We start from the raw sequence: 288,358 nt of genomic DNA, 5'->3' as shown, positions 1-288,358 counted from the left end.
TCTCCTTCCAGAAGCTGGTAGTAGAACCTTCAGAGACTGATTCTCATAATTAGTTTAGATAGTCATTGATAAAATATGTACTGCAGATGACTAACATCAAGAAGAACAGAAGTAGGAAGTAGGAAGCAGCTTTACTTCCTTGGCAACACATATCAATGACTAGAAAAATACTCCATCATGTTATCTCATTTTATGAGGCCACAAATCTCAGTAAACACAGTGACATTTGAGTGATACCTTTGATCTCTAAGCGTCTTGGCACACAGGGATGTCTTCTTTTCCCCAGAGATGAAGATTTTGCATCATTTGCCTTTGCACAGAACAAGATGAAGTGACTTTCCACACTGTAGCGTGGAGATATTTGTCATCTAATTTTTACCTCTTCAGGGACACATCCACTTTAATAGGAAAAATATGCAATCTGAAATATGTGGGAACTATAATGAGTACAGCAGTAGAAGTTCTTTGCCAATCACAGCTCTTATCTTGGAGAAAAAGGATGACTGAATAGGACTCTGAAGGACAATGCATGGTTTAAGCGAAGATGTTTATTAACCCTTTATAAAGTCTCTCTTAAAGAATCCTTCATAGTATTTTTACTCCAACATTAATCACATTAAACCAGTTTTTCCTTAATAATGCTCACCTGTAAAAGCACACAAAAATTTGGTCTAATGGTGAGTATCTGTTGTTCTGTTCTTCTGAATTTGAACCTAGAACTTGGAGTACACACCAAGCCTTTATACACTTATGTGAAAATCACAGAATATTCTTACAACTTTTAGAATTCTGAATATTTTGTTAATACCACCTTCTCGTATTTTAGACATCTAGGTCACATTTTTTATTATTAATCTAAACTGGATCTAGGTTATTTTCTTCACATTTCATATTCTTGAATACCTTGGTTTAGCTGAGACTTATAACCTAACAAGTAGATGGATTACAAGGTTGTTAGAGGGAATCCCTGTGGATTTGACTGATCTCAAAAAAACTGCTGTGTTCAGTTGTGTGTTTTTAGAGCATTTCATCTTAAAACATCCCTTTTTAAGAACTTCAGTTTCTTCCCTTCCTCAGTAACTGCATACAAGATAAAGATGTTCATCCCACAAAATGTGAGCCACGCCCTGAGGCTGGCTCCTGGTCAGTGAAGCTGTCAAAGTGATGTTGAAGCTGACGCTATGCTGGCCGAAAGAAGCAGCCTTCACCATGCTACAGAGGTCAGTTTGCACTTCCCATGATTTAAATAAGTGCTGATTTTCTCAACATTCACCACTGAAAACTGAGACAATGAAGTAATTTCCACAATAGACTCGATGCTTATGAAGTATGAAAATTTTCCTAAGGAGTCTAATGACTTAGAAAGACCCTCTTCCTAGAATGAATGTAGCACCACACCAGCCAATTCCCATGCTGAGATCAAAATCAGGGCCAATATTAATGTGCTAAGCATGCTATTAAAGCTATTTTAGGAAGAAATACTGTGCATGCAGCAGTTAGTTGTACCTTGGTAGCCTTTTGCTTGTTTGCTTATTTTTAGTGGTTTGGGGGAGGGGAGTTGGGGATTTGAAGTTTTTTAGTAGTAGAAACTATCACACATTTATTCTTTTTGTCAAGATTCTTTTTTTTTTTTTTTTTTTAATTTGTTTTAAAGAAGACAAGCTAATAAAAACATAGTTTTGGCTTCAATATGAAGTCATTCTGCTCTTTTCTGGGTCAAAAATATCTGTCTGATGTCTTTAGAATATGAGTGTCCAGAGATGCACGGCACTACATGATGGTTTAAATATTTGACCTCAAGTTCATAATAGATTTTCCAAACACATTTTAAATTCTCTTCATAAAGAAATCCCAAGATTAAATAATGCAATAATGTTTTGCTAAGATAGAGAAGAGAAATTACATGTCACATTACTGGTAGAACTTGAACTCCCTGAGGTTGTACAAATTTCTCTGAAATATGGTGTAGCAAAATTCACAAGGACATGTCACTTTATCAATACTTATTTAAAATTATTTGCCCAACACAACTATGCCCTTGATACCTATGAATAATGAGAATATTCCTAACCCACAACAATAAAATCTTTGTCTAATAATGTATAATGAACTGTCATCAGGTTGTTAACATTATAAAGCCATTATGTGAAGTGCAAAGTTAAAGACACAAAGGTGATAGCAAAAAACATCCAATGGCATTTTTTGGGACCAGAATCCAGGGAAATAGAACTTCAAAAAGACTAGTATATCATTAATCTTTCTGGGAGACATCTGCCAGCTTCAGCAAAACCCAGGATTTGCAAATCTCAGAGAAGTCTTATGAAGAGCTTCAATTCACTTATGAGGAGATAAATATATCCTCATAAACGTGCACGTCCTGGCAAAGCCACATCCATCTGCCCTTCCCAGCTCCCTGTCCACCTAGCTGCCATATGCTCTATCCTTTTTCCTATTTCCAGACTAGTTTCCTTGCTAGATTACTCTCTACAGGTTTTGTTTCCATTGTCATCTAGCCCCTTTCCTTTCATTTTTCCATGCATCTCTTTCGCTTTCCCTGAATTCTTTCTTATTTTTCCATTTGAATTTCATTGCTCAAGACTCAGAGAAACTGTCTTCTGAGGTTCTTCTTGGGACTTCCTGGATCTCAGCCCTCTTCTTCAAACTGTTCTTTTCAATTTCTGTTCTGTCCTTTCTCTTTGCTTTTCTCCCCTCTTTTCTCTGTCATCCTCTGACCTTGGTTATCTTCACATACCTCCTGATGGGAACGAGCTTTGCTACATTACCATTTTGTGTGTTGTACAGGAGACACATTTAACTCCTTGCAGTAAGGGTTAGAGAGAGGAAATATTTCTGCCTCACAAAGGCTGTTTCTCAAGGTTTTCCTGCAGATCTGGACTCTTTTGAGAGGACCACTGGCTCGTAAGAACAGTAGCAGAGGATCTGGTCAGCTTGATGGACAGACATACAAATTCCAGTACCACCTCAGGTGAAAGACTGCGAATAATTCATTCATAAATTCCCTTTTTTGTATACCTGTCTCAGTTCAGTTGAGCAGCCAGCATCTTTATCAGGAAGTAATACCAAAGTGCCATGGAAAGAAGGTGGTTCTCACTCTTACGTTCCTCCTTTCCCTTTTCCTGGTGGAGTGACTTGCCAGATTGGTGGGAAACCCCATGCACACAGTTACTTACCCTTTCCCTCTCTGAACAAGTCTAAGATTTCATAATCTCACTCTTTGAGATAACTCTGTCCTTCCACTCAGCAAGACTGATCCCAATTATTCACTGCTGGATTGCCAGTACCAGGAAAAAGGTATAAATTAAACTACAGGACTGTTATATATGTTCCCCACCAAAAGTAAGAAATTTTAAACAGCCTCAACAGTCTCTTTGTGGAGGTGGAGGTTGTCAGTAATTTCAAAATGACATCTGGTATAGATGTAGAGAGACTATAAAAATGCAAACAGAAGAAAAATAGTATTTTATCTAGACAGATGTTACAATGACTATGAATTATTAGATTACTCTTGGGGAGTGTTTTTGGTATGCAATAAAATTTTCACTGTGAGTCTGGCTCTACCCACTCAGCTGTAAATTGTCACAGAGAAGTACCTTGTTTGATTTCTATGAAAAGAGAACTTTTAAAGATGTCCATCACAGACAATTGCCCCTTGTAGGAGGCCACAAATTTCTTCAAACTTGTTTTCTTGTAAACTCTGTTGTCTCCTCTTATTTAATCAAGATTAGTCTATTCTATTAGGAGAACTTCCAGGCTATAATGTGCTTTTCCACGACATAGCCATGAAGGGGAGTAGCCCTTCCATGGAGGCCTCGTGAGAAGCAGTTGGTATCAATCATTGCTTTTGAGAACCAGATCTTTCCCCTAAGGAGACCTTCCAGTTAAAATCTATTACACAAACATCTGCTTATATATAGAAATATTTTTAAAGAGTATTTGCACTTAAAGCAGCAAGTGTTCCCTTCGGCAGTTTTCCTCCTCTTAGCTAAATAAAATCCCAATCACTCCAGATTATAGAATAAAACTCTGATGGTTTTACAAAATTGCCATTGTTCATATTCACTATCATGGAAGATGATAATTCCTGCAGAAAACAATTTTTAATCATCTATAAATTTTCACCCGTTATTATACTCCTTACAGTGTTAACAGGCTTTAGGAAATATTTGTGCTTTCACTCTAGGCAAATAGTAATTAAAAAACTCTATCCATTTCATGCTTTTATTCTCCTAACTTACATGGAATAGAATAAAAAACTATTAGCAACAGGGTTTTAGAAACAATTTATAGAATTCAACTGAAAATTCAAACCCAGCAAGAGGTGTCTATGGGTAATGAAATATTTAAAAAAATGTAATTCCATACTCTGCAGGAATATGTCTGTTTCAGCTTCAGGTTCTTGTTGAAGCCATTTACATCTCACTCTTCACCCAAAAGATGTGTGCACTGGATAGTTTTCTGTTCTATTTTCAGTCACTGACTTTCCCTTGCAGCAAAACGTTGCTGAAACACTGTCCCTGTCACGAATTGCACAGCATCAAACCAAATGATTTAGGAGTATCCAACAGTGATCTGGTCCTTCTAACTTGTCAATCAAATATGCAGGCTGTGACAAAAATCAGACATCTCTTGGAAACTGGAAACACACCTGGAGACACTCAGCCTTATTTAATTACTTTGCATAACCACTGATGCACCTAAAAAAATTGTAAGGAAAGTAGAAAGACTCTTTCCTGGCAGCCTATAAATTTATCTGAAGTCCTTCTACATGACTTCTGCTGGTCTCTGCTTCAGGGAAACCTCACAGAACTGGGGCTCCTCATTCCAGCTTCAGGCTGGGAATTTTAGCATTGGTACCCCTTTACAAAGCAAACCCATTGTTTGTTCTCTTCTTCAGTCAGGAAATCCATGTGCTGATTTGCTCTTACATATCTAGAAAATTCTTTTTCTTCTTCATCCTATTTTCAGAAAGAGCAAGCAAAACAGTAAAACTAATCCTTCACCTTTGCATTGTTTTTCAGCCCTTTACCTGTCCTCCATGTGATTTCTTGCCAGTATAGTGGCAATATAGCATATGGCTTAAGCCAGACTCAACTGATTTTTGAAGACTTTCTTTCTCTTCATGAGAGAAATTTAGCCTTTGTTAACCATAACTCAAGCCTTATTATTATGTGGTAATGTTTGCTCAGTGTCCTCTAACAGCTACCAGCAGTAATAACACATATCCTTGGGGGAATCATGATGCCTTGCTACTAAGGAAAATGCCATTTTTCCAAAATACTCTTGTTTACAAGGTAATTTCCCATCAGCATGTTATTTATATCATTGCAAAAGACCAAGGAAGGCTCAAAATCCACCAGCTCCCCTTTCATTCATGACTCCAAAAATTAAAAGAAAAACAAAAGAAAATCCACATGGAAAGCAATGTCTTTAAAAGGCCACTCTGGAGCAATTATACTTTAACCTAGAAAATAAGTTCTGAAGCAGCACCCAGTAAGGGAAAAGCATGATGGGCTTCCCCACTTCCTGACAAGTGTGGCTCCCTGATAAGCCTGATGGAATTTTTACAGAGCCAGGGAATATGACTTGGTCCTCTCCTCACAGCCAGCTCTTCATTAAGCATAGAAATCTCTTTGTCCTAATGCAAACTTTTTTGTGTGGATATATTCATATATCCACATATATGCTTCATATATTCAAAATACCTGTGTCGAAACCTTCCATCTCTATATCTTCAGGAGAGTTTATTTTCTAGAGTTGCTTCAGTGGCAGAAGGTACTTTGTCTAAAAGAAGTTAGAATTTCGTAAGCAAATTTGATTTTCTACTTGCAAATAAATGTGGAATTAACACCTCTGCACTTGATGTCCAGTAGGAAATCGTGAAGAACCCATTAGAAAAATGGGTTTCTCATACACGATCCTAATGACCATTCACATTTTTCATGGGATTTTTATCTCACTTACACAGCTCATTTCACAAAACACTTAGTGATACCTTGCCACACTGCTGAGGCAAACAGTTGCAATTGGTACTAAAATTATAGTGTATAATTTACAGTGGGAAAGGAGAACAGATACTAAAGCTGTTGTACAGTCTCTGAAGACAAAACTATGGCTTATTTCTAGTATTCTGAGTAGCTGAATAGTAGTAGTATCAATATAATCACAGTCTTGCTTAAACCCCAAAACTAAGTGGATTTTTCCTTGGCACTTCCCAGCTCATGGGCTCAGTAATATGTAGAAATGTGCAAGAAACAGGGCTCAATCCAATTTCCAAAATCCAACCAGCATGTTGTAGAGATATAAAAACATACAAATAATTTGCAGCGCTGCAGAATCAAGTTGACTTTAAGCCAGGTCGACTAAGGCTGGGCCAGAAAAAATATTTAGGTTCTTAATTCTTTTAAGTTGTAGACTTTAACTTTTGTACCCTAAACTTACATGATTATCATGAGTCTTATGGTAGTGCATTCTTTAAAGATCCAATATATCTAAAATTCTCAAATTTTATTTCAGAGAAATAGAAATTCTGGTGCTTATATAAATATCATAATGGCTTAAGAAAAGAGCCTTTTAAGAAAAACTATCCCTTTTTTTTTTTTTTTTAGTCTTATGATTTGGAAGGTGACAAGTCAGAGTCATGATTTCTGAAGAACAGAAACTCATCCATTGCAATCTGTTGTAAGCAAGACCATTAAAACTTTCAGATAGGTAAAGAGTTCCTACAGTACCTGGAATCTAGAATTCCAAATCTAATAACAGTAATTCCACATTTCTTTTGTCTCTTTTAAAAAAGCAGAAACACTCCAACCTCCTAGCATTGGCTTACGCAGTGATTTAAGCTTTCTGAGGAATAACTAGATCAGGAAAAGACAGAGTTGCAAGGACACATTGAGCCAAACACTACCCAGAAGGCAGGCTCCTCTTGAAGGTAAGTACCAGAAGGTTTCTTGACACCTTCTGTGGGCACACACACACATGCTGCTGATAATATCTCTGTAAACCTGTCATCAGATCTTGCACTTTCTGCTCCAAGATCTTGCCTTAGGTTTATATGTGTTCAGAAGGCTGCCACCACCTCCTCTAGTCCTTCCCACTGCTTGGGCCAGAATCTCTCCCCCTGAGGGATCATCCTGTACTTGCTTCTTCCCCACACCAAGGAACATCACACCTGCCCTCTTCTGTTCTCTGGACCTTTTCTGTGTTAGTTCACTTTACACATTCTCCTTTTTAGCAGCACACCCACAGCAGCCTTCCACTTACTGCTTTTTTTCCCATTGCTGAGCCTCTTCCCTTCAGCCTATCTTCTTAAAGCTTTAAACACTTTCTCCCCAAAAAATTTACTAGGACATGTATCTGTTTTGGGGCATATAAGCCTGATTTCAACTTAAAATAACTGTAGTATCACTAGCACTCTACTTGCAGCAATATAGAGTACTCCACATAGGATAATTACCTATTAACTAACTTTCCAGGCGTCTGATTATCCTGTGCAACGTTCCACGTGGCCATGCCACAACATGTGGCATCTCACTGTAACACAACTGGAGCCAGCTCACTGTAAACAATGCTACCAAATCCACATGGGCTGTGGTAAGTAAAGGTGGCAGAGCAGTAACCACAGTGCAGGCAGACCTTCAGGACCAGGATTTAATTATAACTTCACTGTCCAGTAATCAGATAATTGTAAAACACTGCAGTCATCACATCCTACATTGGCTCTCATGGCTAATGAGCCAAGGGGTGCATCTGAGGTCAGCCTGCAAGTGTGAGCCAAACCCAGCCATTGCTCAATCCTTCCCATATGGGAGCCAAAAACTGGAGTCTTTCACCAGTGGAAATTGCAGACACACTTTTACTTTCTGCATATTCCTCCTCTCTCCACACATTACTCCAGACAGCACTGCATGGATCCTGAAGTGACTCTCCTATTTTTAACAGTGTGAGGCACTTGGCTGGGAATTCTCCACGTTCTAATATGTGTTTGATCAAAAATTTAACTACCTCCTATAGTTTAATTGTAAAATGAATACTTCCTGCTCCCACAAATGATATTTCCATGGAAACTGCTCAGTACTGTTGCTACGAAATGAAGGTGGTTTACTAATGGGTCTTTTTAATTTTTTTCTGAATTTAAAGAGAATATAGCTCTGAGCCTTGAGGCTTCAGTATTTCTTTTTCAGAAAAACACATTTTGAGAATAAGCTACACAAATCAATCCATAGTACTACAGTTTAGTAGCCTAAATTCTTGGCTCCATTGAGATTAGTTTGAGAAGAGGTAGTTGAGGTGGAATTATATTTTCTTTTTCAAATAGTTCATACACACTGATAAAAGATATCGATTATAGGATATTAGTGATTTCAGAAGATGATTGCAGGTTTTGCTGATTGGGACCATTTTGACTACAGCTGGAGACTCCTGAAAACCAAGTACTTTATTTCAATATCATTAATACAATCCTAATTGTAGGAAAAAACTACTCTGGACCCACCTCAGAGGCACTATCAGCATGAGGGAAGCATCCAAGATAGCATCCTAGCCTTCTGATTCAGATAGTGAACAACTGGTGTGCTTGACACTGCCAGGAACTGGTGGAAATTAGGTAGCAGATAGTCCCCATTTCAGCTTTCCCTGAGGCAAGAGATATGGCATTTGGTCTCCAATTAGGAAAATTCCAAAGCAAAGGCTCTCTGTTCTATCTGGTAACAAGGAAAGAATTATTGTGGTATTGCTCAAGGTAGTTCAGAGCAAAGAAGCCTGACATGTCTCTTCTCTCCACTGACTTCTATTGTATAAAGGAGACTTTATTAATCACCTGTAAAGACCCCTCTGTCAGATTCACACAAGGTGATTGCAGCTGTGGGTACTGCTGCCCACCTGAAGGCTGCCTGCAGTAGCAGGTGACAGGTTATGCATATGCTTATCCTTAAACTAGTCTAAGGTTTTATTCTTCAACTAAAGACATGATTTCTAAAATGAAGACCATGAAAGGACAGAAGTTGTACAATGCCCATGATAGTCAGTAGGTCCTGGATCATGAGCAAAGAAAACTATGTGTAAAACCAGTCTTGTTGATATAATTTCATGTCCAAAGGAGAGACACCAAGGCCTCACCCAGGAGTTAAACAAGGATTTAAACCAGAACTATATCCATGTCACTGAATGCAGACATGACAAGTTTACTTACTTTTCTCTTACTGAATGCAAAACAGTCTCCCACTTCCTTTGCATTTTTGCTGCTAATTAGCAAGCTTAGAGAAGAGAGACCATATTCAAAGGAGTCAAAAGTGGGCAACTTTCTGATGATATAAAAAGATGCCATGGCAGTTGTTAAAGAAATCCCAACACAACTCAGCTAATTATATCTAGAGGTCTCAATTTGTTACTTTTGATCTAGGATTATATAGCTTGTTTTCCTCTTGTTAATTGACTAGTTCCGAATTTTCTGAACATTATATCATCTTTGATGTTCCTGCCTTTGTTCCCTTTCATCTATTGGCAGAACTCCATTTAACAATACTAGCAATAGTTGATGACATCTGAAGTCCCAATATTTGTGAGTGACTGCCAAAGTCTTCTTTTGACGCTGGCTGTCAGTCACAGCAGCTTCTGCTGAAAGATAAGGCTTCCTCAGCTGGTCTTTATGTATTTCAGAAAATGCTGGGGATAAGATATGTTATGTTTTCTTGATCCTGATACCTGAATTGCACCAGGTAGCAAATGGTTCACAGTGAAAAACAACCCATAGTGTGCTGTTAGGATGAGTCTAAGGTTGTTAATACAGTGATCAGTACAATTTACTGGTGTCACCCAAATTGGATGACATGGAAAGAGCACCTTTAGATGCCCTTGTTCTTATCTTCCAGTATGCTATTATCAGGTTTTCCAGGGCCTTCCCTCTTAGTTTCTCTCCTGCATGATGACACTAGTATTTTCCATGCAACCCAGTTTTGGGTTAATTTGTATTCAAAGAATCTTGAGGGTTATTGCACCTGTATAGTTTGCTGCATATGAGAAAGTGTTGCTTGACTATTGGCAGTGTCAAAAAGTATTGCAAAACTTCAGGCAGGAGTTCTTTTTACTTTCTTGCAATGATGTCATTTTATGGGATAGTTATTTCAGCTTACCCTGCTGATCTAGAAATGAGGAGAGTTAGCAGCACTTTGCCAACATCCCAGACTTTATTAATACACTTGCTAGATGAGGAGTTCAAATAGCTTTCCTTTGTGCTCTGACTTTTACAGCTTTCATGCCCGAAGAAAAACCCACACCTGTCTGAAAAAGCTATTTCTGTAACACTGTTCAACCCATGTGGAAGGATTTATAGCCCAGCAAGGACAGAATTAAAGCTGGCCTTCCCTGCTGCTCAGACATTCACTTCTACTGCAATAAAGCTCTACTCCTCCTGCCACACAATCCCTCCCCTGGCAGGATGTAAAGACAGAACTTGTTTTCACCATCACTAGGTATTGCCAGTCACTTGCTAAATTAAAAATTGTCAGACAGTAAGTATGTCCTACATGCACTCCCTTTGCATTGTCCATTCCCATGCTTCTCCCTCCATGGTGGCAGTGAAGAAAGGATTAAATACTCCAGTCGGTCGGGTGCTGAAAATGAACCTTTTTCTCCACCAGATGTGGTTTGATTGGCCACCTGCTAGCTATGGCACCAAAGGGGTTCCTTTCTGTGACCACTCATTACAAGACAAAAACTGAGTCCACTACTACCACTGCATAGAAAATAATATTCAGAGACAGGTACAGGGATTTGATGGATGTCCTGTTAATTTAGGACCTCCAATTATTCCAGGAGTCTTTTAGGGAATCAGCCTGCAAGGCCTGTGCTTTTATATGTTGCTTCTGTTATCTAAATGTAAAATGTTATAACTTAGAGACTGACTAAAAGCCATTTCATAATGAACAAAGGAAAGGAAGGTCTGTAATTCTATTTTAGCTAATCTAGACAACAAAACTCAATTAATTCTTAATTTCAGAAGTTTTGTATACTATCATTGACCAATACACCTCAGCTTGGTTCTTTTCAGCCTTGAAGGACAGTAAAAGCTGCCCTCCTCACACTCCCTGCACAGATTCCACTACAGACTGCAAATATAATACTAATTTGAGCAGTTATTGCTCTCAGAGCACAGTAGAGCCTGGATGCTCTGGCTCATTACATAGGTTTTGGTGGCAATCTGTCTCTAAGACTGTGGCAATGCCAAAGAGTTAATATGGCACATGGGGTCCTTGTGAGAAACCAGGAAACAAAGGGACAACTCCACTTGAGCCAGCAGGAGCAGCTCCAGTGCTATTTCTTTAAGACCAGGACAAAAACAAACAAACAAATCAAAACCAAACCAAACCAAACCAAACAAGCTTTCAAAATCTCTGACTCTGTTAATCCTTATTACTTCTGATGAATGACTGTTTTGTTTCTTGCCCTTCCCTTTAGTAATTATCCTGTTACTTGTCTTGTTCTTTTCAACTTAACATCCTTATCTTCTCTGTATTGGACTTGGATAAGGCATTAGCCAGATGTCATCCAAACCTGAAGATAAAAATATATTTAGGGATTACCAAGTGTGTCTTAAATTTTGTTTAGTTAGGAATTTCCTTCTTCTTTTAACACTCTAATCATAATTAGCAATTCCATAAACACTGTTTACAGCCTCTGACTTCTCAAAAGAAGGCAAGATTAACAACAAGGTCTATAATACATGCACAAATGTAGTTCTCACATGTAGAACAGAAGCTGAAAATGAGGATAGAGTCACTGCACACACACACAGCATCATGGCTTTGGAATCCATTAGGAGGAGTGCTTTTGGCAGCAGCAATTGCTATCAGCTGTCTTACCCCTAAGTATTTTGTGATATACAAACCATGTTTTTCTCTTAAAATTGCACCATGAATCTTCTTTAAAAAGCCAATCATCGATGACATGTCAGTGAGATCTTTTTTACTTAAAGCCTAGCTATGAGTAATTTTACAGCAGATAAATAAATTGTCTAATGTATGGATGATGTGAATCAGCTCTGCTGGCAAGTACTTCCTTCTGAAGACTGAGTCAATTTACAGCTTTGAAAAGAGCAACTGATAATGACCAGTGTGTATAAAGTTTTTCTTATATTTTATTGATCAGCATGTCTAAATACTGATTTCCCACTATATCCCAGTTTCAATGACTAATAGCTTGAGAGTGTTTAAGTATTAAACATAGCTGGAAGATTTGTTTTCTACAAGCAGGGGAATCCCATTGTTTTAGCCCTTGCATGATTATTGTACTATGAATAATTGAAGAAGCTGAATTGCAAGGTTAAGGCTCCAAGTCTCACACGGATCTGAGAAGAGCTGGCTAAAAATTAATGGGAAAAAACCCCAAACACCCAAAGTTTGACTGTTTGTTTCATTAACATTCAAAAATTGATATTGTTCTCATAACCAAATTACAGTGTATAATAAACAAATTATGAAAGCTTATCTGCAGATGCCCCATATACTGATGCCTTCAAGGTTTCCAATAGTCTGTTTAGTTTTCTTGGCACAGAACCTAGGAACAAAAATGGTTCTGAACATGAAGGGCAGAGGCATGGGCATGGGTGGATTGCTAAAGCAAGGTTTCGTAAGGACACCCAAAGCACTGCAGAGAAAATCAGCTCTTCTAACACAAACACTGAAATCAACTTGGTTAGAGACTTCCAAACATTTCCTGATTAATTTGTAGCTGTTGACTGCATGCTTGAGTGTGTTTTCCCCAGTCTCAAATACAGGCCTGTGCTCAAAGTGTTCCACTGTAAACAAGGGTGTGTTTACAATACCTTTTAAGAAACGGGTCCCATGTTTATCTGAGGATAAACATGTTTATCTGAAGAAACTTGCTTTTTCTTCGAGGAAATGTCTTACTACAAAATACAAAAAATGCAAAAATACAAAATACAAAAATGCAAAGGTAAGATGCCATCTCTGTTGCATCATGTGTAGATGTTAAAAAGAGGAGACCACTGGTGCTTTGAACTTGGCAGTTGTTTGTTTCCAACACTAAAGTGGCAGAAAGTTCTCTCCTTCTTACACCAGAGACCAAGGCGTTTCAAACTTTGAATCAGTGCTAAGAAAGCAAACACTTTGTTTAACCAGCATGAGGCAAAGCAGACCAGGCTTAACTTCACTATAAACAGATTTAATTCACTCGAATTGTGTTTCCTTTCTTCCAGCCAAGCTTCATTACTCACTAGAACAAGAAAACATCATTGGCATACAAGCAATTTCTTTAAAGTAGAGACACATTAAAAACCTATTAAAGAAACCTAACATTCACAGGTACTCATCTCCTTTAGAGACAAAGAGTCAAGTATTTAAAATATCTTGTTTGCCCTCTTGGTGCTGAATTTTAATAGCAAGATGAACTCTGAACTACAAAGTACCATATGCACCAAAACAGGTTCCAGGTATAAGGCACCACAGCCATCACTCGAAAATTTTGAGCATTAGTTCAGAGCTCAAAAGATAGATAAATCACCTTCCTGGAAGAAACCATGGGGGCTCAGATTGAATGAATAGGTGTGCTTTTTACTTTTTAATTTGTTTGGTTTTGTCTTTTTGTGCATAAATTAAGTGTCCACATAAATAACAGCTGCCATTGTCACTTAACGCTAGGTCTTAAACTCTCAACTTGCTTTTGATTTGAGGATAAGGTTCTCCTAATCCTCTGAAGAGTGTTGAGACCAAAGATTCATCCACAAAAATTAAATTATGTTGTTCTGGTCATTTACAAAACAATTTTGCTTCTTTCTACCAACATAAAATTCTATGCAAAAATGCAAAGACTCTTCCCATGATGTTTTCCATGTTGGAAAATTCTTGTAGTAGTTACAGTAGGATATGGAGATTTCAAATTAATACAACTCTTGCTAAAATTCAGCAAACTATTCAAAAAACTCAGAGGAATTAGAATAGTCTATGACACACAAGCTTCATGGAAAATTTAAACAAGCAAATAACTAAATAACTTTTTTAGATTTTAAACTAAAGAAACAAAGAATAATGCTTTTGTAGAAGACTCTTTCTGTCCATGGAGGTTTTAAAAGCAGCACCTTGATTGCTGACGACTAAACCAGATTGTCCTTTCTGGTTTTGTGGAATAATCAGAAACAATACAGTGAGAAATTAATAAAATCTCAAATGGAATCATTCATCCACCACTTCTGCCTTAGTGGGCCAGTACGTGCACTCATTTTTCTTTTCCATTTTGGAACAAGGCTTGCAGCTTTGCACAATGAACCTTTATCTTATGGAACATCCCTGTACTGCCTGGCTTTTCCACTCCCACAGAATCACAAGGTGGGTGAGGTTGGAAGGGACCACAGGGGGTCATCTGGCCCAACCTCACTGCTCAAGCAGGATCATCCCAGAGCACGTGGCACAGGATTGCATCCAGACTGTTCTTGAGTATCTCTAGTGAGGGAGACTCCACAGCCTCTCTGGACAATCTGTTCTAGTACTTGGTCACCCACACAGTAAAGAAGTTCTTCCTCATGTTCAGGTGGAATTTCCTATACATCAGTGTCTGCCCATTGCCTCTTGTCCTATTGCTTGGCACCATCCCCATCCTATTGGCACCCTCTTAAGAAACTTATAGACATTGATGAGGTCCCCTCTTAGTTGTCTCTTCTTGAGGCTGAGCAGGCCCAGCTCCCTCAGTACTTCCTCATAAGAGAGATGCTCCAGCTGGACCTGCCCCAGGAGCTCCATGTCTCCCTTGTACTGAGGAGCCCCCAACTGGACACAGCCCTCCACATGGGCCTCACCAGGGCTGAGTTTCCTGAATTTGATTGCCCCTATACATTTGGGGGTGAAGGGAAGCAGATGGGCTGCATGTACAGAGCACTCTGTACTAATCTGGGCAAGACCCCAGACTACTTCAGAGCCTGAAGATACAGCATCAGAGTAACAACCCCAGGCCATGAGAGCATTACTGAATGTGAGTCTATCAATTTCAGTTAATATACTGGACCCATACAAATAATCTTCTGTGAGAAATAGCAAGTAATTCAGGCAGGGAACAGTTCTGTTTGAATAACAACTGTGTTCTTTTCATCTTAATCTCTGAAAAAAATGATGAAGTAGGCCCTGCAGGCAAACCATGGATGATAGGATGCCATTAAGCTAATTCTTTGCATTAATGTTTAAAAAGCCAATGAATCTGTTGTTTTGTTTAGCTGTATGAACTGTTTTGCACATGACAGCTGCTGGATAGTGAGATTAATTGATAGATTGTTACGTATCCTCACAGTTTCAAACTATTAACCTTCAGTAGCGTTTTACAGTTAATCTCATCTGAAAAGGAATATTGCAATAAAAATTCTGAGGATTTTTTTTCTGTCTTCCTTAGCATCATTTACCAGACAATGAATTAGAAAATAACTATGTTTAAAAGAAATTTTACTGGAGTTACAAACATTTTTTCATTTAATTTCTTCATATGGTTATAAATGACCAAGTCCTGGCTGGCTTAATTTTTATTGAGAGAGATATTTTAGGAAATACAGCAACTGTAAAACATAGACTAAGCATCCACATATACTGCCTAAATAATGGCATACCCTGCTATTTTTTTCCATATGTTGGTCCCCAGCATGAGAATATAGTAAGGTCATGGAGAGCCCCACACAGAAACAGCCACAGAAATGCAGCTTCTTTTGCTTTGTGGATCACCACAGTGTCACAAACAGCACAGGAGTAACCCAAGTAGTGTCCCCACCTATTACAGGAAGAGGGAAGACCAAAGAAAGTTTACCACTTTGTGGTCTTGCTGGGTTCCTCTTGTCCATCATTTTTACCCAAATATGTGTGATGGAAAGGAAAGCCCTCAGGAACACTAGCTTGGTGCATTTTTCATTTGTTTTGATACAAGGATTGAGATATTTTAATATTTCTAGTGACAATTTTCAGGTGAGTTCTGCTACGGAGTCTTAAGAGTCTATAAAAATACCCTGGGTGTGCTTGCTGTAGGTCTTGGGTGTTCCCCATCAGAGAGCCAGGAGACCAAGTGCTGCTAGAAACAGGAACAAATCCCATCAGATTCCCCAGCACTGTGCTGTGGGAGCCTCCCCTGTTAAATTCTACTGCCAGCTGAGGTTTTCTTCTGTGTCTTCTTTCCATGCCCTGCTGTGGATTCACCTTCTTATCAGGCCATGTAAAATTACCCTTGCCAGGAAAAGTCTTGATTCCTTCCTTTCTGTCTGCTATGATCATAACTATACACATCATATGTAATGTGATTTGTACAGGAGAGCTGAAAAACGTTCTTTTGAAGAGCTTGAGGCAGATAGTCTGCTCAGAGCTTGCTCCTGGTTTAATTTCTCAAAGTTAAAAAGTGCTGTTCCTTACTATAATGAGACAGAAATTTTACTTATATAGGAAAAAGGATTCTCCAACACAGCCTGCCTTCCTTTTATAGCTTCCTTCTAGCTGTGCATGGGATTCATCACAACCCCTCCTTTTTTCCCATGTGTTCCCTTCAAGCATAGTCTCTTCCTTCAGTCAGGTATTACTTTTCTGTATGTGATTGCTTCCTCTGAACTACACAAAACTCAAATATTTTTAGTCACCTCAGGCCTTATATTGTCTTTCTCAAGCCAGTGGAATTACAGGCTCTAAAAACATGACAAATATATTCTCCTTTGGATGTTATGAAATGACAGCACATAATTTCTAAATGGGTGACTCTGTGTGACTCCTACAATAAATGTAGTGGAGTTTTGGGTTTTGTTTCTTTTTTGTTTGTTTTTTTTTGTAGAAAATACAGAACGTGCTTGACATTTAATGCCTTGGAAGGGCAGCACATAGCTATCAAATATCAGCTGGTACAGATCCAGTTGTGGCTTCCTTACTATTCAAGACTGTGCCCTTTTTTCCCTGGAAGCTGTTTCCAACTGAAAATGCATTGTGCAGAACAAATAATAGTTCGGGCAAACATTTTTACTGCCTGATAACCTTCTCTAGCACCCTTCAAGAGCAAAAAGAGGAAAATCTTCATAAAACTTGGATGTAAGTTATGTGACAAGCATTGAGGAGAGGACATAAAGAGGTGATTTAGCTACAGCCTCTTCTCCCTTGGAATTGTCAGCCCTTGATAAAGAGACACAAGTACTATCTCCAAGCTGCAGAGCAAGAGAAGATAAAGTATGTTGTTCACAATCTCGTAAATCAGTGATGAAAACATAAAAAGACCCTCGGTCTTTTAGGAATGCTTTCCTTGAGAAAGAGCCAGAGGATTGAATGCTGTTGCCGCTAGGGGCTCTCCTGTGATTGCCTCCATACCTTAGAACTACATCCTTATCTTCTGCTTACACTTCAGTGTTTTCTGCAAGTTTATTTTATTTAAAAATATTTTCTATTTTTCAGTGCTTTACAGATGGATGGAAGGGATCTTCAGTGTCTGCCCTTCTTTACCTGTGAATGCAATGGCAAATTTCTTGCATATGGACCCCGGGACAGTTTTGAAAAGCAGAAAATATTTTAATCTCTTTATTAGGAGCTGTATTTTCTTTGACCTAATAGCAAAGAGCAAAATCAATCTCTGAGCTGATTGTGATACAGATTCAGCTCCCACACTGTATCCGAACTGGCTTAGAACCTAATTTATAAAAAGCTGATGACACTTCCACCCGAAGCCTGAATACCCCATGTGTTAAAAGTCCCACTACATAATGCAAGAGAAATGTTTATAGTGTCAGCACAATCCTGAGAACTCTCTTAAAGATTTAAGAGTTTGTCTCTGCAGGAGCTGAGGCAGCACAAAAGTTACTGACCAAGAAATGACATCAGAATGCACTTAAAAGAAAAAGGAGTGATTGGTCTGCAGTCCCATTTTTACTGAATTGAGAAAGCTGATGGCACCTTTAACTGCTATAGTATGAATAATGTAAATACAGTAGAGAAATATATTTGACTGCTTTAGTGAGATCCAGAGATAATTCCTGGACCTCCTTTTTCACGTGGCCAGTTATCAATTCAAAGTTGCCATAACACTTTACTTTTTTGATGGAGTTCTTTTAATTTGTCTGGATAAGTTGACACAGCAGGATGTATTAAACTCAAGGATCTGGTAATTGGGCACAACTTCCCTTTTGTAATCTCTTGGGCGGTGTGGTTTGTGCCCAGCCAGAATAGAGAGGAGGTAGCTGTCTGCTCATACATGCTTGGGTACTTCCATCTGCCACTTAGAATCTCTGGAACAGTTCAGTTTTCACAGCACCATCTGCACTGAAACATTTCTAGGAATGGATGACATTTTGGGACTACTTGGCATCCCTTTGCCCTCCCCTGTTCAAAAAGCAAATGCTATTTTAGGAGGAGAAGCACAGTTAATGAAGGCTTTTCCACCCTCCTACGCAAAAAACATCTCTCTTCATGCTTTTGAGCTGTAAATAAGTTAAATTGAGTGCTCCTGAGCACTGGTCAACTACATGGCTTGAACTCCTAGAACAGAAGCTTTCAGAGACCATGACAGCTATTTCAGTCTTCCTGGAATGCAAAGGGCTGCTTGAATGCAGGAGATAAGAAGGTCAGATGCAGAGGTTTCTATCCTGCAGTTTTTATAGAAGTAATCTGTAAAATGCATCCTAAGGACATTGTTATCAGCAGTACATCAGTACTTCTCTTTCTTTACGGCCATAAAAGCATCCCCAGAAGGTGTATGGCATCCTGAGAAACCTCTTTTTCACAGTTACCACAGAGACAGAAGCAACCTGGAGAAGTAAAATGGGACTTGGGCCAATATGTCCCCATGCCCCTCCTAAGCTGGGCACTGTCACAGAACTGGTGGGGAGCTCTTTGCCCTGGATGGATCCATTGTGGTGGTTTCCTAACCTAGTCTGAGATGCTGCTGATCACAGACTGACCAGAATAACACATGAAATTTTGTTCCTTCTATTTGGCCAGGTGGTTAATTATATGCACTTTTGGTGTACCTGTTTATGTGGCATTTTTTAAATGTAAAATACCTATGTAGAAGCTTTTCATATCAAGGTGTGCTCTTGGTTAATAAACAATTTGAAACTGTGTAAAGAGAAACAAAAACAAAAGTCTTTCTGCATGACTGTGGATGGTTATGCCTTTAAATTGTACTTCAAATCAGGAAAACACATGCTGAAGAAGTATATGTTAATTATAGATGAAATCTGCACACCTTGGCTTAATCAGCATCTCTTGCATTTCCTTGATAGATATCATAGTGTTGACACTTCTATCTGCATAATGTACAAAGGAGAATGTGAAATATTCCAACACATGGAAACTAATAAGATTTCTAGATGGGAGTATGAAGTCTGTTGAACAGCCTGTTAATGTATTTGGATTTATTTCAGAGATACTCATTATCACTGGGAAGACAATGCTAAACTACATTTTAACTGATTTTTATTTTCCAAGCAGTAAAATATTATGAAAAGATAATAAAATGCCATCATTTAGACTAACGCTTCAGATAAGTCCCACAAAGGCTATGAGCATTTATAAAACATTTTGCTTTGGCAAGGTATTAATTTTAAGTTAAATTAATTTACTGGAGTGCCTGAAAGACAGATAAATGAGGCAATCAGGAGGAGATCCAAGATGAACAATTTCTCAGCACATGAAGAGTCTACAAATCACAACTGCTAAGGTACAGGTTTTGATGAAGTGCAAGATGGGAAGGAATCCACCACAAGGAACACCTGTGAAGCACACTCTTAAAGGACTGGAGGAGATGAATGGCAGGTTTTTTCCTATCTTCTCTTCCATTCTTTTACTATATTCCCTTCTGCCACAGAGTCACACTTCAGCAGTAAGAAAAGGTACTAACACATTAATTTGCCAAGCACCTGCACCCAGGTTTATGGTTTGAACTTATTTTTTACTTTCTGGTCTCCTTCTATCATTCTAAATACTTGATTTATGATTTTGTATCTGCATAGCATATCTACTGTTTTCTTCTGTAGGTCTCTAACACACACCAGTCTAAAAAAGACTTGACATAAGTATAACTGAAAGTGAACAAGGAGCTACTGTGTCTTAGAGAATTTCTGCATTTGATCTGAAACTAAACCAATAGTATAACATGTGGACTTGGGTTGTTTCTGACAGGAAAGAGGAAAAACTGCTGTCAAGGGCACAAGAAAACTTCTTCAAGCTTCAGAAGAGACTGAAATCTACCCTAAGCAGTACTAGAACATATTACTAAATGCAGGATTGACTCTGATTGCATATCCCTTCTTAAAGGTGTTTCAGAATATCAGCTTCAAAACTTAGAAATCCATTTTATCTCTTCTTCACAGAAGTGGAAGAAACCCCCAAACATTTTCTTACAGTGTCCAAGGAATTATTATGACCACTATTCAAACAAGGTAGTTGCTTTTGCTTTATCAGTCTGAAATCAGGGAATATACTTACATTGTCTTAGTATGTTGTTGATTTCTGTAATGACCAAACCACCCAGGTTTTGCAACATCTTTCTGAAAACTCTGCCTTTTGAAGACAACTTGTTTAAGAACTTCATTTCTCTTCTAGGAGCATAATCCCGCACTAGCTTTTATATTAACTTCAAGAGAGTCTATTCAAAATGTTGAACCTGAGAGGACATAAATCTAATTTTATGTTTTCAAAATTTGTTGTGACTTTCCTAACAGGCAACAAAAGCAATCGAGGGCAGGTTTCTTAACAAACTTTGGAATTAAAGGCTACAGCTGACTTGAGAGCTGCAGGAAATATAATACAGCAGGACACAAGTGTTGCCAGATTTACTACTTTATTTATGTATTTGAAGTTAGAAGAAACAATTATGTGGGCAGTTATCTTCATTCAGTGCTGACAAACAGGGAGAAAATGCCTGAGGATCCTCAAGGCAGAATGTTTTACTTTGGATGAAACACTTTGTGAGCAGCAGCACTCAATGCCAGGGCAGGGAATCCTGGTGGGTGAGGATTTGAGGGGGTGGCACTCCTGCAGGGGTGTGGGACAGGAGAGCAGAAGCCATGGAGTGCTGCAGAGGGAGGAAGCCCTTCAGCAGCCTGAGGAGCTGCCACCCTGAAGGAGCAGGAGCGAGCACATTAAGGGATCACAAAGACAACGCTGAATTGTCACCACTTTTGTGCATGCTACTGCAAAAGGGCAGGCCACTTAACACAGTTAATATTAGCAGGTGGCACAAAGCAGGGCAGAACAGTTAAAGGGCACGGCAGAGAATGGATAATTTGACTCTATTAAAGTCAGTGGGGCATGCTCAAATGTACCCTAAAGCCAAAGAAATCTCTGAAACATTATCCTTGAGAAGTCACAGAGAGCTGGTGAAAGGCATGCACTGTGCTTTCCTTAGCACAGAAAGAGCCCAAGGAATCATATATCAGCTTACTTCACATCCTGGAAGATGCCAGAGCAAATGTTAAATGATCAATTTGTAAGTACATCAAGGGTAGCAAGGTGGTTAGTAGACATGGCAGTTCTCGGGTATCTCAAAATTGCTTAAAAAGGGTATAGAGGTTAATTATTCTCCAAGGTTGTAAAGAGTGAAACAAAGAATAATTGGTTTGTTTCACAGGAGGGAAAGGTTAGAGGCTAGACTGGAGTTTAAAGCAACTTCCTACTTAATCACAAGGACAGCAAAGTTCTACAAGAGTGCCTACAAAGGTTATGAAAATTAAGCTGGAGGTTTTCTACAACATGCCAGGTAAATATTTGCTAAACAACACTTCAATCATCCATAAAATTTTATTAGAATACTGATCAGTTAAACTAAATAAATAAGGGGTGGATACAGTTCCCCTTTATAATCCTTGTAAAAATAGAGAAAAACTTTTCAATGGGACCAAAGTGTAATCTGACTCAAAAATAAGACAATGAGAATCACTTATTTGTAGCACTGATATTCAAAAGCTTGATGAGTTATCTTTAAAAATTCAGGACTGGTCACAAGACAAAGAACAATAGATATTTTCTTCTAGTATTGAGAACAACTTAAATTAAAAATGTTGTTGAAATTTACTTCTCTTTGTTGGGTTTTAAAACATCCTATTTTATTTTACATTAAGGAATTTTGTGTGGTTTACAGCAGCAAGAATACATGTAACAAACTAACAGGAATTTATTAACCATGCAACTCAAGTCTTAGGCTCCTAATGAGTTACTTTTGCTTTACTGAAAGACAAGAAATAATGCAAAAACTTTTAATTAGGCCTCCTCTTCCATGCCTTCCTGGACTGCCCTTTGTCACTTTGAGCAGACCTACATAAGAGCACGTAGCTTAACACCAACTTATTCCTAAAACAAGCAACTACTTTTTAAAAACAATTACACCCATCTATAAACCCAGAATAGCTGTAAATCATGCCAGAATGCATTGTGATGGTATACAACAGCATGGCTGGAAAAAGACTCTGATCCATGATTCTGACAGAGACTGGGTAAGTTTTGGATGTCTCCTCACACCTTGGCAGGCTTTGTTTCATATCTCACACATGACAGGAGAATGCTGTCATCACAGTGCTGCCACAGTTATATTACTACATGCAAGACATTACTCCACATATATGTCTTTTCTCCATTCAGTAAAGGGACAAAGCTTAAAAAATCTAAAGCAATTCAACCTTTTCCTTATTTCTCTTACACCAATTTTAATTATTTCACAGTAATATGTGATCATGATGGCTTTTCCCCCTTCTTTTTTCTATTTAAATTGTGAAGACTTGAGTTTCAGTCTTTCAACACCCAAACCCAGATTTACAAAACAACCTCAGTCTCTCACTCTACTGACCTTGTTTTGTGTCTACACCTACACATGAAATTTTTTTCATCTAAATCAAGATTCTCCTAAACGTCACTTGTCTAAGCCCTTATCTAGGCATGCATCCTTATCTTAAATACAAATTATGAAGACTCTGACTTTATAAATAACTGATGTAACAAAATATTTTGGTTCATTACCATCCTCTGCACTGCATGCACAACATCTAGTGTTTTGCAGGACTATGACCCAACGAGTAACACAAATGATAAAATTTGTGTCTGCAATTAACTGTCACCACCAAAAAAACCCCAAGCATGTGTTAAAAACATCAAAAGTAGATGGGTAGGAACATTTTGAAAGAATAAAGCTCATTTCTGCTTATATTTATAAAGTGTACCCTGTCAGAACCCATGGGACTTATCAGATGTAAAACAGTTTTAGTCTTAAATCAACTTTTACTCTGGAGAACTTGAACTCTCAAGCAGGTTCCAATGTAAAATCCATCTCACAGTGTGTGTTAGGTTCACGAAAGCACAGTAAATACAATTCTTTATACACCTAAAATCCAGAATTCATGCAGTGCTTTTTAGACAGCTTGATTATTGCTTGCTGAGTTGCTCCTGGGAAAACGGTAGTCTGAAAAATAAACTTAACTGTTCACACCAGAACAGGAATGGTCATGGACTGCATTATTTTCCCTTTTAATTTCAACAGACTATGTGTTGTTTTAAACCTTGCATTGTAGGAGAGATTATTTTCATACTACATGTGGGTGAATTAATGGACTGTTCTCTTACAGTTATGTAACATGGGAGAAGATTAATTAAGACCTTTTTTTTTGAACCAGAGCAGTACTTCAGAAATAATAACACTGTATTAATTCTGTGAGTACAGTTAAATTCTACGATCATCTTTCTAATTTCAGACATTAGGTTGTCCCTTCAGACAAGGAATAAAGACAAGGTGTCTTGGTTGCTTGTTCTCCACTCAACTTGCTCTTCACTCTCTGCCTCCGGGTCCTCTTTCTAATGGTATTATCTTCATCAGTTCTTCACCAAATTAACTAGAAAGACTGTTTGACTTCAGCAAAGAAAGTGATCAAAACAGGTGCTTTTACCTCATAGCTAAAAATCAGTATTTTTAGCTGTTCTAACCATTTTGGAAAGTAGGGCTCCTACAGCAAACTACTGGTACCTGAGAAGTGTAATGCAGAGTGAGGGGAAGAGGCTGTGTGCTGCTGAGCTGTTATTTAATTCACCAGCTTTCATAACACCGCAGTGCCATAGCAGGACCGCTGAACTAATCAATTACTGCTTGCAAGTGTCTCACAGGAACAGCTGCACAAATAGATTGAACACTGCAGAGATCACAGGTGCTGGGGTTTTAAGTCAATCAACTGTGCAAGCACAAATATTTGAGGCCAGCGTCTCACATAACACCCTCTCAGACAGCATGGAAACAGGCTTACCACAGTCACTTTAGACATTTCTTACACTGACAACCTACACTTTCCAAAAGTCTTATCTGCAGAGCCAAAGTGTAATGCTAACAAATCTCTCTAAAAAATCAATTTAAGTTAGATCTCAATACTGGAAGATTTGTGTAGAAGAGCACCAACTAAAAGAACAGGAAGCAACCTCTTATTGAATACCTGCTCCTTGCTCTCTATTTTTTTAATCATGACAACACCCTGTATAAGGACTGTATTTCTGTAATGAAACTGTAAAAAACCAACATGGCTGGTAAGTAGACTATAACACTAGATTCTGCTATGTGACACAGAAGTGCAAGCAGCCTCCTTTACATTTATATTCAGTGAACATCTCATGTTAAATGATGAAACTAATTAAGAAATTATCACTCCTTTTTACTCTTAAGTGGAAAAGCAGAAAACCCCCAGCTGTCAGAAGAAGGAAGAGCTGCAAAGTCTTCATAAGCTGTTTGCTCCTCAAATCCTCAGTTAAGAGGAAGAAGTCAGCCTGGGTCTCAAACCCTGCTATTTTATGCTATAATCCACAAAAGAAGTTGTCTTCTTTTGCAATGAAAAGCAGCACAATGGAATGTATAAAACAAGACAGAATAACATTTGAACAAGCCAGTGCTAATCATGACAAGACACATCAATACTTGCAAAGCCATTGGTACCCACTGAGCATCATAACATCATCCCATACCACAGAGAAGAGGGGAAATTTCTCTGCAAGAAAAGAAGAGCAAATGCCAGCATGTTTACCTGACTTCACTGCCGACATATAGAGAGGGTGAAGGAACACAGACTAAGCCCTAAGCAACTCACTCTAAAATCTAGTGAAATTGCTGGCTTTTTCCCCTGTGCTTACAGAAGCAGGCAGTGAAATCTTGAGAGTCAATGCTTCTGAACACACCGCAATGTGCTCACTGTGAACTCAACAAGTAAATTGAGTACTGCTAATGTTTTGGAATTCGAGGAACCCTTCACAAAGACCTGAACTACATTTACTCATAATTTACAACAGTTAAGATATGCAGGATGTATCATACCATTTCACAAAACTGCCAGTAGCTGGGACTAATCTGGAGCCAGGTTTTGACACTGCTGAAGTCCGAGACTGCAATCCTGTTCCCTTCAGTATAGGCTTCTTTTTATCTGGCTGTACACAACAGGAGGCTGCTAGGAAAGCCTCACCATGTCCTGAGAAGAGGAAACTAAACTGGTATCGTTCATGGTTCTGCTTAAAGGCCAGAGTGCAACTAACCACTCCAGAGGCATGACAGGTATCTGAGGAAAATGGGCTGCAAGCCAGTCACCAGTGTTTCTCTGACTGAATCTGAGTCCACATGAGACTGGGCTTAGGTTTAGGTTTCTTATGACTAATTAGCTAATAGATACCATAAACGAAGGCAGCAGCACAAAGGTTGTAAAAGACAAGCCCTAAAAGTGTTGCACTGACAGAAAAGACAGAGTTTCTGGAAGAAAGCCAAATATTGTGTCCTCATGCAGTTTCTTTTCATTAAACCTTTTGTAATTTGTCAGCATCACAATCCTGAATTTAAACTTCATTTTTATTAGGAATAAGAATGACTTGTTCACCAGTGTTTGTTGATTGTTAGAGGGGAAAACAAGACAATTATGTTGTCTTTGTCCTGAGGCTGCACTCAAGTGTTCAGCAGCTGTCTCCCCCTCCTCCCTGTTTTTCTGCTGAATTGGAGCAAGTGCATCAGCAGCTACACTGCAAGACAGATACATGTGGAAAAAAAAGGATTCCTTGAGCATATTATATTTTTTTATTACTCCATCTCTTGCCAGCACAAGGTAGGCTCTATGACTGGACTGGAAAGCCTAACAGGGGACAGGAACAGAGTGGCAACTGCTTAACCCACATCTCAGTAAAAGTTATTTGTAATACTGACATGAATCACCAAAAGGCAATGAGGTAGAGACTGAGCTAGATTAAGTAAGTGGAATGACATTATTGGAGGCAGCTTTAGCTGGTCCATCTAAGAGCACTTAGCTCATCACATATAACCCAGAGCAACCTGCAGGCTGCCCTAGATTTAATTGTCAATATGCTCAGATACCTTTTTAAATACCCATGAAATAGAGCTCAATGAAGCTCTTTTTTCCAAAGTTCCCCACCAACTCCCACCTCAAAGCAGAGGAGACGGGTGTTGGAGAAAGGGTTCTTCATGTCTTACAGGAATCATTCTTGGGAAAAAATGCTTAGGATAGGACAATAAAACCAAATCTCCTGACATTTTGCAAGTTTCCTGCAAGAACAAAATTGCCAAACCACATGAGAGGATCAAGACTTACATGCTTTCAGGAAGACTGAAGTAAAACCACAGTAAATGCTTCTCTGACAGTAAATTGTTGAAAATATTGAGTCATCATACCGGATGAGGAGCTGTACTTTTCCTTTAGTGCTGCTTGAGTCCACATGCTCACTGGATTGCTGTGGCAGGTCCATTTGTACAGCAGAATGAAAAACCATCCAGTATCTGCAGGATTAGAAGTAACAAGATTAAAAGGGAGGACTTGCTATGTACCTAAAAGCAAAGAGCTCTAGTTAATATGGGAGGTGAGGTTTGACCAGTTTCTCTGTGACCTGCATGTACAGTTAGGGATTTTAAGGAACTAGAAAAACCCCATCTTAAATCCGAAAATATCTAGATGAGGACTTTTTCTTAATGATATTCAGTAAAATCTGAATTTCTCTTCTTTGCTATAATCAGTGAAAGATTATACCAGATGAGTCAGTATATCCTCCTGCTCAAATTTATAATCACCCATCAGCTGAGATATGGTAGCTCTCCAAACATTAGTGTCACTTAACCTCAGACAGTAATACCTGAGCTAATCATGTAGATGCTGTTTAGTCTCAGTGCATCAGGACTCACACACAGTTTTGAACAGCTATTCCAGGATAAGACCAAGAGCACTCCAGATGCACCTGTGTCTTTCCAGTGACTTCAGTATGAACTTAGACAAGCAGCTCAGACATAGACCTCTCTGACAGAGAGATCTAAATTTAGAGCAGTGAAACCCTCCCAGTGTGCACTCCTAACCCATGTCACACTGGGAGTAATTTGATGTAATGGAAGAGAGTTAAATAACATTTTTTGGTATTTTACGTGTCAAACACGTGAATGAGCAATTGCCAAAGCTCAGCTGACACACGTTGATTATTTTACTTGCTGAGTTGTGGTAACTTCACTGTGAGAGTGAGCTGTTAATCGTACAGTATCCTCCAGTCCCTTGGTTACACAGGAGCCCTGAGGGAGACAAAACCCTTTGGAGCTTGGGTTTGGGTTTTGTGGGTTTTTTTTGCATCCTGACATTGTCAAAGATTTGGCAGGAGGAAATATGGTACACTGGTCATAAAATAACCAACATTTCACAGCATCATATTAGCTCTTCTTTTTCATTCCCCCAAACACATCTGAGCAGCTCTAGCTATCCAAAGTCTCAGCACTTCTTAATTTCTCTCTTATGGGTGTGTGGGGAATCAAGATCCGGTAGCAGACTGATGTTGATTATGGCTGAGCAGATGAGGTTTGGATTCCCAGCCAAGAGCAAGGTGTCATATGTCCTGTCTGTTTTCATCTCTCTGTGGATTTTTCATATGGCATTTTGCAGCTGTCTCTTTGTATCAGCTTTTAAAGTACTCTGTTATTCGTATTGCACCCTTGTATGTACTGTTGTCAAAGTATTTTCTTGATATCAGTTTGTTCTGAGATACACAATGAAAATGGTATCCTGGGATTCTAACAGCTGGACTTACTCAGTGTTGTCTGCAACCATGCTTCAGGGCTCACTAGAAAATGTTGAACTTAAGAATAAAACTCCTATGCAAAAATTATGCACTTCCCAGTCTTAAAATCCATTCCAAAATAATTTCATTGTTTTTTCTTATGAATCCTCAGTTCTCCTTTCAACTATTTTTTACTCTTCTGTACTGATCTTTCTATTTGATTAAATCCAAAACCTATGTAACCAAGCAGATAAGGCGGTAGTGTCTGCATGCATAGACACATATATGTGTACATACATCCATCGTTCCTCTATGTACCCAAAGTGATACTTAATATGTCCTCAAATGAAAGCACATAAATGGCCAGTTTGGGTCTGAACACCAGTTGTTAGAGATGAACAAGAGTACTGAAAGCATTGTCTTTATTAGCTTTTGATGGACCAGATCTCCAGATGGCAAAGACTGAAGCAAGCCTGGTATAAAGTGATAAAATTGCTATTCTGTCATAGGAGCTATGTGAGTTTACATCTGAAGTCTCCATAACACTTTTTCCATCAGTATCTGAAGAGCTTTCAAGGGTTATCCATGCTGAGAGAGAGAGAGGGTCATAACTTCCCAGGAGTTATAAACCCAAAGTGGGCTTGCTCATTCAAGATTCACAGCAAGGCACTATTCCTAGAAACACTTAACCTTTCTGGAGCTTACCTGCTCGCAGGATTTGCATGGAGATAATGTGTTCACAGGCTGGTTAAATGGGCAGAGCCCTGCTGAGATCCCTGGAGCTGTGTCCCCAGTGTGGGTCTGGAATCACTGCTGCAGGACTACTGGTGCCTGTATAAAGGCACCCTAACTAGCTGCCAGGAAATCTTTACACTGAGCAAAGCCCAGAATATGAGGTCTTTGCAGGAGCTCACTTTACCCAGGCAGTGTGGTAGGAAGAGCCTAGGACATTCTCACTGAGGAGGAAGGCACATCCCAGATATTAATGTGGGCTGAGTAATGAGCCAACACACCTCAGCTGTGGCACTGTGCTCTTTAGCAGTCTCAAGGAGGGCTGCTATTCCCTACCACTGCAAGTGCACCAAGCAGGGATGTGAGGGAGGCCATGAGCCATTCCTCCTCAGTAAATCTACCCAAGAGAGGAACAAAGTGTGTTGGGCATCTTCAGAAAAGCCTGCTTCACATGGCAAGGGAAAAAAATCCCTCTCCATTTGTCGTAGTCAGCAGCTGTCTAAAGAGCCGCAGGGTAAATTTCCCAGAGTAGCCATTATGCAAAGTGCTCACTTCTGAGCATCAGAGGAAAAGTTCAGCAACTTTCATCCAAAAATCTGCTTCCCTAGGGCACATCCCACCTCTTCTGACACGCAAGCAAAATGGGTTTCTTTTACCAGCTCTCTGTGCAGGTTCATCACTTTTTGCAGCTCTGCTGTCCTCCCACCACCCCTCATGCTAACTCCTGGGGAAAGCAATCTGTCAGAGTAAAAGCACAAAAGGGATGTGGCAAAGCCACAATTTCCCAGGTTCATGAACCTAGTCTTCTGCTGCAGGACATATAAAAAGGAACAAAGTAATAAAACTGCCAGATCTTTAGGTACTGTAAATGAACAAGCATATGGATGTATTTACTTTGTCATTTTCACAGAGGTGCCACTAGATGAATCTTGATTCAGATTGAAGTAGAAAATTTTAAGGACTGAAACTCCAAGAACAAATAAACCCGATCATTTTGAGATATCAGATCCCAACTTAACTAGTTTCTCTCAGAGCACATTTCTTTTGTAACATCCTGGCACTGAAACATTAAAAGAAATGTATTTTAAAGGGACTCAAGAGCTGTACTAGACCACCCTTCTCTTGCTGAAATAGCTGGAAATAAACTCTCAAATGTCAGGTGTCAGAAAAAGCGTAGTTAACAGGGCAAAAGACATAACTCGTTTTGAAAATGCTGCTGCTGAATTCAAAAATCCTCTGACCTGTGCTCAGAACTGCGTGTGATGCTTCAGCTTAATACTGAGAGCTCCAATACAACAGGTAGTGTTAGGAAAAATAGGAAGTTTTGAAGCTGCTCCTCCAGGGGCTTCACGGAAATCAGCTTTTTTGTCCTGTACTTAGCTGTCAGGTCCAATTACAATGGACCAATTTCAGTACTAATGGTACTCCTACTCCATGAATCTTGGTTAAGAAGTCAGTGACCTGCAATTTGGGACTATCAGGAACTGCACATAAATTTTATTTTAGAAAACTATTTTAAAGTATTGTAATAATGTAAAAATTTTTTGTAGTCATGCATTACATGATTTGAAGCAGTGGGCAGATAATGATTCCTGAATTATAGTCTTAGCACTTCAGCTTTCCAGAAGGTGGATGGTTAAGTATTTTAGTGTTATAGCTGAATAATACCAGGTAGGGCTTATATATCTATTTGAGTGACAAGCAAAGATATCAAGGCATATAGATACGTGTTTAACACCTTAATAGGTTGAGTACTGCTACTCACTTTTTGATGCTCTTGGTCTACACATGAGCAGTGCTGTGGTGAGCCCTTCTTTTTCTCAGCCTTGGTGCAGTTGCAGCAGAGATGTGGCAAAAAAAGGTGCATTTGAGTGTGATTAAAATCATCGAAACTGGTGATATTTGGTGGAAACTGGGAGATCTTTGCAAGTATACTGGAAGCATTTAAATTGAAATATTAGGTAAATACTCACTGAGAACAAAACATAGCAATCAGCATAGATATTTCCAGCTTAATAGTTTCTAAGAGGCGATCTTGTGCAATAAAATTGCTTTCTAGATTGAAAACCCACTACCTGTATGCCGGAGCCAAAAAAGAGCATCTGAGGGCAAGGACCTCATTATTGAGGTCCTGAGACAAGAGAAATCAATAAGCAGTGCTATTATATTAAAAATAAGGTAATTCAATATCCAGAAAAAAATTACAAGGAATGAATATGCTACTTGCAGAAAAGGTAATAAATAAAATCATGATAAATAAAGCAACTTAACAGCCATGTCTCTTGAACAATCAACATGGAGAATACCCCATATTTGGAGGTAGCAAATAAAGGCAGTAGTAAATGTAGCTGGGGAAAACTTTTTTGAAATGACAAATAGTTTTAACACCAGAGAGCCATGCTAAAGCCATTTGAGACTTTCAAGTCTTATGTTAAGACAGATTGCTTTTAAAAAACTCCAGTAGTTTTACTGCATTTTCAGCCTAGTAAAAGGCTTATGTAAATTTCCAGTCAGTTCCTGTAATTTATAAAACACTCCACAATAACACAGTGTTTCTATCCAGACCATGCTGCAACTGTGGAAAAGCAATTCTTTGTGCACGTTTTCTGTTTGATAGCATTTGTAGAGCCATAGGATCATTCAGGTTAGAAAAGATATTTGACTTCATCAAGTCCAAGAGTTAACCCAGCACTGCCAAGCCCACCACTAAACCATGTCCCTAAGAGCCACATTTGCGTGGCTTTTAAATACCCCCATGATGGTGACCCCCCCCATCTTCCTGAGCAGCCTATTCCTGTGCTTGACTAACCCTTTCAGTGTCAAAATGTTCCTAATACCCAATCTAAACCTTCCCTGAAGCAACTTGACCTATTGCTTGTTACCTGGGGGAAGAGACCGACCACGACCTGGCTACAGCCTCCTTTCAGGCAGCTGTAGAGAGCAATGAGGTCTCCCTGAGCCTCTTTTTCTCCAGGTTAAACACCCCCAGCTCCCTCAGCTGCTCCTCATCAGACCTGTGCTCCAGCCCCTTCCCCTTCTCTGGACACACTCCAGCACCTCAGTGCCTCTTTTGCAGTGAGAGGCCCAAAACTGTACACAATACCCGGATTTGAGGTGTGGCCTCACCAGCACCCAGTACAGAGGGACAATCACTTCCCTAGTCCTGCTGGACAAGCTTCTAAAAAACTGTCATGTATTTAAAAACATTATTTTTGCATAGTTTTCTCATGTACAATAATTCTCCTCTTCAGCAGCTTTGCAGGAGTTATGCCGGTAAAGCTGTGAATATACATTTCTACAACATGAAAATTTACCATCTATTGACTGACCTCTAGTGGAAATAAGGCAAATTTTGAAATAATTCTTCAATTGTCATTGGATAGTATGATGATTATGGGATTTTGGGGTGCTAAAAGTTTATTTTATTTGCATTGTATGTTTGGCTGCATAAAATACAAAACAAATCTGGACACATCTGACTTTTCCTCTCAGTATATACCCAAATACATTATTAGAATGGCAGGCTGAAGGCTGCTGCACATTCAGAAACCAGGTCTGTAGTCTTATTTAAACTAGGTAATTCTACAATGGCAACGTATAAAATACACCAACAACACAGACCCTGGAAAATAATGTTCTGTGACAGGGTACAGACCCTACTACTTTCTCTGTGTTGATCAAAACCACTTGATCATTACAAACAACTACAAATTCTCACAACAACCTCATACATTTTCATGTTTATGCATCAGTTTTTTCCATCCACAGATGCCACCTGGCTCCATTTCAATTCCATTCTTGGACAGATGTTGGTTTCTCGCAAAATCAGTATTGAGGCATCACCCAACTGCAGTATTATGTGTTTTCTTCACTTTTATTTTCTTCCCCAAATTCACCTCTCCTGTAAGAATTCCTGGTTGGAATTTAAAGAAATAAGGGGTGAATGTATACATGCACAGGAGACACCAATTTCATTCCTCTATTTGTAGGACCTGGAAGTATTTGAAAACTTGATCAATAGAGAGAATGCTGAGCGTATTTTGTCGTCACTTATTCATCATGCCTGTGTTTGTTTGCCTGTTTACTAATGAAATTCCCTTTCCTCTCCCCTGGCTCTGTTGAATTCCAGATACATCTTTGCAATTAAGCCTTTGGTTCTCTAGCATATGGTTGTTGATGCTTTTGAATGAGGAGAACACAGTAGCATCTGGAGGGCTCTGATTAAAAAATATATTAAATATAAAGTAAGCCAAAACTCAGTCTTGTAAAGATGCCTCTTTCAATCAAAAATTTCTGTTAGAGAAAATATTAATGTGTTATGTGTAAGGCAGCAGCACCTGAAAATTTTGGGCTTGCTATCTGTTCAGCTCATCCAGACTTGTTCCATTATTTGCCATTTTTTGAAGCTTGGGGAAGCAGCCTTGCATTGCTGTGTGATGGGATTAGAGGAAATGTGAGCAGTCTGTGTACTGGAAACATCTTGGAATAACAGGACAAGTAAGCATTTGACTTAAAAATAAGGAGATATTTTGGCTTCATACACAGATTCCTCCAGTATCATTACCCAACACCCTAAAATACATAACAGCTTTCAGTTCAGCTGTATTTCTTGCTCTGGGCTTACTTTTCTGGGGAGTACTCTGGACTATTCCCTATCCTGACACTCTCCATGCACCCCTCAAACATCCTTCATCCTAAACTGAGCAAGTGTCTGTTCACCACCTATGGCTTTTGCTTACTGGGGAGGCCTTCTCTGATTCCCATTAATCCACGGCAGCCTCACCATCCTGACATCATAACTTGCAATCCCACTTCTGTCCCCCAGCTCCCACTAATACATTTACACAGTTAAACATTTCCTTGCTTAATGCAAAAGCAATAAGAAACTCACCATGGGAAGGAACACTGAACAAAAATACTGACTGATTTTATTGCTTTAGAAATACATTAATGAAGGGTAGAAAGCAAAGATAGCTTCTATATTGAAGCTGGATGAGATACACTATCTATTACATAGTCTACTTCACATATTTCTTTCCACTCTTTTTGATTATATTTATTTTATAAGTGGAGTCTACAAATTTGTTTTGGTCGATATGTGATAACATAAGGAGAATAAACTGGCTTTGTTTTGTTGAGTTTATTAAAGAGATTTTATACCATTCCTGGAGCTATGATCACATTTCTGATAATTTCTTCATCTTTTTTAACATTGGCTACTCTTCCCATTAGCATTAGGATGAAATTGTAAAAACCAGAACCCCATTTTCAGTAAAGGGTTTAATAATTCAGAGAGAGGAGGGAAAGTACTGCTTTAATCCTGAATGGAGGACTGTTTATACAGTGCAATTTCACACCAATTGTTATTCACAAAATATATAAAGACTATAATAATGAATATTCACCTAATTACCTTTTTAGTTCTGATTCAGAACTTTCCCAAAATTAGACTTGCCACAGGATTTTATCTCAACTTCTTTGGCCTTTTTTCCCTGTACTCATGATAGTTTTTCCATTCTCTGTATCATAAGAGGTTAGATTTCAAGCCACTCCTGCTGACTTAAGCGAGATATTCTCAGAGTTTTCCACTGGGTCATTAGCATCCTAATCTGGGTTTGCTCAAGATTTAAAAGTACATTTTTATTCTCCTTCACTCCTGGATAACAATTTTTACACTTTCATGGTACTGTTGAAAAACATATGGACATTTTTGTTTCACTTCAATGTTTGGGATTGAATGTGGAAATGAGAAGATGGAGCCTGGTGCATGCTCCAGGTGGCTGTGCTGGTGTCTGGACTGGGTGTAACGAATCCATCATATGGATAGTCTGTCCTGTATGATCCCAGTTTCCTGCAAATTGACATATAACAAAAGGAAAAGGAAAAAAAGGAGGAGAGAAGGGAAGGGAAGGGAAGGGAAGGGAAGGGAAGGGAAGGGAAGGGAAGGGAAGGGAAGGGAAGGGAAGGGAAGGGAAGGGAAGGGAAGGGAAGGGAAGGGAAGGGAAGGGAAGGGAAGGGAAGGGAAGGGAAGGGAAGGGAAGGGAAGGGAAGGGAAGGGAAGGGAAGGGAAGGGAAGGGAAGGGAAGGGAAGGGAAGGGAAGGGAAGGGAAGGGAAGGGAAGGGAAGGGAAGGGAAGGGAAGGGAAGGTTTTGTGGCTTCACTGCCACAACAAAAAAAAAAAAAAAAGAAAAGAAGAAAAGAAAAAAGAAAATAAAATCCAAAAATTCTTCCACTGAAATGAGTAGTACTGCTTTTAATGAAACAGGAGATTTGTGAGATTTTAGTTTTCCGCCAAAGCCTTTTCATGCACACATATTTTTTTAATTCCTAATCTGAGCTTTATATAGACTGTTTAATCATGCTTGATAGAAAACCTGGTCTCCAATCCTATTTGGCTGAAAACCCAAATCATTACTTGCTGCAAGATTAGCTCCCTAGAGACCATCCTTTCTTATGCTTATATATCAGTCTTGAAAGCTGTTCAACTGATTGTAGGCAATTTTAAGCTTGAGATTAACTACATTTAAAAAAAAATGAAAGTGTGTCATGGTCTTTTTAGAACCATTCAGGTTTGGAAAGGTGAACTCTGTTTTTTTCTACAGACAGAAAGTATTAGACTGTTCTGAGGCTTAATACAAAGAAGGTTTGGGGAGACAAAAATAGGGATTTTTTCTTTTAACCTTTCAAATGTGGTTTACAAAATGTCTTTGATAAATAAACATCTACCTCAGGAATGTTTTAAATGGTCATATCACAAATGCAGTGTGTTGTTTCATTTGTTTACTCTGCATTTGCTATTTGCATTTGTAACCATTAGATGGAAATTAAAGCAGGGAGAGCACCAGGCAAGTTTCCGATCTAACAGTAAATCTAAATTCCATGAAAACGAGAATTTACAAACTTAGAAAACAGTAAAAGGGGTGCCTCCCATCCTTTCCCATTAAAATATGCACACTTTGCACATGATTAAATTATAGACCTCATTGTCTCAGAATTTCTAAGTAAGTTCAAAAAGAATTGAACATTAAACTGATAAGAAAAATATCAAGGGTTATAATGATAAAATGACATTATAAATTATATTAAATATCATGTATATTTCATATAGTATGAAAGGAATAATAAATGATAATGAGGGACTAAATAGAGGCTGTCTGGTATGATGGGGTCCATTACAACCATAAGGATTGCTGGGTAGATTGCCCTTCTTCAGTTTTCTGCTGTGTTTTTTTCACATTCCTCACATGCTCAAAGCTAGCTCTGATGAGAAGTGAGATGTTAAACCAGACAAATTCCTGGCTGGAGCCAGTCTGGCCATTCCTCTTATAGGCTTCTCCCTGCAAACCTACATGCTGTCTCCAACAGCTCAACCATTTTATCACCCAAGTGGGAGACATTTCATTACCTTAGGTGTTCTCAGGGGACAGGAAGGCAAAAGAAGACAGAAAGAGGGTCCCATACAGCCTCTTGGATGGGATATAGCCCTGTTCAACCAAGCCAGCTGTTAAAATTGTGTTTACCTCCTGGACTGCTCATTGCACAGCTTCTTTTGAACACCACCCACTTTCTCATGCTCCTGTCCTCTCTGTGCAGTATCATCACCACTCAGTCTCTGCTTGGTAGGTAGTGCCTTATCTTCCATCTCATCTCATCCACAAGCTCATGAGGAATGTGGGAGCTACCAGTGTGTCCCAGACAGGCTGGCTAGAACATTTCTGCTGGTCACCATCTGCTGAGATGGGTCATATTAAAGGTCCATTACAACTCTGGATTTACAGTCACATGCATAAAAATTACACTGATTTTTTTTTAGCAGCCCTTTGAATAGAGGACGATTCAAGTCCTTTTTTTAAAAAAAACCTCTTTTTCTAAAGGTGCTTAAAAGATTCTGAGCAGAAGTATGACAGAATTAAAGCATATATATATATATATATATATATGTATATATAAATCTCGTTGGATTTTACCTTTTATAGAGAGTATTTTTGTCCTTTATGGCAAAAGAGAAATTTTTGGCATCTGGTTCTTCCCATGTCACATGTATATGTCTGGAATTGTTTCACTGTACATGAGAGGCTCATTACATTTCAAGGGCTGTGATTATACTTTGTGTCTATCACAGGCTGAGCTACACAGGAGTGCAATGGATTCAGACAGTCTCTTCCTTAAGAAGAATCAGGCACTCCCAGAGCGGAAAACATTGTCACCTAGCTCCTGCTCACTTTGTTCATCCTCTGCATGTGTCCCAGCTATTGATAGCAAGGTCTAGAAAAGAAAAGGAAGAAGAGAATTGACTTTCTTTTCTCTCAGAGGGCAACACAAAGCTGCTGCGTGATCTATCTCAGATCTCAGGAAACACACCAAGAGGACAACAATTAGCAAAGTAACTGTGTAGCTAAAGAGCAGCTCAAAACTGATTCATCATCACCACAAGGTCTGAATATCTCCAAATCCATCTTGAGTAAATTCCAGGCTTCTTTTTAGCACGTGACAATTAAAATCTATATTTTCAAACAGAAGAGATTTTCACCTTCTGTTAAAAGCAAGTAGTGAAAAACACGGACCAGCTGAAAAACACTTTGTTTGATTCAAAGTGTTACCCTGTGTTACATGCCAGGAGTTTTAACAAAAGCAGTGTTAATTCCTGAGTAAGGCCAGAAAAAAATGGACATAGTCCATTTGAATTAAATCTATTTATATTAGCCTATCACAGGAAGGGAAATTCTGATACTAATCTATAAACTCCCACAAATCTGCTTTTACATTAAGTATGATTAATTCAGTTATCTCTTCTTTAATAATTCATCCAACTACACTGATCAACTTCATATTAATAGAAAAGGTAATTAGGATTTTTTTAATCAAGAAAAAGGTCATCTAGACTAAAAGCATAATTATGTTTACTAAGAAACTCTTTTGTTCGACAAAATATTTGGCTGGTTCAATCAAAATTCAAATTACACCCCTATGGAGAAATAGAAGACAGTACTTTGGAGCTAAATGTTCCACGATTGTACAGACAATTTATTTTGGAAGATCTCACTCTCAAAGTTCAGTCTCATGCACCATGGATTACTTTGCTGTGTATTTTTCACAATGGCATCTTAAGTCTGTGAGCAAATCTTCCCAAAGATTCGGCACTTGGCTTGCTGGATGCATGGTCCTCATATTTTTCCTGCACCCACTATATATGCCTATATATCCTATACCTACCAAATACTAATTCTCTAGGAATTTCTCCCTCTGGTCATGGCCACAGCACAAAAATACAGTATAAATGTTTAAATATTAGCAACCTCCTCACCCAGAAGCTGCCAGGTGCTTTCCTGCAAGGGGGTGAAGGTGGTGTGTACCACTCACATTTCTTGGTGGTGCTGGAACACTGCCTTACAATGGAACCTCACCTCTCTACTTGTGTTATTCACTGTATGAGGCCTTGATTTTGTCTTCCAGTTGGTGTTTAATGTGCCCAGTGTAGGCAGGCAGTGGCCTTGACAGCAGCTCAATCCTGTGTGTGTCACAGCACACGTCGTTTCTTGTCATGCAGCTTCCTGTACGTCAGACAATCACAGCAGCAGCACCTGGGTTTTACTTGAATTTCTGCAGCTATCTCAAGGCCTCTCCTGCAGAAATCAGTTCCACATGATTAATTTCAACATAGTTGTCCTTTTTTTTTCTGCTCACTTCTTACCAAAATAAATAAAGAGATCAGGGAAAAAATACATGTTTCCATGAAAGTTAGATATCCTTCTTCATTTTCTCTCCAAGCCTTTCAGGCTTTCAAATGCTTAAGATGTGAGGTTATACGTGAGAGCAGAGCAAGGTCTTTCTGGATTCTGGGCTTTTTAATTTTAAAACTGAACTTTGGCATCTTAGAGCAGTATATAAATTTTTTCACAATCTATATGGATAGTTCAAATGAGAGAGAACATATTAGAAAGACAACTTGCCTGCCACGTTTACAATAATAATTAGGCTAACTGCTGAGCTAAGAATCAAAGAGTAAAATTTCATTCCTCAAGCCCCATGTTCCTCTTCCTGTGGCACTTGAAGAGCAAAACTCTGGAGAGAAAGGGAAAGGAAAGGATTTGCTTCTGGGCATCCACAGGCTGAGAAGCCAGAGCAGCACAGCTTCCAGCTTGATCTTAAACCCTGCTGGGAACTACGAAATTCTTACTGCTCTGACTCCTCTGTGAAGCCAGATCTGATGGGAATTCTCAAAGCACATCTGCCAGGTTGGGCCCAGCAAGGAAGAGGAGAAGAGTAGTCTGTTTTTATAGGCTGGCTTCACTGCCAACTTCTACATCTGCTTGCCTCTCCATTTCTGTCCCTTCATCCTTGCCATCTCCTTTTTCTCCCTCCTGATTTATCACTTCAAACATCAGCCCCAGCATGCCTTCACTGAGCCACACCTGTAACTGCTTTACTGCATTTATTAGTCTCTTTGGAAACAGTTCAAATTCAACAGATTATTTAAATATGCCTTCTGACAGAGCATGATCTTGGGCACGATTAAAAAGTGAGAAAATTTTCCTTCAGTAGGAACCTGTCTCCCTGTAACCACTCCAGCACCTGTTTAGGTCGTTTGTTAAGCGTTCATTGGAAAAGGAACTGAACTCCAGTCCTTCCCTCCACAGGCCTCCAGTTACCAATCTGTAATCACTCCTCCTAAGCTACCAGGAAGCCAGTCCATGCAACAGGAACCATGTAAGCGGAGCTTATCTAGCATCATCTCAAAAACACAAGCAACATAGTAGTTATTTCAGTCTAGGCTGGGGATATGAATCTACTCAGGCAGAGTTGGGAACTCCCAATTCCAGTTGGCAAGTCAGTAGTGACCAATTTCTGTACTATGCAGTTGGGCAACACTTTACAATTAATTCAGCCTCCCTTGAATTACATTATGACTCTTTGAAATCAATAAATCTGAGACAGAGTCAGACAGAGATGCTGTTTTACACAAAGACATCTTCATCTGTGTAAGGACTCTAGATGGTATAGGAACACTGGCTTTTTGTTCATGTTCTTGGGGCCATCTATTTTCACTGATCACTGACCAAATGTCACCATGATCAGGAAAAAACTACCAGCAGTATTCACACCTAAAACATCAGTGTGGAAGACAACATCCCTGACACGAGGTGAGACTCAACACTTATGGCCATTGAAACCAATGTCTGGATGTCAGCTGACACACTGGATGGTGGGAGAGGACATGTGGGCTAAGCCCAGTACAGTCTGCAAATAGTTATGTGTACCTAGGGAATGAAAATGCAGCCTATACTTAGATGTTCTTGTAAAATATATCTAAAAGACTTTACAATTTGATGGTGTATAACATTCACTTTGGCAGCTTAGCAAAACTGTTGGGTATTTAGGGATGAGGACAGATCTCTGCAGTCAATACAGAATGCATTATCCTACCACACACCATTTTCTCCCTCTGGTTTGCTGCTCTTTTCTTAGAGCAAAATATCCATCTTTATCTTAGCTATGATTTATAGACCTGTAAGGAGCAGGAACTGACCTCTTCTATAAATATCCTATTACTGATAATTCTGGATTTAGTTTTAAGATTTGCTTCCCTGGAAGATATGGCTCAGTTCAGTTGAAAAAAGTGGAAAATTGAAAATCAGTCCTAGATAAGGACTGAGTTGTAGGAAATACAGACTGAAAATAAACCTGGAAATGACACTGGCAAATGAAACACATTTGCCAGGTCTCCTCACTGAAATATCCCCTTTGTTAAGGATTAATTATGACAAATTTGTGTTTGCTGAAGCTCTCCTTTGCAACATAAATCCAGGAAGGACAACTTGGTCAGACACAGCAATTTGTAGTACATTCAATTCTGGAATATTTTCTATATTCTGAATTTACTTTATTCTGACATATGTAAATCTTGGCTCATGTACATGCACAAATAGAGCATTCTTCATTTGATTTACATGATAAACAGGTGATTCCTTATGTTAAGCAGTAGTGGTTTGGGGGTTTATTTTGCCTTTTTTTTGCCTTTTTTGGCCTTTTTTAAAGAAACATACTCTACTTTTAAGTCTTTACACAACAAAAAGGGGATTTTTGAGAAATTTTTCTTGGGGATTACAGGGATCTAAGAGTATTTCTCTCTGTTCTGGAAAGAAGAGCTACACTTATCAGTCCTTCTTCCTTCTGCGGTTGGACGTAGGATAAAGTAATACTTACTCAGCCTTTTGGGCACAACTTCTTATCCCTTATTCCTGATGCTTTACATCACCACACCTTCTGTAATGCTGCTCCATCTCACTGGCCCAAGAGAGGATTAAGCAGACTCCACTAGGGATGAGAAGCAAAAGGAAGAAATCTGTCCCAGATGATGTTAATGGCAAAATTCCTGCTGTCTTCCAGAGAGAGCCAAGATCTCACTGGCATTATTTTGCCAAGCTCCCCTGAGTTGTCCAGTGGAATTCATCTGTTTTGAGTTGGTCTAAACCAATACACAGGCTGGTCTAAACTCTCACAGTACTGAGGAAAACAGAGAGCTGCCACCTCAAGGCATAACATTTGACCATAAATCAGGCCCCCAACTTTCCTCTGATTTCTGCAAATTTAATTCAGATATAAAAACACAACTGTGCTGCTTGATCTCAAATATTAATTGTGCTGGGAAGCCCAGAAATATTGGCCTGCTCTGAATGTGAGCTGATTGAGCTAACATTGCGTTTTACCACCTAGAAAAGCAGGACTCAAAAGAAAAACACATTGGCAATTCAAAGCAAACATTTAAAAAATGCACCAGGATTTTCAGCAAGACAGATTAATAATTCTTTTTCCACCATGAGAGGTTAGTAATTAGTAGAACTTTTAAGTTAAGCAAAGATTTTTAAAAATGGACACTTCTCCCATTCTGTTTAGAGTCTGGTAACAGGCAAAGTGCCATTATACCTCTGAGTTGTGAACCCATATAAGATTGTTAGCATGAAACAGCCTTTGTCTACCTTTGAAAAAACTGCAGGTGATACTGTGGTCTTTCCTTATTTCAAGTCACAGGAAATTCAGGGTTATTTTTTATTTTGACACAGTTACCTAACATGTGCCACCAGTTATCTCAGGAACCCCATACTGATGGCAGAAACAGGTCAGATTATCTGTTGGCAGTAATGTTCATTGAGTTCTATCTCACTATAATCCAGGCTTTCAACAGTTTTGATTTGTGCATATCTGATTGTTTTATGTAACACTTGGCAAACCTAATTTAAAACCACAGACTTCTTGTAAAAGTAAAGCCAATATTGTTCAGATGTCACTGAGTAACCAGATGACCAAGTCTTGTATTTAATACTGTATTCTGAGACCTGAAAGGATGGTACTGTAAAAATCAGACAAAAAATATCTGTAATTTCATTTGCATTAAAAATGAAAAGACTGATGTGGCAATGCTGCCACCCTTTCTCATAGTAGTTGCATCTATAAATTGTATTTGTGTTTTCTTCTATGTGGCTCCCTGGATAAACCACACCACAGATTCTTGCTTATGCTGTTTAAACATTGGTTTTACTCTTGCAGATGCACTTAAGTCTTTGTAACTTCTGGACCAACTAAATGCTTGGAGATAGTAATGCCCACCTTCACCTCTCAGTCTCATCCTAGTTTGGGCAAAACCATTTGGGTAACCCTCCTTTAACACATCCATGATGGAAAAAGAAAAATAAAGAAGAGATCTTTCCAGTAATGCAAGTTCAGAGGGTAAAAAACTACCACAACTTCCTAAATCAAAGTTGTTTGCAGTGTTGCATTGCCTGTGCACTCTGGAGCATCCCAAGCTTCAGAATGGATGCAGGTCAGGCATCTCAAGGGCAGCCAAAGGGCCACTGCCTGGGCAGGTAGAAATCAAGGCCAGATTTTCATTCCAACTTCCTTTAGCAGGCTTTTGGTCACTCAGATTACTTTTTTTTCTAATTTTTTGCTACAAATTTTATATTACTTATGTGTAAGTGTACATTCTATATTTTTATGTTAATGGTGAAATAGATACAGAAAATACTAACATTTCATTCATGTCACTTTTCTGAGGACAAAGGTAGATACTCTACAATCTTAAAACAACTGTTTATGTAGATTATAATCTAGCTGTCCTTTTTCCCTTCAAATTTTTCAAAGATGTAACCTGTTGAAAACAATTTTCCACTGCTAGACTGTTCTGAATTAAAGTTCCCTCCAAGATTTAACAACTTATTTTCATATTGCTTTCACACTTTGATTCATTAAAATACAAATTCAGCCCTCAAAATAGAAACTTGAGCTTTCCAAAGAAAATGCATGAAGAGCCTTAAATTATGAATATAAAAAACTTATTTATAGTGCCACTAGTGTGATTCATTTTCTGTTCCCAAATGCTTTCTTTAATCCAGAACTTCTGAGTTGAGAAAGTTCTGTTAGGATGAAACAAAAATCTCTCCAGAACTGTGTATTCCATGATTAAAACTATGAAACATCATATTTATGGAGATCACAGGTCAAAATACACACCTTTGTATTCAGTGTGACTGCTTCAGTATTTATATGAAAATGGGAACCAGTAAAGGATATGGCCCATTCCTGTGATGTGACCTGCTGGGAGCTTTCAGACCACACCTGGGCAGTGCATGATGACCATGTCAGTGCCTCAGGCTCACTCACAGCATCCTGAGAGGGTTCCTGCACACTGCTTAAGGTGCACGGACAATCCTCCTCCCCACAGCACAGCTGCAAACTGCTCACTCAACGGAGAACAAGTCGTGGTCTGCTTCAGGCAAAGTCTAAGGCTTGTGTCCTTGCCCTTGTTTACTCTCCTAATAACACCAAAAGTAATAATAAAACACCATGTATCCCAACATTCCAAACCCATGAAGTCATCAGTTATGAAGAGTGAAATCTCTTTTTTTTTAAATAAAGGTATTTCTTTTACTTTGTTTCAGCCAGCCTTGCAGAACCCAGCATAAAAAGAAAACAGAGTGCAGTTATTCTCTGAGGACCCAGTTACATGCAAATAAATTCCCTTTGTGTTTGTGTGTGTGTGTGTTTACAAACACTGAGAGCCAGCTTTTCAGTAAGAATTTCCAGTTCTGTCTGTTGTAAATTAAAAGATGAAAAAACCTTCCAGCCATATTTTATAATCTGTATTACTAATATCAATAATAAATAGTTAAGAACAAGCTCAACTAACTGAATCTATGTCAACATGAAACTCAGTTTTACAATTCAGAGAAAAAGAAAAAAAACAGGCTGCTGCCATAATAAATTCTTCTTATAACCCCTACTATCTTCCTGTGGATCCATAACATTTTCCTACACATACTTTACTGCAGTAGCTAGTAGTCCATTTTACCATGCAAATCTTGACTTACAGCAGGCATTAAGGCTTCTTTCCAGGGAGTTGATGCATTGTTTCCTTCCAGGGCCAGTACTGCCTCAGAGCTGTTGCTAAATTGTCCTCTGGAGATGCTGCTTCGTGCTCTGAGCTGAACCACAGATCCTCGAGTGCTGCTATTACCAAATCTGAAACAAGAATTCTGTGGGAGACAGAGAAAGGTATCATGTGTTGGCAAAGAGCTTTTGGCAGACAGGTTTTGAGCCCAACCTCACAAATGACAACCAGTATGGTGCACCTCACAGTCACAAAGCACAAACCATGGAGCAGTTTCCTAAAGCACTACTGGTGCTGGAGGTAGCAGCTCCCAGAAAATGCCCGGAAGGGGCATTGTGGTGTGAGATGGGCACTACCACACCACTTTTGTTCTTGCCCATTCACCACAGGGTAGGGAGGGAGGGAGCTCAGTGAGTTCAATGGAAGGTTGAAGGCAACTCTCTTAGGCTGACATGATGATTAATGCCTGTGCTGGCCACAGTAGATTCACACTTAATTTACACCTGTGTAAATAACTGGAGACACAGCCCGAAGGATCTGGTCCTACTGGAGCGTAACTTTGGCAGGTTTGTACTGATGTCAGTGGGAGCATGCAGCAGTCAGGCCCTGCCTGTTTTAATAAGAGAGTCTCTAAGCCCCTGGAAAGTTTGCTTTAAACAAGAAACCAAAAAGGCAGCCTGTCTATCATTTATTGACACTGTGAGATTCTCTTAGCCACCCACACAGAGGCTAAAGCTATATTTCAGCTTGGAGAGAGAGAGAGAAAATTATGTGCTTTTCCAAAATCCTTGCCTTTTTACTCATCATGCTATAAATAGATAATCTACAGGAGTCTTTTGTAATCTCACTTTGTTTTTAAAACAAATCTAAGGACCCAAACCTCAAGAGCACGTGTCATGATTTACACACCCTCCAAGGTATCGGATAACCCGCAGTTCAGACCCCTCTCCTTGGTCTCTCTGGGCTGTATGAGCTGAGCTCTCAGCCCTGCCCCATTCTCCTGGCTGAATTCACACCTATCATCCACCTTCAGCCTCTCACCACCAGCAATGGCAAAACAACTGGAAAACTTTGTGCCTCTGACTCAAATATTCACCTCTGTGTTTTTCCTTGGAGCCGTGGCACCACTTTTGTGCTGCTTCTGCCTTGGCCCTCGTCTGTCAGATCAATGCATTCATTAAGGAAAGCTTCACTGCCCAGATGATGAACAGACATCATAAAATTGTTATATTTGACAATTCTTATTAGAGGTTTCATATGGTGGCTACATTTCTGCCACAAAAAAAAGACTCAGAAGACTTTTCCTGATGTACAACCTTTCCAACAAGAGGAGGAATGTAATTAAAGTCTATTTTCTAGAAGTCTCTGCTTTGTTCAAGGACGAATCCAGACCTCATTCCTCACATTCCCTTAGTTTTATGGTAATTGTGAATAAAGTGAAGTGAGCTGCAAATATCTTTACAATTGTTTTATATTACTTGGATAGATAATTATCTGGTTGTGCCAACAAATGCATACTTAGCCTTCAACCAGTGAAAGAAATTATATGCATTTCTAGACATAATTGTGTGCAGATGAAAGAGCAAGACTAAATTCTGAGAGTCAAACTGAGATCCCTTTCAAAAATCAAGAACTTAACTCTTCTCACACCTCAAAATTAAGATTAAATCTTAAGAGAAAAAGCTTTATATTTTCATTTTCAGTGTGATTCAAGAAAATTTTGAGGCTGAGAATTCTGCAGTTAGTGGGGAGGGAAAATTTTCCCCTTTCTAGTGAACACCACTCAGGACTGTAGCTTAGCCCCTTGGAAACACCATCATTTGCCCTTGGCACAGTACAAAGAATATTGCTCTTCTCCACAAGAACGGGTGGGATAGTTTCTATCTCCCAGTAATCATTGTGGTATGTAAGAATGAGAATTCAGCACACAGTTAAATCCAAGTATTCTCATCTTAGTTTTCTGTACTTTCCAATACTCATCTCTCAGGAATTCAGGGGAGGGTGAAAGAGGTAAAAATCCACAGTCTCTGATGCACGAAATGCCATCATATAGTAGAAGTATTTCCCCAGGTGCTCCTAGTTTACAGATTAGGGAATATCCCATATGGACATCACAGTGGCCCTGCAACAGGACAGTTCTCAGTGCTGTTCATCACTGACACAGGCTGTCACTGAATTGTATCTCCCTGCTTTACCTGTGAAAAACTGCTACTCCAAGTATAAGGGACTTAGAACTGCAGTTCTGTCACTAAAAATTATGTGACCCAGATGTTTTTATTGATGCCATGAAGATTTTTGCCTTTTCTTTTATACCCCTGTTATACCTTTTTACAGCTTCTGTATTCCTAGTGCTTTTTGCCTACATTCTTGGACTTGTTTGTCAAGCTAAGAGACTCAACATTTTAGAAGCTTTGTAGCTAAGGATCAATGTGCCCCAGACCCCAAGGTCCTCTCCAGAACACATTCTGTAAACCAAGATCGAACCATCCAGGGGAAGGGTCCTTGGGGAGGGGGGCTCACTTGAGCCTCTCCCTGGGGAATCTTTGATAGATATGCTAATTAGTAACACCTATAATGTTATACCCAATGTTGGGGGACACAGAGAGATAGACTTGGCAGGGTGCATCTCGATGCATGTGACCTGGACGTGTGCACCTAAGGATCCTTAAAATAAACACCAAGGTAAAATCCCCTTCTAACCATGTTTGACTCTTGATTTTAAGACCAGGAAAAGGCATCACTATCATTGCAGCAAAATGCACTAAATGTCTTGAAATGTCAGTGGGCAAGGGTACACACTCATTTTTCTGTTTGAGTAACAATCATCATATCCACATGCTCACCTATGGTATTAATAATCAATAAAAGGTATCTTTTAGGGAGTTCCTTACAAAATTTTTTTCATATCTTATTTCTAAAGAGAGAGAAAATCATCTCCTGCACTGTCATGACACATCCTTGTTCTGGGAAGACACATAAGTGAACCTAGAGAAAATAAAACTTAAAATATTTTCAGTGACCAAATCACATCTTAGGTGAAAAATTCTTCTGTGTAGCTACATATGGATTTTTCCTCAAGTGGATATGATATTTCAATGTACTAGGTGCTATATGAATAGACAAATTCATATTAAAATCTTATTTCTTGACCTGTTGCCCAAAGAAAAAAGGTGTCATGCAAAACTTTCATTATACTCAAAATACAGTCTCCTAGGTGGAGACAAGGATGCAAAAAATTCCAGCCCATAGCTTGTTTATGACAGTCACTGAGCAGTGTTGGATAATGAATTATTCTGTGTGACTCAGCAGGGTGAGAAAAACCAGGGCTCACTGTGAGGCAGGGCTGCCAAATTATCTCCTCTCACCTGTCACAGTCACCACCTGGAGATGTGACATCCCCAAACTCATTTGCACACAATCCTCTCCCATGGCCCCTTCTAGCAGCCATGGAACACCTGTTTCCCTGCCACCTCGGGTGAAGTGGGGATTTTCTCTCATTTAGTCATTTCTTCTCCCCCAAGGCCAATGGTACACGTTTTGAAGAGAAGCATTCCTGCTAGATACAGGGAGGATTTATGACAAAAATTGGGCTGCTGTGCTCCCAAGTGGAAAAAACAACCCACCTAAGCTACAGAGCAGCAGAGACAGGTTCTAGGCAGTAGAAGAGAGATAAGATTTACATGTAGGAGCACCTTTTCCAGTTTATTAATGTCTTGCAGGATCTCTTCCCATCTTTAACATGGAAGTTATCATATATCTGTTGTTAATCTGAAAAATTACTTAACACATCATTTAAGACTATCTAATCCAACCTAACCGTTGTGGGGTGAGATTTTTTGCAGTGAACATCCAAAAAGCACGATCATTCAAACAGGAAGTTTCTTGCCCATCACTGTCTGCATTCAGTTTAAACAGGATGAGATTACAGAAAATCACCAGAGATTGCTCAGTGCAGACAGCTCTGCTTATTACCAAGAGTTTCATAGTGTGCTATGGCTGCAAGCTGGCACGTGTGTACATCCTTCACATTGCTCCAGTCACACCAGTGAATTTATGGCAAGGATGAATTTAGGCTGACATGTCTAACACAAGAGAAAGTCCAAAGCATTGGAAAAAATGAGGAATGTCCATTTTAGGGACAGTATTGTTTTACTTATTAAATTATCTCTGTTAAAGCAATATCAGTGACATAGTAAAAAGTTAGAGTTCAGGAGCCTTGCAAGATCTTCTAATTCCTAATCTTTGCCCTCAGCAACTGTGTATAATATATCAATTTTATCCCATGTGGGGAATCACTACCCTTTGACTCTTGAATTTGCAGAAGAGAATTTAAGAGCTGCAGTCTGTTTCCCACATGATAGAAGACTAAATATTTCCATTAAGATTGCCTAGTCTGAGTGATATTTTTTGTTACTGCATTGTAAAAATATTAAAATATTGGGAACTTTTAATGTTCCACAGTGCTGAAACCATTCCTTCTGGATTTACTGAGGCATCCCAGAACCTTTCATAGTCTTCCAGTCACACAACACAGAATAGCTGGTCTTCCTGTGCATATCTTAAAACATTATTCACAGCTGTGTTTGGACACACATTTTAAGACTGCTATAGACAGGGCTGGCTGTAGCTGCCTGTGGCTGCGATGTGGGTGGGAGACTGTGCAGAGACACTTAGCACAAGAGGAAATTCTCCCCCTTTTTTTTGTTCCACTGTTTTTCCCTAGATGTATATAGGATGCATGAAAGGTGCTGTAGTTAAAGCATCCTCAGTGCTCAAAATCCCAGCAGTACCAAGCATGTTCCCTCCTGACAGGCTCAGAAACACAGCCCCAGCTCCCATGCTCAGGCCGTATCGTGCAGCACAACCTGGAATAGCAGTTTACTTATCCCCATGTCCCTGGGCTTTGGGGCCCCAGAGATCCTCATAAATACTCAGGAAAAATAAAAATAACCAGAGTAACAAACTGGGAAAGGTCTAACAGTAAACTAGTTTACTACTAGACCTCTGTGTTGTTAATTTTTGAAGACTTCATGTGGTCAGTACCAAACCTTTGGAGGATGTTCTATACACCCTCTGGGAGACCCCTATGACAAAATCTGTGTAGCATGCTGTACTGCTTTAAAAAGCCATTAATTCATAGCCTAAGCTAGAATCAGCTTCAAGAGAACAATTTTGAGACATCAGTCATGGCACCTTATCAAGTCCTATCCAGTTCTACTGAGGTTCACACAATAGTGAATTTCCACAATGATTATTCAGCCTTTGTTCACACTGGCCATAGTTTCCTGATAGTTGTAACTTGGTTGCTGGAAGCAAACAGCTGCATTTTTTGGACACCTTTTACAAGCACACTAAAATCATCCTTCCTCAAGAGAGATCTTAGGCCATAGGTGCACACTTGATGGCTAAATGGGAAATTCCCTCTGTAACATCCAGAGATGTAACTATCTCACCACTTGTAACAGTGGTTGAAAAAACCCCAGCAAATTACATACCTGCAAAGAGCAGCTTTTTATCATATACACATTATTAGAAAACAAAATATGGAGGCTATTTGATGTAAGTTACAGCTGGCCAACCAGATGGATTTCTACCACATCAAATTTCTTGCCTGTTTTGCTTCCATGGAGGCAACTGGGAAAAAACATACTGAGGTCCTGGGAAATATCTCCAGACAGCTCTGCTTATACACTTCAACCTTGATCTACAGAGAAAAAGAGCACCTGAACATTAAAATGTTAACCAGACATTCACTGTTAGGACCTTTTCTCTACTTTTTTGTTAAATAGCTCTGGAAAATTCAAGCAAAGGCAGAGGAAGCAGCCCTTTCTCTCTCTTTCTGCCTGCCCAGCAGCAAGTCCTTGGGGCTCTGCACCAGAAAGATGTCCCCAGGTGCAGTGTGGGTGCTCCTGGATCCTCCTGAACCCCTCAGTCTCCCACAGCCTGTTTGCTCTCAAATACCTAGTGAAGTGATTCATATGAGGGGTAAACTTCCCTTCTCCATTAGGAAAAGCTGTGAGATGTAAAATGACCTGGAACTTGCATGACGAAACAAATCAATGGCTAATTGTGCTTGCACTGAAAAGGAAGCAATTAGTCAATTCCAGCATGCACATTTATTTACAGTAGTAGATTATGAAGGCAAAGCAATCTGTCAGGCTGTGCTTTCTGTCTGTTGGGATTTGCCTTCAGACTTACCTGTGTGTGTTTCAAAACGTTGCAGCTGCGATAATGAAAATAGCAAGTAAGCAACGAGAGAAAATGGAACATTCTTTATGAAGGAAGCACATGGATGAGGTTATAGTTTATCCAGCACCTGGCACGTGAGCCTTTTGTGCAAGAGTTCTTCCTCACACTTTCAGCCTCACTTCAACTCAGCACATGCTGAGCAGCAGGACCTGAGCCAAAGCAGAGTCTCGGCTCCCTGCAGAGACCCTGGGGTCCCCAGCTCCTCACCCACTGGGGTGCATGAGACAGCAGGAAGGGGTTTAAAGTCCAGGGCAGATGTGCTTTTCCACAGTAAGGTATAACTTTGTTGAGACAGTATTTGTTGGTTTTGCATAAATGCAGGCTGGTGACAACATTCCAATGAAATGACAGGTTATGAGATTCACATCATTTCTGTGAGTAACTTTTGGGAGTCACTGCTATCAAGTAAGCAGAAAGTATTCAGTCAGTGTGTGTCCAACTGACTTTCAATAGCTATTGAAAATTGTTTATCACCAGTAAGGTTATCTGTGAACTCCCTTCTGACAGAAGTAAACCATGCAGAGTTCAGACTTCCCAGAATTCAACCTCAGCACGGAAGCTCCTTGCCAAATCCACATCTGAGACCATGACAGATATCTGTCCCAAAGCATCCAGCTATGGCTGTGTGAAAATGCAAGATACAATACAATATGAAGGCATTTTTTGATTTAAAGCAAAAATGTGGGCTATGCACAATTCTAACAGCTCTTTACATTGATTTTATGCTCTTGTAACCTCTCTCTTTCAAAGGGTAAATGTCTTTAAAATACAAAACATGTACTTGTAAGAACAATGATTGTTAAAGGGTAGCATGACATTAAGCTAATCTTTCCTGTTTAATCAGCAGACAGAGCAAATGGGATATAACATGATGCTCCACATTCTCTGTGGCTTGAGCTCAGAGAAAAAGCTGATATGGAACATGTTGGTGAAGGGGAAAAAAGGGAAACAAGGCTTTCTATGCATAAAGCACAGCTCTGTTAGCAGGATGATTAAAGCCATTTACAGTAAAATAACATCCTCCCAGGTCCTCCCGACATCCTGAACTCATTCTGCTGTTTTGGGGTAATTGAATGGGTTTCAAATGTTGTAAAATATAAGCCTTTTTATGGAAAAATGTTCTGCTAATCAAGATGTCTTGGTTTATTTGGTACAAGATTTCATTTCTATTCTTTCTAACATCTGTAATATAAAAGAGTCATGAAAACATAACAAAAATCTCTGCAACTCCAACTTGCTACAGCTTAAACCAAAACATCAAAGAAGAGAAAATTCTATAAGAAACATGTAAAGATAGGGTGGCTGTCAGGGATGCAAGGAAAATGAGAGTTTTGTTTGAAATCTCATTTTAGGCAGTGGGAATATGCATCTGTGTGTGTGTGCACACATCTGGGGTCAGGTCTTCTAGGACAGGTTTGAGGAGTGAGCACGAATCTCCTGCAGCCCTGAAAAGAGTTCTGACATTTTAAAACAAAGTTTGGAAAAGAGGAGATAGCAGAGCTTCCAGCAGCACTGTTTTTAGATCTCTCCATTTATTTTGTTTTCCTTACAAGTCAGAGTTTCCAAGTAAAATTTTCTGGTGGCTATCCAGTCTCTCTCACCAATTTTCTTTTTTCAGGTTTTCCTTGTCCTTTGAGGCACCTAATTGTTGGCCAATGGCTATTGATTACAGTCTCATTTTGCCTATTCCATCACTCATCTCACTGTCCCAAACCTCTTTGCAGATGCAGTCTGTGGCTTCCTGTAGCTCAGCAAGGAGACGAGTCCTCCTCTCTGCAGCCCCTGCTCACCAGCTCTTCCTGCTGAGCTGTGCTCTCACACCTCATGACAGGGTCATGGCATCACCCTGGTTGTGTTTCAGAGTCACTTTCCCAGGCCACTGACTCCTGCTCAGGAGTTTTGGTCAGCAGTTCAGAATTACATCTTGAGGTGCTGCAACATCAGACCCATTTCAGTTCAGCCTGGGGCCATCAGTCCCTGCTCTGGTGGCACTGCAGCAGTGCCAGTCTCCAGCCCTACCTCTGGCCCTGTCTCAACCCTACACAACCCTACCCAACCATCAGCCCTACTGCCTCCAGGATGAACCCCTTGGATGTACCCCATAGCTGTGCCTCCTGCCCTGTCTCCTCTTGCTGCTGTCTGGGTTCCCTGTGGGGACATCAGATCCAGTTCATCCCCTCCCTCACAGTGTCAGGGGCTGCTGATGGACTCTGCTAGAGCAACACCACACTCTACCTGCAGTGACTGGACACTGTGGAACTGCAGTGCCTGGGTGAGGGTCACCCTTAGCCCCCAGCCCTGCAAGGCACCCTGGCAACACACAAGCTGTAAGGGGAAAAAAAGACCTGAGGGTGTCTTGGGATATAGAGATGCATCATGGAAATAGTTCACCAGTGGAGAAGATTGAAGAACTAGAATATATCTTTTGAAGCAGGCAAGACTTGATTAGCAGGGCTTACAGGCAGAAACTTTGCCAGAGGGATTGTAACAACCCAACACAGATGTACATATGTCTGTGTACAAGGAAGTGTGGATTTCTCTAAACCCAGTTAAGGGATCAATCTTTTCTCTGGTAATTACATAGCATTTTCTGCAACCCAGTAGCATGATATAACCTGCCAGGATTAAGTGGCAGCCACCTGCTCCCTAACCAAGCCTGGGTGTAGTCAGCCTCTAGGCAAAATTGAATTACTTTAATCACTAGGGCCCAATGAAACTCAAGCTCAGTGCCTGCAGCAAACTACACAGGACAGGAAGCTCAAACCAAATCACCTCATCAGATCTCTCTCCACACCCAGCCACTGATTGATAAGGGTAGCATCCCATCACAGACAGCTCAAGGAAGGTAGCTGCCCAAATGCCACTGGAAGCTTTGAGTCCAGTTACACTGGAAATTTTATGAGTGGACATGATAGCTCAAATATCCACGCTTCACCCTAGGGCTTAAAAAGCAGAATCTTTCACTGTAACCATTTCTCTCCAGACTGAGCAAATAACAGCTGCACTGTTGTAATTCCTGCCTCTTCAGAATGCTTCTAATCATTAAAATGACACAAGGGGAAAAATGGATGCAGAAGTAGCAAGAGACTAATCAAACAACATTTTTCACATTCTAAATCAGACATACTGATAGAAGATGTTCTACATGTAGTAAATTTGGATCACAGTCTCAGGTTTCTGATTTACATAGAATTTGGTTTAAAAGTAGATTCAGTCCATATTAATAATAATTGACATCAATCTTATAGGGGCTGCAGTGCCTTTTTTCTACCATTATAAAGGCAAATCCTGATTGCACATCAGAGCTGTTTGGAAAATATAGGCCAACCCTTTGCTGTTTTCTTTTGGTAATGTTGAAAATGCCATTTCTCATTAAAAAAATTGAGCCAAATTCTGCAAACTGCCAGTTTTGGTACATCTACTAGGCACTAACATGAGCATTAAATCCTTGCTTGCTATATTTGCAGGAAGTTACCAGCCAGATTTTCAAGGCTGAAGGCTTGGTATGGTTATCACTCTGCCTCCCTTGTTCTTATGTCTTTTCTTAAGTATTAGTTGCAGTTTGCATCAAAGACACACTATGGGGTTAGATGGACCTTGGCATGACACTACTCTAGGGTTTGAGTAATTGAGGGAAACCTGAAATGGATTCATTATTCATTCAAAAGCAGAGAGTTTTAAACATAATTTCTGTTCAAGTGGAAAGCTCACTTTTTCTTCCCTTGTCTTTCATTCAGAAGATTACTTACCTTGATACTTTCACTAGAACAAGTATTTTGAACATTCCAGCACTGATTCTTGTAAAACTTTGCCTGGAGACTACCAAACAACTTACTTTAGACTAAGTTCGACTATGTTTGTCAATATATTAAAAGCGGTAATCTTAATAGTCATAGATCTGAGATGGAATGAAATGGGCCAGAAAAGAACATCATAGAGGAGTTCAACAAATATTGTGCAAAAGAAAAAAAAAGGGAGTGGGGGGACTGAGCTACAGCACCGTATTGTGGTGTCAACAATCCTGATACTGGTAACAATTTCCCTGTATGTTCCACTGTGAGAGAAAATGTCATAGGCTGAACTAATTTACAAATAATTCCTGTTGATTTTGACAGACAGGTTTGTTAGACTCTTGGCAAAAGCAAGAATAATTTCAAGTAATATTTGTAGAAGTTCAAGTGATGCACAGTTTGCAGTTTCAGCAAGTACACACAAGTGTTATTTCACTGAGAGGGACTTCATGCTCAAGGAACAGTCGGAGAGATAGTGACATAGTGAGACAGATTGCAGAAATGCTGTCTGAATTTTCAATGCAACTTCACTATGGCTCATATGGATTATTTCCTCTTTGAAATCAAAATGCATTCAAAGCAAAGAGAGGCAGCCAAATTCAGGTAACACACAGTAGATCTGCACCAAGAGCATCAATAGATCCATGCCATTTATAAGTGACACAATTGACCCTGTCTTCTTTATACAAGAAGACTCTGTCAGTCAAAAAAACCCTATTTATATTTAAATGAATTACTTCTTCCTTTTCTATAATGTTTACAAGAGATGAGCAGTGATCAGAACACTTTCTGTCTGTGTGGGAACAGTGAAAACTCTCCACTGTTTTGTAGATGTGTAGACGTTCTGGTGACACCAAATGGTTAATGGAAAAGACATTATGTTACTCTGACCTTTTGTCAGACTGATTTGGAACATCTATAAGTCTTTTTATTTGATTAAAAAGTTACCTTCTTTTTTGCTTTTTCTCTTTTATCTGGTACATTGTGGTTCTGGAACAAGGAGCATAACAGCCTTTTATTTGTTCTATCACATATCTCAGCTCTCTGTTCTTGTATTACTTTAATTCACCCATCAGTACGAAATGTTTGATTAAAATAGACACAGGTGGGTGTGTGGCATAAATTGCACTTAAAACAGCAATCTGAAATGGGGTTAAGAAAAATTATGTCCTTATGATTAATTGCAGTACTTCTTTATTTGATGTGAGGTACATGCTAATGACTGCTTTTAACATATTCCTGTTGCTTCTTCTTTATTTATCTGTCCACAAAGGCATTTGATTAACTGCTGTGAGTGGGGTTTTAGATAAACATGCTTTACAAAACAGAGGAATAGGAATACAATAAATTTCCTAAAGTGGCAGACTCTGGCATTGTCAACCCAGAAAAAGCATGAAATTGAGTATATCAGCCTTTAATTGTTCTGCCCTTTCATTCAACTGATATTGGCACAGAAGCTCCACTCTGCAGACAGTGGGAGTTTAAATTATGGGAGGAGGGGGTTCAGTCCATACTGTACATGAAGATGTTCAGGCAAGCCATTAACAAGGTCTTCCAACACCTCTTTCCATCCCCTGACACTTTAAACTCTTCAGTCCTCTGACTGATTTGGTCACTCCCATCAATGCAAGGGCTGCCAAAACCTACCAGGAGTGTCTGTCACTGGAAGCAAAAAACACCTACCCTCCATTGTTCCCACATGCACAAAGAAGACAAAACATAATAAACACAATATATTTTGACCCTTAAGAATAACAAAAGCCATGTGAATCATATGTAGACAAATGAAGTTGACCCAAGTGGTTTATATGAGTAAAGCCTGTTTGAGCTCAGTTCAGTATCATATGGCTGTATTATAAAGTTTCTGTCATCATCTGCCCTTCTGAGCAACATCATCGTCTTTCAGAGACTCCTTTGTCCAGCATCTCCTGCTACACAGAAATCACACACTTCACAAATTGTCTTGTAAGCACCTCATGGAGACAAGTACAAGGACCTGAATCCACAATTTTACAATAAATGTAAGCGTTTGACCATAATCAAACATATCATGGTGTGTGTCTCCTCTTGTTCACTGACTGTTTACATTTTGATTCAGAAATATATTTACCACTCCTCAGTTTGCAAGAAAATTTCTTTAGTAGCAATTTTCCATTACAATCCTCAGCTCTTGTGATCTCCATGTTGCAGTCATTTGCTAAAATCTGCCCTTTGCCAGCATTTTAAGCCACATCCTTCTGTTCATTATTAAATCACTCTAAAAAATATTACCAGTGAAAATTAATCTTTAGGAAACAGGAGAAATAGCGGCAAGACTCCATATGTTATCAGTCTTAATTTTATTCGCTCCCAGTCTCATGATCCTCCTTCCATTTGTTCCAGTAGTTTACTTATCAGCTCCCCGAGAGCACCTCAGACAAGTCACTTCTTATCTCTTTACCACAAATGTGACATTACTTAAAATGCAGGTTGAACAATGATATCAGTCACTGTGTTTTCCTCTCCCTTTCTTTGGTGAAGCACAAGGCTAATGCAGCCCACTCTCTTGCAATTGATATTCACAGAAATAAACACTTAACAAATACAAGGTGTTTTCTGTGTTTTTAATGACCATAAGTATCTCTCAATAGATCACAATGAATTTGAAATCATTTGACTATGCAAGGTAAGTTAATTTAAATATTTGTTTAGTATGTTTCCTGGTGAAAACAGCGTTTTACCACGATGCTTGAGAGCAAAGGATGACAGGTGGCAGATGTCATCCTCTGCTGATGGCTGAGTAACCTCTTATCCTGTGGGATTATTGCCAGGGCTGCTGACAAAAGTCAATTTAGAAAGCACTCCCATGCTGAATATTTACCCCAGGATTCTAAATCAGAATACTTACTCCTGAAGATAACGCTTTGTGCTAAGATCAGACAAGATGAATTCAACTTGCAGGGTCAACTTTGTAGGGCATAATCAGCAAAGAACTACAGCACCATGACTTCAAGGACCAGATGGCAAACTAGAGAAAAATATGGAATACCAGGATTATTCAACATCAAAAATTATGCACAAGCATTTACATAATACATGTGTTTTGAAAAAACATTTATTCTACAGCTGGCAAGTAAAAAGAGAGGGTGGTTCAGTAAGAACAGTTGTGAATGAAGAGCAAGCTGAGCCAAAGCCATGCATCAGAGAAGACAAGAGAAAAGAGGAGGGTGTCCAAGAGAAGAGTAGATCAAGAAGCGCCAGTGTATGACGGCTGAGAGAAAAACTGGTGAGGAGCAGGAAGGAAGTTAGGAAAGCTTGGATCTTTGTGAAAGCAGGAGAAGTGAACAGGAAAGTACTGGTATGGTCAAGCTGCAGGATTGGAAATTGGTTTTACCAGCAGAACACAGTTAGACTCCAGTTATCAATGCAGTGCACCCAAAACAAACAGCATAGTGGGGGTGGTTTGTTGGTGGGTTACCCCTCTTCGCCCCATAAAATGTCTTTCAGAAAATTCACAATAATAAAAATTTAAACATCCTTCTCATCCTTTGCCAGCAGCTGTCCTTGCAAGTCTCGTGATTTATTGGCCAGCAAAATTAATTTCTATTTGCCACCAGTTCGATACTCACCTGCTTTATCTGCAGTTCCCTGGAAAATTTTATTTGCCCAGTCAAAGTACTTCAATGCTGAGAAGGCAAGTATAAACAGTTAATTCTTTAGAAATTGTATCTTTTCCACCTGTGACTTCACCAGTGTTTGCAGAGCACCTGCAGAAAAATAATTACATTCCTTCAGAGCTCCTGGTGAAACAAGTCCTGTGCCTCTGGGAGACAGGTCTTAGTTTAAGTGCTCTCCTGGAGCAAAGACTGGAAAACACGTGGAAATAAAGACTTAGTAATTCTGTTTGCACAAGAGCACATCACAGAGTTTACTGAGAACAGCAAATTTTATGTTGACACTTTGGATCCTTAGCTTCATGCATCAGGGACAGCACCTCCTCTCTCTGTGGGTGTAGCAATCAACCAGTAAGGTAGTTGCCATCCAAATGTAAGCACTAATGTAAGTAAATATTCCCTATTATTGAGAAGCCTGGAAAATACAGCCACAAAATAATAAAATGCAATTACTGGGAGAACAAGGGAGAAATTGCCTGCCTGCAATCACTTATATTCCACTTCAGAAATGCTCTAATTTTTATTCCGTTTTTGAATGCCACTTGAAAACAACAGTTTGTCAGCTCAGACAAAGGCTTCAGCATGCCCTGGTGGTCCTTGTCCAAGGCTGGTGACCCCAGGGGGGCTGGCTGCACCCTGTCCTTACAAAATACAGAGGCAAAAATACAGCTGAGCCCAATGGTGAAATATTACTTTTTCTTCTTTTACATCTTGAGTTCTTTTTTCTCAGAGTTTGAATTGAGACCCAGGGGAGCGAGTATTCTTGTTTGGACTTAGTTGTTTATTATATCTTGTCAGTAACACAGCTGCACAGAGTGTGCCTCTTTGTTGGAAGGGTGGAAAATGGCCACAAGTTTTACTTTTCCAAGCTTTTTAAAGTCTAAACTAACCAATAATGAGATATGTTTTTACTTACAACCCAATTACTAACTTTGCAAGTTCTGCAGTGTGGAACTTTCGACCCAATGACAGAACCTTCAGGTTTGTGAAGAAGGAGGAGAAGGAAGACACAAATCCACACCCAAAATCCTCCATATTGTAATCTATTATTACCTATATGTTCTAAACCTAATTGTCTACATTTCTACATATTTCACCCAGTGACATAACTTTTAATTACACAGCAACAACCTCAGTGTTATCACACAATTTAGGAAGCTTTTCCCAAGGTTTTGGATTGAATACAGTGTGTTTCTGAGGATCACTGCCTCTCAGCACTGAAAGGCTGAAACTCTCAGAATCCAGGGTGCCAACAGTGAAAATGAAGGCCAATGACAAACCTGGGGAGGATCTAAAATTTAGAACTCCGTGAACTGCATAAATTGGTCTAGGATCTCTTCCAGCTTTGAATGCAACTAGAAATTAGGATATAAAACACATGGGCTGTGTTTTCCAGCACATACCTGCGGGAGGCTGAGCGCAGCATTTGACCCTGGATTTAATATCTGAATGCCCTTTTTCACATTTCCCTGAGTGCCACCAGAGATTTGTGTTCCCTGTCAGTGCCATGCACCTCCTTACAGCACACACTGTTTCTGACAGCTTGGTTTACGATCTGGAATGATTTCATTCCCACTGTGGAAAGCAAGAGAAGGTCTTCCTCTGGCTCAGTGTGCCCTGTGTGCGTGTCTTTCAAACCATGATTAGCTGTTTCAGCTCTTATTGAGACACCTTCTGCCAAGTCTGCACTTTAGATAACCTTAGTTCATGCCACAAAATCTCTCCAGCCAAATGAATTCTGTATTTCAGTCTAACACTGAAGGTATATTATGTACGCTATTGAAAAAAAAATAATTAGGTCTGTTCTGTGAATTTATGGAATACTATATTTTGTTTTCTTTTAATAATAATGCTAATAATTGTTAAATACAACTTTAATGTAGAGTTTAATTTTAAATATTTCAAAGTATTACTTTTCACTCTAAGGGAGTTTAGAATGATGCAAATTGCTGGCAGTTTACTGATACAGTACAAGTAACTACCTAAGTTTGTTGTTTAAATGTAGTCACTAGGATTATAATTGGCCAGACTAAGCCCTAGCTACAATTCTCATGTGATCAAGTGAGGCATGCATGTCACTGCAGTTTAGTGAGCTGCCTACACTTAAACCTGATAGAAGCTTAAGTAGATTAGAAAGTTGGTCAGCCTGTGACATGTTCTCAAATGCCAAATCTCCGCAGGAGGAAGAGAACCCCTCAGATTTTAATAAATTATTTTTAAATTACTTGGGTAGTCAGTCCAAATCAAAGAAAGAATATGTCCTAACTAAGCAATCAAAAAAATGCTTTCAGATCTATCATCTGATAACTCGGATAAAATTACATCCTTATGTTTCTTTAGGATGGTTTAATGCCTTTAATCCTTGATTATATAACAGTGCTTTAATCTAAGATAAATTGCAAAAGAGCAACAAGGGCCTCAAGAGTTTTGATTTTCAGATTCAGTTCAGCCTAAAAGCACCTTATGCTCTTAGGATACCCCAGCAGAAAGCTTTAGATCCCAGAGGAAACCATGGTTGTTTTAGGATTGTTTCAGGTCCAGAAGAGACACTGGGTTTTAACCTTTATGCTCTGCACAGTTACAAAATTTAATCAGCCTTTAGTGTGCATGCATGAGTGCTGTAAGCACTTGAGCACAGTTTAATGTCTTTTTGTTCATCAGTGGGACAATTTTTAATTCTCTTCTGTGCTTGTGGTGTCTGCTGTCTCTTTCAAACAGAGTACTTCTACTCTATTTACACAGCCAAAGAAAGCAGCTTTTGTCAGTCAATTGTTATTTATCCATACTGCAAATACTAAATATCCCAGATGTGGTTACTCTAACTCCTACAGCTGATATAAATAATACTGAACAAATACTTAAAACCCCAAAATCCATACCTCTAGAGAAAGACAAAAATATAGCTGCAGAATATACTCAGTGCTTCTTTTGAAAAGTTAGTTAGATAAGGATAATTGCTGTCATGTTACAGATATAAAGACAATTATAAAAATAAGATATATTTTGTTTCCTGTATAATTGTTATGGCAGAGGGGAGCAATGACTTAGTCAAATTCACAGAAATAACAAAATTTGCTAAGGCTAGTGCTCTACCTAGCAATGAGGTTTAGGCTCAAGAAAATCAAAAGTTTAAAAGCCAAAGACCACAGGTACCTAGAAGACATGAGAAATGCAAGGTTTGGTTGGGGGCTGTCCCAGATTTGATGCACTTCCCTCAAACTGGGCCTGAAAGACAACCTCAGAAATAAAGAAAATGACTCCTTGCAATTCAGTTTGCCTCAGCTGAGAGTGAAGAAAGAATGACAAGAAACTGTCACACACAGCAGTGTTTTTTGTCATTGCTCCTATTCAGAATAAAGTGGGAGCCATCACACCACTGCTTTGTAATGAGACCTCCAATCAATCATTAGTATGATGACAAATGTAAGGCGCTATTCACCTGAGCTGAACGTAAATTAGAGACTGCACTATAATAAATCCTGGCTAAAATATTAAACTCAATGAAATTACATTCATTAATTCAAAAAATAAATTATCCCCTGACATGTGAAAAGCTCTATACTGTTATATGAGAGCAACTGAAGTCTTTGGGGATGTTTAATGGAGAACAATAGAATTTCTTCATGGAAAGAAGTGTGGAAAGTCTGCCAAATATTTTAGAGAACATTCTTTTCTTGATACGCTTAAAAATATGAATAAAAACTTTTCTATTCATAATTTACTGGAAGGTCTTAAATAAAAATAAATTTTGTGGAGTTCTATCTCCTCATAAAGAGGGGAGAGGCATTTATTGGAAAAGCATGTTGACTCCCAGGGGATATTAATTCTGTTCCCAGTAAAGACCACAACCCACTGGAGTGTATCTTTAGCATGGGCTCTTCTACAAAATCTCCTCCCATGTGAGGAGGGGGAAGGAGATTTCCTCCTGCTTCCTGTCAACTTTTGGCCTTGCAGCCACTCAAGAAACATCACACTAGATGTAAGCAATTTACCCTCTCCTTTACTTACTCTCCAGTTCCTCCCCTGCAGCCCCAGGATTTGTGTCAGCTGGGTGTGCCAGCAGATTATTTCAATAAACTTCTGGAGGCTACAGCCCTGCTTGCAGAAAAGCACCCACTTTCCAGCTGCTGAGGTTACTCATGGCAGGGTGTCCAGCTTTGATTTCCACTCCTGAAACTCATCTGTGTTTTCCATAAGAAGGCACAGACCCAGCATACATGGATGGGAATCCATGGTTTACTGCTCCTAAGAGAAAGCTGCTGGGCTGCTGAGTCAGGTTCAAACTTACTGTTACAGTCTTGAATTCTTCACCAGCCACTGCCATGCTTGAGAAGGAGACACAGAAGATGTGCCTTCCACCTACCTTACTCTGACCAGTAGGATTTTCTACAGTCTGAAGAAAAAAATGGAAAAAAATAGGTGTGTGGATTCATTCCAGCCTTGATGCCTGGTGTTGGAGAACACTGCCCACATGGCCATTACTTGCCAGACTTCTTTGGACTTGTTTTTCCTACTGACCTGAACATCTGAGCTGATTGCAGACAGCAAAGGGGAATTGTGGTAAATTACAAGAAAAAAGAAGAGCAGTGTGACCAGCTGATAAAAGTCAAAGGAGAGACAATAATGACAGTTGTCACTTGTAGAAGGCTCTTATGAAAAGACATGCAAGTGCTTTGTTCTCTGTAAAAACAAAAACTTGTCAGAGAGTAGCAAATTGAACATTAGGAAATAATTCTAGTAACACAGGTGGAGAAACACAGGCACAGGTTACCAAAATGGCATCTGCCCTGGAAGTATGGCTGAGCACAGAGCAGAAAAAGAGAGGGTGGCTGTAACAATCACATGCTTCCAATCTTGTTTTTTCATAAGAAGGTACAGTCAAGCAGCTGAATGTAACACATGTATTAAAAACATTGAAAGTTGAGGTCACTGCACCCAATTTGGCAGGTGTAAGTACTGCATGCCCAATATTTACTGCAGAGAGTGGAGCCTCTAAACAACATCACGCTGCCCCCTTAAAGCTGCACCACAAAACCTTCTCTTCCCTGTGATCCTGCACATCTCCAGAGCCCAGGAAGGTCTGCCTACCAACAGCACAGCTCCCAAGTGCCTCACCACAGCACTCTGTAGTAGACATCTCATGGAACAGATGATTTACCAGAAAGCCAGAGCCGTAGGTTTCTGTGGGTTTTCATTTCCTATTTCATAGTACTGCTAGTTATCCACGCTGGAATGCATGATGAATAGATCTATACAAGCCTAGTGGAAAAAACATACTGGGAATTATCCATTTTATATTTTTCAAAGGCTCCGAAAATTGGCCAAATCAAACCCAATTTCCACTGAAGCTCTCCAAAGTCCTTCCCAATGAAAGCTATAATCCTGTCCAAACGTCAGTTCTCAAATGAACTATTCAAATATTAATTTTCAAATGTTTTCATGAAGGGAAAAAATATTTTCTTTTTTTTATTTTTACATTTACAAACAGAACAGAGGCATCTCATCGACATTTATGAAACAACGAAAAAGGCCTGCCTTTCCCAAGCAACATTTTAGCCTCAGAAGAGAAAGATTCTGCCAGATTGAAAAGAGATAATTTTGATGGCTACCTCCATCATGCAGTCTCTGTTTTTGCAAGATCACTGCAGTAAGCTCATAATCAACAATATTAATATTGATTCCTTGCCAGAATGAGGACACACTGCCATATCATACCCTGACCAGGGCATGTCCCTGGGTGGGGAAGCAGCAGCACTGACATCCCACGTGCTCACCCCACACCTGCCCTCACACCTCCGCAGCTCAAAAGGTCTAACAACTTAAAGCAATAAACTGCCAAATCACATTGAAAATTTAGCATTAAATCATTCAGAAAAGAAAGAAAACCAGTAAGTACATCATGACTCATGCTCATTTATATGTTCGTTTTTGCAGACACCCAAAAGCCTACCAACAGTTTGCTGCTTATAGGAATATAATAAGCTATCATCAAAAGGTATGCTCAATCCAAAATATAAACAATATTTTTCACTGGTATGCTCACAAAGCAGCAAAATGGACTTTTCACTTCATCATTTCATTTAAAAAATTACAAGTATTTGGTATGTTTATGTTGACTTTGTTGCAGTGAGGTATGAGTGCTGTGTTATCCATTTTAACTAAGCCCAGTCTTTAGATCTAAAGAGAAAAAACAGCTGACTCAATCTTACTTAGTAAAACTTTATGACCATCTCAGAGTACATTTTCTTTAATATTCTGGTTCATCTCTAGCTTTCACCTGTTGTTTGAAGCATCTCATATCATTAGCCTGTGGGAGGAACAAGATTAACATCTGATATTCCGGGGGAGGAAAGGGAAAATGATGATAATTTTGTACCTTCTTTTAAAATGTCCTGTTATTATTTGCTATTTTTACAGGCTTCATTAGAACATACAGTGTTCTAAACTTCCAATCCAACTTGCCTGGTGGTTTAGTGTTTTATGCAGAAGAGCAAACCTAATAGAGGGAGAAAGACAGGTGTGGCAGCAGAGAACTTGGAGTCACCCCTTCCTTGGTGGCAAAACTCCCAACTGACCTGCTGCATGGTTGGGAGCAGCTGATTCTTTGGAATGCTGGTACCTCCAGGAGCCAAAGGCACACCACAACCCTGGCCTTGCCAGCCTTTTTCTCAGACTGGAATATCGTGGTCTAGAGGGTGAGTCTTCAGCCAGAGAAAGCAGTCTGGAGAAGATGAAAACACCATGCAAACAAGTATAGCCAATTCTAATCTCAACCCTTTCAGCCTTTCCTAATTTTTTTCACATTATGAGTAGACAATATATTAGTGGTCACACTCCATTGTTATCTTGTGACTGAGTTAGAAATGTCCCTGACCAAAGCCCTTGTGTCTGTATTTTACTTTGTTTCCATGCTGACATCACATTTCCAACTTTGCCAATCCTAAAAGCCAGGGAAAACTTACATTGTATCTCAACTGCAACTACAGTCAGGAAAGCCCAACACAGCCAGATATTTCATTATGGGATCATGGCCAATTCTTGAAATATATTTGTGTAGCTTGGGCTGGAAAGGATTGGAGCTGGCATCTGACACAGCTCACAGGAGATGCTCTCCAAACCTGCCACTGCACTGTCGTCTCAGTTGGTCCACTGTCTCCTAAAGAGCTGACAGCCTTGCTGGGGATGGAAGCAGCAGCTGCTGAAAGGCACCTTATAGAAAATAGATTTTATCTATTAATTGCTTCACTACTTGCAACAAAGGAAAGCAAAAGCTGGGAAATAAGGAAATAATGTCTGTACCTACCTAAACTTCCTAACAGGAGAAAGTGTCCCTTAAAGAAAGCACGTCCTCCTCAGATGCCTTAATACCATCCCCTGCCCTCATTCCACTCAGCAATCTGCCATCCTGGATATGAAATCCTTTAAGTGTGGACAGACAATTCTCCTCACCTGTGCCTCCCACATCCTGCAGCACATATTTCCAACATATTAGAAATACCTCTAGCCTAGGAATTGCTGAAATAACTAATGCTCAGTGCAGAATTTTAAAGTAGTCTGTAGTGTAAAACCACAGTTGATCTGCATTGCTCCTCTCCCAAAACCTCAGTAGATTCAGCTGTCATCCTGTTTCAAGGTATTGCTCTCCTCTATCATTTTCCCAGCAGACCAAACTCCAAGAGTTCACACTGGCCACAAAAAGCAGAGTTTTAGGACTGAATTACCATCTCATTCCTCTTTTGAATAAAAGGTCTCTGCTGTACTGAGGCTTCTGACAAAATTCAGTCCTGCATCAAGATTATTTTTGGCTGCCACAGAAAGCGCCTAAATAAATCCAGAATCAATTTTAATGCTAATGTATTTAAATTAATTGGATAGACATGCATATTAATTGTATCTTCATTTTTCTTTCAGATATTTTCGGGGAATGGTTAAAGCAGGAGGGAAAACATCTGCTCCAGGTGAATGACATACATAAAAGCCATCAACTGGAATATGGTACCAAGGGTGGATGAGCCACTAACATTTCTCTACAAATGGTGTCTTCAGCATCTCAATAGTCTGAGCCTAAAAATCATAAGAGAGCCTTTGTTTCTGAGCAGCAATGCTAATCAGGGCTAAATATATATAATTAGATATGGAAGATAGACTGAGCTAACAGAAAACCAAATGGATTAAAGATCTGAATTTCTAGTATTGTCCTTAAAAAAAACAAAGGCCAAGTTTAACTTCCAGCTCTGCTAGTGCACTTGTTTCAGTGGTATTACTCCAGATTTACATAGCAAAGACCTGAACCTCAGTACAGGCTGAGAATTGAATGATATCCCAGCAAAACGTGCATGTTGTATCTGTATCTTACTTTTATGAATCCTACTGTGGGGTGTTTTTCACCAGGTCTTGAATTATTACAGTCCTGTCAAAAACTTGATGTAAATTGTAAGATAACTAAATTCAGAGTCAATGAATATTTTTCAGAAGCATATATCACAGAAAGCAAAAGGAAGAAAGACAAGCATATTACTTAAAAAGCAGCTACTTTTGAAAACTATTCTAGTTACCCAGGATGACGAGATAGTTAAATGACTCATTAAATTAAAAAAGTTTTGTTGCCCACGTAAAGATTCATTCAACCTACTCTCAGGTGACATGTTCATCATCATGCTTAAAAAATTAAAGGATGCCCAGGCATCTCTTGCACATTTAAAGTCACATGATCCTTCCAAAGGGCTGCTTTATACTTTCAGTGCTTTTCTGGGAGTGAAATCTTGTTAAAAGGAGAGTGTGCACAGTAAACAGTTAAAGACTTATCAGCAAGCAAAGCACTTCTTTGGTTTTTCCATAAAGCTTTGCTGTCTATTCCAGATTTCACTGTTTCTATTAGGTCAGATCTAAAGGCCCATGATAGATAGAGGAATATATGTGGAGTTAATTACAGGCCCTGGAGAGCAGCCAAGAAGATACACTGCTATGAAACGTTTACTCACATTCCCTAGGTCATATGAACAATGCTAATGGGATTCCCAGTTTCAACACTGCATGGAAATGAAAGTGGGAAACCTCCCACAGGAATAGAAAAATGTAAGCTGAAAATGGAAATTCAGACAATAGGGAAGGCAGCTTTAGGACTTCTAATACAAGGAACTGTGCTGTGATGAAGTGAACACACAGGTTTTTTTTAATTATATTAAAAAGGCAGATTTTTAAGATCCTGCATGAGCGTTTTCAGCATTAAAATATAGGGACTAACATGCTGCCAGCAGGTGAGCCTTCCCTCTCCAGCTTCCAGGCTTTCAGAGGAATGCTTGTGCAGTAAATAGCAAACATCAGGAGGATTTGTTCTGATCTCCCTTTCTGACTCCCTTTGTGTTGATTTGATACTTAAAACCGAGCAGCCAAGACCCAGAAGGTCCTGCTTTGGTTTTCCTGGGAAGGAATCTACTTAGAGAAACCCCTCACTTCCATACAATCAAGCTCCAGAGAGCAGAGGTGCTCGGCTGCGCTTCCCAAAGCCTCCACCAGGACAGACTGACACGTGAGCGGACATGAGGAGGCACAGTTCTCCCAGCAGGGGGAGAGAAGATAAATTGTGTGATCTGGAGTGACCCTGTGCTCATTTGAGATGTTTCTGGGATGCAAACCAAAATGCAGTGAGCGGGACCAACCAGGGGATTTTTTTCAGGATTGTGCTCCTGACCCAAAGGGCGCAATTAATTCCTTATGTGTTAAGTTCCACAGGATTATGCGCTCCAGGAGTGCACACATTGTGCTAGTGGGCAGCAAGTCAACAGGATCAGATTAGAGCTATTCAAAAATAAATTTCCTCTCGGCATATGCTGCAGACATCAGACTCCCCAGCACTGTTTTGCCTTACAGATCTCCCTATGCAGAGCATTTTTTGTTAACATCAGCATTAGAAGAATAATTAGCTCATCCAAATCAATCTGAAAAGGAATCAAGTGAGACCTGAAAAGATGTATTCTACCTCGTGTTGTCTCTTTACAGGCACCTATTCATTCCTAATTCACCTACTTTTGACTGTTTTTCCATGTGCAACACCCCACCTACAAACAAGCCTCTCCCACAATAAACCTCCTTTGCAGCTGTCAATGTCGGCTGTTGTCACAGTGAGGCCCATGGTTGCTGTTAGAAGAGGTGGGTCTGTCTGTCTCTGTAGGTGTGCAAACTTCATCTCAGGAAATCCTTTCTAACACATGTCCTTATAAAGATGCTGTCAAAGGCATGGGTGTACTGCAGAATTCCCTACCAAGGCTCCTAAGGAAGAAATCACCTACCTACAGGTTCACACACCTTCTTATGCTCAGCGACTGCTTTGCCAAAAAACAATCAGCATATATCCAATACACACAACTCAAAGGCTTGTCAGCAGTCTGAAAACACGCAGGTTTATTGAGACAACCACAATCACATTCCTCACAGCAGCTAATAGAGAAATTGTATATAAAAAAGAGAAATCACATCCACAGCACCGACCAGTGTATGATTCCTTAATGCTTCATGGAGGTGTCGGAACAATGTTTAAGTGCCACAAAATACTAAGTTGCTATCAAAGCTCCCATTTGAAGAGTATGCTGGGATGCACAGCACCTAACTCAAGCAGACTCATGCTGAAGAACATTCTCTGATCCTCCAGAGAAAAAGGAGGTACCGTGAAGCAATGCACTACTCACACAGCAGGTAGAATATGCCTTCCTCTGCTCAGCAAAATCCTGATGCACAGGATCACAGTTTACACATTCCCTTTCCCAGGTGTTTTTGTTTTATCAGTGTTTTCCATGAAATTGTTATTTCTGCTCAAGGCACAATTGACTCTCTGCTCATTTTTGCTCCTGCTTTAGCTTCTACATGATAATTTAAAAAATAATAAAAATAAGGCAATCCTTCATTTTTTATCTCTTCTTGAAGTCCTATCAATAGCCTCTGGACACTGGTGTTTGTTGGTGTTTTCCTGAAGCCTCTTTAGGAATCAGCAGCTTTTGGAAAGATTCTCTCTTTCATCTCTTGGTTACATTTTCACTTGTCTTTTAAAATAAGTTTGGAGTCCTAGTAGCCATTATTGTGCAATCCAAGAGCATAATTTCATTTTGTGAGCCAGAAAAATTTAAAAAATAAGAAAAAGCCAAAATATTTAATATGCAAATAAATTCCTCTTACTGTATTTTAACTGGGGAAGGGAGGCAGGGAGAGAAGAGACTAATGTTTAAGCTGTGAATACTTGTGGCTGCCAACCCTTTCATCCATCCCACATGCCAGCACAGCCCCGTTACATTATTTGCAAACATCTGATGCAATGTGAGATCTGTACTTTATACATGCAAACCACAGAGCTCTCTCTAACTGCACATAACTCTGAAGGCACCCAGGTATCTTTTCAACAACCCCAAAAAACTGACTGGAGGTGTACAGAAGCCTCCTCCCTTTTCCAACACCGCAGACAGCAGAGCAACTGCATTTCTGCTCAACTGCTGCAGGAGTTCTGGATAAGCTGAATTCTCCTGCATGAAAATTAAGAGCAGCTGACAAGTGCCTCCTTAGGAAGTTCACAGCTCCATGCATCAAATATCAAAGTGGCATAAAAGCAAGGATGTGCTTTGGTTCAAATAACAAATGATGCACAGTCTCTTCACATGCATTAGAGAACAGTAACACCACTGCCTTCGGCAAAGCTGCTGCTGCTTTCATATATGAAAAATCTGAATCTGGCCTCTAATCTTGAAAGGTCTGCAGACTTCTTCTGTCATTCCTCCAGCAGTACTTTAAATCTGTCTTGCTGACATCCCATAGCCACAACGCACATCCATGCCATATCACGCTTTCCAATCAGACTTGTGCACACGTGGGAGGCAACTAAATCCCCAGTGCAGGCCTTCAGGAGAAATGCAGACTATTAAAAGCATTCCTTCCAATGTTAAGCAGGATTCTGCCAAAAAAACTTAAATATAGCTGGTCAGCAGCCTGTACATTGGTTTCTCTGCCTGCACCACGAATGTAACCAAGCTGGTAGCTGGTTAGAGGTACAGTCTGTGGATCTGGGATCATCTCTTGGTGCAAGACAAGCTCAGTCATATTTGCTGCCATCAACAGAGTATCCAAATGTGTCTGTGGCTCTAGGGAGGCATTGAGTGGGTGTGTACTATTCAGCTTCAGGAGCAAAAGAGAAGAAATTGTCTGGGGTTGTTTATCCTCTAATTTAAGGCCAGGGTTTTAAAGGTGAAGAAATGAAGAGCTGCCTCCCAGCACAACTTTGCAAACTGAGATGAGGTGAGCTTTTCTTCAAAGAGTTGGATGGTTTACTTTTCTACCCCTGGATACTGCCCTCTCCTTTTCCTGGCAATGCTGACGCAAAAATATCACTAAAACAACGCAAGGGCCAAACAATAATTAAAACTTTCCATCACATTGCACTGACATTATCAGGCCGTGGGTGGATTCACTGACACAGTAGTGGAAGTAAGAATTCAGCATTGGTTCCATTCTTTAGAGATGCAGTGCTGCTGGCACCCAGACAGAAACGCCTACAAGTCTTGAGAGAATATGATAGTTGACCTAAAATATTTGTATACACTAGGTTATTCAAACAGTTTTCAAAATATTTCTCAGAGTGAGCCTTATTTCAGTTTGATCTCTGGCTCCATGCTCAAGAAACATCTTGCACTTAATTGAGAATTTGCTGGGAATCTAGATTTTATCCCAGCACTGAATGCTTGGCCAAGGAGATCTAGGGTCTCTGCCAGCAGAAATATACACTGCAAGACAGGCTGCCTAGTGTGTTTTACCAGTGCCCCACCACATGTTGGACTGATTTGAAACCACCAACTGCAGTTGTATTCCCCTGCAAAAACCAGTTAAATGGGGCAGGTTTCACCATGAGCCACCTCAGAAGGATTTGAATTTACGTGGAAAATTTTGTCATGTAATCTTTATAGAGGGGGGGAAGCCATAGCTCCCAAAAAGACTAGAGAAAAACCCCCAGCCTGTACACAAGTGTGTCTGGACAGCCATTTGCTCTCATTCGGCTTTATCTTTCTTTGCACACATGCCTCCAGATAGAAACACAGAAGTCTTGATCTTTCTTATCCCTTAGAAAAGAAGAAATCTACAAAGTACGTCCCTTTTTGCCATGACAACAACCAAAGATGTGCTGTGGAACAAAAATGTAAGTTAATTATTTGTAAACATTTAAAGGGGAGAAAATAATAAAGGCATTCCAAAATATCAGAGCTGCCTTACGGCACAAAACAGGGGCTGGGCTAAAAGTCAGGGAAAAAGAAACCAATCCAGTAAAGTGACTGTCGGAAGAAAACTGTTAAATAAATGGCATGCCCAGACAGCCAAGGAAAATGGCACCAGTCACTTGGGGTGATAAGAATTGGTCTACACAGAGCACACAAAAAGGTATTTGGGGAGGAAGCCTTTAATGTTAGCGACAGAACCCAAATCACAAAGGTCGCAGACTAGCGTTAAAAAGTCAGCGTTCGCCTGCAAGAAACACAGACACATGCAGAGGCACACACACTTCCTAGGAAACACATCTGCTGCTTTGGCAAAGCCTGGCATTTAGAGGCACCTGAAGCCCAGTCTTCCCTCTCAAGCAAGTGCCCAAACCACGGAGCTGGGCAAAGTTCTCTCCCTTTTCACTTGACCTTCCTGCTATCCTGAACTCCTGCAGGAGGTGGAAGCCCTCCAGCTCCTCCAGCCGGGTTCTGCAGGTGCCCTGCAGCTCTCTCCTGGCAAACAGTGAATCCCCATGTGCACCCCCACATGCTGTCAGAGACTGAAATATTGTAATATATGACTTAAACATTTTCTTGTAGGACTTTTAAAAACTGTATTCCAAAAGCTGCAGAGAAGACTACCACACCCTGAATGGGGCCCTGAGGCCTGACACCGCTCGCTGATGAAGATAAAGTAACAACTCAGGGCTGGGGCCATTCACTGAGCATGGGCTTAACTCCTCCAAGGGGGAGACCGCAGCCCCAGGGCTATCAGCTGCCAGGCTCACACAGACCCTGCACCAAGGGCTGGAGGGAGGAGAGGCTTTGGGTATCTTGGAAAAGCCTCTGGTCAGAGGCGCAGTGACTGCCCATCCTCCACTGTGCAGAGGAGCCCAGCTGAGGGGTCCTCACTGGTGAGGGGGGAAGCTCATCCACAGCAGGAGGGGTGACATGGCCCATCACAGGGGCCCCCTCAAAGGGGTCCCCAGACCCTGCACCAGAGCCCCAGAGATGATGCAACAAACCCTCAGGGTTGCAAGGGACAGTGTCAAGCTGGCCCCTGCAAGGGAGACACGTGGGCATTCCCACCTGGCCCACAGTGTGTATTAATCCATGGGATCTGCACTCTTGGGCGTGTGGCAGTGTGGCATGGTGTGTGGCAGTGTGTGGCAGCGTGGCATGGTGTGTGGCAGTGTGTGGCAGCATGTAGCAGCGTGGCCACAGCGGCAACGGGGGACCCTCACCGCCAGCAGAGCAGATGGAAGGGAGCAAGGAGACATCGTTGGGACCCTCACATGGGTGATATTCTTCCACCTAACCCCTGTCACCTCTCCCTGTCCCCCCACGCCCCCCCCCCCCCCACTTCTTTTTAATTTCTTTCTTTCTTTTCTCTTTCCTTCTCTTTGCCTCTCTACTATTAAATAAAATACATCCATTTTTTGGCAACAATATTTAATCTTGTTGGTTTTAATCTCGTTTCTGGGAATATTTAGAACCTTCTAAGTTCTTTCTGGTTTATGCTCAGAGACTTGGCTTATTTTGCTTTTCTGAGTTTAAACTGGATTGTAACACATGCCAAGGAAGAAAGACAGCCTGGGGTCCCCAAGATACCAGGTAAAGATATCTAATACTTAAATTAGTTCAGAAAAACCAGTGCCTTTCTCCTCCTCTGCCAGCCTCATTTTCTAGGACAACAGAGAGTTCAGGTCAGCTTTCCCAGAAAATGCCTTCAGTTGCATCCCTGCTGGGATGTCCTCAGTCTCTGGCTCCCACAGGGACGGGTGCCTGCAGCAGCCTCAGACATGCTTTTAAGCTCTGCTGAGCACAAAAAATTTCCCCACATGCCTCAGCTTTACCAACAACTCTCTCTTCTCTGGTCAGCAGCAAAGGTGCTTAATTCTCATCATGCACCAGCTGCAGAGTCTCAGGTCCCCAGCTCTGTGGGTTGGAGGATGAATGAGGCTGTAGCAGGTGGATGAATGTAGCAGGTGAGCCTTTGACTGAATCCAGCCTTTACATTCACAGTCACATAGGAAGACTGGATTGTCAGACTTCAGTCCCCAGAGCAGGAATCCCAGGGCTGGGTTTGTGTCCTGAGCCCTTCAGAGGAAGGTCTCCCTTCCTCTGAAGCTGCCCAGAAATAGCACTGACATAAGATCAGTGGTTGACAGCCATTTTCCAAGTCATGTATTTTTCTTACCAACATTGGCAACCTGAGTTTTTCTAAGACTATCCATTTCTTCTGGATGAGGAAAAACCATCACATAAATACACATACATGTCCAAATTCATCCCATATACAAATATACATGTTCATCCAATATGCAGCTTGGATGAAGTGCAATGCAGCTCCAAGGTTTCCAGGTTATTGTTTACTGCTAGAAACTGGGTCCTAATGCTCCAGCCCTACATCCCTCAATTCCATTTCCTCCCCTAAGGATTCGCTCTGCAAACGTGCCTGCATCATTACCCAGCACCAGGACCTATCCTTCCCTTGGACCAAGAGCTGGCCCTATGCCCACTCAGGCAATATTTGATGCAGAAACCCACCCCTCTATAAAATCTGCACACACCCCATAAATTCAGTACATTAAAATAAATAAAAAAACCTTAGCAATGCAAACCCATGAAAATTATGAAGAGTGCAGCTTTCTCTCTCCTGGCCTCCATGATGCAAAATGTACCAAGAACAAATGGGGCAGAACAGCTGCACCTTTAGGAGGTGCTCCACAATCCCCACTCTAGTCTCTACTGACAAGGCCTTGAATTATGTACCTCCATACCACTTCCCCAGAGGGCACCACATTATTAACCCCACAAAACACCATATTGGTTTCTCAACAGCAAGTGCAATGACTGGCACTGTTAGAAAAGGTACGTGGATCTCATTTCCTCCCTGCCCTCTCACCCAGTGGACATTAGAGAGGCTCTGACAGCTTTACAATCTGTTAAAATCCCCTCGTTTCCCAACATGGGTGCCTATCCTGGCAACTTGCTGATGAATTTAATCTCTTTTTGTTGTTTCCATTGCTAAAATGTTTACCAAGCTTCAAAACTAAAGCAAACTAATTTAGGTTATAGCAGAGTGCCACCTAGTGCTAAGCAGGTTTGAGTTCAAAAGGCGTGCTCTTATCTCTAAGACAACATTGACTGGAAATTCATTCTTCAGTTGTACTGGCAGTGTAAGACACCCTCTCTTAGATTACAATGAATTAAAAAATTAGTCTGTGCTAATTATGTTCCTTGTAAAGCTGACAAGGCTCTGCCACTAGCGACACTCTGCAGTTCTAGACGAGTGCATTTTCCCAGCTACATGTGCTCTGGATTGATTTACTTTTTGTCCCACCTAGAGAAAATCTAAACCCCATGGCTTAAGTGAGGACATCACACATGCCAGGAACATCTTCTGTATTACAGATGAAAGGCATTTACTGACCCCAGTAAACATCAGCCAAAACATTTATATGTCCCACAATTCCCTGAAGAGATATGAGGTGAAAACTTTGCTTGTGGGCTCTGAAAATGGGCAAGGACATAAACAAAGATGAGGGACACAAAGGTTTCCACTCCCTAAATGCGTTTACTGGTGTTCCAAAGGGAGATATTAGGCTGGCAGAGTGCAGGAGCAGGAAGAAGTTCCCTGATAACTCCAGCAGAGATTAAGCATTTCCTACTGTTAAGCTAGAGAAAACATTTCCCTGGCTAGGATGATGTTCCCATGCTGAGACCAACAAAGGAAAAATTAAGTGTCCTTTTTTTTTTTTCCTAAACCTTCAACACACCCAACAACAGGTGTTTTGTAAAATGAGATTTCCCAGAAAATTATACCCAGAGTACAGAAACTTCACTCCCTTCTCTGGTGAGTGCTGCATGTGGTAATGAACAACCACCTCAGACAGATGGTTGGGGTGGAGCACAGATATTTCCAGGAAAACACAGTCTGAGGTAAAGTCTGTTTGCTGCTCAGTTCTGTCTTCCTCCTTGGGTGTGTTTGAGAAAAAGTTGAGATTAACTGACATTTATTACCAAAACCATGGCCTATATTTAGGCTAAAAGAAATGGGCAGAATGGAGCAAGAAATAATTCAATGAATTATTCTGAATTGCTATTCCAGCTCTTGTCTCATCCTGTTCAGTGCTTTCCAACTCCAGCAAAGTCACAAAATGCCACTGTCACTGTTGGCCTGGATAGCCTGTTTTAATTTATACTTATGGACTGTGGCATAAAAGTTATCAAATCCTTCTGTTTCACAGGACAAACAAGACTTCATGGCTGCATAGTAAACATTTCTAAATATGAAAAAACACACCCTTGCAGAACATGATTTGAGGAGTTGCTGCGTTTTTTTTTGTTAAAACCAGTTGATTTTGAGAGGGATGAAACACAGCAGTGTAGGCATTTGAACCCTTTGTCTGCTGTGCAACTGCTGTAGGAACAAACTGAACTACTTTCCTTGAGTGGCAACCAACAGCCACCTGCTCTCACCCAAAAGCCTCAAAAGATGTGAGAGGTGCCGCTGTGCTGAGATAGTGCCCATTTTTAAGCAGTGGAAGAACTTGGTGCAAGTCCAGCAGTGCTTTAGCAGGGTGTGGGGATGCCTTGAGGCCAGTGGCCTTGGGCAGACTTGCTCATAAGCATACTTTTGAAGTAGTGAGTTGGTCCCACTGCACACTTTTCCACCACACAAAGCTTGGGATAGGTGGCTCCAGCCAGCAAAATTTTTGTGCACTTGCACACTGTTCATACTGCACTCTGTGTGACAGAGCTCCTGCCCCATGGATGTAGGGTATGAAAGTGGCCTGTCTTTTAAGCCTTAAAAAGTCCCCTCACTCAAAACCTAAAACAATAATTAAGATGAAAAATGAACTGTGGCTGATTCTAATTATTAAAAAAAAAAAAAAAAAAAAGAAAAAGGCAAGGATGCACTTCTTCCACCTTTTCAGTATTACAACAGCATCCCCCAGAGAGCCTGTATGCTTCCCTAACCTCAGCAGCGCACCATCTCCAGCACACTGCAAGAAATGAAACCTCCACAGCTGGTTCATCTCTCTGGTCCTGCAAACCCTGCTTGAGGCAGAGAGAGGATTAACTCCATCCCGATTAGAGTAAAATGCAAAAAGCTCCATCTCCTCCTACAGGATGCCGAGAAGGAGGCAAAGTGAGGTGCTGCTGCTCCCACATCCCCATTTTACTGAGAAGGAGCCCACATAAGCCCAAGTGCAACAGGTGCCACCTGCTCTTTCACCATGTGAGATTCTGTCCCACATGCTGGTGTGCCATGGAGAAACATGTGCATCTTTGCAAGTACAAAACCTATTTTTACATGTTTTAAAACGTATGAAGTAACATTTACCTTTATATATATATATGTATCTGGCAAGGCAGTACACCTCAGTTTTACAGAGGTGAGATGCCCTCAGGCTACCCACAGGGAAACACACGTGGGTGAAGCCCTTTGGGGGAAGCTTCCCCATTGAGCTGGGAGCAGCACTGAGGTCTCCAGCCTCCATCCAAAGCGTCTCCCCCCAGCCACAGCGCTCCCCAGGGAGGCTCCTGAAGCTCTCTTTGCACAAGCTCAGCCACATTGAGCTGTGACTCCAGTTTAACACAAGCTCAGCTGCCTACCCAGGGCTCTGGTTTAAGAAACCACTCTCCATAGGGAAGCTTCTGTTCTAACCAAGGACCTTTAAAACCAATCCAGCAACCAACAAAGAGTCCCATATTACAAAACTGCACAGACAAAACAAAGGGACTGAGCCCAAACTCCCTGCCTGATACCCGCCGGTGGAATCCTCCTCCTCCTCGGGATACTGCATTTGAACTGCTCCGTGCGAAACGCAACGCTCAGCTGTAAAATATTTTCTTTTTGGCAGCTCGCAATCTTGTTCCAAAGGCACATGTGAAATACATTCCTGGGTAATCTTGGAGTGAAGTGGGCCAGATGGTAGCAGTCAGATGTGACCCAATTCTTCTTAAGCTCTCATATTTTCATAAATGTGTGCTTAAAGCCCTCGTGCTTCTCTCCCACAACATATATGTATTTCAGACCTTGTTTTGGGGCAGCTGCAGGCACATACAGAACTGTCACCTTCTGGCAGCCCGTGGGGTTGGGGTGAAGGAGCTGTGCACATCTGTAACGGAACAAACCATCCCCTTGCAGTTTTCATCCCATTTCCCATGGATCAAGAGGACATCAGGCAGCCTCCTGGTTTAAGGAGGGTGAGGGAGCAGAAATACTTTCTTCAGACTTTACTGAAAGGAAACAGATAAAAGAGGGATGGGAGTGGAAACTGGTTCCATTTGTTATATCAGCCGGAGGGGAGGGAATGGCTGTCAAAATGGCTGAGGGAATGGCTGTAGAGTCTTTTATCTTAAGGCTTAGGCTTGTTTTTCTCAGAAAGACTTTAAAATGCCTGATTTTTGTCCAATTAAACACGCATGCAGGCCCTCCCCTCCTTCCGGACGGTTTCCTTTTGGTTCTTATTTTATTTTCGCTTATCTAGCCCAGGCATCTGAGTCATATCCCTGGTGTCTAAATGTTTCAACATTGACTCCAGTGTGGCAGAGCTGAGGGTGAGTCCATGTGGCTCTCACTAAAACCCATCACTGCAGGAGGATCAGTACTGAGGGCAGGACAAGGAAAATCCCTGCCAGCCCAGATGGCAGCTGTCAGAGCAGGGCTAGGATGGTCCTGGCCCTGCTGTGTGCAGGACTCCTCAGCCACCTCACAGCAGTTTTAGGATGGCAGCTCTGATTTCACACGTCCATACAGACAGACCCCTCCATAAACCTTTTTTTCCATGAAACTACAGTTTTTCAGGGCTGCTCTCTCTGACAAGAACCTTATTAGTACTCAACCATTACAACCTCACATAATCATGGTCCCTACAGAAGAATAAACCACTTAATTCAGTAACAAGTCTGTCTTTCCCACCCAAGGAGAAGCAGAGTGAGAGTTGTCTGTTAAAATGGCTTTTCTGCCCATCAGAAGAGTTCAGCAAAGGAATTAATACAAGCCTCCCTCCAAGGGCTTTGACTAAAAATTTTATAGGTGCAGTATATTAAGAAGAAAACAAACTATGTTCAGCAGGTACCTACAGCCTGCCCTGGCAAGCAGGCCTGTGGAAGGTCTGTGTTTTTTTTGCATTTGATAGGAAATGGGATGTTGGCAACCAGAGCCCACACACACCCGCTCCTGTGCCCTGCAGCCTCTCTCCTGGGACACCCCTGCACAGCCAGCAGCACCAGCCTGGCTGAAGCTGGTGTAAACCATCACAACATGGACATGAGCACACCTCACTTAATTTAGAAGGCCTAGCCTTTCTCCTTCAGTGGAGAAGCTGAATGGAAGCAACTTGTTCCTTAGAAGCATATTGCATAAAGAAAATTCCAAACCAGCACAAACATTTGGCCCCATGCGGCGGATGGTCAGCCTGAGCAGCTGAATTTAACTTCCACAGCAGAGTTCAGCCTCCCTGGGGGTGACTGGGAGCAGCTGATCACTGTGGAAGGGCTCACACTGCACACACACAAGCCAGCTTTGGCAGTGAAGTACGACCTGAGGATCCCACACCTGCACCTCACCAGGGTAATGGTTTTTCATTGTCTGCAAGGAAGAGGCAACTGGAGTTGTTTAGCCTGGAGAAAAGAAAGCTCAGGGGGGACCTTACCACTCTCTACAACTGCCCAAAAGGAGGTTTTGTAGTGAGGTGGGGTTTGGACTCTTTTCCCAGGGAATAAGTGAAAGGACAAGAGGAGAAGGCCTTGAGTTGTGCCAGGGAAGCTTTAGATTGGATAGTAGGAAAAATTCCTTCACTGAAAGAACTGTCAGGGAAGTGGTGGAGTCACCATCCCTAGAAGTATTTAAAAGATGTATAGATGAGACACTCAAGGACATGGTTTAGTGGTGGACTTGCAGTGCTGGGTTAATGGTGGGACTCAATGGTCTTAGAGGTCTTCTCCAACATAAATAGTTCCATAGTTCTAGGATTTAATATGTTGCTGAAGGTATTTTTTGAGATTTCTCTTGCCCTTCGCAGTTTCTTGGCAAAGCTGGTTGCAATGCAGAGATTGGGCTGGAGAGAAGTGTTTGCTCACAAGCCAATGTGGCAACAGAACATGGTCAGTGCTAGCAGGATACCCATGGCATTCCTTCCCAGATAATGAGCAGCTGAAGCCCGAGAGACCAGCTACGTCGAAATACAACTTGCTAATTTAAAAATCCAACAACAACAACAAAAACCCCAAGCCACCACCATCACCACCATAAACAGCACTGCCAAAACCCCATCTCTAAATATTCTTGAGCGGCAAAATCCTATTTCCACACATTCACGGTTTAATCTGGTGAAAAAGAGAAAGAAACACCTTTTTGGCAACTGTCTGAAGTAGAGATCCTGATAACTGATACCATTCACCATGGGGTCAAAGTTTTAGTGGAGAGATTATAAAATCAATTTTTACCTGCAGCAGATTAAAATACCAGATGTTCTGCAAGTGAATGAGAAATAAAAAATATGAAAAATATATGCAGAACATGATATATATATTTTTTTGAAAATACTTCCCAAGTTAAAATGTAACTGCGCAGCACTGCTTAGTTTCAGTGTTAGTACAAGCCTACAGAGGCAACTTAGGTAATCAAAGCTGTAACAAAGGTACTGTAAATTAATCCAAGTATTTCACCAAGAATGGGGAAAATCTAGTTTAAAAAATTTCTGAAATGTGTTTGTAGATGTAGGGTTTCCAAAGCTATCCACTAGCTCTGACACGAGGAAGAAAACAGTCTTCCTGCATATCCTCCTGTTGTCAGAGGGTACAGGCACTTCCCAGGTCCATGTTGGGAGGTGTGAGCATCTTTCCACCCAGGCAGATTTTCACCTTCTGGTAAGACAGACAGCAACACAGCCAGTCATCAGCCCAGCTCCAATTTGTACCAAGCTGGTAGTCAGAGGTGAATTAGGGACACTATAACACAGCTGGAAAAACAGCAGTGGTCACTGCTACAGAATATCCAGGATCTCATAGGTGAAGGTAACCTGCACAGCCTGTACCACAGATGGGATGTTCAGGAGAGCACTGGATGAACTAGTCCAAAGGCTTGAATATGTGTTTCCTTTAAGGGCAATGGTCAAATTAACCATTATTAGTTTCTGTATGTTAAGGAAAGTGCTATTGCAGAGCCACAGAATACCTGAGGGAGGGAAGATATTTGAAACCTGCTCGAATAGAAAAGGAAAATAATGAAATCCAAGTCTCCCACAGGGTGCAAGGAAGGGCAAGGGTAGGATTTCTGAGGAGCAGAGGGCTTGTATCCACAGACTGACCCCATGAGCTCTTTTTTAATAGAATATATTCCTGGATGGATATGAGGAAAATCCTTTAGGAAAGTCTGCCCTGTAACAGGTTGTGACAAAACATTGCCCAACATTCTTCCTACTACCTGTTCACTACTAGAAAAGAAAAGACCCTTTTGAAAGGTCAGATTCTTGTAGTTTAGAGAATGAGAATCACAAACCCACCATCTAGCCTGCAATGCACTGTACTGGTGAGCACACTCCTTTGCCAAGAGAAGTAGGATAACCCATCCATGCAAACCCTCTTTTACAGCTTTCTCCCTCCTTTCAGTTTTCAAACTACTCAAGAATTTCAAACTACTCATTAATTTTATTTCCTAGAACATAATCACTCTTGAACCAACCCAACTGCCTATGCCAGTGTTTGCAAACCACTTGTCTGCTATCATTAATAAAATCCAGGGGTGCAAACCCCTCTTTTTCATTTCAGTCCTATGAGATCACATATTTCCTTCCTGTAATCAACCTTTCCACTTCAAATTTAAGTTTGTACCCAAGACTCTTTTTTAACGCTAGATTAGAATTTGCCTGGTGTGAAAATTCCATATTCATGATAAGAAAGGGAGGATCTTTTTCCAAATGAATGTCAACAAAAAGCTGCAAGTTCCCATGCAGCACTACAAGTTGGGGGCAAGAACTGTAATTATATTAATTTACATATGTGTATATATATATACATGGGCAGTGGTTGGTGCATGTGAACCAAAGAGATACAACAATCAACATTACTCAGCCAAACAAGTGCTAAAGCCAAATGAGTGTAATCATCACAGCTAAATACTTGCAGCAGAAACGGTGTGCCTGTACTGCACTGGGTTTTAGCTGGCACCACCATTTTGATGGGCTTTTTCTCACAACCATATCCAGTAACTGTGGAGCCTGACTCCTGCAATGTTTCATCCAACCATCACCTGTAGCTGGAGTGATCCTGGATCATAGGACAAAACAATGCTATGTTTTACTGCTGTTTAAATGGGGCTCTGCCCTGAAAACCACTCTGAACTGAAACTCCTTGAGAACTACCGGGAACAAACCTCATGAAGGGCCTTTGAAAATGTGAAGAAGCAAGGCAAAACAAACAAATCAGGATAAGGGTAACAAAAGGGTTGCATGCTGGGCTTGATCAAAACCTTGCTTACTCCTCTGCACACATGATACTCATTCCTTCTGTTCCACACACATTCCATTGAACGCACATTTCACAGCGACGCGGCACATCAGATGTGCAGCAAGACCACGTGCACAGAGCACAGCAGCCCCAGGCCAAGCTCTCTGCAAACACAGCTCCATGCAGATGCATCCAGCCTGAAACTCATAAGCCGATTCCCATGATTTCCAGCAAGACAAGTTTTCAATTCAGCAGAAAGCTGGACTGTCAGCTAAGCCATTTATGGCAGCTCTCCCCATCTGCAGCCCTTCCCCCCTGCACAAACCCTCTTTCTGCTCTTTGCTGCAGAGTTATGATCAGTTCCCACAGGGTGATTCTGGGGAGACAGTGCTTGCAGTGGGAGATATTATAATTGGCAATAATTCAGGACCTGAAAATGGGACACAGGCCATAGTTCCCCTTGGTCTTTTCTTACAGCACAGCTAAGCCAGAATTTCTATCACGCTATCTGTGACATTAAAATCTGTGACGTTGGTCAGGCTCCAAAGAGATGGGGGAGCTTAAGAATAAACTTTCCAGTCAAACCTGCGTCAGTCTTTGTGTCAATGTGTTCCTTCACACATTTCCAGTCAAACAGATTTAAATCCATGGAAGAATGAAAGAAAAAAGTAATATCAAAGCAGTAAATGAGAAGGCTGCATACCAAACCCTCTTCTTCCCTTTCTGAGAAATTGATGGATTGCAATAGCTTGTGTGCTGCTGCTAAACTGCAAATACTCCAGGAGAAAGTAATCCAAGGAAGTGAAACTGCTGCAGGAGCACCACTTAGATTGGCAGTGATGAGGTATCATTTGGCAAAGCTCACCAAAACACCGTGGCCTGGTCAGTGCTCCGTGGAGTGGCGGGTGGGAGAGTCTGCACAGCCACCTCCTGCCACTCCCAAAGGGGTACACACCAGCCTGTGGACACAGCCAGCCCATGGAGCCTCCAACTGCAGCATCAGCACAGAGAAACATCACCTGGACAGCTGGAACCTTGGTCAAAAGTTTCAGAGACATGAGTCCTAGGCAAGCTGAAGCTGTTCCCCTCTCTCCTGTTAGGGAGAACGAATCTCATATAATTGCTGGAAATAACCTGGAAGGTTGTCCTGTTCTTAAGAGAGAAAAAACATTCTGAAACATTATGTGTAATTGAATGAAAAATCTATCAAAGCAAGAGGTCTACTCAGGGAAAGATGTTTCAGAGGTACAACCCCAGGAAGGCCACTGAGAGAGCAATTTGGAAGATAATTATTGGAGCAGTTTGTGTGTTTTTGTCTTTTTCCCAAAAGAATTATTTAGTCTAATACAAAATACTCCAACATAAGCAGAACTTCTATGAACACCCCCACAAAACACAATGTAAGCAGATCCATATGGTCCTGGCAAAGGGAGGAATGGACATCTGTCCTGAAAAATCCCTCATAGGTATGCTTTTTTGAAAGTTTAAAATACTTCACATCTGTTTCCTTCCCAGCTGGCAGAAAACCCATGGAACTGCAGATCTCCTGATTTGTGAATCAATCTAAAAATGCATTACAGCTTTTGACATAAGAAACCCAGCTTTACATGCTCAATTGACATTTCATTTTCCCTTTGCCAGACTTGGGGCAAATGGGATCCTTTCAGGAGCCCTGTTTATACAACAGCCATTTCACATTAGACAGTCATGAAAATCTCTGTTTAGCATCAGCAATGGAGGACACCTGTGTCTGGACAAGATGTTGACTCTCCCTCTGCTCTCAGTTCTGTGTTGTCTGGTTCTTCAAGTAAAAATTCTAACCAACACAATGCTGGAAACAAGGTTTTTCACAGAAATTCTGCCCAGGGTAGAGTCTGTAGCATCACTAGGAAAGAGAATGCCCACCCATAGACGGGTGCTGCTCATCCCCACCTCTGGACCAGAGGAAACGTAGCACGAGCATCTTTGGCATAGTGGGCTACTCTGTGCACACGCTCCATAGCTCTGCTCCCTCTGCTTTTGCTGTCAGATGGAAAACTTTTTGCCTGCTTTGCTAAAGCTAAAAGCTTTGGCTATGATTTTGTTTGTTTGTGGGGTTTTTTGGCTTGTTTCCCTGAGCTATGAGGTGAGCCCCCAGGCCTCCCTGATGTAGCAACACCACCAGGTTTGTTCCAAGTTCCTTTTACTTAAGACATATATAGTTTTGTAAATTCCCAGTTCTATCATCAGTGTCCCCCCAACACCAGAGATACTCACTGAGAGAGTACGAAATGCCAGGGATTTTCATACTTACATCCTGGATAGCGTTTGGAGCTGTATCCATTGTTTGACGTACACAACTTAGGACTTTCCTCTTCCAGGATTTTCCTGTATGCAGCTATAGGTGCATAGGAGGGTGTGAGACTTAAAAAGGAAAAAATTATTGCCAGTGCAAGGACTGATCTCTGATAGAGCTGGGGGGAGGGAGAGGGAAAGGGGGACACACACACACACAGATGCTAAGTGTATTGACAAGAGTGCATTTAAAGGAAGCTGAGATAATTCTAAAGCATAATGAAAAGCAGATGTCACCTCTTCCTTGCAGCCTGGGAGGGCAGTGATGAGGGTGAGGAGCCTTGTGCTGTGTGAGAGAGGATTCAGAGCAAGGTGAACTGGCAACACAAGCAATGCACGACAGTAACACGGCACTGCTGAAACACCCGCAGAGGGGAACAGAGCAGATCAAGAGCTCTCTGGAGCACTTGTTTGGCTCACCAGACAAAAGCATGTTCCAGAAATAGTAAACAACTTAAAGGCACTTACCAAAAAATTAGGCTGGGACAAGGTAAGTGACTATGATTCAGGCAGCCTCCAAGAACTTAGAGGAAGCTGGTTTCTTTTACAAGGAACCAACAAGTGTGGTGGTTATCTGAGAGCAAAGATAATGTGACCCACACAGAGCTACACAACAGAAGCTGCTAACAAGGCATGGACCTTGCTGGCCCTGCCAGAGATCACTTGGTTGGTGAGAGCTGGGAAGTGTCCAGAGGTGCCCTTCTGAAAAGGATACTGGGCTGTAAAAATCACAAGGACATACATATCCCTTGGAGATGTAGACCATTTGTAGATTTTGGTTCCTTAGAAGAACTTTTTGGAAGAAAGCTGTTTTCTAAAGTCATTTGGTAAAACTAAAACCCAGCCAAAATCTCCATAAACTTGCTTCCTCAAAACCACCTTTTAACCATCCAGTACATCCAACAGAAATGAAAGCTTTTGTAGGCTTTAGCACACAGACAAAACCTAGTGAGGGAAATTTGGTATGTGTGGTGGGGAACCAGTGTAGGAAACAGCTCTGGTAAAACCAGTTCCACCAGTGCCCCTCCTCTCCCAATCCTCTTGCCTTACCATTCTGTTGGGAACACTTTTATTCCGTGCTCCTAAATGGTCTTAATTAACTGTGAAGTCATCCACACCTCTCTTTCAAACCACAGAAAAAGGCCTAGAGCAGCCATATCCATTTGATGCTTGCATACGTGTATGTGCACACAAAGCCACACCATGCACGCTAAAGACATTAAAATGTGTACGCTGGCTGGGGTTCTAAATGGTATAATCCTACTGTAAGCAGTTTTTCAGCCTCAGTTGATTAAAGTATTAGTACATAAAACATCTGTCAGAAATAAAGATTAGGCAATGGGCTCAGACTTGTTCAGGAGGAAAGCAAACATGCAGCACAAATATCACTCAAGGAAAATCCACCTCATGTAATATTAACCCTTCCACTGCCAAAAGCCCACATTTTATTGGCATGAGGCTGTGGAAATGAGAGTTTTTTGTTTGGTTGATTTGGCCAAGCCTAAATTTTACAAGGACATTCTACTTACTTCATCTTGATTCAATTGAAATACTGCACTGAACTGAAGGAAACATAAAGGGACATAACACATCTTATGTGGTGAAGCACAAAGCAGAAAATACAACATACTGTTCAGCATAGACTGTAATCAATATAGCAATCAAAATATAATTTTTGCCTCCCTCATTTTCATGGACAAAATCAGAATCTATGTTTTCTAGGGATGATTTAAAAAAGAAAGAGGCTAGAACTTGACACGCATCATACATAAAAACTAGTTCTTGTTATTTATAATGAGAATTCCAGCAAGATCAAATCTAAGAAACTCATTGTTCATCACTACCCATCCACATCCCCAGTCTGTTCCTCACCTATCCTGAAACTTCCATGGGGAAAAAACCCCATATGGATATGTGGTCATAGCCATAAAACCCAGTACCACGTGACATGATTCACCCCACAGGGACGCAGACTGCAAGACTCCATAAGCAGGGCACTCCACAACTTTCCAGTATTTGACTACTATACTATACAAACATTTTAACACAGACTTTGAATTAAAGTTTTCCATCATGTGAAATGGGATGTTGTTATAGTTTTATGCCTTCAGTGGTGCTTCCACCCTGAACTTCATCTCCACAGAACAAATACCATCGCTGCAGCTTCCTGAACCGACAGCTGCTGCTGCTCTCCCAGGTGACGAGAGTGAGCACTTGGAAGCCCTGTCCTGCCTGCATCACATGAGGACTCAAAGACCAGCTTACCTACTCTTCAGGAAGACTCCTGCCTTACTGAGAATTCCAGGAGAAGAGGGAGAAAAAGCATCGAGCTGGAGAGAAAGAGAGCAGAGCGTACAAAAGCACAGCACTGCACAGCTACAGGTGTGCTGAGAACAGCACAGCAAGACCTTAGGACAGCTGCTTGCTGCTCATGGTAGAACATTCTCCTGGCGTCAGCATTCTCCTGACAATTTGGTGGAAAACAAGAGCCAAGGCTTCCAGACAAACTCAGGGTAGCAAGGACGGTTTTTGTTTGCTTTTCCTTTAAGTGAGGATAAACAGGAGGTATTTGTCTATCTTGCAGGTTTCTTCCTTCTGTACCTCACCCCTCCCTTTTGTGAAGGAAAGAAACCAGATGCAAGAAATGCAAATGATGCAATGCTTTTGAAAAGACAGAATCTCTCACAAGGAATACATTCAGCATATTGTGACCTTCTGCGTCTGCAGCTCAACAGAGGCTATGAGGAACGGGGAAACATTGTGGCGTTTAATACATTATGGCCAAAATAAGCTTGTACTTCCCTCATGACTTCCAGAAGAAATCTTCTGGGCAGAACCCTGGAAGGCAGACTGCACTTTGCAGCAGGACAAAAACCTATTTGCAACATTCTGCCATCATCAATTAGCTACAGAAGGATAATGCCAGTAAGCTGTTCATTGAAAATGGAAAGGGGAAACGTCATAGAACTTTTGAGTCATAAACAACAGTAATATTCAGGTCTGCCAACACTGTTCATGATGCTGAGTTAACTTAATTTTAGACAGTCTGGGAGGTTATCAAAAAGCACAAATTGAGAAAGTTCTTTCAAAATCACAGACCCAGAGAGCAACTGTGATGACAGCATCCATTTTACGTGCAGAAGGAACCAGAACAGATATGGAGAAAGACACTGCAATATTTTATTTTGATTATTTTATTTTTTTTAATCTTCAAAGTTTTCTGCCTTGAGACAGGAATGCATGATAGATAGAAATGGCTCAAACATCTTCACATGAAACACTCTTAATCATAATTCATTCACAATTATTTTTCTAAAACATCTACAGTTACATAATCCCACCCATTTCCATCCATTATCACAGATTTAATTATTTGTTAAACAGTAGTTGCCAGCAATTGAAAGCTGTAAGGCTTTTTGCATATTAGTAGAGTCTTCTGAACTACACAAGAATATCACAACTCTAACTCTCACTTACATGGCAACCCCAGGTGACAGATGTTCCAAAGAGAAATGTGTCGCTTATGTGGAGTTCATAAAAATGACAGAGAGCTCTCTGTGCCTCGTTAGCTCTACTATCCTCTCTCCTTTACTAAAATTATTTTCTAAACCTACAGCATATTCCTCATTTTTGTAACCAAGAACTTTGATGAGCTGATGAACTTTATCTTCCACTGCTGCTATTTGGCAAATTTGCAAGTCAGGCATACTAGAGCTCTCCAGTAAAACTCTATGTACAGAGCACAGTTTAAACAGATGGGTTGCTTGGAATCCATATCTCCCTCCATCTGAAGGGAACTACTTTGAGGTTCTCTGGAACTGTTGTAAACAAGAGGATATTTTTTTTCTATATATATATGTGTGTGTATATATATATTTATATATTTTATATATAAATGTTCTAAATGTCCTTTGGGAGTCCATTTGTTTTTGTCTTTCCAAATGATGACTAAATACCTGATCTGTAGCATTTCTCCTGAGAAGATACTAGTAAGGGAATGACAGTTTTGATGCACTTTGGAATGGCACAATCACGTAAACGCTTGCACAATTAAGACTTATGAACTCATCCAAAGTTTCTAAACATGATATTCTAACTAAGAACTAAAATACCAGCACAATGCAGCAAGTTAAAAAAGAAAATTCTATGTAATCAAAATATAAACAAGTACATAGGAAATGGATATCTGCCAGTAAATCTATATCTTTTTTAAAGTAGGAAATGTATGCACTTAAGAAAAAAATGTAGCTATCTGACAAACTTCGTAAAAAAAGTACTTTCCAAATGCATAACAAATGCCAAGATATCCCGTAACTGGCCAGGTATAGCCACATGAGAGCTGCATGGCTTAGAGCAACCCGGGCAGGGGTGGGGTGGGGTGGAAATCAAATCACAAAAACAATAGATCAGCAAGTCTAGGGAAAACAAAAAAATCACATCATCATCATCATCTAAATTACTGTATGCTTATATCACAACTGCTAAAGGAGACGGGAAAAAACAGAAAGTAAAGACTGCAGTTTAATGATTCTTAAGAATTACTTCTAAAAATTCAGAAGAAAAAAATTATCAACCTACTAATTCTAAGCACCAATTTAATAATTTAAGTTAACTGTATTTATATTTTTCATACTAGGGATGGAGCAAGTTCTGCTTGAAGGCTTAAAGTTTAACTCTGGAGCCCATCTGACTTCTGTGTTCTTGTCATGCTTCTTCTGCTGTTCACATCAAAGTCACTGTACAGATTCTCTCAAGTTTCCAACTCTCTAGGTAAGCAATTCTTTAAAGAGACAATTATGTCCTATAGTTTAAGTCAACTTTCAGGTCATGAAAAGTGAAACACCGGTATTTGGTTAGTCTGCTACTAAAGAGTCTGTGAAAATGGAATAGCCGACACCATTCCTGGACAGGATTTGCCTCAGAACTAGCAGCACCCAGGGCAGACTAACTTTGAACACATCCAGACTCCACGAGGAATTAGTAGTGTTAGAAAATTGCATATGTGTTAGATCAAGAAGGCATCGCCATACATGTGGCATTGTTACATTATTTTTCCTCTATTTTTCTCAAGAAAAAACAAAGGAAAACAGCCCTACAAAGAGCTTTTTGGTTGGTTTTTTCATTCTGTTTGTCTTTGCACCTGGAAAAAGCAGCACAGTGCTTCCCAGCTGGAACAGCTCAGCGCTCCCCATCAGCTCAGTTCTTCTAGAAAGCACTTTCACATAGTTAAGGTGGTCTACTTCAGCTAATTCTCAGAGCTAACCTTTTTTCCAGTATGTATTTCATGCCACTTCCTGACAGCAATTTCAGAACTGAAATTGAAATGGATCTATGGTAATGTCCACTACTAACTGCGACCAGATCTTGCTACAGACCATCAAGCCAGGCCCTTGGGATGGTTCCACACATTTGAACTGAAGCTCAGACTAAAAATCTCACTGAAACTCAAAATCTGGAGTGGTCATGAATCTCAGCTACTCTTCCCTATTTGAACCCTCGCCCTTGTAATGAAAGCACGCACACCAAGGGAAAAGAACAACCGCCTGAGCTGGGAGCACTAAGACACCGGTGAGTTATCCTGCTGCTCTTCCGTGAGCGTGGACTCGCTGTGCTCCTCGCTCAGCTCGTTGGAGGGCTCCTCATAGCTTGGCTCAGCAGGATCCAGACTGCTCCCCTCGCTGTGCTCCTCGCTCTGCTCCTCGCTGTGCTCCACAGACTGCTCCAAGTTGCTTTCCAAGGAAGCCGGAGAGCTGCCAGTTACGCTTTCATTTTGGTTCATTTCGTTAAAAGGCTGTGGGAGGTGTGCAGGAGACTGCACAGCGTTCTCACTGGCAGGGATGGGCACTTTGGTGGCACCAATATCCAGGACAATGTCATTTGGTGGCAGAGTTACCTTCTCCACAAGTTTCCACTGAATTATACTCATGTCTTTCCCTCCAGTTGAAATCAAGTGACCGTCGCTATGAGTGAAGCTGACATTTGTCACATGACTACTGTGAGCACTGTATTTGTGACTCGGGGCCTATTGAAAACAAGCAGAAAGATAAATCACATGTTGACTAGAAGAGATCCATGATACAGAAATTTAAAACTACTAATACTATTGCTTAGCCCTTCAAGAGAGATCTTAGTTCACAAAAGAGTAAAGAATTATATTTATATTAGATTTTTCACCGCAATACTTCCCCTCCTCTTTGCAACTTGGAACAGATTTAGATCTTTATAGAAAAAGTAATGGACCTAACACTAAGGCCAGCAAACAAAGCATCAAGCCTCCTCTCCAGAATTTAAGGATAACTATTGACACTTCACTGTTAGGTATATTGTTTTATATTTATATTGTTTTACACTTTCTATTTTATATGTAAAATTAATGGGGGTTCTTGGATATAAAAGGAGTATTTGCCTGCCAGGTTCCAAAACAATTGTGCTGGAAGCAAGGAAAGCTTCAGGCAGTGTAAACAAGCACCTGGACTAGACTGATCTAGACTTACCTTTGGCTTGGAACAGGGATACTGAAAGAGATGGACCTTACAAAAATCATCAGCAACTGCTATCACTTTTCGGTTATGGGATCTGACAAGGGCATTTATGTCTGTCCCATCTGATCCTTCAGGCCAAACTCCTAGAAAAGAGTACAGCAGATATTCAGTAATGGTGGTTTTGGAAACAAATCAACAGGTAATTCATGAACAAAAATAAAACCTATAAAGCTGTGAGAAAAGGCAAGATGAACAAAAGGTAAGACAGAAATTCTGCTGGAAAATGGAATGTACATTGCATTAAATGTCATTAATATTTTGTTAGTCTAATGCTGCTTCCCCCCCCTTGTTCTCCCAAATCCTGAGTTTCAGCCAGGATAATATCTTGAGCTTAAGATATGTTTCCTCTTCAAAACCTCAGTCTTGTTTAAACTTTATCTTTAGATTAAGTTTGCTGCTTAAACTGGTAACTCTTAATACTGTCATTCATGCACAGACATTTTAAAAGCAGCAGTGATGCTGAAGCATGGGACAAACCCACGTACTGCACATTATGGTTCTACTGGTTTCTTCTCTGGTTTAATTCATTTCACTTCTTATATTTTAAATCTTAGTATTTGTGTAACCAAAGAAGACAACTGATTGATGATACTCTGCAAAGAAACCCAGCCCATGCAAGTTTCATAGATGTAAGTACTGTCAAGTGCTTAAGTACAATTCAGTCTGGTTTTAAATCAAAAGAATGACACAGATATGTCTAGACAAAAGAATAACAATGTTTCCTAGATGAAAAACACTGATCAAATTTGGTATAGGGGAGAGTCTTAACAAAATTTTTTTAATAAAACATAAAGACCTTAGAGATTCCCATAACAAAACAGACAATTCACATCTGGAAGGAAAGCTGAACAAAAGGTAAGCAAGGGATTTTAAGATATTAATTTATGCCAAAGGTACCATGTTTTTAAGCTCAGACTTGGGTTTCTGATTAGGTCTAGGAGTTAGGAGGAGTTTTCCCCTCTCATTTTTCACCCCCACCCTTAAAAACTGTGTATCCAATTGACCAAGAGGGATGTTGAGTATCAGATATGAAAATACCTTTTCCTCCCTTACAGCCACTGACTTCAGTAAAATAAAAACCATATGCTGTCTACTGTATTATACAGCACAAAAAGCCAACTCAGAATTGCCTTATCTTCTTGTTTTTAAGCAAAATGGCAAATAGCGTTTAACTTTAAAGCTGTTTTTTCCCATTCTTCAGTGGGTGGAGTAAGAACTTTATTTTCTCTGAAGAATAACAAAGGCAAAATTGTTGTTGTTAAACTTGTTACAATGCCAGTAAGCTACACTGTCAGTAATTTACTACATAAAGACTTGAAGTGCTAAGGAAAGTATTCAGAAACATTTTAGTGTTCTCACATCAATGAAATCAAAGTGAAAAAGATATACTATTTAAGAATTTTCAAGTAGTTCAACATGAATGAATTTTACCTTTCCTCATTCATTCTATATATGAAGTACTGTCATCATGTGGGAGTAATAAATGCCTGAAGTTTCAGGTACCACCTTTAGGCAGACTTTGACAAAGAACTATGCAATTTCCTCTTATTTTTAATTTCCTCTTCTTTTTAATTTAAGATTAAAAGGACTAATATTCAAGATTGAAGCTTTTATTAAGCATCTTTTATGTTCACAAAGTCCTTTAGCAACTCCAAAGGTAAGGCAACCTTTTGTCATGACAGCAGGATTTGCTTTCAATGCATCAGACAAACAAGAAAAAAATCCAAGACATTAATATGGCTGAGTCTTGAGTTCTTAATATAACTGCAAAAATTCTTAATAACTGTAAAAATAACAAAACCCCCCAAATAATAGGACTTTATCATAAGGCACGAAAGCAGCACTTCAATTTTAATAAATTCTGCTAGACAGCAGTAAGCCTCTCAAAAGAATCTGTTCAGACAAAACTGTGGGAAATGTGCAGCAAACCAGAGAGTGACTTCAAGTGTTTGGGGTGCAGAGTGCTGATACTGCTGAGCTGATAGTAATAGCAACTGCCAGAAGGAGGGATGCTATGCTCATCCAAACCCCACTCTTCCATCCTCTTCCTTCTGCTGACAACAGTGTGATGCCTGGTCCTATGGTAAGCTACCCACAGAGCTGAATTGTGGAACACATACCCCCCACCAAAGCCTAGATCCCACAAACTTAACCCTCTCTCCCTTCTCTCCTGAATATCAGTGAGCAGCCCCTGGCTTGCCTGGATCCCTGAGCCAGCTGACCCTTGGGTCAAAGCCAGACTAGCAAATACCTGAAAGGTTGGCTTAGCTGCACTGTCTGATTTAATGGGAAAATACTTCCTTTTGTCTGAGGCAAAACCAAAATTTTAAGATTCTGCAAAGGGTGTCAGACAAACAGACAGTATAAAATTAGGGCGTGATGAATCTTGGCTAGGAAGTTTAAATATATTCTGTTCTGCCCAGAATACCATCACACTATCAGCTTTATCTACTTCATTCCCAGGTCCTCTGGCACACCAAAGATTTTGAGACCAGTTGAGACTAATTAAAAACTTAATTCAGAGTGGTTAAAGTTTGTATTAATCCAAAAGAGAATGCAGACAGGATCAGGAGACTTATCCACTTTCTAAAAGCAAAATTAAAATGGGTTTTCAAAACAGTGGTTATGGGAGCTGTTCATGTTCAGCCTGGCCCCAGTCAGTAATAGCAGCTTCTATCTAACAGCTGTTAAAAAGACAAAGCCAGTGGTCTAGATGTGAAACCAAACTCTTTCTGCACTCCCACACCTCACCTTCTCATGTCAGGAGTAAAGAACACTTCTGGGAAAGCCCAGGGATTATGCTCTACCACCAAATGTAGTGGTAAAAGTTCAGCTGTAACAGAGTGCGCTACCTCCATGTTTCTGGTAGATTTAAGTACTCTGCAAAAGACTGTAAAATGTTTCAGCTCCAAGCCTGTTCCAGAAGGAATATGCAGTCCTTACAAAGTGTTTTCCTTGCCCCTGTAGAAGTACATCATATTAGCATCAGTTTTGCTTTTCACTTTCTGTGGCATCTCCTGAATCTTCTGATACTCCATTTTAAAAAAGGCTTTTGTGCTGCACTATTATTTCAGTCACAGTAGCAAAGCCAGTGAAGAAATGACTGCTGTGGTCCAATTCCTTGTTAGCCTAGGCTAACATGAACAGAGCATGAGGAGGATACACCCACCCACCTTCTACTTCACCCAGACACACTGAATAAAAACACCTACAAACACACAGTCTGGTTCACAGTTCTCAGGCTAATGGAAGCCAATATTTTCATCAAACTATCAATAAGCAACAGTACTCAGCTCCAGAAAGAGCATGCTCCTGTTTATTTCTGCTACCTACCAAGCTCCAAAGAACTCAGAAATATTTATGCAGTCTATCAACTAGTCAGCTTCCTTCTCTGACCACTTTATTTTTCCTACTCTGTCTCAGATCTTTGGTATCCAAAATGGAAATCATGCCTGGTTATTAAGCAACAAATGCCCTCCACCCAACCAATACGCCACACAAGTGTGCCAGTGTTAGCCCTCACACCAACTTCAATCCTTGCCCTTGAACATGCACGAGAGGGGTCAGAAGCTACAGAAAGGATTCACACTTCACTAATTTTCTTCCACCCTACATGTAAACTGGTATACAAAGTTGAACTCCTAGTAGCTGTGAAGAGAAGATTTGTAGACCCAATCCTCACCTCTAAAGGATTTGCTAATTCACTTTTGGTATTTCCATTGACATGAAGAACAGAGGCAGGTGCCTGATCTCAGTAGTGGAAGAGATGTTCAGCACCCTGATCACAAAACTTCACTGGGAGGCTGAACCTTACTTTTAAACCCCTCACAGAGGGGGTCCTCATTTATGGCCAACAGAGCTGCCTTCAGCAAAAGCAATTTGAACTGTTTTGCCACAGTCTAAAACAGTACTATTAAAACCAGATCTGTCAGCTTTGTAAATTGTGTTTGTACATTTTAAAAATAAACTACTAGGTAAAAGTCTGTTTAAAGCATTTTTACTCTTTAAAAACAGAGTATATTACTCACCTTTGACTACAGGTATCAAAGTGCTGTCATGATTTCAAGTTATGAACTATAACCTACACTCATACACTCTTGCTCCTGTCCAAAAACAAGGTAAGCAAAGGAGAATGCACACGTGCCATAAAAGCTTTTTGCTTCAGCGCCTCCAACACTGGTAGCCTAAAATGACTGTGGGAGAGTCAATCCCCAAACTTCAAGAACTAAACAGAAATCAATTGTACATTGTCTATAGAACACTTGGTGCACTTTATCACAGACAAATATTGTGGTCAGTCACTTTGGTCTGTGATCTCAGCACCATCCCTTAATAATCATTAACAGTGTACCTCTAACGACAAACTGAAGCAAACAAACACAACAGCATAGTTAGTAGCTTAAAAGTAAGTTAAACAGTGCTTACCAAACACCTGGAAGCCTAGCACACAAGTGTATGTTGTCCAATCTATATCCTTACAGTCAGAACGATTCCTGATTAGCTTACAGCCACTTGGAATGTCCCCTGTAAAAAAAAAGTGAATGATGAGTTATGCAATGCAAAATTTTATTTACATATGTGCTCTTTGAAGAGATGCTAATGGAGAAAATAAATGCATCTAAAATCCAACCTGGAATTACATTGTAGGAGTGAAGACAGACCAGCACTTTTATCAAACTCCAGATACTTGAAGCTTTACTTGGTTTTTATGAGTCATATTTACTTCTCATTTCCTTCTTTTGATAGCATAACCTCAAAAACACTTTTCCCTGCAATTTAAGTACTCTGCTACTAACTCTACAGAATGCTTTAATAGAGTCTTTAATATAATAATTTCTTCTTCCTACCAGCTCCACTGATGTGCTAAAATTCAATAAATCATTCAGGAAGCTGTGCTTTTAAAACAGTGAGTAACTACAGCCAGAGAAGCCTTAGACTGCTTTTCAACTTTTAACTAGAAAAGGAAGGGTTGTCTTGCAATACACCAAGCCAGTAATAATGGGTCACGGTTCTTTCCTTCCCTATACATAAAATTATAGGCACCAACACTTCCTTTTGATAGACTGCACTATCTAGGTTTGAAACCTAAGTAGGCAGAAAAACCATGTTAAGGTGACAGACATTTAAACTGCTGGCTATTCTTGCCTGTACAGGGAAAATACTACAATCCTCTTGGATCTAGTTAAAGCCATAGGAATACAAGAGTAAAAAAAAAAAAACCAATTTAAAAGCAGACTGACATGCACTACTCAGGTTGAACTTCTGGCATAACCACTATCTGTTATATTCATATTTTCACATATTAAAAAAAGACAAACACAAAAACATTATTACCACTAACTCATTAAACTCATTACTGCTTTTCTTAGTTTCCACCACCAGCAGCCAAGACAAAGTTTCAAACAAGAAACCCCAGAAGAGAACTGTGGCACAGGCCCACCGATTTTATTCCCCCAAAATAACTGGTATTGTTGACACTAATTAGACAACTGTATATATTATTTTCAATCTACAGAACTTTTGGCCAACATCAAGTCGTAGAGCCACTTGTTCTGTAAATTCTACGCTGTTAAACTGATTTATGACCTTGTAAAGAAGTAAGCTATATTTGGCATTGCCATTAGGTAATACACAGCTCTGAATAACATCAAGGTATCAGGTTACACAAGTTCAAATCAGTCCCTTTGTCAGTAAGCATTTTGTACAGTCCTGATCAAACCCACTTTTCTAAATACTCTGACAGCTAATACATATTTCTGTTTCCAGTGTACTTAATTTCATACTTACAGTATAGTATTTCATAGTCTCCTGAGTTTGACATTATATACTTGTTGTCCGGGGACCAGTCAAGGTGTGTAATATAGCTGGAATGTCCCTGAAGAAGAATGCAGTAACATCAGTGTGAAACACTTGATTTTAATTTAAAGTGAAGCAGAAGTTGCACCCACAGATGGGACAGCTAACAGCAAAAAAAATCACCTTCCCACCCACTCCAGGTCTGCTGCAATTCACTTGTGCTCCTTTAAAGGCTCCTTACTCACAGTGCCACACTGGCTAACAGCTAAACAAACGCAGGCTGGGCATCGTGCCTCTGCCACCCTCCCTTGTAAATCCCGGCCCTCCTGGACTCCAGAATGATTTACTCCTAGAAGGCATGATGCTAAACTACAGATGAACTCCAATTTATACTGGAATTAGGAACATAGACATTGCTGCTAATTGAGAAAAGCAAGTAACTTGCACAGGATCAGTTTTAGATCCTAACAAAATAGTGACAGATAGGACTTTTTTTTCTCTATCCATTTAAAACAACTTCCATTAAATGCACACTCAGGCAAATAACCCTTGCTCATCCTAAAACCTTAGGATACCTTGGTTAACAACCACCATGCAGAAGTACAAGATCAGGGACTGGTGTTACAAGAATACACTTCTAAGCTTGGTGAAAGTTTCTGCTGTGCTTTTTACACTGCACCATGTTAGCACCAGCTTTGAAAGGTGTCTGCCCTACAGGCACTGGATCATCTATATTAAGAATCAAAACCCTTTGGTCTAGTTGTTTAGTTATCACCATCAAGAGCACACTGAAGGTTAAACACCCCGCTTTGGTTTTGAGGAAGATGACAAATGCAGCTGGACAGAGTATTTTTTCTGTGCCCAAAAGTTTTTTGAAGGAAGTAAGAGTAATAATAATAGTAATAATCAAGCTACAAAAGGCTCCAGAGAAGCCACAAATTGATAAAAGGTAGGCATCATGTGTAGCAAATTAATAAAAGTAATGTCCATGTCACTCTTCCTCTTCCACCCTTCTGTTTCTTCTTCTTCTGCTCCTTTTCCCCTTGTAAGACCATCGTTTTCTCCCCTTCAGTCATTCTGCCAGGCAGCAAACTGCCACTTTCTGGACTGACAGATGTCAATCCATGGCCTTCCATCAGTGGGCATTATGAACAAGGTGTCCCTCAACCCCCACAGGGTCTCTTGGCCCAGCCTGCAGCAGCCACGCCAGGGCCATGAAGAAGCTCTGCCCTGGCTGCTGTGCCATCCACCATACCAACTTCTTCCTCAGAGAACTCTAAGAGATCCTGATTGCTTCCAGAATTACATGGAGAAATACACCCATGTCCCATCTCCCTGGTCCCAGATACTCTGTGAGAGACTGCAAAAACATTTAGGAGAAAAACTGGCCTTTATGATTTGTTTACTTATGAGGTAGCCTCAGCCTCAAGCAGAGGAATTGTGTATTGACATAACTGGTTTGCAGTCAAGGGTGAGACACGTGATACTGACATGCAAACCTGATATTAAAAAAAAGAAGTGCACAATTGGCTAGGATTTTCCTCTCCCCCCCTTATTTTCCAAGCCTTCCAATTTGCAATCGAACTCCAACATGGAAAAGAATTGGTCAGTCATTTACTAAATCCTGCCAGACATTTGGCAGCTGTTAAAATTCCTGGGGGCGGCAGTGGGGGGAAGGAACAAAGCAATTGCCCAGGGGGCTCCAGGCTGCAAAATCCCTTCAGTCAAGTGATCACCAAATGATGAACTGGAACACAACATTGTTATCATATTTTCAGTAGGAGGATCCTGTTTTCTATTAAAATCTTTCTTTGGCAGCTGCCCACCAATAAGGCAACATTTTACTCTCTCCTTTTCTGTACCTTTATATACAATGAATGCAATTATTCATATTATCACCAGCTAAGAAAACTATCTGACTAAATGGAAACTCTTTCCTCCATTGGTAGTGTTTATCTGTTTCAGACTTCAGTGCTGCAAAGTTCAAAATGCCTGCAGCCTCTAGAACAGGCACACTGATTATTTCAGGTTAAATCCAGTGTACCAAGTACTTCAGAGTGGCTGCCTGTGTGGCTTTCACCCCACAGCCCTCTGAGTAGATGCACAGCACTTACTCCTCTTTTGCTAAGATATCTCTGATGCAAGGCAAAAGGAGAGAGCACCAGCTACCGGGAACTGCTGACACGCTGCAAGTTCAGCCCCAGCCCATACCCTCACACTGCTGACTGCATAGCTGGAGCCCTCAAAAAACAGCTGCACTAGTCAAAATGGTTGTTTTGGCTCATCTGAAGTTCTGATCATAGCCAACACTATCCCTCACCTTGGAAGCAGGCCCACAGGTCACAGATTTGCCTCTCCAGCAGCAGCAGAATGCCTGGTTGTGACTGAGAGAGGATTTAAACCTAACAGTGGGCATACAGCCCTTATGCACCAGCTAATGCTGGTTCAGTAGATAAAATCCTTCTGAAAGAATTCAAATAATGTATTCAAGCTGGAAGAAACAACCAGAAGTTGACTACCAGGAGGACTGAGTCATACTATCTGGAGGTCACCCGTGAGGCTACTGAATGACAGAATGCCAGAAGGATGCAGTGCCAGGAGAGTGCTCCGGGTCCTGAGCATGCCTGGTTGTCTCCCTGCTTAGCATCAAGCTGGTATGGACCCGCCAGGATGCTGGCAGGGAGCACAGGGGAGGCGCAGGGCAAGCAAAATGGGATCACCAGCCTCGCAGTGAGCTCCAGGCAGCTCCACGTGGCTGCCTTCTGCACTGGCTGGGAGGGGCAGGGAGCTCAGCTCCGACACTAACCATGCTGCTGATTCTGTATTCTACTTGCAGTCACTCACACTGAAAGGAGAACGATAACAGAAATCTGCTCTGAAGCCTGGACACTTCTGCCTGGGTATAACAATGCTCAGTTCTCCCACACCAGTTTTTACAAACCCCTTTCCTGCCAAGGCAATGGGATAGAGGGACATACAGATGCTGGTTTAAATTGCAATATGCTCTCTCCACATGCATAATACATAGAAATAAATGATCTTATATGTCTTCAAAAAACTCACAGTGACCTTGAAATACATAGCAAGCTAAATATTATTATGTTAGGATTAGCTATCTCCAAGTGATTTTATATTCTGTGGTTAAAAAAATAAGTGATGAGGTGAAATGCTGTTCCGAGGTGCAGACATCCACTGCCATCCCCACCAGCCCTACTGGGGCCCAGGTCTGAGCTCCCTGTGGGCTCTGCCCTTTCCCCACTGCGTGAGCTCAGGCAGGGAAAGGGCAAACCCAGTGCTGCTGCCTGCCCTGGCAGCCTTATGCCCCCACAACAGCTGCACACAGGCTGCTCCGACCCCAGTGCTCTAGCAACGTGTGTCACACTTCAAAGGTGAACCTATTCTTACGATATAATTTGCAAATCCCATTAAGTTTCACTTTTTTGTTATGTAAATATTTCTACTAACCTAAAGAGATGGCTGAACTTAAGGCCAGAATGTTAGATAACTAAACACCTATGGAAAAAAAACAGTATGTCTTTTTAGCACTCAAACAACCTCCTCCAAGTGTAACAATAATAACAAACTCCATTACCTGTGCTACACTTAGATCTATTTACCCTGGGCCATATCCCTCAAGTTCAAATTTTGTAGTAAGAATTACAACTGGAAACAGTGTATATTTGCAGCCTCCAAGACTACACATTCTAATGCAATTACACCACCCTAATATTATGTTGGTTCAGAAAGTACCAATAGGAGGAGAATATCCCCAAACAAATGTAGTATTTTCCTTGAACAAGTTGCAGCATATAGGTACAAGGCATTTCTCCATCTTACTGCTAATTTCCCATTTCAGAGAAAAAAGGCAATAGTCTGATAAATTAGTCATATCTGATGCAAAAGCAATCACGGCACACTAAGAGCTGCAGCACCCATCAGAGACTGAAGTTTAAAATCAATCAAATGCTGAAAATACCCCTAGTAGGACATATAACCAAAAGGGAAAAACATCAATCTGGAGAGAGTTTTCACTGCTTAACATCTAAATGTATGTGTAGCATCAAAATGCATGCACACGAGGCAATGATCATGTAAATGATTATACATGCTCCAAAACTTACAGTGCATTTTCCATATCTGCTATACTTTCTTCCATTTTCTGTTACTACGTAGAGGTAAATAAAGTTGTCGTGGGATCCAACTGCAAGTAAGGTGCCATCTACAACACAGAATATTTGATATAAATAAATAGAATGTTTGCCTTGTGAAGTTTAATTGTTTCAGGTTTATTGCTAAGACAACAGTCTCAGTTAAACTACTCCTTATGAATTGTACTGAAGGATTCATAGCTGTTTACACTACATTGCTTTTCAGCTGTATCTGTTTACTTTGTGGGTATGTGTTTTGGACAAGTTCTTTCACTTCTGCTGTTTTTTAGAGTAAGTGTTCAGTGGACAGGATATAAACCCTCAGACTGCACCAGATTTCTGAAAGCTGTTGACAACAGGCAGACTTGAGTTTTATGTATCATAAAAATGCAGAAGAGTATTTACTCTATGGATAGCTTAACTTTGGAGGTGTGGACTGCATATAAATCAGCTCTAAATGTCTAAAGATGTGGAACATTCAAACATTATAAGCATTTTTCTATTCTACTTTGTCTCCTTTTAAAAAATGTATGTGGACAAGAGCTGCCATAAATTACAATCAAACACTTCTAGTGTCAATGAACATCAGTGATTTAAAATAAATTGCTGTGCTTGGCACATGTGGCAGCAGCAGAGGAACATTTTGCTCACTGATATGGCATGCGAGCCAAAAGCAAACAAGAAAAAGATTTACAAGGGTGTTCTTCCATCCTGTTTTAACAGAAAGGAGTCAGCCTCTGCTGATTTGTCATGTCACATCTAAAGAGGAGACTCAACAGTGGTTTGGACTCCATGTAATCCCAGAGCAAACACTTGACAAACAGCTCTGACTTTCAGACAGACACAAACTTAGTTTTATGGGTTTGCACTAATAAATTTGAAAATTAACTGAGAAGGATATTAAAGTTTCACTGAAATATTAAGCTTTTTACAGACCTTTCTGTTAACCTGTCAACCATTTAGTTGAGAACTTTTTCTTTGGGGGGAGCAAAGCTAACATTTATAATAACAGCAGAGTTTAACATGAAGAAAAGGCTGAGAAAGGTGATGGTGATGCTTGCAGTTACAAAATTCCAGGATTTAGCCCACACAAACAAATCTGCAAGCAAATCCTCAGTTACATATTAAGCATCTGAAATCATTTTTTCAAAGCTGTGCCTTTTCTAATGCCTGGTGACTAGTTTACCACCACTTAACAGAACATCCATCTGGTTTATCAGAATTACTCTGACTGTACAAGTCTGCCTACCTACTGAGTAGCGCATCACTGAAAGCTGTTCGTTGCCATCAGTGTGTATGGAAACCAGATCCCTCGTTTCTGCATCCAAAACAAACCACCTAGAGAGAGGAGAATTCCAGTAAGTACCACTTCCACTAAACAAAAAAAAACCAAAAACAAACAAAAGAGCCATAATCACTGCCTGCCTTCATCTTCTTATGGTAGACCCTCAAGGGCAGCAGAGAGAACATCTGTTTTTAATGGAACACTTTTCTGGTTCACAAAGCAATACAAGTTTCAGTAAACAATACATAAAAGATTGTAAATACCATTCAATTTTTATCCCTTCCCTGAACACTGTAATAATCACCAAAATGTCCACTGGATGATAAACATGCCACCAAACAAATAATATGACTGCATCTTATCATCGTTCAGCCTACAGCTGAATTTCATTCTACTTCTTCCCTATCTTGAAGTTTTGATATAAAAACTGATCTTTCAATTTTCATAAAGCAAAGTTAAAAAAAAAATAGAAGTAGCAGATGGAAGTGGAAAACATTTCCATACTCATTGTAAACACAAATTATATTCTAGTCTGGTATTTTTCTCTCAATCCTTTTCATTTATATGAATAATTTTATTAACGTAAGAAGGAATAACCAACCATTCACTAGAATTTGATGGTTCATAAACTAGCATTTTATTTTCTATTTCTTGCTTGGATGATTACTAAGGTAATTAATTGCATTTTTTATTATTTAACAATAACTTTTAACCTGCAGTTTATTACTTATGAGGCACACATGAAACACCCACAGATGCTTACAAAAACTTACTGGCACACAGACCAAAATGGACAGCAAGATGTGCGAGATCAACAGAACCTGAGCATTTTGCCATGGGTCTGATGCCCACCTAACTCCTGAATACAGTGAACATTAGCAACACAGAGACAATGACAATTTAATAAAAAGATGCATTCATACACGCAGATCACAAAACCAGGTGTCAATATGGCTGAATACATTGAAGCTGTACTCAGAATTTAATCTCTTTGCTCCAAACCTCTGGTCTCACAGCCATGTACATATGCCACAGGCAGGTTTCTATCCCTAATGGCAAATGGCAAGTTCACCCACTGTGGAAACGAGCAAGGGAATTCCTGTGTCTCATAGTGAACTCAGTGGAACATTGCTAAACCTAGGACCATTTATCCCATGACAAAGCTGTAAAATGAACTCCAGGAACAACATCACGCATTGCTTTCCATGGGTGGGGATGAGATTCCAGCTTGTGCTCTTCCAGTGTCCGACAGCTAGGCATCTGGAAAGCAGCCTGGTCCCAATGGCTTAAAACCAGCTTGTGGTTAGAGAACCACATGAAAGAAATCAAACAGAACAACCATAAAAACACCCCAACCCCACATGCCATGGACTGCTGAATAATCTGTGTGCAAGACAGACAGAACCAGTGGAAAGCAGGTAATCTGTAGCTCTATAGGCCTGGTTTACCTCCTTGTGGCTCTGGCTTACACTAACCTGGCCCTTCAGCCTTCAGTTTTCTTACCAATGTTAGCACTTCTGTTAGAATCTTGTTAGTCTTTTTTTCCACAGTGCCTTTGAATACTAATATGCTTAGTACTCTAGATAGTCTACATGATTAGACACAGAAAGGTCTACTTCCCTGCAAATAGTGCCACTGGAAGGATCTGAATACTGTCTTGAAAAAAATCTTTTTTAGCTTTCCATCTGTGCCTTTTCAGCAAGCAGCAGGATCCACAAAAATAATTAGTACTCCCAAACAACTGATGATCAGGTCCACAGTGGGTATTTAAAGAAGTGGTAACAAAACCTGCAGTAGACCCTTTGCAGACAGCCCAAAAGGGGAAATGATACTAAAACATTTATCATGGGAAGAGATATCTGAAAAACCCACCAAAAGCCTGATGCTTGGCTTGATAAAAGACACACTACTGTGAAGCAACAGACAAGAATGGGAAAAAAGGTAGAAAATTCAGTTTTCTTTTGATGTCACAATTTTAACCATCAAACCCAACTTTCTTAGTGCTCCATTCCTTGCCCCTGTCTCACTGACCTCTGCACAGAAAGCTGAGCAGCTCTAGAATGGTAACAGACACATGTAAGGTTTGGGTTTACTGAGTTCTAAATAGATCAGACTCATTTAATACTTGCTTTAAGATTTTTAGGCTATTAATAAAATTATTAAAAGATGTGGTATGGGTTTGAGGTTATTTTTTCCTATGTTAATTGATATATATCATGCAGCCCTCATTCCTTGGGAAATAACTCCCTTGGACCAGATTTTCTGGCACAGAAAGCACTGCATGATGCTGCTGGGTAGGCAGTAATTTTAAAACTGTTTTGTTTATCTTGACTCAACTCCATTTATTTCTCATCCACTTATAAACTTACTAAGGTCTCACTTCAATTCAGTTTCATTTGTATATCTCAAACCTATCATTGAATCATACAATTTCAGAACACACTAAAATAATAATGGTGAAAATATAACTGCTTAAAAACCCTTTTTACTGAGGGTAAAGAAAACCCAAAAAAAACCCAAGGCCATCATCATAAACTTCTTGAATACAGTATAAACTGGTTGCCTCAAGTAAATTAAAAATAAGAATTTAAACTGAATGTACCAAACTTAAAATATAACACTAAATGCTCCAGGAGAGGGAAAAAAAGTCAACCAAAAGCAACAGACTGAATGCTCTGGCCATGCAATGTGGCCTTGACTGTGCTTTAATGTAAGTTCAAAAATGTCTGAAAACTCTGAAGAAACATAGCCTGACCTTCTTTTCCCTGTTTCAAGTACTCTTAGGCCTGTATCTTCTACTCTGTTTAATGAAGATAGAAACACATGCTCAATTTAACGTTTATAATTGTAAAATGGAAAGGTTCAATGTGGTAATCAAATATACAAGAGCTGAGCAAGGTTTTTACTAGAAGGTAAACTTGGTTTTATAGCCTGATACTATACCTAATGAATTTAGTGCAGACTGTATCTTCGTCTTGGAGAAAAAAACTCCCTAAAAATATTTAGCATTTCTTTTTTCCAGGAAATTTTAAGAGTGTTGTGTATGCTCAGCAGTTTCTAAAAACCAAACTTCAAATGGTTTTTAGGCATGTGGTTAGGTATAAAAACCTTCTAGTTGGCAAATTAAACACACACAAAAATTTCCCATTTTCTTACATGCACATGATTTTATCATCAAGATGTCAATCATGAGGCATAACTGAAAAACAGAACAAAAATGCTAGTAGATTTAATATGGGTTCCTCTCACCTTTCTAATGCTATGAACATCCTGTTTTTTTCTTTTAATTGGTACATTGGTACTCCCTTCCTGGGAGATGATACCAAGCCAGAGTTTGACTATGAAATAAAATAACTTTTTTCCCCCACTGTAAGAAGCCCAAGTTAAAATTATTCAGTTTGTGCTTTGAGAGCTTGCAAAGGCACGATGACTTCAGGAAGAACAGGGACAGTTCAGTATCACTTCAGTGCAGCAATGTGCCATGCTGAACTCTGTCGTACACAAAAATGAAAATACCAGTCTGTTCACTTGCCTCTCCACCTCAGTTTAAAAGGTTGCAAGTGTGTTTGATCTGGGAAAGACAAGAACTGTACTGTACCTGTCTTACAAAGAAATGTAACATGCACATAACATTGAAATATAGGATACTTGGAAAAGACAACAAGGAGTTCTCATGGAAATCACTGCAAAAAAAATGGTTAAAAAAAAAAAAAAAAAATCAAGATCTGGGCTTTCATTTAAAGAGTTCTTAAAAAACCAAACCAGTTTAACAATAATCAAACAGTTCTTCTGTCTTCGTCTAACACATACAAGATGCTCTCCCCCTTCTGCCATGCTTTCTAGGTTCCACAACCTCAAGCAGAAAGAATAAAAAGCAAATGAATTCCGACTATAAGGTGCACTGTATTAAACTGTCTCCTATACACCTCCTGTCATCACAGCTCAGCTGGAAGCGGCTTACCTGCCCGAGTGCGTTCCTATGGCGACCACTGCTCCGCTGGGATGGAAATCTGCACAGTGCCCTGGTTCCTGAATGGAGAGGCACACACACATTATTCCCCCACTGAGGGCCAAACGCTCCTTACACCAAAGCTATCCTAAAGTCTGAGCTGAGCTGACACAGGAAAACCAATCACTTAGCAGCACGCTAATCCTCAGACAGCTCATCTCTCAGTGCATCAGTGACATGCACTGCAAGACCACCTTGTGAGTGAAAGGCCTAAATTTCTGTGTAAAAATAATTTTGTTTGGGTATTAGCAGAGAACTAGCCAAACTATGAAATGAATGACAGTAACAAAAAGACATCTAAAGCCAAATCTATGATACCCTCTTCAGATTGTTTGAATAACGGCGAAAAAAAAAATCTGTAATAAGAATAAAGGACTAAGATTTATTTGAGTTGGCTTGTCAAAATAACATCAAGCAATGGTAAACAGATTACATCTTACACAATGCCTGATGAGCCTTGTTAAGTTTATCAAAGCTTCCAGATAGCTGCTTTTAAAAGCATAACTATAGGATTTTTGTTTGCAATCAGGCAGGACAAGAGTGTTTCAGAAACTGAATGCTTTTTCCTACTTTCTAGCTTTATATTTAAATTAAAGGGTTGACATACATCTAGCAGCCTGGTCCATTCCAGTGTGTGGTCCACAGAGTTCCACATACAAACTTGCCTATCTTGGGCACATGTTAAGAATAAGTCTTTGAAAGGATGAGATGCCAGTCCCCAGAGTTCATCTGTATGTCCCTAGGAAGAAACCACATGTGATTTAACAATGAATAAAATGAAGAGTCTCAAAATAACACACCAGCAGAGAAAACCTTTACATTTTTGGGTTATAGTTTAAAAAAACAAGTTATGCTCACCTGTACCTCTACTACGAAACCATCGTTAAATGTTCCCCTCAAAACAAAGTTTCGCGAAGTACCCACTAAAAATTGATCAGCTTTTCCTTCTGCTACTGCTCTGATCGTTCCATACTGGTCAGGAACCTGGGAAAAGAAACATCTGTCAAACCACATCAGGCATCTTGATAGGTGCCTAATTTTGGCGGCCACAAAGAGTGCCCAGCAACAGCACCAGAACTGGCATTGTCCCAGCAAAAAGGAACAAGCCAATCATGTATAACATCAATCAGGGCATGACCTGAAACCTCCCTCATCTATTTGTTCAGTACAGGCATACAAGAAGATCTTATTCCAAGACAATCACAGTTATGTCATTTTAATAAACTCAGTAAAAAAAATTACGACTTATATTACAAAGCTTTTAAGTGTCAAATTCACTAAACAAATGCACTGCACAGCCTTACAACTCATCTTAAAAGGAAAGGAATAATACACAGTTACTATTTACTTTCCAAAACACACTTTGAAAAACAAGAAAAAACTTGTAGCACACAGTAAATGCTTCCTGATTTTCTTAATGTTTCCTGATTAGCCTGAAGTAAATGTTCATATGCCTTATGTCAGCAATGACTCTGAATTTTAATGACTTTGTTTATTGCAGGCTTGATTTCTAATACACTGCTTTATTTTACAGTGTGCAATTGTTTGTTTTCTAAATGATTTATCTGAAAAAATACACTAATATTAGCCACATAAAATAGAAAAATCAATCTCTCAGGGTTCTGGTAACATAAAAATTAGCTTTAACATAACATTATTAACAAAAGGGAAACAGACACTGATATGAACAGAGTGTGTTACTTAAGCCTAAGAATTGTATATGATAGTCAATGCTCACTTTCTCAGCCATGTTTTCTAAATGTCAGCATTGGATTCAAGTCAGTAACAAATTCTAGACTGAACTTATGTAAGTGTTAAGAAAAAAATGCTGCTATAAATGGGCAATAGGTAAGTGAAGTAAACCAGTGTTTAAAGAACTGTTTAAGGAGAACACATTATTTCAAGATAAGGGAAAAGAAAAAAGTTTTTTAGAATCCAAAATACACAACTTTTTCCAGTTCATCCCCACTGACCTAGCACTGACATATAGTCAAATCACAAAGAACAGACATACTCACTGAACAGACATACTCACTGAACACCTGGTTTAGGATAAATTTAAAAGAAGTTCCTCATCATAGCTTATTAACAATTAATTATTACAGAATTCCAATATGTATCCTACCACTTGTTTACCTTATGTCAAATATTCTACTAAAAGCCTCAAATGCTGGTGATATTGTCTTTCACCAGACATGTAAACTTAACAAAAACACAGGGGATATATCCTCAAACATCCCCTCAAACAGGACGAATTAAAAAAAAACCCAAAAAACAACTAAGGAAGGGTTTTGAAGAAAGAAAACCCTTAAAATTTCTGTTCAATTTAAACACAGGAGAACTGAAGCCTCATATAGGCTTATTTATAGGCTAAAATTTAAACACTTTTATAATAAAACATTGTGACCCACTTAAAAAACAGAAACCAGAAGGAATTCTTTCATCCTAACTACTAAGGGTGGGGAAGGCTCTGTCTTGCTAGCCAATACCTTGCTCAAGGCAATTTCCTTGTCACTCTTGCTTTCTTACCTCAATTTCCCTTTCAGGATTCAAATCATGATCCCACAGGATGATCTTTCGGTCTTTCCCACCTCCAGTTAGCAGCATTCCATTCCTCATTTGGCAGAGCGTGAACACACTGCCATCATGAGCTTTGATTTGTCTGCTTATCTGGTATACTCCTATATGCACAAACAGAAGATAAAAAAGAACACTGCTCATTTTTTCACCTAGGGTTTATGAGAAGCTTTGCCTTTAGGCAGAGGAACAAAATAAGTGTATAATAAATAATTACATTTGGGCTGTCAGGCTCTTATTATTGCAAACACAAGGTGGTAGTGTTTTCTTACAAGATAAAAAGATAAAACAAAGGGCCTGCCTGCTTTCTGAAGAAAAACCTTTTTGAGATTGATTGTCCCACAAAATGTGAAGGCAAAACCAACAATTGGGAAAATGCTTTCATTTCTCTACTTTCCAAAGGAACACAGTTTTTCCAGATGCAAGAGAAACTGTCTTTTAGAGTCAAAAATATTTAGCAAGTCATTATTAAAAAAGAAGCAATGCTACTTTATTAAAAGAAACTAAAAGACTTGTTGTCTGTAGTCTTTTGGGAATAAAAAGCCAATTATTTATAGCAAGGTTTCCAGAATGCATGAACCTAATATCTAATGCTGGATGTTGCCACACATAAAAATAGCACAACCAGCATTTGGCATCTATCAAGACAGCAGTCTACCCAAAGGAAAATACTTGGAAGAATGAAGGAGATGAAAAAATTAAACAACAAGAGTAGCAAAAGAAGCCTTTTGCATCCTAATCGGGTCTTCACACGAACTGCTGTTGGAAAGTAATTAAAAAAACCCCAAACAAAACAAGATTCTGGTGCTGCACATTTTCAAACAGCAATCGCAGAAAAAGCCTAAAACACCACCCAGCTAAATATGAGCTTAACTTTGCTGACTCTGCCTATGGCTAAAGTTGCTTCAAATCAGCGTGCTCTCACACTGTGAAAGAGATATGAGCTCAAACCCTGTGACCAATCTAATGTGACAAATCAACTAAAAACCCCACATTTAGTTAAGCCAACATAAATAAATGTTCTATTTGATAACACTTAGGATTATACTGGAAAAAGGTTATTTTTACACAAGAAATTAAAAAAATCAAACATCAGATAATTTGTTAAATTACTTTTCCATTGCAGTTAGCTTGAAAGATGAAAAAAAGATTTACCTACAAAATCAGACTTACTGTTAAAAATGTACTTTTTACATGAATGTTTTCCTGGCATACCAATTTAAACCAGAGCGTTTGAAATAGCTGCCAAGTAAAATGAATTATCATTGAATTTATGAGTTACCTTAGGGCTCAACTGTGCCAGGTCTGCATATGTTGGGTAACAAATAATTTTCCTTTCTTTTTTAAAAAAGCTTTGCTCTAAAGAGTTATTTTAATTTCAAATTTCAATTTTTTTTTTTTTAAAGTATATCAAGATTTGAGTGTCTGCTAAACCAGAAACTGCTATTCACGTCATTCAACTCATAAAACTAAGCACTGTAATTGTATTTCATATACAGGTCCTACTAATGTCAGCTCCACTACTTAATGGTATTCCTCTGAGACTAAGCATGGTGCAATGTAGGCCTTAAGAGGCAAAGGCAGCCTGCAGAATCCCCAGACTGACCCTACAGCCTTTTTCAAATCACCAGATTAAGGGAAAGCTGATTAACCACATTTTTTAAAAATGCAAAACATTTAGATAAAGTAGTTTTCATTTATTTCATGTACAGTCTCATTAATTATTAAGAAACTCCAGACTGCTCTTAAGTCAGCAAATTCATAGGACTTGCAGGACTTTAGTATCACCTGTTACTGATAGGAAGTGCATACTCTGAGTCAGACCTGTTTCTCTATTCCTTCCCTAACGCCATCCTTAATGTTTGTCTTCTACAGACTATGTAAAATCTGTCATTAACTCCAAACATATCCTACCTTTAGCTCCTTTTCCTGGAGTAGCTTCTACAGTAGTTTTGCCCCATATAAGTATTATCCCACCTGAGTCTCCAGTGAGCACATCACCATTTCCCAAGAAAGCCAAACACTGAACAAATTTGGGTTTCTCGTATTTCTGAAACAAAATAAGCAAGAGAAAGGAATAATTGCTTGTACTTGTTATGTAATTAGAACACTGCATCCACACTCTTACACCCTACATACACACAAGCAGAATTTAGCCCTTTCTTTTGTATGTTTACCTCTCTGATCACAGTACATGGTAGCAATGAAGCAAATGTATAGAAAATGTGATTTCCATTGATTTAAAACTGTCCTGGTATCAAGACATTATTACCCCAAATATCCCTTGCTTCCTTGATAATGAATTGCCGCTCCAGGTCCAGAAAAATATATGAGATTTGCCACACGTTATTATGGTATTTGCATCGGTGGGATGGAATTCTACAGCAAGAACAACTTCATTTGTAGTCTGAAATAATAACAGAAATAATATTTATTCAGAGAGGACATTAACTACTAGAAATACATGCAAACCCCCAAGTTTTAGAACAGAGATATGAGAAACTAGACAGATCATTGTATGCTTGGAAGTATTCCTAAGTGTTCTGTGCTAAGTCAGCTATCTGAATGACTGTACATATAATTTTACATATATATTGATTTTTCAAATTCGTAAGAGATCTTCATTAAACTTCAGTACACAAGTTAGGGTTTTACATTCCCTTTTAAATCACAAAAGCTTCTGCTCTCGAATAGCTAAGACTTCTGCCAAGGAAAATGAATAATGTATAAAAGACACTTTTTTGGACTGAAAACCCTGCTTAGTTTTTACAAAGACTGGTTTGCTATTCTGGATAACAAAGCTGTGACAGAGACAAGTAAGACAATGATAATATTGTAGGATTACATCCATCATTCTCTTTCTGAAATTCTATAAAAATTCCTTTGAGTTCTTTGTTTCCCTTTCCTCCTCACAAAGAGGAAAAAAAAAAGAGAAGCCTGCATAACTCAAAACTTTGAAACATAGGGTTCCACCTTTGTATTTTTACTGGCTGCATATACTGTTACTGAATTACCAACATCTTAAAGTATTCCATCCTTTACCAATAGATTTTACAAACATAACAAACTGACTGGCCATTTACTTAACTTCTAATGCATATTGAACCAAACTGTCCTTGAAGACAGATCTCCTGTAGGCAATGACTACAAAACAAGAAAGTAAATGCATTTATTTCTAGGGGATTTCAAAACAGGCTGCCCAGAGGGCTTGTGGAGTCTCCTTCTCTGGAGATACTGAAAACCTGCCTGGGCACAATCCTGTGCAACCTGTTCTAGGTGAACCTGCTTTGGCTCAGGGGTTGGATAGATGATCTCCACAAGTGCCTTCCAATCCCAGCCCTGTGATTTAAGCCCATGCTTTAAAGCACTATACAGAAGAGTGCTGTTAAATCCCATCTTTGGGAGAAACTTTTTCTACTTTACCACTTTTGGCTTACGTTAGGAAAAAATATTCTTAAGTTTCCTTTTTTTTTTTTTTTTTATGGCCATATTTATTGAATTGTGTTTCTCACACAGTTTTCACATGAGCAAATCTGCTATGTCAAAAAAAATTGTTTGGAACTTAAGGACTGAAAACATTAATGGAGTTCAGCTGAGAAAAGGCTTCTGTTTTGCACTCCAGCTCAAGGGATGCAACTCTGCTCACACCATCTTCCATGGAAGGTGCTTGATGTACTGTGAGACCAAGTCCCAGATGTGAGTAAGTACTGAAGGGCGAGCTGTCCCTGCCAAATAGTTTTTAGCCAATTCTGAAACACCAAGGAACTCCCCTGAGAGCAAAACCAGTCAAAACATAATGTCAGTGAAGGGGAAATACAAGGCATGTGCCAAATAGTTTCACATAAAATATCAAAAAGGAAATGAAAATACTGTCATAGAATTAAATTACAACTTATAGAATAAAGTTAGTATTGGTCAACATAACCTAAAGAAAACGGGTCAAACCAACCCGATTTTATCATCTGAAATGGCAAGTTTGAAATGATATAGACATATATATGCTTGTAGAGCATGTTTTATAAAAATATACAAATACTCAGGTCCACATGCATGTAATATTTGCTTGCTTGATATCAGATAACACGAAGGATTGGGTGTTCCCAGTGAAATCAGCTTTACATGAGCACTGAGTGCAACACCTCTGAACACATCTCATTGGTCTGAAATTAGGAAAGGTTCAAAAAGAAACAGAAAAGCAGACAAGACTGCAATTTACAAAAGTACATACTGATAATCAATAATCAGAATTTGATTCAGACAAATCTGAAATAAGGAATGTCTAAAAGTATTTTATTTCTTTCAACTCCTACTGACTGAATCATCAGTTTAGTTTCTTAATGTTTCCAGGATTTATTTTTTTAAAATAAAGAAAACATTAGACAATTGCTTTATTTGCATTGGATCTTACAGATGAGTAAAATGTCATTACAAATCCTTCAATATTCAAAACCCTTCTGGAAAAGAAGTGAAGAATACATTTCTGTGGAACCCTTAAACAAGCCAGCAGTATTACACAGTTGCAGTTTCCAAGCAAGATCAAAAGTGTGTCTCACAAACTTATATTTATCGGAATAAAAACCACTTGTGTTTCAGAATATTCATGTGCAAAAATTACCTTTATCTCTGCTATTTTTGATTTCCTCTGCCAATCCCACACAGTAAGCATATGCTCGTTAGAGTCATCAATTACACACAAATGAGTACCAGAATCCTAAAGGGAAAAGAAAAAAAAAAAAGTACTGACAAAGTACTATCATAACCATTTTAGAAACAGGGCAGGGCAGAGGTATTTAAAAAAAAAATCCCCAAAGGTACAAATATAAATTAACCAAGTCTTTTTAAAGTAATTACAACCTCAATATATATGGAATTTTCCTTTTTTTCTTTCTTAAAGACAGACATAGATTTTGTATAATCTCATAAAAAATGATCATACTTCAAATAACATTCTAGAAAAGCTTTAAAACTATCTTACCAAGTCTTTACTCTGGTATTGTTTGTTTTAATTGATGGGTTTTTTGTTTGTTGTTTGTTTTTAAGTGTTCAGTGGTTTGGTTTGGTTTTTTTTTTTGTGTTCTTGTTTGCAATTTCATGCTAGCAAGAAAAAGATTTCTTTTTCTATTCTATAAATATTTTGTTTTTCCTCAGGTCTCAGAGGACACACACACAGCTCCACTTGTGTTTTTTTCCTAAATGCCACCATCACATAGACACAACTACATTATCAAATTCTGTAAGCATGTCTGATTTTTTCCTTATGGATCATAAAGTACCAGCAGTATCATCATGCAGTTGGTAAAACTGCAGCAAAGGTAACACTTTCTGAATAAAACAATGCTTACAAAGCAGGCAGAGCAGCACCTACAGTATTAAATAACTGAAAGCACTTATTTTGAACAATTTTACAACAAAATGGTAAATATATGGCTACATGCAATTAAAGGAACAGAGAAAAAAATGTTAAAACAAAAACATTCCCAACAACACATATTTGCACAAACCAGTTGTCTCAAGGACATTTGTAGAACGATTTGGAGGAGCCTTTAATTATCTTAAAGTTGATTCTTGCACTTCATTCTCTAACAAATTATGAAAATAGAGCTGGCTAAAGTTATTATTCCCAAGCACTACTCTGAGCAGTAATATGCAAATATACATGTGAATTATTAGCTGGGAAGAAACCCTGAAGACAGCATCGGCAATACAGCAGCTCTTGTGGGGGTTAATAAATCCTGTGGTAAAAACACTGTTCTAGATACTGCACACAAACTGTTTCAGTCTAGTGAGCAATCATGTGAGACTGTATTAAGATATCAAATTCAGTTTCAGCTTCAAAACAGAACCAATAAAAACTAAAATCTAGTCCTCAAAAATTCCCTGGGTTTTTTGTTTGTGTTTTTAAAATGATGGAATGCATTCTTAAAAAGATCTGTACTCAAGTCTGTAAATTTCATTGGTTTGTCAGAGTGACAGAAATACCACTATTCCTTTCACATTATTTACTGAAACACAAAACGTACTATATCTAACATAGCAACATTTCAATGCTATGAAATTTCTTTCAATTGCTTGCTTTCTTTCAATGCTAAGTGAAACTGCAGCAAGACAGTGCAAGGAATTCTTTTCAGCAGGTCACCAGAGACATTGTTGAGTTTCCAATCTTGGAGATTCCCAGAAGCCAGCTGGACTACAGCCTGACCAGGCTCTGACAGAACCTGCTGTAAGCAGAACTGTGGATGAGGCACTCTCCAGACATCCCTTCCCACCTCAGCTGTCCTGTAAATCTCTTCCTCTATTAGCAAAATACTGCAGACATTGTTTTTCTGCGTTTTTTACTTTTACATGTATTAATTCTTCTTGACGGAATGCAAGAATCCAGCCTGGATTTTCAGGAGGTCTGATATGTCTCAGTCTTTTGGCAAAAATACAGTGGCAGCTTAAAGATTAAAAATGCCCATATTTTACCAAAAAAATCCCAATTCATTTCCAAATTTGGAATGAGAACTTTCCGAATGCCAAGTAGTGCATCTCCATCTGCTACCAATTTTTCTGATAAATTCTACAGGCCCAGTAACAACGACCTCTATTTTTTTTTTTTCTTTGTAAAAGTAGAGGCAAAAAGTGAGCAAGCTATTCCTCAGGAAAAAAATAGTACAAGATAATGTGAGGTTTGTTTGTTTTTTTTTTTTAATTTCCTGTTGGTGGATAAAAACCTACTCCAGCTGTGAAAGCAAAGTTAACCCTCCTATGAGAACTCACTGAAGTTTGTCTTCACAAACCTCACAAACAAATTTGTTTTTAACATCAAAATAAAAAGAACCAAGCTCCTCACAAACAAAACCAAACCACCAAACCCAGCATGGACTTCAATTTCTAGTTAAGGTTTTTCTTGCTTGCTATCTATTTACCATGCTAGTTTGTTACCGCAATTTTACATGTGCCATTTCCTGTTTTTCCAGCTCGTTTGCTGTCAGCCGCCTTTATAAAGTATACAGAAACTTTACCAACACACTTTTAATACCAAAAGAGATCCTCAGCTAGACAGCCACATGCAAAACCTCCAGGGATTTCCTTCCCATTTCCATAGGACTGGCCACGTTATTTGACACCCCAAGGCTCTGCGCCCATCTTACCGCTTTGGAAAAATCCAAGCAGCCCACTCCACGCTCAAAGGTGCCGAGGCCGATAACCTGCAGCGTCGCCAGGCTCACCGAGTCCCACACTCTAACATGGGGCTGCAGGGGCTGCGTGGAAAAGCAACGGGACAAACAGGTCACCAGCAGGGAAAGCACCGCGGGCCGGCGCCGCGCTTTGTTAAGCAGATGCTGCCTGAATCACAAACTGCAGAGCAAAATGCAGGATGACCTGTGCTGGTGATGCTGTGATGCTGCTGGGTACTGTCCTCAAAGTCAAAAGGGGAGAGTCAAGGCAATGCTGTTCCTTATGTCTGGGCTACCAACGCGGCAGCGGTGCCGTTGAGGCAGGAAAGTGGCATTTGGTAGTTGTGAAAATACTTTGACCAATCGAAGTAATTGACAAATGATGGAAGAGTCATCTTGCATTTCAGACCCCAGACTAGTGATATTATGCAACAACTGAAAATAATGATCAAACCTGGGCTCACTATATAAAAATTAGGGAAAAAAAAAAGAAACAAACCCTGGTGCACTGAGCCTCTTAACCATCACCAACCACTCAAAGAAAATGTCCACGGTTATATTTCATACAATTACTATCCCAAACTAGCTTAGAAACAATCACAAATAAAGTGGGAATTAACTTGGCTTAAGCACAGCATTCACCACTGAAAATATATTCACCATTGACAATAAATCTTTGCACTGGTGGAAAAACAAACCAACCAGCTCTAACAAGAGTCAGAAAATGCTCAGTAGAAATCACGTATACAAAACCCCCCACATAAATGTCTTACAAAATACAAAAAAATTAAGCTGAACATCTGAGAAAGAGTTATATTTAACATGTTTCTACACTTTATAGCATCTGTCTTTTTTTCCCCCCCTCTGTTTATAACTTCATGAAAATAATCCAATTTTTCAAGTCCTGACAGAATTATGCCAAGAGCCAGAGAGGAGCATTAAAACACACTTGCTCTCAAATGAGCAAGTTTATAGGAAAGCTTGGAACACCTTCCATGGATTCTCAAAATTGGTTTCCTCTTCCATGAAGCCTTAAGACTATACTGACCCACAGAACTGGGGATCTGCTCTCCCTTGGGAGAAGACATATTGAAAGTAATATGACAGAAATGACATAGCCTTATAAATCAATTACAAGCTTCATGTTTGCTTGCAGATAAAGGACTTTATGAGCTTCTGCTCTTTTTAATGTAGGGTTGAGTGTTTCATCGTTACTGTCTTTTGCTAGAGGTACAGGCTGTTACCTGAGAAATTCAAAATATCTCAGTAAATGCAGTGCATAATATAAACTGCAGACAGAAGGTGATGATTAAAAAACCCCAAACCACTTTTTCCTGATTTTCAAAACAAGATACTACTGCTCAACAGCTCTATTACTTACCCTTCCATCTTTATCCACTCCAGCTAACTGTCCTGTTGCAATTCTAATTTTGTCTGGATGAACTGCAAGACTAAGACAGACAGAAATATGACTTGCTTTTGCTGTCATAGGTCTTCAAAACTGAGAGGTGTTTTGTAAATTTTTTTATTTGTTTCTCAACAAAAGCCCATGAAGACACTTATGATCCTAAATCCCACTTCTAAGGAGACAGCTTGAATGTTTCTCATCAGGTATTTCATTCCACACTATATTGACTGTTTGCTGACACACAACCAAGAGTGCCAAAGAGCCACCTCCACATGTGCTCTGACACATCTTAAGGTTTGCACTACACTGGGAGTCCACTGTAACAAAATCTACATTGTCTCGTAATGAGCCTCCTACATATAGTTATGTGCCATATTTATGAACACTACAGTGTATTTTATGCCTAAACCTAGAGATGTCATGAACCTGGGGAAAAAAAGGCAGAAAAGTTGGGTGAGAGCTTCCCTGTGCACCCAGGAGTCAGGGATTACTGCCACTTGAAATGAGTTACTGATGTAATTGTACTAATGAAGTGTGGTGCACTACCAGTGGAAGTAAAAATCTGCCCTTGCTTATCACATTTTGCTTTGAAGCTGATGTGAAAAAACAGACTTCAGAGAATACACCCTCTCACAGACCTTGGGATTTTTTGATCTATATTCTTACTTACTTTCTCTGTGAAATTACAAAGGTGAAGAAAGCCATTGAAAGAATAAAGGGGGTCAGGGCAAACCTGAAGAGGTCATAATGACGGACACCAAAAAAATTTACAGCTCAGTTCAATTTTCTGAATGAAAGTGAAGAACACAAAACTGGCAGCATTCCTCCCACAGGAAGCAATTACACAGACAGGAGAAAAGAGCTTTAGATGACAAATTTTCTCCAGTCAGGTACAGCACAGTAGAGAGTTTATGATCATCATTATATTTTGTCCACTACTCTTCAGACTAACATAGCAGATTCTGTAATTACCTTTGCACCCACAATGACATTGACTTCAATTTTCCTCCTTCTCTAGGTTTTGGGTTTTTTTGCAGACATCTTTCTGACTTCCCTGACTCACTCTGTACGTGGACAGGGCATCTTTTAAAAAGTGAGAAAATGCTCAGTTTTCCAGTTTTCTAGTTCTCCTTTAAGATTGCATTTTTGCCATACTGCCTGTAAACAACTAAGTTAAGAGTAAGGCTAACAACAATTTTTTATTTCTGGGGTAACTATTTGGAATAATTTACGCAAAGAGCCTTTCTTCAACCTGCCATTCTTAGATTGTATACATATCCCCTTGCTTTACATTTAAACCAGACATCCTAAGCTAGCATGGACTGCACTAACACCATTTTTTTGTGCTGCGTTTACTACAGTGAAATCTACTGGGACTGATTAGACAGGAAATAACTACAACTATGATGACATTAATTAGTTTGTACATACAGTAGGAGAGGAAAAGAAATATTTCTGCATTATTACCCACACACTTACAAGGCAAATGTTGTATACTAACCATTTAACACAGTCTGTGTGACCCAAGTAGTGCCGCTGGGTTCGCTCCTCGTAGTTAAATAGTACCACCACTGAGGCTATGAAATACACTATTTCTCCGGTAGGAAGGAGGTAAACATTGGCTCGACAGTCTCTTCCACGATACCCATATCTATGGTGTTTTTTTTTTAGTCAAGGTTTTCATAATCACTGAATACCAGAAAAAAAACCAACCAGCTTTTTTTCCTTAAAGGATTCCCGGGGAGCTCTCATGTCAGCAAACGCTCTTTAACTTTTTGCCTCTGGAACTACAGCACAATTTCACTTGCACAGTTTAAAAAGAAAACAAAACAAACCCCATACAACTGGACTTTAGGAAACCAAATCCCTTAAAAAATGGTGATCACTGATGTTAAAAATAAGATGTGGTAGAAGTAAAGCAAATGCAGTATTGCAGTTTTGTAAAAATTTCCATGTGAAATTTCATTAGGTAACAGCAGGACTCGCTACTCTAATTTAACATTTTTTACAGCAACAAAGCTGTGTATCAGCAGACTGGGCAGCAGAGTATTGCTTTCATTTGGCCTTTTAAAACTATTCCTAATGCCCTACAGAAAGAGGCAAGCTTCTGCACAGCAGCTGCCAAGTTCAGGAAAGATTTCTTTAGACTGTTTTAAGAGTCTTTTTTAAACAAACCAAACTCAAAAGGAATTTACATGGTGAAAAATATTCTATCCAAATCTACCCAAAATACATAAAAGGCATGTTTTCTGTAGGAATATGCACAGCTCCTAATGACATTCAGAAGTTTTACACACTGCAAACGAGCCTTGGTTGGCACTGATCAAACGTTATTACAACTCATTATTTCTTTGGAACAGGTGCAGTTTTTTCTTCCTCTAGACTATGAATGTGGCTGCCTGCCTGTATGTCAGTTCCCTGGGTCACCAGGTACAATTAACATTGCAACTCGGACTTTAACATCTAACTCTGTAGCCCCAAAAATATTATTTTCCTGTTATGTCCTGCATTTCAGAGAGCTTTCCACTTCACTGCCAACTAATACACCTGCAACAGCAAGAAAAATATGGGAAATATATTAAGTAACTTTAGCTAAAGGATTCCAGGTTCAGGTCCTGGCTAATCAGGTAAATAAAAGGAAGTCAAAGGCCCACATGGAGAAAGCTGGATGGATGAAGATGGCCCTTTCTCATAAATGAAGGCAGGTGAAGTAGCTCAAGTTTGGGAGTATCTAAACTGGTATCTCCTAATGTGATAGCCTGACCTCCATTCTTCATGGGAAAGGGCTACCGTTCTATCAAAAAGAGCACCGCACCCCCAAAAATGCCCTTCTACACTAGCCTTCCTCTTTTGCAGTCCCACCAGACCACAGGGCTGCCATACCAGAGGAACACTTGTAAAATTAAACACAAGCTGTAATTAAACAATAGTTCAAAGAGGGACACTGCATTCAGTTGTCAATTACCCCTTTGGAGTGTGAAAAACAAAACAGATTTATATCTTGTTGTCTCCTGTTTAGTACAGAAGAACACAATGGCTCCCCTGAAGCAGAGATTATTCACTGGCTTGCTGAGCAAATGATATCGAGAGAAATGCTGATACAACACAATGCTGAGGGCAGGAAAAAAGGATGCCTCTCTTTCTCCTCCATTACTATTTACTTCCCCACTAGATTTTCTTCTTTCTTCATCTTTTAAACACTCATGGAACTAAAACCCCAGAATGGCCTTTTATAAAAAAAACCAAACAACAAACCAAACAACTGAACTTTCAAAAGCAATGGGCTACAATCCAATGAAAATATTTTTTCTATCCTGAAGCATTAAGAATGCTGTTTTAACTACCTTCTCAGAGGAGAGAGGCAGATTTCACTCATCTCCTGTATACAATAGGGAATGTATTGATAAGGATTTAGTAAGATTGACATCTTTGAACATTCATCCTAGAAAAGTATTAATGATTTAGACAAACATGTCTTTCCACAGCACAAGTCTTCCATGGTTAGCCAAGCTAGAGCTAAATACTTTGGCACCCACCACTGAGCTCTGACATTCATGAAGCTGCAAGAAAAAAAGGAAAAAAATTACATTTCCTCAATACCTTCTTTTCCTTTACCCCTCCTACAAAATAAAGTACCAAAGAATTGCTGCATTTTCTAGAAGCACATTTTTACAAACATGTAAAGGAACCACCTGTTTTGTGTGACAAATTTTTTTGCTTTCTTCTTTCTCTATCCCAGACTATCTTGAGTGGAAAAAAAGAGGGGCTGTTGCTCCACAGCAGTTCTTTCCTTCTCCACACACCCAGAACAAAGCAGCAGATATAATGCAATACAATTAATGCAATAAAATTAATGCAATAATTGACTGTGTCCCTACATAAAAAGGGGTGACACAACTTTGATGCTCGATTTCCACTGAATTTCAATGTTAATCTTTCACTGAAACAGATGATTAAATCAGGGAAATTGAGAGATAGTTGCCTTGATATTGTGATTATTTCTCACCAGTTGCAAGGACTGCATTGTCACAACACAGGATATGTTTAAAAACTTTAAGTTTTGGGGGTTTTTTGTTTGTTTGTTTGTTTGAACTGGCTGAAAATAGCTACTGCCCTCATGAAAAGTGATCCACCGTACACCAGAATTCAGCAGTATATTTACCACTGTCTTCAATTATTCTTAGAAGAGCACTATTGCTAAAAATAATCTCATAAAACAGAGTCTGAAATACCCTCCTGAAACTGAGCTACTATACACTGGGTGAAAGAATCTATAATCACTGTCAAAAGCTGCACTGACTGTGACCTCTGAAACTACTAAATAAGCCAATTTCGCTGTTAGTAGGAATGTCAGATATGCTTTAACCAGTTCTGAAGTGCAGTAGCAAAGATTGCACTACAAAGTAGGGATATTCAAACTAAATTATTTAATTTAGATGACATCACTCAGGAACCAGACACAGTCGAGAGCTCAGACATCCCCATGAGCTGCTTTATCTTGCCAAGCAGCTTAGGCATTTCTTCAAATGACAGTAATCTGCAAGGCAGACAAAAGCTAAGTTTCCTGAGTTGAATCTACAGTACAGGGTATCAGTAGTTGAATAAATCTACAGGAAACATCTAAAAAGGAGACACCCCCCCCCCCCCCCCAAACCAACCAACCAACCAACCAACCAACAAAAAAAACCCAGCCAAATAATCTGTCTGTTGTTTCCTTGAAATTGCTCATAGCTGATCACCATTTTCCAAAAGAGGAATAACAAAGAAAAACCCAATTATAAAAAATCATCCAGAAGGCAGAATTGAAATAAAAATAAAAACTATAAATGGAACTATTCAACACTCAGTTGAGCTTTCAGGTGCAAAACACTGACATTAGTAAAATATTCAGTGAATCATCACTGTCCCCATGCCCTTTTAATAAGGTGTACAGGGTTCAGTTTGTCATCATATTTGCAAGTTACAGATGTCTTGCAGATTTGTTCCCCTTGCTAAACTTAGGCATAAAGCAGAAGATCGCTGCTGCTGTATTTTCCAAACTGAAGAGGAATTTTGTTCAAATTCATAGAGACCAACATTTAGTCCTCATATATTTTACTGCCTTTTCCTCATTTTCTTCACCTTTGCACCCAAAAGATACCCTGTACTCTTAAATACACTGGTCTGATTTGGAATGACATTTCCTCAAACAGATTCCAAAACACATGAACAGTCCGTTTAAACTAGATGTATTTCGCTTTAATTAGACGTGAGCGGCCAACTGGTTTAACCTGAACTTAAGGTTCTTGGACATTAAATGTGTCCACACCAGGATTTGCACCTACTTAACTGAGGGTGTGATTCCACGATCAGTTTTCATCAGTCCAAACTGCTCACTGATGTTGGAAAAGCAGAGCTGATGTTCCTCCCGTATGTCAGTTCCAGCCCTTGCATGTTTGTGAGGCGAATCAAACTAATGTATCGGTCCTGCTTAAAAATTAACTTCACAAAAAACAATTACATTTCAGCCAGATCACTGACTGACCCAACTATACCACAGTCATGAGTGCCAGCATCAGCAACCAAGAGCTGTGATGGTTGGAAAACTGGGTACCACAGCTTTACAAAGCATGAGAAAGAGCTCTGTTTTCCCTCCAGTCAGACTATAATCCGAAACTTTCCTCCTGACATTGATAGTGTATCATCAACATTCCTAAAAAATCTTCCTGCTTTCAGCAACATCAGAGCATCAAACTTCAGATTATTACAACTCAAGTGCTGCCTAGACATGTTATTTTACTGAAGCACTAAGAAACTTACACAGTCACAGCTTACTGGAAAAATCTGCAGAGATGGGGGAGTGACAGGAAGACCCAAAAGTGTGCAAAAGCACATCTCTTAAAATGAACTTAACGTCTGATCTAGTAAACTTGTAGAACTGTCATCAGCCACCCACCTACTCAGTTCTTCAAATGATAAATTTAGAGCATTTAATACAAACTAGTTTCCAAAGAAATTAACTGCTTCACTTTGGAGCTGAAACACAGCAGCAGTGCCAAGGATGGCAATCCTCACTCCATAGGAAAGGACAACAAACTCAACATCTTCCATAGTTCTTAAGCCTCCTAAAGAAGGATCAGAGATGGAAAACTAGCAATGTTCCAGAAGCCAAGCCTACATTAATATAGTGGGAGGCAGAGGGGGACATTTGTGAAACTCTGTAACTCTCCAAAGACGTGTTCTTTCACACAAAATATAAATCAGTTGATAAATTAGAATTAGTGTCAACAGCAAAACAAAGAAAAAGTACAGTATTTCTGTATCTATGTAGTCTGCCATTTAAAGCTGTACTATTCAGGACTTACAAACCACGTCCATTGTTATACTAATTTGAACATTTTTCCTCACTGTTAATTTTTACCTCTTAACAGAGAAGAGACAAGACTGGATGCTAAAAGGGAAAAATGCAGGACAAGACAAAAAGGGAACAGCAAGCAGTTATTAAGGATACACCCACTCCAGTTTTAACTTTTCAGGAGGCAGCTCTGTCCTAATATCATCATAGTTTTCTACATCAGAAGGAATGAACATTGTGATTGGTCGGCCTCGCATGAACATCTTGATATATTCTCCCTCTGTTGAAACAAAAAGGCACATTAATCATGTGGCAAGTTTACACAAGAAATAAGAACAAAAGAAACCAGTAATAAGCAGAGAGATGCAAATCACACTGGTTGTATAACATTTATTTTTGAAATGTGAGCTTGGTAAAGGCCCAGAATTTATTTTTTTAAATGGAACATTAAACACACACAAAGTAAGCATTAGTTGAATTTGTGATAGAGCAGACTGAGCATGTAACATTTTAGACATGCAAGTTAAGTTATAAAGGCAAAATTCAAATTCAAATCTGAAATGGAATAAATAATTAGTCACAGAATTACACTATAAGGTATTTCAGGTTGAAAAAGACCTGAGGAGGTCTCTAAGTCCTACCTCTGCCTGGCCATGAAGCCAGACTAGGTTCCTCAGGCTTTTGCCTAATCCAGATTTGAAAAACTCCTAGGATGGAGATGGCACAGCCTCTCCCAGCACCTGACAGCACCTCAGGCACCTTGCTCCCTGCAGCCCCTCTGTCCCCAGACTGTATTCCTGCCAGGGACTCTTTCCCACAGGTGCAGGACTCGGTATCTGTCCCTGCTGAATTCTGTAAGGTTCCTGCAGGGCCATCGCTCCAGCACAGCCCCTGGGCCCCGGTCTGCTGCCACTGTGAACCCAAGAGCCTACTGTGCCACCCACCTCAGGTCATTGCTACAGATGCTGAGCAGGGCAAGGCCAGGCCAGAATCCTGCAGACCCCATGTGTCACCTACTGGCCACCAGGTACAGGATGACCCACCAACCACGACCCTCTGAGGCCAGCTATCCAACTGGTTCTTTCTCCCACCCAGCTGCCCACCTTCCCAAATCCTAACAGCTGAGCTAAGACACAAGGCCACTGCAGGAAAAAGTGTCAGGAGCTTTGCTGACCAATATAATCAAGGATTATATATCATCACAAACTAATACAGCAACCTGAGTTATGAAGCATTGTATCCTGAAGAATGGGAAGAAGCAACAGCTCATAATGACTCCAGCTAATATTGCCTATAGCTGTGACAAAACACATGTCTATCTCTCTCTGGGGTCATCTGAGCACTTCACATGCCTTTAGGAGTTCCTTTTCAAGCCAAGTGAGCTTACTGACCACCAGGGAAAATTACAGCTTCTTTTCAAAAAGCACTGATGACAAAGAGCCAAATATTTCACTAACTTTGCATCAATGAAGTAGTAACTTTTTATAGCTCTTCAACTTCTTCAACTATCCATTTTTAGTAGAAATATTAACCAAAGGAATATAATATTCTGCTGTGAATTTGGAACACTGACACTTTTTTATGAGTGGGGATTTGAAAATCATAGCAGACACAGAGAACTCAAGAGTTCAAACCAAAATTTAAATAGTTGAGTAGAACTGGAGTAGAATAGCTGTAAATTAGCAACAGAGTATTAAGAAATCTCTAACCACATTTGACACAACTAAGACCTAAAATTAAGTTTTCTAAACAATTACTTTTGTACTTCTTAAAAAAAAAAAAAAACATGAAACAGACTTCCCCATAATGCCCAAGGAATGCTTGGAAATATTTCCCCAATTAAGCATAAGATTAATACTCAGACTGCAATGATTGTGCAATCTAAGTCTGGCATTCCCTAAAACATCTGAAATTGAAATGATGAGAAACTCAGACTTATTTCCACAGAACCATAACTTAATAGTTCAAGTCAGACTTGGAGATCTAAAAAGGCAACAGAATCAGCTAATTTTGGTGACAGCAGAAACAATGTAGTCTCAAAAACAGTTTCTTCTGCTAACAGAAACATTTTTAGAAGACACAAAAAATGAGAAATAATCAAAGTTGTGAGCTAGACTACCCTTAAACTAGGATTTCTACCCTTCCCTGAATTTGAAATACCCCTACTGTACAGACCACAGAAACATATTCTGTCCAACTGCAGTCAGAGAATGAAAGAAGAAAAACTCGTAACTATTTTCATCCACTAAAGATATAAAGCAATTTTGTAGAACGTTTGGAAATTAATTCTTGACACTCAACCTAGGCAAGATAGAAAAAGAGCAAAAAACAGACCTACAGGAAAAATATGGTGAACATTCTAGATTATTTAAAGGAAGTATTTCTATCATAAAGGATTTTATAATTTCATTTATAGTGTTGTGTGAAAGTCTGTGGAATACCTCCTCAGGTCTAAAAACAGCACAAAGCACTAGCTTGGAATACAGCACTGATGATCCTAGCACACAGCAATTATTTGGACAGCATTGGCACATACTGTGGTCACCAAACCATATATTGTGTTCAGTAACTCCTACCTTAGAAAGATCTACCCATGAACCTGTGCATGATTTTAACAACACTGCATTGCTCAGACTTAACTAGAACAATGAAACTGTATACCTGAACAAAAGCTAGTTAGGAGTGTTCTTCTACATGTGTGACACCCACTGTGAAGATTTCCCAACACACATGGCTCAATTTGTCAAAAACTTCTGGTTTTCCTCTTAACACACTGTAGTTCTACAGGCTTAAGAGTTTTAAATATTTTTGTTTGTTTGATGAAGCAGACCATTATCAAATTTACCAAGTTCCCACACCTGAAAAAATATTATTAGTGTTTTGAAGTCAACCTTCTGAAAACAAAAATGCATTTTACTTGAATTTTGTGTCGCTTTTGATCCTGATAGAACATTTACCCTATGCTGGAGGCAACAGCTCAAATACAACTGAAAGCTACTGCAAAACAAACCCCACAGGTTCCAGAAATTATTCCTGAACAGGAATCATAATAATTGAACTAACACATATATAAAAGCTTTTCTTATTTAGCATGTTAATACAAGGAAAGTTGAGCCATATAAGTCTGGTATGAAAGGAACAAATATTGAAGAGATGAAAATCAGTTGTCTTGCTTGTTTCCAAGAACAAACAGGGGTCCTTTAAACAAGTACCCGGTGAGTCCCTCCACTTAGAACACTAGAAAACTTGTCCCAGATAAAATAAAAAAGAACAAAGAAAATCACTCCCTGGTAGCTAAATTAGACAAAATAGTTATTGTACCAAATGTGCACTGCTTAATTGAATTGCTAAGAAAAGCTAAAGATTGGAGCTGTCACTAGTTTGATGTGAATGTTTAGATAATTACTCTAAACTAGTACCATGTCTCATATATCCACCAATATTATTTTTTATAGCATGTATATTCAGAGATAAAATAACACTGGCCAAACCCAAGAGTAATGTATTAACAAGGACCTTTCTATTAAAATCTGGCACCCACAGTCTTATAAATTAATACCTGAGGGTATTTACAAAAGGCTGTTCATTGTTAAACCATAAATTCTTAATTTAACACTGAGCTTGACACTTCTGGTTCCACAAGATCAGTGCAAAATGACACCAAAAATCTAGGATCAAATTTCTCATTGTTGCTTAGAACAGTGGAGACAACCTGCAACTGAAGTTCTAATGGATGGAGGCAGTTGCACCTGCTGGACTCTGCAGATGAGAGAGATGAGGAGTCCAAGAGGAATTCAGTCAAGTCTCTGGCAGCAGAGACTCTCCTGGAGCTTAGGGAAAAGAGTATCTACAAGGCATTCAGATACAAATTAGCTCTCTGAAGTTTCCCATTGAAGAAAGAACATTTTTTTACCTTTATTGGCTAGATCAATTTACTCCAGATTACCTTTGAAGATACATATTTAAAACACTTGCTAGAAAGACACAGGCTAGGTAAAACTTGATTAAGCCTCTCCCTAAAGAAAAGGAAGGATTAGAAGAAAAGAAACAACCCACTGGAATAATTTTTTTTTTTTTGTCTAATACTGTAAATTTTCTTTTGTTAGAATAACGTGTAGAGCAGATATAATATTAATGTAAAAATCTTTTGAAATACTAGAGAGGATGACAGCATATCCACACTATTCTCAAATAGCAATTAATTGCCTGAGGCCAAATTCTTGTATTTGCAACTTAAGAAAATCAGTGATTTAACTCTTTCATACTTTACTTGCTCAACTGAATGATCAAGAGCATTAGACTATGTTCCTTTGCTGCAGCCTCAATATTTTCCAGTAGAAAGCAGCATGTCTAGACTTTTTTTCCCTTCTTTTGGGAGAAAAGAGCCTTGGTCATGTTATGACAGATATGTATATAAGGGATGACAAGAAGTCAAAAATTTTAAAGAGATTGGGTAAAAAATTCACCAAACCCCAACCAACAAAAAATCCTTGACAATTCTGGTATCTACCAGCCTGAAAACACTAGGTATGAAACTAAAAATTCTTTATTCTGTATAAAGAGATATTCAGACCCCACTATCCACTGTGCAGAAGCATCTGGGGAAAGTGGGGCTGTGGAATGTGTGTGGAAAGGGCCAGGTGGGCATACTGTGAAGAACCATTGGCACTTGCTAAGTTAATTAATCTGCAGCCACAGACATCCTATAAATCCTTTCAAATATGGATCAAACCAACCAAAAAGTACAGTTGAAGCTCTGCAGTAGCACACCCAGGTGCTATGGACTATCCATGCCACACAAAATATAACAGCTCAGGCCCCGAGCTGCTACAAAAAGAAGCATCAAGTGACTGCAGCGCCCTGGCTCCAGGGGCCAGCTCTTCACCAGGAACAGCTGTAGCTGCTTTTTGTGCAGCTTTGAGCTCAAATTCACAGCCCTTGCCAAACTCTGCTTGGCTCTACAATATTTCACCTCTGGAGCCTCAACAATCTCTTTACACAAGTGCCAGGGAACATGGGATCAGCACTCCCAATTTATGGTCCCAGGATTGGCTCAGGCATATTAGCCTCACATAGCAGCCCTCTGGGCGTGCTGGACCTAAGCAGACTCCATGCAGGTCTTGGCTCTCCATGGGTTCCCCAGAGGTTTGGGGAAATTATTAACTCGGCATCAAAGATGCAGAAACACTTAATTTGACTAAAATGTGGCCACAGTCAGCTGAAGTGACACAAAAACACTGCTCAGAAGGAGAGACACAAAGAGAGAAGGCAGGACATGGCGAGGGTGCATGTAAAGGTGGTCTTGAGCACTGTTCAGGCATGTGGCTTTGAAAATTAATCCAATGAGCTGGAGAAACTTCATGACTTGTCTCAGCTCAGCCTAGTCCAGCCTGACAGATACCCAACATGCTCCCCCAGCACCCTCTCTCTGCTCGCGTCAATGTTTTTTACTCCACAGGATGCTGCAGCATCCACTTTGGAGAGCAGAGCCTTGGCTGTCACTGGAGAGACACAAACACACTCTGCTGATGTGTTTCAGAATAGCATCCAAAAACCTCCTCCTACTACTAGTTGGAAACCTCTCAACTTCCAGGTGACAATAATCCAAGGCCAGGTTGTTTTCTTTCCGTGTGTGTGTGACAGCACAGCTGCTCTCTTCAGCACAGGTCTGCCCTCAGACAGAATCTGCTGTCAGAAAGTGCATTGGGTGAGCATGAAAATAGCAACCCTCCCAGCCTGCATATTCTGAAAACATAAAATCATCCGGCTATTTAACTCTCTTTTTGCATAATAAGGGTTTAGGCTGTTCCTACAGCACCACAAAACTTAGCTTTCATGATTATGGGTGCATGCAGTATTACAGAGGAGAACCTACCAGGGTTTTGATGCATTAACACTTTCCACAAGGCCTCTATCTCCACTAGAATTACTTCTGATACATCCTGGGACTGCTTTTATGTTTTCTCAATAAGTGAGTGGTTCAATCTTCCTACAATTAAGTTGCATGTTATAGCCCTTTTCCCTACCATTTAATTCTGGCAAGCACCTATTTATAGCTAGAACATTGCTAGCAACTCCTGTATGTGTGATCTCTCACTATGAATAATTTAATTACATTTTATACTACTCCAGCCTCAGGAACATCTCGGTCTCACTGTATTAAAATCTCAGCTTCCAACTCGACCAGTTTGGACTCCCAGCTTCGTGTCATCAGCGAAATTTCAGTGCTTCTACTTCCCTGTGTTCAGTTCATTAGTGTAAACACTAAGCCAAATAGGTCCCAGCAGACTGGAGGCAGATGTTAGGAACCAAAGTATTTACAGCATGTTCTTTGGAAGTTTACAGCCTGACAGAGAGGAAAGGAATAAATATGTTGGTGAAACAAGGTGCTGCTAGTGAGAGGGAGCTCCAGAAGCCTGGCTGACCTGCAAGGATACAAGTGCATCTTCTCTGACAGACACTGTAAGCCAGCATAGCTACCTTGCACACAAGGAACCTGTTGATAAGGCATGGCAGTCCAGGACTAAAACTGGGGCAAATAAAAACTTGTAGGCAAATAGTGGACTGGCTGAAAGTTTACTGCAAAGCCTCCTTGTACCAAGAGCAGATTCCCGTTAACATGAATCAGCTTTTAATCAGGCCTTATAAGAAAAGAAGAAGAAAGAAGGAGCAGCTCAGTAACATTTAAATTCAACTCCCAACAATTTCTATTAAATCACCTTTGGAAGAAACCTTAAAACCCAGCAATTCAGGGAAAGCAAGCTGGAAGGTAAGGCCAATGAAAAACCCTGCAGGTGATAACAGAGAGCAAAGATATTGCAATACAAACCATCTGAAAGGCTGAAATTCACGTTACCAAGACGCCAGCACAGAAAGACTCATGCAGTGGCACTTAAGCAATTTATTACTTTCTGTCAATCATATTTTTAGGGGAATATGAAAGGCTTGCAAAAGAAAATAATAAAAATAATGGGAAAGGAGGAGAAAAAAAGATCAAAGAAGTCTTTGTAGATTAACTCAGAAGTATCTGGAGCAAAAAGCAATTCAGAAGATATGAAAGCTGCTACCCAGATACTCCAGAAATTTGAAGACAGTGACACTACAAAACCAAAGTCTTCCTGTTTTCTAAAAAACATGCCACAAAAAGAAATCATCAAGTACTTTTGTAGAAGCACATGAAAAACCTTCACCCTCAATTAATGATTTCTTCAACAAAACTAGACAAAATATTAGAAGAATGTGTTTTTTATTACACTATTCCTCATTAGACAAGACACTTTGAGGTTGCCCTGCAAGTCTGTGCTGTAATTAACTGCTCTTCAGCTAACAAGTGTATACATAATGGGATGTCTAATGAGCATACAGTAGATTACACACACACATACATATATATATATATATATATACACACACACACACACACAAGTTAAGTTCTAAAGGAATTATTACAGTAATTTTGCAAATTATGACTATTTTGCATTAGGTCCCACCCCATCTAGTTTGAAAGATCAACATGTGCCAATGCACTAAAACCCCAGCTCAGCTCTATTTGTGTGTAGCAGCACCCTAAAGTGATTTACAAGCAAATGAAAAACCCCAAAAGACTCCAACTAGCTTGGCCAAGCAGAACAGTCTAGTAACATAGAATAAACTACCACATCCAGGGTACATTCATTAATCTGTCTTCACCTTCCAGTTGCTTGACCAGTGAAGTTACGCTTTTTAATACTACAAATAGCTTCTTTCCCACAAGCCTTCTGCTTTCAGGCCTGTGTCCAAGAACTCTGCAGGACCACTGACCTGAGGGACAAGAGCTTATAACCCTGTTTCTAATTCAAACCAGTGCTAACAGCACAGAGACAAATAACCAAATTCAGCCACCAAGCCCAGACCTGTACATTCTATATGTTACAGTGGAATTAAAACGTGGCTGCAGGTCTGCCATCTCTCAGCCCAAGCTATGATGTGCCAATGCCTGCTGAACCTGACAAACAGACGTGCATTGCTGTTATTGAGCCCTGGTGCAACACCAACTGAACAGTCAAGTACAACAGATGAGACAAGAGACTTGCCTTGATTTGGAATGATTTTACAGCTTTGCCTTGAAATTTCTTAACAGATCTTTGGTTAATAATTTGGATACTCTGATAAGTAAACTTTGCTTTTTCACCTATTAGGTGACATTAAGAATCTAGGTATTAACAACAGTTACCATTAGCACTGAAATAACTGAAGTTAAATATTGAACTCCAGCTTTTCATTAAAAAAAAAAAAAGAAGAAAACCAAGGACTCAAAAAGGAATACTGGACACAAAGAAGCTCAATAAGACTATCTAAATGCTTCCTGCTTAAATAATAAAATCCAGACTTCACCAAGAATCAATGACAAAAACTCCCAAATACACAATTTTGTTTTGTGACAGTACTGATGGTTTTTAATAATATGCACTGTGCCTGAACAAGAGCAAGAAGCCCAATAATGACAGACTGGGTCTCCATTTGTCCTCAGGTACATGAGCACCTTAAACAACCATCTGATACAAAATCTCTGTCTGATGAAAAAGTGATCTGAGGTAGCCACTGAATTCTGCACTCTCAGCAGACAGGACACATTGTCAGCAGGGTAAATTTTTTCCATTGTGTGCTCCATGGCTGTTCTGTCTGTGAAGCTAAAACTACAGTACAGTTAAACTAACAGAAGAAAAAGTACTGGAAACTAATAAAGCACAATTTAAAAAAACCCAAAAAATAAAACCCAAAAAACTTAGGAATGCAGTGAATGTTTTTCATTAATTCTTTCACATATGGTTTTTATTGCCACTCAAGAAGTTTAAGTGTCTCTTATTACTTTATAATAAGTGAACAAGTGATTCATATATGGAGCTGCTATCACTGAAAACTAAACTCAAACACAATCTCAGTGAAATAAATTACCTTTTATCTTAAAATAAGCCAGGTCTTTAACTTCTGGGTATAAAAATATGAATGCCTTATGATTAATATTTTAAAAATGTTTCTGCTGAAGTCAGAAGCAAGATGGCTTTTATAGGCAATTAGAAACACCTGCTGGTAAAGAATTTAAAAGAATAACTTTAGTTAGGGTCCTTTTAAGGCTGTAGTAAGCACCTGCTCATTTCACCCATAGCTTTATTGGATTTTCACAGAATTTTAGTACTGGATTTTATCGTAAAAGGGCTGGTGTGGTTTACAAGGACAAACAAACAAACTGACCCTATTACCTCTGCTTCAGCACATACCCAGAAGCATAAAGCTCAGGCCTAACTTAACGTGAAGTACAAGCAATTCAACCCGAGTGGGAGAGATAAAGGCACCGAGGGAACAAAACTGGGTACTGAGAAGGTATGAGATGAGCACTGCAACACCTGTGGCTTAGGCATGGACATAAACAGAAGAAAATCAAGTGGCTGCACACAAGGCAGCTGCAGGCTGCAGCTCCCCATGCTGCTGCTGCTCCTGGCAGAAGAGAATTGTCTGTGTCTTGCTGACATTTACATGCAACACTCTCAGGGGGGCTCCACACCAAACCAAAGCCAATTCTGACACCACAGCTAATGCCTTTCACTGCTGAAGCTCATCTAAGACCCTCACTTGCTCCTCAAGTCTTTAATAGCTAATGCCAACACCAACAGAAACCACAATGGATCTACACAGACTATCACAAGACAGATATTACTGCAGTAACTTCTGCTGCTAGAAAAATTAGATTCCAAGAACTACGCATGCAAAAATGTATTCATCTGTATTTTGTGGTACTATACTATACTAACATTTTCAAAGCTGTTTCTTTATTGGGTGAATCAAAAAATGGAAACAAAGTGATTCCAGGATGTTCAAAGCAACACAAAATTGTCATCTTCCATCCCATTATCCCATGCAAACACCTTCTGCTATGAAAGTCTGCAATTTCACAGTGATTCCAAACTTATTTTAAATGTGTATAAAGACACTGACGTATTTTTACCATAGATTTGCTTTGAAGCTTGACGCTTTGCACATCAGCAGTCTTCTCAAGAGCCTCCTTCACAGAATTCCTAGGTCTAGGAAGCACGTGGACACAATCCTTATGGGAGGTGAATGCTGGGGGCATACACAGTGTTTTACACACAGCTCAGTGAAATGAGCAGCTCAGGGGAGCTGCTGTAACTTAATTAACACCGTGCTAGAGACTGCTCACCCCTAGAGGCAAAGACTGACAAGCCACAAAGGAGTGTTAAAGCAGCTGTAACTTCCTGTGCCTTTTTGTTCCAGAACAGGAAAGTTCTGTACAAACACCATGAGCAAGGGCAACTCTTCATCCCAACCTGTCCAAGCCAACACTGTCCAAGTCCACAGGATTTACCTCAGAAACCTTATGCTGTCTGTGCAACTCTTCAGCTTCCTGACCAGCTGGGTCAAGGTGCCAACTGGAAATTGGTGTACTTATGTGGCAACCGTCAAGTACAAAACAGGCTAAAGTCGCCTGCCCTGACAGAGGAGTGACAAAGTATTGCTAAGCTTATACTGGAAAGGATGGGTGAACCTGCTCCAACAACAGTAACTTACACCTTTTTTTCTGTGGCAGTAAACACAACACAAAAACTACCACAGTCACACACATAGAGACACACAGACATACTCTAAAACCTGTCAAAAAATATATTCAATGGTCCACATTTAAAAAAAAAAATCTTTGAATTCTCTGACTGCAAATGCATCCATGTTAGAGGCAGTTTTGCAACTCCACGTGTTTAAAATGGAGCAAATGCATTTTCTATGACAAGACTTTCCCTCCACCTCCCATATATGTGGGGCCCTGCTATCTGCATCATGTTTCTCTTTCATTTCAGTTAGGCTCAGGACAGACTGTGGCATGACACACTTGGAAGGTGCCCATTCATCACATCCTCAGCATAATAACACAGTAGATAGCAGGGAACACATCGAGGCTACTGAAGTTCCAGTTCCCAGAATGAGAGAACTTCAGGATGGTCCATTTTTGGCAGACCATGCAGAGTTGCAGAAGCATGCTGTAAGGAAATAATTAGTACTGAAGGTATTTTAGCTATACACAACTTTGTTTTGTGAAAAGCTGTTTTTACTAGAAAAGGTATTTTTAACAGAACAGTTTTATTCAAAAACTTGCAAAGCTAAATTGCAGCTGGTCTGGCCACTACTGATTAGCTTTCCTTTTACAGTAACCACTGCTGCACACGGTGTACTGTTCCACAGCTGGTGTTAAGCACCGTGGCATAAAGAAACATTTCTTCTTTGTTCTTGATACTTATTCATTCTCTTTCACACATCTTGTCTCTGAAGACGCTCTTGGTAAGCATCAATTCAGAATATTTTTATACCTGTAATTTCTCTGTGAACTAGAAAAAGATAAAGCAATTGGATTCAAGTTGATTTTTGCTTTTATTCCAACTATTTGTACATGAACTTTCAAAAAAAATCTGAGGGCTTTTTTTTCTTGTTTTAAGGAACCAAAAGCAATCAAACTGTGAATAATGTAAACTTGCTGGCAGCACAGACTCTGAAGACGACAGATTTGTTAATTAGCAGAAAAAAAGCACGAGACAAAACCCCTGTACATAGATCTGTTGTGTACAGCATGCACTTGGGTTACATGCTTTAGTTTTGAAACTGCATGCTTCAGTACAGTTTGCAGGACATCAAAGCAGAGTAGCTTTGCAACAACAGAAGTGGACTTCTTTTGCTGTCACATCCCACCAGATCAGATAGATGGCTCCTTTTCCTTATGGAACAGGCCAGCAGCAGCAGGTAGCCACAGAACGCAAGATTCATTGGTGCAAAGACACAGACTTCAGAAGAGACTCATTTTTCATTTCAGGAGACTGTATTAAAACCTTCAGTCTCTGTTCTTGTCTAATCAGCATTTATATGTTGTAATATTGGCAAGACAGAAAGCTGAGATAAAACAAATCTTTTAGTTGGCAGTTCTTAATACTCTGATATCTTAGGCAACAATGCAAGACTTCCATTTGAACACATATTCCTCTCCAAGGAAATTATGTGTGCTTGTAATTTATTTTAACTATCCCCAAATAATCCCATATAGATTGCAATGTGCACATGCATATAAAGAGTTGAAATATTAAGAGAATATGCATTGATACTCTTTGATGGTGAAAAGCCAAATAAAAGATTCGTGAGAGTGCTAAATTAGAAGAAAGCAACCAAAGGGCATAGCTTAATTCTTACCTTGGCTGTTTTTTTCACGAGTTGACATTTTTGCTGGTTATGGGACAGAAATAAAATATCTTAAAACTATTTCTAAAGTCTCACTCACACCTGCTTGGATGAAGACTGGCACATAGGTCAAAACTTGAGATTTGTGTTTTCATAACCGCTCTCTATGCACATACATATTGAGAAAATAATTTTTAAAAAGGGGCTTGTAAATCAAATCCTCCCACCACCCACCTACTGAAAATTTCTGTTCTTACTAAAGATCCAATCTGATGAGGTATTTCTCCATAATTTCAAAGATTCATATATATGTCTGAAGTAACTTTTTGCCAAATGAATTCTTGGAGCTGATTAACGCCATTTTACCTCTAAACCCCTGTTTCATATGCCTATGTCCCAACATATTCATTTACAGGATTCAATCAAAAGCAAATATTTTCAACTTCATCCAGTATTTAAAAATAAATAGTTTTACTTACCTTGGCTGACAATGACATCTTTGTGCCTGGGGAAAAATTCAAAATATTATCATTAATAATATGCAAAATGCTTATCAAGGCAATACCATCTAGTTTTTACTCATTATTGCATTTGGCAATCTCATCAGATTCTGTGTACTGTATAACTGTAGTATAGGATGCTCAACAGCTAATCTTGACCATTGCAGTGCATTTTTACTCATTCTATGCAGTTCACTGTATCTTTCAAGTAACTTGAAGTCTTTGGCCCTATGGCAAGGGCTTCTAAGAATTACTCTGATAATTACAAAATACAAAAAGCTTTGAAAAATAAATTATGGAGGGCATGTTCCTTGTGCACGGAAAATTCCATTTTGAGAGTAAGAACTTGTAATAGCCAAATGTTTTACGCTGCCAAACATCCTCAGGCCTGCATGCAAAGCATTTAGCACCTGTCAAAATAAGCTGTCAGCATACAACAGCACAAATTTTTCTAGGAATTAACTCTATTGGACACATGGATTAAATGTAAGCAAGTTCCAGTTTCATTTAAACCAGATCCCTGCAGCATTACTGGATGTGCAACACAAAGTCTTCAACAGACTGTAGTTGAGACATCTCTTCTTACCAGAGCCAGAAATTAGTTACTCATAAAAAAACCTCAGTAATTTTTTTTTTTGGTGAAGAGGGAAGAAATACTAATTTCCAGCATCAGACCTACTTCTTAATGGAATAACACTCCTTGATAGGAGAATGTATTGCACAAAACACCCTCTTGAATTAATTTGAAATTCAGCAGAAAGATATGAGTGGCATCCAGTATTTTTAGCTGGATGGAGGTCAAATTTTTGTAACAGTGACAGAGGGTCAAGCATATGCATGAGGAAAGTCATCTCTGGCTGTTGGTGGAATCACCCTTTACCACACTGCCAAATGAAAAATGTAAAGTGGACTCCCAGTCTTGCCTGAAAACCACTGAATGATGGGCTGCCATGGGAACCCTCTTACTTCTTACTGCTTTATCAGACTGATTTACAGCTCGGTGCTGACTTGAAGACGAGCAGCGTAAACAAAGTTCATATCCTGAGCTGATAGTGCAAAGCGTTTGTAAAACATTTCTACCCTGGGGCCCACATTAGGGGCTGAATTCTATTCCCTTGCACAAGAATCCATAGCTTCAAGCAGATGAGGCCAATGTTTCTCAACTGGGAGCAATAAATGCAGTATAACAATATGCCTTTGCACAATACCAACCAGTTCTTATGGAAATGTGGCACGCAGGATGCAAGTAAGAAATGAGTATTAATGTGTGTCCTTGTATGCAAACAGCGCCTCTGCTACAAATCTGAGCACAAGACCAAGGTGCACAACGATAAAACACCCAGTCTTCAACCAGGTGATGGTCTACAATTCACGTTTGAAGCTCTGTTTCTGCCAAATATAGTTAAGATACAACAGCTTCAAGTTATGAACAACTTCCTCTAACAATAATTAAAACTAATCTTTTCTTGTCCACACTTTTGTTATATATCCAACTTTTTTCTGCATTAGAGACTGTAGAAGGGCAACATTTAAGGTCTCTCAGAAATCAGCATACTCATAGAAAAATGGAATAAAATACTGGTCTATTTTGACCATGTCTGAACAAATATATAAAATGTCAGTAAAAGTAAAACTTATTTTTTACTTTTAGCAAATTTGAAATACGTATCACACCACGAAAGGTACTTTTGCAGCATAGCAAAAACCCCAGCAAAAAAATCAAGGCAGAGGGTTTTGTCATTCCCAAATATTATCCCGCAGCACCCTGCTACAATCTATATTGCCAAAGGGCTTTTAAATGCCAACAGTGAAAACCAATTATAAAAGGAAAGGAAATACTTGCAAAATATGTAATGCATAGTTCCCTCACACAGAGCACTCCACTGCTCTGCAGAACTCTTCAGGCTAAGCACAAAGCTTTTAGTAAATGTGCCGATATCCACACCCAACATTAGTTTGGTTTTGTTCTTCCCATTCCTAGGGAAGAAGGAATGCACTTGCACCACTCTCGACTATGTATTTAACAGTCTTATATGCAATCGAGGGAGAGAACTACAGACATAATCATAAAAAGACTGGCAATTACTCTGAAAGGTCTGAAGTGCTTTGTTTGTCAGAATGGGAGGGGTTTTCAGGTAGTTCTGCCTTGGACCAGTTAAGGGCTATTTGAATGACAATTAACAAGCAGATCTAGGAATCTGCAGACAACACCAAGCTGGAAGAAGCTGCCAGCATAATGGGGGGATATTGGCAAATAGGAGAGGGGTCAGTCAAAAAATCAACACAACAATTTCAGCAAAATTTCAACCAAATCAGAAAGAGAAACGAAGTGTGTGAATGCAAAGCGGGAAGCCCAACTGGCAGAGAGTACTGAGGACAAGAGTGGGTCACAAGGGGGGTCAACAATGTGAGGTTACAACAAAAAGCAAACTCTTGCCCCTGTGCTGACAGGAGCAGGAGTAACTACCGAGCTGTTCACCCCCAAAGGCCTTCACTGGAGACCACAAACCAAGAAAACCTGCTGCTGAGGAAGGGGATGAGAGCAATGGTTGGCTACAACACACCACCTGCTGAAGGTGACACTGAAAAGAAGATCCCTACCTATTGTCTAGAATCTGCAATCAGGAACCTGCTAAACAGTTAAACTGAGAGACCTATCTGAAATCAAAGAAGTATATTCCTACTGTTACAGTCTACTTTGGCAACATACACTATGTGAAATCCAGAAACTGACTCCAAGGAAATACACTTGAATTTTCAAATCAGCTTTAATTAGGAAAAAAAAACAGTTGGAAGTTTGACATCACTGGCATTAAGCCATAAAATGTCATAATTCTGCTAATCCAATCAGGCAATATTAAAACATATTTGCACAAGAATTACTTTATAATAATCTTAAAATTCCATGGGCACCTGGAGCACCAAACTGCCAGGTTGTATAAGTACCCAAAATTTTGTAAAAACAAAGATGCAAAAGGTCCTAGCATATACACCAGTAAGATCACTAGAACTGTGTGATTTCATAATATTTTGACTCTAAAGTTCGCTTACTTTTATGTACCAAACCAATACATACTTGTCTGCATTCTTTGCCACCTTTGATATTAATTTAGATGTTGATGCTACTCTCATCAGCTTGTTACGACTGTCATCTGAACTCTCCCAAGCACTGTGAGGTTTTTCAACAGTCAAGGATTTCTTTATGCTAGAAGAAACAAAAAATATTTTACAATTACAAGATAATAACGTAACAATAACTGGAACTCTTATGCAACGGACAGATCAAGCAGCAGGAGACAAAAGCAGAGCTAGATCTTCCTTCAAACTGCAGCATGAAACAGGGAAAAAAGATTAGTCAAAAAGTTCTAACTGGATGAATGAAAACAATTGAGCAAGACAATTGCCACATGTTTTATCTATTCTTTTCAATTTCCAAATGCTATTACATAAAGACTTGAACAAAATAACTCTATATTTCATTATTACATCACTAACAAATTACAATAGTGGAAAAAATGAGGCTAAGTATATACGCCTTAAAGAATAAAATATATTTAAAAAATCAATTAAGTAGATAACAATGTAATTTTTTTCCCTGATTAACTGTTCACCAGCTTTAGCACATTGATTTCTGAGGCAGAACAGTTCTATCAGATTATGGTTTCATATGGAAGTTTTGCAGTTAGCACCTACTAAATCACATTAATGGCTTTAATCTTTTTGAAACAAATGTCTGCAAACCTCTTGCATGAGTAAGACAAGCGAGGTTTGCCCTGATACTACAGACAATTAAATCCATGAATGCTGATGTAATTTTTCAGCAATCTTATTGCAGCCAATTTACACTAACGGGAACTTGCAAATTTTGCAGTCACTAGTTCAATAATTTCACATACACCTTAATCATGGAATACATGTTCAAAAAGTCATCTAGCCCAAATTATCCTTCAACCAGCTGATTTAGAGTTTGCACATGTCCTGCTAATAGTATCACACTTCATCCTGTCAGAAATGCTTTTTGCAGGAGTTAAGTCCTGAAATGCAACCTTAAAAATGGCAAGCTCCTTCCACAGCACCTCAAGAGGCTCAAAGGTCCTGTGACAAACAAGTTAATCAAATCAAGTTAAACCCTTAGGAGACTAAAAAAGGCATTTTTTTTCCCCCACATTGCAAAAGATTAGTAAGCAAGACTTCAGACATCTTTACAGCGAGATACCAGGCAAGAGAACAACAGGCCGCAAGTTCAGACAACTTACAGGTTTGTGCAAGACATGGAGACAGAGCCTTTATGCAGTGTTATAACATGCACCAGTCAAGTGGAAGTTTAAATACTTATTAGAGCTGTGAATTCAAGCAATGCAAGACAACAATCTTGTGAACTACAGTTAATTTTGGAATAATAAATTTCATTTTCATTTTGTTTCAGTCGCTAAATGCCAGAGAGTAAAAAAAAATTTACACCTTCCAAAACAGTAAGGTGACAATAAATAATTAATTAAAAAAACCAAACCACCAACAACAAAAAACCCACAAAAAAAAAAAAAAAAAAAAACAAAACAACAAAAAAAAACCAAAAAGAAACCACGCCAAGTGATCTGCATAGTTTTGAAACTCAGACGATACCACCCAAATCTTAAAATCCATTTTCTTGACTTCAAAAAGCAATCTAGTATCTCTAAAATGTACCTTTTTTTTTTTCTGTGCCTAATTCCCACAAAAATGAGCAGGAATTTAAGAGGCAATCCTCAATAAACTTCTGCCTTTACTCAAGTCAAGCAGTTCTACAATCTGGGTGTAAAACCAGAACTTCACTCATGTAAAGAATCAAAGTGAGCCATCCTGCAACCTAGCAGGAATTTAAAAGGAAGGGCCATGAAATAAAAAAAAGCCAACAAAAACAAAACTGCAGTCACTTTATAGAATAATTTGAGAGCAAAAATTTCTGAACCAAGGGTTGCAATGATAAATACTAGTGTATTTAAAAAATACTGTTATGAGATGTAATAAATGGCCATGTGGAAAATACACTCCATAATTCATCTACACAAAATCTATGAAGTGTATTTGAGAAGGATCAAGTCAGAGTGATCATTTAATATTTTAGAACCATGGCTGAGTAGAGGTAATCTACTGTATTAGGATTTTAATCTGAGAACAAAAAACCTCTGTAATCTTAAAAATGTATTCAAAGAAAAACATGCATTTTTATGTATTTGTTCTGCTGCAATGCGAATTGAATGCATCTTCTCTAGCAGAAAAAGAATCAAACCTTAAGTTGATCATGAGATTAGAACTATTTCACATGACTTGTTGTCAAATATGAACTCAGTATCATTACAATCATTTTCTAGTTCTGTACTGTGGTACTGTGAAAACCTTTTAGCTGGAGCAGAACTCTTGCTTTCTGGAGTTTGCCTGTGTGTTTGGAGAGTCTGTGAGGAGGGCTGGGGAGAAGGTGATGCTTGAGTTTGTGCACTTTGATCATTAGAATGAGAGTCCTCTTTTTTTTCTTTTTGTCCTGGAGGTTTTTCCTTCTTTTTTTCTGTACCGCTGTAAAATAAAGTGTAACATAAGGAGGGAAAAAAGAGAACAAGCAAATCAATTAGCAAGGTGGGAGAAAATGTCCTCTGTGAAAAGATGGGAGAGGCATTTAACAATTTACTGTAAACAATCACCGAAAGAACACTTTGATTATTCACTCAGTCTCTTCACGTTAGCATTTTACTGAAATAAGGTTTATCCACTAGCTCCAACAATAAGAAACAGTGAGAGAGGCATGGAAGATCATTTGCATATTTTAGTTGTACTACATTTACTATGATTTTAAAATGAATACAACTTTGATTTGCGTGTGTCCTTCGTTCATGCTCCTACAGCATTCAAAGCTGACACAAATTGATGCTCCACAAGTCTGCAATCCCTCAGGAAAAAAACCATCCTCTGGTTGAGAGCTCACTGACCACCTTGTCACGCTGCCAGCCAAGGCTCAGTTCAAGTGAAAAGCAGGACTGTGACTTGTGCTGTCTCGCATTAGGGTAAGTCCACCATGAAACTGTATTTGTGGACATACCTGCTACTGTCTTTGAGCTGCCACCAAAACCCTGGAATGCTGGTGCTGGTCCCTGGACTCTCCCTGGCTGCACCAGAGTTCAAAGGAAATCCTCCCTGAGAACTCATGGCTATTTTGATCTGTAGTTGACTAATATCAGATTGTCTCACCACTTCTTTAATGCCTTCAGCCATGTCAGCTAAGAACACATCTTTATTTTCATAGTGCTGTATTTATGAGGTTAATATTTGAAATAGATTTAAATCCATGTCATCAGCAACCTTAAATCTATTAAGAACCAAACCAAAGGTTTGCTATGTAAACAGAAAGATTAATTAGAAGGCTCTTCTATGAAATTACATACTTTGTAATATATTGAATCACACAAACAATATCAGGACCCGAAACAGAAGAGTACTCTCAAGTGCATGGCCTGTTTCTTTTTTAAGGTAAAAAAACTAAATCTTCAAAGATAAGATTTCTCAGTGAAGAAATAAAGCAAGATACAAACATCAGCTAAAAATGTAATAGAAAGATATTTCTCTTAGGGTAAAAGTAACCTGCAAAGTAAAAAAGAAAGAGTATCTTTCTGAACATGAGAATCCAAATTTCTGTTCCCTCACAACAATTTCCCCCACCTCGAATCCTTGCATGACCTTAATTATTTGTATTTCCATTCACCTTTTCCCCAAACACGAAGCAAACAGTAAGGCAACATTCAAAATAAATAAAAATGGGCATCCAATTCTAACATATTATTAAAAACATCTTTTTGCATCTTTTGTTATTTCAGTTGAAGCATATCATCTACCGAGATTTACATGAGTTCAACTTTTCCAACTGCTTTCAGAGAAGAAAAGCATTGAAAAACAGGTCAAAACATGAATATGAAAACCAGACACATTTGTAAGGATCACTCAGGATTTCTACTGTGAAACATACTAACTAGTTTAAAATGTCAATATAATCCATCAGAGTGACATTTTCTTTTCAAAAAAATCAGATGAAAACAAAACAACGAGCTTTCACATTTCTTGAGGGCATATATGTGATCATAGAGAACAAAGCTTGGAGAACTGATTGGGGTTTTGATTAATAATTTATAGCCAAAAGTCCTTAATTAACTGGTAGCATGGAAATTTATTATTATTTTTTAATCAGAAGACTTAACTTGCATTGCTGGATGCAAAGCACACTACATTTTTTGCAGTCTGTTGCAAGAAATGCGGTATAGTGAAATAAATTGTTGGAATCTCTTTTCACTGAAGAAAACAGAAGTCCTCTCTATCCCTACTACGACAGGTACACTCACCACTTTTTGTAATGTCCTATTTACAATGACACATCAGCAATTCTGCAATTCACCTCTGCGCTCTCCCAGCAGGCTCAGGTGAATGCCACCTGCTGAGAGCAGTCTTACATTTCTTTATACAGTCTCATATTTCCTGTGTTCCTACCCAAACTCATTTAGCTCATCTCATCTGTCTCCTAGAAACCACAGTTTCAGTGTGGGAATCTTTTCACTGAGTTTGTCACTGTGGATTATCCATTTCACTTCTTTGCCATTAGGTTCACTCCTGTTTTGCTGGGCCATGAGAATCTCTGGACCACTCTGGTTTCACTCTGGGTTGTAGCATGAGATATACCTTGGATTCTAACAAAGTGCTTTTATCTACCACCACGTTGCAAGTAGGCTTTTTTTTTTTGCCATTTCAATTTGGTAGGAAATCATGTAGATATGTGGCAGCCTGAGTACTGAATATCTTTATTCTGAATTTATTTGGTTTGCTCATTTCTGCTGAAATCTTCAGTTTAATTGTATTATGACTGGCTAGTATAGAGTGGCTCTCCCACTAATACCTCTTCTAGTAGGTCTTGTGTAACTGCTGAAACCAAATCAAAACCAGCATCTTTTCCTGTGGGTTTCTAAAGACTAGTTGTTCTGGGAAACAGTCATTTAATGCATCCAAAAATTCTTTCCAAAACCCAATTTGATGAGGCATTTCTTCAGTCTACAACTGAGTAGTTGAGAGCTATTACTATCTGTCCTAATTTTGCAGCTTCTCTAATTTCACTTAATACAATGTTTCATCCTTTGGACCACAACACACTGGCATCTACCGTGGATGGTGGTCACCCTGAAACATCAAGGCTATTGTTATCAGATGCTGTCTTCAAAAGAATGCTTAGTCCTAAGGAAAATGATCAAACAGTCATTGGTTGTTGGTTTTTGTTTGTTTGGACAAAGTATAAACCTGTTTCTAGTCCAGATTATAGGGTTGAAACTTTCCCAACACATCCATGACTTCATCTCTGTTAATGGGACATCATCTACCTGCTGTTCAGGGGACATTCCTGGGCTCTGATTGCAGTGACTGCTGGTATTTTAGCATGCCATTGTTGAAATGAGACATCCTCCTGCTGTGGAACTACTGAGGCAGCCGATCATTTCCATGATCTCAGTGTTCAGGTTCATAGAACAAGATGAAGCAGTCCAGGAAATGAAACTGCTCATTCATAGAAGAAATTCACACACTAAACTTCAACACCAGCAACAGTTTGTACACAAGTAGGCCTTCTAGTTATTTTGGCTAGGTGTATGACTGCATAGAGTTAGAACATGAAAAGCCATAGGCAGGCTTTGGGGTCCATTCAGAACCTAAAGGTTAATTCTCTATCAACAGACGACCATGCCCACCTGCTGCACCAGTTCAAGCTTCGGCCTGAGGAAGGGCCTGGAGAAGCTGGGGTGAAACATTCCAGTCTCCTTTGGCCTCCCTCCTTTTCACCACGACAAGTGTTAAAAAAAAACATGGTTACCCTACCTTTGTAAGGAGCAGGGACTACTGTTGACATTTACTTACGTTTCCTTTCACCTTTCTTGAGCTGGTAATTTTACAAAAGGGCAAGTTTTATTTCTTCCAAATACCAAATAAATTTAAGGAATAAAGACATGACAGTGAAAGAACGACTGGAAAAAGAACCTGCCTAGACCTTTCTAAAATACATTTCTTGACCAAGGGAGTCGCGTGTCTTCAGCTGCACTGGAAGCACCAACACCTCCCCTGGACAGTTATTTGGGGGTCCAGGGAGAGCTGCCCTCTGCATATGAAGATTTTCTCTCTTGGCCTATCCAGGTCTCCTTTTAAAGACCTTAACTCAGATGAAAGGGATGCCAGCCACTCCACTCTGCTCTTCTTATGTAGTCAAGTGTTGAGCAGCCAATGAATCAAGAAGGTGATTCAGCACAAATGCAAGCTGAACACCACAGGAACCGGACTGGCTCTCATCAAAGTGCCAAAAGCCACAGGGCTAAGATTAATGGAAAAGTGCTAACTAAGAAATACCTTCCTGCAGGAATGTCTTTTGTTCATGTGCCTGTCGCACTAGCAGATAGAGACATGCACTGATCACTGTCTGATTTATTGTTGAACAGTAAATGTAAGAATCCAATAAAAAGAAATGTAGAAGAGCATGTTACACAATGTAGAAGAGCAAAAGGGTGGGGCACTACCTCGCTTTCCAAAGGGCACTAAAGCTTCTTCTGGTTTGTTCTCATACAGTTTATATTTGCATGCAGCATTTTTATTCTCTGAAGTATATAATTTCCCTGTCTTGTTGTACAGCACAGTATTTACATCCACTCTAGAAGATAAACCAGCCACTGGAGCTACCAGAGTACTCTACGGAGGCCAAGAATTTGTTCACATAACTTACCAGAGTTACACATTAGAGTATTCTCTGCCCCGTGGCTATATCTGGCAGCCTGTTCTTCACAACAAACAAGAATAGGTACAAAACCTACTGCTCAAGAAGCCATGTCTGTCTAACAGACCCACAGAAAAAAGCAGTTAAGCAAATGCTTTGTTTACTGTAAGAAGCTGAAAGTACTACATGGAGGAAAACCACTATTGTTAGGTTCTTAGCTCATTCAACTTACAAATTACTCAAGCAATGTTATTTCTTCACATTTGAGATCTGATACAGACATTCTTCATAAGGACTAAGTAGCCATATTTTGGGTTAGATTTTCTACCCAAAAATGTAAACCTTTATCTTGCACAATTCACTATTGTCTCACAGCTATTTTGCTATTGCCTACTATTTACACTCCAGACAATGAAGTCACTTTTGCCCTTTAATTTCCTTGAGGGAAGGAAGGACAAAAAAAACAACAACAACAAAAAAAAGCATATGAATACCAGAAGGAAAAATTTTCCATTTGTACTGGAAATACATTTTCCTATTCCCTTAGTGAGAATTAATTTTGGACACTACACACTAGAGAAATACTCTCCATTTTTGAATTCTTTTTAGAACTCTTCTGTACACATCCCAACAAAATGGTAAATCTCCAAAGTTTATCTGTGCCTTACTGGAGTTCAGGCAGCTCTGCTAAGTGCTGCACAGAGACAAAAATCAAACTCTTGCGCTGTTCGGTTTTGGGGTTTTTTAATATCTAAAAATTTGAGTTTTAGTAACAATTCAGTACCTTTTTGCAGCAGATGAAAGTGTTTCTTTTCTGGCAACAGAAACAGATGAGCTGTGGCTAGTTTTCCTGCTTCCTGTACTCCCATTAGTTATACATGACATCGAGATAGCTTCTCGGAGGCTTGGCTGACCTAGAAAAAAGCAATATTGAAGAATGTAAGGTTTTATAGATGTATCCAAAGGTCCACATGAACAACAAAAAGCTCTCAGTTGTGGACCTGGTATCACACAGCAGCAGCCTGAGCATTGAGGACAAACATCCAGTGACATATATTCATGAAACCTTAACCTAGGCAGCTGGACCTGGGAGACCTGGGACACTAAGGCAGGCAAGAATGTGCTCTGATAGAGGTCAGTTTCTCTACTGCCATGATGTCATTAAAGAATTATTAAGTTATTTAAGGGTTGTGATTCTAAGGATTAAAAAAAAAAAAAAAAAATCAAGATTTTCAGTTTCATTTCAGCTGCCCCTTCCATCTTAGAATACCTTCCAGTATATGCTCTATGGTATAGCTATTAAGTTTCTGATACTGCTCACTCTGTAGAACATTTGCCACATCCAGTGAACATTACAGACTCTCTCCAGGGATGAATCAAGAGTGTATATGTGAAGAAGGCTGTTGTCTGTCAGATGCCCACTTCACTCACTGCAGAAGTTTAAAACTATGCAGTGAATGTGGGAGGGGATTGCAAAGAAGACAAGGGGGAGCAAAGGCTCTTCTATTTTCAGAGCTGAACACTAGCCTGGCCATTAGCTCCCAGACCTGCCTCTTCCACATAATGCCAGTGAAATACAAGGCATTTTACTCAAACCCAACGTTTCGCCCTTTCCCACTAACTGTGCCTGCTTTATTTCCAAGGTCTTGCTCAAAGGAGAGTTTTGTCTCTTCCTTCTTTAAAGTACTAGACTTGTCCTTTTCCCCTCTGAAGCGTGACATGCCCTGAGAAAGATCCCTGGGCTAATCTCACATTAAGCATCCAAAAATCAGCGGTCACTTTCGAGCCCCTCTGTGTCACATCCCCATTTCACAGACAGCAAATTGCTACTGCATCTCATAGGGTTGTGATGGCCAGTGACTCTGACTTGAGCAACAAACACGGAGGACACGACTGACAGAAGAATAACAGCTCTGTGTTCATGGCAGGCTTTGAATAGTGTGAGACAGATAAGGCATGAGGCCACACACTGAAGATAAAAGTGAGGAGTAAAATAGCAGTTAGGGAGAATCGACAGCTCTGTGCACAGAGGACAAACTCACACAGATGCCTCATTTGAACAATACCAGCCATGTGTCACAGCACAGCTCTTCCAACCAGGTTTAGAGGCAAATTAACTCAATCTTATTTTAAAGTACCACATTATATACAAGAGATACCCATCACGGGAATATTAGATTTCAGAACTATTTGGATGAAGGCAGAAATGGGCTGGCCTACACAAACCAAACACTGCTTCAAACGCACCAAGCAGCATGTGGTCATATCTGAAATTCAGATCAGGAAAGCCAAAAGGAGCATGCAGAATATCTCAGGCAGAAATGAGAATAAAGGAGATCTGAAGAAAGTAAAGACACACTTAAAATCCAGAAACACTTCAAAGATCATTGTTTTTCCTAAATTCTGTATGTATCAATTTGGTGTGGTTCCTCCCCGCTGGTACTTTTTAGAGACTGTTTTATTTGCAACACAAACATTTGGAATACAGAATTTATTTTAGAAGTTAATATACTGTACAAAACCTCTAAAGCTCAAGAGATTTTTCTACCCTATGTAACTCAGATGCAAGAACAAAAGCACACGAGCTTAGAAAGCACATTCACTATAGAAGCCTAAAAAATCAGCTTCTTTTATTTTCAGGGACAAAGTAAGTCATCTTCTTTGTGGAGATGCATAGTATCAAGGCCTGTGATTCACTCTTGAACTGTATATGACCTTAACATCTCCGTCAGCCCCTTGTAACAGATTAATGCCTCTCCAAGCAGCTCTAGCATGGCTTTCCAGAAATGTGAATCAGGAGACATAACTGCAGTAATTCCCAGCATGGTGGGTAAGGCATTCAGTGGGATGTGCAAAGGACAACAGTGCCACAGGCACAGGAACTTAATTAGATGGGGAACACACTCTCATGTGCAAGGAGCACACTGCTCTTTTGTTTACTGATGACATCTAGAATAATTCCCCCTACTAGGTATGCAAAGTGTTAGTTACTGCTTATGTCCAGGGACAAAAGTGATAACAAATAAAACTCTACATCAGTCTGTACTCATAACAGGAATATGCACTGCTCCATGCAACGATGAATACAAAAAAAACAAAAAAAAGGGATCCAGACAGCAGCTCTGGGTTATTTGTTTTCCAGTAAAGTGGATACTGATGGTAGATCAGCAAAGTACTTTCTCAGTGTCAACAAGTGGCATACAAAATTACATCTGAGATTAAGATTTTTGAATTGAAGTAAAAACTATTTTTGCAAAATGACTAACAAGTAAACATAACCCAGATTAAAAACTGTAGTGACAATTTTTTTTCAAGTGTCAAAAATATATCAGGGTTTCTTACACTCCAGAACAAAATCTCAGTTGAGTGTGCCACCCTCAATGCGCAATAAAATGCAAAAAAGCAACGAAAGCAGCAAAAACCCCCCCCAACAAACAAAAATCCCCAAATCCCATACTTAACACCCCTAAGAAACAAGAACACTTCCAAATTCTCTATACATTGCATGTTAACTCTTTATATATTTTTAAGTGACTTTTAGAATACCTACTTTTAAAGGGAAGAAAAAAATTCAATTGATCATCTGCAATTATATGTAAAGTAAATGCATTTATATTTTAAACCATGAAAAGGAAAGGCAAGTTAAAGTCCTGTGCACATCCCAGGCAGTGAAGCCTGGCTACCCACAGAGACAAACAAGGGGCACCTCCCAAGCTGGGTCACAAGTCCAAGGAAGCTGACCTGCCAGTCCAAACCACACATCTCTCTTAATGACTTCTAACCAGAGCATCTCTGCAGTCGAAAGATGTCAAAAATTAAAAACACTATAACCTTCTTCACTGCAGAGATACTCCTTCATAGTAGTCAAGTGCTTTTGCTTCAGAGACCTGGAAATAATGAAGTGGCACAGGAGAACACAAAGTCCAGATCAATACACTAAAACAATGGAGCTCTCCCAGCACTGGGCTGCACATCTCTGCCAATATCACGTCATACGCCACCTGCTAGCATAAACAGTCTGAAATTTTTCAGACTGAATAGCACTTAGCTTTATCTGCTAGTTTGGAACAAAAGCCAGACATAAACTGAATGTAGAATGAAAGCCAGTGTATGGTGACCAGGATTAAAGCCAAATTGTCAGAGATCAAAGTGGTAAAAATGTCTTTTATGGATAACGGATTAATCTCTGTTCTGATAATTTTCATAGAATAGTATCTGAAGAGTTCAAATGAAACATTTTATTAACATTTGTCAAGTATACAAATGTGTGAATGAAAGATAAGTAGGATTAGAAAAAACAGACCACAATAAACCAAAAATCTATTTCCAATTCTTTATCAGCCTTGATTAGCTAACTGAGGAAAAAATGAAGCCAAGCTGTTAAAGAGAGTGGCAAGTTTGAAAATGTGTGTCCTGTGATAACACGATAGCTTTTTCCTCCAAACATACTTACAAGGTGCTAGAGCTGAGAATCAATTAGTAATTAACTTTTCTTCTCAAACCCAAAACTTAGAATATTTTATGCTGAAATGTAGCTTATTGTGTTATCAAATATATTTTCTGAAACAATTTCCTCAATATCTTTGTATTTGCTGATATTCTGACAGGTAGACTGCTTTTCTTACAAAGAAAAACCAAACACTTGTTTCTCTTCTTCAGGTAATTTCAATTTAAAAGAAGTAGCTGCAGCTACATTAAAGTTACTTCTCTGGGCACTTAATTCAAGTGGATTTAAAAGAAAAAGTTCAACAAATGATACCTTACAAAAATTTAAAAGTTGGGTTTTTAAAGGTAGATTTTTCTTTTTTTTTCCCCCCATTAAGGCATACAATCTCCAAATCCTTCAACAGCCTTTAAATACTTCACTTTCAACAAAACATAACGAAGACTTCTATATTTCAAATATTTTATATGCCATGGGGTTTTCTTCAAATAAAACTGATGCCTGGAAGGACAGGAAACCAATTTAGTACTCTTACTAAAAAAGTGTACGGTGTGGGTAACTCACCAGAAAGCCCACAGAGTGAGCTGTGGAAAACCAGACAGAAATAGTTATAAGTGTAGCAGAACATAAGATTTTATCTGCACTTCCTTCCTAATAGAACAACATCAAAACCAATAGAAATTATGACAAATCCTAGACTTAGTTCAAGGTGTCACAATGAATTGTATAAAAGCAGCTAACTGTAGTCACTGCTCTGCTTCCAAACTTTTCAAAGGATGTCAAGTCCCTCAGCCTATGGAAGATGCTGGCAAAGAAATAGCCTGGGAGCACCAAAACTCTTTTCAAAGACTACTGTATTCTGAAGGGTAGGGAAATATTTTCTTCAGCATTCTGTTTTATTCAACTACTTCCCTTACATACTAAGAGTCAAATTTTGATTAAAACTTCTTAAGTAGAAAAAGTGTTTTCTTCTATCACACGAAGACAGGTCAGGGTGAGACACTAGATCTTAAATACTGAACAAAAAATATCAGGATAAATAGTTCAGTTCACTTCCTATGGGTTATGCTGCTTCTTGTTTAACAATCAAATTATAAGACAGAACTAAGTTTCAACAAACTTTATTATTCTTATAGTAATTACAACTAGCTAAAAAATAAACATTCTTTCTATACTTTTTTTAAATGGAAGCCAAATTTCACAAATTTCAACAGACAGCTATTAAACATACATTACTTGTAATTTCCTATTAAAAGGAAAAGAACTATCTAAATAGAGGCATGTTAATAGGCAACAGTTTGAGAGTGTATAGCTAATGCATAAACAACCTGAGTTCCAAGTGAATCTCTCCTAGTAGGTAGATAAACTAACTTAGATGTTAAGAGTAATTAAATATTTATTTTGAGACTTCCTACAAGATTTTTATAAATAGTGACTTAACCCATATATTTCTAACTTTAAACAATCCTCATAGGGATATCAAACTAATTTTTCAGGTGTTAGGGGAGCCATGTCTCTGTTCTTTGGGCAGGCATTTTAAAACATGCTACAGGAAACGGAAGATTTCTTTGGCCAATTGCTTATTCAAGTCACACAGCCCTTTTCCTTCTCTTCTCCCTTCTATCTTATTTTGCTATACTTTCCCAGAGGCACCATCTACATGTTCAACCAACTGCCAGATGGGCTAATTCCAAGCAGAGGAAATAAAATTTTAACTATGGTAATTTGAAACAATTTGATATACTCTGGAAACCAAGTGATGAAAAAGCTACTCAAGCGTTACAAACAATAAGGAGTTTTCATTTGAAAAAGTTAGTGGCAACACTGAACTCTTCCAACATTGCAATTCTTAGTTTGAGAAGCACTATGGAGAACAGCAGAGTACCACTCGAGAAAATTTGCCCACACTGTTCTAAAAAAAGTACACAGATGCACAAAACATACCCAAAACTTTGAGAAGCATAAGGAAAAAGAATAAGGATACTTATCACCACAACTGAAACTATTCCTCTACAATGAACAAGATTATTAGGTTACAGAACTAAAAAAAAACCTCTGAACTTTGTTCTTCACTTCTCCTTCCTAAACTTGGTTTAGCTTGTTAGTGACCCTTAGTTCAATAATGCCCTCTAGATCCAAATTCTTTGAATAAAGGAAAATATACGAAGAACACCAAGAAGAGTAAGTATAATAGAAGAAAAAGAAAATATCTGGTAAGTCAGAGCAGAAGATAGGAAAAATAGGAAAAAATGCAGAAAGAACAGATGGCACTTAAACCAATACCTGGGAAATGCATTAAGACCTCAAGAGTATCATTATTTGTTATGTGAGCATGCAGCCTGCAAACTTCAATAGGACTTTTCCCATGAGTAAAATGACCCACATACAAGCTTGCTAGGTTAGTTTTAATATTGTGGATAAAAACCTATATCCTACCACTACCATAAGCATTTTCCTATTTACACTTCTATTTTCTGTGTCTTTAACATTTACTGATTAGACAACATAAACATGTACTCAGTTATTAGAATAACTCTGTTTATTGAATAATGTAAAGACTAAAAAAACAAAACTCAAATCTATCTTATGCTTTCATTAATGAAGCTTGTTGAACACCCTGAAGTCAATTTTTGTTAACATAAAACAAAATGACTTAATGTTATTGAAATGAAACCATTGTTGAGATAAGGTAAAAATTACATCTGAAGTACCTTGCTTACATGAGTGCAATGAGATGGAATTTGGTGAGACACACTGTTTCATACAAGGGAGCAGGAAAAGAAGGAAAACTCAATGGGCTCGTCTTACAAAAGCCCACTGCACAAAGGAAAGGAAAAAAAAAAGGAAAAAAACCCCTACCAACTGCATTTCCAGTACATACCTGCTTTTGCAGGTCCACAAGACCACTGCTTTAAGTAAAATAAAATGCCTCTCAGTCTGCCACTCTTCATTGTCATGGGAAACCTCTCTGCAGACTGCCATCCACTATTCCAATTTCACTTTGTGAGTTGAATTTGCATATGAGTTATTTGATATCAATTCCTGTCAAAGCAATAGGAAATGTTCCTCCAAAGGTTTAACTTTTGTCAAGTCTCCTTATTATTTCTGAGTCCAGAAAAAGGACATGAACTCTTTGTTTCTCTACAGGGAGACCTCAGATGTACTTTTTCAGACACAAGCTCATACTCCAGTGAAATGATTAGTCTGAGAGATTTTACTGGTGCCACAGTGTGCCACAAACTTGTCTGCACACCCAGAGCCTGAGGGATGAATTCTCCTGTTACACACATTTTGACACCCTGGAAGGTTTTAATAGGTTTACCAGGCACCAGCTGTGAGCCAATCTATCTTGCTGGCAGCCACAAGTACCAGACTGCTTTATGCTTTCCTTTTCTTCAATGTCCAGGTAATCTTTGTTTTTGGAACTTTTTTGTGAATGTTAACAGCATCAATCATGCATCAACAGCAGAGGCATGTGGCAACAAGAGTGCAGAGCTGCCAAATGCAAATAATTTCCCACCAAAGAAATTCTTCTTACCAAGCCATCTATTAAGAAAGGAAAGAAAGAGAAAAAGAAATAAAACCCATAAACTCACCCCCACACTATGATCCCTACAAGCCCCGTAGCTGCTGGGGATCTGATCCCTTACCAAGCCCTTTCACATTTCTAATCCTCAACACTATCTTTGGACCTGGTAATTTCTCCTTTGTGTAGTTATTCTTAGCTGTGTGCAGATGGAGAAGCACTATCATAGTCTTTTTATTTTGAAAAAAATTCCTCTGTTTAGAATAACTTTGCATTGAGAAGTTACACGTGAACCCTCCCATCCTGCTTTTCACTGTGAAATACAGACAAGTGCTAATCCTGTTGCAATCCCTGCTAGAGGTATTTTCCTTATACAGTATCTCCACTTCACGCTTTACTAGGAGACACTAAGGTGCCTAAAAAATCTTGCCCTTTATCTTATCTTCTACAGTTCACAAATCCATGTATGAAGTGCTGTTTTCTTCTGAGACAGAGCTTCATACACAAGATCATATGTAGCAGCCTCCTGACTGAGAGCCCACAAGTTAGAAATAAAAATCTGCTCCTGACTATGTGAATTTTTTCACTGGAGACTGGACTAAGTTCAAAATAAGCATGTGACAGAAATGTAGGGAAAAAAAGAAAAGCAAAGACTTAAAGGTTAATGCAAAAACTTTATCTTCAGCTACTGTTTCAATCTGTCAATCTAAAATAAATTAAGAACAGAATTAGATCACCAGATGTGCAATGCAGACAAACGATGAAGAGATCACTTTTTTCACTAAGTCGAGCCATCAACCTCAGAATAAGAAAAAGCAGTGCAAAAGCAATCGGGATGGATTTATCCCTTTCAGTGTAATTCACAGTCTGCTCACAACACTTATTTTTAGCCTATGAAAAATCTCTCTTCAAAAGACACTGCTGAGGTGGCAACAAGAAAAAAATGGAGAGGTTTTAGAAAACTCATTTCAGCAAAAAGTAGAAAAGCCACCCTTCAAACTAGGTTAGTTATTGCCTTGTATTAAAACTCCTTTGTTTGATGGAAAGATTCAGGAGGGCTTTTTCTGGTAATATTATTCTTGCTATGTTCAGTTTGTTTTAAAAGTATTTATCTCACTGTGTTGCCATACTTCAGATTAGGCACATGACTCCATGTATTCAGAAGTATAAATACACATCTATCCTCTTTACTCATTATTTATGTCAGAATGTATTTAAAAAGCTGCTGCAGAGGAAAATACTTCAATGATTGAAAGCTTCAGCTTTTTTTTTTTTTTTTTTAAAGATAATTTACCTATAATATTTTCCATGAAACTGCAATTATTGCAATGCAGAAATCCAGATTTTTGACAGGATCACAAACACCAAAATGAGTTTTGGAGGAATACAGTTACCTTCGCAGCAATCATGACTTGACTAGTAAGAGTCTGTTATATACATACGTAATACTTCAAAGAAAACAATTACTTTTTGAAGTATTATTTTTGTATGACAATTCAGATCATCTTCTAATCCTACTTATTCAAAAAATAATGCATTTATCTCTGTTAAAACATTTGAAGAGTTTTTTAGCCATTGAAAAAACTTAAAATACAGAAATTAAAAGTAGAACCTAGGATATTGCAGAAAGTGATGTATGAATTTGTTTTAATCCCACGTTTACCCTTCAAGTCTAATTTTAGACTCTTATAAAATTCCAGTCTCTGTATGTAAACATTTTCTTCTGTGAATTCTATATACAGCTGATGTCATGATTAACAGTAAAGTTAAATGTGTTGTCTGGCGGTATTGGGTAACTGAACACAACGGGAACACATTCACCACAAACTAAATACAGTGCCAATTAGTCATAATTCATTTTAGTTCAATGAATTAGATCATACATATACATGTTCCTGTTCCCATCTCTTTTTTCTCAGTTCCCAGCTCTTTCTTCACAGTCCCATGCTGTTGCCATTTGTTTGTAGAGATATAATATGACTGAGCTGAAGATATTTAGATATTCCACCCTCCCTCTGCTCTGCCTCCCCCAAATCATTAGTTTAATTTTCACTGAAGAAATTGACCTAGAGAATTCAGTATGGTCCCAAGACCCCCAGAAAGGAGATAGCCCCAAGGCATTTTTCAGAACACGGGAAGTTTGCCCTGCCTGTGCACAAAGTTTGCTGTGTGTTAGACAGCTCCAAGCCAAAGGTTTCAGCCATGTTTGTGCACATCCCAGCTGCTCTGCATTTAAATAGGAAGAATAAGGAACTATGGTGCACATGTTTTGCCCACAGTTTTTCACTTGGACTTTTTCTCATACTGGACAGCAGACAGCAGAGTGATTTAGTCAAAATAGCTGCTAAAGCTATAGTTAAAAAGAGTTTGAAAAGGAAGCTTCAGTCTTGATGAGACCAGACATATAAACTGGGTAGATAAAAACTGCATTTATAAGCAGAGATGACAACAGTCTACCATTTAGCAAGCAAGAGAGAATGGCAGGATTCAGAGCCCAAGCCAATTAAGCATCATGACTTCCTTCCGTCTGGCAGAGAGACTGCAAAAACACCTAATTAAGGAATTTGATCTCTCTGTCACATCTAAAATAATTCAAACTTTCAGCATTTTCAGCCTATACAAGGCAGTCACCCAAACAAACAGGCTACATTGTATCAGTTCAGGGTTATACTGGCACTGGTGTAATGCGTGCACTGCAAGGCTGAAACACAGGGATTGATCCCAGAGATCTCTGTGGTGCATGGTTTGATGGAGTTACAGGCAATTACAGTGAATTAAAACGGTGAATTATTTGAAATATGACCTAACCTTTTATATAATCAGAGACCTCATATATGCCAGAAACATAAAAAGCCACAATTCTTTTCAAATACACAACTTTTAAGTTGGAGTAAGTTCAAAACTCGATTCATATACTTCTCCAGAACAGAAAATGAAATGTCCTCAGTGGGGGGGGGGTGGGAAAGCATATAAAAATTAGTGCAAAAAGCATCTAGTTTCTTTACTTTCAAACAATCCTACATATTTCAGTGCTGCAATATAAAAGTTACTAGTGACTAATCAAAAGAGAGATTGCTGATACATGGCCATTTCTTACACGAGATCTACTGGTGGTGAGTTATCTCTGTACTGGAACAAAAATTAACTATATTCAGAAAGCCTTCTTATTTGGTGGTAATGTATTTTGGTTTTTGTTTTGGTTATAATTTGGGAGCAAGAGGAAATGTAACCTCTAATATGCCCTTTCAGTTGAATAATTTCTAGGCAAAGTCGAAGCTGAGACTCAAAACTGTCCATAAGCCCCAGAACCCCCAGTGGCAGGTTAACATTCTGCCACTGAAATTAAAACAGGAACTTCTTTTAGCAAGAAGTAAGGACAATTTTCAGGGATGCCAAGAACATAAAAATGTAAGCAAACAGCAGAACTAATAAGCATATTTCGGATATCTGTTGGCCATATATATTTAAGCCACTATTACAAACCTAACCCCTCCAGCTCAAAACAGATCAGCCCTTCCAAATGAGACAGAAAAGGGAAAAAACAAGTGACCAAGGGAGAACATTCTAACATGATAACACAGTGTGACACTAGAAAGAGTTTACCAAATTTGGGCTTACCTTTACTTGGTGCTGATTTTCTCACAGAAGCTACATGGTCTTCGGAGATAGCAAGACGCCTTAGCACATCAGCCAACGCTGCTTTTAGCACGGTGATTTCATCTTCTTGTTGCTGCACTCTCAGCTCCAGGGCTGAAAGACGGTCCTGGACATCGGAGGTGCTCGCAGCCGAGATGCTGTCATCTGTACAGAGGCAAAGCAGAGCAGAAAGAGGCACTTAAATGCTTTGTTCTGAATTAAAAGCCACAGAAAGAGGCATGTACAGCACGACTACGTCTGTAGCATCATTTTGAAATACTGAAGACATTCTAACAAACGTGTTCAGGCAAATAAGGAATGGATATTACAGCAAACATCAAATTAATGCTTCAAGACAGAAATCATTACTAATCATTAGCTAAGACAAGGCTTAAGGAGCATGGCCCTATTAAAATCACAAGAGGCAATGTGCTTCCCGTGAAAAACATGCTTACAAGTAGAAGGAAGACTGAAATTAATCTTATTTAAACACCCAACTGAATTAACCAAAAAGGTATAAAATCGTGGTAAAATTCTGCAATACATTCTTGTGGAATTGTTGAAGAATTTGAACTATGACCCTTAATATTAAAGCAAGTTTCAAAGTTAAAAAAAAACAAGTCCACAGTTGAGCAAACAAGTACTGTTAACAATGACCTAATTGCATCAAGTGACAATCTCAATTTAAATGGTCTAGATCAGAGCTCTTAATTTCAATTCCTTCTCTTTAACTTTTTTTCACATCACCACCTTGTATGTGCCAAAAAACATACAACCTTATAACATTTGGCCTGGAGCAGAGGGAAAATAAATGCACTACAAAAAGGTTCCAAAAATCTGTTTGGCCACACAGAGCTAGATTAGCATTGAAGGCCTAACCCAGCCAAATCTGTTCTTCAGTGGTAAAAAGGAAATTACAGCTTCTGCTTACTCTTTGCCTTTGACAGTTCTTTGCATTATTTCTGCCAAGCCAAAATAACACGTAACAGAGTTTTGCATTTGGCTATTCTAATAAATCATAGGCCGAACACTTTAAAAGAAAAAAAATCTGTAAAATAATATGTTGCTCAATCACAAGGCACTGAATTCCTTATCCATCCTGTTTAAGGCTTCCTAAAAACTCAGTAAGGAACTTCTAATACAGGTTTACAAAAATTCACCTGTATTACACAGTTCATTGAAGTTCATATTCTACAAAATAAATACAGCAAATTTAAATGTAAGAGTAAATAGCTGGTATTATTACTGTGATTCTACTCAATCTAAACTTTAATTTTCACTAATCTTAGGAAGACATATCAAGGAGAAAAAAGTTAACATAAGCCACAATCCTAAAACTCTGATTTTCCCTAAAAAAAAGTCTTTTAAATACTTGCATAGGGGCACTTTCAAAATACATGTAAACAAGAAATACTGAGCCTTCCTACAATGAATTCACTATTAAGAGATTAATAAAGAGATTAAGGAGTTTAATGCCGACTTCGTTCAGTTAAAATATGATACTCACTACTGAAGGATCAAGAATTGAACCAACCAAAATAAAGCAGCATAGTTAATACTTTCACAACACAAACAAAATTCCTACAATGAGTTAGTTTAAAAACCCCTAAAAACCCTTTAGTAATGAAATGTATCCACAATTATTATTGAACTGAAAGGAACACTTAATGTTACAATAATAAAACAGCCCCTAGATGACAGTTTTGCATATTCTTTTGATTTGCTATTTGGTTAAAGCAAAAGCAGAAGTGTACACTTCATGGTTAGTACTGTATTCATTCAGGCTGATAAAAAGAACAGCAGAGAAATTAATTAATTAATTATTAAAGCACATAATCAAAACGAGATCCAGAGGCAACAAATTAGAACTCAACACAAATTCCTTTAATACCACCATCCATAACTGTACCTCTCTATCTGCAGAAAATTTATTTTAGTGACTCCACAGCCCAGCAAATCCAGTGCTCTCTCAGCAGGACTTTACAAACCCAGACCTATGACAACTACCCCGGGTTGGGAAGGACTGTGTAAGATTCTTTTATTAAAACCCTCATGTTCAAAATATAAAACCCCATCTGTTTTAAGGAGCTGGTAAAAGTTCCCTACACGCATGCATACCTATGCGGCACATAAAAAGGAACCAAGGTAAATGTGCATTAATCCATAAAGAAAAGCTTTTACCTCAGTTAAGTAAATCGACTTAAAGTACCATCTAATTCATGTTTCTACTATCCTTGAATTATTAGCCTTTAAATAGATGCAGTGGACGAGTCAGAATGAACACTCCAGAAAATAATTATTTTCAAAATATTATTTAACTTCATAACTTCTCTTACACTGGATACCAGTCCAAACAGAAAAAAAGCAGTTTGACCTCTCCTTAAAAAAAAGAGGAGGAAAAAAAAAAGGGGGAACCCCCCCAAACTTAATTTTTTTGCATTTTTGTTTGCTGAATACTTCAATTAATAGATATTATCCATTAAAATGGATAAAATTATGGATACATTCCCAGGCTGCAAAAATATACAGCAGATCACTATGAAACATTTGTAGAAGGAATAAGTAGCTATGTCAAATCATCATTTTAGAAGCCAAATATTACTGTGTTCCCTGTGTAGAGTCCAAATAAGAGGAATTACCAAACCAGGAAAGGCTCCACTGTTAATCAGTCTCTCTGATGATGACAGAAGCAAGTGCTCTGCACATTTCTGGACATCTTTATTTCCCATGAACTACTTACATTGACCAGACTGCTGCTGTTGAACCCCAGCACCGCAAAACTGGGGCACATTATCCCAAATCCACAATTATGTCACTAGTTAGAGACTTCGAAGAACAACAGGAGAGCAAATCCTGCAGCCCTGTAAGGGTGAGCTGCAAGGCTTTGACCCCCTCAGCACATCTGATGAGATGGCAGAGGAGTTGATTGGTGTTCTCCTCCATGAGCTGGGCCGTGGAGGCTCAAGCCTTGAGCCAGCATAGAGAGGCAGAAGGACCCTCCAACTCGACTTCAACCCAACAGCTCATCAGAGGATGTAGCTATAGAAATGGGGCATGAGGAGAAGGCCAAGAAGGTTAAGCCATTCAGCTGATTCAAAGCCAGGAAAAGCAATGTGCCCTGTTCTACAACCTGAGATTTCAAACCACCAGCAGCTGCTTTGCCTTGCAGAGAGAGGGCACAGGAGACATGGAGACTGAAAGAAGCTGGAGAGAAGGATATCACTAGGAAAGCAAGAATGCTTTGGTTGATCAAAGAATACATCAGCACACTGGGAAGACATTTCATTGCTCTTTATCATTCTACAGAAGTGGCGTCTGTTTCAAGCAATGACAATCATACATTACCCTGGCAGCTATTACAGAATTAAAACGAATTATTCCCAACCCAAATACCTTGCCCATTACAGCAAATATTCAACTGAATTCCAACATGCCTTTCTTGGCAGTGTCCTGAAAAGTAACTCAAGAGGGATTATCTTAAAAGAAGAAGCCCTAAAAGTAAACAAAGCTGGAACCTGTGAGATCATTCTAACAAACCTGCACAATTACACCTTTTCTTCACAGAAGTTTTCAAAATCTCTTCCAGATTTCTTCTTTCATTTAAAACACATTTTATAATCAAAAGAACTACTTCAAAAGAAGTTCAAACAAAAAAAAAACAAAAAAACCCAAAAAATCCTTCCTTCAAGGACATGCCCTCTCCCTTCAGAGAGGAAGCAGCTCTTTTGCAAGAACAAAATCAGTCGATGTGAAGCAAAATTCCATCTCCTCCCTTCCCATTCTCCCACTCCTAAACATCTGTCCTTTCCCTCATGCTGACACAGACATACATCTATCCAGGCCTTCCATAACCCTTATTAACCCTTCCCTTATTAAACCAGAGGGAAATTTATTTAAAGACAGAAACCAGTTAAGCAAACAGAGCAAGAAATTTTTAAGTGCAGTTGACTATTGATTAATTAATTTGATTCATTTTAAAAATACCTTTTTAGTTATCTGGTTATTCTTATTAAAACCCAAGAACACAATTTCTGATATGTTGGTCGTGTTTCCCAAGCTGTTGATGACCTACACCTTTAAGAGAGCCACTGGGAACAAGATCCATTGGGGAAAAAACGCACCATCTACAGTGCTCGCTGGTAGTAGTGAGGAGACATCCACCCAGATGTGCATCTAAGGTATTTCAGTCTTAAAAACTGGTTTAAGGTAAGAGTACTGGTACTCAACTGACAGCAAAAACATGCTAGGTCTAACCATACAGCAATATAACTTTCAAAATAAGATGTTCCATTATTTTTCATAGTCATTAGTTTGATTTTTAATTTTAGCCAGGAAAACAACAATTCTTCCCTTGCTTTTGGAGCAAGAAGAGATATACATGAGATGCCTGTATTCAGTACTCATGTGACACAAGGATGACCCTAATAATGAGAGTTCATTTCTCATACTCAATGTACAGCATTGAACAGACAGGTTACTCTGTGTGGGACTCCTCAGAGCCACAGACATCAAACCCATTCCTAGCAGATCAAACAAGGCAGCAATTCAAACTGCCCCTTAGACTTGGACCAAGAACTCCAACAGGGTTATACAAGACAGTGATGGTACTTAACAAACCTCCCAAGCCACGTATCACTCCTCTCCTCACATGTCCTTTAGCGGGCATGTGAGGGTAACAGCATTTGAAAAGCATCACCCTTCATCATTCGTTGCGTAGGAGAAATTTGAACGGGCTACATTTGAAAAAAAATATATCTTATACTGAACCGTCTATTCTGGGTGCCCTCAACAAATCCAGAGCATCCATTACCGCTCCTCTGAGTCAACTCCTCCCAGCTTTGACTAAACCTAAGTAAGGAATTAATTTTAGACATAAGCAGCATTTCAGAAAAACAAATTTTACAAACTCCAGCACATGGAAATTTAAACCACAGGGTGTAAAACCCTATGTTTTATCCAATAAAGCCACATAACCCACAGGTAATTTTAAACCCCTGGCTGTTAAAGCACCCACAGCCTTTTCTGTATTTTCCCCAGAGTGGTAAGAGTCTTTTATTAGAGAAAAGCAACAGAAATTACTGGGACTGGTATAAAGACCTGGCTGACAAGTTCAGGAGATAACTGTCCCCAAAGAACCCAGGATCATTCTCACCAGGACCATGATCTGCTCATGTGTGAAGGAAAGTATGTATCTGTATAACTTCCAATTTTTGTTCTAAAGACCACTGAAAAAATTTACTCTGGATGAGGCTTGTATTTCCAGAGAGACATACCTGACAAATTTATTTTTCCTACCACGTTATGAGAAAGAAAACTCACTGCACTTTTCTGCAGATCATCTGTCTTAAGAGTAGCTTATAAAAGGTGCAAAGATCAAGAACTGTGTTCCATATCTGTAATTTGTAATTTTCAACAACAACAACAAAAAAAGTAGAATTAAGATTCCATACTTTTGCTCACAGTATGCCCTCCGAATGATAGCACAGGCACAAATTATCCCAGTTTTGTGAAGTATGTGAGTCATGGAAAGAACACAAGAATGGGAATTAAAGCACACAGCATCAACACAGAGGATTCAGAGTTCCCCCCAACACAAATGATACTTAAGTATCAAGTTCTAATTTGCCCCTAGAACCTAGAGCTAATGGCATGGAAGTGGAGTGGGAAGTTCTCCCCAAGCTCTCCCTCCCTGCAAGACTTTGGCCTTTAACTCTCTCAATTACCCTTTGGCTTCCTTTGCTAGTTTTTCATTCTTTTCCCTAATCAAACAAAAGGATTGTTCTGACACATAAGATGATTTACCACTTCATGCCTAAAAATTAGTAGCTCTATTTGTATATGCTAAACAGATTTGTGCACATAGGCTTTCATATAATTTTTTCCTGACATGAAAAAGCAAAGGAAGGAGAAAGATTAAAAGATGACACAAAAATATCGTGACAAAAAAAAAAAATAACCACAAATTACAGAAAATAAAAATATTTTTGTAATAGGCTTGTGTATCTGCTGCTGTAAATGCTCAGTTTTAATGCAGATAATCTAGAAATACATCATCATGAGATTCACAGGGCACAGCTCTGCCCATGCTGTATTTGACCAACATGAGTGTTCTGCTTGCCTAAGTTTCCAGTAACTGTGAAACTTATTGGGCACAAAGATGTTATATTTCATACTTGCTGATACCAGCTTTGATAGGCAGACTGCAAAAACAGAACAAACACTTACAGACACTTGTCATATTTGACACTGGTATCCATATGACTACTTGAGGAAGCAGATAATTATGCAGGCACTGTCTCATATCCTTCCCCAACTGCATACTTCCTATCAGCTCCACCTCCACTGAGATGCATCTCAAGAGTAAGACCATTCACGGGTTTTTCCCCACTCACTGGTTAAAAAGCCTTGTGGTTTTCAAGCACTTTTCTCTTCCTAACATTGCTTGGCTCTTGATGCTCCTGATATTGTTCCTGATGCTGCTCTTCAACGCTTCGCCTTCAACCAGCAACACAAGCTCTTCCCCTTCCAAAATATTGTTTCTGCTACAAATTAGCAACCTCTACACTCCACAGACAGAATTCACAGTGGCTAAGGGCTAAGTGATCCTCAGCTGGCTCAGCAGCAATCCCAGCCATCCCAAGCTCTTACCAATATCTGGTGCCACCCCATTTTCATGTCACAGTAAGGAGAGGGGCAGGGAGCATCTCTTCTAACACAGAGGCTTGGAAATTCACACAGCAACCAGAGACAGCTGCAATAAACTGCTCTATTGTAAGTTACATATGCATTAACACTTTAGCACACATAGATTAGTATTCCTTTGCTGGAAATATTTCATGTTGTGCTAGAAGTGTTACAACCTTTCTATGCTAAAATGCTAATTTAAAAGTAACAAATTAAGCAAGCATGAAATGATGTAGGTTAATCCCCTGTTCTCCCTAATGCCCAAATTGATCTAGCTAGAATTTTTTAAGGAAACAACTTTTCCTATGCTGAAGAGGCACTGCATCCCTGAGGTTTTCCTCTTCACCGAGGGCTCAGCCACCACTCACCTCCCTGCACCAAAAGCAGAGGGCACCCAAGCCACACTATGGAGAAACTCAACAGGCTTTAGCTCTTCAGGACAAAGGCAAAGCCAGGCACTGCCTGGGGCTCCAGGGTGGCCACAGGAGGACACCCAGAGCAGGAAAGCACCTCTCCCGCACTCCCAAAGCCTCACGGAGAAGGAGCCTGCATGCTGTGCCCAACCCAAAACACCAGACATCAGTGTGGAAAAGAGCTCAGCTCTCACAGGTACCACCAGAAGCAATCAGGCTTTTGACATGTACAGGGCAGCCCTTCCTACGCACTTTGACAATCAAGCCTTCCTAGTTTCAAATTAGGCAACTACTTAATTAGAAAATTAGGTAATTAGCAGACGTTTTTGACCTTAATCTCTTTTTAACTTCACTCCTCATCTGTTAAATGAAATGAAATTCATCATCCCACACTGCATAAAGGTTAATTAACACTTGTGGGCTTCCAATGAACTACCCGAAGCGCTGCAGCAAGGTCAAGGTTTAAATGCATGCATTTTCTTGAGAAGCAAGATTAAGAGCCTTCCCATAAAAATAACAGAAAGATACACAAAGAAAATAAAGGTAACTCAAAATACCAACCAACTGCTTTATAGGAAGAATCACCTTTTCAGAGTTCTAACTTGGAGGAGACTACCACCAAGTAATTAAGAGCTGCATCTTAACACTTATATGATCCAGAAAATTCAATACAGTCTTGAAGGACAACCCCAATTCTGACTTTTAAGTTCAGTCTGACTTCCCACTTAAAACACTCTTATTTAACCTTCAGTCTTTAATGCACAAATCTACAAAAAGACAGCAGCATTAATTGTCACTGATCTGCTCAACACAACGAATGATGATAACCACAGTCAGGCTCAGAAAAAAGTACTGCTATCCAAAACATCCCAAAGTCCAGTGAATGCACAGAGTTCCTGGAGAAACATGGGACTATCTGAAACACTGGCTTTCCTGGAGTATTCTGCAAGCTCATTTGCACAGACAGGTACCAGCAGTTATGTGGGAGGCAAGGAAGTTGGTGTGGAGGCTTGTAAATGGAAAGGGGAGGAAAGGAAGGAGGGGAGAAGGGGGGAAGGGGGGGGAAAGAGCACTCACAGTCATCTCAGATTCTCCACCTCTCTCTGCATTCTCCCCTCCCTTCACCCAGGACCACTTATTTTTTAACTGCTCTTGCCAGAGTGACGGCGCTAACTCACATTCAAAGTAGTGTCCAAAAATTTAGAGAATTTTTTTTTCAGAATTTAAGCCCAAATTCATATAGGTTAGCTCTGATTATCCAAGCTCTATTTCCAAAACATATTTCCAAAATACATACTTTCCTAGTAACACGTGAATAAAATCCAAGTTTGCAAAACATTCAATCTTTATATTGCAACAACAAAGGGAAAATCTAACATTCCCAATCACGAGCAGTGCATCTTCCCTGCTGCAAAGCATTTCAATTCAGTAGTACCAACATACTTTCAACTTATGGAAAGCTTCCAATACCTTAAATATTTATTGCTTATTTGGGCAACTAACTTAACTGGGTTTTTGTTTGTGGTGTGCTTTTAACAAGTACGTTTTTGCCCCAGAGGAAGGAAGTTTCTACTCTAAGATTGCTATATTCTCATCAATTCTAGAGCATCACTTCAGCAGCAAAACAGAAAAGCACTGAAATCATTAAGTGAGATAACATCAGGCAAAGCAAAATACCCTCTTCTTTTATGGATACATTTTATTTTATACCATGCAATGTTTACTCACAAAATTCTACTCACCTCAAATCCTGGCACACAAATGAATAATCTCTAGTTTCTGTTATCTAACAATTAAGTTAGACATTATCTCTGTAAATAAGTGTTGGAACATTTCTGAAATTTTTTGTACTGGCTGCTTCATTGTGCTACACATTTCTACCCCCCAGGACTCATAAATATCTAATTAGTAACATCAAAAATACCACTGTACAAACCAAGTTTCTTTGATCTCATTCTGTGCTATTCTAAACCAATCTATCGTAAATGCCACTATGCCAAACTCCAACAAGAAAAACAGAATCCTGGCCTATAGTAATAATTTCCTTTCCCAAAGAAATACAGACCTCCTTCTCCTGGAACACCCATCTACCCTGCAGGGAAAGCCTTCCCTTTCAGCTCAGCTGAAAAAAGCAGGATCTGAGCATTTTTGTGCTCAGCAGAAACGTACTTACACCAGAGCAGGGGGAGGCACCAGCACTGGCGTACACAGCGTGTATTTCACGGCTCTTATCGCACCAAGTCACAGGACACAGTGATTTCAGATAAAGGGAAACATGTTTTGAAATAGACTTACCAACTCACTGCCTTATCTTAGTTTTCTCGTATTTCAGGTATAGGAATTCCTTCCACTTACTCACAGCCCTATGTGGCCGCTGCTTTATTACCTCTCCATACCAGAGCTCATTCAGTAAATGCCAACTTTCAGCTTCCTCTCTGACAAGCTAAAGTGACCTTGAAGAGTTACTGTCCTTCTTCACATCTTCTTATCCAAAACCTAAGGATAACAATACACTCTCTCCCTCGTAAAAAATAACCTCTAACAGCCAAGCCTTCATTCCAGTGTTAGTTTTTCTCTCATGACCATCCACCCACAGCTCTGCCACAGTGGGGCCAGAGCAGCCAGTTGTGCTTGCAAGCCCATCATGCTCCATCCGTCCCACTGGGCAGCATCTCCTGCTGAAGGCAGCCCTTATCCCAGCTCTGCCATACAAATGTTACCCTTGGGCTGCAGGGGACACCATCTCGCAGTCCTTCAATCTGCCCTGTGTCTCATAAGCAAGAACAGACATAAGGTTTGGGTTTGGTATTTTTAAAAGTCCGCTGCTTCTTGGGAATGTGAGACTTAAAGCTCTCTAATCACAAGCTCCCTCCAACTCAACACTTACAACAGCAGCAGTTAAATTCCAGCTTTTGTTTACTTCCACCAAGATGCTTGCTTCCACAGCTTCTCCAACTGCTTGCAGTTTTGGTACTATAAGAACACCTCTACAACAGCTCATGTCTACTCCGGGTGGAACCAAATCCACAGCAGTTTTGGTTGGTTGGGGTATTTTTGCATATTAAAAAAAAACCTAACCTCTCTCCATACCAATCATACTACAGACACAGCTAAGCTATCTGCTTGATTTCAAGGATAAAGCACATGGCTCCCACACAGCCAACCTGGAAGGTGGTATCTGCAACTACTCATCACACATTAGTCACAATCTCCAATTTGGTTACTACACAGGAGGAACTGTTGAGAAATAAATGGAATATGCGCACATTGTGTGTCATAGAAAACACGGGCCAGAGAGCAATAAGAAGTATCTCTGTTGCTGAAAGTCAACAGCCACTTTCAAGAACAGAGACTGAGTATAAATACAATTAAACTGACTGGTTCTTTAGTTAAGCTCTTTTCGTTTTGTTATGTTAGCAGTTAAACAGCCTCGGTGAAGTAACAGCTGTAAACAAGGTGTGGGTGGGAAAGCACCGCTCACACCTTTCCTGCTGCTGTGGCTGCTGCTGCCTGACAAGAGACTGACTGTCCTGCAACACACTGCTTCTCAAGAGCTGTAGAAATATTTAATATTAATGTTTGTTATAACATTTTAAACAATTCAGACTGCAGATCGACCATCAAATGTTGTCGCACTCTCCTTAGCAAGGACACTATCAACAAGTTTCCACAAATGCTCTAAAAACAAATGTAATTTGTGAAATGAAATTGATTTAATTCATGAAAAAGAAGAACTCTTGAACAGCATGGCAGACATCTGTATGTGTGACTGCACACATATTTCATAAAGCTGCAGTTAGGCTGCTTCCATAGAAATGAATACATAAAAATGGAACCAGTTTCAACCATAATTTCAGTTGCTAATCCTGGCACTATTACACCTGAAATGGAAAACTCCCCAGAAAAGGGAGGAATTAGGTCTCACCTTTATTTAGGCCAAACAACAAAGCAGGTTTCAGAATTGAAGCAAAGCAAAGCAAACACAAACACTCGGAAACAGTGTTACATGATGCTACAACTTCCCAGAGAAAAATCAATCACTGAACAGAACACTTTGGTTGCCACAGGCAGGCTAAGATCCTCTAGTATTTCACCTTGAATGTATTTTATGTAGAAGTCCTACACAAAATTGAACTATCCCAATCGCTGTTGATAAATCACATGAATGTGTGCATGGAATTTGCTTACATGGGGAAAATGCCTTTTCGTAGGGATACTTTTTCCTTTTTTCTCAAAGGATCCCATAGGAAAACACACTTGTGTGTGGAACGTTTGCCAAATTTCATCCACTCAAAAGCGATATGCCTATCAAAGTCGCTTAAATATAATCACATTTTGTATGATAACCTGATTACTTATCTGATCTTTCTATAGATGGGGTCTCTGAAGCATAAAAAAATCTTCAGCTTTCTTTTCCCACTATTTCCTACAAAGCAACAGTTTTTAGGTAAAAAAATAGCAAGGGAGACGTGACTGATAATGGATATGTCCAGTGTTACAGATACTACGAGTGCTACAAATACTTGATAGGAAAACAAGACTTGAATATGGTTGGGACTAAGCAACAGCAGTGTCACAACTACAAATAAGTTGCATTTTTTCCAATTTACTTCCTTCTTCCTCAAAATTAAGGCATTAATGAATCAAGAACTGATAACAATCAAAGCCTCCCCAGAAATTTTTATTTGCTAAAGTACACAATTTCAAAAAAAAGCAGGAACATTTTGCTGCAAAAGTACACGAGCACCGATGCAACCAGAAAGCCTCTGAATTGCCATTCAACCCACCACTGCTACATCAGGTGTCAGTCCTCTGCAGACCTCAAAGCTCTTCTCTGGCTATCACTGGGTAACACTTTCAGCTTCTCATAACAGATCAGGAACAGCAATGCAAGGTTAGGCCTGCCCGAACCCACAGAAATAAAGTTTACATATTTTTTTCCTAATACACTCCCATTCCAAAAGTGAAAAGTATACAGGAAAAAGCTACATATTGTAGGTCTTTAGTGTTTGCAATTCAGTTTTATTCTCTTTTTTAAATCCTGGAGATTTCTATTTGTTTGATAACTGTGGGGGGAACAATCTAAAGCCAAAAAGATAATAGTTACTCTGAAAGAGCTATTATCTTAAACCACTGAATTATCTAGTTTATACCACTAATGCTTATGTTTTAGAACTGATTAATTCCACATACACTTACTAAGCATTAGCTATGCTAATTCAGCTATTTATACATATAAAAGAACCATCCAGGAGTATACTATTTCTGCATAATACTGCCAGCCAAAATAACAGGATCCTTCATGCATGAAAAATATTCCTCCCACCACAACACAATACATCAACAGGAAAAAAATTATTTTGCAACTTTTCAGCATCTTCTAACCTTTCCAATAATCTTATTTGATGACTTTTATTTTTAACAAAATGTGTTTTTTGGGCTGCAACCTGGGGTATGGTCATATAAACCAGCAGGGAGCAAGCCCAAGAGAGAGTTAACAGCATCACAGCTTCCATGCAGTAACTACTCAAGCACACTGCTCTTACTCAAGACTGAATGCCAGCTTGTTTAACCTACTAATCCACATTTACTAACCCACTGTGTCAACACGCTCCAAGTTTCCGCCTTCACTTAGCCCTCTGCAACTCCTGTGCAAGCCCACGCTCTAACTAGGTGTGACCATTCTTGCAGCCTGCAAGTTGCACGGGATAAAGTTCTCATGCCAGAGCGCTCTGTGACACGCAACCTGTACATCTGGGAGAGCTGGGCAAGACCTTCCAGAAAAGTGGAGAGGACAAGGGACCCTGCCACAGCAGGGCCAGGAGCACAGCTCTGCCCTTACCAGCTCCTGCTAATCCCCTGCCCAACAGCCCTCAGGGCCACTCTGCCACCAGTCACACAACGTAACCCCAGTACAGGCACTGCACACCATCAGTGCAAGCCACTCAGGGTGACACTTGCAGTTCTGATTTTTTCGCCTCTATCATCTAAGAAAAGCAACCTCAAAAACTACCTCAATGTTCAAGATACTGTGCCATTTATTTACCAAATAAGTAAAATCATCCAAAAACCTGAAGGGTCAACTCAAAGCAGGTTCTTGTGGAAGTGAACGCTCCCTTTGATGCATTTCGTAGGTATCAGAAATTAGACTGTGGGTATTACCATTGTTTTAAATGCTTCTGAAGAGCTTCACAGGCAAATAAGGGCAAACCCCAACAAATTAATGCATTTTTAGAACATACAAAGAACAGAAAAGGTGCTAGAAGAGCGATGCAAGAAGACGTGTCATCTAAATCCTGGTTTTATGATGCATAAGGGCATGTTCTCATTACACAATAAAGAACCGTGACTAATGTCTGTCATGTCTGGTTATTCCTTCTTCCCTGCTCACAGGGCAGCATCTGCATGTCTAGCACTTTTTCTGTATTTCTTTGCAAGTTCTGCTCTCAAAGCTGCTCTGGCTTTCTGCAGAAAGAGCAGGTTGAAGAAGTCTTTTAGCTGTGCAAGCTGCAAGAGGGAAGTTTCCAATGCCACCTCTTTCCTGCTGAATTTACTTCTCTCTGTGAAGCAGGGGTGTGATGTCGGGTTCATAAAGATACTTTCTTAATCGGGGCATTACTCAAAATTTGAGAGCAAAGACTCGGTGCTGAGAAAGTGTGTGCAGTCTGAACCTTTCTGTCTGACCTTTAATGACAAGTTTGCTGCGTCAACTCCACCTCTGACATTTCACCAATTTTGATACTTCAGCAACTTCAAGTGTGGCTTGCAGTTGCTTCAACTTGCAATTACTTTCTGCAGCTGCTAAAAAACACTAACCATTACCCTGCACAAGTCACTATTACCTCCTCAACCCCCTTCTGATGACTAATACATGTTCCTAGAACTGTTAGGAGCCAGTCAGAGACCTGAACTGGCAAAACAGAAAAAACGTTACCCAAAAATGATACCACAGCTTTAAAAGGTAACTATGAAGTTAAAGAAAGGAGACTTCCACTGAGTCAAGGTATTAACCTTCTAAATAGTGTGAGATGAAAATCCCTGCTGACCTTTACAGTATTTGCAATTTTATGTGGTATACACATAGTACTGAATGCACTAGAAAGAAAAAGGCTCTTGTAACACCCAAACACTTACAGCACAGTCCCTTATGTCAGATACCAGTTCAAATGAAGTACTTTTGCACCAGTACCTGTGCAGGGGAGCAAGGCAGCAGTATGTGCCAGCCACTGTCACTGCCTGCCAGCGAGGCAGGTGGCAAAGCCACTGCCAGTCGAGGTGACCTCCAAGCACAGTGACAGCCCCTTGCCAGAGGCACCAAGCCCAAGGCAGTCTCAGTGTCACCCCCAGAGAAACTATGCAGAGCCACGGCCACAACCCCACCTTTACCATCAATGTCCCCGGCAACTGGCGAACCCCCACTGTGAACAAACCCTACGCAAACTCTGTACTAGTCCTAACACGAAAGACAAATGCATACAAATCAAGAGTCTGAAAGCAATCAAGCCTAAAAATACCGGGTTTTGGTATTTTTGTTTGGTTTTCTCCCCTTTTATAAATACCAATTTCAATGCCAAGTGTCACTGGAGGCAAATATTTAGTCTAGAAGCATGCCAATTGAACATTTGTTTGCAGGTAAATATTTCCCTTAGTAAAACTCAAAATTCTATCCTGATCTGTATTGTTTGAGATAAATTCTAGCCCATATCCAATATGATAGCTATGCTCTTCCTAAGGGACATGCCCTTACCTTAGCTTTAATTATAAAAGCCTAATTAGAAAAAGTAGAAAAAAAGAATTCTTTCCTACTGACAGCAGACAAGCTTTTTTAAAAATTTGATTAAGCTGCCTATCAGCACTTGTGCCCCATAAGTTAAAAGGAAATGCTAATTCTTTGCTGCTGAATTAGGAATTAATTTTTAGCTTTAGCAAGAAATGGGTGATTAGAGGTATGTACAATGACACCTGTGCACAAGACAAATCACAATTAAAGGTAGAAAAGTTCCTATAGAAAAGTATATCATTATAGGATATTTATTTTTTTTTAAATTAAGCTATACCCAAAACCCTCACCTGAAATACTTTAGTACAAAGCCTTAAGCTCTTTTAAATAAAGCAAGAATGAGCATGTATGACCCAACAAAAAGAAGAAGAAAAAAAAAACTTTCTACAATTAAATCTCAGGCTTTTCCATACTTGTTACCAGTGCAAAGTTGCTAAAAGCCCTCAAGGCTGAAGTTAGAAATTTCACAGGAACAAAGCACTTGTTGATTCTCCATCATACCAGTTTCTTATCACTCTAACTTTACACACAAGTGAACACACAGTCATTGGAAAACTTGATATAAAGGCATATTAGGTTTAACTGTACAAGTAGGAATCAAGTTTTAAATCAACAAAACACACCACCCTGCTAAGAATATCCAAAGCCACATTTTCTTTTAATTACAAATGCTAACTCTTATCCAGCAAAATGTTCAGTCTTTTATCAAGATTTTAGTCAAAATAATTTCCTAAGATGCTGAAAAAAATTAAAATAGAACATATGCACCGAGAAAAGAATGCATTTCTTGCATCTTATTTTGTTGGATTTCTATACAAACCTCAAAGGTAAGTCCATTAAGTCACACTCACTTTAGAACTTCAAGATATGCCTCAAGCTGAAGTTTGAGACACTGCTACATTTTTTACAAACAATCACAGAAACTCTTGTAAAAAGTCATTAAAGTCAGTGGAAATGTTGGTCACATACACCTCTTCATACTGGTAACAAAGCTCCAAGCTATAGCCATAAAAAATGCTGTTCTTTTGAATTTTGTTCTGATGACAAACAGCTAAACATTAGCTTTTCTTTTCCGACATTAAAAATCCTTGCAAGCCTGCAAAAAAATCATACACAGCACTTACAGTGTTAACATTTTCAATTTACCCTCCCCTCTTTCTTGAGGGTTGCAACATCTTGAATTCTAAACCAAATGCTTTGAATTCTGAAGCAGATAAAGTACAGTGCACATCGCTCACTTTAACAAAGTACACTATAGCAAGGTCATTCCTTTCTTCCACTAAATGCCTTAGAAAGCTAAGCGTTAAGCACTTGGCTCTTTTTTTCTTTAGCAACCTTTCCTGTGGACAATCGTATTTTCGGCCACAATTGGAAGGTTTGACATTCGAGATGCTGCATTTGTATCCGAACTGCACGGCATGAATCAGCTAACAAAGAACGGGTGCTCGGTGACGTCTGTTTCATTCGCAGTAAAACACTTCCACACCGTGTACAAGAGGAACACGCTTTATCTCTGATAAGATTTCTTGGTTAGGGTTATTTGGCTGGTCGGTCTTTTTAAGACCATATACTTTTGATAGCCACAGTCAGAATGCTGCAATTAATTACCTGATTTGCACACAAGAGAGACTGTTTTGACAGCAGCTGTTTAAAGAAAGGAAATATTCATTGAAATGTTTCGTTTTTACTATGAAACTGGTAAAAAAAAAGGGAGAGGGGGAAAAAACCCTTAGTTCTGAAGGGCAAATACAGGTTCCCCAGGCAGAGAAAGCTGCAGCAGGCGCAGTTCTGACCTCCCCACGCTGAACGAGCCTTTACTGCTGCCTGCCTGAGGCCCCACGAGTCCCACCGGGGCTTCCTCCGACGTTTCCTTTGGAGAGCGTCAAACCGACAGGTCCAAAGGAAAGGCTGGACACGCAAGAGCCGCCCCTCCACGCGGGCTGCGAAAGGTCCCTTGCACGCAACTCTTCCCTGTCCCAGCCCCGGGCCGCCGGGACCCACGCTGCTCCGCGCCTTCTGTCCAGCGAGCATTAACTTCATCATTATCGCCGCTATCCACACACGTCCCGATATTTTTTAGTTATCTTTTTTTTGTAAATTTTGCCGCGGTACGGATGCCGCACGGCAGCGAGCCCCTCAGCCCGTGGGCAGGAACACCTTGCGGGCTGCTGACGGGGGCGCGGAGCCACCCTCACATCTCGCAGGGCAGAGTCTACCCCGGCACTGACAGGCTTGCCCTTCTCCCCCGCGGGGATGCGAAATGCGGAGCGGAGAGCGCTGGGTCACTCCGAGCGAGCCCTCCCGGCGCGGGGCAGCGCGGTACTTTACCCGTGCAGAAAGTGGCGAGCGCCGAGGGGTCGCAGGCTGCGGCCAGGCAGGACAAGCCTTCCTCCATCCCCGCGGCCGCCGGCGGCTCCGAGCCGGCCCCGCCGCCCTCCCGCCGCGCCCCAGCGAGAGCTCCCGCGCCCCGGCCCGGCCGGCGGGCGCCCAGCACGCACGGTCCCGGGCCACCGAGCCCTGCTGGCTGCGGTCGGCCCCGCCGCCCGTGCCCCTGCCCCGGAGCGAGCGCGGGAGGCCGGGGGCGGGCCGGGCCGGGCCGGGGAGGGGCCGCCCGCAGGCGGCGGCCACGCGCTCGCTGCGGCACCGGCCAGGGCCGCGGTCCCCCGAGGCCTGCTCGGGAGGGAAGCGGGGCTGCTCCCGAACGGGAAAGCGGCAGCTGCTCGCACACGGGCACGGTGCTGCACCCTCCGCATAGGGAACGGCAGCAAGCGGGAACCGACACCCCCGCCCCGGTGCCACCGCGCCGCACGGTGCGCACGGCCGGGACACAGCGGTGCATGGGCTATTCACAGCCCACAGCGATCCGTCTGTCCGCGCTTTGGGCATAAAGAACCGCCACAAATGACCTACGGCAATACCCTCGGTCGATGCAGATAAACCATTATCGTTTCAAAGTATGTCTGTCTGTCTGTCTGTCAGGAACGGCACAGATCTATCGTCAGTCACAGCGCGACATGAGGAGTGACAGGAGCAGTGACACGGGGAGTTCACACGGGGGGGAAGAAGGGGGCAGCAGTTTGCTCAGTATTATATTGGAATATTTTTCACATGACATCGTTTCGAGACGAAAAAGCAATGACATCACTGGCAATATACTCATATCCATTATATGAAAACTAAGCAAAATATCATGGCTTAAAAGCAGCAGCTTTGCAAAGCTATCATTCTGTTCAGCAGAAGGGAACTCGTATTACAAATGCATTACAATCTATTTAATGTGATCATGATTTTGTCTGTCTTGCAAGACGAAGCACAGCCAGATGAGAACTAATGAATGCAACATGTGTTCATTCTTTTGGTAGCCGTGCCTGAAGCCAATTGGCAGAATGACTACAGCAAGATAAATGTCAAAACAAAACTATTTGTGAATATGTACTGCATGTATTTTGACTCTTCTATCATACTTGAAATAGTTTATTATTTTCAAGATTTGCAAGCATATTAAATAACTCTGGATTAAAGTTTAGATTTCCAGCAGGATAGTAAAAAAATAAAAAGGGGGTGGGGGGACGAGGGGAAGTCCGTTATCTCCATTCAAAAAACGAGGGCAGCACTTTTTTCCACCATTAGAAATGGTTGATGAGAAGGTTAAGAGGTCCATAAGAATGCATATAATTAAGACAGAACACAACTAGTTTTGTGTGTTTCCCCCCAGGATTAGCAATCTACATAACTACAGTAGGATATTTCTTTTCCAGCAGCTCCTGATTGACTGGAGGAATCGACCTCTGCAGTGACCTAAAAAAAGAAATGGCAGTCAGCTGAACACAGCTCTGCAGTATGAAGTCAGCCAGACAACTACTGTGATTAATAAAAGGGAAAGGACTAGGAAACTGACTGGTGGAAGATGATAAAGTGTAAAAGGCAAGGGCAACACAATTAAGGACCCTAATAAAGCCACGGGCCTCAACACACAGCTGTGGCACTGGGATTGACCAAGAACCCATGTTCCCAACTTGTCCCAACCCCTATGTTGCATCACGTCATTAAACAATCTTAATTGCAAGATGAAACACTGAGTCTTATCTTGGGTGGGTTGGGCAGACAGAATAATTCAACACACACACTTTGGTATCCTTTCAAACTGAACGCTCTTCCCAATACAACTATGAAGCCTTGGAAGAAATGATGGGCAAAATGCCCCATGAGGCCAAACAGACATTGTATGTGCTGGTTAGATCAGTGCCAGGAGCAGAAAGAGGCTTAATTTGCAATCTTAAGTGGCCATTAGTGCTCTGAACAATGACAGATTACATACAACTGGCAAGAAGCACACAATGTAGTTCACACCAATACATTTCTTTTCAAATATATCAATTTTAAAGTGAGTAAAGCATATCATATTAAAAAAGTTAGTATCTCCTACTGTAAAATGAGTGTAAAACACTGCTATTTCTGGGCATCTTAAACAGAGCTTAGTGCCTGCTCAATCAAAAGCATACAGGATGAGGCAGAAGGAACCAAAGAAAATGTTAGAGCACCATCAGAATGATCCTCTGAACTCTAACTTTTGAAACAAGATTTCAGAAGGCCCAGTGTATACGGCTCACCCTGAAAACAGCAGAGGCCCTCTCAACCCACCCATCTCCTGTTCCCTGATCAGCTGAAGACTTGATCAAAATTCCTCGAGTTGCCTTTAAATCTCTCATGAAAACCTTACCTCCTCGTTAGGATTTTTCACTCTTCTATCTCTGGCCCTTCTATCATACTTGTCCTTCTAAGCATCCTATCTTCAGTAGCTGCCTACCTCTACACTTTTCAAGCTTAAACACCATCTCAGCTCCCTCTTCCCTGCTGTTACTTAACATGAATGGTGAGTGATGGGGAGGTGCGCTTTTAAAGTATTTTATATAGGCACAAATAATGAAAAAATACTTAAAATATGATACAGACCAAAATAAAAAGCATACACAATGCAAGTCTTTGCTTTGGAAAAAACTCTCAGGTTATTTGCAGCGCAAAGTACATTGCTACACCATAAAAAAACCTAACAAGCACTCTTCAATCTAACAAAATAAAGCCCATTAAAGATCAGGAATGGAGCTCTGCACACTGTACAAGCACAGATGCATTCACTGCTTGTTTATCCCCAACACAGATATTTAGGAACACCACACATCTGGTATTGTTCAGAACAGTGAACGTCTCAGACTGCAGCAGCATCAGATTATGACTGTGCAAAAGGAATGATTTTAGAAATGCTTCAGATTTTCATGAGTCAAAACCCACTCCAATGTGCCTTTTCTTCAGAGGTGGGAACAAATGTTTCAAGAGAGCCATAGGAAGGCATGAACTCTTTGGAGTCACCACTTCCATGTGAAGAGGAGGATGAAGCAGGTCCCCATGTCCCATACTCAAAAAATTGTCTTCCAGTCACCCACAGCTAACTGAGGAAATCTGGGGTGCCCCCACCAAAACCACCATGTCCCCAGCTGCAGAACAGACACTTGTCCCCAGGACATCTTTAGTACTTAAAAAAAAAAAAAAAAAAGAAGGAAGATTATTTATTGAGCTTCCTTGGCAAGTGACACTGCTCCTAAGAAAATATCTGAAATTTGGAAATTGGTTTTCACAGAACTAGGGTTTCTTAATTTCTTTTGGATTTAGGAGATTTCAGATGCTAGAGCTGCTGCATGAGGCAATCACAGTGTTATATTCCATGCAGAAGATTACTGGAAGCTCTCCTTATCTACCTTTTCTTCATGAAACCTGTAACTGTACCTAAACATCACGAAGAGGTAACTGTACTGACACCAGTTTAATGCCTGTCGTGCTGTTGAACTGCAAGAGGGCAGCACTAGTTAATTTTGTTTCCCCACATATATGAAATCAATCATGTTTCCACCAGCAAATGATCCTTCAATTACTTTGCCTTCTTCTTTCTGAAAAGAAACTGGAGCAGTGTTTCACTTGGCAATTAACCTCACTGCCAAACAGTGTCACCCTTCAGCAGCTGCATTCATTAGCTTTACCCCATAGAATAGAGAGAATAAAAGTAATTTCTTTAATAACTACCCAATTCCTAAAGACCTAAAGCCTTTTATTACTTTTTCTTTAGGGGGGAAAAATTTCTATCCGTTTGTTTTTAAACCCGTTTTATATCTGCCATGACCTAGCAAGCACAACAGACCAAAACCACCTCATCAGCAGAGACAAAGTAATGAAACAGAGTTTTAAAAGACATTTTGGTTAAGGATGCTCATTGCATCAAGCCTGTTTCCAGCAGGACTTGTGAGGGGTACAGAGGTTAGTGAGCTGTGAAGGACAAGTCCAGCAGGATCCAGTGCTCCCACTAACACCTGCAGGATGTGGCAGCCTCTGCTTGCTCCTCTTCACTCCAGCTGCTGGGCACCATAATAAATCCTCATAAAGTCCCATTCTCTGAAGGATTATTTCCAAGAGTGATGAAAGGCAGGACCTTTGACTAGGATTAAGGTCACTTAGAGTTGACATACGGCAGCACTACTGCTAAAATAAGCATCCCTGTCCTTCTCCTGCATCTTTCCCATTCTCACCCTGCTCCTGCCAACACAGCTCATGGGGCTGCACAAGAAAGCACACCAGGAGACTGAACAGCATGAAACTTAACTCACCAACATCAAAACAGAGCAACTCACCAGGCCAGTCATATGGTGTATGGCACAACGAGCCATGCTGCAGCAGCAGGGAGGTGGCAGCACCCTCTGGAAAGAGTGGTGGGAATCGCATCTGTCAACAGCAGCTCAGCCCGTGGCTGACTTAAGGAGATTGTGAAACAGGTACACTTGTAAGTCACATTTCATTGTCAGAAAACTGAGCAAAATAAGAACTGATACAGAAGAGAGTGAAGTCCCCAGCCAAGCAGTGCCAGGGCAGGATGCAGCAGAGAGCACATGGCAGTGCCTGAGGCCCTTCCCTTATCACCCCCTCCTAGACCCTAAACTGAGCTCCTTCATCCTATGGCATTCTCCTCAAATGGAGACAAGCATGCAGAAAACATGAGAAACAAGAGATGAACACTGGATCCTAAAAACTGTCCCGAGGCTGTCCTCCACAACTAAACCATACCCAGGTTTGAACTCAACTATACTAAACCTAGGTCAACCAGCCTAGGAAAGTGATCTGAATGGGAAAATTTATTTTATTTGTTTTCCAAAAACACACTGCCTAATTTGAAAAAGAAAGCCTGCAAACAATACAAAGCCCTCCAAATGCAAATGCATATTTTAAGAATAACCACAGAAATGCCTATTTTTGTCAGGTGGGTTTTCTGCTGCAGCAGCTGCACCAACACAACAGAGGTGCCAGCAGGCTGATGTGGAGTGTAGGCAGGGTGGCAGTGGGTAAGGCTGCTATTTCACTGAGCATAACATCAAACCACAGCTGTAGCATGCCTTCCGCTGCCTGCCTGGAGCACTTGCACAGCAGACTGCTTGCAGCTGCCTTCCTGCCTATCCAGTAGACAAGATGAAAAAGCACTAAATCTAAAACACAGACACAAAAAGGTTTTTCTCCTGCAAGTTTCATGTTGGGCATATGTTCAAAACCACAGTCCAGACCACATAACCTAGGTGGTGGCCCATGAAACTGTGTCTCGTCCGTGAGGAAAGGAAGAGTCTGAACAGTAGCATCCTTGTTAGATTCAGTCTGTATCTTTATGGAGATAATCACAGTTTCATCTCTGGTCAAGAACTGAGCTCCAAACACACAAGATTTGCATAAGTGGTATTTTTAAAAGGACAGGTAAATTGTACAAAGTTGTTCAGTATGACACAGTTCCATTCTCTGAAAGTGATCAACAAAAGTTTGATTATTAATAGTAACAATTAACTGGTGATCTTAGTCATAACAAATCTATGGTTATAGACTGGCTAAGGTGAAATGACTGCTGTCTAATTATTTAGCTCATGCCAACAGAAAGAAAAATATTGCTTTTGCCATGCAGCAGTGGGGAAACAGCAGTGCAGAGACCATCTACAAACTGTTTTCTAATAAAGCACTTTCAAAATAAAATACCTACTTCTAGAAACATGACACTGCTTAAGAGTTATGTATTCTTTCAGAAAATTATTAAATGCCATTCTTGCATGTCAAAACATCTCCAGATGTTGGCTGTTTCCATTAATGTATTGCTGCAATGGTGAGTGTTTTTATACTTTCAAAAGTAGTAAAAAATAAACTAAGAGTAAAAAACCCAAGAGAATTTGAAAGAGCACACTATTTATGACAGAGACACCAACTTTCTCTTTTACTATGCACTTTGAGATGCTGAGGAGGTAGAAAAGCCTTTACAAAAAAACCCCCACCAAAAAGCACAATCCCTCCCACAAAACTAGCTCTTGTTGAGAACGTCCAGCACAAGACTCGTGGATGCACAGAGGGCTGGCACAGTGGGTGACCAGCCCAGCTGTGCACTGGAGGGATGCATGACTGCACTGCAATCACCCCATCCCAAAGGGTGGCTCAGACATATGGCAAGGCATGTAGATGAGGAACAAACTTCACCGATGCCAGTCTGGCTTCATCTAGGCTGACAGGAACACCTTTTGGCTTCCAGACTTCTGCATGTGCCAGCATAACCCCAACCTTCCACCCGAGGGGTGGGGTGATTATCTGCATTTGTGACCACACAGCAGAAACACAGCATCTCTGATTTAAATATTACCTAGCACATGCAAATGCGATGTAGGTGTCAGACCTTATGCTATTACTCCACTTCAGAGTCCCGCCTTATAAAAAGATCATACACAGCCACACAGCTTTGACATATTATATATATAGCAGCTGTACAGTCCATAAATTAATTACCCTTCTGATGGCACAGACTACTAAACAAAGTGGCTTAAAGGGAATCTGTAGAAACAGTTTTATATCCATGTCATTCCTTTAAATTTAGTCGACAGCAGATTTTTGTACTCTTAAGGAAAATGGGTCACAATAATTAACATCATGGTTTATTTACAAATGTAAGATTGAACTATTGTGAAATCCTCAGGCAGGGCTTAGGACCTATGCTATTGGAAAAAACACCCAAGATATACATTTGTGTTTTTTAAAAAGACAAATATGGAAATTCTTGTTTACTTCTCTTGATTTATGATAGTGTTCTCAATACCCTAAAACTTGGTGAATATAAAATAGGAAGAAAATGCTATTTCCACAAATTGCTTGATAAAAAACTGTCTTTAGAAGCAATCACTTTGATTCACACACAGAAGTCAAAAGAGACCTTTCACCTAAGTTAAAAAAAATCTGCCAGACTACAAGTCATGCTTATTTGAAAGTCTGAGTAACATTATGGACATTAACATTATTTCCTCCTGCAGGAATAGCAGTATTATAAAAAATCTGGCACAACTGATACCTTTGCCAGCCTGCCTCTCTGGAGAATAACCAAAGGACAGTAAGAAACAAGCACCATTTTGACTGGTAGCTCTTTCACAAGAGTTGAGACCAAGGTCAACTTTTGACTAGAGAGCTGTGTTGGTACTGCCAGAAAATAAACATTCTATAGGTCAGAAAAAATAATTTCTTCCTCTGGATCACCAATCCTGTTATGACAGCTAAAGGTCAAAGCAAGGAACAAACAAGCTAATGTGACAGAGGGAGAAAGAGAGGGAGGGAACTGTGATGTGCAGTTCTGACTGACTAAACTGACAGACTAAACAGCTGTGTGAAGACAAGGACACACCATTCCACAGGGGAAAAACAGCACACACGAAAAATAGAGAAGGTTCTTGGCGGCTTTAAGAAATGCAGTTGTATTTTTCAAGAATCCAATTTACCAAAGATTCAGAGTCTGACTAAAGGTCAGAAGCAGCAGGAATTTGATGGTATCACATTACCTAAGAGGCATTCCATACGCTGTGGAACCACCAGCCCTAAGAGGTATGGCAACATGTGATCAAGCTCACTATGTCCTTACTTCACCACAAGAAACTCCTGTACTCCAGATCTGCCTAGTTATCTTCAAGTAATAAGAGCTGAATAATAAGGGAAAAATCTAGAACACACTGAAATCACAAGTTTTAAAGGAATTTAATCAAGCCTCAAATGAAGAGTTTACCCATTTGTACCTTGAGAAGGATAAAGTCCATGAGCTAAGTGAATAAAATACCTGGGGTGATAGGGCTACAACTAAAAGCAACTTCTTTGCTAGCAAAAGACACAACAGACTTAGACTTCTCTAACCTCCCAGCATCTTAGGATAAAGAATGAACTGTACATATTTGCATACAAAGTAAACTAAAATAATAAAAACTATTTTCATGCCCCACTTTTTTTCTTTTTTATTTTAATACAGACTACAGAAGCATTTGTATTTTTTTGTTTAATACACAAGGGTATGAAGCTAGCAGGTTTTGTCGAACTCACTGCTAACATGCAGGTTTACACAATGAATCACAGAATGGCCTGGATTGGAAGGGATTTTAAAGTTCATTTAGTTCCAACCCCCTGCCATGGGCAGGGACACCTTCCACTAGACCAGGTTGCTCAGAGCTCCATCCTACCTGGCTTTGAACACTTCCAGGGATGGGGCATCCATAACTTTTCTGGGCAACCTGTGCCAGTGCCTCAGCACCTTCAGAGTGAAAAATTTCTTCCTAATACAGAATCTAAACCTACTCTCAATCTGAATGCATTCCCTCCTTGTCCTGTCACTGCATGCTCTTGTACAAAGTCCCTCTCCATCATTCTGGTAGGCTCCCCTTCAGGTACTGGAAGGCCACAATTAGGGCACCCAAAAAATTTCTCATTTTTGTGCTGAACAATCCCAAATCACTTGGCCTTTTCTCACAGGCGAGTAATGAGCACAATTCCACCACAAGATTTTTAGACAGAAACCTGACGAACACCTTTACACAAAGCTCCTTTTAATCCAAGTTTTGGGGATTGTGTGTGTGTTTCTTTCTAAACCTTAGGTTCTGAACACACAACTTCCATCTGAAATACTTATTAGTTAGGACATGGACTGCAAACACTTTATCTCACATCAGCTTGTACCATGTTTAAAGCACTCCACAAAGCCAAACAGAGAATTACAGAACTCTTAAATGCACATGGTTACACAGATTTTAAATTATGGATAATAATAAAGCATCATTACATTTACAGTCTGTGATGCTCTCTAGTATTCAAAATTTTTTAAGTAAGGGACATTCGATCTCAAGACAGTCTTGAGATAGAAAAGATGTCCAAACCTTAGTGAAGTGATCTAAATTAGTTAACAGAAATATTTAAGTCATACACACCAGAGGTTACATTTGACCATTGAAATACTCAGTCCAATATAAAAGTTCTCCACAAAACCCCCATTCTTCCTTTTTCTGTCCTCAGGCCAAAAGAAGTTATAGTATGTTCAAGAAGTTTTAGTCAAAACAAGACAAGATAACAAACAGTAACAGTGATTTATTTATCTGTAAGTCTGTAATCACCACAGAAGCCTATAGGACACTGAGCACTAGACAATGTTACAATTTCAATGTAAGTTTTATTTAGTAGCAATGTTTTGCTTGTTATCTATATAAACAGGAAGACTCAGCTATTTCCCTCAACTGCTAGTAACTTACTATATTAACACAGCCCACAGGAAAATCTACTTGAAAGTAACAAATCCACAATGCTGGACATTTTATTTTATTTCTCCATGGATTGTACTTACACCATGAATATGTGTTGGTTTGTTGGGTTGTTTTTGAGGATTTTTTCCAACATTAATGAAGGCTTCTACAGGAAAGCATGCACTACCAAATTATATTGAAGGACATCAGAACAAAAGCAATGGTATTAGATAGCAATGACAAAATTGGCGTAAATACCGAGACAATTCCAGTCCCTGTTTCTGAAGTTTTCACTAAATGTTGCATGTTTCTTCAAGCACCATTTGAGGATGCATCCCACTGGCAATGTAACAGATTTGAAGCAACATTAAGCATGTTCATCCCTAGCAGAAACACAGTTTTTCACTATTCTGTCAAACTTCTCAATATTCTGCCACCCCATATGAAAATAAAGTGCAAAATTTTACTACAGCAACCAGGACTGAATGAATTGTTGCAAGTCACTTGTGCAGCTTTCCTACACTTACATAGCTCAGATATGAACAAATTTACATAGACACACTTGCATTGCAAAACTAACCCTCAAAACCACCTTGTTGAAAGTCTGTCATCCTGCAAGGTGGCTCACAAGGAGGCAGCTCCTCCCAGCTCCTTTAAAACAAAGTTAAGAGAGAGCAGTTGAGGACTGCAAATGTTTATACTCCTTATCTTTCATGATTTTATTAACAGAAGATTTATACCTCAGTATTTTCCTTTGCTATGCTCTTGACAGAATTCAAATCACTCGTGTTGTCTCACCACAGGAGAATTGGTGGATTTAATGAGCAACTCATTTGATGGGTAATCAGGCAACTGATTTTATCTGCTTCACTGCTATCCAAGAGGTCAGCACTATCTTACATTAAGGCAAATTACAGGTTTTCAAGCATACTTGCAATCAGATGAAATCAAGTTTGTTATTGCAGCATCCTCAAAGCCCATAGAGGATATGTGCATTGGAGGAATGCGGGGAGAAGTGGAAAGAGGATAATTAAATTAAACAACCATTTGGAGGAAGCATCTTACTGTTTTCACTGATGAAATCAGATCTATGGCATTAAAAAAAGGACATGAGAGAATAAGGCTTATTTGCATTGTCTCCTTCCTTTTCTTATTTATAAACCAATTGCTATTCTTAGGCAGGATATACATTGGAAGGAACATACTAGCAAACAATAAATTGAGTTTGTAATCCAATCTTAATCACCCATCTCAAGAGCCATACAAAATGGTCTAGAATTATGCTACATCTGAGACCACGAGCAAGGGCATCATGTGTAAACAACATACAATGAGCATTTGGTCTACTTTTAAAAAAACATCTTTTTTTAAAATAAAAATTGTGTTCATCTATAGCCACAATAATTTTTAAATGACAAATAGCTGTTTATTTCTGTGAAGCCCTCCAGCCTGCAAGAACATGACTCAAAGCCACACCTTGGGCTGTCTGTATCCCATGCACACATATGTGGTGTGGAGCACCTTGATGCAGGTGGGGACAGCAGAGTGGCTTTCCAGCACAGGTCCACTCCCCTGCAGACAGGATGGAGTCAGGCAGTGGCTGCGGGAATAGAGCCGGCCATTCCTGAAACCAGGCCAGCAAGCACTTGCAGATAACTGCTCACAAGGTACTACTCTCCACTGAAAGGATTAAGAGTGGAAAGAGCACGGACTTGGCACAAACCTCTGAGTCAGGAGTTTGGTTTTGATCATTAGCAAATTAGCAGTTTAAACTGGATTCACTGCTGGAAGATTTGATTTGGTAAGAAAGCTTTAGATCCTGCTGCACAATTTAGCAGGGTGGCTGACAGCTGTGCACGGGGAGGAGGGGGAACACAGCTCTGAACACAGACCACCTCACAAGTGAGGTAATGGATAGGCTAAAAACCTGGGAGAAGCTCCAGCTGACTGAAATAGGAGCCAGGACTCACCTCCAGATTATCGTACCCTGTGCTCTGATACCATTTAACATAACATGGCAAATTTCAACAAGTTATTACAGCAAGGTATCCTCATAGATACAAAAGTCTTTTGAAAAACAACATTTTATCAAAAATACACCCTAATAGCATTTGGACAACTTGGGCTATATTAAATATTAAATATACTGTTAGTGCTTCATATAAGACATTGTGTTCCCAGTGACTGAGTATCAGAGTTACTTCTGTAAAAAGAATGGCTATTAATACTGTTACTCTGTCAGTTAAAAAAATTGCTTTTGCAAATTATTCAAGTACTTTGATTTCCCATATAGTTTTGCTAGGGAAAAAACGTTTAATAAGGATGACACAAGTATGCTGACTTAATGGAAATACAGACAAAAATCTGCTCTAGAGTACAGTACAGGAGACTGCAAACCTGAGAAGTGGTCCATTATTAAAATTTGAAACACTACTTACTAACAGACATTTTCCTTAGGAAGACAATGACACTGATCTGCCATTTGTGTTTTAGCTTAAACAGAAAAAGACAGTGTAATTGCAGCTTTAGAAATAAGTATCTTTGTAGGTAGTAACAAAGTCATCTCTTCCCCCATAGGTTGCTGCCCTAGTACTGTTGTAGATACCACCCCTCATGCTATGGAATAATATAAACTCACTCCCTAAGCAGGGAATTCCATATTTAAATTTTATTTTTTTCAAATGTTCCATTGCTTACTGTTCCTTTGCGATTTAACCTCGAGCAGCACAGCCCAGACAGGCAGCATCCTACAAAGAGCATTAACTGACTCAGAGCCTTCTGCTGCCTTCCCAAAGCATGGAAGTGGTGGTGCAGGAGAATCAGTGCTTGAGGTTCACCTGAACTGAACACAGCCACATAAATCACTGATACATCCAGTACTCTGGATTTGCTTTTGAAATGGTCTGATGGAAAAAGAGAAGGGGTAGGGGAGGAATATCAGCCTCCTATTGAGAGGTGGTGATGGGAGTTTATTCTACAACTGCAAAAGTATTTTTCAGTATTTGAGGTAGCTGGAGGAGAGTGAAGCCTCCCATAGGTGAGTGAGGTTGTCTGCTGGGCAGAGCCACTAGGCAGCAGGATCTGTTCACAGAGATGCAGTTTGAACAGGACAGGACAGACACAGCATCAGGATAAATTAACTATCTTTGTTTAAACTGTGTGCTGAGGCCAGCCTCAGAACCCGACTTACTGGGAGGAGGGCAATTTTTTTGACCTTGTGTCAGTTAATTCAGGATTACTTCCTCCCCACCCACTGTACCTCACATATGCCTGATTTTCATGCTTTTTCCTTTTGTAAATTCAAGGGCTGCTAAATTTCCAGTTTTGTTAAACACAGAAATTCTCTTCCTTATACTTCCCAGCTTCATCAAGTACAGCCTTGAGGAAAACCAAACTCAAACTATTCCCAATGAAATCACATCCATTAGCAGTACAGCTGATGATGTAAAAAAAAAAAAAAAGAAAACAAACCAAAAAAATCCCACCAACACATCTGGAGCTGTACAAAGCCTCCTCTACCAGGAGGATTGCAGAGTTCAATTCCTGGATATGCATCTCTTGCTAATGTTCGCTTCACTCTGGCTTACTTGAGCATTCATGACAAAAATTAACAAAAGCCTCTTATTTTTATGGGCCATATCGATTGCTCCAGTGCAGGCTGATCCTATCTTCTACAAACAAAGCCAGGATTTAATTGCACTGGAGCATTAAGCAGAAAGCATTTAAAACTCTCTTCTGCTTAACCTATCTGAACTGCAAGTGGCTGTATCAGAAAGGACTGAAGCACGTGCCACTCTGAAGAATAACCCTCAGTGACAGATATGGGCAGGTGCGGTACCAAAGTCACTTCAAAACATGTAAGTGATAAAAAAGAATTACGAGCTTGCCTTTCCAACCTTCCCACAGATATACACGATTTTAGGTTCATAAAAAAGTAACTATATACCTTGCTCTAGGCATTGCTGACATTGCTGGATTATTCCCAGCACATCTAGGAGGGGCTGCACAATGATGGCAAATCCACACGTCGGAATTAGCAGCGTGAAATTCCTAAAGTTCCAGTTTAAGCCAGAGAAGACTGTGTATTTTTTGCTTCTATTCATTCTTCTAGATGTAAGCTGAAATTCTGTGCCCATTACAGTTTTATTAATTCCATTGTAGATTATGAAAACAAAGCAGTAAAGCATATCAATGAAAACAAACTCACGTTTTTTCCATAGTAAGAGTCATATTTCCAATCCACTGGAAAATCCAGCAAAGTAGTAATTTATTAGCCATGCTGAACAAATCAAGAGGTACACAACAGGATTCAGACACACAAAGAAAAACCAAAACACAAGCCACATGAACAAAGACCACCCTGCACACCCTCCCAGTGATGGGATGGATTTCCTTACTTCAGCCAGTATTTTATTTCCCAAAGCTCGCACTGAACAAGGCCCTTCCTAAGGAACCCTTGGCTGCATTGATTTTCCAGCCAGAACAAGACAAGAGCTGCTTCCAGCTCTGTGCCAGACATGACACACCAGCCCCATGGTGTCTCCAAAGCAAGGACAATCTCCTGGGGGAACCATGGAAGGAGAAGCCACAAATTCCCAGCAGTGTTTGCACAAAGGGTCTATTTCCAAATTCCTCCAGGGATTGCCTTTAAATAATGACATTAAAACGGTTTGCTCCTCTTCAACATCATGCACAAAAGTGCTAATTCTACAGGTTTGGGAATAGAGGTGTAATATTAGATGTTTGACACTAAGGACCATGCAGGAAATAAAACTGATGGTAGCAAAAAGGGGGGAACAGATGGCCAACAAAATACCTTTATTTCCTTTAAATATCTCCTTTTATCCTGTTTTTGCTTTTCTTGCCTATTTAAAGCATGAATTGTTGATGACAGGAACTGTTTTGAGGTACTTACTATGCTAAAAGAGGTGCTTAGATGTATTATGAAAGGATATTTCCTAATTCTTAATCTAGTAAGTTTCTCTTAGCATTTCTGCCTAGAAACAAATAACCTTAGTCCAGGATTTTTCACAACACACACAGTTCCAGTCCCATCCACAGATCAAAAGGACAGAAAGAAACAGATTTAAAACTTATTCTTCATTTCACTCTCCAAAAGCACCTTGACAAAAATGAAACCTACCCCTGGAACAGCAAAGATTAAAAATTTATTTCAAATCATTATTTCTTGCTTTTCTCTCTCTTCCTTAGTCCAAACACAGAGTTGAAAGACCTGGAAATTAACCCTTCTTTGTCAAGTGGCAAATAATAGAACCCAACAAGATTTGCACTTCTCCAAAGAAGGGCTAAAGGCTCCCTTTCTTGACAAAACAAGACCTGATCACAATACTCCCTGGATCTCAACACGAATTCATCTTGCAAACAACCTGCTGGTGGGGTTAAACAGCTTCCTTGGTGATAGAAGCAAACAAGATCCCAACTGCACACAGGACCAAAAAGTGGCCTTGAAGATTGATTGTCTGTGTGCAAAGCTGCACCTGTGACCCACAGAGCCAAGCACTGACCTGGCCCCTCAGAGCAGCTCACTGAGGGTCATAAAGGACAAAGCAGCACCAAGGCAGAGGGTGATTACTGTAAAATTCAACTGAGTTACAACACGTGCCACACCTATTCAGTGACCATAAAGGAAAGGAATTACTGTGTCAGGTGAGACGAAAAAATGATATTTATTAACGAGTTGGTTTTGGGTTCAAAACTTTTGAGATCCTTTCTCTGGCATAGGGATATTACATTGACATTAAATACATGCTCACCTGTTAAGGGAGCAGCAGCAACAATATGTCTGGGGCTACTTGAATACTTAAGTCTACAGACAGTATGAGGCAGAAGTCTCAACAGCTGACTGAACATTTTTCTGAACATTTTTCACATAGAAAATAGTCTGAAGAGTCTCATTGCACAGGCTGCAAAGATAAATCGTGGAGCATTAAAAGAATCTGCTAGACAGGATGCGTCCCACTTCCTCTTCCTTCTCATTGAAAACCAAACAACATAAATCCTAACCAGTTATTTCAAATGTAATCAACCCTTGCCAGGCATCACTACTTGCTAATGCTTTCTCTCTGCCCATCTCTCCTCACCATTAACTCGGAAGAATTAAAAAAAAAAAAAAAATCAAGCAGAAAAATCCCGCAACCTTCTGCACACCCCCACCTACAGACCTATAACCAGCAGACCTGGTGATGTCTTCCCCTTCTGGAGCTTAAGAAAAGATAAACAAAACAAAAAAAACCCAAACCAAACAAAAATTAGAGGGGGATAAAAAACAAAAAGGGCGAAAATGGGGGAGAAAAGCAAGAGAAAAGGGGAAAAAGAAAGCAAACACACAGAACAAAGCCACAAAAACCCACCAAGCATGGAAGATGGTCCGGGCAATTAATTGAAGGGAGCACTCTCAACAGAACAGTATCTGTAGCAGATCCAGATATACAATTAAAATTTAACTATTCAAAGCTTACAAAGTTTCCCATCACCATTAACATTTATCATCCCTCTTTTGGAGGGAGGAACCATGCAAAGCTTACACAGTTTCACAGCATCATTAATGTCTGTCATCTCATTCTTACAGTGAGGAACCATGAACACTGCCTATACAGCACAAGCACCTTCAAGCAGATGCATTACTGTGCACACAGAATTAGAAAACAACCAGAGTCAATAACTGGTGTCATCAGACATTTTATATCAGTCTTTCCATTCCTAAACCTTCTCAAATCCTAAAATTGCAATTAAAGGTAAAGGGATCACATCTGGAAAAAGACTCGTACAATTTCTTGCTTTTAGACGGTCACATTTCTCGTATGGCAGTTAAAAACCTGCCAGAATTTCCCCTATAAACATGTTTCCAGCAATTTCAGCTCTCCCACGCAGTCTTCAGTCCTGAAGTAACAGTCTCCTGCAGAAAAGGTTGTTTTTCATAAACACACACACACAAATAATCTGGCCACACATTTCTCTTGCATGATGCATTGTTTTCCACATGCTAGCACCAGACTGTCCTGCCACAGCTGACAATTAAGAGACTTGAAAGAAAAAGCATTAGTCTCACAAGAAAACAAGTCTTTGCCACATTATGAAACACAAGAAGTAGGTTAAGAGAAACATAACCTTTGAGAGGCGGCCAATACTTACACACAGAGGCCAAAATTGCCAGGTAGGGTAGTGGACGAGGGAGGAGAAAGAAAGAAAGGAAGAGAAATACTGAAACATAACAGACTTCTGTCAATTATCACTTTGGAGAGCAACTGGGATCCTACAGAGATTCACAACTGCGGTCCACAGATTCTCTCTCATAAAATGTCAAAGGGAAGGGTGAACTGAGAAACTAACATATTTCATTTTTTAAAAACCCAAACAAACACGAATGATAGCAATGACATGGACATAAGAGCTGAAGGATTCCTCTGGCCAATGGTCATGGTCAGTCACAGGATAATAGGGATGCTGTCGCAGTCAGTTCATGCTCTTGGACAGGAGAGATGACCAGCAGCTCATGCAATCCCAACCCAATCCTGACCATTCCTGATCACTTCCAAGAGACACCATCAAACAGTCTGGCAGAGGATATGCAGTTTCTTTTCCAAGCTAAGGAACAAATCTGTTGAGAACCCCAGACTACCTGGATGAATAAAAACCTGACCTGTGATGCTAAAAATAAACACAAAACAATTTTTTTCCATAAGTGAAAAAACATTCAAGAACGAAAAGCATGCTTTAGAGGTTACAAGGCAGCAACAGAAGAGTAAAACCAACTGGGAGCCTGCTTGAGCTGAACCATGCAGAAGAAATACTGGGGCATTGCTGTTACTACACACTGCAGCTTCAAAGAAGGGGGAGAAACACAGCTACTACACAAAAAATCTAAAGAGATTATTTAGGAAAAAAACAAGAAGGAATAGACACCAAAGAAAATGTTTTGCCTTCTGTTTCAATAAAGATGACAAACTGACACACTGAAAAGGAGGATAGGGTAATGGTTATTGCCACATACAGTGTGGAAACAAAATTAGACCATTTACAAATAAAGAAATAAGGGGATTTGGATAATCTCCATTCCACTGAAATAACTGGTACTTGCAACAGTGACAGATATGCCAAAAATCACTACAAGAGCGAGGGGGAAAGGAAGTAGTTTGGGAGAGAAGGAAGAGCAAACTTGGTGCTACAAGTGCAAAAGCATGACCTTGATAATACAAGATCTGAACAAAAGAAATCAAGAGTAATGTAATTGAGCAGTGAAATGAAGACAAGGCAGATTTGATTTTACCTGAGTAATTTGTTCCTCAAAAAAGGAAGCAAAGAACTTACACCAGTGAGCTTAATCCAGAATTAAAAAAGAACTGATGTGATAAACAGTAGTATTTATGATATAGACATAAAACATCTTAAAGATGAACAAAGCACTGGCTTAAAGACAGGCAACAGACAGATAAGAAACCCAAACAGAAGATGTGTGTGCCTTAGGTTTTGTGACATCAGGGTTATACATAAGTTACACACATAGTGACCATATGAAAAAAGCAGGTATATTATAACAAATTCTGGGAGACCAAAGTTTGGAGAACTAGCTGTTCCCAAAGGGATCTCTCAGAAGCTGGACAGTCTTTTGGGCTAGCTGGGGCAACAGTAGTGCAATGAAATTTAAACATACAAAGTGAAAGGCAACTCTGAATAATAACTTCTGCTATGACCCAATAACAGGAGGGGAAGGGGAGAAGGGAGCCATCAGAGCATCAACTGCTGTTTGAGACTGATGCTTTGCAGTAGTTCTACACACTCATAATAAATGGGTGTTTTCACCAGAAAACCAGAATCACCAGTTATACAAGGTGTTGGCAAACCACTAGCTGCAGTTTTATAGACATAGTTGTGGCTACCAAGTCAAAAGCAAAGCAAAACCAAACTACCTGCCTTTCCCAAAACCAATTTAACTGAAACTGGTGCAGAGAAGACAACTCAGAAGACAGAGCACAGAAAAAAAACCCCTGTTTTGTAAGGGAAGCTAAAGCACTTGGGATCCTCCAGCTTAGCAATTAAGTGCTGAAAGCAACAGAGCTCTGTAGGTATGTTTATGTAAGGCAGGATGGACCTCATAGGAAAAGGAAGGCTTGTTCTGGGCGTGGGGGGAAAGCACGGGCTGCTGGAAGGGCTCCCACTGCCCCAAAGCTTGAGGTATTAACTCCAACTGGATTGGGAAGCTGTACTTCAACAGACTTGAAGACAAACTTCAGCAGGGTCTGCACAGCACCTCATTTATATATTCACTACAGTTTGAGTGAATTTTTCCTGGGTGGGACTTCTGTAGCTTAGGTATGGTGTGTTCCCCCACTCAGCCTGGCATTTACATTTAGTACATTCCCTACTGTAATAGAGATGCAGAAAAAAATGTCTCTGAACTTCTCTGCTGCCTCCCTAGGGCAGGCTATGCTTTATTCATGCTTTGTCATTTCATAAAGGCTTTAAATGTGTTAGAACACACAGGGAATGGGAGCAAGAGGCCCATCTAGATTTAAATTTTTCTTTTTTACATGATTGTTTGGGGAAATGGTCCTCTTCAGCCCTCCATTCCCAAGTCAGCTGTACTTTAATAGTCCATTACAAGAGAAGAAACAAATCTCAATATTTACTTTTTGTTGAACTATCAGATAAACGCTGGGTCTATTTCTGTTCTATTCACATTCTCCCACAATTTCCATTACAAGGTATGCACTAAGCATTTTGACAAGAAGTTCCCCACTGCTAAAAATCTCAGTGTTAAAAGAAAACGGAAATGTTTATTTAGGTTTTGCTTTCAAACTCAAATAAATTTTCAAAATTAAACTGAAATTCCCTCCAGCTTACCCCACTGCAGAACAGGCTCACACAATCTAAGAGCTCACAGACACAAACTCTAATGCTGGAAAGTGAACTTCAATCCCATTTTACTGGCAACATCCTTCAGCTTGTTTAACTGTCTCCTGGAATACCAACAAAATGTACACATCTTTTGGATTCCTTTGATTAGAAATGCCTCATGATGGCTTTTGTTCTCTTCCCAAGTTTGCAAGGCATCCAGCAAACAGGACTGCCTGCACTGGCTGTAATACAAAATACAGTACCATTGAAAATTAATTTTTAATCATTAAATTGTTAGGATATGCACATATGCTGTTACTTGCTTTAATATTCTGGGTAAGGAAGGCATTAAAACCTAAATAGGGTATCTGCATACTTCAACAGAAATCATATGCATGCCCAAAATAATTTGTTTTCAGCAAATTTACATATTCCTGTGCATGTATCATACCTCAAGTCTCTCCCATTACTCGAAAGCACAACATTATTCTGGCAAACCAGCCATCTTTCCCCCGACCCCCCTTCTGCAGCCTCTCTTTGCCTTTCTTTTTTTTTTTTTTAAACACAAGATCAGCTTGCCATAACCTATAATGTTTTGGAGTAACTACCTTTGAAAAAAGCTACCTTCTCCAGCTGGCAAACACGCCCCATTTAAAAAGCAGCAGCCTACTCCTAAATGTAAAGCAGCAAGATGAGCTATGAAAGGAGGAAAGTGCTCTTGATTTGAACAACTGATTATGATTTTTATCCCTGCTAAACGGTGAGTGCACAGTCAATTGAAAAAAAAAAGCTAAGTGAAAGGGCAAAAGTTATATAAAGCCTATTTTAACTGTAAAAAAAAAATTTTTATTCTTTACTATGTATGAATGATGAGGTCTAAACTTCTCTGAACAGCTCTGGCAAGACTGGTATATAGGAAAAGATAGCATGTGCATATAAGAACCTGAAACTACAGTCCTAGAGTTAACATCATCTTGCATTTCAGTTTATTTCAAGTGTTGCTGTTTGCAGGTCATCTACCTCTGTCACATTTCTAAGCAAAGACACAAAGAAAAGTTATTGTGTAGGACACACAGCTTAAAAATACATCAAGACATTCTGACTGCAGGAATTAGGTTGGTTTTTTTTCCTTGCCTTTTAGTAGAAGCACTATAAATGTTTGACAGAATTTTACTTGCACAGCAGTGGTGCTACTTTGCTGACTTTTTATTAGAAAAAGCATAAATAAGGACAATATACAACCTAATCAAAACTCTTCAGAGTATTTAATATTTTTCTCTAACCAGCTTTCTCTGCCTTATAAGAAAGCAGTTGATCCTGCTAACAACAACTTCGTCCCTTACTTTCTTTTCTTTCTTCGAAGGAGCATGTGGCAGTTTTGGCGAGCATGCTAACATGTTCTGTCTGCTATAAACCAGCTTTGAAAATATCCTACAATAAGGTAATTTTGTTTGAGGATTACATGTAGGCAATTACACAAGCCCCAGCCCCCCGTCCCCCAAAAAGACTCATCCTGAACAAAGCTGTTGGTTTCACATAGCTGTAGGAAAAGAAGAAAAATTCACTTGATACTCTGAAAGTTTTCACAGAAAACTGATACATAAATTTTGTTTGAAGTCAAGGGGCTAAACATGGGGTTTATTACCACCACTGTTTAAGTATCAGTGACATCTAAACTCACTCTAAGCCACGGTTCCCACCATTTCTTCCACAAACATAATGAAGCATCCTTCAACTGATGGATTTGGCAGAGTTAAGGAAATTGAGTTGCAAAAAGCACCACCTCAAATCCAGAAACCTCATGGAGGACCCTCTGCCTTCCGGCCTGAACCCTGGGGGATGCACAGGTCCTTGGCTCCTGGCAAATACAGCCCAACCAGACAAAAAGAAAGGTCAGTCAGAGCTCTCATGGGCCACCTGGGAAAGTCAAGCAACATCAGGAAGCCCCCAGTCACTGGACTTGGGAGACAGTATTGACAAAAGAATCAACATCCTATTAGTGAAGCTGCTGAGCACCTCCCTCTCAGCCTGATTAGTGTCATCGTTTTAACTAAATTATTCTCTTCAAGGTTTCCTGGAGCCAGGCCCATAAACCAGTGACCCAATACCCACTAGGATTATTTCCTTTTCACAAATTATGTACGCAACAGAGATTCTATCAGTCAGGACTGGGAAAAAAAAAAAAATCAAAATTTTTTTCTTTCCTTTTATTCACCTCCCCCTGTTCTTAAATACATAAGCCCTCAAGAATTGAGAGCAGTTTCCTGCTTTTTTGTATTTGGCACATACTATTCTGACTATGCTAAACAGAATGCTTCCTCATGCATAAAGCATCAGTTCTCTCCTCCTCGTGCTTGTGCAAGCTCTATCCAAACAACCTGAAGAGACAGGATGTTTAAATTCAAAAATCATTCCCTGGAAGGCATAGAAAAAGGAGCTTTTTCAAGAGCATCACCTGTGCCTGAAAAGCAACCCAAAGCATTATGCTAGCTTTGCCGATCTCTCATGACCCTGTGTAGCATTTCAGAATAACACTCATCCTAAGCAACTTTCCTTTAGGGCTGTGGTGATAACACAGCAAACCCTCAAAAGAAATTCTTCTAGAAAATACTTCTGACAGCAACAAAATATTGAGACATAACAACTATTTCAGGAGTTCCCCCATTCTCCTCCCTAGAAATCAAGGGTAAAACTCCAAAAAGAGCAGGATCTCAGTTTTTAGCCTCAACTCTAACGCTATTACTGAAATTGAAGCAGATTTGACCACTGGCACTACAACAACCTGGTGAACCAAACAGCACCATGTGTTTGTGTTTGATGGTGGTGTTTCCTTCTTCCCTGTGCACTGCTCAGACACAGCACCTCTGCTCCCTACCATGGCTTCCTCAAAGCTAGAGGCAAACCTCATGCTCCTTCTCTTCAAATTTTACAAAAATGGTTTAACACCAGTAAAAAGCATTCTTAATTGTTACTGAAGTAAGCTGGCAAAACAATCGTGTATATAAATATTTATCTTTTAAAATAAATATATACACTTATATACATCTACATATATATATATATACACACATTTTATATGTGTATTATATATATTTCATATGTATTATTATAAAGAACCAAACAATGTCTCACTTTAAAATACTCTCTTCCTATTCCTGCCTCAACTTGTGGGTTTTTGGAAGTTCAAGATTTTCAAATGAAAAGTTACATCATGGGATGCAACAGTCAAGAGGGTAAAAACATTTGCAAAAGGAGGCATACTATTCTTATTAAAGCACAGAACCTATAGTAAAGTAATAAATGATGTGTTCATTTTTTTAAAAAATTTATTATGCAAGTAAAGGAGAAATGACATTTTCCAGAAGCCCTATAGGAAAGAGAAAGGAATCTAGCACATGAATTCATAAAAACTGGGCATTAGTCTGCTTGAGCCTTCAAAAGCCTGAGACCACAGATAAATTAAACAAAAAGTTTTAAAAACAGGGGACAAAACTGTACTTGCTACCCCTTGACTCACAACCTACACAGGTCAGCTTACCACGGCCAAGGCTTTCCTCCCTCTCTCCCATCCTCACCTTCCAGCTAAAAAATATGATAAAAGATGCTGTTCCTCCAAATACTAAATTCAACCCACAGTCAAGTTTTTTTTCAAATTTTACAAAAGAATACTTTGCCTCGACACATGGAATGCCAGCAGACAAAGATCCCTGAGCAGGTATATTGATCAGAACAGATCCTCCTGTTGAGCACTTCTGGACATGATACACTACAGCCACTTCAGAACTGTGCACTAGATCTTTAACAAAAGCCCAGTTTTGTACTGACACAGCCACAAACTGTGAAGATCTCTAAAGTGTTTTTTCAGGTCTCATAAACACAGACTTACATGCTATTAACAAAAATGTCAAGAATTCCCAGTATAGAGTATGCATAAAGCACTTCCTTAGCATTGTCTTTTGTGTGCCCAAGCACCAAGCCTCAATGCATCACAAGCAGCAGAACAATGTGTCACAGTCCCAATGCCACAGAATACCTTTTTCTCCTTGTACACACTTTGTAAAATGACCCAATCCTCTTGACCACGATGAAAAGGTAACTACTTAAATTATTAGATGCTTAGCTTTGCCCAAGCACCCCAACCACGCAGCAGCATCATTTTAATCTAGACACATGGAACAATATTGACTCAGGGAAATGTTCACCCTGTAGAAGCAGCAGACACACTCACAGACTCCTCCAAAGGTATACACACGTGTGCTCTCAAGCAACCTGCCCTCCCCACCAGAGGAGCTGACAAGATGCTCCTAGAAACATTGTCTCTTTGCCATTTTGCACATTGAAATGTACGTGCTGAAGTAAACGCCTCCTTCCCTGGAAAAACAGAAAATAGTTGTTCTAATTAACTCAGTACCTTAGAAATCCCGTTCACTAGCAGCAAAACAGAATAAATTAGCTCTTCACCCACGATCAGGCAGTGAAGAAAAGCTTTATTTAAAAGCCAGGTATATTGTTCCAGAGAAGTGCAAGCCAATGACTTCAAGTGACATTTACTTTGGCAACCTCACAAAAATCAAGATCACCCATTCTGCCTTCAAAAAGGGATTTTGGATCAACCACAATAATGAAACATTGTTAAATCCAAGTATGCCAGTTCACACAAATCTGGTTTTCAATACAGAAAGTCACAGACTAAAACTATTTCAATCCTCCTTGGAAGAAAATAAGCTTTTTGAGAAAGTTGGCAGTGTCCCTTGCCTTTTCTTCAGTTAAGAGAACAAAGTCGATGCAGGAGAGGTGGAACTCACCCTGCAAGAAATACTGTGAGAGCACAGAACAAACTGTGTTTTGCAGGGATCTGTGAAGCAGAGCAAGTTGGGTGAGTGAAGCAGCATCTGCCTTTCCATTAGCCCCTGAAACAGAGCCCGACCAGCTCCAGCTCAAACCACAATGGCTCTCTCAAATCCTCCTCCCTTCCAAGCCCAATATGCTGTGTGCTGCACTTCTCCATTTCTGAGGAGCTGTTCCACAACCAATCACAACTCTGAATTTCAGGATCAGAAACATTTCAAAGGCAGTTGGGTTAAATCTTCCTATCCTCTCCTATTTAAAAATCAGCCTTAATCACTGCTTACACACAGTAAGCTTTGGTAATCTTCATGCAAATGTATTTGGGTGTTAATTCCTGGGGCAGGTAATAGAGATGGATGTTCTTTTGGTAACTAGAGAATTTTCCTTGAGCTAATTGAAAACAGGCATATTTTGAGAAATGCATTCTACTGCCAATAGTCTAGCAGGGAGGCAATGCAAGAATGATTTATGAGCTGTGAATATCACGTAAATCTGTCATCAAGTAAAAGGTTCATCTCTGCACAGAATAACTTCAAGTACTCAATTATCAACACTCTTAATTTTACATATTTCCTAACAAAGCAAAAAAACCCACTGCATACCCCAGCCCTTTCAGAGAGGTTATCATATACCAAGTGAATGGGTATCACTTATATCTAAATGCAGCCAGAAAACCAAGGCTCAATTAAAACATTCTTAAATTAGATTATTTCATGTTTTCTCCAAGTCTCCTACCATCCCATTTTCACATTACTTTAGCATTCACCACTTACTTTGTGGCCCAAGGGGAAGGCAACAGTTAGTCAATCCTGGAAGCTAAAAGAGCTTTTTCATCTATAACAGCTGCTGTATACCTCTTCTTTTTACTGCCTGTTCCAGCAAGCTTTTTAAAATTCATTTCAATTTGAGGCCTGCATATTACAGAGACAAGAAAAATTTTTTTTTCTAGGAAGCTTTCAATAAGTGTCAAACACTTGAACAACTATCCTGATTCTTGATGGAATTACATTCCCCAACTTCTTCTGAGGCACGCACAGTTTTCTTTTGTTTATCATTTAGGAGAAACTACCCTTGAGCGTCTGGATCTCTCAGGTATCTTGTGTCTATCACAACTTTACTTCAAGTAAAGCTGAAGCTATTCTATCTGCACATACTCAGCCTCCTAGCCAGATGCAAGCTCTGACCACACTGAACACAGCAGATGACTATTTGTATAGCTGTAGGCAAGTCTGCATATATCAATGGCTGAAAATCCATTCAATGAGGAAATGATTTTTTTTTTCCCCTAATGAAAAACCAGACTAAATACTTTAGTAACTGTATTAAAATCTTTAATTTAAAAAAAAAAAAAAGTTTTGGTATTTGGTGACCACCAAATTGGTTGGACAGCACTGCCCATGAAAAAAAACTGGGCTTGCAAGTTCATTTTCCTTGTTTGTGCCTAGCGGAAAGTACAGTTTAGTCCCTCAAGGTACAGAACATGCCTAAATCCTTCACCAGCACCTCCAAGAGACTTAGGAAAGGAGTGGTGCTGATTAGCTCTGGAAGTCCTGTCAGAAAGCGGGCAGAGAAGAGCAAGAAACATGTCAGAGTATTAGCAAGTTGAGAAGGAAAAGAAAGTCTGTTTTCATAATTGATGAGTTTTGCATGCCCATTTTAACTCATAAACAGTGGGCTGTGATGATGAACGTGGCATTGTACTCAGCATGGTAGGAGATTACAAACTGCTTTAGTGAGGGTCTTTGGGAGTTGTCCCATAATTTGGCAGTAAATCAGGCAGGACAAAGATGAGGCACGGCTGAACACAGCAACAAACAGACTAGAGAGGCTCCACATGCTACTACTATCATTTCTTCACAAGTCATTTGTAAAATGACTGCTTCATTTACTTCTGCTGTAAACAAAGATTTGACCCTGGCATCGTATCTGGCTGAAGAGCAGTATTAACAAAGCTCTGAATGCTCTCCAAGACCATGACTCTTGATTTCAGCCCTCTACACTCAGCAAACATTCAAACATGATGCCTAAAGCACTTTGGAGCTTGACAAGAATTGGAATTTGCATCCAAGAGTCAAATTTCAGAAATCTCAGTACAAAACTTTGGTACTAGATAATTAAAAGCCACATGTGTATGCACGCACATGAATATGGATGGCTCCAGGCAGAAATGGACAGATCTGCTTTTGAAATGCTGATCCTTCAGGATTTAATTTCAAAACTCTGTTGGGTTTTTTTTTCCCCAAAGCAGTTAAAACAGCTAATTTGTAATTAAATGCTCACTTGCAGTGTGATAATGGTGAGAAGTTACTCTCGCCAGAGACTCGGTCCTGAGAAGAGGTCAGTGTACGCAGCCAGTACAGCACAGGGACCAACTCAGCAACTCGGCACATTAGCAGCAATATACACTTCAGAACTGTAATTGCTATCCAAAACCTATTAATTTTGAAGGGATTCTTACAAATCCATAATTACAGAAAGGCAAATCCTCATCATAAAGCAGTGAAAACTATATTCACACAGTCCTAGAGGGAGCACTTTCAGCAGCTTGGCTCATTAGAAATGTATTCTTGCATTAAACACGAATATCAAAGACAAATATTAATGCAATACCTCAGAGCCAGGCTGAAAACTTCATTACAGCAGGGAAGATGTAGCTATTTAATTGGATCTTCTATCCCTGCACAGTGGAAGGCAACTGGAGCCCAGTGATGGCGTTCTGCATTCCTTTTCAGGTATCAAGCACAGCTCATTATGAAATCCTATTCTCCAAAACCCACACCACCTATACCATGCAACACCTGAGAATATTGTGCATCAACCTTACCACAATGATCAGGAAGAGAATCCATTTATTCTTCTACTATCCAGCTGCCTGAGCACAAAAGGACTGGAAACCTCAACAGTACTTGCTGCTGCTTTTCCTTCTAACTTGGCATTTCCTTAGCACAGCTTCAGTGCAAAAGGAAGAAAGCAAACCACCTCAGATGTTTTGCTGGAAAAGGAATATGGCTATGAACAAAGGTTAAAACTGAGAACTTGAAACTGCTCAGCAGAGGTGGGGCTGCTGAAACCTGACATAGTTGCGTCACCAAGATTTTACTTTGGCAAACACAGCTTCCTGAATTCAAACAAGTCATAGACAGAACTATCTTTTGTTCCAGCAATAAGCAATTATTGCACAGACGTGCTCTCAAGGTCACTAGCGGGAAGAGTAAACTACACCAGGATGTGTCAGTCATAAGTAACGCTTTAAAAAAGTTAACACCAAGCAATACATATTTAAAGCCTTCCACACTTAGCAGGAGACAAAGTGCTTACTTCCTTCCAACTGACCATGCATAAACATGAACAAAAATACCCTTAAAAAAGGCAATTAATATTTCACAGGCTCATATTCTTCTCTATTACACCTAATTTTTAACATTCATTAAAACCAAAATTACTTTTTATTACTCTGGCAAAATAAAACAAAAATTAAATGTATCTTGTTTTAATTACTTTGGTAGAAGAAAATGTTGCCTTCAAAACCATTTTAAGAGAAAAATATTAAACAGGAACTTATTTTTTTCAGAACTCTACTGCAAAAGAAGCATTTTTGTATTTGTTAGTGTAAGGCTACATAAGCTATATCAGTACACTTAAAAGCACAAGAGCACTTTAATTACAAGTACTGCTGTATTTATGTTAATAAAAACATTTACTTCTAAAAAATGTAATGTCAAAGGTTTCAACCATTCCTAAAAATGTCACTTATTCTTTTCAGGAGGGCAATAAATGCATTAAGATTACCATTGACAAAAATAGGCCTAAAGAAAAAAAACACAAAGAAAAGCCAGTTTTAAAAACAGACATGGCCCAGAGAGTATAAAGAAAAGAAACACAAGAGCTTTAGTAGAGATACAAAGCACCCTTCTTAAGGATGTTAAAACAACTTCATTAAGAGTGAGAAGGAAGATCATCCCACTTTGGTCTGGCAGGGAGGTCTTATACCCTTCTTGAAGTAGGCTGCTGATGCCTGAGGTTAGATAAAAGTCACTGGACTAGACAGACAACAGCATGTTCTCACACTGAAGGTCACTAGGTGTGTGGAAACTCCTACTATGGGCATAATATTAATGAAATGGTTATTAACATATTAACAACATAATGGTTAAAAACAGCAGTTTCTTTTAACTCACCTGCCTTTGCATCCTTCAGTTACAACAAACTGAATATTGTCAACTGAATACTTAGTGAAAATGAAGAAAATTATGTGATTCCTGGGGGCTTTTTGCCTTGGACCAATGCATGAGCTGTCACATCTAATGCATTGATAGATGTAACTGTATTTCAGAATGTACACCCATACATCAGCTTTACTGTGCTTCAGACAATGCACCACTACCCAAACATTACAGGAGCATTTTCTTAAGGCACTGTTCACCCATGATTGCTATATTTAAAAATGCTTTCAAAGCACCTAACACGGGCAAATCATTACTGAATATCTCACAGAGTACCAAGCAGAAAAAAACATCTTGACCTGTTAGATTTACTGCCTTCAGTGCACACATTGTCTCTCAATGCACACACACGTGAACAATGATTAACTCCCGTAATTCAGCGCAAACAGTAATAAAAGACAGGTTTCTTCCCCCAGGCAGAAAAGTCCAAGTTAAAGTCCCTTCCTTTCACAAGCCTCAGAAACATGTATTGAGATAACACTTTGGCACAGGGCCTCGTCTTGCCCCAAGTACTTTACATCCATAACATACAGACTTTGAAGTGTGGGGTTTCTACTTGAACACATTTGCAGAAGCAATTCACACATCAAGGATTCACACATACCCCTCTAGGTAAAAAAAACATCACTAATCCACTATAAATGCAATAGGCATGTAAACTGCTTTGCAGATGTGCTCGGTAACACACAGTGAATGAGAGACGAATACTTGTTAAGTGCATTATAAAGTTTAAAGCCCATCTGAAAAAGTATCTCACAGCATTTGATGCTTAGTAATAGGATTTAAACTGACCATCAAATATTAAAAAAAAAAAAGGTTTATTTAATAGGTATGAATTACAGAATTCCCTGTGCCACAGGAGGGAGACACGACCACCAGCCACCATCTGCCCTAGATTAGATGGAAATCTCAAGGATTGACAAGGAAATCCAACATGCCCAACCTGATTTCAACTAACTTACATTTCTCTTTAGTAAGAGAAGAAAAAAGCCAACACTTGTATTTGACAACTTCAGGACTGACTCTCGTACACCAGACTGTCAGCCCTCAGATTTTTATTTGCATATTTGAGATGGAAATTCATGTGCTATGGGGCACATCTCAGCTCCTGGCAAGTCTTTTCCCTGGTGACAGCAGTGGCTGCAAAGCAGGCAGAATTGGGCAGATGAAGGCATTGTGGCTCCAACAGATACCAGTGCTTGGAAGCACTTGAACAGCTAAGGCAGTTCAGGTTCCAGCCAGAGCAGACCCTTTTTAATTCTGTTTATATTCACAGAGATAACAGCCCACATCATCTCCATTGATGCTACAGCCTCAGAGCAGCTTCTTAAACATTGGAGAGATATACTCACACATTTATAAGACAAACAGTCCCTAATGATTTTCCCAAGCACAAGTCAAACAAGGCAGGAGTCAAAGCATTTGATGTGGGCGTTGTGTTTGTCTGTGTGTTGCAGGGGGCAAGGTTGGTTGTTTTTATTGCCTGCTTCTTTAAAAGGAAGTAAACGAATGTTCGTCCCATCACCCCTGACACACACTGAGGTCACAAGTTGTCCATGTGGTAGGGCTGTACCTCAGAAAACCATTAAATACTGGTGAATCTATCCTACACCATGTATCAGAAAAGGAGAATGAATTTTCTTCCTCATTTATGTTGGTAACACATTCAGACATACTTTATTCTGAAGGGGGCTGAGAGGCAAGAACAACAAAAACTAAAAACCACACCTCTGAAATTGGCTGACGCCCAAACCCATGATAATTCCACACTTTTCTAAAAGCAAAATGTTGTTTACTGTAACACCTCCTACTTGCCAGTCATACAAATGTCTAAATCATCTGAATTCTCAGAAGAGTTCTCAGCTTCAGTGGCCTCTGAAAGTGGCCTTGTTCAATGTAAACACGGATTCTGTGAGAACAAGGATAAGGAAAAAAGAGTGGGTGGGAGTATTTCCTCTTCCTTGGATTTAGTTTCTCTGAGTGTTCATTGTTCACAGGAGATGCTCTACCTTTCCATTGTCTCATACATTTTCCCCACCCCATTTTTTTTTTTTTTTTTTTGATACCTTGGAGACAAGCACTAAGATAAAGCATTCAGTTTTCTTCCACGCACTTAAAATTTGGCTGCCCAATTCAGGATTTAGAATCTACATCAAGGTCCTCTTTTATCTGTAAATTCATGTTTGTCCTGCCCCCTTGCTCCACAAGTTAAGACAGTAATTAAGCCTCTGTAAATCCTATTAGTCCAACATGCTGTCCTTGTCTCCTCATTGCTCACTCACACTGCTTCATCAGGTTACTCTGTATTTTCTCATAAACTTGCCTAGCTTTAGCCAAATAACTAACTTTTCTTATTCTTTTTGTTCTTTCACCATGTTGCTCACACTGACAGCAAAAATGGACGTTTGGAACAGAACAATCTCATCATCCCTGACTTCTACCAGAATTCTTTGGCATATCCAAATTGGTCACAACATTTGGCTGTGTTTCAATGTACCAGCTTGAGTATCGTTTTATTCAACAGCCTAAAGTATGACAGTGATTCCCTCTCATTGACAAAAAAACCACCACACCATCAAACAAACAGAACAAAACAAGACATCTCCACAGAATTAGATAGCCCCACATAACTTTTTCCTTTAACTATCTATTGGAGAAGGAACTATTTCACTTCCTATTTTTGTACAGTAACACATTACAGAGCAGACCATCTGCTTCATAGACTTCTCACCCTTCTGATTTCCTTCCCATACATTTGCCTGATGTACTTTATGGCTTTCCCTATTGGTTTCGTTAGGGTTGAATTCCCCTTTTCCGAAGGGCGTCTGTTGACTCAGCCCTGGTGTGCTGCTCTCTCTTCCTGCTTCCCTTTTGTCTTTTTTTTTTTACCCCCTCCAGACATATGTATCCTTTCTGAGACCGGATGTTACTTAAACTTTTACGACCTAAATTTAATTATTCAAGGTTCTTTGCTTCCCAAGTCAAACTGTTGATGGCACACTTCTATCTGAAGGGGTAGGCAGACAGGAATTAAGCTCCTTCCTCCACACATCCACTGGGCTTGTTTGGGCAGTGCAGGGCTGAGTTATCAGCTCAGGGTGATCATTTTAGCAGTACTCTTTTATCTTACATTTAGGAAAATATCTAGAAAAACTTCTCACATATTAAAAACATAAACAACATGTCTTAATTTCCTCTAACACAAAGATTTTAGAAATATTTTTGACTCAGAGATAATCTGCTTTTACTTTAAATAATAGACAGAAGTTAGAAGAGGAAGACCTTCCTAATTTTTTTCTCATCCCAGCTGGCATGTCTAAGTTTAGATAATTACAACTGATGTAGCAGAACCTGGCCAACCCCAATCAGCTGCCTCTGTACTTACTGCATACGAAAGGCAGGCATTCAAAACTGCAGGAACCTGTTAAAGCAGGTTGTGCAGTTCAGCTCATCTTTCCAGATAAGTACATACTGCTGAAATTCCCTAAATAACTTCTAACACAGGATTATATAAAACAGTTCTTATACTGGCAAAAAAATACTGCTCCTTCATACTCAGTGTGGTAAAGAACACAGAGTAGCAGAACACAAAAAAGGAAAAGTGTCATACCAAATTAAGAGTTCTAAAATTCTATGGCTAATCAGAATTAAGTATGAGAAAATGTTCCATTAACCATAAACAAAAACAAACAAAAAACCCAAATAAAACCCAACAAAAACAAAAAAACCCACCCCAAACTCTTAAGATACACAACTCTAATTATACCTCTGATACTCTATGTTTCAGTAACTAGTTAAGGCTGGGAACATTCATTTTGTAGATTAAGGTTATTTACTTTTCAAAGACCCTGCACTATACATTAAAAAACTGAGGTAAGAGCAATGGGCTCATGATTAAACCCCTTGTAATATAATTTGATGTAAAATTCAAACCACAACAAAAAAATTAAATAAATATGAATCAACATTTGATTAACTGTAGACCAGTAAAGTTCATGAGAACATCAAAAGCCAATTAGATGCATCATTTCTACTCTGCACATTTATAAATGAATTTGGTTTTAATACAGTTTAACAGAGTAAGAATGGTAATTTCAGGCTCCTGTACATGGCAGTATCCAGACACCTTTAATTATTTCGAGACAAAAATCTATTTTGCACTTTTGAATCTATTCTGTGGACTACACTTAAGTTGAAATTTTGATTCAAGTAATGAAAATAATTATCATGAAATACCCTCAATTCTTTGTCTCAATTCACTTTGGTAGATGTGCCAGACTTTTACAAATGCTCAGTCAGAAATATCAGCTCTCTATGCAAGTTTTGAAAGCATACATACATCTTCCTTAAACAAACAAACAAAAACCCCAATACCAAACAAACAAAGAAACACCACACAAAAAAAATCTTATTCAGAGTTAGTTTCTGTTTAACATTTCAGAGGGTGAAGACCACCTGTTTCATGGCTGCCTACTCCCTGATTCCAAGACAGAATAAACCACCTGAGTAAAACTGCAACTGTGCCTCTTCTGTAGTATTAGAATCATACTCTAAAACATTTCATTCAGCTGGTTGTTTTTTTTTTGTCCAAGTTAAATGTAGTTCTGTTTATTCAAGCACACATATTCCACAGTTCAGTATACCCTCCCAACAAAGTAACATACAGTACAGCCTACCACTGCTGTCTACTGATGCTTTTTAAAGCAATCCTACTCTGCAACTTGTGTTTGCAGTGTATTTCCAACAGCTGGGTCACTCAAGTCGGAGTTCAGGTATTTGTACACATTTCTAAACCCAATTCTGTCATCCCAAGAAATGCCAGATGAAGATCACAGCAGTAAGTACTGGACAGACAAAAGGACACAGGGACTTGACAGATAAGGTTTAGAGCTTTGGCCAGTTGCCATCTGTTTTAGAAGAAATGAGAGAAGCACAGGAACGAGCAGGGATGTTCCACCCTAAGCAAGGTCCAACCAAGGGGATGAATGCCTCAAAGGAAATACGTGCATGAAACAGCACAAGCAAACTTGTGTGTACATGTGACTATCTTAACAGACATGAATGACATTTTCATTGCTTTCTCTTCTTTTAATTTACACCTAAAAAAACCCCCATCGTGAGAAACAGAGCAGAAAATAAATAAAAGCCTCAAACACTGAAGCTGACAGTCCATTTATGGACGTTATACTTTCATCTCACATCTCCAAGCTAAGCTTTAAACACTTAGGTCAATAGCTACTTAGCCTACTGGAAACCCCAATTCATGCTCCTTTTTAAGTATTAATTATATTAAGGCAACACACAAAATTCACCAAAGCAGGTAACAAAAAATATTATTCTACAACTAAAGCAGAAGAGAAAAAAGGAATGCACAGTTATTTTTAAGCACTTCTGTGGAAGTTGTGAAAGATACTACATACTACAGTCCTTTAGTCAACTTATGAGCAAGTACAAGCAATAATGCATAACTGGTATTTGGGATGCATTTATTGCTGATTTTCCAAGAGATTGTCTCTAGTATACAGAATTAAAGAGACTTATGATTTCAGATTAGTCCTGTTAGAATAAGGTAAAACGAAAAGTATCTCAGTGAGTCCTTTCATGAAATGGGCTCATTTTGCTCCACTGCCAATACAAAAAAATATTAGAAGCTGTATCTCAGCATTGATTCAAACATCAACAAGTGCAACAACCCGTTCAACTTGGAAAAGTTACAGTAACACCTTTTTTACAAGATCTCTCCTCCCTAAACAGCAAACTTAAGTCACACAGTGATCTTTCCCCTACCCTGTACAAAATTCCTTTTTTTTTTTGTCCTGTCCAGTAAACAGGTAATAAGACTGCATCATGTCCAAAGTAAGCAATAAAATAAGCTTTGACTTTCCAAAACTCCAAAACATCTATATACGACTTCACTTGTAAAAAAAATACAAATACACAAAAAAAAAAAAAAAATCAATGCACACCCATTTAAAAAAAAAAAACATTTCACATGACACATTCATTCTGCAATTCCCTTCCCTGTGAAACAAAGAAACCCAAGAAAGTAGATGGACACATAAATAACCTTTCCAGAAAGCACATATTTAATTAAACCAGCACTTGTGCTGAATCAGTCAAATTCAAAGTATTATATTTTAGTTAAAGCTAACGCTACCTCTTCTCCTCCACACAAACAATCCAAATTCCCCCTGAATTTAGACCAGTGCATAAAAGTAGATGTGTTATTTTATAAATTGAATGATATTATTTGTGTGTCCATACATGGCAGGGGGTGGGTGTGTGTGGCTCAAAGAAGTTAAATTCGTCAATAGACTTTAGGGAATCAGCTGAAGGACACGTTCTTGCACAATGCATTATTTTAAGCTTGCTGAAAGCTGATGCAACACACAAAATGAACATCTTCCTCTCTTATTTTTAGCATGGGGATCCAACTGCTGCCCCACACTCCACCAAGAGAACATTAAAATTATCTTCTAGTAAGGAAGAATTCTGCATGCTCACTAGACAGGATAATTACACTGCCCATACAGTACATGCTAATTGTACTTGGCTACAGACAATTAAACAAATACACTCAGAGGCTCTCCATCTGACTTTCAAGCCACATACAGTGAAATTCACATTTTATAAATATTTAACTGGAAGTAAAAATGGTAAGGCTTATCACAGCTTCATGCAACCAAATCAATTAACAATAAAAACCCTTAAGACAATACAGATAAGGGAAGCTTGCAATTACTCACAAAAACCTAACTGGAACAGACTGCAACGCAATTTCCCAGCTCCTGGAGCAAGTGCCCACATGATCTCACCAAATCTCACCAACAAAGAGGAAGAAGCTGCTAGTCCCTGCCAGGAGCTTGTTTTAAGTACCTGCCTGCACCTGGGGAAATAAAAAGATTCAGCAGCCAAGCCAGAGGAGCAGAGGGATGGAGTAGAGCAAGAAACAATGGTGGAAAAAACGCCAGCATAGCACGGGAAGATTTCCAGCTCTTCAGTGCTGATGCTACAAAGTATTACTTGCAGTCTGAACTTTATTTATATGTAGTCACACAAACGTTCAAACTTCAGTTAGCACTTAAAAACACTGAGGAAAGTAGTGGGAATTTCTGTGTTTCTCTTTTGCTCTGTGGTAAATGCACAGTGACTGCAATGCCAGTTGGATGAAACTCAGGGACTAAAGCTGAATGGCTTTGTCTCTACTCAATCCCACCAACTGCATCTAACAAACCCATAGACCAGGATCACATTTTTATTACAAGCTTTTTGTGCTTGTTTCTAACAGCACAAAAGACAAATTAACCAAAAGCTCGATATGAGTGTTCCTCAAACTGATGCAGCTGCACAGTAATGATGAGGTGACTAATAATTATTATAATAGCAATTATATTCTCCAAAATTATTTGATTTTTAAATTTCACTCAGACTGACAGACTAATAGGTTTGAAACACTTTTGTAACTGCAAATCTAAGGTTGTACCCAGGGGCACAGATGAACTTCAGAACTACCTAAAGGTTAGTGGTTTCCTCCAACCTAAGGTTACTGACTTGTGTCAGAAACTCAAAGATTGCACTTGATCTTTACTAGGTCACCAGAAAGACCAAGATTTCCAATGATTATGTACAGTGAAAACAAAACACATGATTTGTCCCTGGGGCATCATAAGGGAATTTCCCAACTCCACACAGGTTTTTCCCTCTCAAAACCCTGCCCCAATTTTCCCCAACACCAAAGTCCTCTCTCACTGAAACAGCAGTTTAAGGTGAACTTGCAGCTCCTTCCAGCAGATACACCTTGCTGCTCAATTCCATATTCAACTACTGCAAGGTGAGTTTCAGGCAACATGTACAGAAAGCAGGGGGAAAAAAAAGCCCCTCCTAAAAGCACCAAAACCCAAAAAGAAACAAAACAAAGAATAAAACAACAACAACAACAAAGTGCAAAACCCACCCACTTTCCACTGTCAACGATGGAAAAAGTTTTAAAAAGATAAGCATCTTCCTTTAGGTTAAACTAGATTGCAAGTTGACAGCTGTCACTTTTTCCCTGTATTTGACAGCAGATTATTTTCAGAAGCATCACTACACTCCTCAAGGTATGGTGAACAGGCTTCTACTCAGAACTGAAGGTGCTCTTTTGTAAGCGCTCCTGCTGGCATCAATCCAGCACCTTAAGCAATTGATCCAGCACCTATACATCCAGCACCTTAAGCAATTGATCCAGCACCTATAATCCAGCACCTTAACCAACTGATCATTATTTTCTGTGCTTCCAGCAAACTTGAGTGTTTAAGAATAAAAGGTCGATGCACCTCCACTTGCATTTATATTTTTTTTTACATTTGACAAGTCAATGTTTCTAGTACCATGCACAGCTGTATAAATTCATACCTGGAATTTTTTCCACATTCATTCCAATAATTCTTAGGTTTTTATTTTGCTTAGACAAAAAAAAAAAAAAAAAAGTCTCTTTGGAAAAAAGTGCTCCACAGCTCTTTATAACCTTCAAAAACATTGTAGCAACACTCAGGAAAAAAACAATCACATGCAGATTTTCAAGAACAATTTTTTGCTCATTTCCAGCACACTAGTTCTGATCTCTGCCACCAAATTTTCCTTTGCAGATGACGTTCTGACCATTACATTTGCTCATACAAGCCACTTATGGCATACTGAAAATGTATGTTCATTCATCAAGGTGCCTCACAGAAGATACTTTTTTTTCCATTGATTGTATGGAATTTAAGTCATCTACCAAACACTTGTCCACTAGCAAAGTCAATATACTCATGTATTTTTTGAAAATCAAAGCTACTTGGGTTAATTAAAGGGCAAGCAAACGCACCTTTGGTTGTGCAAACCTTCTCAAGTTCAAAACAAACAAGAAAAGGAAAGAACGTGTAAGTAATAATGGAGTGAGATTAGCAAAATTAACGCACTAAGGCACGATGTAAGGTTCACATCTGGCTAATGCAGAGCTATGGGTATATATTTTAAATACAATATACCTGTTCGAACACACGTCTGTCAATGCAGCAGATTATGGTGGGCACTGGGTGAGCTTGACAAGGAGGGGAAGGGGGTGGAGAGGGAGGTGTTGGGGAGGAAGAGCAGGAAAAGAGGTAAAAAAAATCTGTGCAATCACCACAACACAGGACTATCATACTAATCCTCCCTTAAGACAGGAGTGTTGGACTGAAGTATTTCTGCCTTAAGCTGCTGTGCAAAACTGGAAGCCCTGCTTCTGCCCACACAGCGTTCTCCCCTATTTGCAACTCCATTCCTCACGCTTACACAGCGGGAAATTCTCCCCGAAGCTCAGACATCCCTTGTTCCCAAGCTGGAAACACGCTCTCCCATCCCCATTTTCCCCCTAGCAAGTTCACAGCTCCATGGTGTTCAGCTGTGACTCCCCAACACTCACTCAAGTTGTCTCACTGCCCTGTAAAACAGGACCCCTGCCCCTGTCTCCAGCAAACCCTGCCCAGAGCCGGATCTCGCAGTTTGGATGAGCCCAAGTGTTTCAGGACAGTTGTGCTTATAGACCTTGGGCTTATCCAAGCCAAACACAAGCTCATTTTCAGAGGAAGAACAGTTTACAAAACAAATTCTGAATAACAAACAGTAATCTGCCATCACGTCGAGAAGAGAGTCTCACAAAGTGTAAAGAAAACAAAAAAGAGAAAAAGAAAAAAGTCGTACATTTAACAATTTTAAAACTTCAGTGACTTTAAAGTAAAAATGATCTAAAAATAGTTCCAATATGCTGAACCTTCCTGATACTTTGTGGTTTTACTGTCGTGCATTCCCCTTAAAACTTCTCTTCCTCAACTGCTTTTCCTATACAGAGCCTCCACACAAAGCCAGTGCAATAAAGCTTAAACAATATAAATTAGTACTGAAAAAAACAATTGCAATTCTCCCTTTAGTTTCTTTTCAGTTCAAATCACTTTGAATGTACCACTTTCACAAATCTATACAGGCTGAACACAAAAAGATTCCTCTGCTGGACTGTTGGCTTTCCACAAACAACTCCCAATTCCTTCTTAAATGCAGTGATGCATTTTTAGAAGTCTACAGTATTAACAATTTCCATTCCAGTGTTAAGCTTTCCACTAATCCGTTTATTAAATCTGCATTGCTCAAATGTAAGGATTGGGTGAGAGAAGAAGATATGTGATTATTTTTAGACATAGGATGAAACACTGGCTGGGTCATCAGGCTCCAAATGGAGTGGTTGTGGTCTAATGGTCCTACTGGCAGCTGATCCCAAGTGGTGCCCCTCATGGGTCAGTACCCAGGTCAATACTGCTTCATCTGGTCAAGGGGATGGACACACCCTCATCCTATTTAGGAGAAATCAATACCCCACTCCCAATGCAGTTTAAGGGAAAAATTCAGGTCACACACTGCATAAATAACTTCTGGGTTGAGTCACCACTCCTGGAGGTATTTAAATGCCATGTAGACGTGTCACTAAGGGACATGGTCTAGGAGTGGACCCAGCAGTGCTGGATCTACAGTTGGACTCAACCTTAGACGTCTTTTCCTACCTAAACAATTCCATAAATCCACGACATCAACCTTGGGGAGGACTGAAATGTTGGGGCGTAGGGCTGCTGCTCCTCAGCATCAGGACAAACTAGAAAACTGGTTTGACAGAAGTCTCACAATATTCAGCAAAGACAAACACAGATGAAGCAGAGCAGGAAAATCCCAATGCAGATGCAGCCCACAGGAGTGCAGGCTGGCACCAGCACAAAGAAGCTGAAGATCCATGTAAATGAACTGGGAGGGGTCAGCAGGGGACCCTTGCAGCAGCCAGGGCTGCCCACACACTGGGCTGTCTGAGCAGGATTGCAACCAACACGTTGGTAGAAATGATTATTCCCATCTGGGTGGCAGCTAGGCACGTGTCCAGTTTGGTATCTCCCAGTACAGAGATTGCCCAGCTGGAGAGAGCCAATGGTAAGGAGGCTGCAGCACATCATGCAAGACCAGAGGCTGTGAGAAAAGTCAAAGCAGGATCCCACATAATTCTTCACTACACTGGGGAGCAGAGACTACAGGAAAAAAGTGCATCAAACTCTCTTCAGCGGTGTAAAGGGAAGGGGCAACAAAGGAAACTCCAACTCAGCCACCTGTTTTAGCTTTTAAACACCCTCAATCCGTTTTTTTTTCTTTGTAGCTGGTAAAGTTGTAACCTTTAGTTTCTCCTAGATATTCAATACTCAACTGGAGCAAGACCCAGAGTAACAGTGTCTTTGAAGCCATCACTGCTGGAGCTGGAGGGTGTTGGAGCAGATGACCTCCAGTGGATCCAACCTACATTTTTCAGTAATTCTATGATCTATTCTAGGACAGTATGCATGGTCTAGGATTACAAATGTAATAAACCAGCAAGCCAAAACACATTGCCAGCCAAAATGCAAGAATAGAAGATACTACTCTACACTCTTTTGACATACCCTTGTCAGCAGATGCTCCAAAATGCTGTGTCAAAACTCATGGGAAAGGGCAAGGGGGAAAAAAAGGGGAAAAAAAAATCCAGAAAAGCAAACACACAGTTGCTTTGACATAGCTGTACATAAGGACTTCTACCTTAAATATGGCAGATCATCCCTTCCTGTGGCTCACCTTTGAGCAACACCACAGGTAACACAAATGCTGGTAGCACTGATCTGGCTCGAAGGGGAAAAAGCATCTGGGACAAAAGGTAAGTGTCTTGCAAATGGAAATTTTTAGAGATTCCAGTTGCTGTTTTACTGCCACTAGAACCTGCTCTGCAGTCACAATTCAATGACTGCTTTATTGATGTGTTTGAACAAATTCTGATGTCACTTATTAAATACATATGTATCACTCATTTTGTCTCAGTCAGAGGTACTTCTCTGCAGGACATCTTGAGGAAAACTAGGAGAAGAAATTTGTTTGTTTAAACAGAAGCATCTGATAGCCAGCCAAAGGCACAATGAACAGCCTGTAACAAACAGCCCAGGGAAAACAGATTTTCTGTAACACAGCTGATACAACAAGCTCCCCTTCAATATAAATGTGGCACTGGCGTCTCACAGAGCCAGTATGGCTGTGTTTGGGAATTGAGACCATTGGACATGCTGGGCCAGAAATTCAGCTGATATTAATCCCAGCTGATAAGAACCCCATCAAGAAGTGGGGATCTGGCCTGCTGTGCTTTGGTTGCATATGTTGAAAAAACTCAAGTAGAGCCTGATGTGATAACTTTGATTTATGAGGAAGGACAGTCCTCCCGACAGAGTCTGTTAAGAACAGGATAAGGGATTACTTGTTTCAATATCTGGCAGTTTAAGCCAGAAGCTGACATATTTTATCACCTCTCTGAAGAATGTGAAACCAGTCCACTCTACACACACAGAATATAGAAGTAAAAATTACTTTTTGCTAATAAAAATAATTAAGATACTGTGTGTCTAAAGTTTAAGATAGCTTTAGAAATCTAACTGAAATTTACTATGAAGGCTGGAACCTGGCCATAATTTAGGTGGAACAAGAGGACCCTACACTGATGAAAAGTAGAACCCAACAGCAAGATAAAAGCCATTAAAAAGCTGTCTCTTACACACACATTGATCTTCCTTCTTCCTGTAGTCACAAAAACATCTCTCATCTACTCACTGAGAAGTCTGTTTTCATTTGAAAACTACTATTTTGAAGAATTTAATTTTCACTGATGGCCTGTGGGGAAGAATGAAGGGAGACAAAAGAAAACAGGCTCATCCAGCACTACACCTCACTCCATATTGCTTAAAGTTGTGGGCATTTACAAACCAGCACCCAAGCAAATCAAGGAGACTGAGGTGAATGGACTTGGGTGAAAATAACTTTGGAAGTTAAAATACTGGAGAATTTATGCATTAATATGTAATTAAAGAAGAGAGGTTCAGACGCCTTGCACACACTCAACCATTACTAAGAGCATTCTGAACATTTGGAAAACATAGCCTGTATTGAAAGAGTTTCTGCGTGAGCTGTACAAATAGTTCTTGAACTGAGTGCAATTTCTACAAGCATACTTGTGAAAAGAAGAAAAAAAAAAATCATAAAGAAAATTGAACAGAAGCGGAAAATTATTTCAGTAGAAGATTCCCTGCTTTGCTGGCCCACACATAAAGTCTCCAGAAGACTTCTGATGAACGGAGTACATTCAAACGTGTTGAATAGGTACTGCAGGAATGCTGGCAAAAACATGGCAAAGATGCTAGATGCTGAACTCCTCACCTGCCAAGCTGCAAATTACCACTCTGAGTATGCATCACACTGCTGCAAAGCAAAGCCACCTACACCAATAGCTACGCTAGGTGCAAATACACATCCACTCCAACAGCTTTTGTTAGCTCCCTGATTGCAAAGAAATACAACACAAAAATAACTCAACTAACGTGGGTCTGCCAATCAGCCAACAAGCAAAGAGTGAGCCCTGTATGAACAGATGTAAGGGGAGGAAACAAAAACCCCATACTGGAAAACCCTTTGTGAGGGCATGTGTGGCAGAATGTGATCAGTTACTAAAGATGCCAATACTAAGTTTCTAAATTCCTGTCTGCTGGCTTGTCGAGTGTCATTTACAAAAATGCAGCCTGAGCAAATGAGACTTCATGACTCAAGACAGTGTAACATCAGAAATACAGGATTCAAACTGGTACATCTGGTTAATTCATTTATAAAATAGAGAAAAACTGAATAACCACTCAGACATTTGAAGAAAGTATGCAGTTGCATCTAATATTGGTACCACTTTTCATTAAACTAGGAAGGTTACACAAATAAGAGGTTTAAACACATCTACTAAAAATATCAAGAAAACTTAATTGTACAATTGCACTTATTCGACCCCCAGTCGTCCCCATGTCACTTTAAATGTGCTTATTTGGACAACTAAGGTAAGCAGATTATACCACCAAAAAGAGCTGGAGAAGCCATTATCTATCCAGTCACAGAAACATAAAACTGAAATGTTTATATTTACACATTTTAACCAGAGAACATCTGTACAGGTAATTCTTAAACAGTTACAACTCCTCGTTAGCAGTTTTACTAGGGACCATCAACGTTTGCAGAACCAAGAATGTGCCTACCATTTTCTTCTTCATCTCACACTAAAAACTTCAAACATACCCATACAGAAAGAGCAAAGTGAACAGAAGGTGCCTTTCAGACCAAAAAGTATCCATTTATAAACATATCCACGCCAAAAGCCATAGCATCTTTTTTGAGTAATGCGGAGGAACTTCTCTATGAAGAAATTAACTGTATCACAGAGCTTTAACATAACAATACTCTAGATTTTTATGCAATGCATCACCTTATCTTTCAACACATTTTGGTTAATGCAGTCGCCTCTGCTTCTAAGGCATCCTCTCCTCCCCACATCTTCTGTTTTAATTAAAGGTTTATGTGTTTACTTCAAGACATTATGCTGTCTCCTGTCTTCTGCTAGCCCACATTTCACCTGAGAAAACAACATTAGCCTGTGTGAAAGGATATGCTGGGGGATAACCCTCTTTTTTCAAATCTTAAATCTTCATACTTGCAGCAAATGACTTCCATATGGGCCTGTGCTATTCATGACTGATTTCTACTCAAAGGCAATTCCTGCTGAAAGACTGAACATAACCAATTCAGCCATGTTTTAAGATGATTATGCTCCCACCCCACACCATGTTCCTCGTGCTCTACACAGAAAATTGCTGCTGACATAATTGAGTGATCTACACATTTCTGCTCCAAAACACGGTTTCTGTAGTAATTAACTCCAAGATCTCACACACACACCCCCAGCCTTCCATCCCTTGCAAGGGCACAGGTGGGCAGGCTTTGCCAGCTTGCAGTGGTTTTTCTCATGGGCTTCTGACTCCCGAGGAAAATCTGATCACCTCGTAGAACAAGTGAAACAAATGCTTCTGAACGGCTGAATCTCACAGGCACCATAGGAAATACCAGGAAAAGGAGTCCCCAGAGAAGAGGGAACTGTTGGTGGGTGTGGTGACAGTGTCCTCCTGAAACCCTGATGCAGAGGAGTGATCACAAACCTTAAAAAATGCCAGATGGTGCCTCACTGCTGCTACATCAGCCATGTAAAAACTAAAAAAAGCAAGCAAAGAACACCACACCATGCCCACTAATGAGCCTCACATGTCTAGGCAAGTTTTGCAGGTTAAATGCTCACCAAATAAAATTCATTCTAGAGTTAAAAATAATTAACAGCAGGTAGGGTGCCATTTATAAAGCAGCATTTCTGAGGGGATTGTTATAACAGCAACTGAGCAAACAAGCCTGATATTGCACAAGCTCATTCATTCCCCTGTTTTCTCAAACCAATTGCAAGGAAATACCCTCCTCCTTATACACAAAGGCTTGTGAATATGTTTAAACTTACTCTGTGTGGGAAACAAGCCAGTTAATGGGAATTTCTAGCTGTGAAGGACTGTTTTCATCTAAAATGCTAAAGGACCAGGGCAAAGGTTTCATAGAAAAGTGGTAAAACCCTTTAAAATATAAAATTTGAACCAAAAAAAGCCTAAACCACAGATAAAGATGACCACAGAAGTACTTGAGCCTAGGAGAAATATCACAATATCCCTCTTCAAAAGACTCCTGCATAAAAATGGTACAGTCACAAGCATGAGAAAAAGCTTACCATTAGCAATCCCAGTCCTCCATCCTGCTAAATTTTGCTCCCCTTCTAATCCTGGCCTCTTTCCTAGCAGTATTTCAGAAATAGCACTGTACAGTAGGTTCTGTACTCCAGAAACTATTTTACTCGGGTTGCACTTCTCAGCAAAGATGATGCTTCTTGAGAAATCAAGATGATTTCTCTTGAGTTGCACATACTTGTAACATCATTGAAACTGATCTGATTTTTTTAAAAAATTACTCACATTTACACTTATTGTAAAAAGGACTTTTACTTTTCCCTCATTACAAAAACAAAACCCCCATTTTGCAGACACAAACAGTTAATACCTCAGCAGAGCACATGAAGAACCTCTTTAATTGTATGGCCCATTGAAAGGCATTGGGGCAAGCTTCTAAAGGCTTAAAACCACGAGGCCCTGAAGCATTTTGCATTTCACGTGACTCCTGAATAATCAGTAATTCAATCAATATTTAGCCCCAACTAATAGCAAAAGAAGGATAAAGTTTCCAGACACAGAAATAAGTTCCACATATATTCTTTGTAATTGTCATGGCCAAAACTAAATCCCACACCTTCCTCTGACATGAAGCAAATACAGTACATAGCCTTTCTCAAAGCCCTGGAATTTGATCATGGCAGCAGAAATAAAACAAGGGAGGATGTAGATGAGAAAGTAACTTGGAACAGGCACTTTTTATGCCAAGCTCATCATCTGTGTTATTAACACATTGCACATGGACCCCACGTAATGTTTTGAGTTAAATTAATCATAATTAATCTATTGACATGGGTACAGTTATTATTTCCTACAACAGAGACTTATAAAATACCGTTAAAACTGTGTGAGAAATTAGTATATAAAAAGATCCAAGGAAAACACTATAGACACAAATAGTAAGAACTGAAACGATCATCCTGAATGAACTTGGGACATCCTAGTGCTCCATCATAAAGAGTAAGCAAGCAAGGACAAATAAGGACCAGAAACACGATTCAGGTATTCTACATGGGGATCAAGAATGCTCAAGTTGCCCAGGGCAAGAGGGTAAAAGGATTACTACAACCCACTCCTGAAGCAAGGGAGTCCCACGTGACCTCCCATACAGGAACAATTACAACTTCATTAACTATAACCTAGAATTACATTTTTCTCATCTTAGCATGAAAGCGCAGTTGCAATTACTGAGACGAAATATTTAACCACTGCCTTTGACAACATGAACCAAGCTAATGTTTATTTCTAAGGTTCTTTTCGTAAAACAAGGCTGTTTTAAAAGGGAACTCATGAAAGAGTAAGCTGACAAGCTGTCAAGAGTTTGTTTCTTTCAAAAGGAGCTGCATGCTGCACTACTGCTGGCAAACAGAGGCAAGGCTGCAAAACCACTTCCATTATAATATTGTTTGCATGTTTTCGGAGGTCTGTAACTTTCTCAAGCTTTCCCCTTTTTATTTGAAAGGCTTCACATTCATTCTCGGAACTCTCTCAATAAGCATCTGAATATGCTTCTTAAAATACATATTAAACAAGAATTGTACTCTAAAATGTGATCACTTAGGGACTACATAACACTGTCTAAAAAAGCCTGTATGACCAATCCAAACCTGACATCCCTGTTAGCTCAGGTACGCAATCAAAATGTTGGGGAACGGGATTTACACACCTAGCAAGTGGAATACAATCATTAGGGTTGGAAATGACCTTTGTGAGAAAAGAGACAACTCTTTGTTAATAATTAAAACGATTTATTAAAAATGGAAAAATTGAAAAATTACAAAAATTAGCAAAATATAAAGATTTGGGATCCTATGGCTCGATAGATGGTATGCCCCAGGAGCGCAGGGATTTTAGATCTTCTGGCTGAAACAGCACTGAACCTCAGGTAGAGAAAAAGGGCTTGCAGTGCTAGGCTGGCTTCTGGCTGGTCCAAAAGCCAAAAAAATTACTAAAGGCTCCTTAATAGGAGTAGGCTTTCCCAGCACCAAACTCCACCTCAGCAAGGCTGGAGAGAAAGGGGGCGTGTCTTTGGCCCATTGTTTTATAGTGCCTTTGCTCCGCCCCAGTCCGCCCACAGCCCGCCCCTTTGGTTTAAAGTGATTGGTGTTTTCCCTTTGACAGATTATCTCTGTCCACCAATGGCTCATCCTTATCAGAGGGGTGGTATTAGCTGAGCTAAGGGTCATTAAAATTCAGGTTGCTATGGCACTTGCCTACAGGGTGGTGGCTATGGGGCTAAAAATAGCTGCTGGCTGTTAAGAACTGAGGTTTTTTGGAAATTTGCCTTGGAACCAAAGTACAAGTAAAAACACCAAAAAAAAAATACATCCAACACATCTTAAAACACTTGTAAAAGTATACAGTAAACACAGGAAAGATAACTCTTATGGTGTACAAGTGGTTAATGGAACTTGATTTTTGGTACCTGGGCTGATGGGTTAATTTTAACATTCAATTTAAAAATATTTAACTCAAAATTAATTAATTAAAGCACTTAATATGCAAAGACCAAGCTAATTAGGGATTTCATGTATGACACCTTTAAGATCACCAAGTATGACCACCAACCCTCCACCACGTTCACCACTAAACCATGTCCTCAAGTGCCATATTGTTTTGTCAAACACTTCCAGGGATGGTGACTCCACCACTTCCCTGGCCAGACTACTCCAATGCTTTACAACCCTTTCTGTGACGAAATTTTTCATAATGTCCAACCTAAAACTCTACTGACATAAACTATTATTTTGCACTCTTTATTTTTTTCTGCTTGTAATATATCTCTGGATTCACAACCTACGTTCTCAACAACAACAAAAGAAAAAAAAGAAGCAAAGAATTCTGAAGAAATGTAATATAAACCAACAAATTACAAACCAGCAGCCTTCCATCTGGAATTATTCAGAGGCACATATGGTCATATTTTTAATGTAGAAAAGTGTTGTAATCTGATACTTATTTGCCTTTCCTATGATTAGCTGCTCCACAACACACTAGCTTTAGAATATGAAGCTCAAAATCAGGTCTTATAAAAGAAGTATTAAGTTAAAATTACTGACTCCTTAATTTCAGATATTTCCATAAAATATATATTCTAAGGGAATTAGGTTGACTTATTTTTTCATTTAGCATATAGCAACAGTAAAATGAAATTAAATCACATTTTCTCATCTGGAACATATGCATAACTGCCTTAATAAGGACAGCAAGACAAATAATGATAATTAAATGGGATAATTATATCATTAGCCTGTTTCAAGTTTAGGGTTAGTTTGGTTAAGAAAACAGTACCATGTTTGTTTATGTTTGATTTTTGAGAAGACACAATGACATAGGTGGATGTGTAACATTAGGGTTTCTCAGAAGGCTTTGAAAAGGAAAATCCATTCTGTCTTTTCACACACCCTTTCTGAGGATGGCAGGAGAAGGACAGGAAGAATTGGAGGAAAAGCAGCAGAGGGAGAAGAAAGCTGCTGGGATTTGTAAAGTACTGGGATGTTCAACGGCATCCAACTGTCTCCCCAACTGCTCTACTACCACACCAAGGTGTTTTTCCTCCCTCACAGCATCTGTCCTGCAGCCACGCATCAAGGAGATATTTTCACCTCTGGGGTGGGCAGTGAACCACCTCCACCCACAATGCTGGCAGACAGGAGCTCCACAACAGAGACAGACAGGTCTTTGCAAAGGGGAACTGGACCACAGGCTGGCCATACTGGGCAGCACACACCAGCCAGGCACCTTCTTTAATTTCATTACCCTCAATTCAAGAGCTCTTCAAAGGGGCAGAGGCACAGTGCTATCTTTAGTTTCCAAACCAAGTTTTCAGACCATGATCTGCCCACTCACTTCCCCACATCTTCCATCCTCCAGAGACACAGTGACAAACGGATCCTCCCAGTAACCTCCCACAGAGCCACTAACAGTGACCCATCAAAATCAAAGGCAGCTGTGACACTGGTGCAGCCTCCTGCCCGTGGGCTCCTCGGGGAGGGCAAAGCTGAGCCTACAACGCTCAGCAATTCAAAACTCCTCAAAGGGCTTCTCCAACATGACTGAAAGAATAGTTTCTGCTGTCACCCCTGGACATTGGAGAAAGTGGTTACCATGATATAAACCATCTAGCCTGGCACCTCAGATCAGGAATCAGCTGATTTTCTGCAGAAACATACCTATTATCATGCTAATGGGCACACAGCTAATCTTAAGCATTTTATACAAGAAATTGTTTGGGCTTCAAGTGCTCACCTTTTGTTTTTCTCACCCTCCTGCCCTCAAATATAGTCAGTACTCAATATTCACCTCAAGAAGGGTTATAAAAACAGACTAAAAAAAAAAAAAAAAAAACTAAATAAAAAATTCTTTGCTTCCCAAGACAGAAGAGTCACACTCAGGAGCCTGCTGTCCTCTACTGCCAGAGCTGTCTCTCAGCAGTCCCCTGCAGTCCTCCAACACAGCTTCATGCACCACATGGTTCAAGCCATGAGACGGGTCCAGCTCTTCCCCCAGCACAGCAAGGTCCCATGCAGATGAGCTTACACGCACAGAGCAAAGCACACTCCCCAAGGCAGCAGTGCACTGTCCTTCCTCCAAGCAGGGAATGCAGTGAAAACACCACCTGAGCTTGAATCCATCTGGTTTGCTCTTACTGACCCTTTCAGAAATGTTTTTATACAAACAGGAACACTGACCTACTAAAGGACTACAAATTAATGCCTCAAAACTAAAACTGAGGGTATTTTATGGTAGGTAGAAAGTAGCTGAACCGCTCAACACGCAGAAAAGGGAGTAGAAAAGTGAAATGTAAAATGAGAGCAGAACACCAAACATGGCAATAAAAAGATCACAGCATGTAACAGAAGAGCTGCAATACCTCTTGGTAATTATAACTGCTCTATATGACTGCTACAAGTCACTTGCTAGATCAATAAGAGGCAGCACTAGAAAGCACCTAAATACAACTGTGTGTTCAATTACAAAACCAAAGTTTCCTACTTATTACATTGACACATGTGGGTTCAAAATAATACTCCCAGTAATAAAGCAGATACAATATACACCATGCATGTGAAACAGTGCGCACAGCAAGAAATCATTAACTTTAACACCACAAAACATAAAAATTAGCTATAAAAGCAGCAGAGAATCTCCAGTGATCTGATGCTGCACTTCGTTCTAAGTTCCATGTCGTACGTGTGTAATTGCTGCAATAAAAGTCCTTGGAAAAACAAGTTACGTCAAACAAAACAATCAAACCATAATGATTAACAAATAAGTGGAATGTATCTCAGAGTATAAAAAATTCTAATATACATGCCTTTATGATTATTTGCTATACGTTAAAAAATTGTAGCTCTATTTTGCAAAAACAAGTTGCTTCCTATTCCCATGTTAGGTTATCTTAAAATGCATTAACCATTCTGCAAACAAAAGAAAAATAACCACAAAAATACAAATATCAAAACAACCCAATACATGTATGAGTCTTCAGGAACTCTAGGAGTCTATCTTACAAATGTCAACAAAACATTTTCTTAATTCATAAAACTAGGAGTAAATAAACTATCCCTAAAAAGAAGTAGAAACTTACCTACTTTCAGTGTTTTACTAGCATAGAAGATGGTCCCCCTGATGCTTTTAATACATAAGCACACATGAAAAACTAGACAAAGAAAGAGGGTAATGAAGAAAACCATATGGCAGCCATTATCTTATTAAATAAGAAGGATGATTCTTGTTGGAAGAGAACTGAGCAGATCCTGGTTGGACTGAACAGCCAGTATAGTGTAACAGCAGCAGCACCCTCCTGCTCCAAGATCCCTGGAAGTGGCCCAGCAACACAGCAAGTTAGCAGAACATCAATGTGATTGAGTTTTCCATTTTGAGAATGTGAATGGTTCACATAGCACTAAAGATAAATTACTAAAACCTACTCTAACACCTGTTTCCAAGAGAGAAAATTGTTTCTATAATGCTGAAACCACTAGAAGTCAGCATCTGAGGAGAGTACAGATTAGAAAAAGAGTGACATGACATAAAGTAGCCCATGACAAGCAGGGTGAACATGGCAAGTATGTTGTACACCACCTCAAGAGTTTTCCAGCAAAAACTTAAAGTGAAAAACAGAAAATAATATCACACATAGAAGTTTTTAAAAAGCCCAAATAACCACAAGAAGTCATCCACAGAGATACTAGAGAGGCAATGGTAAATTCTATAAATTTACATCATGTTGGACAATCTAGGTATTCATAGTGAGGAGCACATGTCACAGCAGTCTAACACAACAGAAAGAAACACCATTTTCTCTGCAGAGCACCCCTCCAGCAGCTGCAGTTCCTCAGCATCCCTGTGAAACCTCACAAGGGAGTTCCCCAGGGTGGCTCCCACAGTCTCCAATTAGAAGCCTCTGTTCCAGGAGCAGACATTTTCCTTTCCCTTCCTTGCTACAAAGCTGCTTGTTCACAGAAACTCATAACTATACGTGATACATAATTATTAACATTAGCCCTATTTTGTGCAACCACATGGAAGTCTCTGCTGTCACACCACCCAGCTTCCCTACACATCACTTAGGACCACATCTACAGGGCAAAGATAAGCAGAGATGGTTTCCATCTCCAGGGTCTTGATCCAGAGGGGTTACCCCAAATCCCAGTGGGGATCCGGCTCTGCTCCCCAGCGTGACAGTGCCCACGGGCAGCATGTGCCCCAAGGCCACCAAGCAGCTGCTCTTCATGGAGCTTGGAGGAGAACATAGGATACAACATGAACTGTGCACAACACAGAAGGGGGGATGTTAACACACACACATTAAAGCTGATGAGGCAGATGAGAATCACTATGAAATGGCTGTTCCTGCACCCCTATTTCGCAGCAAAGAAAGACGCAGATCAAAGGCAGGAGCCGGTACCCGAGGCTGTTAAGCCAGTACTGCGACTCAAGGGTTTGTAACATCCCAGAGTAATTATGCTGATGAAGAAAACTTGAGTTGAGAGTCAACAGGCAACTCTTAGATGACATCAACCCTACCCATTCCTCTTCCAAAAATACATACCCAAAGATCACAGGATAGTACAGAAGAGCTGTTTGCCAAAATGCAGCTTCTTGTTCATCTTAGGCAAGTCACTTCTTTCTAGTAAAGATTTCTATCTTCTGCCTGCTAATTAGTTTAACTTTGAAGGTATTTTGAGTTTTAACCCATATGCTGTATGCAAAAGACTCTGTAAATAGCAATACGGCAAAGACCAAAAAAAAGCTACTTCAAAGGTAGCTTAAATTTTTTAAAACCAAAATACATACTGCAATGCCTAAGATAGTCAAGATCCAGCAATACTGACAGGAAACTAAAATGTGCATTAATCACATATCCAAAAGTAAGTCTAGACAGGGCTGTATTACATAACAGATAGGTTGTATATAAGGCGGGGGTCAGTCTCCAGGGAAACAAGTGATACAACAGAGGAAATTGCATCAGGACAGGTTTGGATTTGATATTGGGAAAAGTTTCTTCACTGAAAAAGCTGTCAGGCATTGGAATCAACTGCCCAGGGAAGCGGTGGAGTCAACATCCCTGGAAGTGTTCAAAAACCACCTAGAAATGGCACCTGGGGACACTGTTTAGTGCTGGGTTAACAGCTGGACTCAGTGATCCTAGAGGTCTTTCTTTTCCAACCTTAACAATTCTGTGATTCTATAATAAGAACGTTTCAACTGAAGAATGCATCTACACTTTAATGAGATTACAGGAGCACTATGTAATGATTTGATGCAGTGTTTGAAGAAATCAAAAACACCTGTTGCAGATGCTGCTGAAAATGTTATATACCACCAGTTCCAGTACAAGCTGCAATGGCATTCTCTGACATGTTCAGTTATGGACTAAAAAAGGCCAGACTTGAGTCCTTTAAATAAAACTGGGGAAGGGGGTGGGGAATGTCAGTGGGTATATGACTATATATATACATACATATACATATACATATATATATACACAAACACACAGACACCAGAGTCTGGAAATTTCCCAATTAGTTTTGGAAACTCAAATAAGGACTATTCAAATTTTATCTGTTTAAATTAACTTCAATTAAAGGCTGAAAGGCAGATGTAAGTGATCTTATCAAAACACAAATCTGCACAAACTGACAAATACAACTCAAGCTGCAGATACTCTATGCAAGTTTTCTTGTCAATTCTCTTTCACTTTCCTGCAATTCCCTGTCATTTTATCTATAGCTTTGAAAAAAACATCCCTCTGTGGACTGTAGAAAACAAACAGCAAATGTTGCCAAAAAACCAACAGCCAAGTTAGAGCCCTTTGGCTAGTCAAGCTGCTGTAGCTATAGGAGCAGGACATTGAAATGTCTACTGCAAATAATAATTAAGTAAATGCAGATAAATAAAAGCTTATTAGCAAGAACCTCTACAAGCAAACCTGTATTATTTAGCTAGGCAATAACTGACCTGATAGGCAGAGAGGGAAACAAGGTAAAATCTCCACTCTGACAATGCTTCAAATACCTTAACCCAGCAGTAAACACCTTACACTCTTCGTTTCTGAGGTGTGTGACCACGTCGACATTTGACTATTAAAAGTCAAATTAAATGCTCTCCCAACCTCATATTCCTCTACAATTAGAACACTATACACACATACAAATTATTCCTGTAGCAGAGCCACAAGCTTGGCACACACACACAAAATGAATGATCAAAAATCTCTTCAAAACTCAAACGACTTGATATAAAGAAAAACTGGTCTCCCATCTCCAGTTCAGTAAGCAGGATGCCGGTTAGAGTCCCACATAATACCACACTAGCTCACTGACTAATTATGCCAATGAAAAAGCAAAATCAGTTTCCTCCAAACAAATGTTTTCTGTATTTGCTAATGCACACCAAAATATTTTACCCATAATAACCCATCCTGCAGTACACTGAGATCAGAGATTGGTAGCAACCACCAGTCCGATGCCCACAGCTTGAATTCCTCCAAAGTTTAAATAAATAACAACTATTAACATCTAAAGGTTTGGCATCTAAAAATAAAAAATGGAAGTCTATTTCAGAATTAAATTTGTCATCCGGTGAGCCTTTGAACCACCTGGTCAAATGGAAGGTATCCCTGCTCAGGGCAGGGAGTTGGAACTAGATAATCTTTAAGGTCCCTTCCAAGCCAAACCATTCTGTGATTAAACAATAACTTCTACTCTATATTTGTCCACATCGTGAATAAAGTGGGATTGTTTTTTAGTTCTTGGCTGGGGTGGTTCTAAACTTCAGAGTTTACAAATTTGAAGATTGCCAGCTTCTATCTGTTTTCTTTGCACCTAAACCAGCTAGCATGGAAAAGCTTGTGGCGTGATGTTGATTTCACACAGGAATTATCTCCACACTTTGACAATTTCCCAATTGAATCAAAAATGTATATCAGTTCGTAATACCATTACTGATTAATATGCTGGGTGGACTTTGGAAATGCACCACCCAAAGTTCTACAGCACTTGGGGGCCAGCAATTGTTTCCTCCTAATTCAGATTAGTTACTCTAGCAAACAACACAGGAATAGTGCCACACTGGAATATCACTTCTAATGAACAACTAGCAAGCCCAATGAAGTGTTCAGGAAAAAAAAAAAAAAAAAGTGTTTTCCAAGAATCTGAATTGTTTACTGTTTTCTACAACGATGCCTAATACCCATTTTTCTCTATGTTTAAGAGGAAGAGAAGCAATTTATATTTTTAAAGCTCCTTTGAAAATATTTCAAATCACCCAACTCTTGGTTTATAACCAACACTTCATCCCTCCAAGCATCTTTCAGAAAATACTATAGTCACATATTATAGAAAATACAAAAAAAAAAACCCAGATCTGGAGATCAGCACTGCCAACATGTTTTTCTTAAATATGTCATATAATTTTCACAGAAAAATGCCATCATTAAACGCTTAGAAAATAGACATGCAGATGGACTCAGTGCTGCTTCATGCTCATCCTATGAAAGAATATAAAAAAGAAAATAAAATTATTTTAAAAAACCCCAGAGTTTGTACTGCCTGTTATTGTCCCTCTTGCCTCATGGCTTTAATGGATACATTTAGAATTCAGAAAGCAAGCATCACAGCCACAGAAACCACTGATTTCCTGCCAGGTCTCTCTGATGGCATTTGCACAGCACATGCTGGGAGAGGAGGAGAGAACAGCTCGATGCAGAATTTCATAGTTAAACAAAGTTGTAATTACCTCCTTGTTAGAGCTCGTGTTTAAAGAAGCTAAGTGATACTATGCAGACACGAGTATTGCCATGTCTCTGAATCTTTCAGCTGAAAGAGTTTAATTTATGGTTCCTACTGCTGGAGGTTCCTCCTTTCCACACCTCTCTTTGGAAATACCGAAAAGCACATTTTTAGAAATGCTCTTCTGAAATTCCATTCAATCAAATTGCATCCAAACAACTCCCAAACCGTACCAGTTGCAATGCACTTTCACACATCTGAAGTAGACTCTGCTCCCAGAGAAGCCCAGATAGATGTGGGCTCAGATCACCTCAGAACTGCTCCTGCTCCAAGAGTGAGTTCACCACAGCTCCACCAAACCAGAGATGCACAAGACAACCTTTAACAGTGACCCTTCTCCTTCCATTCCACGTGACCAGGTCTCCAACACCTGCTCCTGGGAAGGAATTCAGTCAGTTGTGCCCTACCTGACAGGTTACATCTACACTTCAAAGCCACTCCAAGGTCTGCCTATTGGTTACAGAAGCCAGAGCTGCTGTAAGATATGTAATAAACACACAAAAAAAGTTACTCTGGGGAGGTGGCATCCTCCCTCAAAACCTGAACTTGTAAAACTGAAATCTACTCTGCCATGTTTTAACAGAGCTTGCCAATGCAAATCTGGAGTTTTAATGAAGGAAAGATCCATACAATGCACACAGCAGGAAACATCTTAAGAAAATGGCATGGTCTGCTTGTGACCAAGAATAAGGGGGAAGGAAGCAAACTCAAGGCCACCCTACTGCTGTTCTTTTCTACAGTGATGAGCACAAAGCTCATCAGAACTCTGATGTAAAAGCAACATTTTTCTTTTGTTCTCAAGAGAAAAAAAAATATATAGTAAACTGTAGGGAACAAAAAGTTCTACCATTCATCTTATGTATGTTTGGGACTGTTAAATTAGTTATGCATGTGCAGGCTTGCTTACCTCAGCCACTGACTGAATTTAAGCATTTTAAAACAATTTCTAGTACCATTATGTCATCATTTCATTAAAAACTATAAAAAGTGGTGAAATCATTACCTCTTTGTTTGGACAGCAAACATAAATTTCTTGTCAACAGCCATTTTCTCGCTTTTGTGTCTCAACTCAGAAAAAAGAAATCCAAGTCTTTTGTCTTTAAAATTATAAGGCTCCCACGAAAACCTATTTTCATTTACTTTAACTAAATCATATTTCTAGATCTAACTAATTTACAGCATCCCTTTAGGGAGCCAAATCTGGGGCTTAGAACCATTTTTTTTCATTTATCCGCTGGGTTTCAAACTCCTAATTTTCCCAGAGGATTATGAAAGCCTGCCAATTTAGCTTGATGCATTAAAACTGTTTACACAAATCCAAAATACAATCAAACATAAACCAGTCTTGGTTTCAGCCTTCCCCTGCTGTATTTTCTAAGCCCAGAGAAACTGGCCAGAGAAATGGGAACCAACTCCAGGCTGAAGCACTGCATTTACAAGCTGCAAGTAGAGCTTCAGTGAAACGAGAGAACCAGGTGACAGACAACAGTGAGCATTTTTCTTCAATTTAATACAACATTAGAAATTCCACATAATTGTACAAAATATATCATATCCAACATATATCATACCCATTTACAGTGCATAGCTGTTGCTCCCTCTCTTGGCCCCTCACTCTGCATTTCTATTATGCATAAGAGTCACTCACAAGAACAAGCAGCTCCAGAAAGTTAAGAAGAGGTATTTAAATACAAAAAGTAAGCCTACTTTTACAATAAGACAGATTTGCACTCAAAAATATCTTGCTTAAAAAGCTACAAAAGCATGCAATCCACATCACCAGATGGGGCAGAAAGCCAGTGTACACCACCAACCAAAGAAAGAAACTGGATTCTCCAAGCAATTGCTGAAAGACAGTTGTCCTTCCCAATGAACAGCACTGTCATGCAGAGTAGAGCAGTGCAGCCATTAAAGAGTCAGGAACGGGGTCGAGAAACCAGCAGTTAAACAACAAGACACAGCTATATTTAGTAAACAAGTTAGGCTGAAACTGCTAAGGATGAGCAAAGGAGGCAACCCACTGAGAGGCAAAACAATCAAAAAAACTAATTAAGAAAACCCTAGTTCATCCAACCCAGTAAAAAGTCTTAGGGCAGAAAACTTAAGAATATTGTAGCGCTCACTGATGGTTTGTAGCATGAATGCTTATATCATAGAGAAAAAAAAAAAAATAAAGTTAAATAAAAATAAGAAGGGGAGCAGGAAGGAGGAAGAAAAGAAAAAGGCAAAACAAGAAGAGAAAAAAATGTTTGTATGTTCCAAGATTTAGCAATAAACTCAGGCTTTTAATGATTATGGTGCTGCTTTCCACATCCCACCCTTCCATGAGCACCACCCATCTACTTTCTTTGACTGAATGATCAGCTCAGCCTCCAAGCTGCTTCATGGACACAAGCTTTTGCAATCTCAATGCTCACATGTGTACTGCCTAAAGAGCACTCAAACTCTCAGAAAAAACTGCACATCACCATGTGGTGTCCAGTTATCCATCCTTCAGCATTCAATGAAAGAAAAGTCCAGAAAACTAGAATTCTGCATCAATTTAAACAAACAGATGAAGAAAAAGAGGCAAGTAATTCCTCTTTAAACTGCTGATGCTCACTTGTTTACAGAGAGGAAAAGCGAGGTGAGCAGTCCTTCCACCTGAGCTCCTAAGTATCTGCAGGAAGATTGCTTGAAAAGGAAGTCAGTGAAGCTTATGAAAAGTTGTTTATGATGTGATTTTCATCTCCTAAACAGAAGAATGTCCCTACTAGAAATACTCAACACCAGCAAGAGCAGTCACTCTGCTGGTGTTGAGTATTGCACTGTCATCATACATGCCATGTGCTATAAAATTAATTATCCTCTAACACCCTTCCCATTACATTATGTGTGGGTAAAACAGCAACAACATTCTTGGCCTTACAATCACATTCATTAAGGATTAGGTTTAGCAAGAACCTAAAGAGAGAAGGGAAAAATAAACCTCGGTAATTGATACAAACCACACCAGGAAGGGAAGCAGCTCTGAAGAGCAAGGAGTGACATGCAGATCACCCTGTACTTACTAACAACATGATTAATAACAACGCTGCTTACAAAACAAAATGCTGCTTCAGAGAATTTCTAGGAACACTGTTCTTGACCAATTTTTCCCTCTTACATACTTTATGATGTAAAGCATAGAAGGAAAAAATCCTTTCAGAGTAGGTTCTTCAGACAAGAGACAATCCTGTCAGATAACAGATTGCCATATCGAAAGTATTTAGTTGAAGAGTAAGAAAAACACACTGTAAGGCCAGAAATTATTGTTAGGACCCCAAGCACGAAAAGCCTTTCTAAAGGAAAGAGAAGTTCTAGGAGAGGAGTTCTAATAGACTCCTGTGTTTGAGATACTGTTTCTTTTTTTTTGTTGTTTGTAAAAGTGAGTGTTACTCACAAGGAGGGCAAATATTGCCAATTGCTCTGTGCAAAAATAGGATTGGTTTTTTAAATACAAAATCCTTTGCTTTTCAGCTGGCTAGAGAGCAAAGGGTTCCTTCTCACTGCACAAGAACTAAAGACCTCTTCAGCAAAAGGTGAGCCGCCACCACCAAGTTTCTAAAGCAAACAGCCTGTTCCCTCCTTGCTGCTGGAGTTTACTCTCCCCTGGCACCAGCCAAGGCCATCCTTTTCAGGCAGGGGAGAATGATGTCCTGCCAAAGTTTTTATTTTTAAGAAGACCAGCACAGTGACAATAGCACAGAGCAATCCCACAAGCAGAGCCCTGTGAATTAGGCTGAGCTCGCTGTTGCTATGAGCAATTGCATTGCAGCACCACGGCCACTTCTGCAGTCTAGACGGGCAACGATAAAACCTAATATTCTAGCCCAAATAAATGACAAATACCCCACACACTCATTTTTCTCGGTAGTAAGCCCAGCCAGAGATGAATCATGATGCACACACGCTTTCCAGGCTCACAGCACCAATGACCACAAGATCCTCTCTGCCTGAGCTGCCCTGAGCCCTGTAGCAGCTCTGCCCCCACGCACCAGGGGCTTTGGAGAAGCCTTACTGGGTTTTAGCACAGCCACAGGTTCAACAGACACTGCTGGCTCTTCCAGGGCTGAGGAGCAGCACACATTCATAACACTGCCTCAGAACCTACCCGACACAGACAGCTTCTGCACAATAAAGGAAAGAAGTGGGGGAAAATGGTATGAACTTACCTTCACGTCACCCCTCCAGTAAGCAGTTAGCATATAAACCAGTTATCAGCAATACATACACAGTGACAGAACAAAATGTAGATACTACGCAAAATGATAAAAAAATAACTTTTTATTACGTCTCCAGTTCTTCATCCAGTAACAACATCAGCAGAGTAAAGCATTGGTCTCCACTTAGTAATCCCAGCTCTCCTTTACTTTCTATTTCTCTGAAAACAAAATGCAATGGCTCAAACAATCTTTAAAAAAAATCCTAAATTATTCTGCTTGCCTGAGACTTCAAGACAAGAGTGATTTTAACTTCTCTGTGAAAATATCTTCAACCATAGAGAATCCTTCAGTAAAGACTCCTTCTAACCTTCAGGGCATCCTGCACAGCTGCACAGAAACCACAGTTTGAAATGAGAAGTTGAGACTTCTCCATTTTTTTATGAGTTACTATTCTGCCACAGACCTCAATAACAGAGAGAGTCCTTTTGAAATGCTTTCCTCCATGTTGTTAGCATACACTGGTGACAAACTTGGAAAAGGCTGTAGCAATTTTTTAAATATAATCTGATGAATGTTTCCGTATCTTTGTTTACCATGAGTTATTGTTACAGAGCTCAACTAGCAGAAGCTTTCTCAGAAGGGAGAACAATGCAGCTGCTAAAAGCAATGGACAACTATCCACCAAGAGCACACCTCACCAGCCCCAGGCAGCCTGTCAGGGCTGGCTCTTCCTAAGTCTAAATCTAGCAGATCTCCCACCTTAGACACGACACAGCAGAGTCGCCCTAAGAGCTGACAGCTACGCACAGCGCCACCTGGTCCCACCTACCCCCTGCTCCCACTGCTTCCTTCCCACCACCTGTCATGCCTCTCCTACTCGCTAACAAATTTAGGCAGAAACCCACCAAAACAGCAGGGGCAAGCAGCAAGGCAGTAAAGTAATATAATCCGTGATGATACCTAAAAATCAAAATTAGTGCTGGCAAAACTGTCAGTCTTCTGCAGTCCTGCAGCCCTCTGATGGGCATGTCTGAACCAGCTCACCCCGGGCCCGCAGACACCGGTGACAGAGTGGAAGAGACACAGGGCAGCAGTGCAGAACAGACAGGAGCGAGGGATGAAGCAGGATTACGTTTCCTGACAGCCTTAGCTGCACTATTTCCCACATGGGCTTTTTTGTTTCCTTGCCTTTTTTTTTTTTTCCTTTTGCTAGAACTCTCTGCTTGACTCTTTTGGCAGAATCAGCAGTGCTTTCTCTGCCCTGATGCATATCTTCAGGCTGTTTTGATGAGGACCCTGAGAGGCAAGGGAACTTGGCAGTGTCAGAGCCAGACGCCCATGCTGTGCTCCTGTCTCAGCCAGGGCACAAGGCAAGAGCCCAAGCGCCCAGTCCAAGTTCACAGACTTCTTGTTCCCATTCAGAAGCACATTCTTTGACTTCGAGGGATGCATCGGGAAAAGCAGATGGCCAGAATCCATTGAGCCCTCTGACAACCGTCATGTTGGAAATGCCAAATGTAAGATACGACTGTCCTACTTGAGACAATAAATGGGATCCAATTACCATTGGGATATTCTAAAGGTATTGAAGTCACAGCAAACGAGAAGTAACTCAGTGCTTTATCAAAATAATCAATACCTATTTTAACTGTGCAAGTTAACTCATAACATATAGATTTTTTTTACTGTATACAGTAATTGTATACTCTTAAGTAGAGTGCTGCATAAGCACTTACTAAGCCAATAACCAAAACAATTTTCTAAATTACATATAAAATGGTTTCTTTCATCTGTTTATTCTCATAAAAATTTCAATGTGGAAGCCAAAAGAAAACAGCTGCGTAAAGTATTTTCAACTGCAAGAGACATGCAAGAAGGTATTTCTGCCCGTGCTAGAGGGCACAATCTGTAATAACATTTCGCCTTCCAGATAATGACAAGAGCCATTAAAAGGACAACTCGCTCTCTAATAAGCTTGCTTGACTGGTTGAGCATGCACATACATAGATAGCACAGTTTTGCCAACAATAATTTTAATTAATTTTTACATTTCATTCTAAATTACATTAATTTATGGCCTTCCTAAAAGACATTTAGCAGACAGCTAATTAAATTCAAGCCATTAGATTTTAATTAGAGATGTTTAAAAAAAAAAGGTCTCAGAACAATTCACACATCTTTGTGAACACTATGTGCTCATTAGCAGCTAGAACAGCCAACAAGTGATTATAAATACAGAAGAGGACTAAGCAGCATGATTCAAACCTGGAAACAAAAAAGTCACATAAAGTTCCACACTTCAAAGCTAGAGATTCTGGGAATGCCCTCTCCTCAGCCCAAGTCCAGAAAACCTCTGCGCACCAGTGCTTGCCACAAAAGCAAAATCAAAGGCCAAATAGCAGTGACAATCATAATACACACTTTAAAAGGTTGAGCTGAGCTTAATCCTCATTAAATTCTAATAAAAATCACAGTGCCTTCCTGAACAAACAGTGAAACAAATTAAAGGTCCAGATGGAGCCCCCCTTAATAAGACACATGGGATGCCCCAGTGAGCCCATCACGGCTCCAGCACAAGGTGCTGGGCCACCCGATGGTCCCATGCCACTGCTCAGGGAGCAAACTCCACGCGAGAAAGGAAAGCTTTATTATTTCATAATAATTGAGTTTTTCCTACTTCCAACAGAAAACAGTTATTTTTAAATATCGACCCCACGGGGCCAATACTGCATGAGTTAAAAGCAGTATCTGTGTGCTTTGATATGGTGATTCGTTCCTCTACTGGGTTAAGAGGTTCATAAATATTAACCATGCTACATTTGCATATGTCACCCACAGGCACAATCTTCCCTCAGAAAACAGGGAACAGAACCCGTGCAATTCCTCCATGTGTTGCTTTCTGATCGCCAGATCTAAAATGGCCATGGCAGTTACTTGAGCAAGGACAGTATATCTGGCAAAAAGCCAAACTACCAAAGCATACTGTTAATTATGGTGCACCAGTTTGGTTTGGACAGATGCCCAAAATGCTGGAGTTGACATTTCAAAAACTTGAAAGGTTAGGATCACACTCAGAAGTATTTAAATGAGTCAATTTTTCCAGAAAATTGAGAACTATTCACTGTTACTACAGATTTTATGGGAGCAATGTAAAAATTATTAATCTTATTTTTAAGAGGCACAGATTTATTATTCTACAAAAGATGGAGTGAGTTTGATCACGAAATGCCTGCAATAGATGCAGCGGCACTAAATACGATGAGAGCAGCAGGTAGGCAGCACTGCAAAGCCAATGGTCTTATAATGTGAAGAACTAGAAACTTACCTGGTTTACAACTCTTACATTTGGATACATTTTCAGTTCACACTTGTAATCAGGATAACTTAGTATTACATGCAATCTGTCTCCCAAACAAGTAAAAAACTGGGCTGGTGGAGTATTTTTGCTTCAAGAAACTGATGAAAATTTGCCGCAGCCTTCACAAAACTGAAGGGAGCGCAGCCTATCAGTTTTCTGGCAACATTACATGAGCAAGCAGTAAATATTTTCGATCACGCCACGGCTCCCGGCAGAGGAACCTGCCGCCCAGGCAGGCAGGAGGGCTCCTCGGGCGCACGGACGGATGCTCGGACACCGGGAAGGAGCCGACTGCCCCGTTAACATTCCCACGGATGCCGCCAGCGCCCCCAAGGTTCCAGGGGTGCTGCGATCCCCTTGGAGCCGCCCCGAGCCGGGACAGGGTTAGAGCTGCCCGCGGCTCCCGGGGCGCTCCGGGGCTCTCGCTGCGACACCGGGCCCGCTGCGCCCGGACCGACGGCGTCCCTCCCGCCCCGGAGCAAAAGGGAGAGACATAAAACAAAATAACATTTTAAAAAACTCCTAACAACCTAAGCCGAGCCATCAGCCCAAAGCCAAGCAACTAGCTGGGGGAAGCGCAAACCCACGGCGAGGGAAGAACAAAGAAGGCAAGTGCAGCCGGAGCTCTCGCAACAGATGGTTTGAAGCTGACCAGATTTCGCGCTGGCATCCCCTCCCCTCCCGCCGCGGGCGGTGTTCGCACGCACCGGCCCGGCCGGCCCCGGGCAGTCCCAGCCCGCGGGTCCGGCATCCCCGCCGCCCGCAGGTGCGCGCCCCGGGCCCCGCCGCACCACGGGCTGCCCGCACCTCGCCCCGTCCCGTCCCGCCGCCACTCACCCAAACTCCCGGCGAAACCGTCCATCTTGTACGGGGGGAGGCTGGTGCCGGAGCCCGAGGCGAAGCCGCCGTCGTGGTCGGCCGGGACAGGTTCATTCACCCGCGCAGCGGCGGCAGGCAGCGGCGGCGCCGCAGCCCGGCGCTCGCAAGCCGCCCGGGGCAGCGGCTCCAGCGGCTCCCCGCGCCCGGCGGCGGGAGGCGGCTCCGGCGGCTGCTGCTCCTCCTCCTGCTGCCGCTGCTGCTGCTGCTTCTGGTGCTGCTGCGGGGCCGGCGCTGCCCGGCTCCGTCCCTGCGCCGCGACCCCAGCACGGCAGTGAGTGCCGAGCTGCTCCCGCCCCCGCCGCCAGCGCCGCCCCAGCGCCCCGTGCTGTCGTGCTTCCGACTCCGCCCGCCCTGGCAGCCGCCGCTTCCCCTGCGGGCGGGCCGGCCGCGCAGCTCCCGCCGGCGGGCGGGCAGCGCCCAGCGCCTCGGGCCGTGGCTCCCGCGAGAGCTGCGGCCGCTGCCCCCGAGCGCGGCGGGCGCGGGGCTGCGGGGAGCGCGGAGGGGACGGAACGCGGCGCGGGGCGCGGCCGGGGCAGCGGCAGTGCCGGGGCCAGCGCGCCTTCTCCGGCGTGGGCCGGCCAGGAGCAGCACCTCGGATCACCTTCAAAAGCTTGTGCTATCGGGCGGGCTGTGGGAGAGTTAATTGGGCGACTTAAAAGTATTCACCCCAGCAACCAAGACAGATTTTCTTAGATGAATCTCAAAATGCTCGCTCATACTAGTTCGGGGAAGTTTTTCCTCACTGATGTTAAGCCAGAGGAACTGTCACTTCTGTACCCTCGCATTTCTTGCAGCCGGGCATAAGCAGTCACTCCCGGCGCTTCCAGCCAGCCGGGTTCCTGACCGTCTCCTCTAACTTCCCGCCATGTGCTTGATGCCGAGGGAAAAAAGTAGGACCAGAAAATCAAGTCAGCCATGCTTCGTACTGTCTAATCGCCCAGCCAAGGCGATTTCGTGTGTTAAACAACATCATCAAGTTGCATGACGCACTTTCTCCTTGGTCAGGAAAAGCTCCGTACCAATCGCAACATCCTGTTTTGCTATAAGTATTTCCCTGTAATGCACTCAAGGCTAGTGCTGCAGTTACACACAGACGTGGGTAATTGCCTCACGAGCACGTCCCTGGCATTTGCAGCTGGGCTCTCTAATGACAGGCTGTGGATGTTGTTGAACAGGACTGGGGAGACGGCGGAGCTGGAGAGCAGCACAGACCTGCTGGGAGCAGCCCACATTTCCCAGCACCTTCCATCCGCTTAGGCAAAAGCATCGTTATCTTGCTGATCTGCAATATTAAATAAACCCAGGAGGTTTATGCTCGCCCACATTAGAGAAAAGCGCCTTGAAATTTTTCATCAAAACCTAATCTCCACTGGATTTTCCAGCAAATTTTACTGAACAGCTGCCACAGCAATGAATTTGAGTGCAGCTGCCTGCAAAACTACACTAATAATCCAGCATCATGCATCCTGTAGTCTTGTCAAAAAAGATGCCCTGCAATCGATCTGCTATAAATGAGCCACCATTAGCTTCTAAGTTCTGGTCATAATTCCTAACAGGTGTTAGGTGTTCCTACCTGCACACGGAGTATGTTGTAGAACGGCTGTATATAGGCTACTTTCGTGGTCTTTTAGCTATGAGAAATGGCTCCTGCAGTCAGTATAGTCCAGTCAAAATACCCTTTAAAATGCTTCATTTTACAAACAAAAGCAAAAAGAACCAGGCACTACAGCTCCAGTCCTCTCTCCCCACCCCCTATTTATTGCCTGCCTCAGGGCAGGTTTCCAAGATGCTCAGAGCATTGGGAGTACACTGAGAGAAATCTCCTCAAGCTAGGAAAGGAAAAGTGCCCTGAGAATTCAGAACTTGTGCACAATTTTCTTCAGAAAAAAAGTCCCTTCCCTGGAGGCACAGCCTTATGTAAATTCTTCACGTGGGACTTGTGGGCATCAGGTGTGCTGTTTTGTTAAACAAAAAACCCCAACTGAACAAAGCAAGCCCAGCTGCTGCCTTCAGGTCTTTAAAACCATCCTTGAGATACACCTGTAACTGAGGTATTGCAAACATCCTTCAGTTTGTAAGTATTGCCTCTATTTTATAGCCTGGAAATGGAGGTTCAGAACTGAAGATGGCATCATAGATCCTTATCTATATGTTTAATCCCTACTGAAATTGGTTAGGAGCCTGAATTAATACCTTTGATTAGCTGTGTTGTGCAGAGCTTGCACAGAAGTATACAAAAAGGTTAAAGAGCTGCAAAGAAAACCAGTTCTCCATAATCTTATGTTGAACATTAATATGGTACTGGAGTACTGTTGAAAGCCCAAGATTTGGTTCCAGTATTTTAAAAGTAAAGCTATATCACTGCAGAGTTAAGGAACTGAACAGAACTGAGGAATTTGGAAAGGAAGTTTATCTCAATGTGACTTGTTATAGGAACGTCTGAAGAGCAAACATTATGCAGAACTTAAAAATAGGACAAACTCCAGCTTTTAAATTCTTACGTTAAATTCTTCAGTCTAAGCCAAGTTCTGCATGCTATGTACATTTAGGTAGGGTTTTGACTGAAGCATTATTTATTTATTGGTTTTCTTTGTGGTGTACACAACAGATGTAATAGCAGTATAGATAAGACACAAGCAGAACTTCAGCAAAAGAAAAATCTCTAGTAAATACATATATGGCCACATGTATATAATCTGAAACAATTTTACTTAGCTGATGAGCAGAAGAACTTATAATTACAGAAAAAATACTCTTATTTATGTAGGTTTCAGACAGGTACTGGCAAATTATTTAACATAACTGTAAACTGATTAACAGTATGACTGTTCCAGGTGCAAACCCTCAGAAAGGGTGATTTCTTACCTCCAGGATAGTACTAATGTTTGACTTGGAGGAGGGACAAATTGTATAGTGCTTTAAGGGGTTTAACTTCTATTTCTTTGTTGACAGGGATTCAAAAACATGACCCAGAGTTGGGACAAAGTTTTAACGAGCTCAGTGATTGTCTCTGTCTAATTTATGTTTTGATGCTAAGGAAAGATAACGCTATTCAAGATTGGAGTAAGCTTGGAATATCCCATCTCAACTTTCAAATCAGTTAAAAATCCAGTGCTTTATTGCACATACAGATAGCAAATAGAGAAAGATAAATGTGATACCACAGGGCAGGAATTTTACATCAGTTTGACAGATTCACAGTTTGGGAGATCTAAATTCTTTCCTGCAGCTTTCCCTCTCCCTGCATTGCAGCCCGGTCCATTGTGACTCCCATTGGCTCAGGAGGAAGCTGGACCAGTGCTGGAGCAGGCAAAGCCTGAGCTCTGCCTCTCAGAATAGCTGGTGAGCAAGGAGCCAGTGCCTCAGCTGCACTAAATCAGTTTGGTGGTGCTGACTGCAGCAGGCACGGCTGACAGACCCTAGCTGGGGACCTGGATGTACACACAGAGTCTCCCTCTTACCAGAGGGAAGTTATGGAAAATGCAAACCCCAGGAGAAGGTCACCCTGAAATACACAGCGGAGGCTACACACATTCCAGATATATTTACACAGCCCTTGAAGGAAATAGGCTGTTTTTTCCCCATTGTTTCATTTCTCTGGCACATTTTCCTTGGACTGCAGGTTTTTGAAAAGTACTTCTTGAAAGAATACCTGTGTTTGTCTTGGTGGTTTTTTGAATTGACATCGTTTGGCAGCCTTCAGCCTGGGAATTGTTTATAACCTTTTGGTGGCTTGAATGTAAATTACATTTAAGCATTTTTCCACTGAGCAAACATAAAAATTATGAACAACTGAAAATAAAATTGCTGAGATTCTTGTACATGAAGTTGGGAGTCTGAACCTGAGCCACTTCATCTTACTGGTTAGAAAGAGAAATGTACTTCCCACAGGACTCTTCTCCTTCCTGCAGCTTTTCTGGTGCACCTCTTCAGGGTGAGTAGCAAGAGCCCAGATGGCCCAGATGGTAATGAGCAGTCAGAAAGCCTGAAGTCTGATCCAGCCCCAGAAGTCTGATCCTGCCTCTCTCCTGTTCTACCTGCAGACTTGGGAAAAGGAGAAGAGGTGATGCTATTTGTAACCAGCTGTGCCCCACAGCTGATGGTGTAATCGGTGTAGGATTTCTCCCCATGCTCATTTGAGACATTGTCCTTTGCAGATAGGTGGGGTTCTTTATGATGCCTTGTTTTGAAGATCAACGTTGAGAACAACTTTTTTGGCTTGCCATAAGGTATTGGATATTTTTAATTCTCTCAAGTGAGTCTCAGGTACCCAGGAGTCACTGACGTAAGGGAAAAGATTTGATGCCTGACCTAGAGGAAAATTAAATTACTCCTTCATGATTTATAGAGGTTACTTCTCTTACCTCCAACATAGAATCTCTGCTGTTTTTCTTTCTGGGCTGGGATTTTGCCTCCCCCAATAAGCAGCCAAAGGTTCAGTCCCTCTAAATTAGCCAGGGGCATGAATCAGCACCTGTAACAGTGAATGGGCTGGAAGGCACTAAGAGACTTGTCAGGGACTTGAGAACTGAGAACTTCCATTAAGGCTTCTAATTATGTGTTTAACAAAAATATGACCTAGGATTTTTTAAGTGGGGATGAATTAACTGCTGTGTCTATCCTCATTCATTTTTTAAAGACACCAAGCAGCTCCTGTAGAATGCATTTTAGAAGCCAGTTTTGATATTGCTGTGTACATGCTTCACTCAGTTTTTATAAACTGTTCCTAGAGGTCTAATGTTAAAGCATGCCTAGGCATCCCCTGGTCTTCTCCCATTGTCTTAAAAAGTAAGAACAGAAATCGTCTTCCAAAACAAAAATATCAGAGTTTTCCAAAAGCTTTCCAGTGGCTAAGTTCTATTTAGGTAGACTTTTTTGTAGTAGTAGGAGGATGGATCATAGTCTTATCTCTATAGTGCTACTACTTCATTGCTGATTAACATAAAAACTCATAGACGTTGACTTTTGCAGCTATGTAGAGCTGGTCTTTGTTTCACTTCTGCACATCTAGTTTCTCAGTTTATTGCAAATAGATTTTCATCACAGTTTGAAAAGTTGTTCCCAAATGTTTGGAGATGTCTTCATTTAATAGCACAAATACAATTTACTGTCAGTTCAAAAAGCCAAAAATTTTTTAAAGATACTTATGATTTGTGAGGGTCTCCATAATGGAAACTTAATAGAGATGGCTTCATTTTGAGGATATGCTAAGCATCCATATCCTGAAAAATCCAGCTTACAGGTTGCTTCTTTGTGTCAATTATCCCAAAATTTCAGTTCCAAGCCATTAATGACACTTTGGCAAGGACCATATCATTTCCTGGGGTCCTCATTAAATGCACATTTTGGTTCAGGTGTAGAACCTACAAATCTCTCTTAGCTTATGCTAAATTTCCCATCATTACAGTAATGTGTTAAAAAAATAGTAGTCTCCTACAAATGTGACTACTGAGTAAAAGAAAAATAGCAGAGCTCTAGTGCTAATTCATTCACCAGCCCTGGTGGGGAATGAGCAGATTCAGTGTGATTCCTAAACATTTAAAAATTGGCAGAATTTGAGCAGAGATAGTTAAAACCCTGCATGCACAATACCTTTTTTCTCATGAGGGGAAAGGCTTAGCATTTCACTAGAGAGCAGCTTAAAAATTTTATTCTGCAGCTTTGTATCAAGCTTGTATTAAATGAGGAAATCTGAAAAACATTTCAGAAAGCTGGAAAAATAGAATTTATCTTCCTTCATCTCTCCCTAATTGGATAAGTGGTCTGGTTTGTCATACTGAAAAGCACACAAGTTGTTTTCTCAAATTAGTGAGCTCCTCATGAATTCCTACCTTGGTCCAAGTGCTATAAAAGTCTAATGTCTTACATAAGTGCTAAGTTAAGGATTTAGCTGAGGCATAAATTGGTGTATTGGCTTTGTATCAGCCATTTACATTAGGGTGCAGTTTATTCTCTGCCTCAGGAAAAAATGTGCTTCAGCTTGTACTCAGGAGCACTATGATGATCTCTGGAACAATCCCTTTTCTGTTCTCCTTTCTTAGAAAAACTAGGAAAATGTAAGGCTAGCAGGTTAGTGATGTTAACAAGGAGTGCTAACTAGTAAGTCTTAAAACTGCTGGAAGAGGAGCTGATTTTCGGCGGAGAAGTTTATGGACATCCCCCTTGGGGACAGAATAAATGTGGAATTTATTTTTTTCCCCCCTGAGTGTTAAAACATCTCCCGTAGCTTTGCATTTTATACAGCTCATTTTCCACAATAAGAAGCTGCTCTGCACAATAAGCTGTGTGCCTGTGTATGTGTCTGTAAATAAATACAGATTTATTTCCTATAGATCCTTCTCTCTCAGTGCTGGTCGCCCCTCGGTGCAGTTCTGGTTAAGCGATTACTGTGCCTGAACCATTTGTCAGGGGAAGGAAGTGCCTGCAGAGAAGTGATACATTACTGTGTAGTTTCTTGCTGTGAAGTGTTGATTTTAAAACAGGCTGGCAGTCTGCAGCCCACCCCATAATAAAAAATGAACAGATGTGGTTTAGGAGATTTTGTTTTTCTTTTGTCCTGTTGTTCTGCCCACTTTAAGGAATCTTTTATTGTCTTTCAGCTATGCTGTACTCAGCAACAGATTTATCTCTTATGTTTGGCCTTGTCACCTCTGGGAGTTTGGGATTCTTTCCCATTTCCATTTCTACCTTTTTAAGCTGTGACAACCATCCTATTGCCTGGTTATTAGCCATCAGAGCAGGTGTGGGATGTTTTCCTTTAGCAAGGATAATGTTAGCACCCTAATTCAGTGAGTAGCACAGTGATCATCTTTTTTCCAGGCTGAGAGCACCAACAAGATAAGTGTTAGTGTAAGACATAGGCTGGAGAATGAAGACCAAAAACAGGTCAGCATGGGCTAAATTGAAATAAAGTGGGAAAAACCTATTGCCATTAAAAGATAATAGTTTTGCAATAATATCTATCAATAGATAACTTTGATTAAGGGCAAAGCTGCTCTCTGGATACCAACAATGTACAACTGAGCTTTCAGGTGTTGATATCTTCCATATCTGCAGTATCAGACATTTACTGCCCCAGGAGAAGATGTAAGTCTAGGAAGGAGCTTCTGCCCAGCTCAGAGACACACACCATTCAGATGGCTCATACAGAAATGGTGTATCACTTGCAAAGTCTGATGAGGCAACTGATTGTGTCTTTGTGAATTAATAAGATTAGGATCATCACAATTAATCAAGAAGATGAAATTCTAATTTAATGGTTTCTTAATGGTCATCAAAATGATACAGCTTACTATCTCCTGCTTTGAGAAGACCTCCAACGTCAGTTGGGCTCATAGTGAAACAGGGGCAGTGATATTTGGTCTTTCTGTGGGCCAAAATTGTAAAAGTTCAAAGGGGAAACTTCAAACCTGCCTTGCACCATGATTCCTAGCCATGGGTCCCTAGCAAATGTAACCAGGGGAGTTAGATATTCTGTAGTCAAAGGCAGTAGATTATTACTTTATTCCTAATTAGGCTGTCTCAGGCATGCAGTGCACAGTTGCAGTGAATGAACTCATATTTACCTGTGCCTGAAGAATAGTTAATGAAGCCCATTTGTTTCAATTTCCTTTACCTACCCTACATTTACTAATTATAGTTCCTAATTAATGACATCAGGAGTTGAACTTTGGCTTTTAAAGCACCAAACCCATGCTGTGCTCTAGACAAATTTACATTCCATTTATGCAAGTCATCCAATTAAAATTTACTCATAGAAAGTATATAATACACCCAAATGAATACATTATTTCCCCTATTAATCTGATTTCTTTGCTTTTCTGCAGAAGTGGACAACCTTTTTCTTTAGGTCAAATGGGAATTAATGTAAAAAAAACCCATCCAAAAAACCCCAAGCCCAGCCCTGAAATAGGCAGCAGAAGTAAATTAAAGGAAAATTTCTCAGGTCAATTAGAAAATTAGCATTCTTAAATAAATAATTGCAAAAAAGAAAGCTTTCCCTCTAATCTTGCTTATATGACTGCATTTAAAAGTTGAAAAAATGTGGTAGGGGGAAGAACTGATTTGAAATTTTTTATGTTTCTACGTGAAAACAGCAGATGGCAGCAACACTGACTGTGCGTCCAAATCCGGGGATTGCCTTCCTCACTTGGGTGGGTAGGCTTTAAATCATTTATTGGCTAACATCTCTTCAAGTTGGTCCTGATAACATAAGAAAGTCAAAAATTCTACCTTCTTTCAGGCATACGATCTTCAAATCCGTGATCTTCATCCTGAAAAGGTGTTTCTTGGTTCAGGTCTCTCTGGACTGGCACTGAAGTATCCTTTGTCCTTTTATGTGGTTTGTAATGCTTGGGAAATTGTGCTGGAGGCAAAGGTGAGTGCCCAGAGCAACTTGGTCTTTTTATTTTGTTTTAAATATAATATTGGTGAATAAGGACATTTGTTCTTCAAAAACATGCTGCTCTGACAGAATCCTTCATGTGTCAGAGCCACAACTCCCAGGTTGTACTCTGCATACAGGGAATGTGCAGACTTCAGGTAATGTTCTGAAGCCCAGGAGATCAGAACTGAATGTTCTTTTTGTCATGTCCCTCCCTACCTATGTCAGCCTACCAGTATCCTTCAGAGCAGGGAGTACCAGTTACCTGCACTGACCATAAAACTGGAAAAACAAGGAATGAGAAAATGGTTTCCTGAGCATCATTGATGCATAAATGGTGTCACAGGCAAAGGCAATACTTCTCAAAAGAGGAAGAAAAATGCCATTCAAAAACTAGTGTTGTTGTGAGACAGGCATTGAAGACAAAAGTTTCATTTAATATCCAGGTGCTCATAAATTCATCCTTTGAACAGCAACCAGGGCAGGTAAGATTTCCACAGGTAGTTCAGGGCATTGGCATTAGGTTCTGCAGCTCCACATTTTCTGAGGTATAATATCTTATAAGGAAATAAAGCTTGAACTATGAAGGGTAAGTTTCCTTTAGGACTTCATAGCTGAGGAAAACAGGAACAGCACAGAGTCAAATTTGATAGAAATGTCTCAAGTTAACCATTTCTGTAAGATTACGAATGGTGTTTCATGTGCTGTACACTCCTTCACCATATTTCAGAACAGAACACTCAGTCCTCTTCAGGGGACATTTCTAAATGTTTCTAAATGGTTTATTTTCCTCTGTACTCTGCTAATCCTTTCAAAATCTTCATTTTTACAGTGAGATATAAGAGGTTGTTTGGCTCAGATGGCTCTGCCATGCTGACTGTCTGTTCCAGTCCCACTTCACAACTGGCAGTGATATTCTGAAGGTTCTTTGTTTCAAATTAAAACAGAAAAATTTCTAATGGCTTCATAGTGACTTCAAAGTTCCACTGCTCTCCGTTTCTGTGTAAGGCTTTTAAAGGTTTTCTCTTTCATTCTGTATCTCTGCATGCTTTGGTTGAAGTATGCATGACACCAAATGACATTTTGGTTTTGAATAAAAGATGCACCAGACAAATAATATTGGCTATACATACCATTTTCCTCTGCCAAATCTAAGGATTTAGACATGTTGCCAGCATTTTTTTCATGTGGAAAACCATTGTGAGCTGTTTCAGCTGTTAAAATTTATGAAGATCAAAATCTCCTTTAAGTGTTCTTTCTACAAAGTCTGTCAAACCAGAATCTTGCTGGGAGAGGACAGGTGGCAGCATAGGAAAGGTGGAATTGACTAATCTCTCATATTTTTCTAATTTCAGTATGATTGCTAATCTATTTTGTACTTCAGGTAATGTTCTGAAGCCCAGGAGATCAGAACTGAATGTTCTTTTTGTCATGTCCCTCCCTACCTATGTCAGCCTACCAGTATCCTTCAGAGCAGGGAGTACCAGTTACCTGCACTGACCATAAAACTGGAAAAAAGAAAAAAAGCATTTCCATGGCACACCACAGCAGTAGAGTGGATTAAACAACAGAGTCTGCCCAAATCTTCTACCAGCATGGAAGAAGGGGATGAGCATCCAGTCCTCTGGTTTAACAGGAGACTGTGAAGGTACCAGATAAGTGGAAAAGGCAAAAAGCATCAGGCACTAGTAGACCTTAGTTAATAGTTCACATGAAAATACCACAACACAGACTATAAGGGTTTCAGGTAAATGAAGCAGTAGAGGTTTGATTGTAATAGCAGGTGTTTGGAAGAGCTTTTAAATTATTCTAGCTGGTTCCATGTCAGTAAAAAAGTGATTGATTTTGAGGACTGCAAAAACTGTATTGTAAAGCTAATAAGCATTAATAAGATGGCAAGAAAAATACAGGACTGTAGGAACAGGGAGAAAAAAACCCTAAAACTGTGGAGGAAAACTTATTAATTATGCCTGACAACTAGAGGAATAGAGCAGCCTCTCTTTAACAGACATGGAACCAAGTTAGTAATCTTTTTCTTGATTTCTGTGCCTTATGGGTTTATGTACATAGGAGAAATTCTGCTGAAAACATGCTGCTTTCAGCAGAAAGTGAAGAGCTGCATTTGAACAGTCTTTGTATGTAGGCAGAAAAATAACTTGAGGGCATTTTGAGTGTTACTCTCTTTCCTCAAGGTCGAGAGAGGAGTTGGTAGGCAGACACCAGTTTCATACTCTGCTCATCCCTCCCTTGCATGGACAATTGCACCAAGAAAAATCAAAACACTGCCCTACTCCAGCAGCAGTGCCTTATGCTCATTCCTACTCAGCTATGTCTCACTTATATAAATGTGGGGTAGTGAAAATCCTGCTCAATAATATGTGTCTCACAAATGGAGGAAAACTACATGATGCATAAAGGGACTTTCACAAAAAGAATGGCATTTCTCATGCAAATTCATTACCTTTTAATAAAACAACCTTGGGCTTTTTAAACACAAACTGTAATCTGTAAATGTTACTGGAGCCACATTACAGCTGGAATGCGAGAGTATGGAATAAGCACATGAATGTGCTTATTGAATGTAATGTGAATATACAATATGAATAAAATTCTTTTGGTGTACTTGGAATTGGCTGTGGTTTATTTTTTCTCAGCATTCTTCCTGCAGTTAGTTCCTGTATTGTCTTTACTGGTTATTTAAATAAATTTGGTCTGGATTTCATCTGAAATAAGCCAAAGAGAGCCATATATGCCTTTTATACCTTTTTTAGGATTCCTACTGCTTGCAATATGATTGCAAGTACAGTTTATCCTCTCATTTCAGCAGAAAAATTTGAATCACCACTGGAATGCACGTCTCAAAGAGAGAAACTCTACCAGCAGTGAAGCCCCTCATCAAAAACTGTTTCTAGTTGTTTTAAGAGTGTATTAAGGCTTGGACTGATTTTGTGGTGACTTTGGTTTGGTTTCTTGCCATTATTCCAGAAAATAGAAAGATCAAAGAAAGAAAGACGTATTGATTGGCTCGGATCTGGTCAAAAACTAGATTTGCGTCTTCTAATGTAACTAACATTTTACAGATGGCTTGGTTCATGTTAAAGCTAGGGATGCATGTAGATTGAATTATCAGAGGATTAGAACCAGCTGCATTTAGTATTTTTTTGCGTATTCTGTCCAGCAAAGCACACAGAGCAGACTCTTCTTGAAAGAATTCCAGCAAATGCCTAAAAAAACCCCCACAGTGAATAATTGAGAGTCTGCCCCTGTTTACCACTGGTTAACTTTTCTTCAAAGAAACCACACTGTACATGGCTGAGCTCTTGAGTTCAGGTCCATATATCTCCTCCTTGACTGTGACTTGACTGTGAATTAACAATAAAAAGGATCAGATCTGAAGAATTTACTTGAATAAAATTAGAATCCAGCCCAGTATCCAGAGGAGATCCACAAGACACTGGGAGTGACTTTCCAGTTTCCTGCCTTACATTTTGAGCATTTTCATAAAGGGATTTGGAAAAACCTGATTCTAATTTTGTAATGTTTTGCACTGACTCTGCACATCTCTAAATGACTACGCCAGATGCAAAACAACGAAGTATCAACACCAGTGAACAATGAATTCATCTGCTAGAAAAATTATACTTAATGATTTATATTCTGAATATTAAAATATTTTCATAATATTTCAGGACACACAGAAACACACAACAGTATTAAAACAGTCAAGATTTTCAGATAATCTAGATTTACTTCATTTTATTCAAATTATTTAAAGCTCTTTGAAGATACAATTAAAAGAATTCTCAAACTGTAAAATTTATAATGTAAATATAATTTATTGATACATGTCTAAGATATGTATCATTAAAATACTGGCACCCACATTCACAGCAACGTTACTACCATTAACTAGATAAAACAGAACTAGTTTTGCTAGCATTAGTACTATATAATTTATTCTGTTCCAGGTTCTTAAAATCATTACTTCTGAAATATGAAAGACAAGGATAAATTCTTGCTTAGTACCCTTGAAGGCTTTTTTATTGATACCCACTCACACTGAAATTATTCCGGATGCTCATCTGTAAGGAAAATCATTTGCCGCAAAATTCAGAATTTGCTTGCTAAGTTAACCTCTATTTGCATATATGTGTTAGATTTTAAAATCAATTATTAGTGATGCTTAGTAAGACCAGTTAATTTTTAAGGGTGATTCTTTCCAAATTTATTGCATGAGATAATCCCAACAAAAAAAATTTCAGGCTTACTAGGAATAAGTGCTTCATATTTTTATTGAGTTCAGGGGATATTTCTTTGCAGAACTTTCTTCCTGAAGCAGATCACTTACGGTAAAATCAGTATGCTTCTACAATGCATGTTTTTCCCATAAACTACAAGTCCCTTTACAGCTTATGCTGATGTTTTTGAGAAAAAAGGCTGTGTCTTCAATACAGAGCCAAATCAATTACTAACTTCTCATCCATAAAGTTTATGATGGGGGCCAGGCTCCTAAAGTCGAGTGCAATTTTGCCTCAGTTATTATAGCTATAGGACTTTATTAAAAATGTAGCTTTAATCTTGTGTGCCTGTATTTGTATATACGTGGAAAATACAAAGCAGAGGCTTAAGTCTGTCTTCATCTTGTCTTGGCAGTCTTTTTGGATTGCATATGAGCTGTACAGACACAATCCAGTTCATCCAGTTAAGCATCTCTGCCTGGTTTTTGTTAATTACCTTTTTAATTCTCAGCAGTAGCAAGTACAGTCTGACTTGTTGCAGCAAACTCCAATGAAAAGTAGTATTCAACTCCCAGGAGATTCTTTTCTGACGTCCTATTGTATTTTTATTTTTGAGTATTATTTTAAAAGGAAAATGTGGCTCTTAAAATTTCCCAGCCATACCAGAAAAAGCTGAAAGGCATTTGGGCCCAGAGTTCAATAACAGCATCCATACTTGTGGAAAGATTTATATCAGTTTTTGCTTGCTAGCAATTCTTATTTTCAATCAGGTGCTCATCGACTATTACCAGGCTTCTACTCACAGAATGAAATCAGCTTGCAGCAGTCTTTAACAGCCTGTATTTTTATTCCCTTTTGGTCTGTTCAGTTTTCATTCAGCTTAGGTTTTTGAGCTTTCTTTACACCTGGGGATATGGATATTGCTTTAACTGTTACATGGAACTCTTTTGTAATCAGATGTCTTATTTTCAGGACTTTGGAAAATACTTATAATTTAGTAAACAATTTGACTGTATTAATAGTTTATAGCAAGAATAATTATATCATTGTATATAAAATGCATTGAGCCTTGTGTTTTAATATTTAATACTCTATTGCATACACAGTCTTTTAATACAACATATTCCAATAAAAATCTCTAACCAGGGTATATAGTCTTTTCTAAAATGCTGATATCTCAAAAAAAAAGTGAGTAAATAATTAGACGTCCACAGAAGTTCAGCAACTTTCAGAAGCTGAAATTGCCACCTGGTGTTTTTATGCTGAAATTAGTGTACTTTCTTAAAAAAATACATTTATCAAGACAATAGATCTGATCTAAGATTTGGTTGCAGACTGCTTAGAAAGAGAGCGCAGGGATCAGTTAAGTGAACACCAACCTGGACCACCAAGAGCTCAGCCCTCCTCAGCCTCTCCTGGGGCACCCTGAGCAAGCAGCCTGACTTCCCCCATCCAGATCTAATGGGGGTATTCCATCTCTTCTTCAAATAACCATGACAGTGCTGCATGAAAAGTGATCAGCAGCAAGGAAATACATCTTGGCTCACCAGTGTGTTTTTAAGAGCAGATATTTCAAATTTTGTGTTCCAGTCTTTAAAAAGCAAACTGATTTGTGGAAATAATCTTCCTGATTGGTTTTGGTTTTTTTTTTTCCATTTCCAAGCCATTGACTGTTACTGACAGGTCACCTAAGTAGGTCTAACTAACAACTAATGTAAATTAAAATATTGAAGAAAACTACTCATGATATTTTAGCTTAGTCTGCTAATGTGAGTATAAAGCAGTAATGAAGAAATTTAATTAACAACTAAAGATGTATTAAAGAGAGAAGTCTAAGCCAGCTCTTCCTCTATTTACTTGCCAAGACTGGAAGACTGATTTCTTTTTGTTTTGTGTGCACTAGCCTCCTGGGACAGGGTCAGCTAATCATGTCCATGAATCTCCCAAAACCTGGCTGACATACATCTACCTCCCAAGTGACCCACACCAGTAAATAATTGTGCAGAGAGGTGTCAGTGAACATGCAAACCACATTTCTACTGCCTCAGTTTCAGGACTAGCCAACATCTTCAATGTAATAAACAGTAATAAAAAGAGATAAGTCTGATGTTAATTAACTAGAGATTTTTCAATAAAATAAGGCATAATGATTCAGAGTAGCCATGTTCAAGAAATTCCTTCACTGATTGTTTCACTAAGAGAGAAAATGGAGCACAGAGAAGGCCAGGTTGCACAATATAATGGCTTACATAATTAATATATTATTAAATAGTAGTATATTATTTGATGCAATTCTATATTTATAAAATGGATCCCAAAACTCACTGGAAACTGGTAATGCCTGATAGCTTGATAGTTTGTACATCTGATTATTTACAGAGCTGTTCAGTTATGCCCATGAGAATTTAGGTACTCCTTTGCTGTCACTGGTTTTTTGGGGGTTTTTTCAGTTTGTTAAATCACAATGTGAAGTTTTCTGGAGCATTCACAGATTACAGGTATTTTCCTGATAAGGTTATAATTCTGAATGCTGTGATTCCACCTGTGGATTTACTGATGAACTATGCCTGCAGGATACCCTATGGCCTTACCTGGGAACCAAGGCAACAGAGATAAAGATCAGGAATAAACTGGTAAGATCATAGTCAAAGAGAACAGGTAGGAAGCAAGAAGCATCAGGAGTGTTACTGGGGAGCAGAGAGGTGGTCTGGAGAAGGAAGTGTGCTCATTTCTGTGGCAGTAACTCTTCATCTGCTTTATGGACAATGTTGTTCTGCAGCTGAATCAGATCTGGAGAGAGTGTGAAAGCTGACCTGGGAAAGTCTGGAGGCTGAATTGAGATGGGAGCAATCAGCAGAGCAACATCCATCTCTGCTCACTGGTGCCACAGCTCTGAACCCTCCACTGACTTTGTGGTCCTGCAACAATATCTGTTGGAATAATTTAACAGGAGCACAGGTGTATTTTAAAAAGCTAACTAGAAATAAGAACAGCACCGAATTTTTAAGTCCTTTGCAGAAAGACCAAATGTAAGGTCAAAAATGAGAATCTGTAATATAAATATGGTAGTGAAACTCTTCCATATGGCTTGATCCCTGCTCCCCACTCCCTGAGATCACTGACAACTTCCTTTGTGTTAACTGAAATGGAGTTTGGATAGGACCTGGTAATAATTAGAGTTCAAAATGTCTGGCACTCTTAGGAAAACAGGTGGATGAATCCATAACTAAGCAAAAAATGAACTTATGCATATTTATTGTGGACAGCTGCAGGCAAAATCCCAATGTTTTAACCCTATACAGCCTTTGTTATGTGCCTACATTCCTTTGCACTGACCACCTGTTATTTATCAGTTGCACCATACCAACATTGCCTTATGAGGAAGAATTGGCCATGATTGATATGGACACCATCCATGGCCTTGCCTGAGGGACTCCCAGGGAAGTCGGGGACATCTGGTGTGAGAAAGGACTCCAGGAGTAGTCTGGCTGGCTGCAGGAGTGTAGCCCTTGAGTTTAGATCTTATTTGGAATAAATACATGTGGCTCTTCATCACCTCTTTGAAAAGAAGGACAAATTTGCATGGTAAGAGGAAGAAAAACAAGGACACCAATGTCTGGTACCACACCTTCCACCCATGAGTGTGCTTTTCCAGCCTCTCTTGAACCAATTAAAACTGTCAGGTGAGCATTTAATGGAATGTGGCTTAATATTGTTTATCAGTAATTGTTTGAAATAAGCATTTTCTGCAATAAACTACGTGGAAAAGAAGTAAGGACTTTGGCACATATGAATAGTTTTCATGAAAAAAACTTGCCTTAGCAATACAGTTCCATATGGCTTGGAATATGAAATACTTCATGATATGAAATATTAAATACTGACATGGAATTCCAAATATGGAATACATGATATGGAATATGAAATGCTACATGAAATACTTCATGATTTTCTCTGCTTTGCTGCTTTTTAAAAGACCTAGGACTGCTTCCAATAAAAATGGGAGGCAAAACTTCACTTACTCCAGAAGCAGAAGTCTCGAACTTTAAAAAACTCCTTTCATTTCACTCATGCTTACTGATATAAGTCTCAATAACCAATATACTATACAGAATTTGAAGTAGACATTCTAGAAGATTTGAAAAATATTCTTATGTATTTTCAGTAGCTCCTTTATGCATTTTTAAATTACCTACTCCCACTAAATCCGCTGACATCAACTAGAGTCTTTTGTTATCTTCAGAAGGTTCTGCATTAGGCCCTAAAATTGCACTTGAAAAATATAATTAAGGATGAAGTCCTTATTTCTTTGGCGTTAATAACAAAACTTCAATTTTATGTGTTAATGCCGATGATTGCAAAGAAATGGAATTTAATTAAATTTAAATAATTATATCCTTTTGTACGAAATGACTAATATTTCCCTTTTATTGTCTAAAAGAGATTCTTTTTTCTTTTATTCAGTCTGCCAAGACAATGCTGAGATGGCCATCAATCGTCAAGATGATCTGAATCTGAGTCTTAGTAAAGACAAAGTTTCACATTTCAGGCACTGATTTTTTTGAACATGAGAAATAATATCAGAGAAAGATTTTAACATCCACCTCCTACTCTGTGTTAGTTCAATTTATTTATCTAGGTGTTTACCTCTACTGAAAAACCACCTTGACTCAGCCAATGCCCTTTCATTGTTTGAATAAATTACTTGGTAGAATATATTTCTTCATTCTCTTCAAACTTCCAAACTTCTATTTATCATTACAGTTCTACCTGTAGTTGGTAGGATAAGTAGTATAGGTTTAAAATGATACCATGGAACTTTAAAAATTCTTATCCTTTCTTCTTTCCTTCCTTCCTTCCTTCCTTCCTTGGAACTCACAAATAAATACCAGGTTATAAATTTCCAGTGCCTGTTTGTTTATATTAATATTCACAGTAATCCCTGCAGTCCTTTGAGTGTTAATATTTTGGGAGGAAGAACACTCTTCTTTCTGTGATGGCTGTCAAGTCAGGTTTTCCTATCTTCTTTAAAAAGAGGAATTTATTCCTCACCAAGAACTATAAGATGTATTTTTAAATGACATAGTTTGGTTTTAGTGGGACAACTTTTATTTGGAATAGGGTTGAATTAGAATAGGATTTGCATGAAGAAGACACGTATGATTGCTGAAAACTATTGCTGGGTTAATTCTGCACTGAATTAAGGAGTTTTGAAGTTTTACTACTCTCTGGAAAAATTACCCCTTTTCATATCTTAAAGCTCTGTATTCCCACCAGTTCACGTTACCCAGTCCTTTCTCTTCACTGCATCATACTGAACCCTCCTCAGGACCTGCTGTGACCACTTGCTTTCGTCTAGGACAAGGGTGCCATAACTCCAAACTGTCTCTTCCCTCCCCCCCCCCCGCCCATCACTCTGTCATGGAGGGCAAAGTCTTGGATTTATGTATTCACAGGAAAGCTACCACTTTTACTTTAAAAAGTGGAATAAGGTATGTCATATCCATTATGCATTAGGGGTGTCTGGGCAGAGACCTAGTGATGAATAATTGGTGCTCTATAAATTCACATTCTCCATTACTGTCCGTATCTTCCCTTTGTAGCCAGGCTACAAGTATGAAATCTCCATAAACATTTTTCATTACAAAGTCTTCTGCCTAAATGTAATAACAACTATTTGCTTGGCTATATCTTAACTATTTAACATTTTCCTAAAGCTCCTATTCCCAAAGTTTTCTTTTTAAATATAATGACTTCCAAGGCCTTCTAAATACATCCTTAGTTTCACATTAAGGCAGGTCTATCTATGATTAAAATGGTGCTATAGAGTTATAAAGAGAGAAACAGATAATGCTACCTGGCATACAAAAAATGTTACCTGGCAGAAAAAAATGTTACCTGGCAGAAAAAGCTGGGGAGATAATGGGTAGATTAAAATCTCTTTTCCTCTTTTGCATTGTAATGCCTTAATCATGTCAATGGATTCCCTGCAACCACCACCCAGACAGCAACCTGAGCTTTATTCCTAATCCACTGCAGGAAGTATGGCTGAACAATAGATCCCTTGTGCCTGCTCCAAATGGGCAAATAGATGGGAACAACACCATTAGATCTGCCTTGCCAGTTAGCTTCAAGTAGCATTAAAAATTACCGGAATCTGGATCCACCTCTGGTGCACACAAACCCGAGTGTATTTCAGCAGTGCATAGTGCCAAACCAAAGCTATGTGTTTATTTGTACTCCCAATGTAATTCTCATTTCCCTCATAGACTGTGAATGTATGGATTGTTCTATTTATCTGTGAAGAAAATATTTTGCTAGAGCTATTTCTATGCTAGCAGAGTAACCACAGTTATTATTTAAACAATGCGATCTGGAGTTTAGATCTGGATGAAGCAGTCACACCATCAATTTGTGTTTTCTGATTAAATGGATAAAATTATTGGAATTATTTCTTTCTTTTAGTGGTCTTTTAATGGTCCCTTTATTATTTTGTAAAGTCTAATGTTTGAATTTGAGGAACTTCCTAAAAAATAAACTCCAGTCCTGCTCACTTCATGCTGGCATCCTTTGGAGTTTTCAGTGTTCCCTCCTGCGAGCCCTTGGAGAGCTGTGTAATGTGTTTAGCACAACAGAGGGTTTTCTTTTTCCTGTGCTCTGCTTGTCAACTACACATTACCTTTCCATGTCTCCAAGCAGATGCATATGTAGTTTAGTGCTCTGCTCCTTATAGTTTTCCATTTGTTACACAGAGGAAGCAACAAATCCTTCCCTCACCATGAGATTCTTCCCTTGTCAGTCATGTTCTTTAGTGGTGTTAATTGTAGCCTAAAAGGGCTATTGGTCTCCCTGAGAGGCAGAAGATGTTATTTATGGCTCAGCCACTCTTCCTTTTCCACACAGTCATGCTGTCTGTTCACTGCAGGTGCAGGAGGTGGATTTCTGCACAGGCAGACCCCGAGTGAAAGAGGGACACCCGAGCACCAGTTCCTGGTATCTCTTTAGTAATGCCACCCTGGCACCTGGCTCCTGGCCCAGCAATCCCTGCCTGAGACACTTTTGTCTCAGCCTACCCCTTATTCTCTGCAAATATTCAGTTACAACCCCCATCATCCCTTTATGAATTTCTACAACATTTTTCTGTCAAGATGAGCAGTCTCAAAAAGGAACTTTTTAGATGGAATTTTTTCAGAAAGAAGATCCAAAAAGCTTGTGAATATAAAGGAGGCAAATTTGATTACTGTTTGGAAAGTACATCTTGGTACAGTGTGTGGCTGTTCTTATCCAGCAGTGTCATGCACAGACAGAAGGAAATCATATGTATTTACAGAGGGAGAAAAGTATTTGGCTGCCTCCAATGCCTTCAGCAGACTTTTAGGTATATTAGCTAAGAGTGTGCTATATTCCTTTCCAATTTTCTGTGGACCATAACAGCAACTCCCTTGCTGTTTCATGGGTGAGTTGTGCTGCAGGCAGGAGATCCGCATTCCTGTAGCTGCCCATAGAAGTGTGCTGGCATCAGAGGTCCCCAGGCACCTGGGAAGATGGGAGGTTGGTGGGGAGCCCACGGTGCCACAACTTCCCTCTGCCTGAGATCCTACAGTGCCAGGGGCTCCCCTGAACTTCCCTGGCAGCCCACTCACTGCTCAGCTGTGGTGAGGCTGTCCCAGATCTCTGCCAGAACTGTCTCCATCATGCCCATTGCCTCTGGAGCACTTGGCTCTGGTGCCAAAATGTGCTCCTGATGATCCTGATACCAACATACATGTGAGATGTGAGAGACACATCCTACTTCTCCAACCCAGAGCTTTTAGAATCTGGTTTTGCTCATACAAAAGTGGGGGTTTTTCCCTGTTTTTTCTTCCCCCCAGCCCTGATGTCCATCAGAACTGAAGCATGAGCAGAGACCCTGCACAGTCCCAGGCTTGCAGGGCTGAGTCTCAGGACATGGACCCTGCAGCCTTTTGACCCCACCATTTTTCAGAGACATCATTTCATTCACAAGAGACACACAAACAGAGGAAATGGACCTTATTCCTCCTCTCTGCAGTGCACACATGCTCCAGAGCAGCCAGACTATGGCCTTCTGGTTTTCATTATGACTAAATGTTGGAAATGTGGTGTGCACTTTCCAAAAGGGGCACATTGTGTATCTAATTTATGAAAGTAAAGAGGAAAGGAAGAAAGACTCTTTTTGATTCTAAATGAGAGAACTGGGGTAGTGTTGTGCCATGTCTTCCAATGGTTATTAGCCAAATATCTGTGTACATGCTGTTAAAAAATATGTTATAGAAAAGAATTGTGATACCATTTTGTTTGTAATGTGGGTGTGTCTTATTAACATTTCTTGATAAGAAGGACATATACCTCATGGGAAAAAAAAGCTGTCGTGTGTGGATGCTATTTCAGTCCTGAAGTCTTGATATTTTTAGCACCTTTGTTTTTGGAATAACTTCTACCAGAGCTGTATGAAACAGAGATACACAATACGTGCAGAGAATGCAGGAAAAGTTATTTTACTTCAACTGTGCATTTGTCCTGGGCTGTATAGTACAGTGCGTGTATTGGGAACTGGCTTAGAGCTGAGACTTGGCAGTGCAGGGGTGTCCACAGCACAGATAAACCAGCAGTTTGTGCTGACAGACCCTGGTCTCTGCCTACAGAGCTGTAACAAGACCTTACATGTCAAAAAAAACTCAGGAGAAACATAGGCTGTGATAAACCCAATTGGTTCCTACTTTGTAAAGATTTAAATCAGGAGTAAGATCCAGTGAGGTTAAAATCTAAATTGCAGAAATGGCCTATCCCTGTCTAATAAGTGAAAACTCATGTCTGCTCTGTGTAAGCTTTTTGCAGTGCGAAGGCAAGGAGGTAATGGTTGAGGGAGCAAAAAACCAGGCAGAAAATTGATAAACAAAAATCCATCTACAATTATTGGGGGGAAAGAGAACACTTCTCTTCCTTCCGCGGGATCTTCTGTTGCCCAGCATTTGTTCCTTTCTTTACATGGGCAGCATCCTGAACTACAGGCAGAGTTATGTTTGGAGAAGATTTCTTCCCTAGCAAGTGCCAGAATTTCAGCATGTGAAGAGCATGTCCCCTCAGCACAACAGGGACTGAAGCTCAGGCACCAGCCCTATGTATTCAAAAGTCCAAAAATCATTAGGCAGGTCTAAAAATCACAAGATAGAAAAATACCAGCTGTGCAAATCTTTCCATTTGCTTTGGATTGTTGGAAGTTTTCACTTCTGCTTCCACTTTTCTCTGTAAGCCAGGGGCAAATTAATTTTCAAATGAAACTTACAGAACTCTAGAAACCAGAATTAAAAAAAAAGAAAAAAGAAAGAAAAAACAAACCCAAACCAACAAAACACCGAACTTTCAAATGGTCAGAGTTAGAAATATTACACCCAAAATACAACAAAAATATCTGAAAAGGATTGGTTTATTACAATAAGAATGGAGAAAGAGGACATCAAATTAGTTCCAGAAGCTGATACTGCTGACATGATGAGGGAAGGTAAAGGACAATATAAGTTACTAATATGACACGTATGTGTGCAGTGAATATATTGTAGTGATGGGAGGTTGCCAAAGACTTAAAAAAGCATAAGCAAACACACAAAAGCATTTCTATGAGAGCAGAGCTAAGCATCTCTCTGCAAATTCTGGAACTAATCATGCAGATTGTATTTCTTTCTTCCTTAATCTTGTGGTAAAGCAGATTGGGTGTTAGCTTGGGAAAGAAAGCCTTACTGCCACCCTGAAATAGTCTTGGGCTTCCTTTACTCCTTTACCTCCCTCTTCCCCTTTCGTTGCAGGAGCCATAGATACAGACAGTGTTTTTTCTTTCTCTTTCTTTCTTCCCACTGCTTTGTTCTTAACATTTTATGTGCACGTTCAGGGATGTTGAAGGTACATTTTGTAACTAGGGGTGAAAGTTCTTGAATGTTGAGGAGATGATGGGAGTCTGTAATCTCTGTTCTATTTTGGAGGGAGGATCAGTTGTTGTGCCCAGGTGGGTTTACCTCTAGTCTGTGCTCCCATGAATTTTATCTGCTTGTCATTTTAGTGACAAAAGTAATTTAATAAATTCAAGTCAGGGCACTGATGCTCTTTGAAATGAAGGGACCATGCACATGCAGAGCCAGGGGGTTCCCCTATGCCAGCAGACACCTGAGCACAACACAGATGTAGCTGCACCAGTGATGCCAGAGCCTGAGCTATGACACAGTGAGCTGATCTACTGGGCATCACAAGGGTGGAGCAGGAAGTGGGGCCTTTGAGGAGTAGATAGCCATATATATCCACTCCTACAGGAATAACCAGCGATGCTTCTGAGGTAGCAGGGCTTTGCTGGGATAAATTGGGAGGGTACTGCCCCAGGCAGCCAGCAGAACCTGCAGATGCTGTTTTCCCCTTTATGAGCAGCCTGTGGATGCTTCTGCAGGACCCCAGATCTTCTCAGGAAAGAGGAGCTTTAGAGAGAGCAGAAAAGAAACATACTTTCACAGCAGGGAGGAAAAGAGAAAGATGAGTGGGGCACTAAACAAGGAAGAAAATCTCTTGGGGGAAAAAGAAAAGTTGGCAGTGGGGAAAGCCAAGTCCAAGTATTAGTCTGTGGGTTGCACGAGTTATCTGTTCAATTAGGATAATAGCTTCCATGGCAGTTACTGTGGAAGAAATAACATAAGACTCCAAGAGACCCAGCAGAGACTCAGCTACAGAAAAGAAAAACAAAATGATACACAGATGAGAGATCTCTATTCTTCAACAGACCATGCTCCAGATTATGTGGTGATTTTTTATGTCTTCCTTATTTTTCTTTCCCTTTCTAACCAAGAGTTTTCTCTCAACTTTTTTTTTCCCTTTTTGTTCTGTGTGCATAAATCATTGAGGCTGGCACTGTCTTGCTGACTTCATCTGCACTAAGAAATCTTGTGCAAAGTAGTACATTATGTAGTGGCAGCATCTGAACCATATTTCACATGAATGTTCATATATCATTGTTTGTAACATTGCAAGTGCATGATTGCTGAAGACAATTACAAATTACCCTGCTGGAAGGATAGTGAGACTTCTATTGTGTTGTTGCCTGTTGTTCTAACTGGAAGTTTTCTTCACTAGTGCAAGCATAACCCCTTCCATGAGCACTATACTGCATGGCCAGACATATGGATTCTATCCTTTCTGTCTTTATGGTGCAATACCAAAATATGCTACAATACCTGACATAACTCCAACTGAACCAGCTCCAGAACTGGGAACAGTTCAGCTGCATCAGCACAGTGGTATGCCTAGGCTAATTAAAATAGGGCAGAGGCTGCACTGATACAGCTATATTGTTCCTGAAACTAAGATACTATCTCAGCCAAGAGCTGCCCTGTGCAATACAGATACACTCTCTTAAGACTGATGAGAGATATATGGATATGTTCTTTAAGATTCAGAGACAAGCCTCCATGTAATAACTTTCACCTTACCTACCTGTTTTAAATATTGGCACGATCCTAAAAGATTTTCATCTTTCCTCCCAGGTTTTCCCCTACATTCCAACAGCTGCTGAAGAAAAACAAAAACGCAGAACCAAAAGTGACTCAAGGAAGGAGTTCAGAAAAGTTCTCAGCCAGTTCTTGTGAAATTCTTTAACAGAAATTGTCCAACTTTCCCACCAATATCAGAGATTCTCCCTTGTTCATTAGTGTCAAAAACTTGGCCATTCTCTCAAAGTTGACAATTTGTTCCAACATATGCACTGACTTAGTTGTTTTAGTCCTAGTCTATTAAAGATCTCTTCTCACTGTTCTTATCTCTGCTAGCCCTAATGTTTTTTGCTCCTCTTTTCAAGCTTTTACAATGATGAATTTTTAATGCATATTTTTATAAGAAACTTTCTTTTTTCTTGCACTTGTTGTTTTTAAAATGTCAAGGCTTCTTTCTATATACTCTGTGCTACTGATGCTACTGGAGGCTTCCAGCTATGCGGAATTTTAGTCAGTTCTTTTCCCTTTCATGATCATGGCTTGCTGGCTATTTTCTGCCTTCCACCCTATGAAAAGTTGGCTTATCCTCTTCCATGTACTAGATGTAAATGATTGAGCCTCCCAGCTCTTTTCACATTGAATTGAAGCAAGTGATGCTCTCTGAATATGTTTGTTCAAGACCCCATCAGTTTCTCTGTTAGTCTCGGATAGCTGGAGCTTTCCAGTGGATCCAGGCTCAGCAGACTCAGCAGAACCAACAGAACTGGCTGCAGGAAACAAAATATGACAGTCCAAAAGCACTGTTGCTGTCCACTGTGCAACTGCCTGTAGGAGCCATTGGGGAAATTTAACGCAAATTAAAATACCTGCAGAAATTCTTCAATTGGTTAATGGTTTGGTTCAACCATTAAATGAGACACCAGAGTGCCTACCCCAAAAGCTGATATTTCTAACAAATCTAATTAGGATCAATAGCTTTAGTCTCAGATGAGAGTTGTCTGCCGGGAGATGGTACACAGGAAAAATCAAAAGTAAACTGAACTGTTCCCTGTCCATTCCAAATTTGTTTATCTGTACCAAAAATCCTTTCCCATTATTTGCACTCAAAAAAGAAAAAATGCAAGAAATTCTGTTTTCAGATTTGCTCTTTGCAACATTCTAGCAGTGAAGATTTACCAGTGTTCAGATGCACACTTTTTGAAGGACTGAGCTTGTTTCCAGAACCTGACCTAACAATGTTCATCTTATTTTGAAGCTTGATCATATCCTAGAGCCAGCAGACAGAAACTCTGCACTGCCCCACACAACTCTATCTGGGCAACTCCACAGGCATGGCACCAAGTATGAAATAGGAGATGTACTGAGCAAATTGATCAATAAAACACTGTTGGAAAAACTGGCATCTGGAAATGGATAGTATACAGGCAAAAAAAATAGGAAGTGAATTCAATAAGCTAGGGCTATTCATCTTCACCTGCAATACTTTTATAGGCACAAATTATGCAAGTGGCATCTATCAACACAACAATGTGGAGAGAAGGAAGGGAAATACATTTCTGACTCAGGTGTAGAATGTATCTTATAATCATTAGGCTATTTAAGGGGAGCAGTTATGTAATTGCCTAATCAAGGAACCCCTCAAATAGGCAGCATTACCCTGGCAGCAGCCCAGGTCTCCTGGACCATGCCTTGCTTGCATGTGTGTCTGCATGCTTCCAAATTTAAAAGTAGCACAGGGAATTGCATCTGCCTGTACTTTAACTTTCTTGAGAAAAGTTAGATAGTCACACCATGTGCAAGAGAAGGTAGGGGCAGAAAGAAATCCTTTTCCATGTCAGTTACAATATCAGATTCTCCCAGCACATCCTGGATGTCACCTGCACCCAGGGGAGCAGGAAGAGCCAGACCAATGCTGGAGGTCTGCTCTCACAGCTTGTCAGCTGAGATGCCATGCAGTACCTCTCCTCTGATGCTGCCACTAATACAAGTCTCCTGGGGTAAGCCCTCAGGAAGTAACTGGGAACCAGTATTCCCAGGGTAAAACATGCGTATGTGTAGCTTCAAGAGAAGGAATTTCCTGGGGCTTGACTTGCCTTGTCTCTACCACCAGTCCAGGCAGAAAGCCATCTTTCTACCTGCATTATTGAAATGGTAATTGTTGCCTTCCTTCTTCCTGAATGGTCCTTTACAGAATTACTCATGTCCTCATACTTTACTTCATTGCACATGAAATAAAATCAGGCATTTTCATTTCTTTTCGTAAGGAAGGCCCACAGATCTGTAAAAAATTTCATTGCCCTAGTCTGAACATACCCCTTTTGTATCCTTTGATTGTATTAAATATACTTCATTAACAACATAACACACCAGGACACAAGAGAGATATCTCCCATCATGCATAATAAATCTTGTGCTCATTTCCAAGTAGTTTTTCCTTCCCTTCTTTGGTTTTTTTATTGTTTGTTTTGTTTTGAAGTTTGGGTGGGGTTGTTATTTGCTTTGCTTCTTAATATTTCTTTTTAAACTTAATTGGATTTTTTGGGGGAGGGGAGGACATTTTTTGGTGTCATTTTTGCAATACAGGTCTTCATTAAGAGAAAGAAAAACAAAAACAGGCTGCCTAAAACCAGCTTTGCAGATATCTTTGACCTGTTTTGCATAGTCACTGCCAAAAGTAAATTCTGCTGTGCAGCTCAGTAATCACCCAAGTTAAAATTGATCTGCAAATGACGGGTAAGAATAAGTGAACTAGACATAAACACAGAGGGTGGGTGAAAGAACAGGCAAAAGAGAGATGTCCTCAAAATGATTATACGGGTCAAGTCATGCAAGTGCTTTTATTACTGCTGATTAATTCTGTCAGCTGTTATGTTAATGTGCTGCATGGCATAGGCAGGCACCGAGCAAAAGTACAAGGAAGCTGAGACTATTTTCTAAATAAGGATGTGGCCCAGACTGCTTGAAATTGTGTGTGTCTGTGCCTGGCAGAGTGATGATGGATGATAACAGGATGAGAATGAAGTCTCTATTGCTGTGCTTTGGCAGTGCAGATACATGTCTCTCAAGACCCAAGGAATGAGAGGCAAGTTGTTTGGTTTTTTTATTGCCAACCCCAAGCCTTTAGAAATCTTGAGACCATCTGACACTGTGTATTTTTTAATAATAATAACTATGGATTATGGTTTAGGTTGCCCTTTATTTTCCAGACTGACAGCATTTCTTCTTCAATCATCCTACTTCCATAAGGGCTACAACTATACTTAATAAAACAGAAAGCCAAAACCTTGCTGTGTGCCAAGATCTGGGATGTTGGGAAAATTAAAAACTGCATGAGTTTCTGATAACATTGCATTATGTAACTTATCTGTAAGGTCAGACCTCAGGATTGGGAAGCACAGTGAGAAGGATGTGTGCAAGCTGGGACAGGCTTCACTTGGGCAGATTCAGCACGCAGGAAAAGAGCACCTGAAAGGCTTTGGGAGGTAGTTGCAACACGAGCCTGGCATTTCAGCCAAGGAGGTGTTTAAGAGAAGGTAAGGATTGTCAAAGGCATAGGCAGAGCGGTGCATGGGCTGCTGGAAGCAGCTGCCAGCTCCCCAATGAGAAAATCTCCCACAGACAGTGGTGTGAAAGCTCACCAGAGTGGCCTCTTCCCCAGCACACTGGGAAAGCAGCAGCTTTGTTCCCTGGGAGCTGCGTCCCTCCCTGGGAGCCAGGCTGGGAGTGAGGCACTGGCACTGTGGCACCTGCCCCAGGCTGTCTGTCACCCACAGCCATCCTCACACACATCCTCCTCTCCTCTCCTCTCCTCTCCTCTCCTCTCCTCTCCTCTCCTCTCCTCTCCTCTCCTCTCCTCTCCTCTCCTCTCCTCTCCTCTCCTCTCCTCTCCTCTCCTCTCCTCTCCTCTCCTCTCCTCTCCTCTCCTCTCCTCTCCTCTCCTCTCCTCTCCTCTCCTCTCCTCTCCTCTCCTCTCCTCTCCTCTCCTCTCCTCTCCTCTCCTCTCCTCTCCTCTCCTCTCCTCTCCTCTCCTCTCCTCTCCTCTCCTCTCCTCTCCTGAAAAACAAGGCGTGTGCAATGCTGCAGTGACAGGAGCTCTTCCACTGCTAGAAGCAGTGGGGGTTTTATCCTTAAGGAAGCACTTTTCCTCGCCACAGCTATGACACGGCTCGAGCCAGCACAGCCCACCCGGCTTTCCTGCGATGTGGGATTCCCCTGCAGCTGAACAGAAAAATTCCCCACTTCAGATATGTGATGGGGACTTGAAGTTCTGCCTACAGGGCCCTGAAGGAATTGAACCTGGTGAGAATTATGGCGTGCTGAGGAGGGGACAGCCTCTTAGGGCTAGGAAAGGCTCAGGGGTGGGTTTCCCTGGGAGCTAGGAGGACGGTGGTGCTCTCTCTGCCTCAGCTTTGAAGGGCTGCGAGTGGAAGGCACAGAGGAAACTCCCCACTGTGCTGGACCACTATGCACAACTGTCCCTCAGGAGCCCTAGAGAAAGTCCTAAAGGTAACAGCAGGGGAAAGCCACAGGACGTGGCTTTCCTGTGGGCTCCTGAGCCAGGGAACCCCCTTGTCATGCCAGCATCGCCCATCTCCTGTCTCCATGGGTTCTCCACTCCTGCTGCAGCCTCCAGGTTGCTCACTGCTACAGCAAGGCCACAGTCCCAGCAGCCCATGGCTGGGGACACTTGTGCGGCAATAGCCCAGCTGGGAGCCTGTCCTGAGGAGTGAGGAGTGGCTTGGATAAGAACAGGATGAAAATGGTTTCAGACTGTGCCTTAAAGAAGAGTTTGTGTTCTTCAAAGCTTGTTCATTTCTTCCAAGTACACCAACTAGTCTAATAAAATGATTTGTCTTCCCCTAGAAGCCTTGCCTTCCTCAAAACCACAGTGATAACCACCTGCTATTGAGAGACACTCTTGCAATGAGTATTGTGGCATTATTTGGGTGTCTGTTACTAAGAGCACCTTGTTGCCACAGGAGACTTCTCTCTTGCTTTTAGTAGTAGGTTGCATGGGCTCATGGGTTTGTGAGGGAAACTCAACACTGACTAATGCCTTGCTACCTTTTCAGTTGCCATTTGCTTTTTTTGCTTCAGTTGCCAGGTTGCATTTCAGCCCCAAGAAAATATTTTTGGTCAAGTGGTGCAGACAATGTGAACATCAGGTCACTGCAATCTATTTTCATCAACACTGGTGCTGTTTAATTTAATTTAATTTAATTTAATTTTAATTAATTTTAATTTAAATTAATTTAATTTAATAAGGTGCAATCCTTTTTTTCATTTCCCTGTGGCTATTAGGAATTTTTTTTTGTCTGCTTAAGTATGGATATGGTTGTAGATCAAAGAAGAACCACATTATTTTATATAGATAAATTTATATATTTATAAATTATTTTAATAAAAATATATTAAAATTATTTTTGTATACAAATTTCTATGCAGAGAACAAAAGAAAGAATGAGTATACAGCTGGAAATGCAGATGTTGCAAAAAGTTCCCTTCTTTCGGAATTTTTCTGAGATATTATACATTGCTGCTCAGTGTGCAAGTAGAAGCATGTCTTAGATGTGAGTAGTTTTGGTGCCTGACACTTGGTAGATAAGTTTATTCTTTGTAAATTTGTGAAGGGATATTCTCATAGGTTTTTTTTCTCTTTTTCCTTCTCAGAAAGGGGGCTGGAGATACTGGATTTGAGTGACAGGAAATGAAAAGCAGGCTTGAGGGAGAAGGCTGGAGACTGAGCAGCTGAGAATATGACCAGAAGGCTGAATGCTGACAAAAATGGGAAGTAACCCCATGCTCTGGCAGATGTTCAAAGAATTAATTTAGCAGCTTTCAGTGTAGCTAGAAGTGGTGTTAGTTTTTCTAAGTTGTTCAACAGGCTGGAGCCATTCAATAGGCTGTGGGGGGGAGGCAACTCCAAATTGCTGGAGCAGGAGCATGTAGCACTGATGGGACACAGCACAAAAGAACAGGAGTGAAGAATTACAGGGTGAGAGACTGCATTGCATAATGGAGATGCTGGGTGTTATCAGGAGACTGAGTCAATGAATTACTCAGAGGGTGGCCTTGTCCTCCACCTCATCTCCTCTGTCTGTGATGTTTCTCCAAATTCAGCTTCACAAACCTTCAGCCTTTTCATGTCCAGTGAAGGGTCAGTGAGTAGGCTGAGGATAGAGCACATCCCCTCAGAAGCTGGTGGAAAGATAAACGACACCAGTTCCCCGAGCTGTCCTGTCCTTCAGAGCTCTCATCCCTTCCAGAAGAGTGGTAGCCATGAAACTTGCTGTGAATACCAAAGATCTTGGCACTGCCAAACCCTATGTCAGCACCAAGTGATCTTTCTGACCACTTGACTTCTCTTGGGTTTGGCAGAAGACAGTCAGAAATACCTGCAAGTAAAAGGAAGGTGAAAGACATTTTGCCTCTGACAACAAAAGCCATGTCACTGCTGATCATTTTTGCCACTAAAAATAGGCTCCGAATATGTGATAGCATGAAAACTCTTTTTGATAGATACCATGCTTTTTCTGGGTACTTGACCCCTTTCTTCTGGAAAACCACTTCTGTCTTTCTTATGCCCCCTTTGTAGCCCCATTTTTAAGGGAATGAGGCTTAGCTAACCTCAGATCTCACATGTTTAGGAGAAAAGCCTTAAAATCTGATCTGCCAAAAGAAAACATACCCTAACTCTTAGAATTCATTTTAGAATATGGACTTCTCAGCCTGCCAGTGAAAGAGTAACAGAAGCAGAAGGGAAAATGCATGTTTTAAACTGACAACCTGTGTATTTCATTCCTAATGCAAAAAGACAAATTGCTACATGGGTGAGCATGCACCAGAATGTGATTAAATCTAAATCCAGAGCACTCACCTTCTTCACAGCAGAGGCTTGCACAGAGTTCTACTCTGATTGTTCGTGTCTGTTTGTGGAAAAAATTGTTGGTATCTTGTCAGAAAGCCAGGCCAGGCAACACATGCAAAACCTTTTACCCAGATATCTATTTGTTTCAATCTTCTGCAATATAAAATTTGAATTTGTAATGAAACAGCCCCAAAAGCATCCAGAAAATATTTGGAGCCACACTCAGCTCTTTCATTCAGCTTCAGAAAGCATAGTGCCACAGCGCAGTTTTACTAGCTTGCAAATGTGTACAAGGGTTCTGACACTTTCTCTTTTCAAGGAAAGGCTCTTTCAAGTTGATCAAAATAAGATTTGTTATCTCATGCAAAAGGAAATAAGACTTTGGAATTACTAATGAAAACTGTGAAAGAGAATTGTAAAAGAGAATCTGCAAAATGCAGTGAATTAATGCAAGGGTTCATTTTTGGTGCATAGTCATGTAACAAAGTAAAATTTGGCTCACCAGCTGTCAAAAAAAGGCTTCTAGTTTCTGCTGTAAGCAATAAAATACTAATACATAAACAAAGTAAATAGATAAACAAAAATAGATAAACAAAGTAAATAGAGCTGTTAAAAATTAACACTAGTGTAAACAAAAGCAGAATCAGGCACAAAAAAAAGAAACAGTAATTTGCCTCTGCAGACAAAGATGTGAAAGAATGGCATCATTAATAAAAAAGTTTTTAGAACACTTTCACTATTCATCACTAATGGCTATTTAGTGATGTAAAGCTTCTACAGTATGTATGGAAGGAAGCTGAATCTAGACAGCTACAAATCTGGGGAAGTCTACTGAGGCCAATGGATACATATCACAGAGGCTCTATTTGTGGCAATGGCCATTAGCAGGATGACCCCATAAACCTCAGACTAAGATTATTTCAGTGAAAAATCACAGTTTGGTTTGCAAAATACTTCAGAGAAGCACCAGGCAAAATTTTCTTTGACATTACAGTAGCTTAGCTGAGTAAAAACTGAAGTCTAAATCAAAGACCAAAAGTCCAGTAAGCAGATCCCATTTCTCATTCTGTGTGGTGATGCTTGTCTTGCTTCATTCCTTACCCGTAAATTGGTGAAGCTCTGTGTGAATTTTTGAATGGGAGTTTTCAGGGAAAATCCCGGGTGCTGCAAGAATAAGTAGGTGGCACATTTCCCCCTGAGTCAGCCCTCAATCTTATCTCCAGAAAGTCTGCAGGCATTGCTGATGGCTCCATCTTTCATTCAGTGGTGGCATGAAGCCTGTCCATCTCTGAGCAGAGGGACCAGGAACTGGGTCACCAGCCATGCTGGTGGGCACCTTTTCCATGTCAGTGTCCCCAGTGCCAGCGAGGGGCGAGGCCCTGGCCCCTTGCCAGGTTTAGACATTCCCCTGCCTGAACAGAGGTGGCAATGCTGGTAGCCCAGTGGAAACTCTGATTCACTCACTGTGGTTTTGCTTGTGGAAAGTTTCAGATCAAGCTGTAAATTACAGTTCAGTGATCATTGTATTTGTATTTAGTGCCTTCAGCTGCCCTTTCAAGAGTAAGGCTGTGCCTTCTTCACCTACCACAGGTTATGGCTGAACTGGGTTTTAAACAATTGCCAGGCAAGAATTTCCTTCTATTATTTTGCTGCATCCTTTAAGTTTCCTTAGTATTAGCAGAAGCAAAGGTTTTGGCCAAAGTTGAAAGAAACAATGTGAGAGTCCATCACCAGTGAGTATTGGTATCTTGAAATAGTTTCTTCCCTTTTACATCTCTGCTTGTATGTATTTCAGAAAAATAATTTGAGAAATCATCTAGGCTTACAGATTGCTCAAAATCAAGAATCTAAATATTTCGCATTTGTGATGGCAAGTCTGATTTTCTACAGTTATAATGCTTTGGAGAATAGATCTTTACCAAGATTTAAACAGTAGCATAAGATGTGTTGGGCAACAATTAGAACTAGCAGAAAAGGATGTGCTTTCTCCATTTCTGGCACAAATAGTAGGGCTGGAAAGCAGCTTCTGGGCTACTTGGTTTTGACAAAAATCAAAGTGATAAGTCAGAAATATGGACTGGGCCATATTTCAGATGTTAAGGCCTAAGGTGGAGTAAATAGACCATGCTTGAATCCAGGTTCTTAGTTAACATCTTAACATTTGAAAAAATGGTAAATATATATATATATATATATATGTTTTATTTTTGATGGAACCAACTTTGTCCTCTCATTTTTACCTGTTGTTTGTTTAACCTTCCCCTATTACATAAGATGTAAGAACGGCATGGTTTGTAGAGAAGAAAAGGTAAACAAAAGATGTTTAGAAGATGTTCAGTGCACACAAGGCCAGAATTTATTTGTTTCTTCCTGTAGCAGCAGCAAGACTAATAAAATGTATTTCTTCTGCTTATAGACCTTGTCTCAACTGCTGCATAATTGCTGCTCTCTAAATACCACGTTCTGTGCTCTGTTAACATCATGGCCTCGGATGCTGTAATTATTGAAAATAAGAGATAAGCATAGAGATAAGCTATCTCAAAAGTAGGAAAAATACATGTATTCTTCGGATCACACACAGTTTTTCTCAGGCTGGTCTTGGCATATATATGTGTTTTTGAAGCACAGAATGCCAGACAGAATCTGGATATATCTGACTTTCGTCATGGTGCCATGGAAGAATCAGTAAGCTGAGATACTGAAATCAATACCACCCAGAAAGAGGCAGTTTCCCATCTCACAGATACCTACTGAGGCAGGTCAAGTTCTCTCCTGCACACCCCTGCACTGGCACACAAGTCATCTCCTGCCGAGGACAACCAACCCAAGTAATAGTCCTCGAGGATAAAAAGGAATTTCTCATTAGGCTGCAAGGGCTACAGCATTGTCTGAGATGGTGGGGTTTGGGGGTCTGTTCCTTAGAAGTAAGTTGGACTCTGATCTACCCATTTATGTTTCGTTATTAGCCTGGATCAGGTGTCATGTAAACTTTGGCTGTAAGGGCCATTCCACCTGATTCAGTGTCTTAGCTCATGCTTGGGTGTTGAATGTGACACAGTTACAGCGCTGCTAGGTTGGTAAACCAGCTGGAAAACTGGCCGAATGGTGTGGGGGTGATCGTGAAACAAAGCTGGGATCACTGTGGAAGGTGATGGCTGCTGATGCCTACCTTCCCTCTTGCTGAGGGCTCCAAAGAAAGGGCTGAACAAGACCTTTGGAGGACAGTGTCTGCTGCTATCCTCCTCTCCTTGCAGAGGGAAATCCAGTTGATACTCACCATAACTGCAGCTACAAATCAGCTTCATAAATGTGTTGTCACTAGACAGGGCTTTTTAAAAAAGTAGCAGTAATCAATTTGCTGTGTTTAAGCTTGACAGACTTTTGTGGTCAATGTGTTCTTATGGGAGCTGGTGTTTCCGGGATGTTGTTACTGGAATGCTGCAGCTGTGCTTTTAACTCTTAGAGTACTGGAATTACTTTACTTTCCTGTTCCTTACCCAGCAGGTTTCGCATGGGATGTCATAACCAAGGTGCTGGAGAGCCCTCTGGCTTAAAGGTGCAGTAGAGCTCTTAAGCTTGGTGCTAAAGTGCTGCATTGGGTCAAGATAATGTCTAATAATCCCTTAGGGAATCATATTTTAACTGCCCAGAGTTTCTCAGATAATAAACAGCAATTCAAGAAAGTGAAGATTTCTGTTCAACATCTGCCTTTTAGCAGGTTTAGAAGGTTGCTATGCACCAATGTATTCATGCATCATGGAAATACCACAGGTTGTGGGTTCAAACCATAAGCAACTGCACCATAAATGAACTAGTAATTAGTCACTCTGGCTTATCAGTTTATTTTTCTTTTTCCTAGAAGCTGGAAGTCATCCAGTTGTCCAACAGACCTTGGATCTCACTGAATTTTCAGTTCACTGAACCAAAAGTACAGCCGTTTCTTTGTGTAAAAATGGATGTAATGCTTTCTGCCCACTCTTGGTACCTAAAATGGAACCTTGGAAGAACAGGCTCCATTTGAAACACATTTCTCTAAGAGAATGTGCTTGATCTTGTTTTTGATAAGTTTCAAGTCATTACAGATCTACCAAAACGGAATGATTGTTCACCAAACCATGAGACATTCTTATCATTAAATTGCATCTTGAACCCTTATGGAGAAACCTGGGGCAGGAATTGAAAAATTAAAGGAAAAGTCATAGAAAGGCTTGCAATTTAAAACAAAGCCAGGCACTCTCTTGTACCAGCTCTTTATAATGCTCCTTCCTCTTAAGCAACACCAGTGTTCTAGAATTATTTTTCCCATTTTCAAGTTAGCAAAAACACAACCTTGTTAGGACGGCTATTCATTTAGGGCTTGTCAACAAATCATATATTTTAAAAGTGAGCTTGAATTTAATTAAAGAGTGAATTCTGAAATTAATTAATTTAATTGAAATAAACTGCCCTGTGAATACTGTTAAACACACCTCTGTGGCTGCCAGTACTTAATCCCTTTGAAAAAGAAAAAGCATCTATGTGAGGTTTTAATTTAATTTAACCAATCCACTTTAAAGAAAAATAAGAATTAACTTTCCTGGGTGTCCTCATTTGTACATATTTCCTTCCTTGGTGTTTACTGTCTTCACTTGAAGCATACTCTCCTTTTGTGGCACAGCTCTTATGCTGTTCAGATCCAGCCCCTTCCAACCGGGAGAAAGCCTGTTCTGCAGTTACATATAAACATTACAAAATGTGAACATTGCTGGATTTTATTTTTTTTTTTTTTGCATGTGCAAAGCTTAACATTGAAAGCCATTCTATCTGCCTATTGTAGAGTTCAGCTTGGGGAAGAGTGGCAAATTCCCTGAGCAGCCCATGAAAAATGGAGGTTAAGCTCTCAAGGCCACTTCAGCCTTACCAAAATGAGTTTCAATAATCTGTGAGACATCACCGAAGAATGAAAGGGAGTTTCAAAATAGCCTTACTTTAAATAAAAACATACTTTGGCAATACTACATGAAATGAAAACTGACATGCTTGACCATCATTTTGACATGTTCATCACACCCTCAACAGACTGCAAATATCCATGCAGACTCAGTGCCACAAGCTGGAGCAGACAATCAGATGTAGAGCAGACTGTGGCTGAGACTGCTCACCCTGCAGGGATGGGGAGAAGCTGCTTTGTTGGGGCTACAATCCATCAGTTCCTCTCTGGACAACCCCAGCAACAGAGTCAGAAGCATCTCTTCTCCTTGTGGGATGTTTTGGGGGAGAGGTTTTCTTCTCTTGGCTGATGGAAAGCCCACTAGGGAGAGTGTTGTAACAGGAGCACAGGGAATTTTAGGATGGGGAGTGGCACTACAAAATGTCAATTCTCTCCAATTATTCAATGTCATACAAACATGTGAAGCTGAGCTTGTGTTTACTGGATGCAAGTGTTCCAGCACATTCCTTGATCAGATGTCTGTACCTCAGGGAACTGGGCTTCTGAGATTTTACATTACACCAATTTAAAATAGACTTCTATTAGAGCCACTTCTGACTTGTTTTAATTAATGACTATCTGTGCCAATAAATTTGCTTGCTAAGATAATGCCAGGAAGCAACAGTTAGTCCAGTCCTGAGCAGCTTTAAAATCTGATTTATATATATATATATTTACACAATGTCCGTGGGCAGATGCCAAGACACAGCTCCGGACTAGCACAGGAATAATAGACATGATTATTGAAAACACACTGCAAGCAAACATGCTTAAAAACCTCAGAGAAGAGTTTTTTTAAATTGGTATTACAAAGGCCCCATTCTGCACAATCTTTTCTGAATATAGTGGATGTTGGGAAATACGTGCACCCATGCAGATCACCAGGTATCCATGACCGACAACGAACGTGCCATTAGTCATTGGCCACACTTGTTTGGCTCTGAGTAATGATGAAATGATACAAGAAATATTTCAATCACCCAGTTACAGTAAAATAGAGGCTAAATTTTACATTAGTCAAAACAAAGGGATTGACAAGAATTTAGTGATACAGCCAGCTTAATATTTGGGCAACTAATGGTGTGTAAGGATGTCATTTAGCTCTGCAAACAATGTACAGCCCAAACTGAAGCTCTGGGGAAGCTGCACCCTCAGCCAAGAAGCCAGACTCCTCCGCCTACCCCCTTCCTTAAAGCCCACAATTCTGTCAAGACAGTTTATACAAGAGTTGAACAGTGGAAGGTCACTGACTTTCTTTGTAAATCACCTGAGAGGAAATAGGATGGGTTTGGAAAGTAAAGGGAATGCAAACAAGCCAGGAAGAAAGAAACAAAAGAACTCAGAATGATGACTGAGGGAAAAAGGAACATTCTGGGTAACAACAATTTTGTGATTGTCAAGACACGGGTAAATAGTGTTCTGTAAATATTAGTAAACACTGAAATAAGCTTCAGCCCTGAAGCACACAGTGCACATATGAACATACTGTGTTTAATGAATCAGAAATACCTATCTTAACACACACTTAAGGAGGGGGAAGTTTGACCCAAATGGTAAAAACCAAGTTGAAAAATTGCAAACTGAATTGTGAACTGAAGACTCACTCCTGAGCCACCGAAGAGTGGCACAGGGGACTGTGACACATGGGTTTATAGCTAGGGAAATGAGTGACATTCCAGTTTCACTTCAGAAAGCTGTACCACTCCCACCAGCTCCCTGTTGAATGAGGTATGTGCTCTCCTTTGTCTCACAGTCTCAACCTTCTCGTATGCTTACACTGAAAATTCTTTCAAGTGTGTGTCTTTTCACATAGTTTATATTAACCTCTTCCTTAACTTCATTTAGCTGCTGCTTGGAATCATTTGGTTTTGATTACTCTGAAAATTGCATGAGAACAGAAAATATCCCAATAGAAACAGGAGCAGAGAGCTTTTTGGGCCAGAGCTGCTGTTGTGCTTTGACCTTTTTCCAAGCACAGAAGTGCTTTGCTTTGTCTCAGACCAAAAGCCACCTTGCCCACATTAACATATGCTCCCAATGTAAAATAGGATCTATTTGCCCCACAGACAGCAAGCTGAATCAAGAGTCGCCACAGGGACAGTGATGCTAAAATGTTTAATTGTAAACACATTGTTGTTCTGTGGTGAGTCTCCACACTGACAGCCTGGGCTGGAGCTGACCTGGAGCACAGGGAGCTCCCACACACCCTATGTCCCCCTCCCTGCCATGGGTGACACATCCCTGCTTATCCGGGACCAAAGAGCAAGCGTTGGCTCCTTAGAGGAGATGGGTGTTACAGATCAGCCACTCCCAGAGCCACCTTGTCACCACCAGGGAATACTGTCATGCGTAAATGAACCCCACCAGAAACTGATTCTTGGTAATTCGTGGGTGCAAATGACGTTTCCCCAGCCCTGCAGACAGCATGGGGCTGAGGTCCAGACACAGGGAGCAAAAATTACTCTTTCCGAGAACTGCAGGCTTTCTTCTTGCCATGAAATCACAGGCTCAGCCCAGCTATGCAGGAACCCAACATAATGGAGGTATTTTCTTGCACTGTATTATAAAGGAACAGCTGAGGGTGCAGATTTAATAGTCAAAAGAAGGGACATCCTGCTGTACTGTGGTGCCCCTACTGCACACTGCTCTCTGACAAATGGCCCTTGAACATGATCACTGCTTGAAGGGTTATGGAAAAGCATGTTAATGAGGAAATGCTACTCACTCATATTATTCTGCACATGGAGGTGAGGGTTGATTTTTAAAGTTAAAATGGGTTGCCCACCTCATGATTCACAAAGGGAGTTGCATGACAGATAACACACTTCTCCTCTCTGCACCCAAATTGTCTTACCTACATCCTTTGTGTTTTAGAAAATCTGACCCTGAGCTCTTCTGTGCTATTTAGACTTTGCAAAAGACAAAAATAAACAGAAGAGCTATTTCTGCATTTCACACAGCAATTCTAGTATTTCTTAGCTTGAATCTTGAGAACATTTTCCCTTCTCTCCCTCCCTGCTCCCTCTCTCTTCACAGGATCCACACCATTAACTCTGTGGTTTGAAACTGCATTTTTCTTCCTCTCAGATTATTCTTATCCATTGTACAAAAAAATCCCTTTAACTGCTTCCCAGTCTTTCAGGCTCATCTCATAAGGCATATTTGCATAAATATCACTGTGGTGGTGCAGGAGTCCTTTCAAAGGAATTGGATTGCAGAAGCCAGGTGCTTAGTTTCAAAATTTAAAAAAGACTTTGCATTTCCATGCAAATATGGCAATTATATCATTCACAAAGCAGCTTTTTCAATATAGCAAACAGTTAAGAAAATCTGTCTTTAGAATTCTTTTCCACCTTTTGTATTACAGCATGCTGTATTAAAATTGATTGAAAATGAAAACACAGAGGCATGTACCTTTGCATATGTATGTTTGCATGGTCTGCTCTAATATTCTTTCAAGTGAGTATAATACCATCTTCAAAAAAATTGCAGCTAAGATGCCAAATGTCAAGTATTGATCATAAAAAGTTTATTAAACATTATGACAACTGTATCAGGAAAAATAATAAAAATAAAGTCAACCCAGACCTATAAATTTGTAAGAAATACGTATTTCTATATTGCAAAATGAAAAATGTACTCTCCTCTTCTTCACTTTTATATTCTACTTTATCCTACTATATCCTATAGTTTCTCCATAAATTATAAGTCATAAAAGGTTCTGTCTGCAGTGCCCATAATACATTTTATCGTCATATAGTTTCCAATGGGGAATATTCTAACACCCTCTTGGGTCTGAGTACAGAATAATAAAGATTATGAGATGAGCTGTTTTTGTTACAGATTAAAGTCAGGTTTGGAAGTAGAGGAGATCAGAAAGCCCCTTCTTTTTTCCTACTAGGACCTCCCTGGGGACACCTCCTTCAAAAAAAAAACTCCAGAAAAAGGAAAATTAAGTTCTTTATAGCACTTTTTAAACAGAAATTCTTGTTATGGTATGACAATATTCAAACTTATGTCCATTTAAAAAATGCAAAACTGAAATAAAACATCTGTTTTGACTTAATGCCACTGAATTTTGGCATTTAGAAATGTAAAGATTTTGACTTTTGAATTCACACGGTTTTTAGAGAAACAGGCCCCTCCTCTTTCTCCCCCCACCTTGAAACCTCAAATCTGGAAAATATTTCAAGCAGCAGGTAAATATTCTCTTTTCCCCCTGCTTCCCTCCCAACCCCACTTTCCTGCTGTTTTCTAACCATTTCCAGTTTTAGGGAAGATGTGCTGGTTAAACAGAATGGAAAAAAGTCATAATATACAATAAAGCCCAAAGAACATACAGGTGTTTGCACTTGTGTGTCTGTGAGAAAGATCTTCTCTAATCTTCCCATGTCCTCTAGAGATACAGACTTTGAAACAAAATGCCTCAAGCCTTGTATTCATCTCCCTTGCATGTCTTGGTCCAAATGCATCACTGGGCTGATCATAGTTAGAGCTGCACTGAGGAAGCATTTCTGCTGTCTGAGGGGAACCTGTGGTGTGGTAACTACATCTATGAAATAGGAACCATCCACTTTAAATAGGAGTAGCAGTATTTCCCTTCCTTTCTGCAGTGCTTTGAGATTCATGAAGGAAACAGAGCTGTAGAGTAAGATTGCATGGCATGTTTGCTTTGCCATTATTGATGTTCAGAGTACAGAGGGTTTTAGCACTCACAATAAGGTGCAAAGAAAGAATGAGTGAAAAAACATGGTTTTTTTCTAAGTAGGGCTGTTTCTGAACAATTCACTGCTCTTCATATGTGCCTTGTTAACCTGTTGCATTTCATCTGAGAATGAGATGACTCCATTTGAAACTGTGTTGGTTTGGGATGACCCGAAGTCCCCAGGAAGAAGCGGTGGTCACCGGGAAAGTAATTGAGGCTTGAAATATTTCACTTTCTCTCTCCTGGCTTGAGCGTGCTCAATACTTGAGTATTTTTTACTTTCCTTAAAGGAAAACACTCCTGGTTGTTGTGTGTGTGCAGGTACAAAGGTGGTAGCAGCCTTCGGATCTTCCTAACACCGCTGAATTACACAGGCAGAGTGCATGGGGGATGGTAGGAGCCAGAGCTGCTCTTCATGCCGTGTCTACTTCTGCAGTGGCCTAACAGGACTTCTTAAATAAAAGTCTGGTCAAAATGCATGACCAGAGTACAGTAAAAGGTAATTTTTCTGTTATCATCTCCTTCCATAAATGACTAAATACAGATTTATGAGTAATTGCGTGCAATTTTTCATTGCTCTCTGGTTGTCTTCTTACTCCCTCTAGACCAAGACTCCTCTTGCCAGTTGACTGTGCTGGTATCAGAGCTCAGAAGGCATGCTTTGTGCTGCATCTGGGAAGACACTCACCCCCTGTCATTCCCAGAGAAGCCTGTTTGGGGTAACACTATAACTGGGAGGATTGGTAGGTCTGTGGGGGTCACTGTGCCATCTGCAGTACTTGAAGGAAATTCCTGCTGTGTGTCTTTTGGCCAAGGAAACTGACAGTACCTTCTTCCAGGAGAGAGATCACTCTTGTTAGCAGCAGAATAAATGTAAATATGTTGCACTAAATATTTCCTACAGCACAAAGAGCTGAAAGGGTGAGGTTCTTACTTAGCCTCTTGGTCAATACCACGGGGGTCTTTGTACTCTGTATAACTCATTCCAGAACAGCAGAATGCCATGTGTCCCCCTTTGGAGGAGCATTTGAGCAGTAATACTCCTGGGCTCTTTGTTAGTCTTAAACTATTTGTGGGTATATTCATAGCACATTTTACTTCAAATGCAAAATTATTCCTCTGCATTGCATAATCTGTTAGTACTGAACTTTTCTTGACTAAGCTGGGAGGGCCAGGGGAGGATGAGCAGAGATAGCACAGACTGTAGCTTTCCTTCCTCAAGTGGGATTGTTCTTTTCCTTTTGTTACAGCTGAGATAATCCGGACTTCTGTTCCAGCCTGTGCTAGCAACCAACAGGCACAGACGGACAATCCAGTACCTAAAGACTGGTGGACTGCAAAGGGGAATTAATCATATTTTGTTTCTTTTTCATGGATCCACAAGGCTTATAGAGAGGAAAGTAAGTGGCATGTCTCGCTGTGATAGCCTAAGCTCCTTCCCAGTAGGTTCTATTTGTTGGCTCTACTATTGTGTGGACTTCCTGGTTAGTTTCGGCTGGAGTGGTGTTTGGAAGTTAATTGGTTTTAATTCAAAGCAATTTTATTGTGCCATGACAACTATTCATAAGCTGTCTAAGATGGATTGGTGTATTCATGAATATTCTGTTCCAGGGAAGTTTGTGTTTTACGCTTCAATTCAATGAGTCAAGCTTCAATCCACTATTGCATGAGTTTTCATAACAGTACGGACTGCAAAAGCCCCACAAGGAAAACAGCCACTTAATCTAATGGTAGCTGAATACATAATACTGTGTAAATGGCCAGTTCTCTCTACAAATTAGTGGCAGGTAGTAGTGATTTTCACTGGCTATAACTTTCCTTTGAAAGTTAAAATGCTGCCTGTCAAAAGTGTCGATCTATGTTGCCATTTAATATCCTGAAATATAATTATTTTCCCAAAAAAGGCTGTTGAATTCTAACCATCTTTCAACCCCTGTCCACTGGAGTCAATGGCATTCCAGAGAGAGAGACTGAGATCAGGATTTTGCCCACAATCATGATCTACCTTAAAATGTCACTTGCTGCTGCTGGTCAGTGTCAGTAAAGGCTGCCACTGAACTAGCTCTATATTTAATATGACTTGCCACAGTAGACAAGGACAAATTATTCCGGAAAGAGTGGCTGAAACATGCTCCTGGGGTTTTTATGGTTGCATGGTGTAATCCAGCCCTCGGCAAATCTGTTGCCCTACCAGTATTTTTCCAGTTGGCAATTCTTACATGGATTTGTTCCAGCTCCAAACAGAGGTGAACTAAGATTGGAAATAGTATATTGCACATATATCTCTAAATCTGAAAAGGTAATTCTGCTGGATTAATAGCCTGATGGAGAAGAAGATATGATGTTTTTCTGTAAAATTCTAGGTGATGGTGAATGCAGTAGAACTGCTCTGTAGAAATTAAAATTTGTAAGGCCCATTACAGTTGACAGAAACTGGAAAAAAAATTATTTCTAATTTTAGATTGGAAAATATGGAATTACATATTTAACACCTCCAAAACTGTGCTGCAGACAGATACATTTGTGGAAATGCAGACAGGTGCATGGTATAGGGGCCATGGCATACCTCTTCAATTAACCAACAATTGTGCATGCCAATCTTCACAGCATTTGAGTGTGCTTTGCAAGAGCCAGAAGCAGGTATTGAGGATGGGGAGAGCCTGTACTTTCTATTCATAAGGCTTTTTAAGGTTGAGTGCTTGGAAATCTTGTAAAGCCAAGCCTTGGAATCTCAAGTATGCCTTTTTGTGCCTCTGAAGAGTTTGAATATACTAGCTCCCAAGCTGTGCAAGCAGCTGGGTTTTTCTTAGATTCCCTCATTACAAACTAAACTTTGTGTGTATATTACTTAAAATTTGTGAACTGACTAATCAAATATTCACACTATTTTTTGAAAAATAAAAATAAAACCTCATGGTGTAATTCTAGATACTCTTAAATAGTTTGTAAGGCTTATAGCAAGCAGCTGCCGAATCACTGTTGCAATGAAAAGACTAAAAATTGAACTGTCATTAAAATATAGCCAAGGTAATCAATATGTTTAAATAAACTACTGAACACCTTGCTTTCAGTATACCAACTTTTAAGACATGGAGTACCAATCTAGCAAACATGCATAAGTTTGCTTTATTCTCATTATTCTCTGTGTGTCCATGCCAAAAATAGAACTGCTCCTTGTGGTAAAGTAGGCAGTCCTATAGCAGCTTGTAGGAGTCTGTAAAATCAGTGTCTTAAATGTGAGGTGTTTTGTTTCATTTCAGTGACACCTAAGTGGATAAATTGTAAGAACTTAGTTTGCCTGGCTGGTAAGCAAGAACCTTGATATTTCTCAATTCTTTGTTACTAATAAGTTTTGTTACTTTGTTACGATAAGTTTTGGGGGAGGTAGATGGTCTAAGAAGCATGAAGATTTACATCTGGTGGTGAGACCTTGGGATGGAAACAGCAATAACCACAACTGTAATATAAATGTGTTTAGAAATAGTCAGGTGTTTATTAACTTTTCATAAATTCCTGATACTGGAGTATATCTGTTGTATTAACAGGATATTGATTCTGAATTAGTGATCACTGGTTAAGTATGGGCCATTAGTAACTCTACCAATCATTTCAATACTGATTTGGTTTAAAATGCATGAGCTGAGTAGTTGTTCCAGGTGATGTGATGCTCTTGCTCTTGATCAACAAATGGCATAGTATGGTTTGCACTTGATTGAAAAAACAAGATTTTTGATCGTCTACACTGTGTAGTACTTCTCATATAAATTTTAAATTAATTTTATCCAGTAATTCTTAAATTTATGATCAAAACCTAATCACTCTCACATAGAAGAAAAATGTAGAAGATAACAAAATGAACTTTCTCCATGTATGGCTCCATTTTCTACTTCTCGCAAGTGAAAACTGCTCAGCAGTGAACAGTGCAGCAGACAACCAAAAGGAGGAACAAAACAACCATGATAGGTTTTCTCAGGAATTAAAACAAAAATTCTCACAGATTACCACTCACATTTCACAAGTGAACATTGACTTAAAATATCTGTGCACTTATTCTTCCAACCCCCTGTAACATCATTATTGGTGTTTTCATGAATACATAGCACACCAGAGAATAAAATCTCTTTTGAGAGCAATTTGTGGAGTTTCATGAATGTCAGTGATTAAGATCTTTGCTGTTCCTGTGATAATCTAAAAAATTTTACATCAGCAATACTTGAATAAAAGCAAAACAGGAAATTAATAAAACCCCATGAAAATTTTTTCAGGGTATGTTACTTAAGCTGTGAATCAGATGAGGAACTTGTCTAAACAGATTAATTTCAACGGTACATAGCTTGTACAAAGACATAATGATGTACACATACCTCACCACAGCCAAAGCACTTTTGTTCTTTGAAAAGCTCTATTAGAGGTAAAAATCTGTAGAGACAAGTTGGTGAGCAGCCCCTTAGCCCCCGGGATACTGCAAACCCCACTGAGTGCTGTTACCAAACTTTGGGTGCCACACATGGCCACACTGGCTGGAGAAAGGCGTAGCCTCTCCTCAAAACATCCCATCTGAAAGCAGAGAGTGCTTGCTTGCTGCCTTTTTTTTTTTTTTTTTTTTAATGGAGATTTGGATGATTCAAACTCCAGACATTTGAAGAAAATAAAAATGTTTGAATGCCTTATGAATGAGTCACAATGCAATTTTAGATCTGTCTTTTGGCATGACAAAGTATCCATTGTAGAGAAAGGATTTCCTGATCTCAAAAATGCTACTGAATCATTGGCTTATAAGAGCAAACTTTTTTTTGCAAAATCTCTGCCATTAAATAATATCTTTTTAAGCTTTCCATTTGAGACACAGCTTGGAGGGTTTTTTTCTCAAGCACTCTCAGGAGTATTTACTCTGCATTTTCACTGTTGTAAGCTCCTATTTTCAGGCTGTTTGGAAAGCAGAAAGAAGCAAGAACTAACTTTTCACAGTGGGCAGGTAGAAAGATTTTGAATTTGCTACCTGGAGACCATCACTCTAACTTTCTTGAGTTTCTGACTTAAACCAGCCTGTATTTCTTTTCCACTAAGTCTTATTTTTATGATGATCTTGCCTAGCTTTAAAAAAAAAAAAAAAGGAAAGAAATGTAGAATGCTTACCTATTAACAAATGAAATGACAAAAGTGACAAAAACAAAAGTAATAAAAGAAAACAATAATAAACAAGTAAACAGAACAAAATCTCATGAAATCTTGTCCGTATATGTTAGAATAAAGGGAAAAACATCAGAGATCTTGATTTCCCTTCCAAAATTGCCCAGAGGTTGCAGAGTGTGTCATACATTAATTGTGCACTCTATTTTTACGCTTAAAACATATATGTATGTAATACATGCATGCATTTTAATTTGAACATTCAGAAAGTTTGATATGTTCAAAACATTAGCACTAGATAGTTTTAAAAATGTCATCCTTTTTGCCTGTTGTTCATTCTCAAGCTAGGATAGGGGAAAAGCAATAAAGTGATTATACCACTCTGGGAAACACTATCAATATTTTTGCTTCGTAACAGGCTGGCCACTCCTCTCCTGAGATATGTTTCTGGTTTTTATTGATACATTTATGCTACTTAATTGCATTTTTTGCATTTTGCCTTTATACATTTAACATCAAATAATGACTTGACTTTCTGGTGACAAAGGAAATCAGTTTTTTGGAGTCAAGACTTGGACGTCGGGGAAATCTGAGTTGGAAGTGCATTCATAGTTGTCAACAGAAATTTGCTACCTTATTTCAAGAACTGAGATGGCTGAACATTGCTTCTTGAGTAGGAAAATACTGAGCAGTATGTGAACCTTAACAGGTCATTACAGAGTTCTGCTTGCTACCTGTGTACGTGCTGTATCTAAGTGTTTCCTAGTTTGGACTAATTTCCAGATTCTAGACTATGGGAAAAATAGTTTTGAGTGATCCATGGATCATTGCATATTTTTGGTTCAGTGACTACCTTCATGCATTACCTTTTCAAATATATAGGAGACAGCAACCAAATCAGGATTTATTTTTAGCTCACACTTTCAGTTGTAAAAGTCACTCGCGCTTTTAGTTGTGCCACAAGCACAGAAATTTTAATAAGGCAAATGTTGTCATTTCATGCAAAATTAATTGGTGAGGCAAGAAAGAAGGGGAGAAATATTTGTTTGTGACAGACTCAGTATTGTGTTACATTCATCCATGAAAAGATTTCAAGTATGATGTACCTTTCGTTCCTACATCAAAGAAAGAATATTCAAGGCAAAGCCATGACATGTAAACTTTTCTTTAAATGAATGGAGACATGATATAAAAGCATTTCATATTTTTCTCCCCAAATAACTATAATTCTGAGTGTTTTAGGGTTATAAAGGACCCATAGCAATTCTTCAAATAAGGAAAATCAATGTGGCATTTATCCAGGCTCAGCAATATTCTAAACTTAAAACAACCTCGTATTTGCTTAATTTTGTCCCCATTGTATTCATAACCATAGCCTGGCTCATGGGTGCTGCTGGACAGACTGTTGGCACTGAGCACATCCCAGCCTCAGGAAGGTTTGCTTGAGGACCATCTCAGTCTGGACCTTCTTTGGCTACAGGGCCATGATCCCACTCATACATCAAGGTGAGGGCGAATAAACTGATGTCAGCAACAAATAATTCCAGCCTCAGGAAGAACAGGAATATGAAATGCCAGGCATATGTTGTGGACCCTATACAGAATCTCTGAACCATAAGAACTGCTTGTTCAGCACCCTGCCTCCTCCCTTAGCAAGGAACTGAAGTCACCAAACAAAAGGGTATTGATAGAGCCAGAAAAGCCTTCAGAAAGGTTGACATGGTCTCTTCTCCTGAGTGACAAGCAACAAGACAAGAGGAAACAGACTCAAGTTGCACTAAGGGAAGTTTATATTGGATAGTAGGAAAAAATTCTTCACCAAAAGGATAGTGAGGCATTGGAACAGGGTGCCCAAGGGAGAAGATGAGTAACCATCCCTGGAGGTATTGAAATGACCTGTAGATGCAGCACTTAGGGACGTGGTTTAGTGATGGACTTGGCAGTGCTGGGTTAAGGGCTGGACTCAATGGTCTTAAAGGTCTTTTCCAACCTTAACAATTCTGTGATCCTATGTCCACCCTCAGCAGATGCTGGCAGCTGTGCCCCAGTGGGCAGGTTTTCCATGTAGTCTACCACATCTGGCAACCCTGTCACTTCTAACTGACCTGAGAAAGATCTGCTTAAAGTCCTCAAATTTTCCAGTGGTTCTCATACTCTAATATTTTATCACATACTTACCAGTAGGGAAGCTTGGTTACAGACAATTCTTTTTTAGCCATGTGTGGACGCATGAATTCTGGGGAAACAAGGCAGGCAGCTAATGAAGACTTGAGAGCAGTTTCCAGCTCTTGAGTGTGCAGCTATAAGAATCTCCTTAGCTGTGGAGACACTGGTGTAAAATATGATGCAGTTGTAGGATTTCTGCCTTTCTGAGGTGAAATGCCACGTTTGAAAGATACCCTATTAGAACAGCTTAACAAGCAGACAAGAGGGAGCCTGTGGGTTTGTGGCTGCTGTCCCACAAACAGCCACGGAGCATCCCACAGCTCACGTACTCCTCTCTTTGCTGAGCAGCCCTGCACACACCCCGAGCCTGCCCCAGCAGCATTTGGGTTAATGCCCGTTGCTCAGGTGTAGCATTAACCAACAACCTGCACAGAGTTTTGTGCCTGTGGAAGTCAGAACAACAGAATTAACTGCAGGGCAAATGCAAGGGACAGCTTGTGTTTCCTGGCAGTATTTATGTTGGCAATGCTTTTGGAAGCCCGCGTGCTTCAGCCAGTGTTTACCCTTCTGCACATAAAAGAAGTAGACATTAGATTTGTTTTCAATGAAGGGGGAATATGATATTTCAAGCTCTGTTATTTTAAAACAGCATTTTCCTTGTTTATTTTTTCTTTCCCATTTGTTTTATCGGTATCCCTTTACTGCATTTTTCCTGAACTTTTCTTTCCCATATTATTTTCCACTGCATACTTTCACTAAAGCTTTATTTACTTTTGAGCATTTTAGTTTGCTCTTCTTACCTTGGTCATAGTATTTTGCTGTTGTCAATCCTTTTAATTTTTTTCACAAAATAAGCTCTATCTTTTGTTCACATAATGATTATCTGCCTCTAGTTTATTTTTGTTTAATTGTATATAATTAGATAACTATGGAATTGTATAGAGGAATTCTGGAAATAAGAGTGAAGCATTACAATGTGAAATTAATGTATTTATTGACATTTATTTTTCTTACTATTTCTTAGTTAGAGCTCTTTGTTTTTCTAACCACAAAACTGGGGCTATCATTTCTTTTTAAGCTGATTGATAAATCCTGAAGGAGCAGTAAAAAGATGCTGGAGCTGTTGTCAGTTGGTATTTCAAATTCATAAACGCAGTGAAAACAATTCCTCTATTTTTAGCTTTTTTATCCTTTTATTGATGAACAGAAGGCACCTGAAATACATAGGTCATTGAGAGTACTTGAAATACTTGATTTTATGATGCCATGTTGACAAACCTGAAGCTGACATTCATGTTTTTCATTGGGGTCCAAGCTTCTTCCTTTCCAAACAGCAATATTATCCTGATATGTTCCGATTGGCTTCTGAGATAGATCAATGAGCACCTTCCACCCTTTAAAAGTACAGTTTCCTTCCTGTAGCAATCTCACAACTCTCAGCTGACTAGCAGATATTAGAGTATTTCAGTGATGATAAAACAGAAATGCTCCTGATGAACAGGCTGCAATGAACGCTTGTAATTCCATAGTAATTATTACAAAATAATAGGCTCCTGAGCATTCGAATTTTTCCTCTGATACGTGCTCTATTCTATAACCCTTGGGGTTTCATTAATCAAGACATTCAGTGCTGCACATTACAGAAGCCATTTAAAGACTTATTTTCTTTTTCAACAGGAGAGAAAATATACTTTCAGTGTGTTGTTGTTTGAAGAAACAATTTTAAATTATTTATAGTCAAGTTCTTCAGACTTACTAATAAAGTTTATATAAGATGCTATACAAAAAAAGCATACAGGAGACCTTGTTGAACCATGTTATCACTGTTTTTCTGTAAAATGGCTAAAAACCTTAAACAGCATTAGGAAGGTATAAAAGTCTGAATTTTGCCAAGTGTCCTGTTCAGCACTGAGCTGTGTCATAGGGATAAGTTTTCAAGGGTGCCAAGTGGGCTTTCACCCCAGCCAGGGCTGTTGGGTACAGCACTGGGCCCCCATGAGCCATACATACTGTTCTTGATCCAGCTTTTTTCTCCCACATCAGTTGGGATGGTCCCATGTGATGCTCATTGGTTTGGTAATCTTTCTTCAAAAATATTTTCTTTCTCTTTACTGTTATTCATCAGCATTATGACAGAAAAAGACCTGGCGTTGTCTGAACATCCTCCGTTCTTTGTGTGTCAGAAAGTTTATTAACACTGGTGAGTCGGGGGAACGATTGTTTTAGTACTGGCACAATCACTGCAGTTTATTTTGGAAATAAATTGCTGGGAAGAAGGCTGTAAGGAAAATGTTTGCTGACGCGGCACATAGCTCCTAAAAACCTGACCCTGTAGTTCCTGAAAAACCTGACCTTCCCCTATGTTTTATATCACACTTATAAAGTCAGCTCGCATTATCTGGTGGCAAATTCCAAACTCAAGAAATCATACATCAAAGGCAAATAAATTTGGGGATTTGCTCTAGTCAGGGGTCTGCACAGTATTTCCCATGAAGCAGAAACTTTATAGAAGACTGAAGTGCACACTTTGTTCCAAGCACTCTGTCAAACTACTACTGACTGTGGCACAAAGACTTCCTGGGCAGCCTTGGGGTCTGCACTGTCCACCCTGATAGGGAAAAAAAACCATTATACAAAGAGGGGAAGGGTAGATGAAGCCACATGGAAATTTTTAAAGTAAATTATTGAGCAATGTGGGGTGAACTAAAGTACTGATTAATGCCTCAGAATGAAATACTTCTAAGTATTGCATCTTTTCTTGACCTTGAAGGAGCACAGAATGCTCTTAAGCCTGATTTCCAAGCCTTTATTAATCAAGGGAAAAGAAACTGTTCCTTGGACTGTATCCTTTGCTGTGATGTACTTAGGCTGAATTATGCATCAAGTTTACAATGAGTATTTTGACAGTCCAAACAGATACATTAGTCATTCTGCATTAACTCAGTTTCTAGGCGAGTGGGAAAATGCACTATCTGTTCTTACAGTATTAGAAAATATGCCTACAGAGAGTTCACATGATACAAAAAGAATCATGAACTTCCTTTTCCAAGACACTGTTTCAAAACACTGAATGGATCTGATGTGGAAAAATCACTGAATGGATTTGCAAAGATGTGGTCAAAGTGGGTCACCTGAAACTTCACATTATTGAATCCACAATGTGATGACCATTACTCCTCTGAATGTTTGTCTCCAGATTATATGGTGATCTTTACTTTAGCCAAATGCCTTTACTAAACTTGAGAAAAGGGATTTGTGAACTAATTCCCACAGTCACCTGTAAGGATCACATGTGATGGTGCAGAGCATGAGGTTCTGTGATGCCCTGATGTGTTGGCTCAGTTCCTGGGCTGTTATAGAGGATCCATGACCATCTCTTCATTTTACCAAGTGCAAAATGGAGAGGTTTTACAACCATTTGAGTAGCCTGGGGAATCTATC

At 39.8% G+C, this 288,358-nt stretch overlaps 1 protein-coding gene and 1 long non-coding RNA gene across 11 annotated transcripts; one reads left to right on the top strand and one right to left on the bottom strand.

Annotated features, from left to right (window-relative positions):
- Positions 1-87,025: 87,025 nt before the first annotated feature.
- On the bottom strand, positions 87,026-237,274 carry EML4 (EMAP like 4). 8 transcript variants are annotated; one of them, XM_069009684.1, is made up of 24 exons: positions 236,934-237,274; positions 157,162-157,344; positions 146,358-146,487; positions 141,193-141,366; positions 138,893-139,021; positions 135,796-135,821; positions 135,329-135,361; positions 123,263-123,386; positions 118,274-118,423; positions 116,746-116,815; positions 115,338-115,448; positions 112,820-112,915; positions 110,477-110,611; positions 110,119-110,254; positions 108,157-108,308; positions 106,486-106,611; positions 106,235-106,366; positions 105,580-105,647; positions 101,583-101,671; positions 100,307-100,404; positions 96,177-96,264; positions 94,815-94,913; positions 90,342-90,472; positions 87,026-89,869 (listed from the first exon to the last, which is right to left on the bottom strand). In XM_069009684.1, exons 1-24 carry the CDS (start codon positions 236,956-236,958, stop codon positions 89,405-89,407), a joined length of 2,970 nt encoding a protein of 989 aa, XP_068865785.1. In that variant the 5' UTR covers positions 236,959-237,274; the 3' UTR covers positions 87,026-89,404. The 8 variants fall into 8 exon arrangements, with proteins under 8 accessions (XP_068865785.1, XP_068865783.1, XP_068865786.1 ...); XM_069009682.1 differs by lacking the exon at positions 236,934-237,274 and adding an exon at positions 174,385-174,463; XM_069009685.1 differs by lacking the exon at positions 236,934-237,274 and adding an exon at positions 166,342-166,412.
- A 2,586-nt stretch (positions 237,275-239,860) lies between these two features.
- Positions 239,861-247,898, top strand: LOC138107195 (uncharacterized). 3 transcript variants are annotated; one of them, XR_011149300.1, is made up of 6 exons: positions 239,861-241,038; positions 241,133-241,204; positions 243,795-243,860; positions 245,072-245,128; positions 245,273-245,352; positions 246,191-247,898. It is a non-coding gene; the product is annotated as an uncharacterized lncRNA (long non-coding RNA). The 3 variants fall into 3 exon arrangements; XR_011149301.1 differs by having other exon boundaries at positions 245,218-245,352; XR_011149302.1 differs by lacking the exon at positions 245,273-245,352.
- The last annotated feature ends 40,460 nt before the right edge of the window (positions 247,899-288,358 follow it).

This window comes from Aphelocoma coerulescens, chromosome 3 (assembly GCF_041296385.1).
Source record: "Aphelocoma coerulescens isolate FSJ_1873_10779 chromosome 3, UR_Acoe_1.0, whole genome shotgun sequence".
Lineage (NCBI taxonomy): Eukaryota > Metazoa > Chordata > Aves > Passeriformes > Corvidae > Aphelocoma > Aphelocoma coerulescens.
The sequence above is the reverse complement of the archived record's forward strand: the minus strand, read 5'-3'. Positions and strand labels throughout refer to the sequence as shown.

What these genes read in the sequence shown, in the direction of transcription:
- EML4 (XM_069009682.1), bottom strand. Translation starts at nt 174,451, where the DNA reads ATGGAGGAAGGCTTGTCCTGCCTGGCCGCAGCCTGCGACCCCTCGGCG. An exon ending in AAAATCAGCACCAAGTAAAG is followed by an intron (nt 146,488 to 157,161) that starts GTAAGCCCAAAT and finishes GCTTTTTTCTAG; the next exon opens with GTCAGCCAAGCCTCCGAGAA. An exon ending in TCGTGAAAAAAACAGCCAAG is followed by an intron (nt 123,387 to 135,328) that starts GTAAGAATTAAG and finishes TTGTTTCAACAG; the next exon opens with AGGGAGAATATATCAAGATG.